Source organism: Ammospiza caudacuta, chromosome 1, assembly GCF_027887145.1.
Source record: "Ammospiza caudacuta isolate bAmmCau1 chromosome 1, bAmmCau1.pri, whole genome shotgun sequence".
NCBI lineage: Eukaryota > Metazoa > Chordata > Aves > Passeriformes > Passerellidae > Ammospiza > Ammospiza caudacuta.
This window is the reverse complement of record NC_080593.1, coordinates 770,613-975,260: the sequence shown is the minus strand read 5'-3', so window position 1 is coordinate 975,260 and position 204,648 is coordinate 770,613. Positions and strand designations below refer to the sequence as shown.

Below are 204,648 nucleotides of genomic sequence, written 5' to 3'. Positions count from 1 at the left end.
TTCTGAGCATCCATCTCTTGGACCCAGTCCAGATGGGGCCACCAAGGTGATCAGAGGGATGGAGCAGCTCTGCTGCAAGGAAAGAGAATTGGGATCGTTCAGCATGGAAAAGAGAAGCTTTGGGGTGATTTCAACGAGGCCTTCCAGTGCCTGAAGGAGCCACAAGAACGATGGGGAGGGACACTGGGCAAGGCCCTGGAGTGACAGGGTAAGGGGGAACGGCCTTCTCTTCTCCAGGCCCGACAGCCCGGCCCTCCACAGGAGAGCTGCTCTCCCCTCATCTCGTCTCCTCCAGCATGTCCCACTGGGGAGCAGCAGGACCTGCTCCTCCCTGGGCCTGGCAGCAGAGCCATCCCTCAGGGTCAGGGCACTGCCAGAGTGATCTGTGGGCAGCAGAGCCATCCCTCATGGCACTCCTGGCACTGTTCCTGGGCAGCAGGGCACCCCTCAGGGCAGAGCCATCCCTCAGGGCACTGCCAGAGTGATCCCTGGGCAGCAGAGCCATCCCTCAGGGCAGGGGCATCCCTCAGGGTCAGGGCATGGCCTGCACTGTCCCGGGCAGTAGAGCTCCCCTCAGAGCAGGGGCATCCCTCAGGGCCGGGGCATCCCTCAGGGTCAGGGCATTGACTGGCACTGTCCCGGGCAGTAGAGCTCCCCTCAGGGCAGGGGCATCCCTCAGGGCCGGGGCATCCCTCAGGGTCAGGGCATTGCCTGGCACTGTCCCGGGCAGCAGGGCTCACCCTCAGGGCAGAGCTCACCCTCAGGGTCAGGGCATTGCCTGGCACTGTCCCAGGCAGCAGGGCTCACCCTCAGGGCAGAGCTCACCCTCAGGGTCAGGGCATTGCCTGGCACTGTCCCGGGCAGCAGGGCTCACCCTCAGGGCAGAGCTGACCCTCAGGGTCAGGGCATTGCCTGGCACTGTCCCGGGCAGTAGAGCTCCCCTCAGGGCACAGCCATCCCTCAGGGTCAGGGCATTGCCTGGCACTGTCCCGGGCAGCAGGGCTCACCCTCAGGGCAGAGCTCACCCTCAGGGTCAGGGCATTGCCTGGCACTGTCCCGGGCAGTAGAGCTCCCCTCAGGGCACAGCCATCCCTCAGGGCGGGGGCATCCCTCAGGTTCAGGGCACGGCCTGCACTGTCCCGGGCAGCAGGGCTCACCCTCAGGGCAGGGCTCACTCTCAGGGCAGAGCTCACCCTCAGGGCCCTGCCTGGCACTGTCCCGGGCAGCAGGGCTCACTCTCAGGGCAGAGCTCACCCTCAGGGCCCTGCCTGGCACTGTCCCGGGCAGCAGGGCTCACCCTCAGGGCAGGGCTCACTCTCAGGGCAGAGCTCACCCTCAGGGCCCTGCCTGGCACTGTCCCGGGCAGCAGGGCTCACCCTCAGGGCAGGGCTCACTCTCAGGGCAGAGCTCACCCTCAGGGCCCTGCCAGGCACTGTCCCGGGCAGCAGAGGAGCTCCCCGTGCCCCGGTACGTGCACACCCCAGCCCCACACTGCAGCTGTGCACAGAGGCCTTTGCATGCCCTGAGGGTGTTTGTTTGTTCCCGTTCCCAGCTGCTCCCAGCTGCCCGGGGCTGCCTGCGGTGCTGCTGGGATGTGGAGCTGCTCCCAGTGCGGATTTTGTCGGGAGCTGTGACCAGGAGCTCTCTGCAGCAGCGGCTTTGGGTGCCAGGGCTGCCTGTGTTCCCCGTGCCCAGCACAGCCCTCACTGTGTCCCAGGGCCTGTTCCCGGGGCGTTTCACCCCAAATTCACCTCAGGCAGGATGGGAGCCACCATTCGTGTCCCCAGCGGGGCTGGGGCCGAGCAGGGCCCGCTCTGAGCTGCGGCAGCCGCTGGGCAGGAGAAGAAGCAAGGAGAGGGATATTCCCTGGAGCAGCAGCAGCTGCTGTCCGGGTGTCCGGGCCCGGGAGCCGTGTCCTGCCCGCAGAGCTGGCAGCGGCCATGGAGCCGTCGGGAGCCGCGGACAAAGGCGCCATTGTTGCTGCCGGGGCTCGGGAGGAGCGAGGCTGCCCCGGGGTCTCTGGGCGCTGCCAGGCAGCAGCTGGAGCCCCTGGAAAACAATTCCCCGACGCCCCTGAGGGCACTGGGAACCGCCTGGAAGCTGGGCACGGAGCAGCGGGCAGGCACCGGGACAGCAGCGCTGCAGCTCCGGGCTGGGCCGGGCACCAGGCGCGGTTTGGCTCGGGGGACTGGAGGGAGCGTCCAGCAGCGCCTCCGGACAGGAGAGCTCCGGGAATGTCCGCCTGGCTTCTGCTGGATGCCGGCAAAGCCCCTGAGATGGGGAGCAGCCACCCTGGGAGCAGCCACATGTCACCGAGGGCTGTCCCCCTGTGCCCGTCCTGTCTGTGCCAGCCGGGCCAGCCCAAAGCATCCCGTGATCCCGGCATCCCGGGTGGGCGCTGCGGGATGCTCAGGGATCCTTTGTGTCACCCCTGCGGCCCTGGGAGGGGCTGAGGGACAGGGTGGGCATTCCCAGCCCCTTTCCCCGCAGAACTGCTCCGGTTCCGGCGGGCTGAGACCGCCTGAAGCTCCGGATCCCTCTGGGTCACAGGCGCCGGTTCCTCCGTGCGGCAGCGGGGCAGCACCGCGGGGTTCAGGTGAGCACGGAGCCGTGTCACCTGTCCTGAGTGTCGCCACCCCTGCACCCTCACACTCACCGCTCCTGCCCCCAGAGCATCTCCCGGCAGCGCTGCCCCCAGCCTGGCTGAGCACAGCAGGGAATTTGCGGCATCCTGGGCATTTCCTACCCATGGAACAGGAGCAGGAGCCGGGCGCTGTCCCAGGGCTGCTCCTCTGCACGGAGCGGGCGGGAAGCGCTGGCTGCTGCCCGCATTCACACCCTGCTGCTGCCACAGGAGAGCCCCAGGAAAACGCGGAGTGTTTTGTTCCCAGCCCTCGGAGCAGCTTCCTCTCCCAGCCCGCTTTTGGCTGGAAGCAAGGAGGAGCTTCCCTGCCTTGCTGAACGCTGATGGCCAAACTGGGGCTCGGATGCTTTATCTTCCTCCTGGAAGTGATGAGGAGCTCCCTGCCAGGCCCTTTCTCCTCCCTCACCACAGGACAGCCAGAAGAGTCTTTTCTTTCTGTGGGACGATGTTGCTATTGACAGAAGCATGTAGCCACCCACCCACTCATAAATAACTCGGTTATTGCCTAACAGAGCTGGCCTTTGCCATGGTCCCCGTGGATCTGTGCTGTGGTGAGCGCTGCTCCTCTCCCCAGCAGAGCAGCCCAGCCAGAGCTGCCTCTGCAGCTGATCCGGGGCAGCCTGGCTCTCCTGGGGCTGCCTTTCAGTGCAAGACATTTTAATCAGCCCAGGAGGAGAAGCTGTTCTAGCAGAAAAGAACAGAACAGTTCAGCACTTCATGGCCTGGCTGCATGTGCAGGGAGTTTCTGTCTGTAACACTTCGAGGAGCCCAGGAGACACGAAGGCTTCCCATCTTCTCCCCCCAGCATAATGAGTGCCCTGAGGCACTTCCATGCTCCATCACACTTCCTGTGAGAAGAAATTCAATATTCAAATAGCAGCAGCCAAGATTTGTGCCAGTGGGATTATTTGAGCGCTGGAACGTGATCCTTTGTGGGGTTTGTATGTCAGCGTGGACAAACTGGGCAGAAGGTGCTTTTTGGCACCCCCTGAGTGTTTTTCCCACGTGTAAATCATGGAATATCCTGAGTTGGAAGGGCCCACAAGGACCATGGAGCCCAGCTCCTGAATGAGGGGTGCTCGAGGTGGGGACAGGAGGCGCAGGGATGGAAGGCCTGGTCTTTTTAGAAGTGTGGAGTTTGGCAACATCCTGAATCCCTTCCCTTCACCCCCAGTGTCCCTCCAGCCCCACAGCTCCCATGGCACACAGCCAGGAGCAGGACCTGCCACAGCCACCCCCAGGTGACAGAGAGCAGCATCACACACTCATTTCCACACCCATGGCAGGAGATGAGTTTGGAGATCCCTTCCAAGCCACACCACTCTGGGATCCCGTGCTTCCATGACTCCCTGAAGAAACAATAGCAGCAATCCTTCCTGCACATGGTTCCAGAGATGTAGATGCCCAAAATGTCTATTTGACGCTGTCTCTTTGTTTGGCAGCTTTAACTGCTGCAGGATTAATGGCCTGGAAAGATTAGAACCAGACAGAGCTGCTGTGGGGCTCAGCTGAAGCTGCTCCCCCCGGGGCTGTGGTGAGGCTCTGCACAATATCACGGTGCCATCTCGGGGCTTGGGTTCCACTTCCTCTGCTGGCCTGGCAGAAAAGGAAATATTTTATTCTAATGAACATCAGTGCTCCAAAATATGCTGATTGTTTTCAGCTTGGTGCATTTCAGTGATAAATGAACAGCAGCAAACAGCCAAGCCCCCCGCCCTTGCCTTTTTTGGGGTTGAGCAGTCGGTTGTGGGTGCTCCAACCCTCCCTAAGAACAGCCTTGCTTTTCCTGAGCTGTTCCTGCAGTTTGGGCCTAGTTTTCTCTCTGAATAGAGCCTGTCTGCTGCCAGCTGCCAGAGGACAGATGATCTCCCCTCTCTCCATGCTGGAGTGTCCTGCCTGGGAAGCCCTGAGGGATTACCAGGGATAATTTGGTAATAAATAGCCATATTTGTAATATTTGGTTACAAATCACATCCTAATGCGCTTTAATAACGGGGCGTGTTTACCATGCAGACAAAAAATGTTCTCTTTCATCACAAACCCTCTAGGATTTCTTCTCTTTTAATGTAATCCTAGAGAAACCTTGCACACAATCCTTACTCCAAAGGTATTTCAGCACCCTGCCCAATTCTGTTGTTGGTTCTGTTCTCCCAGACCAAAGCCCAACTTGGTGGCAGCTCACGGAGAGTTTGGTGCAGGACCTTGTCAGCAGAACCATCAGCAAAGGAAGAAATGGTTTCTTTTTCCTGCAAGGCACCATCCCTGCAGTGAAAGAAGATTGGGAAGATGCAGGGGCTCCTGTGGTCCCAGTTCCTGGGATTTCCCCAGCACCAGCCCTTCCTGTCAGCTCCAGTGCTCCACGGAGGACCTGGGGGTGTTATGCTGGAATTCCAGTGTCTGAACAAGTAAGGAAAGTTTCTTTCAGTGTTTCTTGGTTTTATCAGTCTCCATTTCATGGTGAAGGTTTAAAGCTGGTGAGGAAGAGCAAGGCCTTGCTCCTCTGGCCCAGCCAGAATATTAAAAAGGAGTCACCTCTGCTAAAACACCTGAGTGCATTTGTGGAGGCGGCGAGTCTGGGCTGTAATTAACACAGGGCATAATTACACTCATGGCTTTGTGCAGTGAAGAGGGCAGTCAGGGGCACTGCTGCCCTTCTGCCACCTTTCCCTTGAGCCCATGGCCTTGGTCACATCCCAGAGCTCCTGGAAGCGCCTGCCCAGCAGTTCTGCAGTCAGGCCCCTTTCCCCCTGCCTCTGTTCCTTTTTATTTCCTCTCCTGTCTCTGTGCAGCTCCTGGGGAGGAGTCAGGGCTGGGCTGTGGCTGCTGGAGCAGGGCAGGAGCCCGGGGTCACTGCAGGGATTGGCTGGGGGGACATGGGGACACAGGGACACAGAGAGGGAATGGCCTCAGCTCTGCCCTGGGGACACAGAAGGACACAGAGAGGGAATGGTCACAGCTCTGCCCTGGGGGACACAGAGAGGGACACAGGGAGGGAATGGTCACAGCTCTGCCCTGGGGGACACAGGGAGGGAATGGTCACAGCTCTGCCCTGGGGGACACAGAGGGACACAGAGAGGGAATGGCCACAGCTCTGCCCTGGGGGACACAGAGGGACACAGAGAGGGAATGGCCACAGCTCTGCCCTGGGGGACACAGGGAGCAGCAGGGAGGGGATCCTGGTGCTCCTGGGTGATCCTGAGGGAGGGGATTCTGCCCCTCTGCCCTTCAGGTGAGCTGCCCTTCAGGTGAGACCCCACTGCAGAGCTGCCCCAGCCCTGATCCAACAGCACAGGGAGCTGGAGCTGCTGCAGGGCTGGAGCCAGGCTGGAGAGCTGGGAATGTTCATCTGGAGAGGAGAAGCTCCAGGGAGAGCTCAGAGCCCCTGGCAGGGCCTGAAGGGGCTCCAGGAGAGCTGGAGAGGGACTGGGGACAAGGAATGGAGGGACAGGACACAGGGAATGGCTTTAGCTGAAGGGGGATACATTTAGATTGTTTATTAAGAGGAAATTCCTTGCTGGGAGGGTGGGCAGGCCCTGGCACAGGGTGCCCCTGGATCCCTGGCAGTGCCCAAGGCGAGGCTGGACAGGGCTTGGAGAACCCTGGGATCATAGAAGGTGTCCCTGCCATGGCAGGGGTGGCACTGGGTGATCCTTTAGGTCCCATCCAGCCCAGCCATTGTGGGGAGGGGAGGCTGGGAGCAGCAGTGCTGTGAGGCTGCAGAGCTCAGCTGCTGGAGCCCTGGTGGGACACAGCAAGGCTCATTGCAGCTGCTTTCCCATCCTGCTTTTGCCAGAGCCCCGTCCCCATGTGAGAACCTGAGCAGTTCCCCCATGGAACGAGCTCTGCTGCAAACCTGCACTCATTCATTAATGCTCAGGCTGCTCTCAGTCCATCCCCTCTTTAATGACTCCCTCTCACCAGTGCTTATTTGGGATGACTGTGGGAAGGTTTTGAAACTAGATACAGGCTTGGCAAAACACTCATTATGGCTCTGGCTCATCTTCTCAACCCAGAAATTGCATCTTCCCCCAGTGCCCCAAATCTGCTTCCATTTGCTGAAGCAGCAATTTGACGTTGAAGTCATTGGTTCTTTTCAGTGGTTTCACATTTGACTTCTCAGGTTTCCTGAGGAATTTTTGCAGACTTAATGTTTAATTGTGCTCTGGTAGGGTGACAGCTCAAGTTTAGCAAAAATCCTGCTAATGTTCAGATGTGGAATAATTTAATTCCCAAGCAGATGCTTTCCCAGAGGAATGGATTTATTTAGACACTAATTTTAGGGAAATGCTTGGGCTGGTTACAACCAGCACCACTCTGTCAGCATGTAAAGCTCTGTGCAGCGCGTTCCTGACACTTGTGACAAACTGATTATCCCTAATTCTCCCTTCCAAAGACTCCATGGCCAAGGAGAGGAGACAGCAGCCATGGGAGCCTGTTCTCAGAGGGAGGAGAATTAATTCAGTGCCTTTGAAAACTGCTCTGAGGCCAGCTCTGACAGAAGCCATCCATTAACGAGGAAAGGGAGCGATGTCCACATGGGACACGACTTCAAGCAGATTCCCTTTCCAAAACTGCCTCTGCAGTGAGAGATTAAAAGGCTCTCTGCTCCATGAAACCAAGCCCTGTGAAGGTTTCCAAGTGCTCTCCTAGCAGGATCTGGATGCTGTCCTGACCTCATCTGGGTTCAGATGGGGTTTATGGAAGCCACAAGCACAGCCTGCAGTGTTTTCAGCTGAAACTCTGTTTTCTGCAGGATTTTACTTAAAATCTTTTATCAGTGATTTAGTAGCAGGCCTGGAAAGTACTACACACAGCAAAGGCTGAACTCCAGCAGCTCTTCCATGGACTGTGGGTGCTCCTCTTGGAAGGAATGGCAGCCTGGAGGTCACCCTCAGGGACATGCTGGGACACCTTAAATGCCCTGTCCCATCTGTCTGGGCACTAAATGACCCCACAGCATTCCAAACTCCCTGTTGCCTCTACAGCTTCTCCTGTTAGCTCAGTTCAGGTACAATCCACCCCATGTGGGAATGTTCCCCTGGAGAGGAGAAGCTCCAGGGAGAGCTCAGAGCCCCTCCAGGGCCTGAAGGGGCTCCAGGAGAGCTGGAGAGGGACTGGGGACAAGGATGGAGGGGCAGGACACAGGGAATGGCTTTAAACTGAGGGAGGGTACATTTAGATTGATTATTAAGAGGAAATTCCTGGCTGGGAGGGGGCTGAGGCTCTCCCACGTGCCCTCAGTGAGTCTGTGGCTCACAGACAGGGCAAGCCCAGAGCCTGGGCCAGCTGAGCACCTGAGCATTTGCTCCTGAGCAGAGACTGCACTGGGTGCCTCATTACGATGTGTAATGACCTTTGGGGACTGGCTTTAATTAGGGAAAGGATCCTTGAGTCATTCAGGCTCCCCAGCCACCGTGTCCCCCTTTCCCGTGGCATCCTGATGTCCTGAGGGCTCCTTTGTCTGTCACCTTCATCTCTCCCTGACACGAGTTAATTACCACAGAGCTCTCTGATCTTCACGACTCTCCTGTCATCTTCCCCTTCCTTCTCCAGGAGCCTTTCCCAAGCTTGCTCTGCCTGTACCATGCCCTGTTCAATGCCTGATGCTGGCACTGAACACCTCTATTTATAGATGTCTTCAGCACTTATTTCTTTGTCACCTACTTGGTGTGGCATTTCATGCCCTTCACTTTCCCAGCTGCCACAAACCTTCTTCACATTGGAGAATTTGGGAGTAGCTTGGACAAGGAGGGCTTTGATTCCTTCAGAGTTTGTTTTCTTCCCCTTAAAAGCAGTTTTTAATGCAGACACCACTCCACAGCTGAGTGCTGCTATTAGGGATTCATTCAGTTTACCAAAAACTTGAAAATAGCTGAATTGGGCTGTTTGGTTGCCTGGATCCTTGGCTGGTGGATGCTTCCAATTATAATCAATTCACAGAGGTGGGGGCCTAAATTTTTCTTAATTCCTGCCTGTCTGCTGCCCTGCTGTTTTCTGTGATAAGTCCTCTTGGCTGCAAAAATTAAAATGCCAAGATAATACTTAAGATCAGTTGCCAAGAGCCTCCTTTGCTGGGCCCTCAGACCTGCCTGCTCTCCCCAAAGGCTGTTTTATCTCTCAAAACGCTGGAAAGGGGCTGTCTCTCAGTCTTTTTGCTTCTGCCATTGCTCAGAATTTCTAGTTTTCTGCCTTTTTTGAATTTCATAGCCTGCCAAGATTTTTTTCCCCTTGGATTATCGTTGTTTTCCATGCTTTGTATAACAAGTTGTATTCCTATTCCAAGCAAATGCAGCACATTCACCCCCTCCCCCTTAAAGTCGCTCATTTTTGGGAGATGAATAAGAATTTAAATGGGATTTCTCCCCCACAGTACTGAGAGCTGCTGTCATTTCCCCCAGCTCTCATGTCTTAAAAGCAAGAGCAGAAAGAGATGTAGAGAAATCATGGCAGTTTGTGGCCTTTGAGCACAAGCTTAGGATATTATTGGCCTTTTTTTCCTCCCTGCAATGATGGAATTTCACAATCAGGTCTCCAGGTCTGCTGTGGAGTCTCAAGGGAAGAAATCTCCTTCTAGAGCCTGTGTTTATGTTGTCTCTTCCAGAAAGCTGGGCTTTACCAGCGTGGTGATTAAATTGGATGACAGATTGAGTTTCATCCTTCAGCATTTCCAGGCAACTTTTAATTCCCCCGTCAGCCACCCTCTGGCTCAGCTGTAACTGGAGCAGCTCTGCTGCAGCCTGTGCTGCACTTCCACCGTGCTCCTTGGGACCCTTTCTGCAGTCACACCCTCACCCCAGCTGTCCCTCCCTTGTCCTCACCCCAGCTTTGGACTCCTCAGAGTTCTCCTCTCTGCCCCAGCCTCCGGGCTGAGCTGATTCACTCTGCTCTGCTCTGCTCTGCTCTGGCAGCAGGGGCAGGAAACTTTTCCGAGCCTGGAAAACCTTCCTGGTGAGGGGATTGGTGTGCAGGGTCCACGTTCCAGGGCTGTGGAGCTGTGTGGGATTCCTTACCTGGCACTGGAGCTGCCAGCCCAGCCCAGCACGAGCAGCTGGGCCCGAGGGGCTGCCAGGGACAGGAACCAGCTCTGGCTCCTGCAGGGGTCCAGAGGAGCTGCCCCGAGGGCTGGGCCCCCCTGCCCGTGGCAGGGCTGGACTGGGATCATCCTCAAGGTCCCTTCCCAGCCAAACCAGGAATTCTCCACTCAGGCAGAGCTCTGCCCTCGCTGCTGAGGTGACACTGCCTTTAATCCACACAGGCTTCTAGCCTGAAAAGGTGTTTTTCATGCAATTTCCCTGTGCAGCTCATATTTAAAGCTGCAGCATCTGCATGAAAGCCACACGCCCTTTATTTGCATGCCTGGAGTGCTGGGTGTGCAGGACAGGGCCAGCAGTGGCTGCACAGCTCAGAGGAGCACCACTCGTGTCCTTCCCATCACACACGTCCTTCACAGGCTGCATGCAAATGGCCTGGCTGCCCAAACCGAAAATAAACAACAGAAAATGCCCTGGGAATTCTTCAGGCAGCCCAAGTGCCCCCAGCCATCCCCAAGGCCAGGGGAGCTCCATGGGGGTCAGGTTTCTGAAGGGGCATTTCCAAATTCAGGCCTGGGCACTATTGTACAGGGTGTCCTGACCTCTGCCAGGCTGGAGCAGGAGGAACACGGTGCCAGAGACTGAAGGGAAGGGAGATGAAGGGAGATGGAAATGTTGGAACACAGATGAGTGATCAGGAAATGCATGGAGACAGCCCAGCCTTTCCAAAGGCAATTCCCACAGCACACTGCAGGATTCAGCAGAGCTCACCAAGAGCAGGAGGGACACCTGTGGAACAGAGGAGAGCTTGTGGTGACACACTGAGGGATCAGCCACCTCAGGAGAGGTGAGAAATGATGAGATGGAGCCAGAGCAAGTTCTGAATGGCCAAGGGAGGACGCAGCAGAAAGCCTCCATTGTTTTTTCTCTTGTGACATGGAAACAGAGGAACTAGAAGGTAGGACTCTGTAAGTTATAGCCATGAGGAGGTGCTGTCCTTGGGTTAGGAAGGTTCAGAAAGAAGTGGACTCCCAGCATTGCCCAGAGTCATCCTGAGGAGTGGTGTGAAAAGTCCTGTCCCAGAGCTCCCAGCAGCCCAGGAGGAGACTCAGCATGAGGAGGTCACTCCTGTTTGGCCTGGCCTTGCCTGTGCCTGGCACAGCACCCCTGGCACAGCTGTCCCCACACACAGCCCCACACCAGGTGTGGCCTTTGGTTACCTTTCACAGTTCCCTCTTTTTGTCCCTGCAGTGCCAGCAGGTCTCACAGCAGAGGCCTGGAAATCCCCTGGACACCTCACCTGATGTGAGCACCCTCAGGCCTCTCCTCCCAGCCTGCAGGCGAGTGGTCAGAAGTTTCCCCTCTGCTGCTCTCTGCACCTGATCTTGTACCTGCTCACCCAGGGAAGGAACAGTCAATAAAACCAGCCAGGCCCTGGTCTCTGACACCCTGTCCTTGTCAGTGGAGGGAATGACTTGCACAAAACTCCTTGTAGACCCTCAGGCCTGGTGGAGAGGGCTCTTTGCAGATGGCTTTCCCCCAGAACAGTCGTCTTCTGTCTCATCAGGCAGCTTTTGTCAGTCCTGGTTACATGCTCTGTCTAGTTTGGGCTGGGAGCTCCTCAGGGCCCAAAGACCTCTCACCCTCTCCTTCCCCCAAGTGTCCTGTGCACCAGAAGCAGGACAGAAATAGCAAACCCCCATCCAAGTGATCAGGAGTAATTTGGGAGCTGCATCTTCACACAGCAGGGAAGAAAACATCCATGGCTGCACCAGGGAGAGCTGCACCGAGTGGGGAATGTCACAATCCCCTCTGTCCCCCACTTGGGAGTTTGAGGAGAATAATTTGATTGAAAGGCAAATCCTTTAATCTGCAGATATAAATCAGCAGAGTGGCAGAATTGCTTAGGATGGAACATATCATATAGGGCATGTCCTGTATGTCTTTTCCCTTTAAACAACCACGGGCCCTCCAGCTGTTAACCTATTTATAAAAGGTAACTTAAGGCTACGCGCAAACTCCTGAGGACATTTCATTCTGTCATTACAGCACAGATTTTTCTGCCTCAGAATAACTGGGCTCGGTTTATGAAGGCCCAGGCTAGAGAAGAGATCAGCTCTGGTACTAACAGGCCTCTCCAGAGGAGCAGGATGAAGCCCTGCAGAAGGCCAGGCTGCCCTGTGCTCCCCAGGACTCTGCTTGGAGAAAGAACTTGGAGAAAGACTCTGCTTGGAGAAGCAAATATCAGCTCCTGCATCCTGACAAGCCTCTGCAGGCTCTGCTCTTCCCACATGTGAAATCCCAAGCTCCTGTGCCTGAGCTGTGTGTGGGAAGTGTCCCAGGTCACCCACAGCAGGACCTGTGGTGCAGGACAGCAGCAGGAGCTGTGTTTTCTGGGACCACAGAGCTCTTGGCAGTGGAAGTCTCTGCCCCAGTCTCAGTGCAGCCCCCAGCCACCTTCCTCCTCCTCTTCCTCTTCCTCTGTGGCCCCACACCGGGTTACAGCTGACGGAGAGATCCCAGATCAGGAGATCACGGGGTGTGCCAGCTGCAAGGCAAATCCCATGACCAGTCAGAGAGCCTTGACAGGTCTCTGGGATGGCAGGGATCCCTGGCCAAAATTCCATGCCTTCCATTGAGCTGGAGTCAGCTTTGATGAGCAGAACAGCCCTGTCTGGCTGGCAAATGTCTGCCAGTGACCCACAATGCTTTTGTTGTCTCCAGAGCAGCGTCCTGCCTCATTGAGTCGTTACCTTCTCCTTGCATCCCTGATCCACGATAGGGCAGTGATGAAACATTTGTTTTGTAAGAGTATTCAAATTCTCCAAGCTGCTTACAGACATTCAAAAGTGAATGAGATGAAATTTCCTGAAGAGGAGAGTCTGTGGGTGCTGCTCCAAGTGTGGTGGCAATTCCACTCAAACCCTTTCCAGATCTGATTCATGAGTTTTTCTCCTTGATAGAGTTCAGGTTCATTACTTACTGACTGCACTGCTGGGCACTCCTTTTTGGATGTGACCCCTGCACGGGCTCTGCTGCCTGTCTGGGATGAGTGAGGGATGTGAGGAGTGACAGCTCGGCCCTGGCAGCGCCGCTTCCCCAGAGCACGGATGGACACCAGGGCATGGACAGATCTTAGGACAGAGCCCAGACAGACCCTGGAGCTCAGACAGACCCCAGAGATCAGACAGGGCCCGGAGCTCGGGCAGACCCCAGAGCTGGGACAGACCCCAGAGCCCGGACAGACCCCAGAGCTGGGACAGACCCTGGAGCCCGCAGAGACCCCAGAGCCCGGACAGACCCCAGAGCCCGGACAGACCCCAGAGCCTGGACAGACCCCAGAGCCTGGACAGACCCCAGAGTGTGGACAGACCCCAGAGCTCAGACAGACCCCAGAGCCTGGACAGACCCCAGAGCTGGGACAGACCCCAGAGCTTGGACAGATTCCAGAGCCTGGACAGACCCCAGAGCTGGGACAGACCCCAGAGCCCGGACAGACCCCAGAGTGTGGACAGAGCCCAGAGCTTGGACAGACCCCAGAGCCTGGACAGAGCCCAGAGCTTGGACAGACCCCAGAGCTTGGACAGATTCCAGAGCCTGGACAGACCCCAGAGCCCAGACAGACCCCAGAGCCCAGACAGACCCTGGAGCTGGGACAGACCCCAGAGCCTGGACAGACCCCAGAGCCTGGACAGACCCCAGAGTGTGGACAGATCCCAGAGCCTGGACAGACCCCAGAGCCTGGACAGACCCCAGAGCCTGGACAGACCCTGCAGCGCTGCCCCTGTAGGCACCCACATCCATGCTCTGAGCAGGGAATGATGAACTCTTGCCACACAGGCAGGAAAGCTGCCCTGTTCATTATTGCTTGTCTCCAACACTTGTGCTGCAGTGCCCTGGGATCGCCTGTGTCACCCAGCGTCCTTCATTTGCACCGGCTCCCATCAAAGCAGTGACAAACGAGCATTCCCCAGACTGAGCTTTCCCTTTCCAGCTCTCCCAGTGCCCAAGGGGACTCACCCAGCACGGGCCAGGCCCATGCTGAGAGCAGCCCTGGTGCTGGCTGCCCTACCTGCCCTGCTGGGCTAATGGGGCTGGCCAGGAGTGACTCCTTAGGGAGATGAGCTGGGCCCTTTCCCTTTTCCACAGCCACTTTCCCTGTCTGGCCTGATGAAAGGGCAGAGCCATTGCCTAAACACCTTCTGTCCTGCCACCAACCCCACCAAACCAAATCCCCCCCTCTGCTGGGACAAGGACAGACACACCTGTGGCGTCTCAGATCTTGTCTGCCTTACAAGATCTGTCCTCCTGCTGAGGACATTGGCTCCTGCTGCCCTCCCTTCCAGGCCACATGGAGATGGGGAGGACTCGGAGTCTGGAAAAGCAAGTGGAAAGAAAACAGGTTATTTTCTTCAGAGGGACAAACAAAGATAAAGGAGATGCTTTGAATTTTTGCACAGGTGAAGTATGTGGGGAGGCAACAAACAGAGTGTGGCCTGAGGTTGCTCCCAGGAAGCAGAGAATAGACATCAGATTTTAAACTAAACCAAGGAAGTGTCATATGAAACAGTGCCCAATCCTTCCTTCCTTCCTTCCTTCCTTCCTTCCTTCCTTCCTTCCTTCCTTCCTTCCTTCCTTCCTTCCTTCCTTCCTTCCTTCCTTCCTTCCTTCCTTCCTTCCTTCCTTCCTTCCTTCCTTCCTTCCTTCCTTCCTTCCTTCCTTCCTTCCTTCCTTCCTTCCTTCCTTCCTTCCTTCCTTCCTTCCTTCCTTCCTTCCTTCCTTCCTTCCTTCCTTCCTTCCTTCCTTCCTTCCTTCCTTCCTTCCTTCCTTCCTTCCTTCCTTCCTTCCTTCCTTCCTTCCTTCCTTCCTTCCTTCCTTCCTTCCTTCCTTCCTTCCTTCCTTCCTTCCTTCCTTCCTTCCTTCCTTCCTTCCTTCCTTCCTTCCTTCCTTCCTCCCTCCCTCCCTCCCTCCCTCCCTCCCTCCTTTTCTGTGATTTCCTGGGTTTCCTGGAAGGAAATCCCAAGGACCCAGGTCACACAGCCAGGTTTGGGGAGGTCAGAAGCCCCTGTGCAATTCCATAGGGATGCCTGGATTACAGTGGACAGTTGCCTGCTGCAATCTGTACTTCACAATGGACACACCTGTGGCTTTACAGGGCTCTACCTGCTCTGATTTCAGGTGTGCCTGGCAGGGATTTGGGTGAGGAGTCAGAGCCGTGGTGTGACAGGGAGAAGCCTGGGCACACTGTGTCCTTAATCCACCAAAGGTTTGCTGCTCCTGTGTGATCACTGTGCAGTGAAGGCCTGGCTTTGGGCTCTCAGGTTTTTCTTTTGGGGAATAAATTCCAGGCTCAGAATTTAGAAGGAATGACCCAGAAGCTCTTTTTGAAGCCCAAAGCAGTCAGCCCAGTGGTCGGACACGCACTGATGTAACTCAGTAATTTTTGTTGTATTGCTGTGTTGTAACCCCTGCTTTTTGTTGTGTTACTGAGTCTGTTCCACAGACACAGGGAGCACTGTCCTGCTCTAGGGTGCACTCTGTCTCGGAGGCAGGCAGCAGGAAGGCTCCAGAAGGGAAGGGACATGGATTTCCCAAGGAGAGAGAGAGGGGGATCTTTAAGTGTCTGATGATCACGGTAGGCTGGGACAGCCCTGAAATTCAAACTGCTGCCCGACGCTCCCAAAGAGAGCCATCAGGATGCTATTTTATCTCGGAGCTTAAAAATAGCACATGGTACAAGCAGTTGTTCTGGATCTGCCTTTCATCAGGACACGGGATTTCCCCTTACCGGCTCCGGCCCTGGAAAGGTACCCAGGCTCGGGAGGGTGGGAGAGGGGTGGGCAGAGGCTGCAGCTGAACCCTGCCTGCATGGGGTGTGCCCCCTCCCACACCTCATGCCAAGGGTGTTTCCCCCCTCCAGTGACCAGACATGAGCCACACCTATTTTTGTTTTAATTTAGTCACCGTGCTTTGATTTGCTTATCTGGCAGGCCAGCGTGTCCCATATTTTCATGATTTAGTAGCTCTGCAGCTCCCTCTGGGCAGATGGGTGACACAGAGCCCTCGGGGACAAGCAGGAGCCTGGCTGTCAACAGGCAGGGGACAGTGTCCCTCCCTTCTCCCTGGGTTCACTCCCAAAGCACGCTGTAATGGTTTCTCCCTGAAGAGCGAGGCTGGATGTTCCTCCCACGTTCTTGCTGTCCCTGCACCAACCCAGTGTCACCTCACACTCGTCTCAGGGAGTTACAGCCAAATGGTTCCACTGAGGGCAAACAATGGAGCTGACAGTGGCGGTGGATGAGGGAACAGTGATGGATGAGTTTACTGTGATGGTGGGTGAGGGAACAGTGACCTGTGTCACCCACCTGGACTCGCACAAAGTGTTTGACTCTGTCCCACACCATGTCCTTGTCCCCAAACTGAGGGACAGGGATTGCCTGGATGGAGCACTCGGGGGATGAGGAAGGGGCTGGGTGGTCACACTCAGCTGTGGTCACTGGCTCGGTGTACGAGTGCAGAGCAGTGACAGGAGGGACACTCAGGAGTTGAGAGCTCCAGGGCCTGAAGTGGCTCCAGGAGAGCTGCAGAGGGACTGGGGGCAAGGCATGGAGGGACAGGACACAGGGAGTGCCTTTAAACTGAAGGAGGGTAGATGTGAGGGTGGGCAGGCCCTGGCACAGGTGCCCAGAGCAGCTGTGGCTGCCCCTGCATCCCTGGCAGTGTCCCAGGCCAGGCTGGACAGGGCTTGGAGCAGCCTGGGACAGTGGAAGTGTCCATGCCAGGGGTGGCACTGGATGATCCTTAAGGTCGGTTCCAACCCAAGCCAGTCTGTGATTCTGTGACTCTGCAGCTGTGCCTGCTGTAAAAACACATCCCTTCATCCCTCACTGTCCTGCTATCTACACTTTATCCTGTTTTCCTGCCCTCCTGCATGTGCAGCGGGCTGCCTTTCTGGGCCAGAAGGGCCACGGAGGATTAGGAGCAGCAGCACGAGTGGTCCCTGCTGTTCGGCCACCTGGAGGGGCGGCTGGGCGCTCCATCTGTCCCTGGGCCCGGCTGTGTCAGCAGCCTCTTTCAGCTCCCTCACGGCCACGCGTGCTGTGCCACACGGGCGTGCACACGCTCCCAGGGCTTCCTCTCCCGCTTTAAATATCGCCCTTTCCTGCCCACATCACCCTTCCCAAAGCTGGGATCTCCTTCATGTCCTCAGCCCCGCTCAGCTGTGTCCCCTCAGCCGTGTCCCCTTAGCTGCTGTCTCCCCTCACCCTCACTCAGCCATGCCCCCTCAGCTCCTGTCTCCCCTCAGCCCCATTCCCTCAGCTCCTCCGTCCCCTCAGTTCCTCTCTTCCCTCAGCCCCGTCCCCTCAGCTCCCTTCTCCCCTCAGCTCCTCTGTCCCCGTCCCGTCATCCCCGTCCTCCCGCGCCGCCCTTTGGCCCCACCCTCGCCCCGCCCCCCACCACTGGCCCCGCCCCCATCCCCGCCCCGCGCCGCACCCAACCGCTCTTGCCCGTTCACCGCAACGCCGCCTCCGCCCCGCGCGGCCGCGCGCCGCCCGCGCTGGCGCTGATTGGTCGGCGCCGGGCGCGGCGCGGCGCTGATTGGCCGGGCGGCGCGAGCCCCGCCCCCCCAGCCAGCAGGGTAGTGCGCTCGGCGCGCGGCCAGCGCGGCTCCGCTCCCCGCTCCTCCTCCCGCCGGGCCCGCAGGGGACAGCGACACTCGCCAGGCGCCTCCGTCCCGGCGCTGCCCCGCGCCCCCGCCGCTCGGTAAGGCCGCGGGGAGGGGGCTGCGGCCGGGGACGGGGAGCGGGGACACCACGCTGCGGGCGCGGCGCCCTCCGATGCGGCGGAGGGGCGGCCCGGGCCGAGCGGGGGCTCCGGCCTCGCCGCTGTCCGGGGGGCCGGGGCCGAGCGGGCCGGGCCGGGCCGGGAGGCGGCCGGGGCTGCGGGGCTTGGGAGCCGCGCGGGGAGCGGCCGCAGCATCCCCGAGCATCTCCCGGGGGAGCCGGCGGAGGGAGCGGGCGCTGCCGGGGCGCGGCTTTGTTGCTCGGGGGCAGCGGGGCGCTGGCCGCGGGGGTCGGGGGGGCCCGGGCGTTGCCCGGCCTTGCTCCCGCAGGGTCCCTTCGGGCCCGGCTGCCCCGGGCGCACGGAGCCGCGCGTTTCGCTGAAGGGCGGCGCAGCGGTTCCGCACTTCTCCTCGGGACGGCTGGAAAGTTTCCGTGCCGCCTTCGCGCCCCGTGCCGCCCCGGCGGCCGCCGCGGGTCCCTCGGTGCCGGCTTTATAAGGAGGGCGGCGGGCTCGCAGCGGCCGCGGGCTGGGGACGGTGATGAGCATGGGCAGAGCGCGGCTCGGAGCGCTGGGTGTGGCGGCCGGGATGCGCCAGGCTCCAGCCAGGCCTCTGCTCAGTCATCGCCCCGCAGCCCGGCCGCGGAGCGAGCGGGGCCGCTTTCGGGATGAGCAAACTTCTCCTGCCGGGCTCGGCGAACGGGAATTGAACAAATGCTCGCCGCGGCGCCATGCGGGGCTGCTGTTAATAAGTTTAAGCTCACGGCGGTGAAGTTTTGGGTTCTGCAGATGCTGTTCTGCTGCCAAAAGCTGCTTCTAAGTGGATCCTGGTAGTATGAGTGTTGTAGGCTCTGCCTCTCTTCGAGGGGTGTGTTAAAAGCCTGCTCTGTGAACATACCGAACCTGAATTTAGAGGTTTAGTTCTCTTTTCTTTAGGTGGTTCTTGATCTCTCCGTCTTGGTGGTTTCCTTGCTTATTTCCTTCCCCTGATTCCTGTATGGATTTAGCAGATTAACCCATTAATTTTAGAGCTTTTAAAAAAGTTTTTATTTATTTTTCAAGCTGGAATCATCTGTTGAGTGAAACGTGTTCTTCTCAGTTTATAATTCCAGCTGGAAGGCTTCTTGAATAATACAATAGGCACCCAAGTCCTGCTCAGAGTTTCAGTGTGGAGTAACAAGCCTTGCTGGGGCCTCCTCCTGCTCTGTGTGATGCTGCTGTGGCTTCATTTGTAAACTGCAGGAACAGGACTGCTCTGGAGTTTTACAACTCTGAGGCTTCTTCTTGCCAGGGCCTGATGTCCCATCTGGTGTGTTTTGCTGCTATTGTATCTATAAGGTGCTGTTGCAGCTTGATGAACTCCTGCTTTATTTGAGAAAGAGAGATTGTAACTCAGAATTATTCAGGTTGACAATACAGTTATGACAAAGGTGACATTGGCTGGGCAGACCTGTCTGTCAAATTCACTTTAGGGGCTTTTGTTTGTTTTTCTTTGTGAGAAGCAATGACATTTCTGATTATCCTTCCAGATGCATTTTGCAGGATTCATGGGCTCTTTTGAAGTTTTAAAATTTTTTATTCTTTTGTGCCTTCTTGCATCAGAAGAGATGGGCTTTTTCAGTTTGAAAAAGAGCTTAAGTTACTTGCTGTTGCAACAGCAGCAATATCCTGTGTCTTTTGTTTTGTTTGGTAATAATTACATGTTAGTGACAAATAATAAGCTTGAAGCAGAATAGCTGATCTGTTTGTGACTGTGATTGTTGACTGTGAAGCTGAAGGCCGTGGATATTATTAAATCTGTTTTTATGTGTCTCTGCAGAAATGACATCAGGGAAAGATCAGCTAATACAAAGAAGTGTCAGTGGTTGGAAGATGCCAGCCTGGGGAGTTCAGCTAGAGCCCAGTGTTGCCATGGGTACAGTTTGTGGGTCACCCCGGTTCCCCCAGCTGATATTAGGAGAGGATTATGTAACTCCTGCCCTTAAAGAACAAACGGGGTGAACAATCCCACCAGAGGCTCCCAGCCACTGCTGGAACCAGCCTGTGTGATGTGTTATTCTGGTGAGTGTCACTTAGAGGTGGCAGTACTAATTGTGGACTCTTTGGGTTCAGTGCACTCCTCTGTTCCCTCCCAGGGACACCAGGCAGTTGAAGGCAAGGTTTGAAGCAGCAGAGCATTGCCCAGCCTGCTCTGTGATGGTATCAGACACCCCCACGCCCCCAGCAGCCTGAGCAGCAGTGACAACAGAAGCAAATTGGGTTTTGGAGGGGCAGAAGGTGAGGCTGAGTGGAGGCTGGGGCAGGGCTGGATTTCCAGCCTTAAGCTCGTTATGTGCAGTCTGAGGAGTGCTCACTTGGACCAGATGAATTACGTATTCCTGCTGGTGAAAGGGCTGACACAGCTGTAATTTCAGCCAATGGAGCTGTAATTATATTTGAGGTTCCAACCCTCGTAGTATTTCAGTGGTTGTCTGTTTTCCCTAGAAATAAATGAATCTGAGCCACTCAGCTCTGAGCTGTGGCAGAGTTCAGGTCTGGTTCACACCCATTGCAGGTTCTTGCCCTTGTGTTCCTCAGGCTTAAACTCTCCTGCTGCTTGCTGAGCCAGTGGTGTCTCCATTGCTCAGTTCTTGGGCTGCATTTGTCTTTCTGCACTGTGTCTTGATGTGCAAGCTTCCAAATTCTGACCTACACCAAAGTTATGACTCAGGGAAACCACTGGTCAGACAAGGTTCAGGTCTGTCAGGGTGAATTCAAGCTGCTTGCAATTCAAATGAAAGTGATGGTTACTTGAAAGCAAAATAATGTGTGACTATACCTCGGTTTGGTCCAGAAAAAACCCAAATAATTTATTTTGCTAGGCCAGACATAGATTGGAAGATAAAATTCCAGCCTCCTCCGCTGAGAATGAAGAGTTCAAGGCGTGTTACTCATCGTGTTGTTGCGAGTCAGATTGCAGACAACAAAATTATAATTTGTGTGGGTACCTGTGGAGTTTCAAAGGCAAATTGAAGAAGCTGATAGTGCTCTGAAAGGCAGAGTTATTTCCTGGAACTCTTGAGTTTGTGCTTCCTGTCTCAAATGAAACAGATGAAACTCTTGCTTAGTCAAATGTCTGTGTCCACAGCTTCCTCGTGCTTTAGCAGCAAGTGAACTGATTATTTCTGTGCTTGCTTTCTTTCCTCCTTGAAGGCAAATGGAATTATAGGCAGCTGTAGGTGAGAGCAGCCAGGGGTCTGTGATTACAGCCCGTGGGAGGGGGCAGAGAGCTCCAGCCTTGAGCCGGGGCCACCAGAGCGGCATCATCCCCACAGGGTTCATCTGCAGGAGAAGGGTGCGTGTCCTCTGGAGCAGCTTCCTGGGAGATGCTGGAGAAGCTGGGCTAGCAGAGCAGGTAGGACCCTGCCTCCCGTGGGCATTTGTCCTCCCGCAGCTCAGAGAGCGATTCCATGGCTCAGTGTTGCGCACAGGGGAAGGAATTTCTCGTGGGAAGAAAAGGTCAGTGAAATCAGTTGCTGTAGATGTTATGCAGATTTTAACTTGGTAGTGAGAAGAATGAAATACTTGTGGCTCACGCTGGTGCCCTGTGTTGCTCTGGGTTCTTAATATTACGTTAGAAATTATTAAATACGAAATTTATTTTAAATTATTGGGAAATCTGAGCCTGAAGGATTATGAGCAGACATTGGTGTGATGCTCTAGCACTCTTAAAAGTGACATCGGGATAGTGCTGAGGATTTGCCCCAAACAAGATCAGCCTTGGACTCCTCTGAGTAAATTACTCATTTTTGTGTGTTGCCATAAGAGCCTGTATTTTGGAATGCTGGAGAGTAAAACTTTTTGCAGTTGCTGCTGTAGAAAACCTGTGAGACACCGAGTTAATGGGAAGTGTAGGTTACTCCCAGGATAAAAATGGCTGTGCATGTAAATGATGGTGTATTCCACCTCCAGAATGCACATTGTTCCCTGGAACTGTCTGCTGGGTTATTTATTCTGTGCTCCCCTGGAGACAGGGAGGGAAGGGGCTGATTTCTTCCCTCTCTCTCAGAAAAGGCTGCTCCTTGCTGCCTTGTTTTATTTTACTCCCTGCCTCTTAGAACTTTCCTCGGGTCGAGTGGCAACTGCTGAATGGGTGGTTCCTCCGGGGAGTAGCGAGATAGCAGCGCTGAGATAAAGCTCACAGTGTCCCTGTGATTTGAACAAAACTGGCAGACAAAAACAAGAGTTGTAGTTGCGTTATCGAGGGAGGTTTGTGTAACACAACAGGCCCTGGATTAGCTTTCCTCCGCCAAGGTTGGATTTCCAGCCTGCTGGAGCTGGAGCTGCCCTGGTGAAGGGAGTTTATCACAGACAAGCACCGTGCTGGAGTCTGTCCCCTGCCCAGAAGGAGCACGTTGGCAGGCTGGAATGGTGGCTGTGTGGGTGGGAGGGGAGGGTTCAGCCCCAGGTGTAGCTGAGCAGGTGACAGGTGACGTGCCAGCCCAGGTGTAGCTGTGGATTAAGGTGGGATGAGCAGCCCTGGCTGCGTGCTGGCTATCAGGCCACTCTGAGGAGCTTCTGGGGCAAGTATGCAGTTAATCACATCCATTAGCATGATTGAAATCCTGATTAGCCCGTGTCACTCACTCCCATTTTCCTCCTACATTTTGCCCCTTTTTATCTGGGGTGTTTGCAGCTGTGAGCAGCAGCAGGCTGGGAGATGTGAAAGGATGCCAGGGTTCTGGGCTTGTGTTGGAACAAAGTTCCTCAGGAAGCTGCCCAGCTGCTGGCTGAAGAGAACATGTGAGAAATCAGCTCTTCCCAGCTGGAGGAGCCCCAGCAGGGCTGTGGGGAATGCAGCTGAGCATGGAGTAGGCTCGTTGTGCTCACGTTCCATGTCTGGTGTGTCCTGACACTTGGATTTTGGCATCTCCATCCCTGTGTGCTGAGGAGCTGCTGGTGCTGGCTGGCACCTTGGGGCAGGGCTCCTCTGGAATGGGCTGGAGAGCAAGTCCAGGGATGGGATGATAGGGAAAAACAAGGCTGAAATTGAGGGTAGGGAAACTGCTCATCAGCCGGTTGGATTTTGACTAGAAGTGGAAAAAAAGACAAAAAAATGAGGTAATTGTGTGAATTCCTGTGTGCAAAATCTCTCTTTTTTAAAAACTTCACTGGTTGGGCAGATACTGTACATTCTCAAACTGGACCTTTTTGGAAAAGCCAACGTCTCTGAGCATTAGGTCATACACTTCCACCACATTCCCGCCTGGGAGTGAGTCATTGTCTTTTGTAAAATTGTATTAGAGCTACATCATCCCCAAAAGCTGTTTTTCAGCTGAATTTAGGGTGTTGACACTCGCTCTAAACAAAGTAAAGCTATGGGAGCATTTATCAGAGCAATTTCCAAGTGTGTTTACATCCTCTGGAGTTGTGACTCCCCAAGTGCAGGGCCTCAATTCATCCTTGGGAGTGGAAACCCTCAGCTCTCACTCTGAGGGCTGGGGCAAATATCTCCATGGAGCTTGAATGATGTTTGTGAAGTGCTTAAAATCCTCTGGAGGGGGCAGAGAAACTTCCAGGTGCTTTTGCCTGCTCTTACTTCTCCCTCCTCCCACGAGTTTCTTGCAGGGGCTGTGGTGTGTTGGCTCTTGGCTGGAGACACTGGCAGTTTGTCCTTCCAGGAGCTGATACTGAGGGTTTGTTTCCATATTGTGACTTGGTTTTCTCTAACAGAGCTCGTTTTGAGGTTCCAGCCCTCCTCCACTTCGTGCTTTCTGTCAGGTTGTTGTGGCAGAAGTTCAGGGGAGTGAGAAGTGGGTCGGTGCTCAGGTGGGATTTCTGCAACTCATTTTAGAAGCTGCATCAATTCTGTTCAAGGGGAAGCAGAAACAGCTGCTTGGAGGAGGGGATGCCAAGCACTCAGCACTCTGGCTGTGGTGGGGAGAGGCTGTCAGTGGGATGAGTAAGAGCTCGGGGTGAAGAATCCTTGGCCAGGTTTCATTGGGAAGGCTGAGGCTGGCAGGCACACCTGGATGCCAGGATGGTTGGAGCCAGGGCAGGGTCCCTGGGCTGTGCCCAGGGGGGTTTGGGATGCTCCAGAGAGGAGACTCCAGCCCCCCTGGGCAGCTGTCCCAGGCTCTGCCCCTCCATGGACAGAGGCTGTTCCTGCTGCTGGGGTTTGGTTTGTGCCACTGCTCCTGGTGCTGTCACTGAGCAGGGCCTGGCACCATCCTCATCTCCAGGGAAAGGTGGGTGTCCTTGGTGGGAAAGCTGGGCTGAGCAGGGCAGGCAGGACCCCTGCAGCCCAGGGGGAATTTCTCCTGCAGCCTCTCCTCATCTGGGAAGGGATCCAGACCCCAAATTCAGCGTTGCTGTGTTTGCTGTTAGCTCCATTCCAGCTCATCAGAAAGGGAGCTGAGTGCAGACCTCAGGGAGGCCAGGGCAGGAATGGAGCACTTGGGGCTGCTCTGAGCAGGATGCAAATGCAGCTCTGAAAGTTGTGCTTCACTGACACTTTGTGCAATCCCCTCTGGAAAGCACTGGGTGTTTTTAAGCACCTGGCTCTCGGGAGCCCAGATGTGCCTGGGTTCCAGGCTCGCTCAGAGCAGGAGGAGGGCTGTGGTGACAGGAGCTCCCTGGCTCAGGCTGGGGTCCCTGGGAGGTGCCCCTGGCAGTGCCATCTGCTGATGGAGTGGCATCTGCTCGGCAGCTCACCTGCTCCCTTCCCTGTGGGCAAGCACAGCTTGGTGCACACTTAAAGGGAAAATCAGCAATGATGTGAAGGCAGCAATGATGTTGGTGTGAAATGCTGTTGGAAATACTGAGGAAAACCCAATTGTAAACAGCAGCTTAAAGAAAGTGTTTTTAAATGTCATTGTTGGTGCTGTTTATAGCAGTTCCAAGTGTTTAACTCCTGCCTGTACCCTCACTGCTCTCTGCTCCAGGTTCCCTTTGTGGTGCACTGAAATGCTGTTAACACCAAGCACTGCCCTGAATTTGGAATGTTAATTTTCCCTATTATCCCAGAATGGTGTGGGTTGGAAGATCATGTCATTCTACCCCTGCCATGGGCAGGGCACCTTCACTATCCCAGGCTGCTCCAAGCCCTGTCCATCCTTGCCTTGGACACTTCCAGGGCTGGGGGTTTTGGTGCTGTTGCTGAGGTGTGTTCCTCTTTGTGGGTTTTTTCTGTTTAACCTCTCAGTTTCAGCCATTTCTCTGCTGCAGCTTTATTAAGTGCAGTGCCCTGTTCAAAATGCTCCTTTGCTTATCAGCTCTGGTTTTAAGGACTCTCAGAAGTTTTTCTGCTGCCCATGGATACTTCCACTGCTGGTAATTAGGGGAAACTTCCAAACTGGGAGAGCAAAGACAAAGAAACTCCCCAAGCAGCTCCAGCAGAGGCTCTGAATGAGGCTCTGCAGACAGGGGAGGCAGAGAATGAGACAAAGAACTGAGTCACCCTCTCTTCCTTCCTTTGGACTCTTGTGGTGGGAGGGAATCGTTTCTGTTTTAAGTCATAAATCTGAGCAATTAGCAGCAGGGTTCTGGATGTTAATGGGTGCATCATTCAAACTCCTTACTTAGCAGGAGCTGTGGGTTTAAGTGGGATAAATAAGCAGCAGGAAATGGAATAGAGTGTGTGATGGGCTGGTGCTGGATTCCCACTGGGCTGTTGTGGCTGCAGTGAGGATTTCATACTCTGGGTGCAGCCCCCAGCACAGGCAGGAGCTGAGGAGGAGGCACCAGGGGGACCCCAGGGATGGAGCAGCTCTGCTGGGAGAGCTGGGAATGCTCCCCTGGAGAGGAGAAGCTTTGGGGGGACCTCAGTGTGACCTTCCAGGGCCTGAGGGGCTCCAGGAGAGCTGGGGAGGGACTGGGGACAGGGATGGAGGGACAGGACACAGGGAATGGCTCCCAGTGCCAGAGGGCAGGGATGGGTGGGAGATTGGGAATTGGAAATTCCTGGCTGGGATGGGATTCCCAGAGCAGCTGTGGCTGCCCCGGGATCCCTGGACAGGGCTTGGATCACCCTGGGACAGTGGAGGTGTCCCTGCCATGGCAGGGGTGGCACTGGGTGGGCTCTGAGGTGTCCCTGCCATGGCAGGGGTGGCACTGGGTGGTCTTTGGGGTCCCTTCCAGCCCAGTCCATCCCAGGGCTCTGATTCTGGGAGTGTTTGCTCTGGGTGCTGTGAGTGTCTGCAGGATGTGACCCCAGAGTGGAGGTTGGTTCCAGGATGGTGCAGGATGATGGGCACACCCTCAGGGTGTCCCTGGGGCTGAGTCCTGCATTCAGTCCCTGTGGGATGCCATGCTGTGTGGCTGGCACACAGTGCCCATCCATGTCAGGGGGTCCCTTTGGGATGCCATGCTGTGGGGCTGGCACAGTGTCCATGTCAGGGGGTACCTTTGGGGTGCCATGCTGTGTGGCTGGCACACAGTGCCCATCCATGCCAGGGGGTCCCTTTGGGGTGCCATGCTGTGAGGTTGGCACACAGTGCCCATCCATGTCAGAAGGTCCCTTTGGGATGCCATGCTGTGGGGCTGGCACAGTGTCCATGTCAGGGGGTCCCTTTGGGGTGCCATGCTGTGAGGCTGGCACACAGTGTCCATGTCAGGGGTCCCTTTGGGGTGCCATGCTGTGGGGCTGGCACACAGTGTCCATCAATGTCAGGGGTCCCTTTGGGATGCCATGCTGTGGGGTTGGCACACAGTGTCCATGTCAGAGGGTCCCTGTGGGATGCCATGCTGTGGGGCTGGCACACAGTGTCCATGTCAGGGGCTCCCTGTGGGATGCCATGCTGTGGGGCTGGCACAGTGTCCATGTCAGGGGTCCCTTTGGGGTGCCATGCTGTGGGGCTGGCACACAGTGCCCATCCATGTCAGAGGGTCCCTTTGGGGTGCCATGCTGTGGGGCTGCCACAGTGTCCATGTCAGAGGGTCCCTTTGGGGTGCCATGCTGTGGGGCTGGCACACAGTGCCCATCCATGTCAGGTGCCCCTGTGACACCACCCCAATGGGGACTGCAGGTTGCTCTGTGTGGCTGGAGCTGGATTGGATATCACAAATTTGCATTTATATGTGAAACTACAGTGTCTGTAATCTGCAGGGTTAATTTTTCCAGGATATCTTCATGCTTAAAGCACACATATTAATTTTCCTTGGGCTGTATTTTAACCTATTTAAGCATTTACGACATGAGAATTAAAGGATATTTCCATCTCGTGTTCTGAGGGCTGGATTTTCTTTAACTGAGGTTTTTTTTAGATAAAATGTACTTTTTTTTTTGCATTGGGATTTGGACAGAGCATGTAGGGCAATAGGATCAAGTGTCACATTGGGATTACATATTTGTCCTGGAGTGACCCTCTTAGGAGCTTGCATGGGTGTAATTGGTGAATGACTGGATTTATAGGGATGTATATCTGCATTAGCCCTGGTTTGATGGGACTCGAGCTGATTTGCTTTTGCTCCAAACTATTTTCAGCTTGGGGAATTCACTTTTAAGGAGGGATGCTATAATTTGCCTGTATTTTCCTTTAAAAGCAGTGGTGGTTTTGCCAGGATTTAATAGCTCTAAATATGAGTGTGGAGCAGTGTTGCACAGCATTGTCTTGTGGCTGAAACCTAAATTTATCCCAAAAGCTGCACATTTGAGACCTCTGGGTGTTAATGGTGTGGAAAAACCCTTTATGATTACCAACTTCCCAAGATTTTCATTGCACCAGGCACTGTCTTGCTCTTGCTCCCCAATCTCTCTCTCTTTTCCCTCCCCATCATCTCTCTCTCTTTTCCCTCCCCATCATCTCTCTCTCTTTTTCCCTCCCCATCTCTCTCTCTCTTTTCCCTCCCCATCTCTCTCTCTTTTCCCTCCCCAATCTCTCTTTCTTTCCCTCCCCAGTGTCTCTCTTTTCCCTCCCCAGTGTCTCTCTTTTCCCTCCCCAGTGTCTCTCTTTTCCCTCCCCAGTGTCTCTCTTTTCCCTCCCCAGTGTCTCTCTTTTCCCTCCCCAATCTCTCTCTCTTTTCCCTCCCCAATCTCTCTCTCTTTTCCCTCCCCAATCTCTCTCTCTTTTCCCTCCCCAATCTCTCTTTTTTTTCCTCCCCATCTCTTTTTTCCTCCCCATCTCTCTCTCTTTTCCCTCCTCAATCTCTCTCTTTTCCCTCCTCAATCTCTCTCTTTTCCCTCCTCATCTCTCTTTCTTTTCCTCCCCATCTCTCTTTCTTTTCCCTCCCCAATCTCTCTTTCCCTCCCCATCTCTTTCTCCTTTCTCCCCAGATCCTGTTTTAGGCCATCTGAATGTATTCAGTGTAGGGTTGGTTTCTTTTTTTTTTTTTTTGCTACAAGGACCTTTTAAAAAGAAAAGGTGATTGGAGCACAGAGTTTAGCAAGTGCTCCCAGAGATCCTGACTCTGGCTGGCATCAGCTGATGGTGTCTTGTTTAAACATACCACAGACTCGATGTTTTTTCCCCTTGGGGTTTGACTTCCTGTGATAAAAGGAGATTCCCTTTTAAAGCAGAGCTCTGTGGTTATATAATGAGAGAAGGAAATACTCCAAAAGTGACACTGGGAGAATAGAAAAGTTATTTTGGTGGCTGGCTGTTGGGCAGGGGAGTAGGAAATTCGCTCAGGAGGGCACGGGTAACTCGAGTGCTCTTGGGAAAGTGAGAGGAACACATTTAAGGAATGAAATGAGGGAGTGACCAGGGCACAGCAGTGCAAGGAAGGTTGTGCTGAGGACAGAGCTGCTCAGTGCTCATCTAGGGTTCCTCTTGGAGGGTTTAACCCTTTCCAAACTGCTTTTCCTCTCCTCTGTAAACTGCTGCCAAGCAGAGGTCTCCAAGTGTGACCCTCCAAGAGCTGTGCTGCCTTTGGCTGAAGCCATGAGTAGAAGTTAATTTTGAATTTGTGCATGTGGCTTTGTCTCCAGGGAACTGACTAATTCCTCTGCTTGCCCCTCTGCTTCCCTGCCAGGAGTGCCAAGCCCTGCAGGAACCAGGGTGAAAATTGCCTTTTTCTGCTGTTGCTGGGGTAAAAATGGGAGTTCCAGAGCAGGTTGCTGTTCCTCAGCAGGGTTTTTGGGGTAAATATGGGTGTTCCCAGAGCAGGTTGGGGTCTCTCAGCAGGGTTTTTGGGATGGGGTAAAGATAAGATGGGAATTCCCAGAGCAGTTTGCTGCCCCTCAGCAGGGATTTTGGGATGGGTAAAGATGGCAGTTCCCAGAGCAGTTTGCAGCCTCTCAGCAGGGTTTTTGGGGTAAATATGGGGGTTCTCAGAGCAGTTTGCTATCCTTTAGCAGGGTTTTTGGGATGGGGTAAAGATAAGATGGCAGTTCCCAGAGCAGGTTGCTGTCCCTCAGCAGGGTTTTTGGGGTAAAGATGGGAGCTTTCAGAGCAGTTTGCTGTCCCTCAGCAGGGATTTTGGGATGGGGTAAAAATGGGAGTTTGCTGTTCCTCAGCAGGGTTTTTGGGGTAAAGATGGCAGTTCCCAGAGCAGTTTGGTGTCCCTCAGCAGATTTTTTGGGATAGGGTAAAAGATGGCAGTTCCCAGAGCAGTTTGCTGCCTCTCAGCAGGGTTTTTGGGGTAAAAATGGGAGTTCCAGAGCAGTTTGCTGACTCTCAGCAGGGTTTTTGGGGTAAATATGGGGGTTCTCAGAGCAGTTTGCTACCCTTCAGCAGGGTTTTTGGGATGGGGTAAAGATAAGATGGCAGTTCCCAGAGCAGTCTGCTGTCCCTCAGCAGATTTTTTGGGATAGGGTAAAAGATGGCAGTTCTCAGACCAGGTTGTTGTCCCTCAGCAGGGTTTTTAGGGTAGAAATGGGAGCTCTCAGAGCAGTCTACCATCCCTTAGCAGGGTTTTTGGGGTAAAGATGAGGGTTCCCAGAGCAGGTTGCTGTCCTCTGCAGGGTTTTTGGGATGGGTAAAGATGGCAGTTCCCAGAGCAGTTTACCATCCCTCAGCAGGGTTTTTGGGGTGAAGATGGCAGTTCCCAGAGCAGTTTACCATCCCTCAGCAGGGTTTTTGGGGTAAAGATGGCAGTTCCCAGAGCAGTTCACCATCCCTCAGCAGGGTTTTTGGGATGGGTAAAGATGGCAGTTCCCAGAGCAGTTTACCATCCCTGAGCAGTGTTTTTGGGATAAAGATGGCAGTTCCCAGAGCAGTTTACCATCCCTGAGCAGGGGTTTTAGGAGGCAGGGGTACACCCTGGGGAAGCCAGCTGGGTTGTGGCAGGCGGTCCCTGAGCTCCCTGAGCTTTCCTTGCTCCTGCCCCAGGAGTTCAGACTCCCCCTGCCCACCCTGCTCCTGCAGCTCTGAGCTCCCTGGGCATTTAAAATGGAATATTGGTTTCCCTGGGGTATGCCCATTGCCTGGGCTATGCCCACAGAAACATGGAAAATGCCCACCATTCATCAAAATTAAGCTGGTTTTCTTGCTAGTCTGGGGTATGTTTGTTTTTTTCTAGTATGTAATTTATCTGTAGAATAATTTTTCAGCAGCCAGATATGCTGACTGTGCCTGTTAGGTTTCCCCAGTGAAATTCCCTGGCCAGCTTCACTTCTTCCAGGATCATTTGGAGGTGCTGATGTAATCAAACCCTCGAATTTGACCTCAACAAGAAATTATGTAGTGCAAAGTTTGCTCTTAAAATCCGTGTGGAATTGTTATTTTTGTGTCTTTTTCGTGTAGCTGTTTGTGCTATTTAGTAACTTTGCTTTTGCTCATTTTTTAATTAAGAGATGACAGTTTATGCCTGAGGAGGGGGGAAGCAGGTTACAGATCCTTAACACCTCATCAAAATTTCAGTGGGAGTTATTTTTTCAGCTCTCTTTGAATAATTAAACATTGTGCTGAAGTAATTTTGCAAATGTGTGGGGGGGAGCACAAGGAGTAATGAAAATAGTTAATCTAAATGGAAATGCATCAGAGCATCCTGGTTGTACAAGTGTAACACCCTGCTTTATTCTAAATAGTTGTATGACTTAAAAGGAACTTCCCAACTTGTAAGCTGAGGTGTGCAGCATAAACAGAAGTTGGGAAATGATCCTCTGAAAGGCAGCAGTGAAGCAGGGGGGCTCTGCTGATGGAGATCTTGTTTAACACAGATCACCTTGAGCACTGTAATTTTCCATACTGAATTTTTAACCCTTGCTTCAAAGCAAGGTTTCCAAATTGCCTTGGGAGGACCTGCTTTTTGTCCTTAAATTAGTTTAGTTTTCAAATGATAGATTGCAGAATCTCATTATTTATCAAACAGAGGCTTTGGATTAAGCTCAGATGTTCCTTTATTTGAGAATTGCAGCTACAAAGGGAGGCTGGGTATCCACCAGCTGCACTCTCTGACTGATAACAGGCTTTTCAAAGTAGTTTTCTTTCAGCAATCCTGTTAATGCTTTAAATTCAAGCCTAAACTTTTTTTGTGGGATTAAGGGTAGGAAGAAAAAAAAGCTGGATCAGAGGAATAAATGCAAATAATTCGGCATGAACAGCAGAGCAGGAGAGGAGGTGAGTCAATTACTGTGCTGTGTGTTTGTCAATCAGCAGGACAGCACTGCACTCCCCACTTTATGGCATATCAAATCAGAGTGTAAAAACTGTGACAGCAGATCAGGGAAACGGTTCCTGTGTGTGCAGAGCAGGTTTGGTGTCTGTTTTTCCTTTGTTCATCTCCTTGGCTCTCACTCTGGCTGCTGGGCACCGGGGGCCGTGTCCCCATGGCTTTGCGTGTGCTGCAGCCCCTGAGGGCCCTGGGGGCTCTGTGGGGTTCAGGTCACACAATCCAAACCCTGAGGACCATCCAGGTCTGCCCTGGAGCCCCTCTGAGCTCTGCCTGGAGCTGCTCCTGTCCCGGGCAGCATTCCCAGCTCTCCAGCCTGGCTCCAGCTCCCTGTGCTGGTCGGGGGCAGCTCTGCTCTGGGCTCTCACCTGAGGGGCAGAGGGGCACAGTCCCCATTTCCTGCAGCCCTGGCACAGGGGTCCCTGGCCAGGCAATGCTCAGCTGCTCATCCCTCCCTCAGTCCATCTCTCTGTTCATTCCCAGCCTGGATTTGTGGGTTTGTGCTTGGGGTTGTCCCAGCCCAGGTGCAGGACCGTGGCCTTGGCCTCGCTGAGCCTCCTGAGGTTGGCACAGCCCCACCTGTCCCCTCCCTGCAGCTGGGCCAGCAGCCAGAGCTCGGTGTCACCAGCACAGTGCCCAGGGTGCCCCAGCCCAGGTGTCTGGTTTGGCTTTCTCAGGGTCTCTCCATCTTCTCTGCTGCAGAAAATGCCTTTCCCTCCTCCAAGCCAAGTGCACAGGTTGGCCCTGGTGGTGCCAAGGGAATAACCCAGCTCTAAAGTCTCAATCCTGGCAAATGAAAAATTATCTGTGGCTGCCACTGTCACCTTTGTCCTCTCAGCTCAGGGTTTCGCACCTGCAGCTCGCACTGAGCCCTCCTCTCCCTGCTTAGCTCCTGTGGGAGTTTTCTGGTAATCTCTCAAAGGACAGGAGCTGGGATTTCCAGATGGAATATTGTGCTTTTGTACTTTATATTGTACTTTTCAGAAGCATAATACCAAAAAAGGGGTTGTGTACTGAGAGGAGAATTTTCAGCTGCTAAACAGGGATGTAGGCTGTGTTTTATGGAATTGACTGAAATCACAGGTTTTTAGTGTGGAAGTTGCATGTGGATTGTTCTCTCTCAGCAAGTTGTTGCTGAATTCTGTTATTCTACTGATTTATTTTTAAAAAAAGAAAAATGGAGTGTTTTCAGATGCTCACTGGGCTGACCAGATTCAGGGCAGCCTTTTGCTCTCCCATGTCCTTTGTGTAAATTCTGGGTTAATTAAGTGACTCATTCATTGAGTCTGGCTGAGGCTGCAGCCAGATGGGGTGAAGGAAAAAACAAACCCAGCACAGAGTGAAACTCTGAGGCATCTGAGCTTCCTTCTGGACAGTGAATGGGGAATAGGCAGCCCGTGCCTCAGTGCAGATCTCAGGGCATTTCACAGAACATTATCAGAGGTTCTCTGATTCCTGAACACTGCAGGGCTTCTGGTTTGTGTCCTCCTCATTCCTGGCTGTTCAGAAATGTCCCAGTGCTGTGATTTCAGTTCTGGGCTGATCAATCTGAATTCTGCAGCTGGCACAGGGCAGGGTTAGGTGGGAGATTGGGAATTGGGAATTCCTGGCTGGGATGGAATTCCCAGAGCAGCTGTGGCTGCCCCTGGATCCCTGGCAGTGCCCAAGGCCAGGCTGGAGCACCCTGGGACAATGGGAGATGTCCCTGCCCATGGAATGGGGTGGATTGGGATGATCCCTAAGGTCCCTTCCAACCCAAAACAGTCTGGAATTATTTTTGGTTTATTCCAGAAAGTTTCTTGCATGAAACACAGAAGCAGTTCCTGAAACAGAAGTCAAAACTTGGTATGCCTGGTTAGGAAGGGGGTGGACAGACCTGAAAGTGTTTCTTCCTTCAAACACCAAAGAGAAAAAAACAACCCAAAAAGCTCCTCCAGAACTCATCCCCTCATGATTCTAACAATTTGGCTAAAAAATTGAAAAATGCCTTATAAATATTCTAAATCTAAAGAGGTAGAAGTGTAAGAGAAGGAGAAGGGGGGGAAAGTACTGAACATTTTCTGAATAATAAAGTGGATCTTTCTGTAAAACATCTTTACTAATTAATCCAAAACCCGAGCAAACTGAAGGGCAGCAGCTTGTAACAAAAAGCTTTTTGATGGGGTTTGCTGCTGGGAATGAGCTCATCCCGGTGCCCAGCTGGGCACTGGGCAGGGCTGGGGAAGAAGAGTGAAGAAATGTGGGCCCAATCTTCACAGAGAAACATGAATTAGGTCTTGAGGTGGAGCCAGGCAAGATTGAAATTAAAAATTATCTATCAGTGGCTCTTGGCTTCATAATTTTAAGTGACTCCTTTTGAAACATAGTATGGTGATTCAGTGTGCCTTCCGTGCTTTCTACCTGCTTCTGTTTTTAAAATTACAAAATTGTTGCTTTGAAATGAGCACTTGGTTGTTAAAACTACTTGTAGTAAGGGCAAACTCTGAATATTCAGCTTGTGCAATGCTTGTGGGGGCTGACACCGGGATCCTGCTGAGTGGGAATTGAGTGATGTGCCAGAAACACAGAGTTAGCTTCATTCTAAGTCTGCTTTAAACACAGGAGTTGTATGATCCTTTGTTCTTTCAGTTTCTCACCCTGATAAGCTGCTCGCTGTCCTTGGGGGCGCTGGGAGCCCGGTGCCGGTTCCAGGTTCAATTGCAAATCTGTGTGTGGGGGAGGCCGGACGCTTCGGAGGCTGCTGCAGCTCCAGGACAAATGTTTTACTCCTGCCAACTAAAGAAATGCTGAGAGCAGTGAAAATAAGGGAATTGCATGTGAGACAATGTGCTAGACTTGTCTCCCTTGTCACTGGGATTCCTCTTTGAAGGAACGGGGGATCCCTTGGTGGGGCTGACTCAAATCCCAGCCCCTGCAGGAGCAGGGCTCTGGCACAGCTCTGCTCTGCTCAGCAGCTGCCAGATGTGGTGCACAGCCAGTGTCACTGCATTCCCAGCCCCTGGGTGTGTTCCTGGAGCCTGGCGTGCAGGGAAGGAGCTGTGCTGGATCCTGGGATCCCGGGCTGGTTTGGGCTGGAAGGGAGATTGGGGATCACCCAGTGCCATGGCAGGGACACCCCCACTGTCCCAGGGTGTCCCAATGTCCAGCCTGGCCTTGGGCACTGCCAGGGATCCAGGGGCAGCCACAGCTGCTCTGGGAATCCCATCCCAGCCAGGAATTCCCAATTCCCAATGTCCCATCCATCCCTGCCCTCTGGCACTGGGAGCCATTCCCTGTGTCCTGTCCCTCCATCCCTGTCCCCAGTCCCTCTCCAGCTCTCCTGCAGCCCCTCCAGGCCCTCCCAGGGGCTCTGAGCTCTCCCTGGAGCTTCTCCTCTCCAGGGGAACATTCCCAGCTCTCCAGCCCGGCTCCAGCTCCCTGTGCTGCTGGCTCTGGGGCAGCTCTGCAGTGGGGTCTCACAGCCCTGCACACCCCATTTCCTCAGCACTCCTGTGCCTCTGGGTGAGTGGCCAGCAGCAGGAATGGGTTTGTGTCCCAGCCAGGAACCAGTGAAAGTATGGGTATGTGTGCCTATAAACAGCTGGGTTTTTCTTTTTTTTTTTTTTTTCTTATTTTTTTTTGTGAATGAGTCTGAGCTGAACAGTTTTAAGTCCAGATTAAAAGCTGGATAGTATAATTATTTTTTAATTGGTCTTTGCAGTAAGAACCTGTGCATAAAACCACAGAACTTTCTGAATTCCAGTATTCCAGTTGCTGTGAGTAATAGAAATGAGGTGGATTAAATCTAGTGCTGGAAATTCATTTTACAGGTACCTCTGGAGCATTTTCATTCAGTCAAAATTCAGCATTTATTAATGCAGCTTTTGATTTCTGAAGGGGTTATTTGAGGGTTTGGAGCAGTGAGTGCACTGATTTATTTGGTTGAGTGTGAAGTAACACACTTTGTACTGGTTCCAATCTTGATGAGGAAACTGCTGCTGGTCCTGCTGCATTTTCAGAGCAGGAGTTGCTTTCCTTGATAAGCCCAGAGCAGGGATCAGAGCAAACACTTGCAGCAGCTCCCTGGGCTCAGGCTGGCATTGCTCTGATAGCACAGCCAGGCTGGGAGCTGCTCCTCTGCTCTCCCAGGATAAGAGGGGCTGTGGGGATGGAGCTTTGAGGGTGCAGAATCTCTCCCTTGGTTTTATTTTCCCTGAAGTTCTTCCCCAGCTCGTTGTTTACTGTGACTGAACTTCCAAAAACGCAGCAGAGTGAAAGTGCTCAGCTCTCAGGGGGGAACTTCTCTCTCTGCAGCTGCTCGGGAGGAGTTTGTGGTGAGCAGGGGACAGGAGGAGAGGGAATGGGCTCAGGGTGGGCACAGCAGGAATTTCCCTGTGGAAAGGATGCTCAGGGATTGGGAGGCTGTGGGTGCCCATCCCTGGAGGTGCCCCAGGGATTCCTGGATGTGACACTTGGTACTCTGGGCTGGGGACAGGGTGGGGATTGTCACAGGGCTCACTCAGTGACCTTGGAGCTACTATTCAATCAATTCTGGGTGTTCCTGCCCTCCCCACCTCGGGCTGGCCCTGCTCAGGGTGGGCACAGCAGGAATTTCCCTATGGAAAAGATGCTCAGGGATTGGGAGGTTTGGAGTGCCCATCCCTGGAGGTGCCCCAGGGATTCCTGGATGTGGCACTCAGAGCTCTGGGCTGGGGACAGGGTGGGCATTGGGCACAGGGCTCACTCAGTGACCTTGGAGCTCCTTCCCAGTGGTAATTCTGGGGTGTTCCTGCCCTTTCCACCATGGGCTGGCCCTGCCATCACTGTAACCAGAGGTCATTCACAAACCCATCGTTGGGAGCTGTTGAGCAGCACCCTGCAGGTTCAGGGCAGGCTGCAGGGACAGAGGGTGGCAGTGCCAGCCCTGGAGCCCTCCAGGGAGTGTTTGGGGTCTGGGTGTGCCCAGCGCCCCGTTCCCATTCCCCTGTCTCGGGTCCTGCAGCCATTTGCTCCTGGGATCTGGTTTCCCACAGCTGTCTGCACCTTGTTGGAACCTGTCAGCAGCTGCTGGTGGGTGCTCAGATCCAGCCCAGTTTTTCACGCTGAATTGAACAAATCTGTTTTTTCAGACAGTTGCATAACGGGAAGTGGCTGCTCATCTTCTGTCTTCTGTTCCACTTTTTTTTTTTTTTTTGTTGGCTTTAGAAACTTTTTTCTTTAGAAACCCTAATTACTCTACTACAGTTGTAAATAAACATCTGAAGGATTTATCAGGTAATTTCAGGGCCAGCCACTGTTGCCTTGAATTTACTAAGAGGTGCCACTGCTTAAAAATCCCTAAAATCCATAGCTTTGATGCAGAATAAATGAATGTGTTCCAGCTCAGTCCAAGAATTTATCCACAGGATGGCTTTGAGTCTTATTCTGACTGGTTGCTTTTCCAATGCACCTTTAACAAAGGGAAACTTACCCCTTATAAATGGCCTTTTTTTTTTGCTGGTGGGTTTGTTTTTCAATCTGAGTCTGAAAAGCTTGGGTAAGGTGTCTTTGTGCCTTGGAAATGTGATCTGTGAGGTGAGAGGCAAAGAACTAAACGTTAATGCCCTTAACCCTATCTGGGTGCCCTGCCCTGACCTTTATCTCCCAGCTCCCCTTTCCCCAGGTACAGGTATCACTTTCTGCTTGCACCTCCCAGAACAAATCTGCTCTGATTTTAGCTGGAAATCTGAAATAACAGCAGACTGTTGGTTTTCTCTGGTTCTCCTGCCTGAATTCTTGTTTCTGGGGTGGAGAGACCTTGGTTGTTGTGGGGATCACTCAGGGCTGACCTAACAAAGCTCTGCCTAAGCTGAGGTGCAAGTTCTGTCAGGTGTTGGGCACTGTCCTCACTGATGTTTTGAGGCTTCTCCTGAATTTGCCAGGAGAATTTGGGGTGTTCCATGAGTGCCTTCTGCCCAGCTGGATCCCAGTGGGGTCCTGACAAAGCCACTGTGTAATCAGGAATTCAATATTTTAGTAGCTTTGGTATCTCAGCACACAGATAGTGCTTAATTCTTGCTAATCTGGGCTTTTCCATGGAGAATTTTCAGGTAGCTGCAAACTTCTGGAATCTGGTCATATTGTGAGTGGGTTTGGTTTGAATTGATTCTGACACTTCATGCTGTCTCTGCAAAGATTTTGAGCGTCATTAAGTTCTGTAGCAGAGGATGCCCTCTAGTCTAGAAGCCAAAAAAAAACATGGATAGGGACTTCAGCTGAGATAGGACAAGGGGGAGTGGTTCAAACTGACAGAGAGTAGGTTTAGATGGGATATTGGGGAGAATTCCTGGCTGTGAGGGTGGGCAGGCCCTGGCACAGGTGCCCAGAGCAGCTGTGGCTGCCCCTGCATCCCTGGCAGTGCCCAAGGCCAGGCTGGGCACTGGGGCTGGGAGCACCTGGGACAGGGGGAGGTGTCCCTGGAATTGTGATTCTGTGGCTTACCTTGAATTTGAATCTGTCCCTGCAATTCTGATTCTATGGTTTACCTGGAATCTGAATGTCCCTGCATTTCTGATTCTGTGGTGTACCTGGAATCTGAATGTCCCTGCAATTCTGATCCTGGGGTTTACCTGGAATCTGAATCTGTCCCTGCAATTCTGTGGTTTATGTGGAATCTGAATCTGTCCCTGCAATTCTGATCCTGTGGTTTACCTGGAATCTGAATGTCCCTGCATTTCTGATTCTGTGGTGTACCTGGAATCTGAATGTCCCTGCAATTCTGTGGTTTACCTGGAATCTGAATCTGTCCCTGCAATTCTGATCCTGTGATTTGCCTATGTTGACACTAGACAAAGTGCATCCTCTCTGTGCTGCTGAGCAGCCATACCTCCTGGAAAAGCTTTTTACCTGGAAGGAGAGGAAGGAAAGCCCAACCTGGCAGGACCCTGTGCCAGGGCTGCGTTACAGTGCCCATTCCTTGCCCTGCAGTGCAGCCCAGCTTGTCCCCTGCTGCAGAGGCACAGCAAGGAGCTGTAGCTCTCCAGTGGGCAGCCCAGGCTCTGCAGTAGGCAGCTTTGGGATATTCAGGTGGGTCCCTGGAGCCCTGGGCAGTTTGTCTGTTCTGCCCTGGCCCCAGCACTCGCTGCTCCAGGGGCAGGAGCTCGGGGAGGTGCCTGTGTGTCAGGAAACAAGGGAGATTTGGTGCTTTGCTGTAATCAGAGCTGTGGTCACTGATGTTTCAGATGTGCAAGGAGCAGCTGGTTCAGTAGCAGGAGATGCCAGAAAATAAGCAGGGAACTCAGAGATTTCTAGCCCTGGAGCAGCAGTAGTCCTGTGTCTGCACAGGGTGTAAATGCCTTTTTTACCTTCTCTTTCTGATCCACATTCATGGTTTTCTCTTGAGAATTCACAGAGAAATCAACTGATGATTGAGGCTTTGAACCTGCTCTATTGTGCAGTGTTGGGTTTTTAATGTATTCCTCCAACACTGCTTGTGTTGCTGTCTGGCATCATTTAAAAATGAGAAGTTGGAATCCTTTTGCCTAAAAAGAGTGATGAAGCATCTGCTGTATCATCATTATCTCAAAATTGCTATAATAGCAAAATCCTAGAATTTAGAATGATTTGTGTTGGAAAGGACCTTGTGTCTGATCCCATCCACCCCTGCCATGGCAGGGACACCTCCCAGGCTGCTCCCAGCCCTGCCCAGCCTGGCCTTGGGCACTGCCAGGGATGCAAGGGCATCCACAGCTGCTCTGGGATGTGCCAGGGCCTGCCCACCCTCCCAGGCAGCAATTCCTTCCCAAGATCCCATCCAGTCCTGTTCTCTCAGCTCATAAAAAGCCATCAGCAATCAGAGGAGAGGCTCAGGTTGCTGTGGGGAGGATTCATCTTACAGTGCCCATCACCTTGGGTGGGACTGGTTGTTGGGGACATGAGGAATGCCTGGCTCACTCCCTGTGTGTTCCTGCACATCTGAAATATTCCCCTCAAATACTCAGCTTATTCTTATTAAATCTGTCACATTGATCTGCTTATTAACCTGTCACACTGCTCTGCTGAGATGCTGCTCTTTATTTAGGGCACATCTGGGCATGAGACTTGGATTTATAGGAATGTATATAGATGACCTTCATGGAAATATTTATATATTTATTAACCAAATAATGTGGAGACTTGGGTTTACAGAGATGTATATAGATGACCTTCCTGGAAATATTTATATATTTATTAACCAAATAATGCAGAGACTTGGATTTATAGAAATATATATGATGACCCTCCTGGAAATATTTATATATTTATTAACCAAATAATGTGGAGACTTGGGTTTACAGAGATGTATATAGATGACCTTCATGGAAATGTTTATATACTTATTAACCAAATAACTTGTATTTTCAGAGCTTTTCCCCTAGTGTCCTGGTCATGCTGCCAGCCTGTATTCTGTTAAACTTTGAGTATTTTTCTCTTTTTTTTTTTCCTCTGAAGCATCCATGCAAAAGCTACGGCCGTAATAAGTTTCCAACCTGACAAGTCAGGAGTTGAATAAATCCAAAATCCCTGTTGGACTCTCAGGGCAGGACTGGGGCAGTTGTGAAGCAGCACAGGTCAGTGGTTCCACTGTGCTGGAGTTCCTGTAAAATGCTCCATTCACAAGCACCAAGCAAAGCTCAGCTCCAGGAGCACCCACTGGTCTCTGCATGGATCCTTTCCCATAAAATCCCATAAACCAGGTGGGTTTTGAGGTCTCACCGAGTTGCATCAGCTGAGCTGAGAGCTGCAGCTCCGTGCCACCCACACTCCCCATGGATAATCCCTCACCCCCAGGGCAGGGACATGGAGGAGGCTGTGACCTGCTGGAGGTGAGAGATATTAATGGGCAGCTGGGCACTGCAGTTATGAAACCTGGCAGGCATCAGCCTTGAAAGCATCAGGAGATCTCAGGCTCATGAATTTTCATGCTTTCTTACACTGATAAGTGTCAGGGACAGTTGGGAATTCTCCAGGAGCTGTTTGGCTTTGAAGCTGTGTCTGTGGCAGGGCCCAAGGGGGTGGGAAATCCAACCTTGGCTCCTGTTTGCCCGCAGCAGGGCCTGAGCTGACACTGCAGACAGCATCCCTTCATGTGGTGCAGCTTGGGGAAATCATGGTTGGTGCCTGCAGTTTCCCTCTTGGTTTTCCTTTCCCAAAGCTGAGCAAAGCCAGTGTTTTGTAGTTCCACTGGGATTAGGGGGTTCTCCATTCTGAGGTGCATGGCTTTGATACAGAATCATGGAGTGGTTTGGGTTGGAAAGGAAGGGACCTGAAGGGTCATCCCATCCCATCCCATCCCACCTGTGCCGTGGCAGGGGCACCTCCCACTGTCCCAGGCTGCTCCAAGCCTGGATTTGGGCACTGCCAGGGATCCAGGGGCTGCTCTGGGCACCTGTGCCAGGGCCTGCCCACCCTCCAGCCGGGAATTCCTTCCCAATATCTGTTATCAATCTCCCCTCTCAGTTTAAACCCATCACTCCTTGTTCTGTCACCGTTTTCTCTCTCTGCCTTTTGTCTAAGCCCGTTTAGGGGTGCAGGCAGGACACAGCTGCACGCTCTGTTTTTTGGCTGTCCATAGCACCATTCCACTGGCCCTTGGGTCTGCACAGCAAGGCTTTGTCGTGGGTGAGAGTGGAATAAACCTCAGGGGCTGGTCTGGAATCATCCCCAGCCTTGCCAGGGGGAGCAGCCCTGTCCTGCTGCCTCTGCTCTGGCTGTGGTGTGTACAGTAACAGGGGATCCTTGTGCTGGACCTGCTGAGCTGCCTCTTACACCTTGGCTGAGAGACTTTGTGAGAGACTCTGTAAAAACCAGTGAAAATGTTAATTTTTAAAGAGTCACTGAGAGGGAATCCCTTGTAAATGCCCTGTTTGTTGCAGGTGTGGGCTGGGGAGGCTTTTGTGCTGCTTTGCTCTTGTGTAGTGCCAGGTGAGCTGTGCTGCCGGAGCTCCCAGGAAGCTGGGGAGATGTGAGAATAAAAAAGGCTCAGTGAGAGCTGCTCACAGCCTGGTGTCTCTGGCTACCCTTGTGCTGCTGGGTTATGGGATGTTTGGTGATTTCTGGCAGTGCTGGGGTGTTTTATTTCAATAGATTTGCCCTTGCAGCCTTTGTCCCTGGGCAGAAATCCTGTCCCACACACTGCTGGGTGCTGTTCCAGAGCTGCCATGGACCAGGAGCATTCTCAGATCTGTTTGCATGTAGCAGCCCTGGTGTGGATGGAGAGCGGGATTTGATCTGTGAGGATGTTCCTGGTCACTCCAACTCAGCTGTGGCATTGAGGAGCTCCTTCCCATTCCTTCTGCTGTAGGAAGGCTTAGAGCCTCTCATTAGTGGGCAAATGACATTTGGATAATGGAAGCTGCTTCTTCTCCTTGTTGCCATCAAAGAGCTCATTAATGGTGCCCAACCAGGGCAGGGTGGGCACTGGAGGAGCTCCAGCCTTGAAAGATGATTTCATAGTTCAGGAGTTGACTCTGTTCTTGCTGCTCCTTGTATAATGCATAATGTGTGTGCAGCTGAGTCTTTATGAATCTCAGATCACTAGAAATGCTGTTTCTGGCCTGGAGGATCCCAGAAGATGCAGGTTGGATATTGCTGGCAGAGGGTGGGAGTGGGGATGTGCTTTGACAAATAAAGCAGATGACAGGAGTCACAGTGGATCTGTATTGATCAGACACAACAGTAGGGAGAATTCCTGAATTGTTAAACCCTCTATTTTTGATGTAGTCCGTCTGGGCTGAAGGCTTTCTGTTCCCTGAATTGTTCCAAAAATAAATATTTCAGAAGAGGATTAAACTTGAATGTGAGAGTCAGTGTTTTTTATGCATCGATGTTCATGGAAGGAGCTGGTCAGAAATCACTATTCTCCTTAAATTTGCATGCTCTCAATCCAAATTAAAGCTGCTTTCACCAAAACTACTCATCCACACGGGAGGCTGGAGGTGCTGGTGAGAATGCAACTGTGAGAGCTAATTTTAGCTAATTCAGTCCTGTGAGCAGCAGAGTCCTTCAGCTGTGAAAAGAGACACTTCGCTCTTGCTTAAATAAATCACTTTCTTTTTTTATTGAGCCTCTGCTGAGCACAGACAGGCCTTGCTGATTCTCACAAGGGCAATTTCTGCCTTGGCTTTTGGTGCTGGCTTTCTTTTTGGTGTGAATCTGGATGTTAAGGGGTTTTGTTTTGACACTTCAGAAAGATCTTTGAATCTTTCTGCGCATCGCTTGTGTCAGAGTCCTTCATCTCAGCCGTGTCTGGGTGTTTGCAGCCTCCTGTCACACAGAGTTTATGTGTAACACAGTCTCTCCCACGTTCCTGTCTCAGGCACTCACACACCAGAGGGCTCTGGCTTCTGGAATGTTCTTTCCCAGGTGAGTGCAGCCCTTGGTGCCCTGCCCAGCCCTGCAGAGCCCTTTGGGGAGGTCCTTGGCTGGTCCTTGACACTGGCACTGTGGCAGCCCATGAGTCACTCCTCAGCTTCCCAGAGTCACTGCTCGTTGTTTCTTCTTTCCCAATTGCTCCTGACATCCCCAACTCCGCGGTGCTGTAAAAACAGCCCAGCTTGTGCAGCTGCTTATTTCCTGTCTGACTGCATGAACCTCACTGGGCTCTAACTTTGTCAGCCCCAGTCGCTGCCCCAGACTCTCACTGGAAAGTCTGTCCCCTCTAATAAGGATGAAATGTGGATTTTGCCACAGAGTGTGTGCTTGCTTGGCAGGGGAAGGGTTCCATCCTGCCCTGGTGTACCTGGGACTGGGAGGATCATCCCTTTCTCCAGGCTGCAGGACTTGCGTGACTGCCGCGGAGCTCGGGCTTGCTGCTCATGAATATTTCCCTGGAAAATGCTCCACTCTTCAAGTGCACTGCAAATACATCCTGTGTTCCGAAGACTCTTTAAATTATTAGTCTAACTCGGCTTCTCTTGGGAGGAGCTCCACTCAAAAGCCTGCAGTTAAATGTAAAAGCAATTCTCTTTCAAATCTCTTTCAAATCCCAGAATCATTTGGGTTGGAAAAGATCTCCAAGGCCGTGGAGTCCAGGCTGTGCCCAATGCCCTCCTTGTCCCCAGCCCAGAGCACTGAGTGCCACCTCCAGGGATGGGCACTCCAAACCTCCCTGGGCAGTTTCAGTGCCTGACCCCCTTTCCATGGGGAAATTCCTGCTGTGCCCACCCTGAGCTGCCCTGGCCCAGCCTGGGGCCGTTCCCTCTGCTCCTGTCCCTGTTCCCTGGGATAAGATCCCAAATCCCCCCGGCTGTGCTCTCCTGGCAGGAGCTGTGCAGAGCCACAAGGGCCCCCCTGATCCCCCTTTTCTCCAGGTTGAGCCCCTGCCCGGCTCCCTTATCCATTTCTCCTAGGATTTACTGTCACCTTTATGCAGATGTCTCATGCCATTGTGGGAACAGGAGTTTGATGCTGAACAAAAATTCGTTGAGCATCTGGAAGTGGTGCCCATGAAGGAAAAAAATCCATTGTATATTTGTGGATAAACTCTTGGTTTAGGATCTTGGTGAGTTCAGGAACAGGCAAGGAGACAGCGTAGGGGGTTGTGGCCGTAAAGGCAATTTCCTTCTCAGGGAAGGTGATCTTTAAGGAAGGTAATCTTAAATGAGGTCTTTAGGGTTCCTTCCACCCCAAACCATGCTGTGGTTCTGTGACTCCTTGTCAGGTTGTTGTGGTTATTGCTGGGAAGAGCCAGGGATGGAAATCTGAGCTGCCCAACCTGGATTTCATGGGCAGGGTGTATATATTTAGCTCGGGGCTCAGCAGCCTTTGCCTTTGGAACTGGCACCCGACACCCTGGGACTGCTCTGCATGAGGAATGTTGGAGCTGGGATGGGCAACGCCCCTCTTGGCCCCTCTGTGAGTGATCTCCGTGGGCTGTGTGTGTGTGCTGGAGACAGGAGCTATTTAAAGGGAGCTGTTTATCCAGAGCTTGGGGCAGCAGGCCTGAAGGGTGAGAGAACAGGAAGCTCCAAGGCTGAGGGGCTTTCTCCTGCAAGGCACAGCAACACTCCTGAGTTTGGGCTGGGAAAACACAAAGTGATTTAAGGGAGCTGATAAGGGCTGCTGGGTTGGGGAATGGCACATTCTGTATTTGTTATATCCTCAGTGGCTCTGGAGTGCATTCCACCTGGCTGGGTCAGTGATGATCCAGAGCACTGCCCTGCTCCTGTCTGTGCCATCCTGAGCAGGGACAGGGACAGTCCTGGGCTCTGGAACTGGACCCTGTCCAGTGGTGGTCCTGTTGGGAGCTGCTGCCCCTCATCCTTGTTGGGTGGCTGACCAGGATGGGCTCAGGGCTTTTCCCCAGGAGCAGCCAGAGCTGGGAGTTATCCTGCAAAGGGCTGGTAGACTGCTAGGGATGAGTAGGTGCTACTAAAAGCAGTAAGAACCATCAAAATCACAAAACCCTGAAGGGAATTGTTAATGTTTGCCCAGAAATGTGGATATGATTTTGGAACTCGCTGGAATAAGCAGTGTGTTAGGGATGGGGTGTGCTTGGTGAGCTCCTGGGTGGGAACCTGGGGTGCTCAGTGTGTTAATGGGGTGCAGGGGTGCAGTTTTTCTGGGAGGGGAATCTCTGAAGTTGGAATGCTCTGTACCAACAGGATGGGGAGCAGAGGAGCTGAGGAACAAGAACTACTGGTGCAGGATGTGGAACTGGATCTCGGAGGGAGCAGTCTGCAGGCCAGGCAGTGCCTGTTCCTGATAGCGCAGGCAGGCACTGGGCAGTGCCATTCCTGGGATCCCTGCTCTGCCTTGGGGCTGCTTTTCCATGGCAGCTCTGGGGAAACTGTGCTGGGAGGGAGGAAGGAAGTTGGGAGCTCGGGGTCACAATGCAGGGACAGCTGTCTGCTCCTTAAAACAGTTCTCAGAGGTGTTTCTGCAAACTGGATAGCAGTCCTGGTTAACCATGGCCACAGGAGCTGGGATGTGCTGGATATATGGGTTTTCTCCAAACTGCAGAACAGTCCTGTTAACCATGGCCACAGGAGCTGGGATTTGCTGGATATATGGGTTTTCTCCTGTTCAGCAAGGCTTCTGGAGCAGCCAGAGTCTTCCTCAGTTTATCATGTGAGGGGATGGGGTAGAGTCTCTCAGATTATTTTAAGACCAAAAACATAAGAAATCTTTGCAGCCACACCTTCAATTCCAGCAAATCTGTTGGGTTTTAGATATTTAACACTTCTGCTAGTCAGTGAGAGCACCCCCTAACTTAAAGAGCATCAGTTTTACAATAGGAGCAGTTAAAACCCCCACAGTACAGGAATTCTGCCCTTTAGGGGTTGTTTAGACAGCAGCCAGAGGTGCAGCTTTACCAAAGGAAAGGTTGGTTTGCCCATACTAAGCAGCTGTGGTGGATTTTATCTCACAGGCTGACCCAGCACTGCCCCATCTGAACCAAAAAAAGGAGCTCCTGCTTCTCATTTTCTTCAATTCTGCCTGAAAAGAGAGGTCTCTGGGTTGTTTTTCTTAACAAATAAGGTAAAGTTTTGGTGGTTTCAGTGCAGAGATTGGAATCTCGTGTGTGAGAGTGGAGCTCAGCTGTGGGCTGGAGGCCAGGGGAGCAGCCAGGGGGGCTCTCCAGGGGAAGGAGCTGGACAGAAGGACGTCCTGATGTCCCAGTGTGTCACAGGGTGGCTCACCTGCCAGTGAGGATGTGGAGGAAGGAGTGTGGTGTGGTTTGTGTGTGTGAGCTGAGCACCTGGTGCAGCTCAATCCTGCATTAGGGACTTCTCCTTTCCTTAATTAATGTGGCAACTCCCATTCCCAGCCCTTCTGGAGGGAGCAGGACTCTCTGGAAGGCTTTTCTCACTCCTGAGTGCTTCACTGAAGCTAAAATGACACTTTTCACTGGGCTGTTTCCTCATTTAGCTAAAAGCTCTGGCATTTCACTTCCCTGGAGCACGAAATGCCCATCTGTGGGGAGAGGAACATGGGTTGGTGATTCTGTCTGACTGCTGAAATGATATTTTCCTGGGAGATTGGCTTGATGACTTGCAGTGCTGGAGAACAAGTTGGACATTTATTTCTCCATGGGGATTGAAATGCTTGAACTCTGTGGCTCAGTTGATGTTCTCTTCTGCAAGGGGGCTAGAAGGAGTAATTACTGGGATAGAAAATTTTTTAACAGCTGTGTTTGCTTCACAATTAAGAAACATTATCAACAGAATGTAAAATATTGGGTAGAAAAATTTGGAAGAGGACAGGCAGGTGAGGAGATGGTTGCTGGTAAATCTGGTGGGATTTGCACTGGAATCACAGCAAAGGGAGGAAAGGAGCTGGAGCAGAGCAGGGCGGGCTCGTGGCTGGGCAGGTGTGCCAGGGACTGCCAGGGGCCCTAGGAGCTCTTAAGCCATTCACTGAGCACCTGAAATGCTGCTTAGGGCAGGGATGTCCTGATCAGCCTGCATTAATTCAGCTTTAATGCTGTGTTTGGAGAAACCTATTAAGGTGTGCAACGAGGGAAGAGCGGCTCACAGTTTTCATGGAATATCCTGAGCAGCTGAGCAGGTGTGGATGGGAAATGGCAATCACAGGGTGGTTGGAGTGTGGGGGCACCTCTGGATGTCACCCAGGGCAGGGTCAGGGAATTTGGGATGCTCCAGAGAGGAGCCTCCAGCCCCCCTGGGCAGCTGTCCCAGGCTCTGCCCCTCCATGGACAGAGGCTGTTCCTGCTGCTGGGGTTTGGTTTGTGCCACTGCTCCTGGTGCTGTCACTGAGCAGGGCCTGGCACCTTCTCCTGGCACAGTTTGGGAGATTTGTGTGCATTGATGGGATCCCCTGTGAGCCTGCCCTCATGCAGGCTGAGCAGGCCCAGCTCCTGCAGCCCCTGCTCATCAGAGATGCCCCAGAGCCCTGAACATCCCTGTGGCCCTGCTGGACCCTCTCCTGCAGCTCCTTGGGCTGAGGAGCCCAGAGCTGGACAGGACCCCCCAGCTGTGCCTCACCAGGGCTGAGAGGAGGGGCAGCATCCCCTCCCTCACTCCTGACCAGCAGCAGGAGATCTGACTCCTGCTGAGGAGGGAGCACCAGGAAAAGCTGCTGGATCACTGGAGGGGCTGCAGCAAATCCTCCCAGTTAATTCTGAGGGGCAGCACTCGTGTCCCAGCATCCCTGACTGACTCCTGCCGTGCCAGGGCTCTGTGCTCACACAGCTCCCTCTGCTTTGTCCTGCAGATCAGCAGCTCCTGAGGACTGAAGAACCTGCCCAGGGAACCCCTGCTCTGAGGTAGGAACTGAATTTCTGCTGTCCCAACAGAGATATTTGATTCAGGATCAGGGTTTGGTGCAGCTGTGTGTGCACACAGAGCAGCTGTGCTGGAACTGCAGCCCCAGCCAGAGATGGGAGATGGGGGCTGGTGTGGAGCAGGCATGGCTGGAATGCACTCACCTTCCATTCTGTTCTGATAAACCTTTAATTACTGCTCCTTCTACATCCTGCCAGTTAAAACCCTGCCAGACAGAGTCAGAGAAAGGTTTGGGTTGGGTTAACCCCACTCAGTGCCACCCCTGCCATGGCAGGGACACCTCCCACTGTCCCAGGTGCTCCCAGTCCTGTCCAGCCTGGCCTGGGCACTGCCAGGGACCCAGGGGCAGCCACAGCTGCTCTGGGAATCCCATCCCAGCCAGGAATTTCCAATTCCCAATCTCCCATCCATCCCTGCCCTCTGGCACTGGGAGCCATTCCCTGTGTCCTGTCCCTCCATCCTTGTCCCCAGTCCCTCTCCAGCTCTCCTGGAGCCCCTCCAGGCCCTGCCAGGGGCTCTGAGCTCTCTCTGGAGCTTCTCCTGTCCAGGGGAACATTCCCAGCTCTCCCAGCCTGGCTCCAGCCCTGCAGGTATTTATTGAGGTATCAGACATTGCTGGTTTCTGTTTGGGATAACAGGGCTGCTGTGGAACTCCAGGCTTATCCTTTCTGGCCACTTTCTTTCCTTGCCTTTTGTGCTTCAGAGGGCTCACATCTTGTTTAACTTGGTCATTCAAATCTTCTTTTTATCAGAGTAAGAGGACTACAAAAGATTAAAATGGGTAAACTAGGCTAAGAAAAACAACAAGTCTGATTTGATTTGTTGGGAATTGGGAGCAGCAGATCATGCAGGTTTTTATCCTGGCTGTCCTTTGGGGGAGGCACAGCACAGCTCCAGCTCTGGAATCTGCCTTCAGCTCTGCACTGGGGATGTTTGAGGTGCAGGTGCTCACCTGATGTGCTCTGAGGGAGGAATTACAATTTATTCCTGATTTTTGTGTGGACTGAGACCCAGTTGTCTCCTGTAGAGCAGTTTGGGATTGTTCTCAAATGCTGGTTATGTCTTGAAGTCCTGAGAGGAATATCTGCTGTTTTCTTCCCTGTTTGAGCCATCCATCTGCCTTTTCCTGAGCTGTCAGTGGCACAGCTGGTTCCACCCAGTGACCCTTGGCTCTCAGCAGTGCAGAGGGGTCACACAGACAGAGCTTTAACACCCTGATTTACCATCACCAACTCTATCCACTGCAGGTCACAGGAGCCTCACGAGCCCCCTAAAACTCACTTATGGCATAAAATTATTTCTCAGGTGCCTTTTTTTTTTTTTTTTCTGTGTCCTTAAATGTCAGATGCAGAGATAATGCCATAGGTGCAGAGTTTTTTATTTTCAGTGGGGCTGATGCTCCTGTCCATGGTGTGAAGAGGCTCTTGTGTCCCTGTTCCTGAGGGGGCTGGAGGGTGCTCCCAGTTAGTTCCTGAGGGGATGGAAGGGGCTCCCAGTTCCTGAGGGGGATGTAAGAGGCTCCCAGTTCCTGAGGGGACTGGAGGGTGCTCCCAGTTGGTTCCTGAGGGGCTGGAAGGTGCTCCCACTTAGTTCCTGAGGGGATGGAAGGTTGGAAGGGGCTCCCAGTTAGCTCCTGAGGGGATGGAAGGTTGGAAGGGGCTCCCAGTTAGCTCCTGAGGGGATGGAAGGTTGGAAGGGGCTCCCAGTTAGTTCCTGAGGGGATGGAAGGTTGGAAGGGGCTCCCAGTTAGTTCCTGAGGGGATGGAAGGTTGGAAGGGGCTCCCAGTTAGCTCCTGAGGGGATGGAAGGTTGGAAGGGGCTCCCAGTTAGTTCCTGAGGGGATGGAAGGCTGGAAGGGGCTCCCAGTTAGCTCCTGAGGGGATGGAAGGTTGGAAGGGGCTCCCAGTTAGTTCCTGAGGGGATGGAAGGTTGGAAGGGGCTCCCAGTTAGTTCCTGAGGGGATGGAAGGCTGGAAGGGGCTCCCAGTTAGCTCCTGAGGGGATGGAAGGTTGGAAGGGGCTCCCAGTTAGTTCCTGAGGGCATGGAAGGCTGGAAGGGGCTCCCAGTGCTGCAGGGGCTGTGCCCAGGCTCCCTGGGCATTCCTGCTGTCACTCCCAGGGCTGTGGCCACCAGCCAAAGCATCTTAAGCTGTTGTCTCAAAGCCACTTGAAGGGAAGCCAGGGAAGGTGGCTTATCTGCCCTGGGTGGGCAGGAGGGGGGCCATGCCCACAGCCTGTCCCCACGTGCTTGTCCCCGTGGCCTGGGTGGCCCTGCAGAGGTCACAGGGTGTCACCTGCTCCTCAGGAGGAGCCACACAGGGAAGGTGACAGAGCAATGGCAGAGCTTGGTGTTCTCCTCCTCCCTGCACCTGCCAGTCTTGAATGGGTTTTGTTTTTCCTCTTTTCTGCCTCTCTTGGCCAGGCCCAGTGTGGAGGGAAGGTCTGCCAGGCTGCTGGGATGTCTGGAATGGGTTTGAATTTCATGGAATATCTGCAGTGGGAAGGGACCCTTAGGGATCATCAATTCCAAGTGCCTGAAACAATGAGAGTGCTCTGCAGGCAGCCCTGGAGCTCTGACAGGTCCTGTTGTGCCTCCCAGCTCGTCCAGGAGGTGACTTTGCCATCAGGATCCTCCTCCCTGCATTTCTCCATTTCTGGGGGAGCTGTGGTGCACCCCAGGCATCCCTGGCCCCACTGCCCTTGTTCAGGGGTCCAGGACCTGCAGGTGTTTCCCCAGGCTGCACTGAGCAGCTCAGGGGCTTCCTGCAGTGATTTATGTGGAAATGTTTAACCCAGGCATTGGGTGTGAGGATGAGGAGCAGCAGCTTCCTCCCCCACATCCTGGGGCAGCTGGGGGAGCAGGCACGAGGGAGGAGCTGCCTGGATTGACCTGCCTGAGAATATCTTGGGTTCTTCACAAACCTCTTATCTCAGACTGTCCCTCAGGAGTCCCCAGTTCCTCCTGCTCACTGCACTGGGAGCTCTTCCAGCCAAGCCCAGGGGAATGTTTGGGGATGGTGGTGGCGGCACCAGGATCTTCAGTTGGTTCTTGTGTTGGTTCCACGTGTACATATGGGGAGAAAACACTTCTGAAAACGTTACCTGCTGGATAAATTTGTATTTTGTTGTGTAATGGCTCTAACTGGGAAGAAGCCCCCACAAACCCCCATCCTTAGGGTCAGTGTTATGGGGTGTGAGCCCCTGGCACGGGTGCCCAGAGCAGCTGTGGCTGCCCCTGCATCCCTGACAGTGCCCAGGCCAGGCTGGACAGGGCTGGGAGCACCTGGGACAGTGGGAGGTGTCCCTGCCATGCCAGGGGTGGCACTGGGTGGGCTTTGAGGTCCCTTCCAGCCCAACTCATTCAGGGATTTGAGGATTCTGAGTCACTTTACCACTTAAGGTTTTACTTTCCTAAAGTGATGTGGGAAGCACCCTGAACTAAAATCAAATTTTTTTCAGTTCTACACTGAATAGTTATTTATTTATTCCCCTCTTTTCCCCTTTTGAAGGGAGTTGCTGTGTCCAAGGGCACCTCAGTGTGGCACTGGACACTTCAGCCACACCTGGGATAAGAAAATGAATCATTCTCTAAGGAAACCACCACAGCATGCCTGATAAGCTGCAGGGACACCTGGAATGTCTTTATTGCTCTTTCTTTCATGAAATCTCAGCTTTTGTTTTCTAAGCAAAGCCTTGTATTGCAGGCACCCTTGAATGTGTTTGTTATCGGGAGCACGGAAATGTAAATACAATGGTGCTTGGGCTGCAGCAGCTCCTCCCTTCCTCCCCCTGCCTTCCTGCATGCACTTGGGGAGGGGGGAGCTGTTCTTGTGCATTAATTCATTCAGAAAGGACTGTTCTTGCCCCTGCTGCCACCTCATCAGATTTCAGAGACAGACAATTCTCTCCTTGAGAGCAAGAACTCACACAAGGCCTCGTGCTGTGGCTGCTCTTGGCATTCCCCCAAGCTCCTGCCTACCAGCACATCCCATTTTTAACTAGATAAGCCACACAGGCACTGTTCTGCTTGAACTGAGACTGCATTCTTCTCCTTGCAACATTTGAGCTCATTTCCTAGAAGAAGAACTGAAAAAACTGGGGCCTTCACCAGCCTGAGTCTCAGGGCCTTAAGTTTGCAGCTGCTTTGGAGAGCTTTGCCCAAGTGAGGCTGTGCTGGATGTGCTTGGTCACTGGGAGCTAATGTTGGTTGATCTCTCAGTCAGCAGGAATTTTGTCATTAAAACCAGGCCAGGACAGCAGAAAGGCTCCAATGTAGAATTTGTTCTTTGCCCTCAGCTGGGAGGAATTGGGCTCAGCTGTTGGATGTGAGCAGCACTTGGCCTCACTCTGTGCCTGTCATCTGCTTTTTTTACTGGCTCTGTCATGGACTTTGTGTGGCAGGAACAGCTTTCTGGGCACTCTTTCCCCTCAGTCACCGGGCCTTTCCTGCCCAAGGTGCCACAGTAAATTGTGCTGTGTCTGTGGCACCTGGGCTGGCCCTGCTCCCTGCCCAGGAGCTCAGGGCTGCTCCTCTGGCCCTGGGCCAGCTGTGGGGCTGAAGCAGCTCAAGAAAAATCCCCGGGATCCTCTCTAAGAATAAACATCACATGAGAGCAGGAGTGTCCCCCTGCCTGGGCAGAATTAAGTGTCCTGCTGGGAGGCAATAACAGCAGCAGCTTAAGGGCTGGGCTGGCATCCCCTTGTTATCATCTTATTACAGGGGTTCCATGCTGCTGTCTCCTTATCACAAAGGTTCCATACCTTCTTGGTGTTTCTGGTGGGCAGCTCTCAGAGCACTGACTTCCTTTTTCACAAAGCAGGCAACTGACTCCAGCTCCCTTCTCAAGGCCACCCCACTCCTTTATAGCACTCTTTTTTTTCTTGTTGCTTACAACTGTGGCCTGGTAAAGTCAGGCCTGTTCCTAATCTTTGATAATTGGCCCAGCTGCAGCTCTTTAGGGGTAAGATTACTTTCTACACTATCTTAATTTTCTTATATTCTATCCCCCTGCACCCCCGGGCTGCAGGGATGAGCTGCAGGGCCCCAGGCAGGAGAAGCTGCCCTGCACCTGCAACTCTCCTTGCTTCCAGAGCCTGCTGGGTCCATCAGTCAGCAACCTCTGGGTCCCTTTTGAGGGAGGTGGGGATGCACCTGCTGAGCTGTGGGCTAGCAGAGCTCCCTCTGGATGAAATGCTGCTGGATTTGCCACTGAACACTTCCCTGGAGCTGTGGCTTTGGCCCTGCCCTGGGCAGGAGCTGAAGAGCTGCTGGAGTGTAGGAGCAAAGGGGGATAGGAAAGTGGGGATGGACACAGACGAGAGATCTCTGCAGCCAGGTCTGGGATTTGGGGTTTATTGCACAGGGCCTGGGTGCAGGGCCCTGCTGGGATTTGGGGTTTATTGCAAAGGGCCTGGGTGCAGGGCCCTGCTGGGATTTGGGGTTTATTGCACAGGGCCTGGGTGCAGGGCCCTGCTGGGATTTGGGGTTTATTGCACAGGGCCTGGGTGCAGGGCCCTGCTGGAATTTGGGGTTTATTGCACAGGGCCTGGGTGCAGGGCCCTGCTGGGATTTGGGGTTTATTGCACAGGGCCTGGGTGCAGGGCCCTGCTGGGATTTGGGGTTTATTGCACAGGGCCTGGGTGCAGGGCCCTGCTGGGATTTGGGGTTTATTGCACAGGGCCTGGGTGCAGGGCCCTGCTGGGATTTGGGGTTTATTGCACAGGGCCTGGGTGCAGGGCCCTGCTGGGATTTGGGGTTTATTGCACAGGGCCTGGGTGCAGGGCCCTGCTGGGAGCTGCAGCCACAGCTCAGAGCAGGACTGAGAAGAGAGGGGGAGAGAGGATGAGAGCATAAAAGCGTAAGAGAGCGAGGTTCCCGTTACAATACAATAAATCATCTTCTGTGTTGAATATTCTGATTCTCACTAACCGATCTAGTACAAGATACAAATCCTACAGCATTTCCATACAGCCTATAAGAATCATTACATTACCACACTGTGTTACATTTTAAATCCTAAAAACTCCTCTTTGGGCCCTTCTGCCAAGCTGTAGGGTCTGCTCTGCCCCTTGGGCCTGTCTGCAAGCAGAGGGTGTTGTTCCATCCAAAGGGGATTAAAAACTTGGTATCATCTGGACTGGATTTAGTGCTTAAGGAAACTACCACTAAAATGGTTGAGGAATGTACAGTCTTAAGGTTCTTTATAATCACTTTGTTCAATTAACTTTAGAAATGTACTTTATTTTCATTTTTTTTACCAATACTCATCCTCTGTTCATCTACATAACTAAAATTTGTGGTAAATCTCCTTTGATCACTTTGTACTACGACACTACAGAAAATAGAGTAGATGAAGAAGGAGAAGCACCTCAGGCCACCACTTTGTCCTCCACCTTAACTCCATACTTAAATATACTAAAACACCCTAAAACCTAATTTTCTCACCTCAGTGATACACTACACTAATCTCTATTATCTGTCTTTCACTATTGTAATTTCTAGTTTATCTAGAAATCCTAGAAGCCTTCCCCACAAGTGAGAGTCAAAGGCAGTGTTTTTCTGGGGGTCAGGGTCCCCCAGAGCAATCAGAGGAATGAATATCCCCCTTACCCTAAGTTCCCACAGGCTCCTACCTTAGTTTAAAAGGATTTCAGTGTTTTGCCTTTCTCACCTGTGTGTGGGCACAAACATCCCTACTTAGGAGCAAGTCCTATTAATGTGGAATGTGGTTAATCCCCATTGCATCAGTTGTGGAGCTGCCCAGGATGAACACAATCCATGAATGGAATTGCCAAAGGTGGTGCAAAAAGCCCTTTCTGAGCAGGTTCTAGTGGCACACCAGTGTGTAAAGGCTGGCTGGGATATCCCAAACAGGATACCCTGTACACAGCAGGGTAAGAACAGGGATATCCCAGGGCTGGGCTGAACAGAGTCAGGAACAGGGATATCCCAAAGGTGTCCTTAACAGAGTCAGGAACAGGGATATCCCAGAGCAGGCAGGAACAGGCTCCACAGCTTGGAGCCTTCCAGGTGTATTCTGCTCCCACCCAAAATGTGTTTAGGGATTTTAATTCTCCATGAATTTCTGAGCACCTGAGTGACCTCCACAGAAAAGGAGGGAGTTTGGTTCCTGGCCTGAAAATCCCTATGGATGGAGTGGGGACATGCTTGTGTGTGGAGTGTGGGCACATCCCCATGGAGCAGGAGCAGGTCCCCAGCGTGGTCACAGAGCCAGGCACTAACAGAGCATTTGCTTTGCCTGTCAGAGCCTCCCCACAGCTTTGTTGTGGTTCCCAAAGGGCAGCCCCTGCCCTCTGCAGCAGCCCAGTGTGTCCCTGTCCCGTTCCCAGTGTGTGTCTGTCCCATTTCTAGGTTCTCTTGGGCAAATTTTGTCTGTTTTCTGGGAGTTTGCAAAGCCACACTCCTCAGAGCCCCTGCAGTCCCTCACTTGCTGTAGCCAAAGACTTTCAGAATTTGCAGATAGCTAAAACTTATTCCTTGGTATAGAGATACTTAGGTTTATTCTTCCAAAGCTTTTTAACCTTCCACTAGTGTTTAAAGCTTTAAAATCTTGTTTTCTCCTGAGAAATCCCCTTGAAAAAGCATTGCTGGGTTTGCTGTTCCACTCCTCTGGAACACCGAGCTGGTGCTGAGTTGCCATGAATGAAAATAATTCCACAGTCAACTTTGTCATGTGGAAGCTTCCAGTCCTGTGTCCTGATGGGCAGGTTCTGGTGCTCTGTAATTAAACTGTCAGGAGAAGGGCTTATTTTAATTAAAGTGAAGCAGCTGCTCTGGTACAGTCACTGGCACAACTGGAGCTGTTCTGTGCAGGGAAAGGAGCTGAGCCTGTGAGGAGTGGCTGGAAGCAGAGGTGGTGTCCAGCCTGTGCCTGATCCCCAGAATTAATTCAGGATTTGTCCTCTCTGACCTTGCTTCCCCTCCTACACTCTCAGATGTGTCTATACACATATTTATATATTATTATATATACAGAAGGCAGAACTGGGAGTTGATGAAAGCACTGAGGGCCTGCACAGTGGTACTCAAACTGTAATTAGGTCAGTCTAAACCTCTGAATTTCTTTCTCACAGCGTGACTTGACCTCATTCTCATCTCTGGGTTTGTCCTTCCAGTGTTGGTGCTGTACAGTTTTCATCCCATCTTAGAAATGAACACCCAAATTCTCACATGGGAACAAAATCCATTATTCTGGGAGAAATATATGTAAGACAAACGTGGAATTGGATGAATTCAGAGGGGCTGAGTGAAGTTTTGTGGTGGAACTTGTCCCGTTTGTGGTGCGCAGGCTGTGGCAGTGAGGTGGAGCTGCAGGACGGGGAAGGAGGAGGCGAAGCTGGGAGCTGTGGGTGATGCCCTCTGTGCCAGGCTGGGATCTCTGTGGCACAGCCAGGCTGTCCCGGTGCCGTGGGTTTGCCCTGGGGGCGAGGTGGGATCCAGCTCCTCCGGGCCGGAGCTATTAAAGGAAAGCAGCTGACAGAGCAGCTGCTGGGGCTGGGCCCGGCCCAGCATCCTGCAGAGAAAGTGCTTTGCAAACAGCCCTTTCCTCCCCTGCCCCCACTGCTGCCCCGTGCCAGGAGAGCAGGAGCCTCTTCCCCCATGATTGATGAAACTCTCCTTTTTTGGTGCTGCCTCTCTGGGCAAGCAGCACAAGAAATCCCCTCTGCTGCGAGGCCCTGAGGCCTGCAGGGCTCTGGGGGCTGCATTTTACAGCTCCTCACTTGGCAGCTAAAACTTCCAGGTCTGGGCTGAAGGTGGGCAGACTCTGGTTTTTTTTTCCTTAGATAAATATTTGATTTTTGGAGTCCTTTTTAGGGCTCTTGCTTCAGTGCTGCTAGGCCTGTGCAGAGATCCACGCTCGAAAGTCCCTCACAGTTATTATCTATGAACTCATCTTCCATGTGGCTTTTTTGAAGGCCAGCCAAGAGCATTAAGCCCCACCTTCTAGAGTCCCTAATCCCTGCTGGGGCTTAGGGGAAAGTTATTCTTGTCCTCCCAGTGAAGCTTCTCTGGCAGAGCACCTCTCTCTGTAACTTAAGGCAAGTTTATTAATGTGACTTTTTATCAGCTTGGAAGGGGGACAGCCCAGGATGGAGCAATCCAGCTTGGACACTCTTACCCCATCCTGCTGAGTGCTGGATGGCCCTGACATTGCCCAAAGGGAGGGAATTTCAGGAGGGTGCTGTGCTCTTGTCTCAGCCATAATTACCCATAGGAAAGGGCTCTTTGCAGGCACCAGTGCCACAGTTCTTTTGTGGGAATGGGTGCAGCTGGAGGGGACTCTGGGTGCTGGGGTGGTTCTTTGCAGTTGTATCTCTCTTCTCTGCTCAGCCTGACATTCCTAACGCCTCCCAGCTCTGCTTTTCATCCACTTGTGGCTGTGCTGGCCTCCAGCCCTCTCCTGTGTGAGCCTCCCCCTTCCACCATCCCTCCTTCTCCAGGGCTGCTCCACGAGGGATTCCTTCATGTTCTCCAGCCAGGGATTCAGACAGGAGGGCAGCTGAAGCAGTTTTACTTTCACTGTTGTCAGTGTGGTGGCTTTGGGCAGCCCTGGTGGTCAGTGTGGGGTCACTGGAGGGTTTGGGGGTGGCTCAGGGCCCTGTCTGGGGCTGAGGAGCTGAGCTGCCTCTCTGGTGCTGCCTTCCTTCCACAGGGAAGTTGCAAAACCCCCCTCAGGCTTTTGGGCAAGTGCAGAGCAATTGCAGGAATTGCAATTCCCAGGAATGTGGCAGGGCTGCTCTCCTGGGTGTCTGGAGTTCTCTGTCTGGGTTCTTGGGCAGAGTGTGGCTCCCCAGAGCCTGAGAGCAGCAGGAGTTGCTGTGGAGTGCCCTGATAACACAGCCAATCTCCTCACCTGGGCACAGGGGAGGCTGGAACAGGGCCAGGAGGGAACTGATGGAAATCCTGCAGGTGAGAGCCTGAAATGAGAGTTTGCAGAGCTCTCAGTGCAGCTGAACTGAGATCCAGCAGGGCATCTGTGCCATGGAAATGCTGAGCTCCAGAGGCCTGGATGGGAGGGTGGGCAGGCCCTGGCACAGGTGCCCAGAGCAGCTGTGGTGCCCCTGATCCCTGGCAGTGCCCAAGGCCAGGCTGGACAGGGCTGGGAGCACCTGGGACAGTGGGAGGTGTCCCTGCCATGCCAGGGGTGGCACTGGATGATCTCTAAGATCCCTCCAAGCCAAACCATCCTCTGACAGCATCCCATGACACAGGTACCTGCACACACCTCTGTGTGTGTGTGTGCATTCAGCCATGCTCAAACAGGAATTCTCCCCAGTTCTCTTGCATTTGGATATTCCTTCTGCCTTGATCTTTGGCAGAGATCTGACTCCAGCTAATTACTTCTATTTTGCATAAGTGCAGAATGTGGAGTTTATTTTTGAACTGCTTTTACTGGGTTGAAAATAATGTTAATCAGGGGCATGTAATATTCATGTTGCCCACCACTGGAATTCCTCGAAGTCCTGGTATTTGTTTCTCTGTTCCTTTCCTCTGCTGACACCAGCCCTGGCCACAGTGATCCCTTTGTGTGCAGACTGGAACCTTCCATCACACCTGGCAGTGATGGCATCAGTCCTGTCCAGGCAGCTGTGCTGTGAGAGAGGGAAACTGGTGTAGATGAAACAGAGACAATACCAAGCAGCACACTCCATTTCCACAAGGCTTCAAACCCTTTTTATTATAGCATGCATGCTTTTATACAGTCTTACAAAAATTACAAAAGGGAGTTTACACTTCACTCATTGGTCAGGAGAGACAAAGTGCTCAGTGGAACAGGCAGCTGCAGGTTTCTCTTATTTATCCTTCTTTCCTTTCCTTCTTGGTTTCTATGTCAACCACCTTGGTAGGAAATTCTTTCAGGGGGAAATGTGGATCCTCTCTGGGGTAAACAGGGATCCTCTTTGGGGTAAAAATGGATCCTCCCTGGGGTAAACGTGGATCCTCTCTGGGATAAGCATGGATCCTGTCTGGGGTAAAAAAGGATCCTCTTTAGGTTAAACAAGGATCTTCTCTGGGGTAAACAGTGATCCTCTTTGGGGTAAAAATGGATCCTCCCTGGGGTAAACGTGGATCCTCTCTGGGATAAGCATGGACCCTGTCTGAGGTAAACATGGATCCTGCCTGGGGTAAAAAAGGATCCTCTTTAGGGTAAGCATGGATCCTCTCTGGGATAAACAAGGATCCTCTCTGGCTCACAGCAGTCACTGTAAAACCCCTTCCCCAGGAAATGTTCAGTGCAATGTGATGGGTGTGCAGGGACTCCTCTCTGGAATCCTGGCTCTGTGGGGCTGTGCTGAGCTCTTTGGAGGGAATTCTTTGTGGGATGCACTGGCAGCAGGATGGGAAGGGGCAGAGGCTCTGGCTGCTGGCAGGTTTTGGCTGTGCCAGGATCACCAGTGAGGTGTGGGGTGGAATCACAGCAAGGTCAAGGCTGGAGTGCCCCAGGTGCCTCAAGGAGCTCACTCTGTGAAATGCAGGACTTTGAGGAATTCCAGTAGTTGGTAACATGAATATTACATGTCCCTGATTAACATTATTTCCAAGTCAGTAAAAGCAGTTCTGGCTGGGGCACAGGCTGTGTTTGAGCAGTGCAGGGCCTGGAGCTCCTCTGAAGAGCTCACTGCAGAGCTGAGAGGCTCCTGGAGCATCCATTGGTCCATGGATGAGCCTGGGTTCCTTGGAAGCACCCTCCTGCAGCAGCCCTGTCACCCTGGGCTTGTTCCAGCTCTGAATGTGCATTGTCCTGTGGGGTTTGCTGGTGCCATGGTTCCTGCAGCGCTCTTGCAGCTCCAGTGCAGTTTTTATGGGTGCTGGGAGCTTTTCCTCGCTGCAGTTCTGGAGTGTGTGATGTTCCTGGGATGCTCTCTGCAGTTTCACAGAGTCCTTCACAGTCACAGACTCCCAGCCTTTGACTGACACCCCCATATCCACCAAAGCACAGCTGAACTCAAGGAGCCTTGAGTCATCCACGGTGCCCTTCTGGTCCTGCACTTTCCTTAAAGTCCCTGCACTCTAAAGAAAAAATCTTCCTTTTTTTTTGGTTGGATCAAATAGAGATAATTCCAGTATGAATGAATATCCACATTTAAAAAGAGCAGGTGGGAGCTGCTGTAGTAAATCTGGGAAATGCTGGTCTGGCAGCCTTCGGGCCACCCTCAGCAATGGCTTTGGAGCTGACAGTGAGCAGGAGCTCCACATGTAGAGAGAGGAGCTTGTTTTACAACTTGCCTCTGGCTGGAGTGGGATTTGTGCCTGCTTCTCCTTGGAGACTTCAGCACCCCATGAAATTGAAGCTCTCCAAGCCACGAGTGGCTGCGAGGCAGGGAGAAAATAGAAATTTCCTCAAATCTCCAGAAACTGAGAGAATCTTTTTAACATTGCCAACGAGGCAGGGATGCTGGAGTTGTCTGCTGCCAGGCTCTGCTAATTCATGTGGCATCTGAATAATTGATGGTGGGGAAGGCACAGCTCAGTGGCCTTATCAGTGCTTTCCTCAGGGAAATGGAGCTGATGAGAATGTTTCTGATCACGGAGCAGAAATCATCATTAAGGACTGGGATGCAGCAAATTGAGTTTATTTGCAGCACCAGTAACAGCAAAATCAATGCTTGAAACAGAGAAATGGCTCCAAATCCCTAAGGAATGACACCCTGCAGTTGATGGACACCTTGAGGAGCCTCAGATTTCCCTGTGGTGGGAGGCCCAGGTGGGAGAGGCTGTTCTGACCTGAGAGGTGGAAGGAGGAGATGCCAGACGTGCAGGGGGAAGTGGCTGGAGCAGACAGTGACAGGGGGAAGCAATCAGGGCTGGAGTTCTGCCTCGGCTTTGGGATCCTGCTGGGACTTCATTAAACCCATCTGAAGTGGGAACTGAAAACTTCCTGTTTATTGTCTGCTCTGTGGCCATCGAGGGGCTGTGGAAGTGCCTGAGATCTGTGTGAAGCCTTCAGAGCTGTTTCATGGTCACATCCTGGAGTCCCAGACTGGTTTGGGCTGGAAAGAACCTCAAAGCCCATCCAGTGCCACCCCTGCCATGGCAGGGACGCCTTCCATTGTCCCAGAGTGATCCAAGCCCTGTCCAGCCTGTGTTGTCCTTGTGTTCCCTTGTGGAGGCAATAGCAGGAACTCTTTTCCCTTTACTTATGCATTTCTGGTTTTTCTATAGCAATCTGGAGGCTCTGGGGCTGACTGAATTTATTCTGAGAAATTAAAGTGAGCCAGAAGGCTCAGGGAGTTTGTGCTGAGAAGGGAAACAACCCTACAAGTGCTTTGTCTGTTTAAGGAGTTCAGGCTAAAAATCATCAAATGCCCCAAACCTGCTCCCTTTGTCCCCAAACCTGCTCCCTTTGTCCCCAAATCTGCTCTCTTTGTCCCCAAACCTGTCTCCTCTGCTCCTGCACTGTCTCTTGCCTCTCACACAGGAGGGCAGCAGTCATTTAAGCCTATAAATAATAGCTGGAAAATCCCTTGCTGTATTTCTGGGTTGTCTGAAGGAGGAGGTGGCTCTGTGACTCTCTCTGAAATCCCCATTTGCTGGCAGTCCAAACGTGCACAGAAATCAGGAATATTTGATGTGCTGCCTCCCTGTGTGCCCTCCCAGGAGCTCTGGGGAAGCTGCCAGCTCACTCTGCTCTCAGCAGCACCTCCAAGCTGAAGTTTGGTTTGATTTTGCTGTGCAAATATCTGGAATCTCCTAATTAATCCTGCTTTGATGATGCCATCGGGTGCTTGGGCTGGTCCAGCAGGTCTGGAGATCCCAAAGAACTGGAGACCTTCCCTCTGCCAGGGGTGGTACCTGCACATCCTCTTTGGGGAATCATAATCATGCCTGAATATGGTTCTGGGATCCAGGTCACCCTTTCTGAGCTGGTTTTTCCAGCACTGGAACTGAGTGTGATTTTAAGTGTTGGGAAGATTTCATTAAGGATCTCTCAGCCTCCATCTCTCTGCCTCTAAGAAGCTTCTGGTGATCTGAGGGATTTCCTGTGACTCCAGAAACAGCCACAAAGCAGAGCTCTTGCTGTGTTTCACTTTAAACCAATAAATAAGTGAATCCCATTGGTTTAGGCTGTGCCAAAATATCAGAAATGCCCAGATTGGGTCACAGAATTTTGTGCCCAGCCAGGGAATGTGAGGAACGTCGGCGGCCCAGGCGGTCGCTGTGTCCTCTCCCCTGGGAGATGGATGCAGAAATCTTTCCATGGATTCCGGGGCTCTGAAGGAGGATGACTCTGCAGATCTCTGCTCTCCTGTTTCCTCAGCAGCCACGGCTCAGTGCTCCCAACACTCACAGCTAAGAAAAGCAGCCTGACTTACCCAGGAGAAATGGGAATGATGAGCTGTCCCTGCTCCTCCCAGCCAGGCATCTCATTTGGGATGGAGTTTGGAGCTAATTTTACAGGAGCAAGAGGGTCTGATGGGATAATGGATGTGTGGACATCAGGGTCTCCTTTAAACCAGCAAAAGGGAGGAAGTGTTCCTTCCCTGCTCCTCCTGGATGGGAGCAGGTTTCTCTTCCCTCTCTGGCCAGGGGCTGGGTCCAGCCTGTTTGGAGCAGGATGGAGCCATGGAGGGACCTGGCAGGGCTCTGGGGCTGGAATGCTGTGTCACTGTCACTGCAGGGCTGTCTGTGAGGCCTCAGGTTCAGCTTTTATATTTTCAGATCCTGTGCTGCTTTAGTGTGTGGTCTGAGCTCCACATCAGGGCATGGTGAGCTCTGTGCACAGAGCAGGGAGACAAAACAATTCCTGCTCCAGCTGGGCACCGAGGACAAATGAGCCAAATCTCAGCCCCAGAGCACAAACCCCGTGGGCTGGAGAGAGAAAAACAAGCAGGGTGGGACTGCCTGGGCTAAAGCTGGAATGGGACAATGAACTGCAAGGTGCAAATGGAGCAGAACTGATCCCAGGGAGAGACCCCGGGAGCGCTCGTGCATTTTGGGGCCATTTTGGTTCATCTTGGGTGCAGCCCTGGCTGGGCTCTGGTGCTGCCCAAGGTGGATCCATGGAGGAGATCCTGTTAATAAATCCCTGCTTTATTCTTTAGCTCTGTCCAGCCTCTGCTCTAGGGCAGCCTCACAAGGCATCACCAGGTCCCTGGGTGAGCTCCTGTGGGAAAAGCAACCCCAGCATTGCCTGTGCCAGCAGTGCCAGGAGGGCAGGCAGTGTCCCACACTGAGTGCCATTGTGTTGGGACACTTGACAGGCTGTCAGGTTTGGGTTTTGGGGCAGCATCCCCGTGCCAGCTCTCCTCTTTCTCTGTCTTCAGACAAGAACACAGAATCTGGGTCAGACTGATCATAACTTGAAATTCCAAGCCTGTGCGTGCCTGGAGGCAGGAACACAACAGAGCAGGCAGGGAAGCTGCAAAATGGAGGCACGAAGTTGAGGAAAGGAATTCTGCTCTTCCCTGGATGGGAAGCTCAGGCTGTGGCTCATGCAGGCTTTGGTTTTTTCACCCTTTTCCAGAGGGTGGTGAGTGGGGTGGTGGCCCTGGGAAAGTGTTCCAGGGAGTCACTTGAAGTAGAACCTGGGTGAGGAAGTTGCTGAAGAGAAATTTTCGACAACCTGAGAAGTTGTTGATGCTCCTGATGCCTAAAAGTGTCAAAGGCCAGGCTGGACAGGGCTGGCAACACCCTGGGACAGTGGAAGGTGTCCCTGCCCATGGCAGATGTGGCACTGGATGGACTTTAATGTCCTTCCCAACCCAAACCAGTCTGGGACACTTCCAGGGATGGGGCAGCTGGGACTAAAATCCAGTGAAGGGTTGGAACTCTTTGGAACAAGGATGGAGGGTAAGGGGTTAAAATAACCCTGCTGAATGGTTCAGATCAGCTGAGGAGAGCTGGATTTTATTTACCCCAACAAGCAGGTTACTCACTGAGTAAGTACACAGAGATTCTGAGCTGGAGAAGAGCAGATGGAGCAAACCCTGAGTGTAACAGATCAGCTGTGCCTGGAACAGGAGAGATCTAAACAACCCTCCTGTGTAAAAATAATGTGTGAGCTCAGGGAACAGGGTGGATTTGCTTTGGGGTGCTTTGAAGGTTTCCTGGAATGTGTGGCTGCAGGAAACCCCTTCTCCTTGCCCTGTCACTGTGGCAGGGCTGTTCCTGCTCCTTCCACACCTTTCCCTGGAGCAAACTCCTCCCTTTGCTGTTGTCAGGGAGGGCTGGGCTGTCCTTGGAGGCTGTCGTGGTACAAACCTGCAGTCAGGTTGGTGTCACCCATGCTGATTTAACAGCCACGAGGACCTGGGCAGCTGAACCATGATTCAGAATCCCTGAGGCTGGAAAAGCCCTCCCAGCCCCCTGAGTCCCAGCTGTGCCCCATCCTCACCCTGTCCCCAGCCCAGAGCACTCAGTGCCACCTCCAGGTGTTCCTGGGACCCCTCAGGGATGGATGTCACAGACATCTTTTCATTAAACATATTTTCTTAGGATTTTTCCTCCTGAGAAGCTGTGAGGCCTCAGGAACAAAATGTAAACATTGATTATCTGCTGTGGAATGCAACAGGGGCATCTGGGATTGGCCCATCTTGGATGTTTATAATTAATGGCCAATCACAGCCCAGTTAGCTTGGACTTTTTGTCTGAGACACCAACTTTTATTATTCATTCTATGCTATTCCTAGCTTAGCTAGCCTTCTGAGATGAAACTTTTCTTTCTATTCTTTTCAGTATAGTTTTAATGTAATGTATATCATATAACAATAAATCAAGCCTCCTGAACATAGAGTCAACATTCTTGTCTCTTCCCTCACCTAAAAACCCCTGTGAACACGGTCACAGATGGGCACTCCAAACCTCCCTGGGCAGTTCAGTGCCTGACCCCCTTTCCGTGAGGAAATTCAGTGCATTCTTAAACCTCTGCCTTCAGAAATCTGTGCCACCCCTCAGTTTTTCCCCTTCACCCCCAGGTTAATGCCAGAATTCCCCTTCCCCGTGCTCTGTTAGTGTGTGATTACCAGAGCTGGGGAGGCAGGGGGTGAGATGCAGGATCCTTTTGTGCTCCCCAGGCAGCTCTGATATGGATGGATGTGGGGTGGGAGCATCTGTCTCTCTGAGCTACTCAACACATGGATGTGCTCCAGGATTTGCTCTGTACCCTTCGGCACAATCCCTGCAATATCCTCATTTTCCTCGTGCCTTAGACAGGGAATTGGGAATTTGGCTGTAAGAGCAGAGAGGGAAAAGGAGGAATTCCCAGGGTTGTGGCTGTCCTTGCAGCCCACCTGGGCTGAGGAGGGATCCCTGTAGTCTGTGCCAGTGCTCCTGCCTGTCTGGGACACCAGTGCTGTATTTGAAATGGTTTTTCTTAGGTACACTGGTTTATTTTTATGCATCCTTCCTGCACTCCCTGTTTAGCTAAATATGGCCAAGGAATTGCCCTGCTGATAAGGCTGCATAGCCTCATTATTGTTCTTCCCCAGAAAGTAGATCACTCCGGTGTCCCAGTTCCTGTGCACACCTGAACTAGCAGCACAGTGCCACAAGCCCCACAAATCCCATTTATTTTATGGCAGCTCTTCCATGGAGTGCAGCCACTCCACATCCAGGGAACAGGCACAGGACAGGGGGAAACAGCTTCCAGCTGGGCCAGGGGAGTTCAGGGTGGATATTGGGAAATTCCTTCCCCAGAAAGTCTGTCCAGGCCTGGCCCAGCTGCCCAGGGCAGTGCTGGAGTCCCCATTGCTGCAGGGATTTAAAATCCCTGTGGATGTGGCACCTGGGGACATGGTCAGGGGTGGCCTTGGCAGTGCTGGGGGATGGCTGGGCTGGATGGACTCAGGGGACTTTTCCATCCACTCTGTGCTCATGATGCAGCTTGCTGGGAAACGTAAATATTGTTTTAACTTCTGATGCTAAATGACATTTTCAGAAGATGATGATTAAATGTTCATCACTGCACATCAGGGCTCAGTGACCTAAAGCCATCAGTTCATTTGTGAGTTGAAAACAAAGGAGGATGTGCCTGCAAAATTGTCTCTGTCTGAGCCCCATTTGTTCCTTGAAGGAGACTGCTCAGTGCAGGGATGAAACTTCGGGAAGTGCCTTCCCTGGCCGGTGCTCCCTGCAGGTGATGCAGCCAGTTGTGTGCACATCTGGGTGATGGTTTGTCTTAAAATAGCCAGAAACTCTGAAAGAAACCTTTTTATAAGCCTTTTTCATTTAAATATAATTTTTTTTTTTTTTACTGACCATAATTCATTCAAGTGTGACCCTGCACGGGGGGTGAAGAGCTCCAAACTTTTCACCTCTGGATTTCCAAGCTCTGACTCAGGGCCTTTATCTAAGCCACCAAGAACTGCAGTTGCTCCTGAAGTGTGCCCTGCCTGCAAGCCTGACCTTTCATTGTTCAAAGAATGCAAAAGAAGAGCTTGGACTGAATTATTTTCCGTAATAGACTTGCCTGGAAGGACAGAAACACCACTGTCAGTGGGACCCCATTGTTCCCCAGGAATGTGAGGCTGGAGCCTGTAGGTATGTGCTGGCCCTGCAGTGCTGACACAGAATTTCCTGGAGTTCAAGGAGTAGGAGCCTTTGTGTTTTGGGAACAAGAGGAGCTGTGTTCTGCCACCCCATGGAGGGCAGCAGGCCTGGGCTGCTGCTCAGTGCCCACTGGGGTCACCCTCCTGACCCAGCTCAACAAGTGTCCCTTGTGTCCCTTGTGTCCCTGTGGTTGCAGCTCTGTGGCAGCAGCTCCTGGTGCTCCTAAGGAGAGGCTGGAGCTGGGCTGGGGCAGCTGGGAATGCTCACCTGGACAGGGGAGATCCAGGGGCAGGAATGCTCACCTGGACAGGGGAGATCCAGGGCCAGGAATGCTCACCTGGACAGGGGAAATGCAGGGGCAGGAATGCTCACCTGGACAGGGGAGATCCAGGGGCAGGAATGCTCACCTGGACAGGGGAAATGCAGGGGCAGGAATGCTCACCTGGACAGGGGAAATGCAGGGGCAGGAATGCTCACCTGGACAGGGGAGATCCAGGGGCAGGAATGCTCACCTGGACAGGGGAAATGCAGGGGCAGGAATGCTCACCTGGACAGGGGAGATCCAGGGGCAGGAATGCTCACCTGGACAGGGGAGATCCAGGGGCAGGAATGCTCACCTGGACAAGGGGACGTCCAGGAGCAGCTCAGAGCCCCTCCAGGATCTCCAGGAGAGCTGGAGAGGGACTGGGGACAAAGCCTTTCTGTGCATTGCAGCCTTTCTGTTCCAAGGATGGCCTCAAAAAGCTGCAAAGTGAAAAAGTGAAGAATTGGTGATGGGAGTGTGTTGTGCCAACCTGAAGGCTGCAGATGAGTCAGTTCAGGTGCATTTTTTCAGCTTGGTGCCAGGAATAAATTGAACACAGGGATGCAAATCAGAGAGGGATAACTGGTGATTATTTCCCCTCTGTTTCCAGCTCATAGCTGTGGATATAATGCCTACGTGTGCATTTTGCTGTATTTTTTTCATGTCAACATTATTAAAACGTCACTTTCCCTCCCAAATCCCAGGGCTGGAGGGGGTTTGCTGGGATTAGCAAGGTTTGCTGAGGACAGGGATGTGCTGCAGGACCCTCTGGGAGGGATCAGGAGCAGCACTGAAGTATATACATCAGAGATTATGTAAAATCCTAATCTCCATAGGGGAGCTGGGTGGAGTCAAACCCAGCACTAAATTCCCTTGCGTCATTTGTGCTGCTCAGGGGTGTCATTAACTCCAGATATGGGGTGACATTAACTCCAGAACTGGGGTGACATTAACTCTGGATCTGGGGTGGCATTAACTCCGGATCTGGGGTGACATTAACTCCAGAACTGGGGTGACATTAACTCCAGATATGGGGTGACATTAACTCCGGATCTGGGGTGGCATTAACTCCAGAACTGGGGTGGCATTAGCTCCAGATCTGGGGTGACATTAACTCCAGATATGGGGTGGCATTAGCTCCATATCTGGGGTGGCATTAACTCCAGATCTGGGGCAGGCCAATGTCACACCCTGGCCACCCTGGCCAGGTGCTAGGTGGTGCTTTTTACCTTTTTATTCAAGGTTCTGATAAAAGACCCCATGAAATGTCACATCCATGAGCTAAACCTGCTTTATATGATCCCAGTTTATTTCTGATCCATTGAGGGGGGGGGGTTTAGGAACATCTGGGGGTTACTGAGCACTGCACAAAGGGTTGGTGCACAGGCACAGGGGACATGGGGGGGTTTAGGAACATCTGGGGGTTACTGAGCACTGCACAAAGGTTTGGTCTGAAGGCACAGGGGACATGCAGTGGGCAGGGATGTCTGATGGAGCTCTCTCTGTCTCCCTGGCTGGGTTCCAGGGCAGTGTCACACCATGGCCACCCTGGCCAGGTGCTGGGTGGTATTCTTTACCTTTTTTATTCAAGGTTCTGATAAAACACCCCATAAATGTCACATCCATGAGCTAAACCTGCTTTAGATGATCCCAGTTTATTTCTGATCCTTTGGGGAGGTTTAGATACATCTGGGAGTTCCTGAGCACTGCACAAATGTTTGGTGCACAGGGGACATGGAGGGGTTTAGGAACATCTGGGAATTCCTGAGCACTGCACAAAGGGTTGGTGCACAGGCACAGGGGACATGGGGGGTTTAGGAACATCTGGGGGTTACTGAGCACTGCAGAAACATTTGCTGCACAGGCACAGGGGATATGGGGGGTTTAGGAACATCTGGGGGTTACTGAGCACTGCAGAAACATTTGCTGCACAGGCACAGGGGATATGGGGGGTTTAGGAACATCTGGGGGTTACTGAGCACTGCACAAAGGTTTGGTGCACAGGCACAGGGGACATAGGGGGTTTAGGAACATCTGAGAATTCCTGAGCACTGCACAAAGGGTTGGTGCACAGGCACAGGGGACATGGGGGGTTTAGGAACATCTGGGAGTTTCTGAGCACTGCACAAAGGGTTGGTGCACAGGCACAGGGGGTGTGCAGTGCCCAGACATGTCTGATGGAGCTCTCTCTCTCTCTCCCCCTCTCTCCCTGGCTGTTGCAGTGCTCAGGCATGGCTGACCTGGACCACTCCCTGAGCCTGGCCGACGCTCTGACGGAGCCGCCCCCGGACGTGGAGGAGGAGGTGAAGAGAGATTTCATCGCCACGCTGGAGGCTGAGAAGTTTGATGACGTGGTGGGGGAGACTGTGGACAAGACAGACTACGTGCCCCTGCTGGATGATGAGGAGCAGGCCAGGCCTGGCTCCCAGGAGCCCAAAAGCAAAGGCCACGTGGACGGCATTGCCGTGGAACGTAAGTGCCCCAAGCGTCCCCAAAGCTGCCGCTGCCACAGCTGGGACATCTGTGACACTGCTGGGACAGGAGCTGCCCTGCTGCTGGCCTCAGTCTGACAGGCTTGTGGCAAAAGGCAAGGCTGAGGTCAAGCCCTGTTTGCTGCTTTTTGCCTCTCCCTGCTGGCCACCCATTGAGGGAGAGGCTCTGCTTTACACCCATGTTTGGGGTTGGTGCTTTTGGGGCTCTCAGAGGAAGCACTGACCAAATTCCACAAACAGTGTCCCGAAACAGCAGAGCTGTGCAAGGTGCCCCCACTCCGGGGCATGGCAGAGCCAAGCAGGAAAGGTGGATGATGAACTGGAAGATGGGAATGTTCATCATCTCCCAAATGTTTGCCGGCTAAATCCCATGGTTCTGGCCCAAGGTTTATTTACTTGGATTTCTTTGGCTGTGCTGGTTGTGTGCATGGCACTAAAACATGCTGCTGCCTCTGCTGCTGCTGCTGAGCACTTTCCAGCCCAGCTGGTATTTAGAGTCATGGAATCATTAAGGTTGGAAAAGATCTTGGAGATCATCAAACCCAGCACTGCCAAGGCCACCACTGACCATGTCCCCAAGTGCCACATCCACAGGGATTTTAAATCCCTCCAGCAATGGGGACTCCACCATGCCCTGGGCAGCTGGGCCAGGGCTGGACAGACTATCCAGGAGGAATATTCCCAATATCCACCTGAACCTGCCCTTGAGGCCATTCCCTCTCCTCCTGTCCCTGTTCCCTGGCAGCACAGCCTGACCCTTCCCTGGCTGTGCCCTCCTGGCAGGAGCTGTGCAGAGCCACAAGGGCCCCTGAGCCTCCTTTGCTCCAGGTGAGCCCCTGCCCAGCTCCTCAGGGATTCTGCAGCCCCTTCCAGCTCCTCAGGGATTCTGCAGCCCCTGCCCAGCTCCTCAGGGATTCTGCAGCCCCTGCCCAGCTCCTCAGGGATTCTGCAGCCCCTTCCAGCTCCTCAGGGATTCTGCAGCCCCTGCCCAGCTCCTCAGGGATTCTGCAGCCCCTGCCCAGCTCCGTTCCCTGCCCTGGTCACATTCCAGCCCCTCAGGGTCTGTCCTGGACCTGGGGGCCCCAGAACTACCCCAGGAGTTTGAGGTGGAACATCACCAATTCATTTGTGTTACGAGCTTTATCAAAAACTCCGCAGGAAAAAAAGATTTTTAAACAGATGCTTCCCTGTGTGAAAGGGAAAAGAGTGAGATTTGGGATCATGCAATGGGTTTCTTTCCCAGTGAACAATTTAAATTATTGCTCGTTTGCTTGTGTGCTGTTCCCTCCCTGCCCAAGTGGGAATTGTCACTGACCAGCAGTGCCTTGATGATTTTATTTGTTTTGTGGCCTTGATCTGTGCTCAGGAAGAGGAAAACCTTTGGTAACTTGATGACTTCTTCAGAAGAAGTTTTCTCTTTTTTTGCTTTAATGCTGCTGCTCATCAGTGCTGAGGAAGGTGGGATGTGATTCCTCAGAATGAACAGAACCTCCAGGACCACAGTGTGGGGAGTTCTGCTCTGTTCAAGGCATTTATTTGCTTTGATTAGAAGTGCACTGGGTGCCTTGTAATACAGAAAATGTAACCTTGAATTTTCCATGCTGACACAGTTATTAAATGGCACCAAAGGAGCAGGAGGGATGGGCAAAGTGATTATTATAAAACTTGGAATTTGGGCAGTTCAGATGTGTATTATTTATTTCATTTCTACTTTAGCACTGCAGAAGCAGAGAAACATGAGGACTTGTTAACACCTTGTTTATGATTTGAGGGTATTTTAAAGCAATCCTTTGTTGTAGAAGCTGCAGATCCTGAACCATCTCAGCACAGGATTTCTCAGTGCTGAAATCATGACACAATATTGGTGTAAGATACAAGGCCCTTAAGTGTGTCCTGCCAGCTGTGGATCCCTGGACATTGCTATTGATACCTTGGGGTTTAACTTTCTAGTTTTTAGGGCATCACTGTCCCAACTCATTATTCCACATAACTCCAGGACCTTGGGCTGGGGGTAACGAGGCCTTTTGGCTTTGCTCATTAATTAAAACTCTGTGAGAGCTCAGGCACAAATACTGGGGGCAGAAGCAGAATTTCAGGAGGAATTCCTTCATGGAAAGGGTTATTCAGTACTGGCAGGGGCTGCCCAGGGAGGTTGGCAGTGCCCATCCCTGGAGGTGTCCCAGGAACCCTGGAGGTGGCACTGAGTGCTCAGGGCTGGGACCAGGTGGGCACTGGGCACAGCTGGGACTCAGGGGGCTGGGAGGGCTTTGCCAGCCTCAGTAATTCAGGGATTCTGGGCTCTCCTGGCTTTTCCAGCCCCTCTCTCCCCTCTCTGCAGCCTCCATGGCAAGGGGGGGATGCAGTTTCTTACCCTTGCTTTGGAGATTGGTTTTTCCCTTTTTTGGGAGAGCTGGAGAGCAGTCAGGAGCATGATCTAAACCTTTGGCAAGATGCAGACGAGACCCTGGTGAGGAGATGGAGGAGTTGTTGAGTGGAGCTGTTCAGCTTTCCCAGCCTGGACCAGCACGGGAGGACTGAAGCCTAAAGCAGGGTCAGTAACCACAGGCCAGGCTCAGGATTTGGTCCTGGAATGTCTTCATTTCTCTGATCTGTTTTTCCCTGAAGTGCTGAGGGTACCTGGTGCAGCCCTGGCTGCTGAGAATTTCAGATTTTCTGTGTTGAAAGGCACGGACCCTCAGGAGAAAACTGCATTGACCTGGGGCTGTGGAGAAGCTCCCAGAATGGAATTACAGAACTGGGATTGTGGGTGTGGAGTTTGGATAGAAGTGTGTGATATCCAGGGAAAAACAGATACCTGTTTCTTCCATGAAGTTTATTTAAGATTTGTAACAGTTTAAAAAGGCAGTAAAGCTGAATAAGTTTCATTTACTGAGGCTCCAGAATAAATAAATGAGCTCTGGGTGAGGTTTACAGGGTCCTGAGGGGGTGTTGGTGTCGCAGTTCCGTGTTTGAGTGTGACCCCAAGTTTTTGGGGCATAGCAGAGAGAGTTCCATGTCCCTGGCTCCAGACAGCCTGGCTTTCCTGAGGGAGAGGAGCAGCCTGCAGAGCTCAGGCTCTGCAGCCTCCCCTCGTTCATTTATTTATGTTAAAAGGCACAAATGTGTTCTGACATCGCGGTCTGTGCTCCTCAGATTGTCTTTGCCCAGTCAGAAGAGGTTTAATCCTCCGTCCTGTCAGGCTTTAGCTGCTCCAGCTCTGCTCCAGGGTTTTCTTTCACTTTTTTCCCTAAACCCAGGAGCCAGATTGGGAGAGTTTAATGTTGAGCTGGGCCCCAGCCTGGGCTGGGTGAGTTCAGAGAGGGGAGAAGAGCAGGGACCTGTGATGAGCACTAAAAATCTGTCCTAGAACAAAGCTTTAATAATGTTAACTCCTAAAGTACCAGGGAGAAACGAGTCAGCTCTTCCTCACACCTGGCTGGACGTGGTAATTTGGGATAAAATTCTGGGATAATCCCTTTTGACCTTGTGGGCCTTACATAGCAGCAAGGGCAGTGTGCTGCCTGCTTTCCTTGGCAATTCCAAGGCTCTCAGGGTCCTTTGGAGCTCCCAGGAAATCCTGGAGGCTGCAGCAGCACTTTCATTCGGGTGCTGATGTGGTGGGATGATGGGATTTCAGATGGGAGCACATTCCAAGGAAGGGAAAACACTGGGGAGGGTTTAATGATTTGCAGCAGAGCTCCTGGGCAGTGTTTCAGCTGAGATGAGGAGCAGGATTGTCTGTGCAGTGATGGTTCCTGGTGTGGAATTGTGTTCCTGATGAGGAATTGTGTCCCTGGTCAGGAATTGTGTTCCTGGTCAGGAATTGTGTTCCTGGTGTGGAATTGTGTTCCTGGTCAGGAATTGTGTCCCTGATGAGGAATTGTGTCCCTGGTCAGGAATTGTGTCCCTGATGAGGAATTGTGTTCCTGGTGGGGAATTGTGTTCCTGGTGGGGAATTGTGTTCCTGGTGGGGAATTGTGTCCCTGATGAGGAATTGTGTTCCTGGTGGGGAATTGTGTTCCTGGTGGGGAATTGTGTTCCTGATGAGGAATTGTGTCCCTGGTGAGGAATTGTGTTCCTGGTCAGGAATTGTGTTTCTGGTGAGGAATTGTGTTCCTGGTGTGGAATTGTGTTCCTGGTCAGGAATTGTGTCCCTGATGAGGAATTGTGTCCCTGGTGGGGAACTGTGCCCATACCAAAGGGCAGCTCTGTGCTCTGTGCTGGGACGTGCCCTCCTGCTCAGTCCCTGTGTTCTGCCTCCTTGCACTGCTCACAGACTCCTTGGTGAGCTTTAACCTTGAGTACAGGATTTTTTGGAGGGGATTGTCCTGGTCTGGGCTGGGCTGGGGTTGATTTTCTCCCTGGCTGGGGCAGTGCTGTGTTTGGAGGTGGCTGTGGGAGTGGTGCTGATTCAACCTGGGTGGTTTGGATGTTCCTGAGGAGTTTTTGCTTTGCCAGGCTCAGGCAGGGAGGTGCCAGGAGGGTGGGGGCATGGCCAGGGGAGCTGATCCCACCTGGCCACAGGGATGTCCCACAGCACTGGGATATCACGTCCTGCCCAGTGGGAACTGGGAGAGGTGGCCAGGAGCTGCCAGGCACTGCTGGGACAGGCTGGGCATTGCTCAGGGCTGCTGGCCCAGGGCATTGGGCACCCCTGGTCCCTCTTGGCTTTTATGGACAGAATCAGGAAAAGCCCTCAGAGACCACGGAGTCCAACCATGCCCAGCACTGCCAGGGCCACCCTGACCTGTCCCCAAGTGCCACATCCACTGGGATTTAAATCCCTGCAGGGATGGGGACTCCCCCCTGCCCTGGACAGCTGTGCCACATCTGGGCAGCCCCTTCCAGGAAATAATGGTTCCCAATTTCCACCCTGAGCCTGAGGCCGTTCCCTCTGCTCCTGTCCCTGTTCCCTGGGATAAGATCCCAAACCCCCCTGGCTGTGCCCTCCTGTCAGGAGCTGTGCAGAGCCACAAGGTTTCCCCTGATCCCCCTTTTCTCCAGGCTGAGCAATCCCCCTCTCTCTTTTCACTATTATAACTCTATTATTTTATTCCATGTATTAACCTGTCCTTGAGCCCGGGGTTCATTGCCCTGCACTCCCCTCCCCAGGGGCTGGGGGGGCTCCCTGGGCCCCATTCCCGTGGGATTGAGCCCTGCAGGACCCAAACCCTGCCTGCCAGGAGGGATGGGCTCGGTTTGAGCGCACCAGTCCCAGCGGTGGCTCTGGGACAGCGGTGTCACCACGAGGTGGCTCTGCTGGCCCTGCTGCCCTCTGTCCCGGCTGCAGAGCCCAAACCCGGGCACACCTCGGCTCCTCCGGCTGTTCCCTCCCTTCCCACACCAGGAATGGGTGCTTTCCTTGCAGCAGGATTTGCTGTAGCCAGAGGGGTTCAGGCACTTGGTCAGGTACGAAAGGGGAGATGGAGAGTGTTCCCCACAGCCCAGAGTTCCACAGGGATCAAAGGGAGATCAGCACACGATGATATTTGCATTTTTGGCTCAGATGAGACATTAAACCTTTTCCCTCTCACAGTCTGTCCAGCCCCATTCCTGCCCCACAGTTACATCACAGAATCCCAGTTACATCACAAACCCAGACTGGTTTGGGCTGGAAAGGACCTGAAATCCCACCCAGTGCCACCCCTGCCATGGCAGGGACACCTGCCCCTGTCCCAGGGTGCTCCAGCCCTGTCCAACCTGGCCTTGGGCACTGCCAGGGCTCCAGGGGCAGCCACAGCTGCTCTGCTGTGCTGGGTTTACCTCACAAAAGTGATGCCCACCACATCTGGGCACATCTGTGCCAACCCCTCCCCACCCTCACAGGAGCAATTCCCAATTCCCAATCTCCCATCCATCCCTGCCCTCTGGCACTGGGAGCCATTCCCTGTGTCCTGTCCCTCCATCCTTGTCCCCAGTCCCTCTGCAGTTCTCCTGGAGCCCCTCCAGGCCCTCTGAGCTCTCCCTGGAGCTTCTCCTCTCCAGGGGAACATTCCCAGCTCTCCAGCCTGGCTCCAGCTCCCTGTGCTGCTGGATCAGGGCTGGGGCAGCTCTGCAGGTGATTTTGAGGCAGAACATTTAAAGGAATGGATGGAAGGAGATGACACTCCTTGTTCAGAGTCACCAGCTGGGTCACTCTCTGTCCCTCAGTGTTTCCACTCACATTTTCCTCTCAGTGTCAGCGTTTTACAGCTGTGATAAAACCTGCACAGGCACTCGAGCCCCCCAGAGCCCTCCAGAGCCCCCTGTGCCCTCAGGGGAGCCTGGGGCAGGCTGCAGGTGCTGCAGGGACGTGCTGGCCATGGTGCTGTCCCCTGGGATTAGGGGCTGCTGCTGGCACTGCCCATTTGCTCCAGATTATCTCTTTAGCCAGCGCTGCCTGAAATTTGTTTATATAAAAACAATCCTTTGATCCACGAGCCAGATGCAAATACTATCTTGTGATTCTGATGAGGATTAGGTAGTTACAACATCTTGACATGGTTTTGGGTTTATGCAATTTAGGATATGAGGGGAGGAGCCCTGGCCCTGGGCAGGTTGCTGGGTGCTTTCACACTGGGGCTTCAGCAAACCAAACTCAGATTGATTTCTCCAAAGGCACTGACCTTCAAAGACTGAAAAATAACAGCCACTCCTGCTGGCTGCATTGGTGGGATTTGACCTGGTTTTACTGGAAGCTTGTCTTCCCAAAAGGCTAAAACTGTACAGGGAACCATTTTAGCTGCTCTGTCTCCTTCCCAAGGAGAGCTGTGGCACTTCTGGTCCTTCTGCTCCTCTGGGAACCCACTTTGGAGGGGTTAATGCATTAATAATCGTGGTGGCATCAGAGTCACTGAGTCTGGAAAAGCCTCCCAGCCCATGGAGTGCCAGCTGTGTCCCATGGTCACCTTGTCCCCAGCCCTGGGCACTCAGTGCCACCTCCAGGTGTTCCTGGGACACCCCCAGGGATGGGCACTCAAACCTGAGCACCCTTTCATGGGGAAATTCAATTCCTCCAGACTCTGGAGCATCCCAGCAGCTCAGTTGCCTGTGCAGGGTGCAAGGGGCAGCTCTGAGGAAGGAAAGCAGGATGTGATCATGGAGGGAATTTGGGGCTGGACTGGGATGGTCCCTGGGGGTTCCTTCCCTCTCAGGAGGTTCCATGATTCTGCAGGGCTTATGAAATGCGTGGCTCCTGCAGGAATTCCATGGAATTCCTCAGGGATCCACTGCAGCATCCTCCTGTGCTTTGGGCAGCTGTGACTCTGTGTTTCAACCACACTGACCCTGATTTCAGGGCATCCAGGCACTGCCAGGACCTCCCCAGTTCCTGTTTCAGGCCCAGGGCACAGCAGCCCTTGCTCAGCTGGGCTGTGGAACTGATCAGGAGCAGCTCCAGGGATGGATCCCTGTGCTGTCCCCAGCCCCTCCAGGAGCGTGGAGCTGTGTGGTTTGCTATGAACTGCCAAGGTCAGGGGGATTTTTGCAGAGCACCAGGATGAGCATGGATGGAGCTGGAAATGCTTTTCCTTTGCTTTGCTGAGGGCTGGATTCAGCCCTGCTGTGTCTGAGGGACCCTGGTATAAAACTGGGGCTCAGGAGGGGCCAGCAGCAGCTCCAGGTGACTGAGTGTGTGTCTCTTTATTATTTGTACAATGAGCATTTCCTCACTGTCAGCAGAGCTGAGGGCCCAGGGAGGAGCTGGTGCTGCTTGTTCTGCTTCCCTAAAACTGCTCAGGGTCATAAAGTCACAGAATCCTGACTGGTTTGGGGTGGAGGGACCTTAAACCCACCCAGTGCCACCCTTGCATGGCAGGGACCCCTCCCACTGTCCCAGGGACCCCTCCCACTGTCCCAGGGTCACCTCCCACTGTCCCAGGTGCTCCCAGCCCCATCCAGCCTGGCCTTGGGCACTGCCAGGGATGCAGGGGCAGCCACAGCTGCTCTGGGCACCCTGTGCTAGGGCCTGCCCACCCTCACTGTATAAAACTTCTTCTTTTATATGATCTAAATTCTGTATAATTATTCTTCTATATAATCTAAATCCTGCAGCTTCCAACTGCTCCCCTTGTCCACTGCTGCCAGGTTTCCCAAGTTCAGGCTGTAAATCTTGGTGCTGGTTCAAATTGTGGCCATCAATCAGTGTCAGAACAAGATGGATTCAGTCTCACAGTGATAAGGATTTTCTGTGCTGGGTTTTGGAATTGGTGATCTTCCACCCTCCTCTAAACCTCCCCTGATCCCTGCTTTAGCAGTATTTGGTGTTTCAGCAGGAATTTCCCCATGGAAAGGGGGCTCAGGCCTCCCTCCTTGCCCAGGGAGGTTTGCAGTGCCCATCCCTGGAGGTGCCCCAGGAATTCCTGGGGGTGGCACTCAGATCTGGGGACAGGGAGGGGATCAGGCTGCATTTGGTGATCCCAGAGGGCTTTTCCAGCCTCAGAGATCCTGGGGCTCTGGGGGGTGCTCAGGGCTGGAATTGATAATTTCTTGTGTTGGTTTTTGGGATCCCCACCAGGTGACAAGTGGGGATCCATCAAAGCTTGGGCTCCATCTTGGAGCTCTTTTCCACCCTCAGTGATCCTGCAGTGTCTCAGAGCTGTTGTCAAGGTCTGACTGGGATGAATCCCTGCAGTTTAACCCCTGTGTTGATCCCTTGCAGATTCCTCAGCCTCGGGGCCCACGGTGGTGGAGAACGGCGACCACGGGCTGCAGGACCATCACACAGGTACCAACCCTCTGTCTGCACTCCTCTCTCCTCCCAGGGCTGGCCTTGCCTTCAGAGAGCTGCCAAGGAAGGGGCAGCCAAACAGAGCTTCAGTTTCTTTGGGGTTTAAGGGGTTTCCTGGGTAAAACCTGGATCTGGAGATGTTCTCCGTCCAGGGGCAGTGCTGGGAGGGCAGCTGATAGAAATGGCTTTGGAGAGTCCATAACACCACAGCTGACCTGTCCCCTGTCCTGTGACTTCCCTGTGACCTCTGTGGTGTTTTCCCACATCCCCACCCTTTGGAGCAGTTTTTATTCCCTGCCCTGACCCAGCTGTGTCCTCCCCCCATGGCTGTGTCCCCACACCTGCTCCAGCAGTGGCACAGGTGACACTGAGCCTTTGGGACATCTTGCATGGCATCAGGGCAGTTCTGGCTGCCAGAAGCTTGTGATGCAACTGGATGAGTATTTCAGACTTGTGCAGAACCTGGAAAAGAATTTTTCAAAGCCTTTCCAGTCAGGCTGAGGTGCTGAGCTTGGTCCTGTTTCAGTCCCAGTCAGTTGTGGGCTCTGCTTCCCTTCCCCCTGAGCCTCTGTGCCTGGGAATTGGTGAATTAAAACACCTCTTTGCTATAATTCCCTTTAGGATTTTAGAGTTTGGTTCAGTGTGAGTGAGTTTCATGTCCTTAGTGAGGATGGGAATAAAAAAAATTGATCTTTGTGCTTCATTTGCCATTGGAAATCTGGTCAAAAGGAAGTTGTACATCTTCTGTAATTCAGTATAAACTGAAATTTAGAACACTTCTGAACCTTCCTAAGGATATTTCCTCCCTCTTCATTAATACTTCTAAGTAAAGGAGATAGAAATGCAATCAGATTTATGGTCTGAATAATTAAAGGCATCAGGATTTTTGTATTGAGCTTCTGGCTTGTGTTTAAGAAATCCTTTGTTATTTGCCTCACTCTTGCTTTGTGGAGGTTTAACTCTTCACACTAACTGTTAACAACTTTGATCAAAGATACTTTTATGTGTCTGGAGCTTTTTAATTTATTAATATGTTCCCTCTTTGTGGGGTAGAGTTGATTTTTTTCCTTCTCTTGTTCAAGTGTGTCTAAAAGTGACATCAAAGAGGCAGAGCAGGGTGTCAGGATGGGGAGCTGTGGCCATCAAGTTAATTAGGTTTGCCAGAGGAACAGGAGATGTGCATGACACAATTCCTTCATGGCCTCTTTCCCTGCCCCCTTCCCTGTGGAATGCTTTCCATGTTCTGGTTCTGCATGGGAGAGAAGGGAGAAATGCTGAATTTCCACAGGGTGTGCAGGGTTCAGAGCTGCTGCTCTTGGCATGGCACACTGCAGAGGTGCTGCTGCCCCAGGCTGGATCCCTGGCTCTGAACCACTGGGTTTGTTCTCAGCAGGACCCACTCCCTGTGTCTGAAAGCTGAAATGATTCCTAGGGATGAGAGCAGAGAAATGGAGCAGCCAGGAGGGGACGGAGGCAGGTGATGCTCAGGCAAAGCAGCTGCTGCAAAAACCAGTGCTGAAAGCTGCAGGTTAAAAACCAGTGTTCAAAACTACAGGTTAAAAACCGGGGTTCAAAGCTACAGAGTTAAAAATCAGTGCTCAAAACTGCAGGGTTCAAAACCAGTGTTCAATGCTATAGGTTAAAAAACGGTGTTCAAAACTACAGGGTTAAAAACCAGTGTTCAATGCTACAGGTTAAAAACCAGTGTTCAGTGCTACAGGGTTAAAACCCAGTGTTCAAAACTACAGGTTAAAAACCAGTGTTCAAAGCTACAGGGTTAAAACCCAGTGTTCAAAGCTACAAGGTTCAAAACCAGTGTTCAATGCTACAGGTTAAAAACCAGTGCTCAAAACTACAGGGTTAAAAACCAGTGTTCAGTGCTACAGGTTAAAAACTGGTGTTCAAAGCTACAGAGTTAAAAATCAGTGTTCAAAACTACAGGGTCAAAAAGCTACGGGTTAAAAACCAGTGTTCAAAACTACAGGGTTAAAAAACAGTGTTCAATGCTACAGGTTAAAAACCAGTGCTCAAAACTACAAGGTTAAAAAGCTATGGGTTAAAAACCAGTGCTCAAAGCTACAGGGTTCAAAACCAGTGTTCAATGCTACAGGTTCAAAACCAGTGTTCAATGCTACAGGGTTAAAACCCAGTGTTCAAAACTACAGGTTCAAAACCAGTGCTCAAACTACAGGGTTGAAAACCAGTGCTCAAAACTACAGGTTCAAAACTAGTTTTCAAAACCACAGGTTAAAAACCAGTGTTAAAAGCTGCAGGGTTAAAAACCAGTGCTCACACTACAGGTTCAAAAGCTACAGGTTCCAAACCAGTGTTCAGAGCTCTGTTTTTGGGTTTAAGCTGATGCTGGAACACTCAGAGGAGCAGGGTGGTGCAGCTGTTGGCACATCCCAACGTGGCTCTCTCTGGGCTGCAGCTCAGCAGGCACTGCTGGATGTCCCTTCACTCATCACATCAAACAAGGTGATGACTGACCTCGTGTTATTGCAGCAGCATCCCCTGCAGCCCTTGGGCTGTGTCTGCAGAGCTGGCATCTGCCAGGCTGAGCTGCTGGCACCCCTTGGCACTGCCACACAGCCTCAGTGCAGCCCTGGCAGGGACCCAAACCCTGCAGCTCGGGGCCAGAGCCTCACTGAGGGTTGGATCCTTTTCTCCTGGCAGGGCAGAGCTCAGAGGCTGCTCAGGCTGTGCTTAGGCCAGGCTTTAGGCCAGGCTTTAGGCAGGGAGAGCCTGGCAGCTCTGCCCAGGGCTGGGCAGGGCTGAGCCTGACGTGGCCGTGGCTGCCTGGCCCTGGGGTTTGGGTTTGGGCTCTGCAGAGCTGCACTCTGGGCACATCCCCTGCAGCCCTGCTCTTCCTTAAAAGGAGAAATGGAGAGGCTGCAGCAGCACTGCCAGGGATGCAGGGCTGGGAGCAGGAGCTCAGTGGGGCTCTGGGGTCCTGCTGGGGGAGCAGCTCTCTGCCCACCCACCTCCACAGGACAGGGTCAGGGAGGGCTTAGCCAAACCAACAGCACGTTCAGAACCAAAAATTCAGGGGTAATTTGCAATTTGCAACTCTTGATTGCAGGATATTTGCCTAGAGTTCAAAGGAAAAATGCATTTAAAACTAAAACCCAACCAAATTTCTGGAAATAAATCCATCAGGGATGGTTGATGTGGATGTGCCTGCTGCCCAAGATGCTGTCCATGCCCGTGCTGGCAGCTGAGAGGCTCCCTGGGGAAGTGTCCCTGCTGGATCTGGTGCTTCCCCTGGCTGGGCTGTGCCTCCAGCCAGCCTGATGGCACTTCTGTCCCCAGCAGTGTCACAGAAACACTGTGAGCAGTGCCAGCTGTGCTCCTGGGCTGCTGCTGGCCTGGGCCTGGGTGGTGACAGGGAACAGCCCTGCAGGTGACAGGGACTGCAGGTGACAGGTGACAGGTGACAGGGTGACAGCCCTGCAGGTGACAGGTGACAGGGAACAGCCCTGCAGGTGACAGGGACTGCAGGTGACAGGTGACAGCCCCAGCCCCAGCCCCGTGGCAGAGCTGTGTGTCCCCTGGCAGGTGTCCTGCTGCCCTGTGAGGTGCTGGGTGTGGTGCAGAGCTGCTCCGTGCTGATGTTTACTAATCACTTGCGCTTTCTCGCCCCTTTCCCCATCCCCTTTCCCTCTCCTACTTCTTCTCCTCTCTTCTATTTTCTCCTCCTAGAAGCCTAGACTGTCTCCTAACACTGGGGCTGCCACTGACACGAGGCCAGTGTCCTTTTCTACCTGCCATTACACTCCTAAACTCTGCAGCATTTTACAGAGCTCTTGCTTTACCTCCTTGGACTTGGCTGTAGAAGAAGCAAAGGGTGGCTCCGTCCTGCTCCTCCTCCCTGTGCTCTGCAGTGCTTGTTGAAACCTTCCTCTGTCTGTGTAAGCACAAAGGTGCACCCTGCTTTGGAACTGCGCTGTGCCTCTGGTTTGAAATCACCACCACAGCTCCAGTTTTTGGTTTGATCACCTTTAAATTTAATTTCTCTCTGTTTTCATGGTGCTGGATAAGAGAAGGTTTGAGATTTCCAGTTGTGCTTCCATAGTGGATGGGTCCACCATGACTGCAGCTCCCTTCCCTTGTCCCCACACTCCCCACAGCCTTTTAGAGTACCTGCCTTGCTCCTTCTGCTTTGGAACCCTCTCACACGAGGTTCTGGTCTGTAATAATGTTGTTTTCTTGGGGGCGTTCACATAATTTCAGCGCTTTGTAGAATTGAGAAGCAGATCAGGGAAAACCAGGTGTCCTGAGGTGCAGGTGGATCAGCTCTGGTGTCTGAGGGGTGCATTTTGGGGTCCCAGCCCTTGCCATAGCTGGGAGTATGAAGGAAAGCAGCCAACCCCAAATTCCTGCCTCAGGGAGTGGCTTTGGTGTCACACTCCTTCCCAAAAACCCCAGAAATAAGGAAGGAAATTGCCTTTTTTAACTTCACACCCTTGGCTTGCTGTGGGCAATGAGTCCTTGGATGGAATTTACCTGCCATGAGAAATAATCTGTCCCTGCTAAACTCAGGGAAACAAAAGCACTGAGTTGTGATACTGTGCTGAAATAATCCTGACGATTTCCAGCAGCACCAGCAGGAACAGGCCTGGTTTAACCTAAACCAGAGCTCCAGGAGCCTGTCCAGTGGCATTCCCACTGCCCCACAGAGCTGCAAAGCTTTCCAAAGACAAAGTGCTCATTTTTCCATCAGTAGATGAAACAAAGCATGAAAGGAGGAGACAATTAGAGAGGGAAATCAGAGTTTGACCTGAGGCAGGCCCAGCCTGGCTTTGGGAGGTGAGGGGCTGCTCTGGGTGAGGAGAATCCCGTGCTGTAGCTCAGGGTGCTTGGCCTGCCACACCTGATGGAAGGATTTAGCTGAACCCAACTGCCCAAAGCAAGAGCTGAGAGCTTCACTGGGCTAAAATGGCATTTCCCTGTTGTGAGGGGAGTGCCTGGCACCCCCTGGTACCCCCTGGTACCCCCATCCTGCTGCAGCAGGGTTTGGGTGCAATGGGCAGTGCCAGGGCAGTGCCAGGGCCGTGCCAGGGCCCGCAGAGCAGCTCTGGGCAGCTCCCCCAGGCCAGGCAGCCTTGCTGTGCTGTTTGTCCCCAGTGGGGCTCACATGGCCCGGCTGGGTGGCAGTGCCAGCGCTGAGTCACAGCCTGGCCCTGCTCTGAGGCAGGAGCTGGCATGTGCTGCCCACTCTGGTGCCAGGTCACCCCGTGTGCCCCCCGAGGAGCTGCCAGCCCTGTGGTGCCAGTGACCCCGGGGTTTGTGCTCCTGGTGCTCATTGCTGTTCCTGGGGACACTCCAGGCCCTGGAGCCCCGCTCTGGGCTCTCCCTCCCACCCGTGGATTTCACAGCATTGTTCAGGCTGGGAATGACCTGAGATCAGCTCCAACCTGTGAGTCCCTCCTGGTGTGCTTTCCTTTTTCCTTTGGCTTTTTGGTGTCTGTGGCCATAAAAGGAGATTCTTGCCTTCTTGGCTTTCTTTTCAAAGACATTTTCATAGCTTTTTTTTTTTTTTTTTAATGTGATTTTGAAGCAAGGCAGCATCACTTTAACTTGGCTCCTCAAAATTGTTCTTTCTCACCTTTTGCCTTAAGTGGGCTTAACTCTTGTGCCCTAGAAGTAGACAATAAATAATATAAGACTGGTGTCTGAGGGGTGCATTTTGGGGTCCCAGCCCATGCCATAACTGGGAGTATGAAGGAAAGCAGCCAGCCCCAAATTCCTGCCTTAGGGAGTGGCTTTGGTGTCACACTCCTTCCCAAAAGCTGTAGAAGTAAGGAAGGAAATTTCAGATGGAAATATGAAATATGGAAGGTTTCAGGTACCTGAATATGACACTTTTCCCACTCCCACAGATGTTTTACTTTATTGAAAGGCAACAGTGCTTTAAAGCCTTGGCTGGAGGGACTTGTAGCCAGGGTGAGGTGGGCAGAGGAGTTTGGGAGCAGCTGCCCATCCTGGCACCCCCGTGGGTGGGATGGGGCTGGGCAGGGCAGGGGCAGCTCCTCCAGCCAGGGTTTGGCTGTGCCTGCTGCAAACATGGATCACCCATCCCATGCCACCCCATGTTTGTGCCCTGTTCGTTTGTAGTGCCGTGGGGTCACTGGTGGGCAGGGGGGCTGCACAGGGGGGCTGTGCTGAGGGGCTGGGTGATGTTCCTGCAGCATTACCCCCAATGGGTGTGCTGGGGTGGGATCCCAGGGGATGTAGGGAATGGGGCTCTGTGCAGTTTCTGTCCCTGCTGGAAACACCCCAGTGTCCCAGTGGGGGCAGCCTGGGGGTGTCCTGTGCAGCCCCAGGAGAGTTCTCTGCTCACAGCTGGGGCTGTGCTGTGCCCTAACCCCTGTGCTTGCTCACCCGTGTGTTGTCACTGCTGCTGAGTCGCTCGTTGCAATGCTCTGTATGATGTGAAGCTGTAACTGCTGTGCAATAAATGTCCCTAATAAACATCTCTGACTAACCCCTCCCGAGTGGTTCTGTGCTGGGAGTGTCTGGGGTCCTGCTGCCAGCCCGGGAATGAGTCCTGCAGGGAATGTGCTGGGGCTGTGCTCTGGTGGCACTGCTGCAACGGGACATGGCTGCAGCTGGCAGGGCTTGGGAACCTGTCCCTCAAAGCCAGGCATGTTGTGCAGAGTGTCCCACACCACGTCCTTGTCCCCAGAGTGAGGGACAGGGATTTCCTGGGGGATGAGGAAGGGGCTGGGTGGTCACACTCAGCTGTGGTCACTGGCTCGGTGTCAGTGCAGAGCAGTGACAGGAGGGACACTCAGGGGTGGCACCAGCACTGTCCAACCTCCCTGGCACTGGGGCTGGGGCATCCTGGGCACTCTGCTGGTGACACCAAGCTCGGGGTGCTGGTGACACCGAGCTCTGGGTGCTGGTGACAGCTCTGGGTGCTGGTGACGCCGAGCTCTGGGTTATGGTGACAGCTCTGGGTGCTGGTGACACCAAGCTCTTGATGATGGTGACACTGAGCTCTGGGTGCTGTCCCAGCTGCAGGGAGGGGATGGATGTGGCACCCACAGGGACCTGGCTGATGCCTCAGGAAGCTCCCTGGACAGTGCTCAAGGAATAAAGCAGGGATTGATTAAAAGGCCTTCAAAGGATGCACCTTGGGCAGTACAAGAGCCTGCCTGAGCCTACACCCAAGATGGACTCCGAGTTGTTGTCATATTTTTATAAGTTTTGGTCCATTTACATATTGGGGTTAATTGTCCAATTCCAGCTCCAGGTTATGCAGCCCCATCCTCCCAGTTTGCTCTCCTCAATTCACTGTTGTTTGCACTTTTTGGGCCTGAAGCTGGAATGGTATCCTTGCTTCTGGGGCTGGAAAGGGATTGTTTTGTCCAATTAAACTGTGAGGAGAACTTACTAACACTTTATATGAAGTGCAGAGTATAATAATAATAATAATAATAATAATAATAATAATAATAATAATAATAATAATAATAATAATAATAATAATAATGCATATACTAATATAGACAGATAGACAGAATCTGGAAAATATGGAAACTGGAACTTAAGGCATGAAGAGATGGGGCTGTGCCAACCTCAGGCCAAGGGCAAAGTTCTGCACCTGGGCTGGGACAATCCCAAGCACAAATCCAGCCTGGGAATGAAGGGATGGAGAACACTGAGGACAGAGATTTGTGGGAGAAAAGCATTAAAACCCCCTCCCAGCCCAAACAACCCAACAAAAGCATCCCAAAACCTGTTTATTCTGTGTAGCATTTTGTGAATAGGACAGCTACTGGTGTGTTCTTCTAATCAGAACTGTTCTGCTGGCTTTCCTCCTTTACCTGCCTGTGCATTTCCCTCTTGGTGCAAGTTTTTGCTTACAGAGGCTTTTATCCTTCCTGGCTTCAGGCAGAGCTCTGCAGGCTCCTCACAGGGGGCTGCATCCCCGTGCTCACAGCTGGGGACTTCACCTTTCCCTGGCTGCAGGCTAAAAACAGCAGCCAAGTGAATAATTGAGCAGCTTTGCTGAGTTCCTGTGGCTCAGAGCTCTGTGAGAGCCTCGCTGAGCTTTGGGGGCTTGTTCTGGGGGAAGGGGATGTGGCAGCTGGGGGCACAGAGCCCATCCCAGCCATGTGGAGCCTCCCCAGCTCTTCAGGGGCACTGGGGGATGAGGGTTTTTCCTGCAAGTCCTGCTGCTCTTTCAGATGAGGAATTTGTGGCTTCCTGCGGCTCAGGAGCTGAGCAGCTGCACAATCTCAGCTCCTGAGCTGCTGCTGAGACTTTCAGAGAGCACAAAGACATTTCCCAGGTGCTGGAGTGCTGATAAACACTGGGAGTAACACACAGAGCAGCTGTGGCTGCCCCTGCATGCCTGGCAGTGCCCAAGGCCAGGCTGGACAGGACTTGGATCACCCTGGGACCATGGGGGGGCTCAGGATCCTTTCCAACCCAAACCATCCTGGGATTGTGGCACCTGTGGTGTCAGGATGTGGAGAAGCAGCTCTGGGATGAGGGTGCAGGAGCTGGGGTTTCTCAGGAAGCCAGCACTGCTGTCCCAGTGTCACTGTGTCCCCACAGGGCTGTGAGTGCTGGAGCTGCTGCAGCCTGGAATGCCCTGGGGGCTCCTCTGGGGGCTCCAAGGAAAAGCAGGGACCTTTTCTGCCTACAAAACGCTGATTTCATGCTGGCTCTCTCTCAGATGGTGCTTCCCCACCAATCTGCTGCTTGGATTTTCTTTTTTTTTTGTTTCAGCCTTGGCTTCTGAGGTGGGATGTCCCTGGCTTGGCTCATTGAATGGGAAATTAAAAGGATTATAATGAAGTCATACATATGTCGAGAAGTCTATTAAAAGCTTAACAGGGAGGCTTAGAGAGGTTTAAAAACTGGGAATACAAACCCTTTCTGTTTTGCAGCGTGCTCAGGAGTTGTTCTAGCAAGGATCTGACAGCTGGGTGAATTAATGGGGTCCTCCAAGGCTTGAATTGCCTCAGCAAGTAGCTGGGAGTTAAAATATTCAAGCCATGAACTTTGGAGCTTGTAGCTTGGGTTTAATGTGCTGTTAGTGCACTAAAGCCCCTTGTCTGGGGAGGGGCTGCAGAGCTGGGCAGGCTGGCACCTCCTGGAAAATGTGAACCCTTTTCTCTGCCCAGCCTTTGAGCTCGTCAGCCTTCACTCTAAATTGACCTGTCATTTCTCTGAATGTGTTCCTGTGGAACTGGAATGTTTCTGGGCACATCGTGAGGCCGCTTTTTAAACTCTTGGTGTTTTCAGGAGGGTTTGAGGCAGGTAGGAGAGACAGATACAAGGAGGGCTGGCTGACCCTCACTGCTCCTCTTCCAGAGCCCTGCTCTTACCCTGCACTTACCCAATTTGCCTTTAATTTGTCTCTCTGGACTTCACTGCAGCTTAAAAGATGCTTTTTCCCCCCTCCTTCTTCAGTGCTTAAAACAATATCATGTTTATTCCCTTGCTTATTCCAGTAGCTCGTGAGGAGTCTTTGCATGGATCCTTCAGATTAAATAGGAAATTTCAATGAGGGGCTTGTCAAAGGAAAATAAACAGCAGCACTGTAAAAGGCACAGAAATTAAGCTTAGTCTAAACCCTTTATCATCACCTTTTTGCTAGGTGGGGTTTGTGGTTTGGCTTCACAATGGGAGTTAATCTCTGCCTTTGATCACTTGGGTAAATATTGAAATATTTGTCTTGGAGCTGTCAGGATGAGCCTGGATCAGCTCCTGGGCTGACAGCACAAAGAGCAGGGATGAGCTCTGCAGGGCTTCAGCCATCTCCATCCCATCTGCATCTGCAGGGCTTCAGCCATCTCCATCCCACCTCCATTTGCAGGGCTTCAGCCATTTCCATCCCCATCCCCATCTGCAGGGCTTCACCATCTCCACCTCCATCTGCAGGGCTTCAGCCACCTCCTTCTCCATGGCTTCAGCCATCCCCATCTGCAGGGCTTCAGCCATGTCCACCTGCAGGGCTTGAGCTACCTCCATCTGCATCTGCAGGGCTTCATCCGTCCCCATCCCCATGGCTTCATCCATCTCCATGGCTCCATCCATCCCCATGGCTTCGTCCATCCCCATGGCTTCATCCATCCCTCCCAGCAGGGCTGGAGGGGGTCTGGGAGCTGCTGGCTCCCATTCCCAGCAGGAGCTCCATCAGAAGCTGTGCAGCAGCACCTGCAGCAAGGTGTGGCTGGGCCTGCAGTCTGCTCCCCTCCCTCCCAGCAGGCTCTCCCTTTCCAGCTTCTCTCCCCACCTTTCACTCCTGCTGCAGCGCTGGGGTTCTGCTGGTAAGAAGGGATTTGGTGGGGTTTATCCTGCTTACAAAACCCGGGGAGAGTCGTGTGCTGGGGTGGCTTTGCGAGGTCGTGTGACCCGGGCTAAATCCAACCTGGGATAGGAAACTTCCCTAATCCTGCCTCTGCTCGTGGCTCCCTCGCAGGCCTGAGCTCTTTAATCTTCTTCCACTTCAGTCCCATCACTGCAAATAGGGTAAGGCTGATTATATTGTGCATTTTATCTTTTCTAGCTGCACCCCAGCTGTTGTTATCGAGCGTTCTCGTTTCGGGGTGGGTTGGCACCGGGGTAATCTTGGATTAATGGGGCCTTTTTTTTTTTTGGAAAAAGGAAATTTTATGGTTAAGGAACGTGTTGGTTACTGTGAAGCTACTCAGGAGCTCTTTGGTGGTTGGGCTGAGAGCAGATCTACATCTTGGAGCATATCTACACCTTGGAGCAAGGGCAGCAAAGGGAAGCTCAGCAATGCTGAGCAAGGCTGTGGTGCCTCCTCATTAAACCCCACAGAGCTGCTCTCCCTGGAGAGAGCTTTGGACAACTTCAGCTCTCTCAGTCCTGCATGAGCAAGTCCCTGAAATATAAATTACATGGATCCTCAGCAGCAATCTCCCCTCTCTGCTGCTGTTTTGGTGCAATTTCTGCAGCTGGTTTCCAGCTCTGACCCATGAAATACTGAGCACACCTTGTGTGCACTTGGTGTGTCTGAAACACTCTGGCTTTTGGCAAGTGTGGCATAAAACCTTCCTGAATTCCTGCTGAGTGTCAGAGCAGGAAAGCTTTGCTGCTTTCTGGAGTTACAAAACTGAAATAATGTGTGAGAGATGCTCAGGATCCTCATCCTCTCCCAGCCCAGGGAGCTGTGCCTGCTCCTTTGGAACATTTTCCTCTCCTGTGGGATAAAGCTGCAAGGCAGGCTCAGTGTACCCTTGGGAATGGTGGCAGATGCTGGGTTGGATGCTTTTTCTAAGTGCGTGCTCCTGATTTTCCATTTGGGGGTAAAAGCTGAGCTCAGCAAGGCAGAACTGCTCCCTCCTCACCTGCAGCTGCTGCTGCCCGAGGTGGGGTTGGCATTTCTGTGTGGTGGAGGATGAGGCTGTTCCCATAAAGCTGTCCCTTCCTTTGGCAGCAGGGAGGCAGGAGGAGCCCCTTCCTGGGGGTGCCCAGGCAGGGTCCCTGCTTCCCTTGGCAGTAATCAGTGGCTGCTAAATAGTGCAGGGTTAACAGCTCCCCTGGGAACAGTCCTGCAGCTTCTGGCTGTGGCTGCTTCTGGGGACAATTGATGCTGGAGGCACCTCTGGAATTAGAAGTGACTTGGCAAGGCACAGAAGTGACAGGAGACTGCAGGACACGAGCAAAGCACAGTTCACCACCCCCAAAAAAATATCTGGGAGGGATGTTTGATTCTGTTCTGTCACATAACTTAGGATGCTGTTTAACCTTCTTCTTTGCAGTGAGAGCACACTGCATCTGACTGAATTGTGGAGTTGTTGAGGTTGGAAAAGAGCTCCAAGGTCATGGAGCCCCAGCTGTGCCCAAATTGTCCCCAGCCCAGAGCTCTGAGTGCCATGTACAGGTGGCACCTGCAGGGATGGGCACTCCAAACATCCCTGGGCAGCCCCTGCCAAGGCCTGAGCCCCCTTTCCATGGGGAAATTCCTGCTGTGCCCACCCTGAGCCTGCCCTGAGCCCCCTTTCCATGGGGAAATTCCTGATGTGTCCACCCTGAGCCCCCTTTCCATGGGGAAATTACTGCTGTGTCCACCCTGAGCCCCCTTTCCATGGGGAAATTCCTGCTGTGCCCACCCTGAGCTGCCCTGGCCCAGCCTGGGGCCATTTCCCCTCGTCCTGTCCCTGTCCCCAGCCTGACCCCCCTGGCTGTCCCCTCCTGCACAGGTTTGATCTGTCCCTTCTCAAAGAGAATTTCCTGTGGCTCTCTGACAAACTCAGCCTGTGCAGGGCCAGGATGAGCCTTGTGGGTCCCTTCCAGCTCAGGATATTCTGTAATTCTGTGAAGTTGGGTTTTCCATGCCCCCAGTTTGATCTGGCTTCCTGAAAACCCAGCCTGGCCAAACTCAGTGTCTTCCCCTGTTCTGCCTGAACTCCTGGGGTTCAGCAGTGACTTGGGTTTCAGAGGGTTGGGAGTTCCCTCAGAGATGTCCGAAGGACTGGAAAACAATTCTGCATTTATTGGGGCCCAGCTTTTTGTGCTTCCAAGTGGAATCTGCCAAGAGAAATCATAAAATCAGAATATTCTGGACTGGGAGGGAGAACCAGGGATCATCCAACTGCAGGCAGGTTCTGGTCACTGGGCAGCAGTGTCTGATCTGATCTCCAGCACACACAGGTGACAGCAACTGGGCTGCTCAGCTGAGTCTGAGATGTGCAGGTTGGATATTTTATCTGAGAAAAGATACTTTTATCGTCATTTCATCAGAGGTTTTGGGTTTCTAGGATTAAAAATGAAAACATTAAGCAAGGGTTGTTTTGGATCCTCGATCCTCACACTCTAATAACTGGTTATGTTCCTCCAGGAAGAGAATTCCCCTTTTGACATTGCCTTGCCACTTGTCACTTAGCCAACTCTTTATTTACCTTTGTGTCATTTCCTTGTGTCTCCACTTTCCCTAACATTTCCCCTGGCTACAGATAAAAATACTTTTGCTTTCAGCTTTGTCAAGCCTTCCATGCTCTGCCTGGAAAAGCTGTGATGTTCCATCTCCTACATTAACACTCTCCTGCTTCCCAGTGATGCAAACAGCTCTTTCTAAATGTCACTCATGGGCAGTTTTGCAAGATTTTAGGGGCTCTGTGTCTCAATTTTACAACCAAAATTAATGATTTTGCTTTAAAAAAAAATCTGCAATTTCGTGTGCGTCACTGGAAGTTGCAGGTAGTTTTTGGCAGCTCTGAATTCTACCAAAGACAATCTCAGATTCAGTAGGAATGGGAATCTGATAATCATGGAGAGATCCAAATTAGAGTTGCCCCATTTTGTAGCTGAGAGTTGAGGAAGATGAGATTTACCTGGCTTGACTTTCGGTTAAAAATACATAAATATATGTATAAATGAGCTGATGAGAGGTTTCAGCTGGCAGTTGTATTTCCTCTGGTGATTTTGGAATTGCTGCTCACACAGGTCACATCAGATTTTTACATTCTGAATCTTGTGCTACTTTTCTGTATCAGGGGTGACTGCAGTCCTGCTAAAATCAGGTTTCAGCATTAAACCTCTGTGAATTGGAGACAACCAGAAGTTCAGCAGGGCCTGGAGGGGCTCCAGGAGAGCTGGAAGGGACTGGGGACCAGGGATGGAGGGACAGGAGCCGGGGAATGGCTCCCAGTGCCAGATGGGATATTGGGAAGGAATTCCTGGCTGGGAGGATGGTGAGGGGCTGGGATGGGATTCCCAGAGCAGCTGTGGCTGCCCCTGGATCCCTGAAGTGCCCAAGGCCAGGCTGGACAGGCTTGGGGCACCCTGGGACAGTGGAGGTGTCCCTGCCCAGGTGGCACAGGATGATCCTGAAGGTCCCTCCACACCCAAACCATTCAGGGGTTTGTTCTCATCTGTTTGATGCTGAATTCCAGTCTGAAGCCATACCCCCAGAGGGACCTGGAGGGCAGGAACTGAGGGCTTTGTCCCTTGTTGGTGTCTCTGGAGTCACCCCCAGTTGCCCTGTGCCAGCCCCGTCCTGCAGCCTGTCCCTGTGCCAGCGGTGTCGGTGGCACCGTCTCGTCCCCCCGGGCACGGGGCTAGCTCTGAAGGTGACACTGTGTGTGCTGTGCTGTGCTGTCCCCAAGCCCAGGGGACACGTCTGGGCTGGCTGGGCCCTGCAGGGTGAGCAGGGCTGGGAGCAGCTCCCAGAAGCCTGGAAATGTCCTCCGGTGTCAGCGTCAAACGCGGCGCCGCCCGCGCTGTCAGCTCCATCTGGGTGAGACAGTTCAGGCCCAGAGCACGGATCTGGGCAAGAATTCCCTTTGCTTTTCCTTCCATCCCATGCCCGTGGTGGCCAGGTGGGAGATCCCATGGAACAGCCCTGCTCTGAGGTGAGCTGCTCCCTCACGTGCCAGGTTGAGTCTCTCAGGGCTTGTCCACAGGAATGAAAACATTTTATTTCCTAGGTTTTCAGAGGAAAATCAAATTGACAGGGTTTGTTTGAAAACATCAGAAACTCCTTAGTGAGGAATTAAAGAATTCCTAGAAAACTGGCTGCCTCTCTGCAGGGCTGTAAATTAGAATGATTTCAAAAGAGCACAGACAGCGTGTCATCTTCCTCATTCTCAAGCAGAAGCTGCCTGAATAAACAGTAATAGAATTGTAGATTCTTCTGGTATTATGTAAATGGCTTCATGCTTTGATGTCCCTCGTGTCATTAGTTTGACACTAGCTGGAATTAATGGCCATAAAACTCTATTACAAATGTGGCAGAGAGATTTCTCCTGACTGCCTGTGATTCCTCCTGTGAGCTCGCTGCCTGTGCCACGGGATTGGGGAAGCTGAAAGTAGGTCAGGGTGATGTGTGTGAGCAGGGATGCTGGAATCACAGCCACAAACAAACAGCACTCACTGCTGAAGGGAAATCTGCTATTTTAAGCCCTTATTTCCATTATCACCATCTCATTCTGCACAACAAGCGTGTGGGGGGGTGTTGGGGCCGTGCACCCACAGATGGGATCCAGGAAGGAGGAGAGAAAATACAAATGAGTGTATGGAGATATATGTGTGTGTGTATGTGTGTGTTTCAAGGGTGACAGTAAATACTGTCACTTCTGAATGGCTCCTCTCCATCTCGTGTGAGGCAGAGTGAAAGTGCCAAAATATGTAGGTCAAGAGAAATGAAGTATTTTGCATCCAAGCAGCAATCAAGTGGTGGAATTCCAGGCTGGATACACTGGTACCGTGTGGTGGAACGTGGGACAGGATTATGAGGATGATTTCCAGAGTTCCCACACTCCTGAAATATTTATAATTCATTCCTCATCCTCAGAGGGGCTCCCTCACTGACAGCTCTTGGGGACAAGTGTGGGCTCCCAGCCTGAGCTGAGGAGTTGGGATGTTCTGAGCCTGGAGAAGGGTTAATCATGGGGCTTCCCTTGGGACAGCTGCCTGAGGAAAGCTGGGAAACAAGGAATGTGATAGGATTGGCTGTTTTCAGAACATGAGCAAGAGGGAGAAAAGGACAATAAATTCAAACTCACCCTGGCAGTCAGGGATGGCAGGAGTTAAACCTGTTGGGAAGGTGAAGTGCTAAAAAACTAATGGAGGGAAGTGATTTGTATGGGGAGGAAAGGCACTCACAGACCATCTCCAAGGAGGCTGTGGCAAATGCTTTTAAGAGCCTGGAAAAAAAGGAGGAAATTAATAAAAATGGAAGAGAGGACTTAGAGCTGGGGAGATTTAAGGACTGCCCAGATTGTGGTGCACAGTGATTTACAAGCACTGAAGTGCACGAGTCAAAGGAAGAGGATTTCCAGTTTATTAGAGATAAGAGAAGGGTTGAAGAAAGCTGTTAAATGGAGATGGAGGGGAAAGTGATGCACAGGAGGCTGCAGGGTTCAGCCCTCAGCCTGCTTTAGTTCTGGTTGTTATCATTTGATAAGGATTAGAGCACAGGCTCCATCCAGGCCAGGGAGCAGCACCCAGGGCAGCTCAGGGGTGGGGATGGGTGTTCCAGCTGATGGACAGGGCAGGCACCACCCAGATGTGTGAAGGATTATTAATTGGTAACCTAGTTCATTAACAGATATCAGGACAAGTGCTGACACAGCCAGAAAGGGCCAGCTGGGGGGATGAAAGTGTGAGGGGGCAGCAGATGAGGTGTAGCTACAGCCTGGTGCAGTGAGGATGTTTTCTTCATGTGTTTTATCTACTGTAAGTTTTGAGAAGAGTCAGAGTTTTGTGCCCTCCTCAGCCTGAGGAGCAGCTCCTGCAAAGTGCTGTTAGTGGGTCAAGTGAGTGCTGTGTGGACCTTGTTCTTCCTCGTGGTTTGTAAATATTGACTCTCCAAGGAGCACACTTGGAGCTCGTGATCCCCAGCAGAGTCTGTAAGTGCTGCTTTTTCTGCTTTTTGTTTTCTTCCCTGGCTGCATTTAAAAGAGGAGAATGCAGGTCCTGGCTGGTGCCAGGGGAGGATCTGGGGTTTGCAGCAGCAGCACAGGGAGCAGGGGCCGTGCCCTGCTGGGTGATGGCTGTGGGAGTGGGCACTGCCCCAGCTGCTCCTGCCAGCTGTGCCAGGCAGGGCAATCGCTGTGGGACGTGGGGAACGTGTGCTGCCTGCTGAGCCCTGGGAGGGCAGCTCAGGTACCCAGTTCCACTGGGAGAGCAGGGCTGGGCTGCTCTCAGTGCTGGGGCCCAGCAGCAGGAGAGGTCCTGGCCTGCCTCGGGATCAGGAGTGCTTTGTGCTCAGCTGAAGAGAAACCTGCAGCTCTGCTCTATGGTAAATGTGCTTGGGTCTCACAAGGATAAAGCTTAGGGGAGGTTCAGGTACCAGATCATCATCAGTGGGAAGGAAGGGATATTTTCTTTTTGGAATTTTGCTGGCTATTTATTCCTCAAGTATTTTTTTTTTTAATTTCACTCTGTGGCTCTTGGGTTTCTTGGGAGCAGGAGACACTTTGCAAGTGCCAGTCCTGTGTGCAGACTGGCAGCAGATGGTGGTTTGGCTGCTCTTCTGTGTTTGTGGTGTCCTGAACCCTCTGCAGGTGTTGGCACCGGCCCAGGCTGCAGCTCAGGATTCCCTGAACTGGGTCTGGTCCCAGCCCAAAATCTCAGCTGGGCTGGAGGGTATCCCTGGGCCTCCTGTGAGCAAGAGCAGAGCCAGAGTCATGGGATGGTGTGGGAAGGGACCTCACAGGGTTCCATTCCTGCCATGGCAGGGACACCTCCCACTGTCCCAGGCTGCTCCAAGCCCTTCCAGCCTGGCCTTGGGCACTGCCAGGGCTTGGAATCCACAGCTGCTCTGGGCACCCTGGGCCTGTCCCCTGCTCCTGAGCCCCAGGGAGTCACCACACACCTGGGAGGGACCAGAGCACAGTGTCCAGCTCACAGCTGCTCCTGCTCACCTTCCAAATCCTTGGGTTCCCTGGCTGGGCCTGCTGAGTCTCTGGTGATGTTTGCTCATCCCTCCCCCTTCTCCAGAGCCTCAGAGGAGATCTGTGTCCCTGTCCTAGAGGCTGCTTCAGTTTTCCTGGGGGAAAGGAACTTCAGACCTGCCTGCCTTGAAAGCCCTGCAGGATGACAATCCCTGTGTCCTTGTGTGAAAGGTCTGAGCAATCCCAGCAGTGACCTTTGAGCAGGAGTCCTTGTGCTGCTCCCTCTGTGCTGTGTCCTTGTGCAGGGCTGCTGCTCTCAGTCCTGCCCCTCCTGAGCCTGGCTTAGCCTGGAGCCTGGGCAGGCTCCTCAGGGCTGAGATCTGCCCCACTGAGGAGTGAGGCTGGAACTGGAGCCCAGGGAGCTCCTCAGGGCTGAGATCTGCCCCACTGAGGAGTGAGGCTGGAACTGGAGCCCAGGGAGCTCCTCAGGGCTGAGATCTGCCCCACTGAGGAGTGAGGCTGGAACTGGAGCCCAGGCAGGCTCCTCAGGGCTGAGATCTGCCCCAGCTCTGCCCCACTGAGGTGTGAGGCTGGAACTGGAGCCCAGGGAGCTCCTCAGGGCTGAGATCTGCCCCAGCTCTGCCCCATTGAGGAATGAATCTAGAACTGGAGCCCAGGGAGGCTCCTCAGGGCTGAAATCTGCCCCAGCTCTGCCCCACTGAGGTGTGAGGCTGGAACTGGAGCCCAGGGAGGCTCCTCAGGCTGAGATCTGCTCCAGCTCTGCCCCAGTGACAACTGAGGCTGGAACTGGAGCCCAGGGAGGCTCAGGGAGCTCCTCAGGGCTGAGATCTGCCCCACCAAGGAGTGAATCTGGAACTGGAGCCCAGGGAGGCTCCTCAGGCTGAGATCTGCTCCAGCTGTGCCCCAGTGACAAGTGAGGCTGGAACTGGAGCCCAGGCAGGCTCCTCAGGGCTGAGATCTGCCCCAGCTCTGCCCCACCAAGGAGTGAGGCTGGAACTGGAGCCCAGGGAGGCTCCTCAGGGCTGAGATCTGCCCCAGCTCTGCCCCACTGAGGAGTGAGGCTGGAACTGGAGCCCAGGCAGGCTCAGGGAGGCTCCTCAGGCTGAGATCTGCCCCAGCTCTGCCCCACCAAGGAGTGAGGCTGGAACTGGAGCCCAGGCAGGCTCAGGGAGGCTCCTCAGGGCTGAGATCTGCCCCAGCTCTGCCCCACTGAGGAGTGAATCTAGAACTGGAGCCCAGGCAGGTTCAGGGAGCTCCTCAGGCTGAGATCTGCCCCAGCTCTGCCCCATTGAGGAGTGAGGCTGGAACTGGAGCCCAGGCAGGCTCCTCAGGGCTGAGATCTGCCCCAGCTCTGCCCCACCAAGGAGTGAGGCTGGAACTGGAGCCCAGGCAGGCTCCTCAGGGCTGAGATCTGCTCCAGCCTGTGCCCCATTGAGGAGTGAATCTGGAACTGGAGCCCAGGCAGGCTCCTCAGGGCTGAGATCTGCCCCAGCTCTGCCCCACCAAGGAGTGAATCTGGAACTGGAGCCCAGGCAGGCTCCTCAGGCTGAGATCTGCCCCAGCTCTGCCCCACTGAGGAGTGAATCTAGAACTGGAGCCCAGGCAGGCTCCTCAGGCTGAGATCTGCCCCAGCTCTGCCCCACCAAGGAGCTGAGGCTGGAACTGGAGCCCAGGGAGCTCCTCAGGGCTGAGATCTGCCCCAGCTCTGCCCCACCAAGGAGTGAGGCTGGAACTGGAGCCCAGGCAGGCTCCTCAGGCTGAGATCTGCTCCAGCTCTGCCCCACTGAGGAGTGAATCTGGAACTGGAGCCCAGGGAGGCTCCTCAGGCTGAGATCTGCCCCAGCTCTGCCCCACCAAGGAGTGAGGCTGGAACTGGAGCCCAGGGAGGCTCAGGGAGGCTCCTCAGGCTGAGATCTGCCCCAGCTCTGCCCCACCAAGGAGTGAGGCTGGAACTGGAGCCCAGGGAGCTCCTCAGGGCTGACATCTGCCCCAGCTCTGCCCCACTAAGGAGTGAGGCTGGAACTGGAGCCCAGGCAGGCTCAGGGAGGCTCCTCAGGCTGAGATCTGCCCCAGCTCTGCCCCACCAAGGAGCTGAGGCTGGAACTGGAGCGTTCCCTGAGTCAGGCTGGAGCAGTGTAAATTTGGAAACAGCCCTTTCAGGGGAAATTGCCGTTCCCTGCTCAGAGGGAGGGCTGACAGCACTGCGGGTCACAGCTCTGCAAACTGCACTGTCACTGCTCCATGGTGCCAGCACAGGGACACTGCCCTGCCTGGCTGGCTCCAGGGAGGGGCTGCCGTCCCCCAAACCTCCCTGGGGCTCCTGCCAGGCTGCTCTGGGACCCAGGAGCTGCTGTAGGGCATGGAAGCAGCACAGCTCGGTGGGAGAGCTGATGGAAGCTCAGGTGACCCTTATTTTACACCGAGGTTTTGTCACATCACTCCCAGCCCTGTGTGCTCGTGGCTCTGGGATCTCCTGCTCAGGAGCTGTGGCCAGGCTGGCACAGGGAGGAAGAGGATGCTCCAGCTGGTGCCACAGCTCAGCCTGGAGAAAAGGGGGCTCAGGGGGGACCTTGTGGTCCTCCAGAACTCCCTGACAGGAGGGGACAGATGGGGGGGGTCGGGCTGTGCTCCAGGGCACAGGGACAGGAGGAGAGGGAACGGCCTCAGGCTGGGCCAGGGCAGGCTCGGGGTGGACAGCAGCAGGAATTTCCCCATGGAAAGGGGGCTCAGGGTGGGTACAACAGGAATTTCCCCATGGAAAGGGGGCTCAGGATTTGGCAGGAGCTGCCCAGGGATGTTTGCAGTGCCCATCCATGCAGGTGTCACCTGGATGTGGCACTCAGAGCTCTGGGTGGCAAGGTGGGCATTGGGCACAGAGTGGACTGAATGATCGTGGAGAGCTTTTCCATTCTGGATGATTGCAGGGTTCTGGGATCTCTGGGCCTCTCCCTGTGCCAGCACAGTGGGGTCTGGACAGGCCTCCTGTGCCCACTCCTCACTATGATCCCTTTGCCTCAGAATTGAGTTTATTTCAGCTTCACACGTTTCGGGCAGGGCAGCCTGGGCAGGGTGCCCCAGACCTTCCTCATCAGCTCTGGGGCAGGATGCAAGGCCAGGGAATGGGGCAGGGGCTCAGCTGCCTCTGCCCTGGCACTGCTGCCCTGGCATTGCTGCCCTGGGCTTTCCACAGGAGATGAGATGGTCTCTGCACAATCTGCATCTCGTCCTGGGCCTGCTGAACAGCTCTGGGGGGTTTTGCCTGGCTGTGGATGGAAATATTCCCTGCCTGCAGAAGGCTCCTGGCTTTAGGAAGGAACCCCAAGTGAAACTGAAGTGTCTCAGTTGTGCCACTTGGCTGAGAAAAACCAAACAAAAAGTCCAAGCTGGGGCACTTGCACTGTCCCAGGTGCTCCAAGCCCCAATGTCCAACCTGGCCTGGGACACTTCAGGGACCCAGGGACAGCCACAGCTGCTCTGGGAATTTTGTGCCAGCCAGGAATTCCCAATTCCCAGTCTCCCATCCATCCCTGCCCTCTGGCAGTGGGAGCCATTCCCTGTGTCCTGTCCCTCCATGCCTTGTCCCCAGTCCCTCTCCAGCTCCCAACACCTGGAGTATTTCCAGTGTGGTGTAAATAAGTCTTTAGTGAGCCTTTTGTTTAAAAACAGAGCTTTGGGTGCCTTTGTTGTTACCAGATGAGTCTTTGTTATTAACAGAGGTTATTACCAGATGAATCTGTTATCAACAGTGTTATTACCAGATGAATCTGTTATTAACAGTGTTATTACCAGGTGAGTCTGTGCAGGCTGGCTCCTGGGGAGGTGGGAGCTGGGCTGTCCCATGGTGCAGGGCACTGAGGAGTAAATGTGAGCAGTGCTGAGGATTCCCCACTCCCTGGTGTTCCCAGTGGGGAGCAGGAGCAGCAGGACAATCAGGCAGCAGTTAGAGCAGAGCTGGGAGCTCTCTGCACCTCTCTGCTTCCACCCCCCAGTCCATGACAAAGCAATTGCTGCCAAAATTCCCTCTGGGAAGGAGAAGTAAGGAAGGGAAAAAAGCTGGACAAGAAACTGTAGCAACTGCATTATTTTTCCTTGTAGATTTTTTTTTTTACAAGGCAGAACATGAACCTTGTGTTGAACTTTCAAGTTACTGACTTTGCATCTCTGAAGTTTGGAGATAGTGGTTCTGACAGTTGTAGGCACGGGGCCCTTTTAGCATTCAGGGTTATGTAACCTCGTGGAATTTCAGAGGGAAGGCAGCAAAACCCTTCTGGAACTGTCAGCACCCTCTGAAATGCCCTGCAGTTCCTTGAGGGCCTTGCATAGACTCCTGATCATCTTCTTCCCATCCAGCTCAGTGGTGGAATTTAATTTACTTCTCATTGCAGGGACTTGAGAGTGCCCGGGCAAGGGGGAGTGGGTTCCCAGTGCCAGAGGGCAGGGATGGATGGGATACTGGGGAGGAATTCCTGCCTGAGAGGCTGGCATGGGATTCCAAGAGCAGCTGGGGCTGCCCCTGCATCCCTGGCAGTGTCCCAGGCCAGGCTGGACAGGGCTGGGAGCAGCCTGGGACAGTGGGAATGGAATGAGATGATCTTTAAGTCCCTTCCAGCCCAAACCATTCTGATATTCTATGAAATTAAAGTATTTTGTGTAATCTCAGCCAGCACTAGCTCCTGGGAGTTAAACTTTCCTCTCCTGCAAGGACAGAAATGTGTTTTCCCCAAAAAGCTGGGTGTGAGGAGCCTGTGGGGGCTCAGCAGGCTGGAGGAAGCTCTGCCAAGCCCAGCAGCTTTGCCCAGAGCAGGGAAAGCAGACTGTGCCCTGTGCCCAGCTGGGCTGGAGCTGCCCAGGGCTGGACACTGCACAGCCTCTCTGGCCAACCTGCCCCGTGTCCAGTCCCCTCAGAATTCAGTTTTCAGTGGAATTGCTGCCCTTCACTTTGACAGGAGCAAAGGGAGGCGGTAACCAGCTCTGACAGCTCTGCTCTGGGTGAGCTGTGCTCCATCAGGGCTGCCAGCTCAGTGGTTTAGACATTCATTAAATGCAAAAACTTCTTGGAATCTTGAGGTCTTATTCCCTTGGATAAAAATGCACGGCTCCCTTTGGGTGGCTGGGTGACATCTTTTCCCATGTAGCTCCTGTCTGTGCTTATCCCTTCGATTTGGGATTAGTGAAGCTTGTCTGCAAAACTCACTCACGGGGATTTTCATACCCTTCACTCTGAACTGAGCTAGACAATATTTTATTTTACAAAATGATGAGACTGATCATAAAGCATTGAGGGGGTATTCCTGCAGGATACTCCATGTTAACTCTAAAGCCAGCAGGCACAAAGAGAGCCTGAGCTTCTTGGGGAGGTACCCTGTGACCTTTCAGGGGAAACTTTTGCCTCCTTTACCCTAAATGATGTCTGGAAATAATGTCGTGGGCAAGGGAAGGAGACCCTGGAATGTCTTGGCTGCCTGTTTGGGGTTTTACCTGATGTTCCAGGTGGATCCCATCATGTACAACACCACTGGGCAGCAGATTGAAGGGGTGTGTGCCTGAAAATCAGACAAGACGTGCAGGCAAGGTTCTCATAAATCCCTCAGGTGGGAATCAGAAGCTGCTCCTGGTAATAAATGTCCTGAGCATGGACAGTTCCTGGCACCAAGTGCTCCCAAAACAGCCTAAATCCCGTGTGGAACCCCTACAGCATCCAGTGTGGGGAAGGAAAGGCTCCAGAGACACTTTGGACTCTAAAAGGGCTCCAGGAGAGCTGGAGAGGGACTGGGGACAAGGATGGAGGGACAGGACACAGGGAATGGCTCCCAGTGCCAGAGGGCAGGGATGGATGGGAGACTGGGAATTGGGAATTCCCGGCTGGGATGGAATTCCCAGAGCAGCTGGGGCTGCCCCTGGATCCCTGGCAGTGCCCAGGGCCAGGCTGGACACTGGGGCTGGGCACACACTGGGGCAGTGGGAGGTGTCCCTGCCATGGCAGGGGTGGCACTGGAGGGGCTCTGAGGTCCCTTCCAGCCCAAACCATTCCATGACTGATTCTGGAGCTCCTTTTTGAGGCTGCAGATCCCACACCCTGCAGAGGGGGATGTGAATTGATTTATCAATGTGAATTGATAAAACTGCTGCTCTTTGGGGACTCCAGCAAGGCCAACTGTGCCTCCCCATGCCAGGGTGATCTGGGCAAATTCCCTTTGGGATCCTCTGCAGGAATGGAGCTCCCAGGCCTCCCTCTCCCTGTGTTCCCTGCTGGCTGCTGGCAGGGCCCTCTCCTGGCTGCTCACTCAGTAATTTTGAAGCTCCTTAACCCCGAGCTGGAGGTCTGGCCAGTGACCTGCCAAGATTAGCATCTCCTGCAGGGAAAAGGCTTTAGAGGGTAATCCTGTGCTCAGAGAGCCCTGGCTGGACATTCCCTGGGGTGTCCTGTGTGCCAGCAGCTCCAGGAGCGTGTCCTGCCCCAGCTCCCAGCTCCCAGCCTGGGCACAGGGGTGGGTGGCCACGGGGGCACTTCTGCCTGGATTAGCTGTGAATTGGGTGCTGTGACCGAGCTGACCTGTGCAGAGAGATGATCAAACAAACAATTCCACGCTGTCAGCAGCCCTGCTAAATGTTCCACCCTCATCCTGCCCTGGGAGCAGTGCACAGAAGGTGCTTCTTGCATGGGATCCTTGTTTTTCCTCTCAGAAGCAAGTTTGCTTTGTAAGTATGTTGTTAATGGTCTTTTTTCCTTTAAGCAAGACTTTGTAAGCTCTAATCCTACATTGGTTTATATTATCAGGGCTCGTAACCGGATTTTCAGCTATCAGCCAGCTTTAATACTTGCTAAAATTGCTTTACAGGTCTGTGGGATCTGTCAGATTTGCATTTTGTGTGGAGTGCATTATCTGCTGCCATGCACATCCACGGGCACTGGCAGCACTGGGCCTTGGAGGAGTTTGGCTTCTCCTTTGTGTTGTTTTGTGATGTTTGTTGGTAGGTCAGAGGCAGAAGGTGTGTTTGGGGAGCTTGGGTGTGGAACTGAAAAATCCTCTTTTCCCAGTCCTTGGGAAATCTGAGATCACATTTTGTGTTCCAGGTTTGATAAGGGGAAACTGAATATTGGGATGGGGATGACAGATAAGCTGGAAGCGTCCACCTTAAGGCACATAACTTGGGAAACATTGTGGGAATAGCAGAAGGGGTTTGCTGGTGGTGGCTGTGCTGCAGAAATCTTTGCTGTGCTGGCTCTGGCAGGGGCAGCTGGGTCCTGGCTGGCCCAGGGAAGGGGTGGCTGCTCCAGCCTTGTCCCTGTGGCTGCCCTGCTCTGCTCTCCCTGCTCCAGAGCTGCCTGCATCCCTCCTTGCACCGGCATTCCTGCTGGGAAGCACTGCCTGGTTTGGGTTTTTCATTTGCATCTGTTGTGAAAATATTGTGTGAAGAATATTCCAGTCTTGGGTTTGGATTCGGAAGGATTTGGCAGAGGCAGCTCCCAACTGCTCCTGATGCAGCTTGCAGCCGGCTCTGGGGCTTTGCTGCAGCTCATGGCTTGCAAACACTGACGGAGTTTTCCTCAACTTGGTTCCATCTGATGGCAAATGGAAATATTTCCCATCCCAATTCCTTTTGTCTCCTGCTGCTCCCTCCTTCTCCAGCCCCAGGTGTGGTTCCCCTCTGTATTGAAAGGCATGAGCACAACCTGGCACTAAACCCCCCCAAAGTGGAGGGGTTTATTCACGTTTACCTTTCTGACCCTAATTTTATGTTCTTCCCTGTGAAATCTTGCATCATGGCAATATGCCAATGTATTTTCAGTGCTAACAAATTGATTTGTTGCAAATATTCAGAGTTCAAGCAGTGGATGCTCTCCATCAGCCTCAGTGTGGGTCCAACCCAGCACTCTGTTAATGTCATAATATCATCATATCATCTTTGAGGAAGTTTTGGAATGTTTTAACTGCTCCCAGGCTCTTCCTCACACTGTCAAGGACTTTTAGTGTCTTCTATTTTTTTTTTTTGCTTTAAATAGTTTTATAGACACACAAATGACAGGCTCCTGTCTAGAGGAATTTACAGTGGAATCTAATTAAATCCCTTGCTGCTCTGTACACCACAAATAATGGTAAATAATAATAATGTCTCTTGACACATTGCAGTGGCACTTTGTCTCCAAAGCACTTTGCAAAGCTAAATAAAATAATACCAAAATTACATTATATTATCAAATAAAATATTAATAAAATATTTTTCTCCTGAATAATCAGGCTTTTAGCTGCTGCAGGCTCGGACAGCGTTGCCCAGGCTGGGTTTGGTTTTCCATGGGACACACGGTGGGTTGTTGTCCCCCGTGTCCCTCTGTCCTTTGTCAGCGGAGGCAGAGGTGGTGTCACCCTGCCTGGGAACTGCTGAGGGCCCTGCTGAGGTCAGCCATGGCAAATGGAGCCACTGAGCAGAATGAGAGCTCTGAGCTCTGGCAGCAAAGCAGCGTGCCCGTGCCAGGCCCTGCTGCTGGGGGCTGCACGGGGGGGCAGCAGCTCCAGAGATGCCCAGGGATGGATGGATCAGGGCAGGGCTGCAGGGGATGGATGGGATGGATGAATCAGGGTTCTCCTGGAGACAAGAGGTGGGAGTGTTGTGATCCCTGAAATTCCCCTTTCATTCCCAGTCTGGCTTTCTCAGCGTGTGTAAGTGTAAAAATCCATTTTATTTGTGTTTTCTTGGACCAGCATCTCTCTAGGATCTGTCCTGCCCCTGGCAGCTCCTGCTGGGGACACCCAGGTGGGAATGTTGGGACAGGGGCAGGCAGAGCTCGTGTCCTCCTCCTGCCCAGGGTGGCACTGGGGACACGGTCCCAGCACCTTGGTGCCCTTCCCTCCATGTGACCCTCGGAGGGACCCGAACCCTGGGAAGCTCCTGCCTGGCCCGGGATCGGCTGGGAACGGGGACACACCGGGGATGTCACACACACAGGGAGTGTCACACACAGTGTCACACACACAGTGAGTGTCACATGGCCCTGGCTCACAGGGCCACACCCTGGGGACACGGCAGCACTCAGAGCTCCAGAGCCTGACTGGAAGTAATATTTACATTAATTGTATTAGTCGTTACACATATGCATTTATATTTTTATATATGTATATATGTGTGTGTGTATATAAATAAAATATGTATAGAATAATATACAATACATAATTTACATATATTTATAAAAATAGAAATATTATATAGTATACATTATATAAGATAATGTAATATATAATATAAACCACATGAAAAGATATGAACTATACATTATAAAATATATATTATAATATGTAGAATGATGTGCATGGAAACATATAAAATATATTACGAAGTACCTATAATGTATATATAATATATGATATATAAAATGTATATGCTATATATTTATATATTATATTTATTTATAACATATATAACATAAATTATCTAATAGATTATATTATTATAGAAATGTATTATAATTTTAATGATTGCTTGAATTATTATTAATTTATTATTTAAATAATTATTAACTATATATATTATTAATTTTATTATTAATTAGAAGTAATACTTAATATTTACCTCTAATCAGAGGTTTGGACATGTTTCAAACTCCAAGGAATCTCTTCCTGCTTTTCTAAACCCAGACTGTCTGAGCAAATTATTGAAGCCACCTGATGATTTGTACTGGTGACCTTTCCTTGTTTTGTGATGTAAAACAAACCCCAAGCCCCACAAAAGCCATTTTTCATCTTATTCTCTCTCAATAACATTATTATTATTGCTATCATCATAATAATCATCATCATCATCATCATCGTCATTATTAGAGCTGAGTGTCTGCCCACCTTGCTGTGAGCTCTCAGCCTGCCTGACCCCCTCAGGTTGTTGTTTTATAGACCAGGGTTGTGATTTTTAATGAATTCTTCCCTTCTGGTCCTTCTGTGCCTTAACATTAGGTTGTTTTTAGTAACTACAGTTTTACACTGAATTAAGGGTTATATCTAGGGATGTTTTGTGATGAATTTCATCTCCTGAGCTCCAGGCTTGCAGGTATTGTCAGCCTAAGTGAAGGTAAAAATATTAAAAGCATGAAGAGGTGTATTGGCAGAGAGCAGAGGATGTTGTATGGGGGATGAGAGAAGGAGTCCCTGTAAATATTTCTGTTTCTTTCCAGAAGAAACTGGAACGAGTTAAAAAACTCTAATGTTGTCCTCAGAAGAGTTGACAGATTCAGGCCTCCTTAAAACAGAAATATAGCTAAAACTCATTAGTCTGGGTATTAATTTTGAACCTTTCCACTGAGTTTGTCCTGTTTAAAGCCTCAGGACTTATGGTTTTGTTCTTTTTGTACAACTGGGGGCTTTGGACTAGGACAACACTTCCGTGTGAGTCTGTTCTTGATCTTACATGTGCCTCAGGACACAGAAATGCCCATTATTCTGGGTCTTGTATTTGAAGAGCTGGATCAAACCAGTCAAAAATAAATATTATGGGCTCTGGTGGGCTGCCAGTCCCTGTTACTTGGAGATGTCACACCCAAATGTCACATAGTGCAGTGATCCATTTTAAATATTTCAATGTTTGGCCTTTGACTGGGTCGTTTTCTTCTCCCATGTCAGTATTCCCAGGAGAAATCATGGATGAGAAGATGTCCTACAAAGAGTTCCTGGATCGCAACGACACCTGGTCAGCAGAGGAGAGAGACCTGTGCTTCAAACCCATGGACATGGCTGGTAGGATGGCTCAGGAGCTGGAGCACCCTGATTTCAGCAGCTGGGGGACCTCATGGGCTGCAGGCTCCATCCCTGATGGGCTCCTGCTCCCCTCATGGCATCCCTGAGGGGCTGCTGTTCCCCTCATGGCCTGAGAGGGCTCCTGCTCCCCTCATGGCCTGAGAGGGCTCCTGCTCCCCTCATGGCATCCTTGAGGGGCTCCTGTTCCCCTCATGGGCTGCAGACTCCATCTCTGAGGAGCTCCTGCTCCCCTCATGGCATCCCTGAGGGGCTCCTGCTCCCCTCATGAGCTGAGAGGGCTCCTGCTCCCCTCATGGACTGCAGGCTCCATCCCTGAAGGGGCTCCTGTTCCCTTCATAGCATCCTTGAGGGTACTCCTGCTCCCCACAATCATGGCCTGAAGGCTCCATCTCTGAGGGGCTCCTGCTCCCCTCATGGACTCCTGGCTCCATCCCTGAGGGGCTCCTGCTCCCCCCAGTCATGGCCTGCAAGCTCCATCTCTGAGGGGCCCCTGCTCCCCTCATTGTCTGCAGGCTCCATTCCTGAGAGGCTCCTGCTCCCCTCATGGCATCCCTGAGGGGCTCATGCTCTCCTCATGGACGGCAGGTTCCATCCCTGAGGGCCTCGTGCTCCCCTCATGGGCTCCAGGCTCCATCCCTGAGGGGCTCCTGCTCCCCTCATGGCCTTTGGCAGCCCCTGGACTCCCTGTGAGTTGGTTTTTGGTTTTGGGCCCAGCCCTGCTCAGGGGATCCCTCCTGGGGATGGTGGTGAGGGCGTGGGGTGACCACTTCATGGTCACAACCAGCATGGTGGGTGGATGTGGCTGTGCTGCAGGGCAGGGAGTTTCCAGGGGGATCAGCACAGGCTGGATCTACAGGCCGAGGGCCAGCTCCTGCCCTCAGGGCACCATCACCCCATGGAACGTCCAGGCTGGGCACAGGGGCTGGTGACAACAGCTGGACATGAGCCCAGGGCAGGGATTGTCCCCTGTGCTGGCCCGGCTGAGGGACTCCCCTGGAATCCTGGGGGCAGCTCTGGGCCCCTCCAGCAGGAGAGACCTGGAGGGGCTGGAGAGAGTCCAGGGAATGGAGCTGGGCAGGGGCTGCAGAATCCCTGAGGAGCCGGGCAGGGGCTGCAGAATCCCTGAGGAGCCGGGCAGGGGCTGGAGAATCCCTGAGGGAGCTGGGAAGGGGCTGGAGAATCCCTGAGGAGCTGGGCAGGTGCTGCAGAATCCCTGAGGAGCTGGGCAGGGGCTGCAGAATCCCTGAGGAGCTGGAAGGGGCTGGAGAATCCCTGAGGGAGCCGGGCAGGGGCTGCAGAATCCCTGAGGAGCTGGGCAGGGGCTGCAGAATCCCTGAGGAGCCGGGCAGGGGCTGCAGAATCCCTGAGGGAGCTGGGAAGGGGCTGGAGAATCCCTGAGGGAGCCGGGCAGGGGCTGCAGAATCCCTGAGGAGCTGGAAGGGGCTGCAGAATCCCTGAGGAGCTGGGCAGGTGCTCAGCCTGGAGCAAAGGAGGCTCAGGGGCCCTTGTGGCTCTGCACAGCTCCTGCCAGGAGGGCACAGCCGGGGGGATTTGGGATCTTATCCCAGGGAACAGGGACAGGAGCAGAGGGAACGGCCCCAGGCTGGGCCAGGGCAGCTCAGGGTGGATATTGGGGAAATTCCTGCACTAAAGAGAGGTTCAGTGTTGGCAGGGGCTGCCCAGGGCAGTGCTGAGTCCCCATCCCTGGCAGTGTTCAAAGCCAAGCAGACACAGCATTTTGTGATGTATTTTGTGGGTATTTGGTCAAAAGTTGGAGTTGATTCTCTTGGAACTCTTTTCCAACCCTAATAATTCTGGGGTCCTATGCCCAGAGCAGGTTTTGGGGGACTCCCACAGCTGAGCTGCTGTGAGCACTGTGGGTTTCAGTGCAGATGTGTCCCTCTGAGCTGCAGTGTCCCCAGGCAGTGCCTGTCCCTGTGTCACACCCTGCCCTGCAGCTGTCCCACACCTCTGCAGCTGCTGACACTGCTGAACATGAGCTGCACCTAGCCCTGCACACTGATACACTTTCACCCAACAGCTCCCCCTCAGTATTCTCCTTTTTCCCCTCATTTTTTGAAATGAAATTGCTTGCTGGCTCCAGGAGCACATGAGAAGTGTGGGTCCTGCCCAGATTATCCCAGGCAATCAACCTGGGAAGATACAGGATGGACCTTCTTATTTTTAATATATTTTTGAGTACTGTAGGCCTGCTTAGGGCATGATTTTCTTACTGACTGTGAAGAACTGATGTATTTTTACAAGGATAAGAAATGATTAATGGAAGAACTGGAAGAGTCATAGGTTTCTTGGGTTTTCCCTCCTGTTCCTGTGTGGGTGCAGGAATGGGACATTGGTGTTGTTCTGCTGAAGAGTCAAATGTTACATTTGTTAATTAGGAACAATTTACATACCTGGCCTATCACCCAGTGTTCTTTTGGCCTGAATAATAGGAATATTTTCGTTTATTTGTTGCATGAAACCACATTTCTTAAGGTTTTATGTCCTTGGAGTGTCTTGCACACCTCTGCAGGGATCACATAAAGTTCAATATCAAAGTGTCCCCTGTGTTGCTCTTCCAATTGGATATAAATGAGATTCTGCTTAGAGCTCCCATAATGGAGCAGAGATCAGACTCAGAGAAATAATTTGATTTATTCAATATTGGTGTGCCCACTCTTTGGAAAATGGGAGGACAATTTCCCTCCCAAGGAGAGGATTCTCTGGCTGGTGGTGTAAAGGATCCCCTGACCGGGATCCCTGTAATTCCTTGTTCCTTGGGAAGAAAGAGGGGAAATTTCAGCTCTCCCACTCCTCCCCTTTTCCCTCTGGAGCAAAGGTGGGTTGGCCCACAGATCTGAGCTGCCCATTTCTTCCACATCATTCAACTGCTGGGCAAAGAGGGAACATCAGCAGAATCTCCTTTAGTTTTAAATCGATTTCAGTCATGCTCTTTTTTTCCCCTTGTTTTTTGGGGTTGGTTCTTTAAGTGGAAAGAAAGCTGTTGTTCAGACCTGGCAGTATTGTTGTAAACAGCTCAAAATTAAAATATTCTGCACGTTGCTCCGAGGCAAGATGTTGTCTTGACATCTCAAATAATCTGACAGGTTTATAAAGGAATTCACTCAGCTCACCTGATCTTGACATGCCAGCCCACTGTGAGCATGGGAACAGCTCAGGCTGGGCTCTCAGCCCTGCAGGGAGCACTTCTGGCATGAGAATGAGCCACAGCCCTGAACCAAATCCCCCTGAGCTGGCTTTAACTGGAGGAAATCCGAGTGTCTGGAAATAGGGTGCTCACCTGGGGAGGAGAAGCTCCAGGGAGAGCTCAGAGTCCCTGGCAGGGCCTGGAGGGGCTCCAGGAGAGCTGGAGAGGGACTGGGGACAGGGATGGAGGGACAGGACACAGGGAATGGCTCCCACTGCCAGAGGGCAGGGTGACAGGGACCTTAAGGATCATCCAGTGCCACCCCTGCCATGGCAGGGACACCTCCCACTGTCCCAGGCTGCTCCAAGCCCTGTCCAGCCTGGCCTGGGACACTGCCAGGGGTGGGACAGTCTGCCTGGGACACTGGAGGATGTTTCAGTTTCCCAGTAATTTGGGTGTCCCTGTCATCCTGAGTGGTGTCCCTGTCACTCCTGAGTGGTGTCCCTGTCACCCTGAGGGTGTCCCTGTCCCCTGAGTGGTGTCCCTGTCACCCTGAGTGGTGTCCCTGTCACCCCTGAGTGGTGTCCCTGTCACCCTGAGGGTGTCCCTGTCATCCTGAGTGGTGTCCCTGTCACCCCTGAGTGGTGTCCCTGTCCCCTGAGGGTGTCCCTGTCACCCTGAAGGTGTCCTTGTCCCCTGAGGGTGTCCCTGTCCCCTGAGGGTGTCCCTGTCACCCTGAGTGGTGTCCCTGTCCCCTGAGGGTGTCCCTGTCACCCTGAGTGGTGTCCCTGTCACCTGAGTGGTGTCCCTGTCCCTGAGTGGTGTCCCTGTCACCCTGAGTGGTGTCCCTGTCCCCTGAGGGTGTCCCTGTCCCCTGAGGGTGTCCCTGTCACCCTGAGTGTGTCCCTGTCACCCTGAGTGGTGTCCCTGTCCCCTGAGGATGTCCCTGTCACCCCTGAGTGGTGTCCCTGTCACCCTGAGGGTGTCCCTGTCACCCTGAAGGTGTCCTTGTCCCCTGAGTGGTGTCCCTGTCACCCTGAGGGTGTCCCTGTCCCCTGAGGGTGTCCCTGTCACCCTGAAGGTGTCCTTGTCTCCTGAGGGTGTCCCTGTCCCCTGAGGGTGTCCCTGTCACCCTGAGTGGTGTCCCTGTCCCCTGAGGGTGTCCCTGTCACCCTGAGTGGTGTCCCTGTCACCCCTGAGTGGTGTCCCTGTCCCTGAGTGGTGTCCCTGTCACCCTGAGTGGTGTCCCTGTCCCCTGAGGGTGTCCCTGTCCCTGAGTGGTGTCCCTGTCACCCTGAAGGTGTCCTTGTCCCCTGAGTGGTGTCCCTGTCACCCTGAGGGTGTCCCTGTCCCCTGAGTGGTGTCCCTGTCACCTGAGTGGTGTCCCTGTCACCCTGAAGGTGTCCCTGTCCCCTGAGTGGTGTCCCTGTCACCCTGAGGGTGTCCCTGTCACCCTGAGTGGTGACCCTGCCTGTTGTGTCTCTGCCAGACCCCTTCAGCATGCACAGAGGGGAGAACCTGCCCGAGCTGTCCTTCCCCACGGACATGAAGAGCGCGCCGCTGTTCCCGGGCCACGCCGACGCTGCCAGGGACATCCTCGGTGAGCTCCCCTGCACAGCCCTCCCCAGCTGCCAGCTGGGCACTTGGCTCTCCTGTCTTTCTTGTGCTGGAAATTCAGGTTGATGTTGGAACTCCACGGTGTTGGTTGAAGGTTCAACCTGAATTTTCACGTACTGAAAATTCAGGTTGATGTTGGAGCCCAGGGGTGTTGGTTGAAGGCTCATTTTCATGTACTGAAACTTCAGGTTGATGTTGGAACCCGTTTCTACCTTTCTTAGTAGGAAGGTAGAACTAAAATACATTCTAAGAGTTAATTGGGCAAACTAGTTTTAAAAGGCCTTGAACCTGTGTGTTGTGTGACTTTTGGTGCCTTCTCTTTGTGCACTAAGTCTGAGATGTAGGCAGCATGCAGAGCTTTGGATAAGACAAAAATAAACAACAACCTGAAGACCAAAAATACCAAAATCCCACCCATCTCTCAATCCTGGCCCAGAACTTTTTATGGTTCTCCCCATCAGGGAATCCACGAGGGAGGTTTCCACAGCTGTAAATTCACAAGCCTTTTTTTTCCCCTGCTCTTGTTTTAATGGCTAAAACCCAGATACTCAGGAGCTGTTGCTGCAAAATGCTCTTCAGGATTTCAGCTCTTGGATTATTATATCAATATTGGATTATTAAGGGATTACCAGCTGGAATTCATGGGAGCAGTAGCAGAAAGCCAAAGGAAATAATTTGCCTGTGTTTACTCTCTTAAACCTTGTCAGAAGGTTCTGTTAAATACAGAATTTATGGTTTGTGATGCAGAACTAACATTTGATGCAGATTGATCTGAACTGCTGCTGAGCAGAACAGTCCAAGTGGTAGGACTTGAAATTTAGGAGAGGTGCCATTAAGGCTGGTGATTACAAAAGTTTTGTTATTTTCTTAGCTCCACATGGATCCATGATGGGACCTGAACAGCCTTTCCTGGGGTCCCTGTATTCCCCTGCAGAGGCTCTGGACCCGTCAGCCTTCATGGGCCTCGAGTCAGGCACAGAATTCCTGCCAGGAAAAGCAGGTGAGAAGCAAATGTTTCCTCTGACTGGCTGGGTTTGGAGGGGTTGCAGCTGGGAAATCCCACTTTACGAGTCCTGGAGAATCTTGGTGGGGGTTGACGCATAAAATGAGTCAAGATTGGAAAGTTTCCTCTTGGCATGGACAGCTGTTGGTTCAGGGGAGTGTTCTGGTGTGAGGCCCTGGCACAGCCAGAGCAGCTGTGGCTGCCCCTGGATCCCTGGCAGTGCCCAGGGCCAGGTTGGAGGAGGCTTGGAGCACCCTGGGATAGTGGAAGGTGTCCCTGCCCGTGAAATGAGTTTAAGGTCCCTTCCAGCCCAAACCATGCTGGGATTCTACGTTAGGAGGTCACAGGATGGATGAGCTTGGAGCTTTTCCAAGCCCCCTGCTTAGGCAGGGCTACCCAGAGCCACTTGCCCAGGAGAACTGAGGAAAGAAACTCCTCTTCTGACTCCTGGGGTCAGTGCTGGGTGTCACTCTGTCTGATGGGAGCTCTCACTCCCAGTAATCCTGGGAGAACAGAGGTTCTGCTGCTCCTTATAGAGGGAATTGAAATTCCCTGGGGATGAGCCCCAAAGCCAGCAGAGTCAAACCTTCCCCTGGGAAATCAAAGTCCTGTGGGGTCAGGGCAGGACTCAGTGTGTTTGTTTCCCACAGCCCCTGAAGAATACTGGATGGGAGCTCAGCAGGACATGAAGGGACCAGATACCTCTTACTTTGTTGAGCCACCAGGTAAAAACCAGTTGTGAGCTGATCTGCAGGAGGTGTTGGCAGAGAGCTCCTGAGCAGCAGAACCAGCTCCCCTCCTTGTCTGCCTCCTCAAGGGACACCAGGCTGGGACAGAGCCACGTGGGGGCTGGCCAAGGACAGCACTGCTTCTGCTGCTCACATCAGTTTAGAATGGAAATGAGTCTTTGGGGAGTGGGAATGGCTTTAAACTGAAAGGGAGTGGGGTTAGATGGGATATTGGGAAGGAATTGTTCCTGTGAGGGTGGGCAGGCCCTGGCACAGGGTGCCCAGAGCAGCTGTGGCTGCCCCTGCATCCCTGGCAGTGCCCAGGCCAGGCTGGACAGGGCTGGGAGCAGCCTGGGACAGTGGGAGGTGTCCCTGGGACAATGGGAGGTGTCCCTGCCATGGCAGGGGTGGTGTTGGGTGATCTTTAAGGTCCCTTCCCACCCAAACCTTCCTGTGATTTTACAATTACCTTTAAATTCTGGTCACAGTTAAATCTTTGAAGCTCCACTGGAGCATTATCCCACTGGGATTTGTGTGCATTACAAAACTTGACCCATAACAGGATCTTTATTTCTGTGAAGAAGCTGAGAACAGTTTCTCCCTGGTGATGGGTAGGAAGTGTTTCTGGAGCTGGGGGTGGCACTGGGAGGGTTTGTAGCACAAGCCTCCCCAACTTTGCCACTTGTCCTGGGATTCAAGAGTTTTCCTGGGTGCTGCACCAATTACTTTCCTGAGGGTGGGCAATCAGAGCAGATTCTCTCTGAGCTGAGGGGGATTCCCTCCCCCTCAGGGGTGGCTGAGGCAGCACCTGGGGGTGCTCCCCATGCCAGCACTCCGTGATCCAAGGCCTCTCCAGGAGCTGATCCCAGCTCTTGTGTTGGCAGTGCCCCCTGCAGCCGCAGAAGCCATAAGGACGAGCCTGCCCGAGAGCCCCACGGCAGCAGCAGCCCCGGGGAGCCTCCCTGCTGCAGCCCCAGCCCTGCCAGCAGAGGCTGCAGCCCCCGAGGGAGCCAAGGCTGCAGCTCCAGGTGAGCCCTGCACCCTGGAGGGGGCAGAACATGGGATTGCCTCTCCTGGGGGAAACGCAGCGAGGTGGGAACGGATCTGTGTGCCTGCGGCTGAGGGAGGAGCAGCAAACCTGCTGCTCGTGTCCCAGTCCTGGAGCTGATTCCATGGCTCCTTGCTGTCCCCGCATTTGAGCTCCAGGAAAATCCTGAGGCTGTGGTTACAGCACAGAGGGAGGGAATGGTTCAGCAGGAAAAGCCCCTGAGGTCACTGGGTCCAACCCTTCTCCAGCACTGACCCACGGCCCCAACTGCCACGTCTATCCACAAGGACCTTGAACCTGTCCTTTTAAAAGATTCTCTTTAAAAAATAAACATTTTTAATGTATTTATACACAGACTCACAGTGCCAGTTGTTGTCCAGCTTCCTAATACTTCATCCCACTAATTTCCCTAATTCTCCAGAATCATCCATACTGCTTTTAATATCTATCTATTTACAGTCTTATTCACATGTTAAATCACAACCTTTATGTTTTCTTTGGAGAAGATCATGATATCACTTAAAAAACCCACAACAAAGTCAGACCCCAGTGAGGGCTGGTGCATGATGGATCCTCTTGTTTTGGTTCACTAAAATACTTGTTTTATCTAAATGGATCCTTTAGTACCATTTTACAAGGGGCTTTTTTGATTTTTCTATTTCTTTCTGACTTCAGTTTAAGTATCTAAATTAGATTTCATGCATTTTCCACTGGTTGGGGGGGATATTTTTAGATGTGACTCAAAAAATCAGTAGAAATGTTGTTTTTTGGTCGTCAGCAATAGATGGGGGATGTTCAGGGCACTGAGCTGCAGGACACAGAGGGTGGGCAGAGCTTGGGGCTGTCGAGATGAGGAGCTGCAGCACAGAGATCCACTGCTTCTGCCTCTGATCATTTGGAAAAGCTTGCCTCTGGAGAGCTGAAACATTAAACAAAAACTGACTGAAAAACCTCCTTCAGGGGGACTTTAGGCAAATAGGAGATGCAGAGCTTTGATTGTGCTGTGAAGTGACAAATGTTGGTTTGGAGCTACCAGCTCAGTGTTAGGAGATACTGTGTGAAAAATGAACGAGGCCAATTTGAGGGAATAGAGGGAATTTGGGATTCGTGGGAGGATTTTGTGTCAGGAGTGCCAGAGCTCCTGCTGGAGCACCAGCCCGACCCCACCAGCAGCACAAACCATGTTTACGATGAAGTGTGTGGCTTTGGAGGGTGACAGGACTTTTCCTGCTTTTGGAAAACCTGCCGGGCTCACACAGGTGATCCCACATTTTCTGTGTCCTGCAGCAGAGGGAAAACCAGCTTTCCTGGGGAAGCTGTGGCTGCTGGAAGTGTCCCAGGCCAGGATGGAGCAACCTGGCATGGTGGGAGGTGTCCCTGCCAGGAGAAGGGAGCGGGACTGGAGCTGGCACATCTCGAAGGTGCCTTGCAGCTCCAGCCATGCTGGGCTCTGCTGGAATGTGCTCCTGGCAGAGCATCCAGCAGCCTTGGCCCCCTGCCAGCTCTTTGGCATCAGGCAGCTTTGGCAGAGGAGCAGTCCCTGCTGCTGGAGCAGATGGGAGCCCCTCTGCAGCCAGGGGTGCACACAGGGCACGGGGGCTGCGGCAGGGGGTAAGGATGGAGCACCTGGGTGAGCTGCTGGTGGTGCTGAAAGGCAGGAGGGGACACAGGGAGGGAGCCCTGGCTGTTCCCCAGGCACAAAGCAGCAGCTCAGGAGTTTCCATGGGTTCTCCCTGACCTGTGGTTCCTGTGTCCCTGCCAGGTGCAGCCTCTGTTCCCACCACCGACGCCGTGTCCCATCCTGCAGAGAAAGCTGGGGCTGGCCCTGCTGGAGACGCCAAACCTCCCCAGAGTCCTGCAGCAGCAGCAGGCAGCCCTCTCCAGGCCACAGATGGGGGCTTTGCTCCTGCACCTGAAGCCAGCCCTGCCAGAGGTGTCAATGACGTGTCCACCCCGGGGACAGAGCTCGGCTTCGCCCCGGCAGCTGGATCCCACCATGGGGTGGATTTGGGGTTTGCCCCAGCAGCAGGTGTGGAGTCCCACCAAGCCATGGATTTGGGATTTGCCCCAGCAGCAGGTATGGAGTCCCACCAGGCCATGGATTTTGGATTTGCCCCAGCAGCAGATGTGGAGTCCCATCAGAACATGGATTTGGGGTTTGCTCCAGCAGCAGGTGTGGAATCTCACCAGAACATGGATTTGGGATTTGCTCCAGCAGCAGGTGTGGAATCTCACCAGAACATGGAATTGGGATTTTCCCCAGAAGCAGGTGTGGAATCTCACCAGAAAATGGATTTGGGATTTGCTCCAGCAGCAGATGTGGAGTCCCACCAGACCATGGATTTGGGGTTTGCCCCGTCAGCAGACACAGAACCTCACCATACCTTGGATTTGGGATTTGCTGCAGCAGCAGATAACAAAGCTCAGCACGTTGTGGTCTCTGAGTTTGCCCCAGCAGCAGAAGTCAACCATCACCATGGCCTGGATTCTGGGTTTGCTCCTGCATCTCCAGCCAAGTTTGTCCCTGCTGTGGATGGTGGGAATGTGGCAGCTCAGCCCAGCATTGCTGTGTCTGGGGAGCTGCTGACATCTGAGGCTGCCCTTCAGCAGGACAAGGCTCCTGCAGGTGAGTGTGCCCAAACCCCAGAGTCACAGTCACAGACAGTTCAGGCTGGAAAACACCTGAGGGCAGGGAGCCCAGCCTTGGTTGGCTTTGGGTGAAGCACCTTGAGGAGAGCTCAGCTCTGCTCTCAGCAGACACAGAAAATGCATCACAGTGATTCTTCACTTATGAAACATGAAACCAGAGGTTTTTAGTGATTTTTAAATTGTCATTGAGTTCTTAGCAGTGCTGAGTGGTCTGAGGACAGCCATGGAGAGGTGCTGGCTCATCCCTGCTGGTGCTTGCTGTGTGTCACCACTGCCCTCAGCTCTCCCTGGAATCTCCCAGGTCCTGTAGGACACAGAGCTGACAAACAGAGGTTCTTGAAAACAATTTCTGAAGAGCCTAAAAGGCTTTGTTGATAATTCTGGGACCTTTCCTTGGGATGACTGTAGGTGTTGAATGCTGGGAAGGGTGTGTTTGGTTCTCCATGTGCAGGTTTGCTGTGCTGTGTGGGTTTCTCCAGGGACACCATCCCTCTGGAGAGAAAACTGCTCTCCAAAATTGTACTTATTGAATATTTATATTACTAAAATGCAGCAAATAGTCCTGGGCAGAGGCAGCATATGTGGATTGGTTGTGGATGGAGTTGGAGTGAGATATTTTTTCTTACCTTCTAATACTCCTTAGTTTAATGATGAAGATAAATTTCAAGAGAGAAGTTTTAACAAAAACATCCACTGGGATGTAGAGACTGAGAGGCCCAGGTGGGTGAATGAAAGAGGAAATGCAAGACAATGCAGGAAGGTAGAAAGATCCTAAAAACCAGGTTTTGAAAGTGAGGAAACCCTTCAGTTCCTTACAGAGGATAAAAAATGAGGCAAGGGAGTGAATTTTATCTAATTTAATCTGATCTATATTTAAACCCAGGAATTTTTACTCTTCACATTCGATTTACAGAAGCAGCAGCAAAGGTGGAGGCGGAATGCAAAACCCCAGAAGTTTGTGTGGATCACTCAGAGGAGGTGAAGGACAGGAAACCTCCCCCGAGCCCCGGGGAGGAGGAGATTCCCGGCAAAAGCAAGCAGCCCCCGGAGGCAGCAGGTGGGAAATGCAGCAGCAGGGCACAGCTCCAGGGTGCAGCCCCAGCAGGTTTCAGTGCCTGCTGACACAGGGCTCAGTCACAGCACTTGTCCTTTCCTTCCCCTGCACGGCTCTTGTACCAGTGCCTGTCATCGTTTCCCTTTCTGTGCAAAATTTAAATAAAATTAATTACAGGGAGAACTGCTCTCCCTTGTAATTATGCCTTACAAATGAAAACTGGCTGTAATTATGCAGAGTGAGGAATGTTGTGGTGGCTGTGTGGATGTATTGGAAGGTATAGATGAATACAAGATGATCAGCATTAGCCAGGGACTCCAGGCTGATAATGGAGTTCATTCTGGATTTGAATTCCCAGTGGGGAGCTGTGATAGTCTGAATGGGCTGATTGCAAAGAGGAAAAAACCCAAACAAACCCTCACCCTGTGCTTAAAGCCCTGAAACAGCCCCTGCTTCTGTTCTACCCCCACCTTGGCATATGCCAAATATAAAAGTGCTGCTGAAATGGGATTGTGAGGGGATGAACCAGCCATGTTTCATAAACCTCATTCCTGTTAAACACAAAATTAACCCCTTTGCAAGGGCTGGGGTGTAGCTGCAGGCTGCCTGTACTCCTGAGACCTGAAGCTTTCTGTTCCTGTCTTTGATGTTCCAGCTGAAGCAAAAGGAGCACTAGACAATAAAGACCTTCCAGAAAAATCTGCTCCTGCTGAGAATGGTGAGACACAGAAGGAGGAGGCTGAGCACAACCACGTCCAACACGCAGAACCTCAGGAAGGGAAAGCCCTGCAGGAGCCCACAGGTAGGACAGAAATGATAACATAGGAAATAATTCCATTTCCTCGTGGAAACCTCCTCTGGGAACTCTTCACTTCTGCTCCTGGCTGTGGGGCCACCTGGGCCAGCAGGAATGTCTTTGTGTGGCTCTCAGGGCTCCTGGTGCTGGGCTCACCCTTCCCCTCGGATCCCTGCCCTCTCCAAGGCTCTTTCCCTCCCACTCAGACTAAAAGCCCAAATCCCTGTGCTCTGAGTGCTTTATCACTGGGACTGGCTCACAGCTGTGCTGGGGCAGGGCAGAGCTCCCATCTCTGCCATCAGCACTGGCTTTTGTTTTGCTGTTGAAAAGGACTGGTAATTGTCATGAGGATATTCCAGGGAGGATCTCCTTCCCAAGTGAGCTGTGCAATTGCCAAAGGAAGATGTGATTTTCTCCTGCTCCACTGACCCAGCCTGCAGAGGGGCTGGTGCTGCTCACACCTTGTGTGGAGGAGGATTTGTGGGCCAGGGCTGAGTGACAAACAGCTGCTGCTCTCCTCACCCTGAGGGATCCCCAGGGACACAGAGGTGACCCTGGCACAGAGGCTCTGCCTCCCCCTGCTTCCTCCCTGGCTGCTGGGGAAACTTGGCTCTCTTGCCCCCATCTTCTCTTCCCATCTTCCCACTAAACTTCTGTTTTCCCACTCTGGAAAGATGCCAGCTAGAGATATAAAAAGGCTCTCTCTGATCTTGTCTTGCTGAGACAAAATGGATCCTTAATGCATTTTTAAAAAGCAATGGCATGTCCTTGCAAGAACTGGTGCTTTTTGGTGGGGTAAGAGCCTGTGTCAGACTTGTGTTTAAATAGCACTGGTGGATGGATTTGGGGTAGATCACACAGGTGTTGGGGTAAATACCTACCCCAGCCCTCCTGAGGTGGCTCTGGTGTGGTTCCAGTGGGAAATCCTGCCTGTAGGGCCTGTCTGAGAGGGCTGCAGCCACACAGAGAATATATTTATTATTTCTTTTATCAAGCAAATAGTGGCCTTGATGTTTGAGCAGGCTTCCTGTATTCCAGGTCTTCCCACTGCACAAGTCAGGCAAGCTCCCAAATCCAGGGACCGTGGGTTTGGCAGAGCAAAACCTGCCCCAGTGCCTCTCACAGATGTGCCAGAGGAGCATCCTGTAGGTGTCCCACAGCAGAAGAGTCCTGAGCCCAGAGCAGACCCCTGTTCCACAGTGGAGCTTGGCTGTGGTGCTGGAGCATCCCCTCACTCTAGGGCTCCTCACAAAAAGGCCACCAGTGTCCCCACGGAGCCTGTGGAGACCTGCAGAGATCCCCCCCAGGAAAACTGGGATTTGGAAGGTGCCATGGTGAAGAAAAAGAAAAAGAAACCAAAACAAAGGAGGAACCAGCTGCCAAGAGGGATGGAGTTCTGGGAAGAGAATGGAACCTGCAGAGGTGCCAGGAGTGCTCCCTGTGGGATGGAGTGGCAGAACCCAGCCGTGTGTCCTGGAACAGCCCCTGGAGGCAGAGCTCTGGATGTGCCGCAGGATGCTAAAACAACACCTGGGAGTCCTATCCTGGAGGAGAAACACAGCTCCCCTGTGCCAGCCCCAGGACAGCAGGGCCCCAAAGCCAGCGAGCTGGCCGGCAGCCCCAGGGAGGAGATGGAGCCACAGGGAGGCAGAGCTGCCAGCTGGGGGCTGGGATCCCAGGGACAGAGCACAGGGATGGGTCACACTGAGCTGCAGGAATCTGCTGCAGCCAAGGGACCCAGCAAGGCCACAGAGAGAGACCTCCCCAGGAAAAATGAGAGGAGAGAGGACAAGGAGCCAAAAGGTGCCGAGCTGAAGGTCAATCTGAGCACAGCAGGGGCTCCCTTACTGACTGAACCTTTGGAACTGTCCCATAAAAACAAGGAGCCCAAATCCCCATCTCCAGGGCAGGAAGCACCCAGTGACTCTGTCCAGCCTTCCCTGGAAACAGCAGCCAAGAAAAAGTGGGAAAAAAGCAAAGGGCTTGAAAGGGATCCCCTCCAACAGCCTCACCTGGAGGCTGCAGCCCTGGACAAGCTCCCTGCGGAGCCCAAGGCAGCTGCAGAAAAGGGAAGAGGGTCAGAGGGAGCACTGAGGAGCCCCACAGACGCTCCTGGAGCTCCTGTTCCTGTTCCACCAGAACCTGGGGAAGTTCCAGCTGGGCAGGGCAGGGCCCAGGGTGTCCCCAAACCTCCCAGCCCTGGCGAGGCAGGGGGCAGGGGGGTGGCAGCAGATCCAAAGCAGGGCAAAGGGGTCCCTGGTTGTGAGCAGCAGGCTGGGACAGAGCCCAGCCTGGCACACAGCACAGACAGGCCAAAGAAAAAGCGCAGTGAGGGGAGAGGCAGAAGGATGAAAAGCTGCTCAGAGCAGGTGATGCTCTCAGAGGAAGGAGGCAAATCCACCGATGGAGCGAGGACAGATGAGGCTGGCAAGGAAACAGTTTATCCTGAGAATGGCCAGGCTGTTCCTGCCAGAGGACACCCCTCAGGCAGCGCTGCACAGGCCTGCCCTGCAGACAAGCCCAAAAAAAGAGGCAGCGACGGAAGGAGCAAAAAGGGGGAAAGGAGCTTTTCCCAGCGGCCTTTCCTTGAGAATAAGATGGACTCAGGGGGTTTTTCTGAGGGAGCTGATAAGGTGAAGGAGGGCAGTGATAAGGGCAGAGAGCAGGGCTGTGTCCCTGCTGGGGGCTTGCAGGAAAATGCTGCAGCTAAAATGCAAAGGCCGATTGAGCTGGGACTGGAGAAACCGAAAGAAAATGTTGGGCAAGGTGAAACAGCTGATTTGGGAGCTTTAGACCAAGCTTTGCTGCTGGAGAAGAGCAGAGAGGGAGCCAAAAACCCTGCTCTGGCTGCCACCAGCAGCCCCACAGAGCAGGTGGGCTGGGCTGGGAAAGGCAGAGAGGCCGGAGCTGCCGGGCTCAGCTCGGATGTGCCAGTGCTGGCAGAGAAAGCCAGGAAGAGGAGCAGTGATGGGAGAAGGAAACAGGCTGAGAAAAGCCCCTCGGGGCAGGCAGCTGCCCTGGGGGCTGGGGGGGAAGGCAGGCAGGAGCAGGTGGCTGCAGGCAGGAAGGAAATGAGCCTGGCTGAGGAGAAGGGGGCTGGTCTGCACAGAGAGAGGCTGGAGGAGGAGCTGGGGAAGCCCAGAATGCAGGGTGGCACTGGGAGCTTCTGTGAGCAGCCAAATCTTGCAAGCCATAAAACAGAGACTTCAGAGCCAGAAATAGGGAAAGGAAACTTGGAAACTAAGGGAACTTGGCCTGTGAATAAAGGGAAGGAAGCAGATAAATCCCCAGGGCACAAGGCAGGGATGCACAGTCCCACCAGGGAACTGGGCATGGACGAGCCCAAGGGTAAAAGCAGAGATGGGAAAGGCAAAAAGGCTGAGCACAGTCCTGAGCTGCAGCCAGGTGTCTTCCCTGCAGTGGGACATGTTCAACAAACTCAGTTTGAGGAGGCCAAAGAGAATTCCAGGAGTCCAGAGGTGCTGCTGGGTCACCTGCCTGACCGTGCCAAGGCACAAGCCCCTGCTTTGCCCCTGGAGCCAGGGAAGTCACACACAGGTGGGGAGGAGAAGCACAGAAAGGGGGAGCCTGACCCACAGCAGCCCCTTCTGCTGGAGCATAAAGCAGGAGCAGGGATGTTCCCTCCTGCTGGCCTGGAGATCAGGGACAAACCTGAGGCAGGAGGTGCCAGTCCTCGCAGCAGGAATAAAAATCCTATTCCAGAGCATCCAGCAGTGTCAGATCCCAGCCTGGCCCCAGTTGCTGAGAGATCTAAAAAGAGGGGCTATGATGGAAGCAGTAAAAAGGCTAAAAATGCCTCCAGGCAGCCTGTTCTTCTGGAGGCAGAACCAGACAGGAGTGAGGCACAGCCTGCAGTGGGAGCTGGGCTGGAGTGTGGGGTGGGGGAGACAGATCTTGTAGATGAAAACAGAAACATTAAAAACTTTCCCACTGGGCCTCAAAGAGTTGGGAATAATAAAGGAAGGGACTTCAAATCCGTGTCTCAGAGCCCAGCACGTGGCCCTGGGGATGGGGGCGATGCTCCCTGTGCCCTCCCAAAGCAGGGAGAGGGGGCTGCAGGGACTGGGGGCCTTCCTCCTCCTCCTCCTCCTCCTCTGGAAGCAGAGAAAAGCAGCAAAGAGCCTGGAGCTGGTGCTAAGAAGGAGATGCAGAGCCAGAGATCTCATGAGCAGCCCAAAGAACCTGGAAAAGAGATATCCCAGAAAGGCGGGAAGAGCAGAGAGGCTGGGTCCCAGGGTGGCCAGCCCGAGGGCAAAAGTCACCTTTGTCCCTTGGCAAAGGTGGGTGACAAAGAAATAAAACCCACTGATACAAAGGTGGGTGATAAAGGAATAAAACCCACTGATAAAAAGGTGGGTGATAAAGAAATAAAACCCACTGACACAAAGGTGGGTGATAAAGAAATAAAACCCACTGATACCAAGGTGGGTGATAAAGAAATAAAACCCACTGACACAAAGGTGGGTGACAAAGAAGTAAACCCCACTGACACAAAGCACAGCACTGCCAAGGCTCCCTCAGAGCTTCCTCATGGGGCAGCAGATCCAAAACACAGAGCAGCCTCTGGAGCTGCTGAGGGGACAGGAGGACCAGAGGCCGCCCTGTCCTGTGCAGAGAAGGGAGCAGGGATGTCCCCAGCCCCTGCAGGGACACCTGTGGGTGTGCCAGGAGCTGGCAAGGACAGGAAGGCCGGAGGGGCTGAGCAGGGCAGGGACAGGAGGAATGAGCACAGCTCACCCCAGCACCAGGGCACTGAGCCTGAGGCTGCTGGGCCAGCTGCCCAAACCACCCAAAACCAGCCCAAAGAGAACAAAAAAGGTCCCTGTCAGCCTGCAGAGGAGGGCCCTGCTCTCCTGAAGGATGCTCCTCATGCTGGGGAGGTTCTCCTGAAGGACGCTCCAGTGTCAAAGTCTGAGGGGGATAAACCTCAAGAGAAAACCCAGGAAAAGGATTCTCCAGCCAAAACCAAAGAAAAGGAGTCTCAGGACACAAATAAAGAAAGAGAAACTCAAGATACAACTAAGGAAAAGAAATCTCAGGACACAGCTAAACAAAAGGAATCTCAGGACAGAACTAAAGAAAAGGAATCTCAGGACACAACTGAAGTAAAAGAATCTCAAGAAGTAACTAAAGAGAAGGAATCTCAGGACACAACTAAAGAAAAGGAATCTCAAGAAGTAACTAAAGAAAAAGAAACTCAAGACGCAGCCAAAGAAAAAGAATCTCAGGACACAACCCAAGAGAAGGAATCTCAAGAAGTAACTAAAGAGAAGGAATCTGGAGCCCCAGCTAAAGAGCCAGAAGAAGGAGGGCAGAAAGTGGTGAAAGAGGCAAAGAAGGCGAGAGTGAAGGCAGCAGAGCAGCTCAAGGGCTACATGAGACCCACGAAGGCGCGGGGGGTGCCAGCCCTGGTGCCAGCCCTGGCGGGCAGAGCCGTGCCCCGGCGCATGGACAGAGGTGTGTGTGTGCCCAGGGCTGCCTGCCTGCCCTGGCACGAGCCCCAGCGGGCATCCAGCGTGGCATGAGGGGTGCTGGCTGCTCTCAGGGTGCTGGGGCTGCTTGCCTGGCTCACAGTGCTCATGCCCACGGGCACAGCTGGCACACGCTGTGGGTGCCAGGCTCTGCCTTGGGGCAGCCGTGGGGCTGAGTTACAGCTGGTGTGTGTGCAGGGTTTGGTGTGACAGTGTCCCTGACCTGCTCAGGGATGGAGGATGCCAGGGCAGGGAATGTTCTGGGTCCCTGCTGTTGGCAGGGTCTGGCTCTATCCCACCTCACACCAACTGCATCCCCTTCTCCTCCTGCAGTTGGTTTGGCTTGAGCCTCCTTGAGCCTCCTCATCCACAAAATGTGTTTCCTTCTAAGCCAAAACCTTTTCCAAAGCAGCTCTAACAAAACAATGGTGGGACTGATGTAAATTTTGGGACTTTTTCCCTCTTAGGAGACTTTGGATGGGCTGGTCAGCATCCAGGGCTGGGCACCCTGGCTGTTCTCCAGGGAACAAGCTCCCTGTGCTCATAGGAAATGAGCTGGAATTGATCCCACAGAACTGAACCCAGTTCTTAGAAATTTTGAAATACGGCTAGAGATGAGATTACCAATATTCTTGTACTTGTGCTCATTCTGAAGCTTCCTCAGAAGGAGTTGGCATCTCTGTGAACCCCACTCTGCTGATTCAGGCCAGGGAGTTTATCCCTGCCCTCAGGTGCTCTCCATTTGTGCCTTGTCATCAGGCATGGAAGTTTGCTGCTGTTCTGCAGAGTTCCTTGCTGCCAGTTTGCATGATGCAGCCACTAACTCACCAGACCCCGAGCTCCAGAGTGCCTTAACATGCTGCTCAGGTTTTTGAGAGGTTTTGTAATTTTAATGAGTGTTGCATAACCTGAAGTAGTTCTATTTTAGTGGAAGTGGTGTTCTCTGCATGAACTTGTGCCTGCAGAAGTGAGTGATGCTCTTTGGTGCATGATGCAACAAAACAAAGAGAAAGCTGAAGGCAGCACCTTTTACAAAACCAACATTTCTTCCAAGCCTTTCCATTGTCTGCCAGGAGTTTCTGAAGGAAAAGCTCCTCCTGAGTATCTTGCACAGGTAACAGTGGAGGAGTCCTGGCTCAGAGTAGCACTGCAGCCTGTGAGTAAGTTGGCACAAAGTTTGCACCTGGAATTTGTCCTGATGTCAGTTTACTCAGGGCTTTGATAACCTTGCATTGCTTTCCTCCTTTCAGCACTTTGTAGAGTCAGCACTTGGTTTGTTGGGGTTTTAGGAGGAGCTCAGAGTGCCCAGCACTGAATTCCCTCAGCCTCCCCAGGGCATGGGCACATTCCCAACCATGCCAGAGCTCCAGGAGTGTTTGTCCAGCACCCTCAGGGATGCTCAGGGTGGGATTTTGGGGTGTCTGTGCAGAGCAGGAGTTGGATCAGTGATCCCTGTGGGTCCCTCCCAGCTCAGGAGCTTCCATGGTTCCAGGCTGAGCTTGTTTGGGCGCTCCTGAGCTGTGTTCCCGCAGCAGCTGAGGGTGCTTTGCCATCCCAGAGCCCCAGGATCATTGAGGTTGGAGTGCTGTGCCCAATGGCAGCCCTGTCCCCAGCCCAGACCACCGAGTGCCACCTCCAGGAGTTCAGAGATGGGCACTCCTGCCCGCAGATCGGATCCATGGCCGAGGCTTTTGTCTCCATTTCCATCCGTGCTGGCCCCCCCTGGAGCAGCTGTTCAGAGCTGCAAACACCCCAGGGCCTGGCTGGGTCCCTCAGCTGGCACGAGGGGTGTGGGGGTGCCTGCAGAGGGGATTCACACCCCAGTGGCACCGAGCTGAGCCCAGCACTCGGCGAGGGGAGGGCATCCCTGGCCAGTGCCTGTGCTTGTTCATGGCTCAGATCAGGGAATTGTTCAGGCTGGGGAAGCTCAGCCTTTAACCCCGGCGCTGCCAGGGCACCACTGACCCACATTCCCCTGTGCCACATCCACACCTTTGTAACCATTCCAGGGCTGCTGGTGGCAGCATCCCCTGGCAGGGCTGCAGGGACCCGGGAGAGCTCTGTGGCAGTCCAGGTGTCACAGGGGTTGTGTCCCCTCCATGGGCCTGTTTGTGCTCCTGTTCTGTAACAGTGGCATGCTCAGGGGGTTTGTGCCTTTAGCTGTGGCCACCATGGCCAGCTCCTCACCTGGGACTGCCAGGCAGGCCTGGGAGGCTCCTGCTGCACACCTGAGATCCCCACAGGATCCTGGAATGCTCTGGGTTGGGAGGGACCTTAAAGCTTTAGTGCCAGCCCTGCCATGGCAGGGACACCTCCCACTGTCCCAGGGTGTCCCAATGTCCAGCCTGGCCTTGGGCACTGCCAGGGATCCAGGGGCAGCCACAGCTGCTCTGGGAATTCCATCCCAGCCAGGAATTCCCAATCTCCCATCCATCCCTGCCCTCTGGCACTGGGAGCCATTCCCTGTGTCCTGTCCCTCCATCCTTGTCCCCAGTCCCTCTCCATCTTTCTTGTTTCTTTCCCCTGGTGGGCAGGCAGTGATTTGCTCCCATTTTAAGGCATTTTGGAGGACCCCCTGCTGAAGTTCAGTGATGAAATCTCTTTAGCCAGGCTCCCATGTCCTACACTGTGTGTTCCAGGATAACAGGATGCTTCCCTGAAAACATCAGCTCCTGTCTGTGCTGCTAAAATCAGTGCCAGGGCTGTGGTGCAGCTCCCTCGGGAGTCATGGCAACTGTGATGCTGCAGATCCCTCTCTCTGATGGTAGTCGGATCCATCTCCTGTAAATTAGGCCTTGCACACTTGTGTAATTTTATTTTTTTTCTATTTTTGACTGTGCAGCTTAAGGAACATTGGCTATAAGGCTGATTGTGCAATTCTTAAATTTAATCCCTTATCCCTCTTTTGGGTTTATTTCAGCTTCTCATTGTTATTGTTGCCATTGGAAAAACTACCCCAGAGCCTCATGGAAAATTATTTTATATCAGGAGGCAGCTGATAACAGAAACACCACAGGCATTATCAGCCTTTACAATGTGACTGAACCTTTGTGGTGCCTCTTGTGTGAATTAAAACTCAAATTGAGAATTAGAGGTGACAGTCAGGATCCTAAATTCTATATTTCCAAGGAGGTGCTGGGAAATGGTTAAGGGGGAATGATGGAAAGTTTTCACTGGGCCAGGGTTGGGCTGCTGGATTCTGATTCTGATTCTGATCTGCTGCTCACATCCCCCTTCCCTCTGCTCCTCAAGCTCTGTGTCAAAGGGAGAATTGCAGAAGATTTTTTTTTTCAATCTGTCCTTGAAGAATAGTCGATTTTAGAAAAAGAAATTAATTTGTTTCAGCGTTTGGGGGCTGTATCCTCTTATGGATTTTGATTTGCATAAGCTGTTCAGCCCAGGGCCAGCTCTGCAGCCGAGTGCTCGTTGCACAACCACCCTGTGGTGCTGACAGTCTGCTCCTGCATTCCTGCCCCAGTGGGGGCTGCTGGAGTGCTCATCTCATGCCTGGCTCCCTCTTTCCCCCATCCATCCCCATCCCTGGGGCTGCCTCCTGTCCCCAGCCCGTGCCAGGCTGTCGTGTGCCCATTGCCACAGTCACCCTGTGGCATGCAGGGCACATTTCTCAACAGCTTGTGTGCAAATCAAATCCATTTAAAAGCAAGAAATGCCCATCCCTGTCTAATGACAGGATTTGCTTTGCTTTTGCAGCCACAGTGAAGCTCTTGCTGGAAGTATTTTCTTTCCCTGCCTGGTTTCCATTATTTTAAGTGGGCCTAGCGTTTGCACAGTAACCTTTCAGTAATGCCATGTTTGGAGTTCTCCTGTGGGACCCCAAAGTGTAATTGGGTTTGTCTGACAGGAATTCATCAGCTGATTAACACTGAGTTAATCAGGGCAGGGGCTGAGGATGTGCAAGTGCAGCCAGGCATCCTGAGATCATCAGCAGTTGTGTGCAGGTAATAACAGAGGTGCTCTGATAATGCTTTGGAAGTGCTCACAGTCACCATATTGCAGGCTGTGCATTAATTAAAGGCCAGTTAATTATCCCAGGGGGTGTGGGAGGGAGCTGAGCCCCACACGGTGTCACCAGGCAGGTCTGGCAGTGTCACAGAGCTTTGGGAGGGGACCTTGGCCCTGGGCTGCTCTCCTGCCCTGGCCCTGCTGGGAGTTTGCTTCAGCTTGAACAGAAGGCTTTGGGGAGGTGTTGCTTCTGTCCCTGGCTAAAAACTGAGCTGAGCTGAGCTGAGCTGAGCTGAGCTGAGCTGAGCTTACAGGATGCTTTTCCAGAGGTGCAGCTCTGCAGTGCTGGGTGCTCAGGGGCCTCTGATCCCACAGGATCACAGAATCCCTGAATGGTTGGGTTGGAAGGAACCTCCGACCTCACCCAGTGCCACCCCTGCCATGGCAGGGACGTGTCCCATTGTCCCAGGCTGCTCCAAGCTCCAATGTCCAGCCTGGCCTGGGCACTGCCAGGGATGCAGGGCAGCCCCAGCTGCTCTGGGCACCCTCCCCACCTCCCAGGCAGGAATTCCTTCCCAGTATCCCACCTAAATCCCCCTCCCTGTGCTGCCCCAGCCCTCAGCTCTGTGTTCTGTCGAGGTTGCCCAGAGCAGCTGACCCCAGTGCAGATGCCCCTGGTTTTCCCCAGCTGCTTTCCCCCCTGCTGCCCCAGTTCTGGTTCCTCTCCAGCTGATGCAGCCGTGCCCAGCTCTGCCCTGGAGCTGGTCCTGGGCCAGCCTTCCTGAGGTTGATCTCCTTCCTTTATTTTATGTTCCTGCTCATCCTTGACACTTGGATTTCCAAGAAAAGCTGGGAGTGAAACAAATCCACTTCTGGCTGCAGAGTCTGCCAGGCTGAGGCTGCTGACCACATTTCCTTATGGTGCTGTGTAACTTTCTGGGAAATCTGAATTCCAAACCTCTTTCCCTGGCTGATGTTGCCAGTCTGTGGCTTGTGCATCGTTTGGTGAACTTTGTGTTGCCTCTGCTCTATGAAATATCCCCACAATAAGCAAATATTGAGTTGGAAACACTCTGAGTGTGTTTGATTGCTGGTTTTGGCTGATGTCTGGTTTTTGATGTAAATTCTAAAGCAGGATTTGATCTGTAAATGACCCATCCTATAAAACATGAGGCTGTGTTTAAGGTTTGTACAACTCCACACCTTTGCAATGTTAACCTTATAGTACAAGGTTCTGGTGGTCAGAATCCTAAATATTCCAGTTTTATCCTTCAGCGTGCTTCCTTGCAGCCTGTGGGAAGAAGTGAAGCATGAGTTGGGCAGGGCTGGTTCCACAGCCCGTGTGTGTGTCAGCACAGGGGGCAGGGTGTGTAAATCCCATGTTCCTGGGCACACAGAGCGTGTCCTCGTGGCTCTGCCTGCTCTGATTGCTGTTCTTGCTAATAACTCTTAATTAGAGACCACACCAACCGTGCTGGCACCGAGGAGCTCATCATCCTGGAAAGTGACGTTGCCTTAGAAACCAGCGCAAGAGGCTGCACAGAAACGATTGTGTTAGATTAAAGCAAAAAAAAAAAACCCCAGAGCATTAGCAGGGATAAGTAATAGCTTCGGGAGTGAAGCAAAAATAGAAGCACTAGGCTGATTCATCTGCTGAGGCTGGGAGGCTGCAGATTGGGTACCAGGGCTGACGTGGGATGTAGTGATCTCCGCCTGCTCCGGGGACTGGCACAGCCCAGCTCCACCTGGAGCAGCCCAGCGAGGGCTCAGCATCCCTTGGGATGGCTGCCCTTGGCAAGGGATCACTGGAAGCATCCCAGGAGGTCTGAGTGCCTGCAGGGGTGGTTGGGGCTGGGGCTGGGACTGGGCTGGGCGTGCTCAGCATCCCGGGCTGATCCTGTCAGCTCTAGCAAGCAGGGACAGGGTTTAATGGGGCTAAAAGGATGTGAACTGGCAAAACAGAACCTTCCTCCTTGTGAACAGGCAAACCAGACCCTTCCTCCTTGTGAGCAGGCAAAACAGAGCCTTCCTCCTTGTGAGCAGGCAAACCAGACCCTTCCTCCTTGTGAACTGGCAAACCAGAGCCTTCCTCCTTGTGAGCAGGCAAACCAGAGCCTTCCTCCTTGTGAGCAGGCAAACCAGCGCCTTCCTCCTTGTGAACAGGCAAAATAGAGCCTTCCTCCTTGTGAACAGGCAAACCAGAGCCTTTCTCCTTGTGAGCAGGCAAAACAGAGCCTTCCTCCTTGTGAACAGGCAAACCAGAGCCTTCCTCCTTGTGAGCAGGCAAACCAGAGCCTTCATCCTTGTGAGCAGGCAAACCAGAGCCTTCCTCCTTGTGAACAGGCAAACCAGAGCCTTCCTCCTTGTGAGCAGGCAAACCAGAGCCTTCCTCCTTGTGAACAGGCAAACCAGAGCCTTCATCCTTGTGAGCAGGCAAACCAGAGCCTTCCTCCTTGTGAGCAGGCAAACCAGAGCCTTCCTCCTTGTGAACAGGCAAACCAGAGCCTTCCTCCTCAAGAGCAGGCAAACCAGAGCCTTCATCCTTGTGAGCAGGCAAACCAGAGCCTTCCTCCTCAAGAGCAGGCTCTCTCCCCTCTGGGAGGGACTGGGACCCTCAGGCAGTGGGGAAGCTCCACGTGCAGAGCTGGACCAAGGCCTGATTTGCAGGATCCTGTAATGGTGTCACTCCTCCTGCCTGGCATGAAGGGTGCTGGAGAGCCCAGAGGAGAGGGAAACCCCAGATTTGGTACTTGAAGAGCAGGAAATGTTCCTCCATGTTGAGCTGAGGGTAAAAGCAGTGGTGGAGCTCCTTTGACGGTGTCTGATTCTCCCTTCCATCCCAGCTCTGCTCCAGTGAGACCCTCCCTTACGTCAGTCTTCTCTCTAAATCTGCCCAACATCCTTCCACCCTTTCTGGCTCATCTTCACTGACCACTTTGCCTTTTAATTCTTCAGAGAATTTAAGGTTTCTGGGAATCTAAAGGAACAAGAGGGAGCAAAGCTCTGCTGGGAGAGCTGCTGGACACAGCCAGTGGCCATTCCTGGCCTTGCACAACCATCATGGCACAGCTTCAGAGGCAGAATATTCATAAATAGAAATTAAAAGAAAGGGACTGGGTAGAAGATAAAGGCCACTGGAGCTGGGCAGGGCTCTGGGAGCAGCATGCCCTGGGCAGGAGGAGGCTGTTGGGAAGCTCTCAGTGTATGAACTCTGCATTACCTCCATTAATGTCCTGAGAGATTAAATACTGGCTGACTTTGGAGATTTTTCATAGCTAAGCATTCTCCTGCTTCTGAGCATCCCAGGTATTGACTGTGGTTCATTTCCTGCGTTAGAAAATATTATTTAATAAGGCAGCAGCAGTGGAGGCTGTTAGTGGCTGTGCACTGACGTGGAGTCAGGCTTTTCTTCCCTGTGATGCAAATCCCTCCCATGATCCCAGGTTCTGAAGTACCAGCCCCAAAATCAAAGGGGGTTTTCTCCTCTGTTAGAAAGGGTAGATATTTGCTTTAAAAAAAAATCAAATAAAAAGCTCCTAGGTGGTTTCAGAGAGCTTTACAGGGCTGCCCTCACTCCTAGGGAAGTGCTTTAAGGGATATCTGGTGGATTGAAATTTCCTGTAAAAAAAATATCTTGGTTTGGATTGAGTGAGCAATGAAGAAATAACAGTAATTACACGGGATTAGAGGAACTCAGGGCCTGCCAGATTGGGGAGCACAGTCAGTACTTTCAGAGTGAGCAAGTGCTTGCAAACATTAGTCCTACATCAGGGAGGAGGGAGAGCACGAGCCGTGAGCTGAGAGCCCGTTTCCCACAGCAAGACACCTCAGAATATTTTAAAGCAGAGAAAAATTGTTGAGGCTCTTTGAGAAGTGAAGGTTGTGGGTGGAACTATTCTGGTTAATTAGAGGCTGTCAGGAAAGATTCGTATAACTTACAGTTCCTTAGTCATTGTTTTTAAATATAGCAGTGCCTTAAATCCCAGGCTTAAATACAAGCAGATAAATGTGTGGATTGTAGCATTTCTCACAGCAGGTTCAATTCAGGGGGCGTAGTGGAACTTGCAGGCTCTGGGTATAAAAATACATTTCTTTCAGTTCAATTCGAGCAGGGGAGGCCTTTTCCATGAGCTCTGAGGACATTTTCTCCAGAGTGGAGTGCGGTGACATCTGGGATGGTTCATGTGCTGTGACCCTGGCTCAGAGAGCAAAATCTGCCTCAGTCAAGGATTAAGCTGCACCAGACACTTAAGAATAAAAGCTGAATCTGCAGTTTGGTGCTAATGCAGCCTCTGCAGCCTGGTTTAACCAGGGCAGTGGTGTCCAAATCATGACTCCCAGCTGAAGGAGCCCTATGGGGGTGCTGGAACAGGGGTGCCTGAGGAGGGCACATCAGAGGTGTTGGGACTGGACTGGGATGGACCAACACAAAGTGTGCAGTGCTGGTGTGGGTGAAGGGTGACAGAAAAAATCCACCTGCAGCCAGGACAGCAAGCAATGAAGTTTGTATTTTTGTCCCCTGGGGCACATGTCTGGCTTGTCTGGCAAATTCTGTGCACCCAGAGAGGCTGTTTCAAAACAGATATGTGGAATCTTTACGTCAGCTAAAAATATTGTAAGATATGTTCGTGTTCATAAAAATATGATGAAAATTAATCTTGCTGTATTTGAGACTCCAGGACCTTTCCAAACACATCCCATCACATCCTTTTCAGCTTTGTCCTCTTGCTTACGGAAGCGATCCGGTTTGTGAATTGTGAAATGCTCATTACAGCAGGACTTGTGATCACTGTTGACTCCAGAAGAATATATTAAAATTCACAGAAAACAAAGCCCTTGTGCTGAAAGGGCTCATTCTGCGCTGTGCTGCTGGGGCTGGGCTGGGGGGGCCGTGCCTTGGTTTGGTTTGGGGGGAATTGCTGACCTCGGGTCCTGCGTGTTCTTGGAATGGCTCATCAGCAGGAACTGATACCGATCAAAGCATCGATCGCAGCACAGCTTGGCAGAGCAAAGGGAGAGGCTGAAATCCCCCCAAACGTGTCGGGACCCCCCAAAGGCTGCTGACAGCAGAACCCTTCCCCTGAGCCGATAAAGCCCCGGCAGCCTCAGCCCGGGGCCGGGCGCTCGCCTTCCCCAAGTGAATTCCGGAGGATTCTGCACAAAAGGATGCAACCTGCCGGTTTCTTTTGAACTAGTGGCTGCCTGCAGTAAGTGAAGGCGACGGCGCAGGGGGTGGGGAGGACGGGGTTTGTCACGAATACCGGGGGCACGCCGTGTCGTCACGGCAGCGAGCCCGGCGCGCCGAGCGCTGCAGCGGAGCCGCGGAGCCGCCGCGATGTCCCTCTCCAACCAGCAGCCCGAGTACAGCCCGCTGGGCAAGGGCAAGAGCCCCGAGAGCTTCCCGGCCGCCTTCCACCGCATGGAGTCCCCGAAAGACTTCGGCAAAACCGAATTCGAGTGGCAGAGGACGGAGGGGAAGCTTAACGAGATTGGCTTGAACGTGAACTCGGGGGGACCGATTAAGGATGGGCTCGTTAAGAACGCCGGTTTCACGGATGAGGACAAGCTCTGCTTCTTCGAGGGAAAGCTAGACAAAGAGCTAAAAATAGCTCAGAAAGACAAAAGAGAATTTGAGGTGCCCGGCAAGAAATACCAGGCGGCTGCAGGTCACCTTGAGAGCTGGTCCCTGATTTCGGAAACCTTTCCTTCTGCTGAAGGCAACTTCGGGAACCCTAAAGCCACCGATTTCCGCGTGGGACAGGCGGCAGCCGAAAAAGCCGCTCACGGGCTGGGTAAAAATGAAGCCATCACCGACCAGGAGAAAGCCGTGGGTAAGGCTGGGATGGAGACCAAGTGCCAGCCGGAGCCGAAGCTGCCCCATCTCTCCGTGCCGGAGAGCGATGCCGGCAAATACATGAAGGAGCAGGAAATCAGCGTCTGGAACCCCAATTTCCAGCCCATCCTGCCGAACGACTCGGGCTCTAAAGAAGCGGCCGCGAAAAAAGATGGAGCCCCCGGCTATTGTGTCCTGGGGGTGCTTAACGAGAGCTCCGGGCAGAGCGGGCTCCGTTCCCCCGCTCCCGCGGCCAAAGCCGCCCCTCCGACCACCACCGTGGAGCTGGCCCAGGACGAGTCCAAAAGCAGCGACCTGAGCGAGAGCCCCGAGCTGGAGGAGGAGATGGAGGAGCAGCTGGGCTCTGAGGGCAGTTTGCTGGCCAGGGCTGCCCACCAGAGGAAGGCGATGAGGCGTGCGATGTCAGAGTGCTCTCACTTGTCGGTGCCCCTAACCCTTAACCTGGCCGATAAATACCCTGAGCCGGTGCTTAGAGAAGACGTCGCCACTGGGCTGCTCTCTCCTAACAGCAGCCTGACCCAGAGCCGCAGCCCCACGGCCGCCAAGCCGAGCTCCCCGATGAAGCGCTCGCTGACGGTGGCGGAGGAGCAGGCGGCGCTGGGCGGCCCCGCGGCCCCGCCGAGCCCCGGCCCCGGCGCGCAGCCCCCGGCCCCGGCGCGGGAGGAGCCGGCCGCCAAGAAGCGAGAGGAGTGGAACGGCAGCAACTCGCTCAAGAAAGAGCTGGGCAGCCCGAGCGCCTTCCACAGCAAGCTGGAGCAGATCCCCGAGCTCGGCGGCCAGGACAAAGAGCGGCAGGAGGCGGCGGCCAAGAGGGACGAGAGGGACGGCGGCGATGGAGCGCCGGGGCTCGATGCTCCCAAAGGCAAAGGCGCCGAGCCGGAGCCCGGCAAAGCGGCTCCTCTGGAGAGGAAAGAAATCGAGGTCAGCAATGTGCAGAGCTCTCCTTCTCCCAAGCAAGGAGATCTACCACGTGATGGTATGTCAGTAATTTTTACCTCTCCGGGCAGGGAGCGGACAGGAGCTGGGAGTGCTCAGTGACTTCAGAGCGCACCTGGGAGCCCGGCACCGCCGCGCTCGGCAGGCAGAACAAAGGATGGCTCTGTACGGATAGAAACGGAGGGGAAAAGGGGAAAATTAATTGCCTGGCTGGCTGCTCAGCGTCTGGTGCAGCAGCAGCTGTTAATGGGTTGTCAGGATCCTAAATTTGAGCGATGGATTTTCAGATCCGTGGCATCCACAGGGGTCCCCGCCAGTGTCCCCCGGGTCCCCTCCTGCCACACCTCCCCCGAGCAGAGGTACCCCAGATCACGAGCTGCATTGTGAGAGCAGGGTGATAGCAAAGTTAAACCCTTTCAGCCCCTGCCAAAAAAATCTGCGGGTTGTGCTTTTCCCGTAAGCTTCTGGCACTCAGTTTGAGGGGAGCACAAGAGCGATGGGTGCGATGATTTATGGAGTTAAGCTCTTCCCGGTGCTGAAATTCAAAGTGGAATTTCCCTGTCACTTTCTGGAAGCTCTTTCCCAAACCCCCCGTTTGAATGGAGCCGTTCCCATTCCAAGGGTCAATAGCAGCTTGTTGTGTTCTATGGGGTTTGTTGTTTCAATGGTGCTGTGGTGTATGAGGTCACTCTTCCCGGATTTTAAATGTGTGAGAAGAGTAGTTAATCTTTGTTCTCCCGCCTGGAACAACATCTCTGTGTCCCCCCTGGCAGCCCCAGCCAGCAATAAACCTGCTTTTTTCCCAGATTTTGGATGCGACCGCGGTGTTTGTGCTTTGTCTGCCGCCCGCATTAACGAGAGGAGAGAAAATGTGTCAGGGGATAACGACAAAAGATTTGCAAGAGAATTTTTGCATCCTCTTGTAGCCAGCTGGGAGGGCTGATGTGAAATGGAAAGTGTCGCGTTGTCGAGGGAGGGGAGGGTACAGCTCAGGTGTGCAGGGAGTGAGCTCCTCAGGTGGAGCCCCAAAACTCTTGGGGTGAGGGAGGGGAGGGCACAGCTCAGGTGTGCAGGGAGTGAGCTCCTCAGGTGGAGCCCCAAAACTCTTGGGGTGAGCTGAGCTCTCTGCGCGGGGCAGGGCAGCCCCGAGGGGCTGTGCTCTCACAGCCCTGGGTTTGTGGTGTGTGAGTGACACCCCATGGTCGCTCTGGCTGCTCTCACTGCTGGGCTCTGGCCGTGGCCCCCCAGCCATTGGTCACTCAGACCTGCTGGGCCTAATGGGAGTTCTGCTTTCTCCACTTATCTCCCTAGATGCTTCAGTTCCCAACCTCATGTTTGGGGAGCATTTGGGCAGTACAAACTCCCCTCTGTGATCTTCCAGCATGTCTCACCTTTTCACTGAACCACAGGATCCCAGGATGGGCTGGGGCTGGGCTGGAGGGACCTCAGAGCCCATCCATGCCACTCCTGCCATGGACAGGGACACCTTCCCCTATCCCAGGCTGCTCCAAGCCCTGTCCAGCCTGGCCTGGGACACTGCCAGGGATGGGGTGTTGAGGATGGGGAGATCCTTCCCTTTCCATCCTCTCAGTGTTCCCTGGTTCTTCACAGTTGGCTCCAGGGACAGATTTTAATGAGCTCGGGTGGCCCTGGCTCCTCGGAACCTGAGCAGAGCTGTCAGCTCCTGGCAGGCAGGTGGGAGCCCCTGGCTGCCCTGTGGTGATCCTGGCTTGAGCCAGGGTTGGACAGGACACCTGGGGAGGTTCCCTTGGACTCAGGTCAGACCCTCGTGTTCCGTGGTCACCTGGGCTTGATTTTGTACCCAAACATGAGAGGGCCATCAGTTGTCTTGGGAACTGAAACATGGCAGGAGTAAAGTGGTGTTGACAGCAAATGTGGAGCAGAAAAAAACCCAAAAATGGTTAATTTGTGCACACCTTTCATGTCAGAGTTCTCGGGGTGAAGGAGCTTGCCATCACCTTTCATGTCACAGATCTTTGGGAGTTTGCTGGTATCTTTCACATCCCAGGTTTTTTGAGGTTTGATGACAACATTCATGTCACAGTTTTAGGGGTTTGCTGACACTTTCCATGTCACAGTTTTTGGGGGTGATGGTGTTTGCTGACGCTTTCCATGTCCCACTTTTTTGGGGGTAATGGGATTTGCCAACACCTGCCCTGACACCAAGGTTTAGTTTACAAGACAAATCAGCAAGAAGGTTCATGTTTTGGGCAACTTGGACCCCCAGTTTGGTTTGGCTGGTGAATTCTGTCCAGCTCAAGGGACAGCTGTTTGAAAGCACAGCTCTGTGGGATTTTTAAATCAGACAAAACATTTAAAACCTCATCTGAAGTGGATTGACATGTTTTCCCCAGAGGGGCTGAGCATCAGTGATGGAAAGGTCACTGAGATGGGAGTGCTCCCAGTGTTCTGGCTGGGTTGTGCTTTGCAGATGGTTTATTCAGATTGCCAAGGGTTTTTTAGCATTTGGTTTAAAATTTTGCTCTTGCAATCTTTATTATGAAAGCTTGTTTGTTGTCCTCACAATCACAGGTCTGGGTGAGCTGATACAGAGATAACTGAGCTGGCAGAGCTCTCACGGGCATCAGTATCGTAGAATTTGAAAAGTTATTTTCTGCTCTTTGTAGTTTTTACTCTTTTAATCTCTGGGTTTTTCCTCTCCTGGGAGTAAACAAAGCAGTAAATGCAATGAAATGTTTTCTATATGTGCAGTTTAGAGGATTTTCAGAACCAGACAGAAGTTCCTCAGATGTTCCTGAAAAGCTTTCCAGCTTTCTGTGCTGAGGATTTTTCCCTCTCCCCTGTTAATCAGCAGAGAGGTGGTTATAGTAAAAATAACTCCCCCAGCAGGCAGTGCAGGCTGAAGGTGGAGCTGGTGCTAAATCCCTCCTGTGCCTTTCATTCAGGCTCAGGCTCAGTTCCTGTCCTGAGATCCTCATCAGCCTCATCCCAGCACTCCCCTTGCAGCTCTCGTCCACTCACCAGGCACAGTGCTCAGAGCCTCCATTTGATCTGACACAAAGGCTTTCTCCTGCTTTTTGTTAACCCCTCTCTTTGTCTGCCTGCTCTGTCTGTTCACCCTGACCTCAGTGCTCACACCTGGGGTAACAAATTCTGTCACTTGCACCTTTTGTCAGCCTAAAAATACCTTAAGAATTGTGCAGCCTGATCCCAATCATTTGTATGGCATTTCCACTTACAGCAGACTTCCTTGGTTCTGCCCCTCCAGGGTTGTGGGACTTTTTGCTAAATATCTGCTCCTCTTGTGTTCTTTTAATAGAAAGAATTGGTAGAATTGTAATAAAACTTACTTTTCTTCCTTGCAGACAGGTGGGTGTTGGTGTGATCACAGAATCCCAGGATAGTTTGATTGGAAGGGACCTTAAAGCCCCTCTGGTGATGGCACATGTAGTTTAATTTTATTTTAATTTCATTTTAAAAGCTGCCCCAAAGATGCTCCCAGTCCAAGCCCTGGCGTGCCCAGGATGGGTATTTATTTTCAGCCAGGAGATCCTGGCTGCAGATTAGTCCTGCTCAGAGCTGAGCCCCAGCACCTGCCCAGCTCCCTCAGGAATCAAATCTCCCTGGCCAGGTTGTTCCCAGCCCTGGGGACAGGTGTGACACCTGAGTGTTGTGTGATTTATTGGCATTTATCTGTACCCTGTGTCACCTCCAGCAGGGATGTCCTTCAGCACTGCCCTCACTTCTGCCTTCTCTCACTGCCTTGGCCTCTCCCTGAAATGTTTCCTGCTCTGGAACACCAGGAATTGCAGGTTGGGTCTGTCCCACCCAACACCAGCTCATTTTGCATCAGGAAACCATCCTGGGTTCCAGCTCAGGCTTTTTATACTCTATGAAGTCCAGCCTAACTCCCAGTCTCCTGAAGGATGTTTTTTCAGCAGAACACTGAGTTTTAGAGGAGTACAGAATCCAGGAGTCCCAGCATGAGGGTGTGAGAGCCCTGGCCTCAGGTTTGCACCGATTGAAGTGAGTGCTGGGATTGGGAATGTAAAAAAAACCTGTAAAAAGCCAACACTGCATTGGTGGTGTGGGGGCACAGGAAATGTGTTTGTCATAGGAGAAAAAAGACATGAGTGACTGCAGCTGCTCTGGGCCTGGGTGGGACTGGGGGATACTGGGGAGCCTCCCTGGAATTCATTGCATCATTAGTGACACCTTTGTGCTTGGCTGTTCCAAGGCAGGATTGTCTTTATTTCACATTTTGAACAGTGTGGGACAGTTTTATGCCTTCAGACACTGAAATGCTGAAGAGGGGCTTTGAGCAAAGGCCTGGAGGGACAGGACACAAGGAATGGCTCCCAGTGCCAGAGGGCAGGGATGGATGGGAGATTGGGAATTGGGAATTCCTGGCTGGGATGGGATTCCCAGAGCAGCTGTGGCTGCCCCTGGATCCCTGGCAGTGCCCAAGGCCAGGTTGGACATTGGGGCTTGGAGCAGCCTGGGACAGTGGGAGGTGTCCCTGCCATGGCAGGGGTGGCACTGAAGCTTTAAGGTCCCTCCCAACCCAGACCAGTCTGGGAATCTCTGAATTCCCTGTAAATCCCCTGTAAATCCCCTTGTGCCCTGGCCCAAGCACTGCCCCAGCTCAGGTGGCACCTGGAGGTTCTCTGGGGTTTCACCAGCATTCAGAGCAGCTTTAGGGCCAGCCTGAAATGGAATTTGGGCTCTGTCTCGTGCCTGCTCCTCCCTGGGTGTCCTGCCCAAGGCAGCTGCAGGTCAGGGGGGTTTGCTGTCACTGTGGTGGGAGCTGTTACTCAGAGCAGCCTCACCATTCCAGTCATGCCCTGTTGGATAAAAGAGGGAGGCACTTCAGGTTGTTCTGATTTAGGATTTCTCTTGCTGGGGTACAAATAGAGTCTTAACAATCCTTAGGTTTACAAACGCAGGAAAAGAGGACATCTGATTTATTCTCAGTTCCTGATAACCAGGGAAAATGTACACATTGACTGAGTTGCATTTGTTGCCAAATGAAATGCTGAGCCCTCTGCATTTGGGTCAAGCAGGAGATGTTGATTCTGCCTTTTCTGGGGAGGAGGAAGCAGCTCAGGGTTGTATTTCTGTTCAAACCAAGATCTGTTGTACTTGTAGATACTTTTCTGTAAGAGCCTTAGACAAAAAAGCTTTATTTGAGGGTGGGTTTTGGGATGCAGCTGCTCCTTTGGGGTGCTGAGGGATGAGGAGGGAACTGAGGGATGAGGAAGGAACTGAGGGATGAGGAAGGAGCTGAGGGATGAGGAAGGAGATGAGGGATGAGGAAGGAGATGAGGGATGAGGAAGGAGCTGAGGGGTGAGGAAGGAGCTGAGGGGTGAGGAAGGAGCTGAGGATGAGGAAGGAGATGAGGAAGGAACTGAGGGATGAGGAAGGAGCTGAGGATGAGGAAGGAGCTGGCCCCTCTCTGTGGTTCCCCATGAGCAGGTTTTGTTCAGGGCTTGTTTACGTTCAAGAGGGAGAGTAAAGACAAGGATGGTCATTGCCTTATTGCTTAATCTATTTCTCTTAATGGATTTTCAGCTGATGACTGTAATCCCGATGAGAATTATGGAGCTGTTTCATTGAATGATGTTTTAGTTGAGCTTAGCCTGCTAAATATCCCTGGCTGGGGATCTGGGGATGATGCCTGGCCTGGTTCACGTTGGGCTGTAGCTGCAGGCAGGGCAGGTGACACAGGGACTGCCACACAGAGCCACAGGGACAGCTGGGAGGGACAGCATCTGGGGATGCAGCCTCAAACACCCATGGAAATCTCCTTTATTGGAGGAAGGAATCATAGAGAAATGGGGAGTGTCCTGAGGCAGGAGGGACCCACAGGCATCATTGATCCAACACCTGGCCCTGCCCAGACACCCCAAAATCCCACCCTGGGCATCCCTGGGAGTGCTGCCCAAACTCTCCTGGGGCTCTGGCAGGGCTGGGAATGCTCCCATGCCCTGGGGAGCCTGGGCAGGGCCAGCAGCCTCTGGATGGGACACGAGCAGCAGCAAAGCCCAAAAAGCAGGATGGGGTTCCACATCCAGCCTTTGCCAGGAACACCTCTGGCCTGGTGAGAGGAGCCCAAGACAGCTCCTACCAGGGCCTGCCTTTTGGCATGAGGATGGATTTTTGGGAGTTCTCGCTCTTTCCTAAACTGCTGGTTGGTGTTGAGCTGCCCACAGGCGTTGCTCCTGAGCTCTGTGATTTATAAATCAGTGCAGTAACACAGTTTAACTTCAAAAAGATCCTCCTGGGTGCATTTCTGTAAGTGCTGTTGCCTCATTTTACTTCTTCAGGAAATACAAACAGCAGAGCTTTTCAGGCTTTGTGCCTGTTTGGGTTTTTCACACGGAGTTGCAGCTTTTGTGAGAGCTGTTACGCCAAGCTGAAGGTTTGTGTTTGCTCCCTCCTGGCTCAGCTCAGCATCACCTCACACCAGCTGGGACTCCACACTGGATTTGTAGGATGGAGGTGCCATAAGGATAATTCTGCGTGGCTTTCCTCCAGCACAGGGACTTGGAGGAATCCAGAAAGAGAAAACAAAAGAAAAAAACTCTGTTAATTCATAAATCCTAGTGTTTGAAAGAGGGAAAGGTCAGGCGAAGATAAATGGAAAAAAATCCTGGTTGTGAGGGTGGAGAGGTGCCCAGAGCAGCTGTGGCTGCCCCTGGATCCCTGGCAGTGCCCCAGACCAGGCTGGAGCTTGGAGCAGCCTGGGACAGTGGGAGGTGTCCCTGCCATGGCAGGGGGTTGATGATCTTTAGGGTCTCTCCATCCCAAACCATCCTGGGATTCCATAATTCCATGTGCTTGCCTTTGAGTCCAACGTCTCAGTGCACACCTGGTCCTCCAGGGGCTCTCTGGAATGAGAGCTGTGATAAATAAATAAACAAATAAATAAACAAATAAATAAATAATCCTGGGGGAGCTGGCCCAGGCAGTGGCCAAATGAGACTCCTGAGCCTGGAACAGGGAATGTGGGGAGGCAGGGAGGAGGTTGTGGTTGTGTCTGCAAAGTCATCAGTGGCAGGGGAGTTGTGAACAAGAGGAGACAGTTCTGCTTTTCCAGGATAGGAATGTGGGTCAGCAAACGAAAATAACAGCAGCAGCTGAAAGCAAACCGTGCTGGGTGACTGCTGAGAGATTTCAGCAAAGCTGTAAAACAGCTCCTGCCAGCAATTTGGGAACTGTGAGATTTTAGCTTTCTATTTTTTTTACCAGGAGGGTGATCAGACAGAGGAGCAGCAGCTCCCAGCTGTGGAATCTCCATTGCTGGAGATGCTCAGAGGAAGATTGAACACCCTGAGCATCAGGAGGAGCTGGGCTGGGGGATTGGGGTAAAGGACCTTAAAGCTCATCCAGTGCCACCCCTGCCATGTCAGGGACACCTCCCCCTGTCCCAGGCTGCTCCAAGCTCCAGCCTGGCCCTGGCACTGCCAGGGATCCAGGGGCAGCCACAGCTGCTCTGGGCACCCTGTGCAAGAGCTTCGTCATGATAGGAATGATTTATTGATAGGAATCGTGATAAGAGAAATGATAGGAATCATTTATTGATAGGAATCGTGATACGGGAAATGATAGGAATCATTTATTGATAGGAATCATGATAGGAGAAATGATAGGAATAATTTATTGATAGGAATCGTGATAGGAAAAATGATAGGAATGATTTATTGATAGAAATCATGATATGCAAATGATAGGAATGATTTATTGATAGGAATCATGACAGGAAAAATGCTAGGAATAATTTATTGATAGGAATCGTAATAGGAAAAATGCTAGGAATGGTTTATTGATAGGAATAATGATAGGAGAAATGATAGGAATAATTTCTTGATAGGAATCGTGATAGGAGAAATGATAGGAATCATTTCTTGATAGGAATAATGACAGGAATGATTTATTAATAGGAATCATGACAGGAAAAATGCTAGGAGTAATTTATTGTTAGGAATCATGATAGGAAAAGTGATAGGAATCATTTATTGCAGTGTTGCTCTAGGAACCTGTTGGGACATGCCAAGAATTGTGATTTTCCCCATCAGGAGCAGCAGTGGTGAGGACAGGGCCGGGGATGGAGGCGCTGGCAGCACAGTGCCAGCAGTGTGGGGAGGAGCTGCTGCTGTCTGTGCCTGGAGGGATCCATGGGGTGGCAGATGGGAATGTCCTTCCCTGGCTCCTTGGAGCCCCTGGCCCTGCGAGCGCTGCCCTGGTGCTGCTGACTCAGCTCAGGGCACGGCAGCTCCAACCAAATGCCTTTCAAACACCTTCCAGGCCTTCTCCTCTGCCTGGGGAGCGGGCAAACTGAAAAGTCTCCGAAATCATTCTTGCAGCCTAATGAACAAATTTGATTAAGGTTTGGCAGCTTTGCCTAATATTCCATGTAGGAACTAGGAAATGGTGCCAGTTCTCTGCTCTGAGAACAGCCTCATAATTAAACCATGAATGAGAGAAATGTCCTGATGAGCACAGGACAAATGAATATTAAACCCCAAAGCTCTCCTTCTGTAATCCCTGGGGGATGGGGCAGGGTTATGTGTCCTGGGATGTCAGAGTCTCAGAGAGATGGAGCCTGAGTTGTGGCCCCTCAAGTAGAGAAGGTCTCTACCCAATTCCCCTGAATAATAATAATAATAATGATAATAATGATAATGATGATGATGATGATGATGATGATGATGATGATGATGAATGGTTTAGGTTGGAGGGACCTCAAAGCCCACCCAGTGCCACCCCTGCCGTGGCAGGGACACCTCCCACTGTCCCAGGCTGCTCCAGCCTGGCCTTGGACACTTCAGGGATGCAGGGGCAGCCACAGCTGCTCTGGGAATTCTATGCTAGGGCCTGCCCACCCTCCCAGGGAGCAATTCCTTCCCAATATCCCATTTGACCTTATCCTGTGGCAGTGGGAAGCCATTCCCTGTGTCCTGTCCTGGTTTTTATTCACCTTCTATTAAGCAACATGAAATAACATGAAATTCATGCTGTCACTGGTTCAGAAATGTGGGAGCTGCTGGAGTTCAGATCCTGACCCTCTGGGTGTTGCAGGATTTGAGGAGCACTCCCTGATGCTGGGAATTCTTGTCATGGGTGCTGCAACCCCTCATCAGGCAGAGGTTTAGTGTTGGTGCTGAATTAGCTGAAATAATTAATGACAGCAGCTTTTACCACTGGAAGTCACCTTGATGTGGGGGATATTTGAGACTGGTAGGACTCCAAACGAAGCAGTTCTGGGAGCAGAGAGAAGGGAATGGGCAGGAGTTGTGTTTCAGGAGAGGGAACTGCTGACAACTGCTGCTGCTGGCATTGCTGTGCATGGACCTGACAGGTGAAACCAGGAGAGAAAGGATTATTGAAATGCAGGGGAGGAATCAGAGAGCAGCCAATACAGATCAGCTGCAATAAAAACAGGTTTTCCAGGTGAACAGACATAATTCCCAAGGATTTTGCATTAAAGCAGGTGTTCAGCCTCTACATTTTGCTGATTTTCCTTCACAACCCTCTTATGTGCCCAGGATGCTCAGCCCAGTGCTGCAAAACTGGAAGGCCAGATGGGCAGGAAGGGGTTAAACCAATTCAGGGGGAAAAAAGGCTTATCCTGAGCTTACCCTGAAATCAGAACACAAAAACAGCAACCCATACTCTGGTGGGAGGGAGGCACGGGGTGATTTTATTTTCCTGCCTTGTACCAGGACTGAGGCATCCTCTGAGATGCTCCTGTCAAGTCTGACAGGCAGGAGAGCAGGGAACAGAAACTGCAATTTCCAAAAGATGTGGAGAACAGGCTGTTTACTGCTGGAATCCTTAGCCTGGCCTTGTCACAATCTGTTCAGGGTTATAAAAAGCAGCGTCCAACACGGATAAGGCTGGATTTGAATCCCCAGATGACAGGGGAGATGCTGCAGGAATTCATGCTGGGCTCCTGGCACAGGATCCTGGCAGGATCCAGCCCAGGGCAGGGTGCTTGTGCAGCTGCGCCCTGGGGAAGGAGGGCTTGGAAGGGATTTGTAGGGAAGCTGCTGCTTGCTGCTGTGGGATTTCAGGGATTTGGGGAGAAAACGTGGGGAAACTGCTCCTCAATGAAGGATTTGTTGGGTTGGAGGGCAGTGCTGGGGCTGGTTTGGGTTCTGGCTTTGTAGAGGACACAAGGAGGGGGTGCTGCTCTCCTGCCCCTCAGGGAACAGCCTGGTGTGTTCCCTGTCCCCAGGCAGTGTGACAATGGCCAAAAGGAACAATGACAGGGAAACTGGTACTTCTTGGAATTGGCTGTGAGCTCTGTGCTGTAACACAGCTCCAGTGAGGGGTCAGTGTCTGCCAGAATGGGATCTCCATGGTCCTGCTCTTGTGGGAATCCTGGAGTGGTTTGGATGGAAAGAGGCATTGAGGACCATCCCATCCCATCCCATCCCATCCCATCCCATCCCATCCCATCCCATCCCATCCCATCCCATCCCATCCCATCCCATCCCACCCCTGCCATGGCAGGGACACTCCCACTGTCTCAGGCTGCTCCCAGCCCTGTCCAGCCTGGCCTTGGGCACTGCCAGGGATCCAGGGGCACCCACAGCTGCTCTGGGCACGTCACAGGGAAGAATTTCCTCTTAATAAACAATCTAAATGTACCTTCCTTCAGCTAAAGCCATTCCCTGTGTCCTGTCCCTCCATGCCTTGTCCCCAGTCCCTCTCCAGCTCTCCTGGAGCCCCTCCAGGCCCTGCCAGGGGCTCTGAGCTCTCCCTGGAGCTTCTCCTCTCCAGATGAACATTCCCAGCTCTCCCAGCCTGGCTCCAGCCCTGCAGCAGCTCCGGGGCCTCTCTGGATCTGTCCAGCAGCTCCAGCTCCTTGTGCTGTTGGGTCTGGGGCTGGCACCTGTGATCTGTGTGACCTTTCCTGGTGCTCCCTTTGGCTGCTCCCTGAGGGCTCCAGGTGTGAATGTAGGCAGAGGAAAGGTGGAGCAGGAACAGCTGTAACAATGGGGATAGCTGGGAACAGAGCCCCACTCCAGGATAAGTGTAAAATCTGGACTTTACCATGTTCCAACAATTTCTTGTAACAACTTAAAGATGAGAAGATTTGCTATTTAAAGTAAACCACAGGTTTCCTTCATCTGCTGGCTGGCTTTTCCCACTGGGATCATGTGAGAAATTGGAATCTAACAGCACCTGGATGAACCTGTCCTTTTACAGGGAAAATCTTTCTTCCTGCAGGTATTCTGGGGTTCAGGAAATTTTCCACTAACACCAACCTGTGCTGTGTCAGTTCTGTCTCCTGCTGCTGCTGTGTTGAATAACAGCAAACTAAAAAACATATCTTAAAAAAAAAAAAAAACGCTTAAACTCACAGATGTGCCTTCCTTCCCCCAGGCAAGGCAGAGGAGCCCCAAGCAGCCGAGGCCGTGAGTGGGAACGACATCTCAGCTCCTCCCAACAAGGAGCTGCCCCCCAGCCCCGAGAAGAAGACCAAGGTAGGAGCTGTTCCCTGTTCCCATCTCTGCTCCCAGGGCTTTCATTTCCCAGCTTTTCTGCTTCCTCAGCTGTGCCAGCCACACTTCTGTTTTCTGAGCTGCCCCTGCAGCAAACCCGTCCAGTTCGGAGCTGCCCGTGGCAAACTCTGATCAGAGTGTGCAAACTCCATTTCAGTGAATTCCTGCCTGCTGCAGTGACTGTAGCAGTAGTAAACACGGAGTAAACGTGTAGTAACCCCTGTGCTCAGCCATACTCTGTCAGTTGTTCCCAGCCCATTTCAGAGCCCTGCTCAGCCCCTCTGGCTTTGGAGCTGTGCTCAGGAGCTCCCACACACAGCAAGGTCCCCCCAGTGTCCCCAGCAGGGCTGGGGGGCAGGGGCTCTCTCCCCTGGAGGCCCTGCCCGTGTGACCACGGCAGCTGATCCCAGGGGATTTGGAGCTGCAGTCCCTGCGTGCCCATAATTGGAAAGCCAGAGCCTGTGGATTGCACGTAGCCCTGGATGCCAGGAGCACCCAATTACTAATCCAGCTTTACCAGCCATTCCTTCTGTTGCTTTCCATGCTGCTGAAATAAATCTGTTGGTTTGGAATTGAATGGCAGAACGCCTCCAGCTCCAGAGGCTGCTGCATTTTGGTCTTTGTTGCACTCAGAAAACAGATTATTATTATTATTATTATTATTATTATTATTATTATTATTATTATTATTATTTTCCTTTAAAATATCACTTTTCTGTTGTTGCAGCTCAGTGTTTTGGTTTACAATGCGCTATTTTTTGTTGTATTTCTTTGGTTTTATCCTGGATTTTGCTTTTTGGCCCAACCCTAAAGCCTGCTGCATCCTCCTCCTCTGCCAAGGCGGCGGCAGCCAAGGCCAAGCCCCCGGGCAGCACCAGCCCCAAGCGGCCCAGCTCGGCCACCCCGGGCACAAACAAAAAGCCCACGAGCCCGAGTGCAGCTCCTGCTCCAGGCAGCACCTCCAAACGCCCCGGCACCAGCAGCACCCGTCCCTCCACCCTCACTCCAAAAGAGACTAAACCAAAGGTAAGAACTGCCTGCCTCTGGGAGCACCAGGGCTCGCTGCAGGGCAGCCTGCCAGCCCTCAGCCACGGGGCAGGGCAGAATTGCTGGGCTAGGTGACATCAGGAGGGGCACTCAGTGTCCCTGGCATTGAACTGTGTCACCACAGAGGAGAATTAAACCTGAGTGTAGTGCTGAGATTGTCCTGATGAGCTGCCATGAGTCAGGGATCCCAGGCTGGGTTGGGTTGGGAGGGACCTTAAAGCCCATCCTATCCCATCCCATCCCATCCCATCCCATCCCATCCCATCCCATCCCATCCCATCCCATCCCATCCCATCCCATCCCCATTCCCATCCCATCTCATCCCATCCCATCCCATCCCATCCCATCCCATCCCATCCCATCCCATCCCATCCCATCCCATCCCATCCCATTCCCATTCCATCTCATCCCGTCCACGGACCCATCCACAGACCCATCCCACCCAATCCCATCCCATCCCTGCCATGGCAGGGACACCTCCCACTGTCCCAGAGTGACCCAAGCCCTGTCCAACCTGGCCTTGGACATTCCAGGGATCCAGGGAACACCCACAGCTGCTCTGGGAATTCCATCCCAGTTCCTCCCCACCCTCCCAGCCAGGAATTCCTTCTGTGTACAACTCCTAAATCCAGACAAGAACATGGGAAGCCTGACTAGGGACATATGATATGAATATTGAAGAAAAACAAAGCCATGTGAATACTCCTTATTTCCCACCAGTGGTCATGTTATGATGTGTGGTCACTGCAGAACTGCACAGAGAGGATTGATAACACTTAGAAAACTCTGGAGATCTGTAAATCCCCAAAAGAGAGGATTCATGGACAATGTTGCATCTTCCAGATAAGCAGGGAATCCCTGTGTGTCAGAAGTGGGAGGTGTCCCTTGAATGATCCCTATGTTAACTTGTGATCTGAGAGAGTAGGGGAACTCAGGTTTAAAAGGGAACATCAAATCCATTTCAGAAGCTTTCATTGATGGCTGAACACCACCACACACTGCATTTGAGTGTTTTTTAGAACTAAGTAAAAATAACAGAAGGCAAATGAAAGCCCAGGTGTAAAACTGTACTTTTCTCTGAGCTGGTGACTTTGGTTTGGTTCAAGTTTTTGTATCTTTTTGATAAAATAATAATAATTTAGTATTTTCATACCTCAGAGATCAGGCAGTTGACAAACAAGTGCCTGACCAGGGACAGCAGGAAAGAGTTTTCCCAGTGAGGGATGAGCTGTGGACGCCTGATTCTCATGTCCCCACTGTTAAAACAAATTCCAGCTTAGGGGCATTGGTGCTCCTGGCGGATGGGAATCTCTCCCAGGAGCATTGCTGGTGTTCTGCTGGTTCCATTTGATCCAGAAATCAGAACCTGCTCCCCAGCAGGAGAGGCCCCCACACACCAGAGCTGACCAGCCCTGGGTGGGAGCTGCTCCTCCGCAGCGTCCGTGCTCCGTGTCCTGCCCTCCACACCACCGCTCGCTTCTGCACGTCTCAATTAAAATATTTTAATTGCATTATAACCTTTCAGCAGTGCCAGGCTTCATTAAGTGCTGGGGCATTTCAGGGATTCCTGTTCCTTCCAGCCCTCCTGGCTCGGGCTCCGCTCTGACGCCGCTCGCTCCCTTGCAGGTCGCGGATGCGAAGCCCGCGGAGAAGAAAACCTCCCTCTCCAAGCCTCCCTCCTCCACCACCCCCAAAACTCCTTCCAGGAGCTCCTCTGCTGCTCCCCGGACCACGGCGCCGTCCCCGGTGACGGCAGCGGCCGCTGCCAAAACCACGGCGCCCACTCCTCCCAAGAGGCCGACGTGTGAGTGCTGCCCCTTCCCTGGGGATACCCATCCTGCAGCACCTGCAGCCTCCTGCCTGGGCACACCAGGGGCTCTGCACAGCTCCTGGCACAGGGCACAGCTGGGGGACAGGGACAGGAGCAGAGGGAACAGCCTCAGGCTGGGCAGGGCAGGCCCAGGTGGATACCGGGAGTGTTCCTCCTGGAAAAGGCTCTGCAGCCCTGGCACAGCTGGTGGAGGCTCAGGTGGATACTGGGAATGTTCCTCCTAGAAAAGGCTCTGCAGCCCTGGCACAGCTGGTGGAGGCTCAGGTGGATACCGGGAGTGTTCCTCCTGGAAAAGGCTCTGCAGCCCTGGCACAGCTGGTGGAGGCTCAGGTGGATACTGGGAATGTTCCTCCTGGAAAAGGCTCTGCAGCCCTGGCACAGCTGGTGGAGGCTCAGGTGGATACTGGGAATGTTCCTCCTGGAAAAGGCTCTGCAGCCCTGGCACAGCTGTGGAGGCTCAGGTGGATACTGGGAGTGTTCCTCCTGGAAAAGGCTCTGCAGCCCTGGCACAGCTGTGGAGTCCCCATCTCTGGAAGTGTTCAGAAGCCACTCCATCATTGCCTGGATTCTGACAGTGGCTCAAGTGTTCTTCTCTCCAGGGCTTCCTCTTCCAAATTGCCTTCAGGGCCAGCCTCCATCAGCTGTGTTTAATCCAGGGTTAATGCAATTACTGGACACACTTGATTTAAGAGTGGGCATTCCATTCCTTCTATATTTTGCCATAGGAACAGAATAAACACTAAATAAAAGTTCAAAAAAGCAAATCTTCAGAAGAGGACTTGAAACACCTGAACTGGTGTGGGAAATCCAAAAGGGTTGAGCAGAAGTGGAAGATTTTTAGTAGAGCAGGAGGAATTTGGAGCTGAAATCACATCAGCTTCATCCAAAAACTGTGTCCCACTCGTGCTGCTGCTAAAGAGGGAACTTTGCATGAGTTCCACAGGAAACCTGAGCAGTGTTTTAGCTAAGCTAACACTGTTCTCACTCCTCTTAATGGAACTTGAGAGATTTAACATTAGATAAGATTATAGTCCAAGTCTTCTCAAGTCTTTTCAAATGACTGGCCTCAGTGGCAAAATTTGCCAATAAAAGTGTAAAATGACACAGTTTGGTTTGAATCCCAAAGCATGGGTTCCTATCCCAGCTTTCCCAAAAAAATTGACATGTTTTAGCTGTGCTGGGATGGATTTGGCCTGATGGACATCCCAGACTTATGTTCTGGGGGAAAATCTAATTAATCAAGTGTAGAGAAGGTGTTGCACGTTCCAAGAGCCACATATCCTGTCTGATAAACTCATTTTGTGAGTAAAACTCATTTTGTGTGGTCTTGGAGGCAAATGGGAGCCTGGGAATGCAGGATCTGTTCTAATGAGTTGGGCTCATTCCTGCTGCCCCACAAACAAAGCAGTGTTTGCTGCTGAAAGGAGATGGAGGCAGTGATGCAGAGCTGCAGGGAGCTGTTCCAAGAGGCAGGAGGTGCAGGGCAAGGGGCTGTGGCACCAGGAACGTGGTGGGACCCTGCCAGGCCACAGGCAGGGCCCTGGGGTGAGGGAGGCTGAGGTCAGCTGGAGGGACTCCATGGGGAGGCTGAGAAATCTGGATCTGGAAATGCACAGGGACGGCAGGAATGGGAAAAGCAGGGGTCCTGTGCTGGGTGAGGTGGAAGCAGGGGTGGGGCAGAGGGTGGAAGGTGACCTAGACCCTCAAGGCAACCACGAGCCCAATGCTGAGAGTTGAGTTTGGTTTGGTGTAGTTCGGTTGGGTTTGGTTTGGTGTAGTTGGGTTGGGTTGAGTTGGGTTTGGTTGGGTTGGGTTGATTTGGTTGAGTTTGGTTTAATTGGGTTTGGTTCAGTTGGATTTGGTTTCATTGGGTTTGGTTTAGTTTGGTTTTATTTGATTGGTTGTTGGTTGGTTGGTTGGTTGGTTGGTTGGGTTGGGTTTTGGTTGCTTGGGTTGGGTTTGGTGTGGTTTGGTTGGGTTGGGTTTGGTTTGATTTGAGTGAGATGTGGGTGGGAACACCTGGAGCTCTTGGGCTCACAGCTCTGGGGTCACAGCTGCCATCAATTTCAGTCATTGTCTCACAAAATCTGTGTGTAAAGGCCAGGTTTGGCATTACATAGTTCCACTTTTTCAGGTATTTTCAGGTCAGTCATTTTCTCTGCTAAAGGAGAGCCAAGGGTTATGTGGGGCTTGATGTTTTGATTTTTAATTTTATTTCTTCATTAGTTTTTGCCCCCTCCCTGTGGAAATGACTTTAATGTTTGTACAAGACCACGCTCAGCCCTTCAGATCAGGCACAGATCAAAGTCTGTCACACAGACCCTTGTCCCAGGGGCTCTCTCTGGGTTTTCAGCACCTCGTGTTCACACAGATAGAAGTGTTCAGCATTGGCTCCCCACCGACACCAGCAGACAGAACATCTCTGTATATTAATGTAACATAATATTCCTCTGCCTTTTACACAAACCTAAGGCTGTTCTGTCTGTGCAGTTTCCCCAATTAAAGTTGTGGTCTCAAGGAATGAAATTAGGTTGGTTTGCCAGCCCCTTGTTTGAAGTGTTTGCTATTAATTATGTATCCATCCTTTAGGCCTTATTAAATTATCCAAATTATCACCTCATTAGCTGGAATCTTATCTGGGGTGTTTAATTGAATGCTTTTAGCAAAGTCAGGGTGGAATGATCCAGACTAACTTGGCCTGTAGTTATCTGCCTCTTCCCCTTGGTCTTTTTGGTATTGATATTCCATAAAGGACCCTGACAGCTGCTGGAGTGTATCTAAAAAATCTGAGACTTAATGGAAATTAGATATTAAAAAATGAGGGTTTTCCTAATTTCTAACTTGGGTCTTTTCCATTTATTATTTCTTTTCAATGTTGCCTTCCTTTGGCTGTTTAAATGAAGCAGAATTTACCCAAACATGCTCATCACTGATAGTAAAACCCCTCCAATTTCATTATCAAAGACTTCCTTAAAATAAAGTCCCATTTCTGTTGTTCAGTCCATAGTTTTTGCCTTGATCAATTTGGTGTTTGGCTTTCTCCTGCTTGGGGAAGTGTGGCTGCATCCCTGGTTTAGAGTGTCCTCTGTGCAGTGTAATCAGGTCATGATCGTTGGGCTTTGCCCAAAGGCAGCTCAGTTTGGGGATTGATTTTTGGGTTTATACAATTAAAATAGCAGCCAAAATATGTGCAATAACTCCTGTGCAAGAAAATTGGCACGGGGTAGGACTGGTCTGACAATGAGAGCAAGGTTGGGCAAGGACAAATGTGGGGCTGCTTTTGTTCCTTTTTAAAGAAAGGAAATGTTTTGGGGTAGGGTTTTTTGCTTGGTTGGTTTTTTGTTTAAGAAATGAAGATGGGGCAGGATTAAAATGCTCCCAGTGAGTGCTGTCAGATTCAGGAAGGTAATGTGAGGAGAAAGAAAATGCAGCCCATCCCCAGGTGTGTGGTGTGACCAAGTGAGGATCCTTTGACAAGGATTGGTGCTCTGGCTGCCAAACACGAGGGTTTCTGGTGGCAGCAGGAGCTGCCCAGGCTGCAGGTGCTCTCATCCACAGAACAGTGAATCCTGGGCTGGTTCCAGGCTGGAATGTGCTGGGGTCTCCCCTGACTGCTATGTTTGTGTTGGCAGCCATCAAGACGGACGCGAAGCCGGCAGATGCCAAGAAACCTCCTGCCAAGTCTCCCTCAGGTAACCTCACCTCCCTCCTCACCTGGGCTCTGGGAAATGCAGCTGGGAAAACTCTGCAAGGCCATGGAGCCCCTCTCCCCAGCACTGACCATGTCCCCAGTGCCACATCCACGTGGGTGCCACATCCCTCCAGCGATGGGGAACCACTGGTGCCCTGGGCAGCTGTGCCAGGGCTGAAGAGCCCTTTCCAGGAAGGAATATTCCCAATATCCACCTGAACCTCCCCTGGCACAGCCTGAGGCTGTTTCCTCAGTCTGAATCTAATCCCCTTTGTCTGGGGCTGGGGTCATTATGGGGTCCCTGTACATCTCTGGGAATGGGGGTGTCCCAGACTGGGCTGGATGGGACATGGAGCACCTGGGACAGTGAAGGTGTCCCTGCCACGGCAGGGCTGGGGTGACCTGATCTTTGGGTCCCAGCCCATACTGGGCTATGTGACTGAGGCCGTTCTGTGTGACTGAGGCAGTTCTGACTGAGGCAGTTCTGTGTGTCTCAGGCCGTTCTGTGTGACTGAGGCAGTTCTGACTGAGGCAGTTCTGTGTGACTGAGGCAGTTCTGACTGAGGCAGTTCTGTGTGTCTCAGGCCGTTCTGTGTGACTGAGGCAGTTCTGACTGAGGCAGTTCTGTGTGACTGAGGCAGTTCTGACTGAGGCAGTTCTGACTGAGACAGTTCTGTGTGACTGAGGCAGTTCTGTGTGACTGAGGCAGTTCTGTGTGACTGAGGCAGTTCTGTGTGTCTCAGGCAGTTCTGTGTGACTGAGGCAGTTCTGACTGAGGCAGTTCTGTGTGACTGAGGCAGTTCTGACTGAGGCAGTTCTGTGTGACTGAGGCAGTTCTGACTGAGGCAGTTCTGACTGAGGCAGTTCTGTGTGTCTCAAGCAGTTCTGACTGAGGCAGTTCTGTGTGTCTCAGGCAGTTCTGTGTGACTGAGGCAGTTCTGACTGAGGCAGTTCTGTGTGTCTCAGGCAGTTCTGTGTGTCCAATGCAGTTCTGTACCTGACCCTGCTCTCCCCTTCCCTCCCCGCGATCCCACAGGCGATTCCAGCCGCCCCAAGAGTGCCCCGGGCAGCACCACCAAGAGCAGCGCCACCACTCCTTCCACCGCGGCCTCCAGCGTGGCCGGCACGGCCCCCAGCCGGCCCAAGCCCAAAGCCGCCGCCCCCAAAGCCGCCACGGCCTCCACGGTGTCCGCGGACGCCAAGAGAGCCGCGGGCAAGGCCGCAGCGGGCAGCAAAGGCAGCGCCGGGCCCGCGGCCCGAGCCCCGCGCCCCGCCAGCGCCGCCGGGCCCGACCTGCGCCACGTCCGCTCCAAGGTGGGCTCCACCGACAACATCAAACACCAGCCCGGCGGGGGAAAGGTGAGCCCTGCCCTCCCTGCCCGCCCTGCCTGCTCCGGGCTCTGTGCCGGCTCTGCGGGATGGTGGCTGTGTCCTCACTGCTCTCTCGGCTCCTCGCTGGGTCCTGCTTGGGCAGAGCGCGGGAGCCACCCCAGAGCCAGCCCTGCTCCACAGCAGAACCCAGAGCTCCACTGCTGCTGCTCTCCTGCCCCGAGCCTGGCACAGAAACACCCTCAGTCCTGTCCATAGTCCTGCCCTTTGCCCTTTGGTGGAGGAACTGCCTGCTGAATGGTACGGAAGGTGGAGTAGTGCACTAGGATGAGGGAAACCTGGATTGCACAGCACCTTTCCCATGCCCAGCTCCTCAGGCCCAAAGCTGACATGGAATGAGTCTTTTGGGACCCCCCCCATGGTGGGCATGAGGAGAGGGCAGTGCTGGAAAACCATGACCAGAGAAAAAACTTGGGGCTCTCACTGCCTCCTAAAGCCCTTAGGGGGCACTTCCACTATCAGCATGTCCCATGGAAAGGACAAAGGTGGGATCCACCTGCTGAACAAATGGCCATGCAGAACCACAAAGCCCTGCTTAGCTGTTGTGTAAGGCCAGCCTTGGCCTGGCCACGTGTGTCAGCAGCAGCCAGAGGGCTCTGCCTCCCCCCCAGTGGGACACAGATCTTTCCATTCTCTTTGCTGCAGCTCTGTGGTGCTGAATAACCCGGCCCAGAACTTTAATCTGCTGCCAAGGGAGCACGTTCCATGCTGGGAGAGCTTTAATCTGCTCTCAGGCACATTAAAGTCAAGGGCACTCCTGGCTGGGTGCTGTGTGTCCCAGACAGCATCAATGCAGCATGGATTTATCCTCAGAGGCAGCAGCTCCTGGCTGGGCAGTAGCACAGCACAGCCCTCGTTCTGTCAGCTCAGGGGACTTGCATTTGCATTTAATTGCACTGCCCTTCATTTTCTAAATATTTTCATAGAGTTATTAAATCCTAACAATTGCCTTGTTAAGCAAATTGTCCTTTTTGTAGTCCTGTCCACACTGAGCTGTTTTTAAGAATTATTGTAGTGTTGGGGTTTTTTTGTTCACTGGTCTGTAGGTTAGTGAAATACAAGATTTATGCTGAGCATCCCCCAAAAAATGCAGGTCCTGCTGCACTTCCCTGCATCTAAACTAGCAAAAACAATAGATATCCTCAGGTAGATGCTGAGTTTTTATGAAACCTGTAAATTTTCCTTTGATTTTCTGCTCAGCTGGACTCTCAGGCAGGGTGCACCTGCCTTTTGGTAGATAAAAACTAAAGGAGCTGCTGAGCTCCAAGGCTGAGTGCAGTGAGGCTGGGTGGGAATCTGAGCTGGGAGCTCAGGGTGTGTGTCCAGCAGAGCCCCAGACCAGCCCTGGGTGTCCTCACCTCCAGACCTGCACCACGTCCTCCACAAGAAGGAGCTGCTCCTGCTCTGCTCTGGGGCTCCCCAGGGATTTGGTTGGATTTTTTTGGCAGGATCATTGTCCTGGGGTTGCCTGGATCCTGAGGAAGGGCACCAGGAGCTTTTTGAGAAGGGAATCCTTGCTCTGTGCCCTGGGCTGGGCACTGCTGTGCCCTTGGGATGATCCTTGGCCTGGCAGTCAGAGCAGGCAGGGAGTGCTCCTGGGTCTCTGTGCAGCAGGTCTCTCGTGTTCCCGTGCTCCTGCCCGAGTTGTGCCTTTGCTGGTGAAATCATCCCTTTGTCTCCATCCAGGGGAAGGTAGAGAAAAGGCCAGAGTCAGCCGGCGCCGCGCCCAGCTCTGAGCCCAGCGCGGGCTCTAAGGTGGCTCCTAAAGTGGCAGCAAAAGAGGGGGTCCCCAAACAGCCCAATGGGAAAGTGAGTTGCTTTCACACTTTTCTCTGGGGGAGATGAAGGAAAACGTTTCCATTTTGAGTCACTGTCCCTCCTCTCCAGCTGTCCTGCTCTCTCCTGTCAGTGGCACTGTCCTTGCACAGACACCTCCCCTTCTCTCCCCTGCACCCTGAGATGTTCCCAGGGAAGCTCCCCCAGGAAGGGACCCTCTACACTGCTGCTGGAGAGGTTTGCAGAGCAGAGTTTCACCTCCTGTTTCACTGCCAGGTTAATACAGGCTTAACTTGGAGTCAGAGGGCTTCCCTTAAACCAGTTCTCCACACACAGAACCAATTTGTAACGAGGCAGAGGGGTTGAGTTCACAGCTGCTCCTTTTAGGAGTGCACAATATGTAGGAATTCACGTCTTCCCTGCAATATTCCTAGCCCAGTTGTACCAAAACTCTGTAACTCCAAGCCTTAGCCATCACCACTGGATGGGTTACTCCAAAGTCCAGGTGGATGGCATGAGGTGGGAGTGCCACAGATTAATTCCAGTATTACCAGGCAGGAATGGTCAGGAATGAGCAGGGTTTGTACCTGTAGGGAGTCAGTGAAGCAGCCCACACTCCATGGCACAGGTATGTTCCCAGAGCTGCTGTTCCTGTTCCCAGCCTTTGAGGCCTGGCTGAGGAGCTCTGGGAGCCTGCCCAGCTGAGAGTGTTGGGTGATCCCTGCTGTGCTCCAAGCTTGTCACCTTGTGGGAGCCAGGATCCAGCTGGGCCTGCTTGTGCTGTGGTGAATAACTCAGCTCCAGACTAAACCTGTGTTGTAACTAACCTCTGTAAACACTGGTGTCTAACCCAGCTACTGCTGTGAGCAGAGCTCACCCAAACCTCTCCTCTTGCCTTAAAAATCACACACTCGCTGAGGCTGGAGAAGCCCTGTGAGATCATGGAGTCCAGCCATCCCCAGCACTGCCAAACCACCTCCAACCACGTTCTCACACCCTTCATCTGAGTCACTGTGAAGGAGAAGCAATTTCATTAACCTGAGACTCATCTGAGGCCATTCAGCTGAAGGTGTGACCACCTTCAGTAGCAGAATGCTCCTCAGAGCCAGCTGTACTGCCCAGGGCTGTGGAGGGACATTGTCCAGGGCTGGAGTCAGCCCAGCTGTGGGCATGGAGCAGCTCACAGCGTGCTGGGAGTGCTGGCTCCCAGGGCTGCCTCTCCCTGCTCTGGCCAGATGTCCCTGGAAACCTCCCAGGAGCCTCCTGGGCCATGGACAGTCCCATCCCACCCCTCTGGGCTGGCTCTCCCTGCCCCAGGGGGGTTTCCATGTCCTGGGCAGTCCCATCCCACCCCTCTGGGCTGTCTCCCTGCTCCAGGGGGTTTCCAGGCCCTGGGGAGCCCCAGCCCACCCCACCCCAGGGCTCTGCAGGGTCCCTGGGCACTCCCAGCCTGGCACTAACACTGTCTGTGCAGCCTCCTGTCCTTCACTGTCTCTCACTCTCTCCTTGGTGCCTTCCCCAGCTCTGGGCCCAGCTCCTCAGGGTCCCTGGTGCCCAGGAGCCCGGGTGCCCTGCAGAGTGCCATCTCTAACCAGTCCTCTTCCCTTGTGTTGTCTCCGTTCTGTGACGTTCCAGGTCCAGATAGTCTCCAAAAAAGCGAACTACAGCCATGTTCAGTCCAAGTGTGGTTCCAAGGACAATATTAAGCATGTCCCTGGAGGTGGGAATGTAAGTATGGGTCTGGGCAAGCTGTGTGTCTGCTAACTGCTTCTCTGTGCTGTGCTGGGGGTGCCAGCCCCAGGAGTGCTGTGCTGCAGGCAGGAGCCGTGGCAGAGCTCCTGGGCACAGCCTGGAGGATTCCTGCCCTGCTCTGGGGCTGCCAGGGTGAGCTGTGGGGTTTGTTCCAGTGTTCAGCTGCACCTGGGCTAGTCCTGCTCTGTGGAATGGTCCTGCTCCCTGGGCTGGTCCTGCTCTGTGGAATGGTCCTGCTCCCTGGGCTGGTCCTGCTCTGTGGAATGGTCCTGTACCCTGGGCTGGTCCTGTACCCTGGGCTGGTCCTGCTCTGTGGAATGGTCTTGTACCCTGGGCTGGTCCTGCTCCCTGGGCTGGTCCTGCTCTGTGGAATGGTCCTGTTCCCTGGGCTGGTCCTGCTCTGTGGAATGGTCCTGTTCCCTGGGCTGGTCCTGTTCCCTGGGCTGGTCCTGCTCCCTGGGCTGGTCCTGCTCCCTGGGCTGGTCCTGCTCTGTGGAATGGTCCTGTTCCCTGGGCTGGTCCTGCTCCCTGGGCTGGTCCTGCTCCCTGGGCTGGTCCTGCTCCCTGGGCTGGTCCTGCTCTGTGGAATGGTCCTGTACCCTGGGCTGGTCCTGCTCCCGGGGCTGGCTGTGACCCACACAGGGGTGGGGATGTGCCTGAGCCTGGGTCTGAGCTCACCCCTGACCTGCCTGGAGCCTCCATCCCCAGAGCAGATCCATCATGGCCTGGCAGTGCCTGTAACTCTCCCCTGGCTCCCAGGGCCAGCTGGAGCCACACTCATTCACTCCTTGTTTCATAAAAGGTTCTTTGGAGCAGGCAAAGACTCTGGGACTTAACCTTTGAGCTGAGATTAATTTCTAAATTTAAAGGCTGCCGGTATCTCTGGCAGCAGGGCTGAGCTTATTAAAATAGAAAGTTAATCTGGTGGTGTCTGCAGCTTGGTTTGGGGTGTGGGGTGCTCCAGGTGTCTGCCAGGTAAGCCAGGTTCTCTGTCCAGCCCCTGGCAGGCTGGGCGAGCACGAGCAGGGGGCTCAGTCCCTGGGGTGGATCTGTGCTGCTCTGACAAACCTGGGCTGCTTTGGCACAGGGCTGGTTCAGCAATGCAAACTTTGGATGGTTTCAAAGGCACTGAAGGACCTGAGCCTAACAAAGTTTGTTCTGAGATGTTTAAATATCCTGGGTTCCCAAGCAGGGATGTCCATCTACCACATCTGCTGACGTGCCCAGTGACACAAACCCTGCTCAGGACCTGCCTGTGGAGCCAGCTGGGGCCACTCCTCCTGGGAAATCCATGTCCAGCTGCCTGAACCTCTCCATGACTGATTTTTCCACAGATCTTTGCAAGTGGCAGCCAAATGTGGGTTCCTGACACCTGCTTCCCTCCAGGCTGGCTGCCAGGGTGGCCAGAGATGCTGAAGTCACACCTGTGCCACTGAACCCAGGCTGCCTTCCCACATCCCTGCTCTGGGGATTTGGGATTTGTGGCTCTCTGCTGTTTCCATGATTTACACTGTGTTTCTGGGAGTGTTTCCCATGGAAATGGTCCCACAGGATGCCTGGGAATGCTGGCCTGGAGCCCTGGTGTCCATGGGGAGCCCTCAGGGCTTTGGGGCCCTGATTCTGTTCCTGCTGCCTGTTCCCCTGGTGCTGTCCCCAGCCTGTCCCAGAAGGGCCTTTGGCCCCCCTGTGCCAGCTCTGGAGCAGCTGCTGGCATTTCCCTGGCCGTGCTCTCCAAGGAGCTGTATTTCTTAAACCACCTCAGTGCTGCTACTTCACCTTTTGCTGAGCCTTTCAGGAGCCTCACAGGTGCCTTCCCTGCTCTTCCAGGCTGCAGAAATGGGGCTGGCATGTGGGGATCCTGCCTTGCCTGATGAACTGTGTCACTGAAGTGTCCTTCTGCTCATGAGTCACCATCCTGTCCTTCCCTCTGCACTGCCAGCCATCCCCAGCCCTGGGCACAGCTCTGTCCCTGCTTTCCTCTCCTCTCCTCCTCTCCCACACCCTCCTTTCACCACTGCACTTTTGCTCCTTGCTCAGCTCCCCAAGCAGCTCTTTATTCTGCATTTTCTGAACCAAAAGCTCATTCCCAGGCTCCAAATGCTCCCAGAGCAGCTCCAGGAGAGCATTCCCAGCCCTCCAGCACAGGTGGTGTGGATGTTTTTATTTTTATTTATTCATTTTTGTATCTTCCCCCTCCCTTTGGAGCACTGTGATGTTAGTGACCTCTTCCAAGATGCTTCCTTGCTCAGGTAGTTGTGGTGATCACTTGTGATAGAATTCCCAGTGTTGGATTCCCAGCTGGGTCTGTCTGGAAGGTCTGTTCTGGTCTGGGCCTTCAGTCAGAGCTTTCAGGATCCTGTGGACAAGTGCTGTGGTTTAGAAACAATTCCTGGTGGAGCTTTAGGAGGTGATGGCCAGGGCTGGTTTGTGTTGGGAAGGACTCAGAGATGATTGAGTGCCACCCCTGCCATGGCAGGGGCACCTTCCCTGTGCCAGGGTGCTGCCAGCCCTGTCCAGCCTGGCAGGGACACTCCAGGGGTGGACACTGCTGTCCCACCCCACCCCAGTGGCCCCAGGCTGCCCACCCTGCCCTCTGCCCATGGAGATCATTCCTGTCCATGCCCACATTCCCCAGGAGCTGTGCACAAGAGCAGCAGCTGCAGTTGCTGCTCACCAGAAACACAAACACAGTTCAGTTCCTGGGGAAAACATTGGATTTTTTTTTTTAGTATTTCCCTCTCTCAGAACCACTGAGGTTGGAAAAGATCCCCAAGACCATGGAGTCCAACCTCTGAGCAAGTTTTCTGTTCCAAGACAGCAGAACAGAGTAGATTTCACAAAGTGCAGGCAGTGTCTGTGGGTGAAGGAGGTTTGGGAAGGGAGTTTGGAGTGTCCCTGTGCTCCCCTGGCCTTTGGCTTGTCCTGCTTGGCTGCTCTGGGATGTGGTCAGGGACACAAAATCAGACAAGAGCTGGGGCTCACTCCCCACCTGAGCCAAACCCCCAAAGTTTATTTCTGGCACCAGAGTCTGTGCTTGGCTCTCTGAGTGCAATCCCAAGGTGCAAACCCAGCTCCTGCTGAAGTGCTACCAACAGACCCTTCCCTGAGGGTGGGACAGTTTGTGTTTCAGGTCAGGAACACAGCTGGTAACAAACAGCAGATTTCCAGGGGCATTCTGTGAAATAAATTTCAGCTCAGCTCAGTTCTGAGCAAGCAAGGACTGATGATTAAAGCTGTAGTAGCTTTACTCCTGAGAAAAGCAAATCAGGGTGTGTGAGTGACCTTTGGAGGGTGTCCCTGAGCTGGGGATGTGGGACCTGGCAGGAGCTGGGCTGGGCTGTCCTGCTCCCCCTGCAGCATCCTGGGGCTCCTCCCTGGGCACAGAGCAGCAGGATCCCTGATTCCCTTGGAGGAGTTCTGGCAGATCCTCCTGAGAGCTCCAGTAAACTCCCAGAGCAGCTGGTGGTCAGGGAATTCTGCTCATATTGGAAAGGAAATCCTTGGCTTTGCTCTGTGACCTGACCTGGAGCAGGAGTTCTGAGCCTGCAGCTCCCAGCTGGTGGCTGCTCTCAGCCCTGGCCTTGTCCTGGAGAGGGGTGGATTGCTGGAGCAGGGCATTCCAGCAGGGCACCAGATCCCTCTGAGAATCCCAGGCTGCTTGGAGTGGAGGGACCTTAAATCCCACCCAGTGCCACCCCTGCCATGGCAGGGACACCTCCCACTGTCCCAGGCTGCTCCAAGCCCTGTCCAGCCTGGCCTGGGGCACTGCCAGAGCACAGCTGCTCTGGGAATTCCATCCCAGCCAGGAATTCCCAATTCCCAATCTCCCATCCATCCCTGCCCTCTGGCACTGGGAGCCATTCCCTGTGTCCTGTCCCTCCATCCTTGTCCCCAGTCCCTCTCCAGCTCTCCTGGAGCCCTCCAGGCCCTGCCAGGGGCTCTGAGCCCTCCCTGCAGCTTCTCCCCAGGCTGTGTGTGGTGGTGCAGAACAGAGCAGAGCTGGTGGCACAGCCCTGGCCTGCAGCAGGGCTCCCTGAGGTGGCCCCAGGCCATGGCTGTGTCCCAGGCTGGGCAGGAGCCCTGTGGGGACCCTGGCAGCAGATTTAGCTTTTATTGTCCTGTCCCAGGGCTGCTGTGTCCCATGGCCGTGCTCGAGCCCAGCCCTGGGATGGTTCTGTCCCTCTGTCCTGCTGTCTGTCCCAGCTCTGTCTCACTTTGGCTCTGGGTGACCCCAGGGCTGCAGTGGCACAGGAATTGCAGGCAGGATTCTGGCAATCTGCAGGAGGAGGGGTGAGAGCAGGGACACAGGCTCACAGAGCACAGCCTCTGGCCTGCAGGGCTTTCTCTGTGCTCAGCTGCTGCTTTTTGTCTCCCCAGGTGCAGATCCAGAACAAGAAAGTCGACCTCTCCAAAGTGTCCTCCAAGTGTGGATCTAAAGCAAATATCAAGCATAAGCCAGGTAGGAATTTTGCCATTTCCTCATTTGCCTGTAAGTTTTGTCCCTTAAACACAGCCCTGGATTGGGACTGCAATAGTTTTAGGGGCTTGTTGCTTTCAGGGCGTGTCCCCAGTGCTTGTGGAAATTTCTAGAAATGCTTCTTCCACAGTTCCTGGTGGTTTGATGAGCAGAGAGGGGGATTAGGAGATGTGGGATGTCCTCTTGCCTGTGAAGATAATGTACAGCTTTGGCTCATTTCTGCCTTTCCTGCTCATTTGAGAAGGAACACAGGGATGCTTCCACAGCCATTCCAGGAAGCTCCATCCATGCTCACAGAGGCTTTGGGGCACTCAGAACATCCCAGGATGGTCATGGGACATGGCAGGATAAAGGAAATTCCCTGCAGTCCTTCAGAGCACATAGCAGGCTCCTTTTAGCCTTGAGCCCACAGCAGCTCCTGCCTCACATGGAACCCTTCTGGGCCCTGGGTGGATTTTCTAGGATGGGTGTGGGAATTACCTGCTCCCTGCTGAGAACACAGCCTGAATTCCTGGGAGTCTCAATTGTGTCCCCAGGCTGGGCACAGCCCAAGGTGCTGGGGCTGGAGGCCCCTGGCTTGGCCTGAGGGATGGTCAGCTCAGTGTCCAAGCTGATGGTCAGCTCAGTGTCCTTGGGCTGATGGTCAGCTCAGTGTCCTTGGGCTGATGGTCAGCTCAGTGTCCTTGGGCTGATGGTCAGTTCAGTGCCCTTGGGCTGATGGTCAGTTCAGTGTCCTGGAGCTGATGGTCAGTTCAGTGTCCTGGAGCTGATGGTCAGTTGTGTCTTTGGGCTGATGGTCAGTTCAGTGTCCTGGAGCTGATGGTCAGTTGTGTCTTTGGGCTGATGGTCAGTTCAGTGTCCTGGAGCTGATGGTCAGTTGTGTCCTTGAGCTGATGGTCAGTTCAGTGTCCTGGAGCTGATGGTCAGTTCAGTGCCCTTGGGCTGATGGTCAGTTGTGTCCTTGGGCTGATGGTCAGTTCAGTGTCCTGGAGCTGATGGTCAGTTCAGTGTCCTGGAGCTGATGGTCAGTTGTGTCCTTGGGCTGATGGTCAGTTGTGTCCTTGGGCTGATGGTCAGTTCAGTGTCCTGGAGCTGATGGTCAGTTCAGTGTCCTGGAGCTGATGGTCAGTTGTGTCCTTGGGCTGATGGTCAGTTCAGTGTCCTGGAGCTGATGGTCAGTTGTGTCCTTGGGCTGATGGTCAGTTCAGTGTCCTGGAGCTGATGGTCAGTTGCATCCTGGAGCTGATGGTCAGCTCAGTGCCCTTGGTTGCCCCTGGTTCCTGGGCACATTCTCCAGCCGGGAGCGCTGCTGCTGGCACGAGGGCCAGGGTTCAGTGCCCAGGCAGGGAAGGAGCCCCTCAGGCTGGGAAGGAGCCCCTCAGGCTGGGAAGGAGCCCCTCAGGAGGGAAGGAGACCCTCAGGCTGGGAAGGAGACCCTCAGGATGGGAAGGAGCCCCTCAGGCTGGGTGGGGGCCCCTCAGGATGGGAAGGAGCCCCTCAGGCTGGGTGGGGGCCCCTCAGGAGGGAAGGAGCCCCTCAGGCTGGGAAGGAGACCCTCAGGATGGGAAGGAGCCCCTCAGGCTGGGAAGGAGACCCTCAAGATGGGAAGGAGCCCCTCAGGCTGGGAAGGAGACCCTCAGGCTGCTCTTTGTCCCCCTGGGAGTGCCCTGCAGGCTGCCCAGGCTGCCAGGTCAGAGCAGGGTACTCCCTGGCAGGAGCCCTGGCTCCAGGGGCTCCCGGCCCTGGGAACGTGGTGCCACGGGCACGACCTCTGCCAGCTCAGTGCTGGGCAGTGACAATCCAGTAACGAGCTGAGGGTGACAATCAGTGCCTTGTCCAGGCCTGATGGGAGCACTGCCACCCTGCCAGGGCTTCAGCTGTGGCACCAAAGCCCTTGCTTTGCACCATGGTTGGCCGTGCCAGGCTTCCAGGGCAGAGCTGAGGCTTTAATGATGTCGCTGGGAGGCAGAGCTGTGCTCAGCAAGACTTGAGCTGGGCTTTGGAGAAGCTGCTGGATGGGCACTGCAGCCAGGGAAAGGTGGCCCTGTCCTTGCAGGAGGGGTGGAATCATCCTCAGGATCCAGGATTCCAATCTGTGGGATTGTGCACTGATTTGTCAGTAAAGGAGGCAGCACTGTGGTCAGAGGGATGGAGCATTCCCCTGGGAGGAAAGGCTGAGAGAGCTGGGAGTGCTCAGCCTGAGAAGGGAAGGTTTTGGGGTGACCTCACCGTGGCCTTCCAGGACCTGAAGGGAGCCAAGAAAGATGGGGAGAGATGACTTCCAAAGGCCTGGAGTGCCAGGACAAGGGGAATGGCTCCCACTGCCAGAGGGCAGGGCTGGATGGGATACTGGGAATTAGGAATTGTTCCCTGGCAGGGTGGGCAGGCCCTGGCACAGGTGCCCAGAGCAGCTGGGGCTGCCCCTGGATCCCTGGCAGTGCCCAGGGCCAGGCTGGACACTGGGGCTGGGAGCAGCCTGGGACAGTGGGAGGTGTCCCTGCCATGGCAGGGGTGGCACTGGAGGATCCTTAAGGTCCCTTCCAACCCAGCCCATTCTGGATTCTGTGGTTAATGGGAATCTATCTAATTTATCTATTCTATCTTAATCTGTCTGTATCTATATCTATATCTATATATATCTATCTATAGGAGTCTATCTATATCTAATTCTGCAATCTATTCCATTCTGGAAAAACCTTGCTAAATTCTCAGCTCTGTTTGTGACCTCCACATTCCCTGCAGTGTTCCTGCAGATGGGGTGTGCCAGGGGAGCTGCCCAGGCAGGCAGGGCTGCCCAGGGATGCCAGGGCTGGAGCAGCAGGGGAGGAGGGCAGGGACACAGAGGAGCAGGAGGTGCCCTGGCACTGCTGAGAGCAGGAGGTGCCCTGGCACTGCTGAGAGCACAGGTGGCTGAGCTGGAGGGGCCTGGGCAGGGACAGGGATGGGACACAGCCTTGGAATGGCAGCAGTGAGGGACGGTGGGGGTGACATTTCACACCTCTGCTGGAGGAGGCAGCCTCAGGAGCAGATCAGAGAGTTCTCTCTATCCTGTCTGTCTGGATGTGCAGCATTCCCCAGGGCCCTGTTTGCTGGCACGGCTGGAAATCACCAGCTTTGGTCTTGCAGAAGTTTTCCTGAGGCAGGGACTGTGGAACTTGTCCTGTCCCTCCTCCGAGGGGTCCCCAGGGGCTCCTGGGTGGGACTGGGTGGGACCTTCCCCAAACTCAGCCCTGCTCCCTGTCCCTGCAGGCGGAGGAGACGTCAAAATCGAGAACCAGAAGCTGAACTTCAAGGAGAAGGCCCAGGCCAAGGTGGGATCTCTGGACAACGTGGGACACTCACCGGCCGGAGGGGCCGTCAAGGTGAGGGCAGGGACCTGGCACAGCCAGGGAATGGCTCTGAGCCAGTTCTTGTCCTTCTGCTGCTGCTGTGCAGCTCCTCCTCCACAGCCTGGTACAGCCTCCTCGCTCCTGGGGCCTGTGCTGTGCACCCCTGGGTGAGGATGGAGCCCAGGACAAGGATGGCTGGAAAGGAGAGAGCTGGACCCAGCTCGGGGTGCCTGACCCTGCTGGGCATTCCCAAGGGCTGGCACTGCCCATCTCCATCCTTCTTCTTGGAACCTGAGAGCAGGGATCTCTGCTGGCTGGGGGCCCAGCAGAGGGGCTGGCAGGGCCATGCCCAGCAGAGGGGCAGCCAGGGGCTGTGCCCAGCAGAGGGGCTGGCAGGGCCATGCCCAGCAGAGGGGCTGGCAGTTTCACCCCCAGTGAAAGCACCTGAGATCCACATGCTCTGTGCTGGAGAGAGCACCTGGCAGTCTTAGGAGCATTTACAGAGCCATGGAATGCCCTGAGCTGGAAGGGATCTGTCCAGCCCATCCTTCAGCCCTGTTTTGTTTGTGTGGGGATGAGAACAGAGCACAGCTCTTGGGCTGATTCATCCCTTCTCCCACAGGAGCACAAACTGTCCCCAGCCTCGGCTCTGCATGTTCCAGGTCTGGCTGCAGCAATGGGACATCTGTGCCCAGGGAGGGGACATTCCCTCCCCGAGGGATGTGTGGGCCTGGCACAACCCCAGGGAGCAGGAATTGTGCTCAGGGAGTCACTGGAAGGGACTTGTGACACTCCTGCCATGGGAGGGTCACCTCCCACTGCCCCAGGCTGCTGCAAACCCCAGTGTCAGCCTGGCCTTGGGCACTGCCAGGGATCCAGCTGGACCTGGGCACCTGTGCCAGGGCCTGCCCACCCTGCCAGGGAACAATTCCTGCCCAATACCCCATCCATCCCTGCTGTCCTTCAGCCTAAGGCCATCCCCCGTGTCCTGTCACCCCAGGCCCTCGGGAAAAGTCCCTCTCCAAACAGGTCTGAGAGGATGCCGTTTTGCTGTTTCTAAATAAGTTCTGGAAGCAGAGAAAACCCCTCGGGGGCAGCCTCAGAGTGCCAGCAGGGCAGGCAGACCCAGGACAAACCCCTCCAGGCACTGGCATCCCCTGGGTGCCCCAGCCCTGGCTTGTGTGAGGCTCTGTGTGTGCAGGAAGGGCTCAGAGCTGGGCTGAGCTGCTCTGTTGAATTCTGGGGGCACTGAAAGCAGCAGTGCCAGTGCTGGGGCAGCAGGATTCCCCGGGGGATGGAGCTCAGGCATTCCTGGCAAAGCAAGGGCAGAGGGCATGGCCACTGCTCAGGTTCTCCCGGCTCCAGCCCTGTCTGGAAACTCCATCCTGGCAAATCGTGGCTCAGGGAAGGCTGGAAGGAGCTGGAGAAGCCTTGGCAGGGATCTGGAACTTTCTGTAACAGAATTCCAGTGAATTGGAGTTCCTGGTGTGTGCACCGGTGTGTGCTGGGGAGTTGAGTGGTGCTTCCACCCAAGTTCCAGATTCTCACCTGCTCAGATTCAGTCTGACTGTGACTGTGGGCTGTTTCCCCTCCCTGGGTGTCGGTGCTGGCAGTGCTGCTGCTGTCCCAAGGCCTTGCCAAGGGTTTCTGTCACCCCTGGGATGCCCAGGGCAGCAGAGTCCCCTCCAAGGGCAGGAGGGCTCAGCTCTGCTCCAGGCCCAGGGACAGCTGCTGAGCCCAGTGGGATGAGCAGCTCTGCTGTGGGACCAGAGCAGGAGGGGATTCTGGATTCTCCCTGAGCTCTCAGTCCTGGCCCATGGCTCAGCATGGAGGGGAAAGGGGCTCCTTGTGTGAGCCTGGCCCTGCTGGTTTGGGACCCACCAGGAGCTGGGAACACAGAATGCTGGAGTGGTTTGGGCTGGAAGGGACCCTGAGGATCATCCAGGGACACCTGCCACTGTCCCAGGGTGCCCCAAGCCCTGTCCAGCCTGGCCTGGGCACTGCCAGGGATCCAGGGGCAGCCACAGCTGCTGTGGGTGTCCCCAGGTCATGATCCAGTGTCACAGCAGTGGCCCCACAGCCAGCCCTCGGCCCCAGAACACGGGGGTTTGTCCCTGGCATTCCCTGTGCCAGCTGTGAGTGTGGCAGCTCAGCTCCGTGACCCGAGGAGCTCCAGGGCCCGGGGTCCGTCAGACCCCGCAGGGCCGGGCAGGATTTGCTTTCCCAGGAGCCGAGATTGCCGCTGCCATCCCCTCCCGTCCCCGCACCCTTCCCTCGCCGTGGTGCTGACCCGTGGCCGCGCTGTCATTGCAGGAGGGCGGCGCGGAGCCGGCGCAGCTCCCGGCGACCAACGGAACGGGGCCGGAGCCGGGCGCGCTGCCCGCGGCCCCCGCGCTGCGGGAGAACGGCGTGGGGCCGGCCCTGGCCGCCCTCGGCACCGCCGAACAAAGGGAAATGCAGAGCCTCGACACTCACATCCAAGAAACAAGTAAGTGCCGGGGCCCCGCCCGGGGCCGGGGGAGGGAGCCCGGCAGCCCCGGGCGCGGCGGCGTCGCTGCCACCGCAGCCCCCGACCGCTGCCAGCGACGTCTGCGGGGTTGTCGTGCCTTGCTTTTAATTCAGAAAATTGCCTTTTATCTTCCAGGCATCTAATGATGACATTATGGTATCGTCTTCCATTCCCCTCCTGTCCCTTGTCTCCTCCTCTCCCCGTGTCCCCTTGTCCCCTGCCCTTGTGTCGCTGCAGATTGAGTCTCACAAGCTGACGTTCCGTGCGAAGGCCAAGGCTCGAACAGACCACGGAGCGGAAATCGTCGTCTCCAAACCCCCCACCCTTTCCAGCAGCACCTGCCCCCGGCGTAGCACCTCCGCCAGCGACAGCCTGGGCTCCGTCGCCTCCCGTCACCGCCGCCGGCCGCGCCCTCCCAGCAAGGCTTGTGACCCCCGGCCCCGCTCCGCGCCCCGGGGACCCCAGCTTGGCCCTCTTAACCCGGCTCTGCCTTTGGGTGGGAAGGGGCCGATGCTCCTCGGGCCCGCCCGGGCTGGGGTCCCTCGGCGGCCGGGCAGGGCTCCCCTCCCTCCTTCTCTCCCTGTCCTGCCCTCCCGCTGGCCCGGGACTCCCGGGGGTTGCTGCGCCTCGGGGCGGCCCGAGCTACTCCGGCCCGTGCCAGGGCAGGGCAGAGCCGAGCCCTGGCTTCGGGGCCAGGCCGAGTTAACAGGGATAAGCTGTGATCTTTCTTTCTGTCTCTTTTTTTAACCCCTTCCCTCCTCGCCGCTTCAGTTTCTGCCGCCTGTGGGATGCTGATAAATCCCCTCCACACTCGTTAGGCTGTTTTAACTGTTGACTTGAACCTTTTATTCTTTGTGACGAAGTGTTGATGATTTATCGTGTTCGAACCCGTGCTAAGTTTCCTTTTCTCTTTCCTTCTTTTCCGACCCGTAGGAGAGTAGGGACATTTAACCGCTGCTGCCGTGCTGGCTTCTTACTGACATATCCAGCCGTTGTAACTTCTTTGTTGTTGTTTGGGGTTTTTTCTTTTTAATATTTTAAAACGATGGAGCGAGTTCATGGGATTAAGCCATGTCCGGAAAGAAAGGCACAGGAATGTGTAAAGGGCGAACTTGCTGTGAGAGCTCAGGTGGAGCCTGTGTTGACCTCGAGATGTGTAATTGATGCTCGAGATGTGTTAATTGAGGCTCGCGAGCCCTCCGCGGGTGCCTTCTGCCGAGGTGGTTTATGGTTTATTTATTAGCGGCACGGCCGAGCCCTGGGATGGGTCCCGTTGTCCCGGGCCGAGGCCGGAGGGAGCAGGAGGCGGCCGTGGCGGGGCGGGAGGGCGCGGGCCGGGGGTTGCGAGGCTGCAGCAGGTCAGGTCCGTGGGGGTGTGGGCAGCGCGGGGTGTGCGGTTTTGGGGTGGTGGAGGGGGACCCGAGCGAGCCGGGATGAGCAGGGAGCTCATCCCGGGGGCAGCAGGGCAGGGTCGGTGCCAGGCAGGTGCAGCTCTGACTAGGAAGGAGATCTAACCACTCTTGGAGCTCCTCGTTTCAAATGACACTAAAGAAACGAAATGTAAATAAATTAAAACAAAAGAAAAGTGTTCTTGGGTGGTCGAACTAATTTAAAGAAACGAAAAAAAAAAAGGCAAGCAGAATAACAAAACACTGGGATCAAAGAGAACTGAACCAGGTGTGTGCTAAGGGGGGCTGCTCCAGGAGGGGACAGAGGGAAGCCTGCAGCTTCTCGTGCTTGTGGGAGTATTTCTTTGGGAAGCCAACAACGACACGATAACCCGGAATCTGTATTTACACACAAAGATTCTTATTGCACTTGTATTTTTTATATTAAAGTTTGCATGGTTTCTAATAAAATGGCATTAAAATGTACTAGTTTGCATCAAAGTCGTCTGGTAGTTTCATAAGTGCTTTTTCATCTGATAACAAATTTAAACGATGCAGATTTGCACCTGAAAGGGGCGGTTATATATACCCAGAGACCTCCCAGTGCTTCCCTTCGTCTTCCTCCTCCTTCTCCTCCTCCTTTTCCTCCTCCTCCTCCTCCCCACCTCCCCACTCCCCTCCGCATCCCTGTGACCCCAGCGGGGCAGGCGGCCGCGCCGTCGCTCCGTGCCCTCCCTGTGTGTCCCTGTGTCCCCGGCGTTCCCGGAGGAGGAGCTGGAGCCGGCCCCGCTCCCCGGAGCCCTGCTCGATCCCCGTGTGCCGGTATATATCACTGCCCTCCCGTGACGCTTCCTTCTTTCTTTACTGCTAAATTCTACACACCAGCTTCAGCTTGGCAGCCTTGCCTTTGCTTTGGTCGATTTTTTTTTTCCAACACTTGAATTGAGGGAGAATTAGGAGAGGAGAGGAGCAGGGTGAGCCCCTCGGCAGGACGGTGAGCCTGGAGCCTCTGTTCCCAGCCTGTGACCAGCCGGGGTGGCCTCGGCAGGGCTGGAGCCGAGCTCCAGGCTCACCGGCCGGGAGGGGCGCTGGGAGCAGCGTTTGTGAGCTGGCGGCAGCCGGAGATGTGCGGGGCAACCAAAGAGGAGGTGCAGGCTGAGATGTCTTGTTCCTCTTGCTGCTCTTCCTGGGGCACCCCAGGGATGGTGGCCTGGGATGCCCCGGGATGAGATTCCCTGGGATGCCCCAGGATGACATTCCCGGGGTCCCTCAGGATGGTATTCCCAGGGTGCCCAGGTGAGGCCCCGGGCAAAGGGAAGCAGCCGGTCCCGGTTCGGGGACTGCAGGAGGAAAGCAAGTGGCAACATTGCACTTTATCTTCTGAGATTGCAAAAAGCAAACAGCCCTGCCCCGCTGCAAAGGGACAGTGAGTCACCTCCCTGCACTGCTTTTCTCCGATTCCCGATGATTCCCCGAGCGCCGGGCGGCCCTGGCCGGGCGCGGTGGCTGCGTGCGGTGCCCAGGCTGTCCCTGCCCAAACCCCGGCCCAGCTCACCCCCGGCCCGTGCTTCTGTGCCACTTCTCTAACACTTGTTGTGCCTGTGTTTAGCTGATGAACTAAATCCAGATACACTAGTTTGCCGTGGTGTTTCTAGGACAGCTTCAGTTTTAATACGGATTTCTTTTTTAACTTTGAGGAAGCGGCTGTACATATTGCTAGGCTGGGAAGGAGCCGTGTGTGGTGGGAATGACTTTAGTTTCCTGTCTGGAGAGGTGGGATGAGCTGGGTAGTGCTGAGACCTTAACGCTGCTGGGGAAGGGGCTGCGGGCGCCGGTGGCTCCATCGAGGGCTGGAGGCAGCGAATCCGGGGGGAAACAGGAGCTGAGCTCTGAATGAGATGCAAGTTGAATGTACACGTTCCTGTCCCGAGCTGGCGCCGGGGGTCCTGCCTTTGGCCGCACTGGGGGCACTGTGGGCTGGGCAGGGGCTGAGCGGGGCCAGGCTGGTGGCTGGCTCCGGGCAGGATGCTCGGCAAAGGCCTTTGCAGAGCTCAGGGCGAGGAGCGGCGCTCTGGAGGGGCTGAGCTGCCGCAGGGCTGGGGGAAGCGGCGGGGCCGGGTGCGAGCTCCACCCCGGCGGGGCCGCGCTTCCTCCGGGCGGCCGGAGCCTTCCCCGGCCGGCAGCAGCCGGAGCCCGACGCCTCTCGGCATATCAGTGGCATCCACAGTTCTTTGGGCTTTTTGTACTGTTAAACAGCAACATTCGAGTAACCGAGTTGGTGGGCTCGAGGCCGCGGCCGCCCCAGCGTGGCTCCCGCTCGGCTCCCGGCCGCAAACTGAATGTAGTTTTCTACGCTGCCCCTCGCGCTGTCCCCGCGTAGTGTGGTGTGTGAGAGGGGCCCCGGGCCTCACGTGTTCGTGTCTAGGCAGAATTCCTACTTTTCTTGGAGCTTGGTGTCGGTGGCGTCCTTGGGGTGACGGGGCCTCCCCTGAGGGCAGGGCCGAGTCCCCGCGGAGCCGAGGCCTCGCTGAGGCCGAGCGGCCGCGCTGGGGCTCAGCAGCCTCGAGGCTTGGAGAAATGTCCCCGAGGCCGAGCGGCCTCCAGGCCGAGGGGAAATGTCCCTCAAGGCTGAGTCGCCTCCAGGCTGAGGGGAAATATCCCCCAAGGCCGAGTGACCTCCAGGCTGAGGGGAAATATCCCCCAAGGGGCTGAGCGGCCTCCAGGCTGAGGGGTAATGTCCCCAAGGCCTCGTGGCCCGCGGAGCCGGCGGGTGGGGCAGAGGAGGCTCCGGGCGGCAGCAGCAGCAGCAGCAGCATGGAAAGGGCTCTGAGGGGCTCCGGCTCTCCCTCCTCCCTCCCCGCCTGAGCCCCAGCCTGGCAGCGCTCACCTTCCGCCCTCCTCGCACGGGTCCCGCCGGCCGAGATCACACACGAGGCCGCAGCGCCCCTCGCCGTCCCCGCCCGGCCGCCCGCAGCCCCCGCTCTCCCTCACGCAGAGCACCAAGGAGCGAGCGCAGTGACCGCGGGCTGGGGCGTGCGGCCGGGCACGAGGGCTCGGGGCAGCGCCCCGGAGGGCGATCCCGGCCCTCGGCTCCCTCGGGAAGCCACTCAACCTCTCTGCCTCAGTTTCCCCATCTGCAAAGGTGGGGGGGATTCAATTTTACCTCACCGGGCTGTTGTGAGGCGCGAGCAGCGCGTGACGTGTTCTCTAAATGTGACGTGTTATTATTATTTTGTGTCATAGGATTATTGGATTATTCTGCAGGGCGTGCCCGAGGAGGGGGGACTCCGCGGTCCCTGCACCGTGGTGGGGAGGCGGGGGCTGTGAGGGGAGATCAGTGCTCGGTGTGAGGCAGCAGCTCAGGGGGGAGCCCAGCGGTTGCTTCTGCCTTTGTGTCTCCCCACCCCGGGGGCTGTACGAGCGTCGTCTCCTTAGCAACATTTCCTGACTTGATGTTGTGATTCTTACTATTGTAAAGGGTTGAAATAAAGCTTCTAGATGTTCCTCCTCAGGCTGCTGTGGATCTGTGGGGCGGGAGGGCTGGGCGGGGGGCACCGGCACAGCCTGGGGCTCCTGATGTGGGGATGTCAAAGGAAGGGGCTGAAGGAACTTGGGTGTTTGATTTCAGCCACAGGAGAACTCCCATCCCTGGCTTTGCTCCGCAAGCCTGGGCTCAGAGGGGACAGGGCTTTGGGCGACATGGGCCCTGTGGGAGCCTCAGTGCCCATGGCACAGCTGGCACAGCCAGAGGTACCAGGAGGTGCCCCCGGCCACTCACACAGATAAAGGTTTCCCATCCTGGCTTGGACGTGACCTGAGACCCTAAACAGGATTGTGACCCAAATTGCAGGTCCCCGTGCCTGGAGCAGCTGCTCCTGTGCCCTCTTTGAGCACTGCTGTGGAAACAGCCTCAGCCCCATTGACCCTCAGCTGCCCCAGCCACGGGAGCACTGGGACAGCCTGGGCTGGCCTCCTCACACTCGAGAGCACTGGGACAGCCTGGCTTGGCCTCCTCACGCGTGGACAGCTCTAGGACAGCCTGGGTTGGCCTCCTCACGCGTGGGCACCTCTGGCACACGCTGGGCTGGTTTCTCCAGGCACCAGCAGCACCAGGATGTGTCCCCCCAGCCGCCCTCCCTCAGTGCCAGCCCCCTATCCCCTCAGTGTGGCTGGGGTTGGCATGGGGGCACAGCATGGCCCTGCAGCCCCTCACTGCCCCAGGGCAGCTCTGCACCTCTCCCAGCAGAGAGGCAGCTGTTGCTGCTCTTCCCTACCCAGGGAAAAGCACAAAATTCCAACCTTTGCAGGGGAAAAAAAAAGGAAAAAAAGGAAAAAAAGAATGAAGAGGACAGAGGCAGTTCCTACTCTATCCCTTTTTATTGTCTTTATCTATGTTGTAAAAAGATCCAGTATCACATAACAGCCACGGAAGTATCCCAATATCACACTAGTTCGGAACCATTTAGACAATAGCTTAGTCTTTTTTTTTTTTTGTATTTTTTTTCTTTTTTTTTTAAACCTGCTGGAAGGGAAAACCATACTGCCCATTATACAGGCCAAAAGAAACAAACACTGGTCAAATAATAGTGACAACCTCAAGCAAGTGAAATGAAGATGAGCAGTTTGGAGTGACCCCAGGCTGCAGGACTCCAAGGGCCCCCCTCGGCCGGGGGCAGCGGGGCCTGGGAAGGGCCCCCCGGGCCTTGTGCTGGCACAGCCACGGTGCCCTAAAGCCCATGAGCAGGAACGTAAATGGTAGAACTGGGAGAACCAAAGGGTGGCCCCGGGGCAGGAGCCCCTGTGCCATGGAAACGGCCTCGCTCCCATTCCCGGCTGCAGGTACAAAGAGCGTAAGAAATGGGAATAAAAAGAAAGGAGCCCGGGCCCGGGGGCACAGCCCTGGGCCCGAGGGCTCCCATTACAAACCCCGACCCTCACAACAGCCCTGTGAGGTAGGTCACTGTCTTCTTCGGACAGAGAATCCAAGGCAAAGCTGGGATTAAACTCCAGATTCCTCAGTGAGTGCTGTGCCTGTCGCAATCCTCCTTCCACAGAAATATGGTCCCTGTTCATAGAAAACAAATGGTTTTGTGCCTCTGCTCCTGGCTTCCCGCAGGAGCGGCGCTCACAGGCAGCCTGGCAGCTACAATCACGTCCTGTGTTGCACAAGGGACAGGGATCCGGCCTCCTCCACGTGGGGAGAACAGGAATTTAAAAAAAAATCATAGGAACAACGCAAGAGGACGAGAAGTACAGGCAGGTTGGGAAGGACGAGTCACATCTCACACTCAGACGCCACGACTGTGCCGGGGCTGGCAGGGCCCCTCGGATCCCGCGTGGAATTCCTCTCCATCCGGCGCTTTCGGGGCTTCCTCCATGCGGAGAGCGGAGAGACAACAACGAGCGATCCCCTCCCTGCCGGAGCTGCTGCATCCACCATCCTGGCACAGCCGGGACATCCGTGCTCCTCTTGGGCCCGGAGCAGCTCTGGCCCCGTGGGGAGGGGGCAGAGGAGGGCCCGCAGCAGCCGTGGCCTTGCTCCCGGTCAGGGACGGGCGGAGGAGGCGGGTGGGCGTCCACGAGCCGGGGTCCGTCGGCACTCCCAGTCCATTCCCGGCGGGACTGCGCTGCTCTTCCCACACGGTGACCATGCACGGAGCCGACAGCAGGAGATTCAGACAACATTAATCTTCTAGGATGGAGAGAGATGACTTCACAAGGGATAAATAGAACTTTATTTAAATAAACATTTGTGAACATCTTTATACAAATTACAAGTCCCCACACGAGGCTGCAGCTCTGCCTACGAGCCGAAGCTGCCGGGAGGGCCCTTGAGCAGATCCACCAGGATGTCGAGCAGTTGGCTGTGCTGGTGGTGCAGGTCCCCGGGGATCGCGGCCATCTCGTAGCACAGGCACGTCTCCACCATCTTGGAGAGGGACACGCGGAAGTCGCGCAGCAGGCGGATGGTGTAGGAGTCCCCCTCCAGCACCAGCAGGTCGCTGTCCGTCAGGGACACCGTCGCTCGCCAGCCGTCATCTTGGGGGGAGGAGAGCGTGTGAGGGGAAAACGGGGCTGCTGGGGCTCCTCTGCTGCCCCCGAGGCAGCTCCTCCCCACACTCCTTTGAGCCGGTCTGGGCTGACAGCTCCACAAAAGCCAGGCAGCTCTGAGCACACACTGGGATCCTCCTGCTTTCCCACAGGAGGTGACTGATGGCATAGCCCTACTGTGCTCGTGGGCTAGAGACCGACTACAGCACTGCCAAAACCCCACAGGCTGAACAGACACATCCCCAGGGACAAGTGGGATCCTGCCAGCTCAGCTCCTTCCCCCAGGATGATCAGGCACAGCCCTAAGGCTCAGCCTGCCAAGGCTGGCTTTGTCTCCCTGCAGAGCAGCAGCTGGGAACAGCTCATAAACCATCGCCTCTATGGCCCTGCCACCAATGCATGACCAGCCCGAGAGTCTTGGGAAGCAGGAACTGGGCCCAGGGAGCAGCTGGAGCAGGCTGGGCACCCGAGCACTCACCTCGCACGTGGATGTCAGTGTCAGTCATGAGCAGCACGGCCAGCGGGTGCACCTGCGACGAGTCGCGCACGAAGACGCCGCCGTTGGACTTGACGGCCATGAAGTAGGTGAGCCAGCGGCTGTAGAGCTTGGACGCCTCCCTGCAGGAGCAGCTCTGTCAGCCTGGCCAGGCCCTGGCACAGCCGCTGCCCCGCGGGACCCCTCCCCATCACCCACCTGTTGATGGTGGACTTGTGCAGCAGCACGGTGCCGGCCTTGGTCCGGTACGCGTAACTGTTGGGCTTGAACTTCCCCTGGCGTGTCACCTTGCCTTGTCTCACCTGCCACGGGAGGGGACTGTCACACACCTGCGCCAGCCCTGAGAGCCACAGCCCCCCTCTGACAGGGGGAGGGGGATGATGTCCCTGCACTCCCAGGATCTCCAGGGGTTAGTGGAATGTTCTTGGGGTGACCACACCTGGCAGTCACCCAGTGCCACCACAGACAACACAAGGAGGAAGATGCCACCTCAGGCAGCAAACAGGAGAAAAATGCCACTTCAATGGCTCCCAAACCCAGTGATGAGAACCTAAGCATGGACCTAACGCAAGCTGGGGCGGCCACTCCTTGTGAATGGGGATCAGGGACAGCACTGGAGCACAGGCCGGAGCCCAGAGCAGGATGCCTGGCTTGGACACTCACTCCCAAGAGAGCAGAAGCTTCTCTGGCACCTCAGCACTTCAGTGCCACCTGCTGTGACAGCCATCCCCAGAGAGCAATGGCAGTGCAGTACCTGGATGAGGTTGGGGTAGAGCCCAGCCATGAGGACACCCTTGACCAGTTCCTCCTCCTCACTGTACTGGTTACACACGGACGAGGGCATGGTACAGTCAGACGGGGATGACACCAGGAAGGCTTCATAGAGGTTCTCAGAGAACTGCTTGACAAGGCCTGGAGGGAGGAGACAGCCCCAGCGATGAGATTCACCCTCTCCTTTCCCCCACGGAATGAGTCACCCGAGCAGGGCAGCACCAGCCCGGGCTGGGACAGGAGCCCTGTCCTGGGCCAAAGCCAGCCCCCGCCTGGTCCCACAGTCACCAGCCCAGAACAGCCCATTTGTGCCCCGTGTCCCTCCCTGCACAGCACCCGCCCGGGCCAGGGAGGGGCAGGGTGGCTCAGAACTCACCGTTGATGAAGCGCAGGCTGGGCCCGTACAGGTAGTAGTCCTGCAGGTAGTTGTCCCTGGCGCGGCTGTCCCTGCGCCGCAGCACCTCCTCCCAGCCCGCCACCGCCCGCACGAAGGCCAGGTGGTCGCTGCCGCTCTCCCGGCTCAGCACGGCCTTGGCCTGGGACAGGGACACGGCTGAGCCACGGGCAGCCCCCGCGCCAGCCGCGCCCCCGTGCCGGGGGGCCGCTCCTCACCTTGTCCACCTCGGCGCGGTTCTGCAGGCTGCTGCTGAAGGGGTCCCGCGTCAGGCACGACACGATGACCAGCAGCGGGTGCAGGCAGCGGTAGATGGAGGCCAGCACGATGGCCTTGGCCAGCCGAGGGTCCGTGGAGATCTGCGCCAGGCGCTTGCCCAGGGTGGTCAGCGCTTCCCGCTGGTCCAGCACTCCTGCCAGAGAGACACCCACGTGGCACATCCATCAGCTCAGCCAAAACTGGGGATGGGGAACTGCCAGGGCTGGGAAGACTTGGGGTGACCTCCAGAAGAGGCACAGGGGCCTGCAGTAAGCACCCAGAACCTCCGAGGTCTCACTGAGCTCAGGACATAGAAACAGCCACAGGACAATCCACGAGGCCCAGCTCTGAACTCCAGATCACCACTTCCCTTCCTTCTCTCCCCCAGCCCTGAACTCGAGATCACCACTTCCTTTCCTTCTGTCACCCACCTCTGAACTCCACATCACCACTTCCTTCTGTAGCCTCCGCTTTATTTTTTAAACCTTGGAAAGTTATCCCCAATTTCTAAGCAAAGTAGTGTGGGAAATAAAACAGCACAGGGTATGTGGTTTGGGAAAGTCACTGTCAACTGCTATCCCCATCCAGGACAATCCTGCCCAGTCTGCCCCACAGCAGCCAAGTCCTATTCCCATGCCGAGACAGCAAACATTTTTCCAGGACACAGAATTAACTCACCAATCTCCTGCAGCAAGATCACAGCTTCATCCACAGCTTTGATGTCAGGGCTGTCCAGAGCCTTGGAGAGAAATTCAACTGCCTGCAACATAGCAGGGGAAGGGAAGAGGGAAAAAGTGAACCAGTTTCCCATACAGCTGTGAGAGCCCTCAGGAACCCAGACTGCAGCACAATTCCCTCTTTGTCTGCCTCCAGGGATATGAGTCAGCCCTCTCCATTCCTTCAAGCTTCCAGACACATTCTGTGATCTCAGGGAGATTTCCTGCTCTGAACTTCCCTGGACAGCACCATGTTGAGCAAAGCACAAACTCAAGCCATCAGCACTCTGGGTTCTGCCCACTCCTGCCCCTGGGGCTCCACAAACCCTCTCAGTGCCCGCAGCCAGGGCCTGCTCACCGTTTTCTCTGGCATGTGGATCTTGGCCTGCACCACCAGGTTCTCCAGGGGCGTGCGCAGGATCTCGGGCACCTGGTACGTGGGCATCTTGTCCAGGCGGCTGCGCGGGAACAGGTGGTAGGCAAAGCCCGACTGGCAGCGCCCGGCGCGCCCGCGCCGCTGCACCACGTTGGACTTGGACACCCACACGGTCTCCAGGCAGGACACCTGTGGGGACAGCAGAGGGTGAGCCCTCCCACAGCTCACCTGCTCACAGCACAGAACCCCAGCCTGCTCTGGGCTGGAAGGGACCTTAAAGCCCATCCTGTTGTGCCCTGCCATGGCAGGGACACCTCCCACTGTCCCGGGCTGCTCCAAGCCCTGTCCAGCCTGGCCTTGGGCACTGCCAGGGATCCAGGGGCAGCCACAGCTGCTCTGGAAAATCCATCCCAGCCCCTCCCCACCCTCACAGCCAAGGATTCCTTCCCAGTATCCCATCTAACCCTGCCCTCTGGCAGTGGAAGCCATTCCCTCTTGTCCTGTCACTCCAGGCCCATACCCAAAGTCCCTCCCTTTTCCATCTTTCCACCCAGCCAAGAGAACTCAGACTCTCACAACTGATGAATGGTCCCAAAGGGCCAGGGAAGCCTTTCCCACTCTCCTGCCTCATGCAGTGCTGATCTCTGTCCAGCAGCAGCTTGGCTGCATGGATGGGACTCAGATGCCACCTGCTGGACACTTGTCCCTGTCCCATCCCGGGGCTCCCCATCCCATCCCAGCCCTGCCTCGGGGTCTGCATTCTGAACTGGGATAAAACTGGGCAAACACCAAAGGGCTGGGTTTAAACCAGAACTGCTCCAAGGTGTGAACAGCCCTGGGAGATGATGTTCTACAACAGGGGCAGAGGGATGGTGCCACAATTCCTTTTCCCAACAGCAACAGCAGCACAGTTGCCTTCACTTTGTTGCTAAGGTGTACAAACAAGAGCCTTTCCCAGGCTCAGGGCCCAGCACTGCCAGGAACAGGCCAGGGGGCAGCAGATCCCCCTCAGAAAGGTGAGGAACAGGGACTGGGCCAGGAGAACTGCAAACAAGAGCAGGGTCTAACAGGTCAGGGCTGCCCTGAGAGGGCCAGCAAGAGGTTTTTGATGAAATCATAGAAAAAAGTTGAAAGCAAAACAGAGAACCTACGGTGCTCTATAGTAAAAGAGTTGAGAAGGAGGTAGGATTTGCCTTAAATTTGTTGGAAAAAAACTCAGAATTTGATGGGGAGCCTGGCCCAGAGCTTGAACACAGCAAATGCTGACAAGGAGTCATTCTCCATAAACAACACAACGCCTGTGCCCCAGGGGCCGAATGGGAAGCAGCTCCATCATGCCATTACTGGCACTCAGATCCTGCTCTGAGCACAGCCCTGTGCTGCAGAGTGTGTGTCCCAGGGGGGCAGGGGCAGCACGGCAGCAGTACCTTGGTCTTGAGGTCGTAGCGCTCCTCCTTGTGCGTGCCGCTGTCCACCACGTGCACGATGTCGTTGATGGTGATGGAGGTCTCCGCGATGTTGGTGGCCAGGACGATCTTCCTGACACCTGGTGGAGGCCTCTGGAAGATGTTCTGCTGATCCATCATGGGGATGTTGGAGTGCACTGGGAAACCAAACCACAGTCACACCCGCCCAGCTGAGCCTCTCCTTGTACTGTCACCTCTCTCAGAAATGGGGACACCAGCTGCCAGCGGGCACAGCCAGCAGCTTCCTGCCAGCCAGACCCCAGGAAAAACTTCCCACAAGTCATTTGGGAAGGCCTCACTTCCGTAGCTTCAACCTGTGCTCAGCAGCAGCAGGAGCTCTGCTCACCTCCTGTCCCAGAGCCTGGTGGCACCCCAGGAATATCCCTGGCAGAAATCCCACTCCCTCCCACAGTCCAGTTCTGCAGCTGCCCCTCCTCAAAGTCCCTTGGGGCAGGGATTCTCACTGCCCATGGGCCCACTCTGTCAGAAGGGGTTCTCATGGAGGGCCCATGGCTGTCCTGTATCCTTGCCACAGCTCAGCACCACACAGGAATTCCTGGCAGAGCACAGCAGGGCAGAGGACAGCAGGCACCTTCCACCAAACTACACCTGCACTCATTAACAGCCCAGCTGCTCCAAGCTCTGCTCCTGCCGGGCCTGGTTTGACACTGAATAGGCAGAGCTGCCCAAAAAAACCCAAAAAAATACCAAAACCCTTAAGAGCTTTGCGGAGCAAAGCTAGCTTTTGTTGTAAATTTCCTCCTGGGGCAAGGAATGTTAAATTCACTGATCAAAGCTCAGCTCCAGAGTCCACCTGCATCCCACAGAACAGGTCCTGAGATCTTTCCTGGGCAGGCTCAGCAGGCAGCTACAGCAGTGCAGAACTGAGCTGCTTTCCCCTTGCCTAATTCCAAATTGCTGGAGGCAAATGGGAAGCCACTCTCTTTGATCATACGCAGGAGTTACTCAGCCTCTGCTAGGAGGAGTTACTCACACTTACCACACACCATCACACAGCTGGGACATCAAAGCTCACTGGCTCTGCAGCAGAGCAAAACTGCAGGGGCACATGAAGCCAAGTGGCCCAGACTGTCCCAAACCCTGGGAAGAAGGGGCTGGCCCTGCCCTCTCACCTGGCAAGACGAGGTAGCGGCTGTTCTGCGAGCCCAGCATCTCCAGCAGCCGCTGCTGCACCCCTTTGATCTCCTGCCAGCCAGGGAGGAAGCACAGGATCCCACCTGCAACACACAGCAGCTAAGAACTCACAGCCTCTAAATCCAAGTGCTCTTCCCCAGCTGGAGACACACATTCCTGGGGCAGAAAGCTACCAGGCTACCTCGAGTCTGACAGTGAATACCCACGAGCTTTGAAACACTTAAATCTCTTCAAGTCACCTGAGAGTCCTGCCTTGTTCCCAAACACATCATGTCCAGGCAAGGGTATTTGACAGGGATGGGGCTCCAACAGAAAAGGTAATTATGCAGCACAAGGTTCCCAGTGCTAGAGCACAGCTTGGAACAGCTGCCCAGGACACTGAGGAGTCCAACCCTGTGCAGCTACATTTCTCTTTACAGAGAAAAGCAAAGCACAACTTCTTAAGGACATTTTCTAGGAAGCACAGCGAGGAACTTCAGAGAAAGAGAGAAAACAATTCTCATCTCATTTACTGCACCTGTGTTGTGCCAAAGTAGAATGCAATATAGAGATTGTTTACCCAAAGTGATAGTGTTTTGTTTCCTTGGCCTATCAGGGCCAAGTGCGTATCCAGACTGTTGGTCAAGAGACAGTCACAAAATTCTAGCCAGTAGAGTTAAACACTTACACAGATTCACTGTAATATAGTATAAAATAATATAATATAATAAAGTAATTAATTAATATAACAGAGTAATTAATTAACCTTCTGATATCAATAAAGTCCTCCTCGTCATTACTCCATTTGTCGGGGTTGCCCTGATTTCCTATAATCCTGTCTTAGCTAAAGGCTCACATTGTGGTGGCTCTGCAAAGGCTCTGGAGGGGCTCCCTTTCCTTCCCCCCAGCAGAGGAAGAGCTCAGGGCGAGGCAGGACCCACCTGGCTCTCCGTGGGCATCGATCTGCAGCACGAGGTCGGTGATCAGGTCAAGGTCCAGGACACACTCATCATCAGATTGCTGGGAAGGACAGGACAGGGGCTCAGGGGGCGTCAGCACAGCACAGGGGCACTCACAGCACCCTCTGCAGGCAGCAAGGCCTCGTTTGGACAGCCTGCCCAGGACCTGGAGCCAGGAGCCTGCTCTGGGCTCCATCTGCAGCCTGCTCTGGTCACAAGGGTTGCCAGTGTCCCGGCTGTGCAGAGAGAATGCACAGTCCCTTCCCAATGTCCAGATCTGTGCACCTCTGCTGAACAGCACTCACAAGCAACAGAACTGCCACGAGACTTTTGTGGACAAAACTGCCACATGCACCTGGGAGTTCAAATGCATCAGGCTCTGAGCAGGAGCTTCTGTAGCTCTCAGGAATTTGGAACAGACTATTAAAGCTCAGATAAAATCCCTGCCACAACAGAAACAGGAAGAATGCCCTGGGGGCAATGGGATACCCCAAGCAAGTTTGCTGATGATCCAGGACTGGGAGAGGTGGCTGATACTCCAGACACTTGCTCAGCCACAGGGAGGGATCTCTCCAGGCTGGAAAAATGAGCTGACAAACTCCAGACCAGCTGGTTGGACCAGAAAACGTCTGGAGACCCAGACGCTGGCCAACCTCTGACTGTGTGACGCCATGACCCATCACTGGTGTAGGATTACCCAGAGCACTGCACACGTCTGGAGGGCATTTTCCAGAGGGCCAGAGCAGCTGCAAAAAGCAGCAGTCAGGGATTCAGTCATGCAGGACGGTGAGCACTGAGGTAACAGTGCTGGAAGCCACAACCATCCCAGTCCTGGGCCAGGCTTGCCTAGGGTGTGCAAACATTCAACTCTGTGGCTATGTACACACAGCAAGGAGCTCTCAGCCTACTCAAACATCAAACTTCCCATTAAAGGGAGACAAAAGCAACTTGACCCCAATGCAAAGTCATCTTTATGCATAATTTAATCAAAATACTCTGGGGTTCTACTAAGCTGATTTCACCTCAGGAGGACTGGCATGGAGTTAAATAAAGCTGAGCAAATGTCCAACAGCCACAGGGAAGCAGGAGCAGTCCCAGGCCCAGACTGTCCCCCCGCTGACAGGCCAGAAGCCGGTGTCCCATCCACAGGGACAGCCCCCCCTCGCTGCACACCCACCTTGATCTCATAGTGCCGGTGCCGGTGCCGGCCCAGCTTGGCCAGGATCTCCTCCAGGTAGTATTCCTTCACCGGGTACATGAAGCCCGGCACCTTGACCACGGGGCAGTCCCCAAAGTAGTGCGAGAAGCGCTGGTTGTCGCCCGTGGCGCTCATGAGCACCAGGCGCAGGTCGGGGTTCAGCTTCTGGATGCCTTTGAGCAGGATGAGCAGGAAATCCGTGTTCACGTCCCGCTCGTGCACCTCGTCCACCACCACGTGGCTGACGCCCTCCAGGCTGGGGTTGCCCTGCAGCTTCCTGAGCAGGATGCCCACGGTGCAGAAGAGCAGGGCCCCTCCCCGGGCAGGGGGCTTGCTCTCCAGCCGCACCTGGTAGCCCACGTTCTTCCTCATGTTGGGCCCCAGCTCCTGCGCCACGCGCTGCGCCACCGAGATGGCGCTGATGCGGCGCGGCTGCGTGATGACCACGTTGCAGCGCGCGCCGCGGCCCTCCAGGATGTAGTGCTCCAGCAGCAGCTGCGGGATCCGCGTGGTCTTCCCGCAGCCCGTGTCCCCCGCGATCACCACCACGGGGTTCTGCTCGATGGCTGACAGGATGGTGTCCTTGTGGGGGTCTACCGGCAGCGGGTGGCTCTCCTGCCAGGAGGCTCCTCTCCTTTTCCAGAGGGCCAGCAGGTTCTGGCTAAGGCGCACTTCCTCTGCTTCCAGCATGGGGATGTAGGTCTTCCCCGTGATGGCGTCGCTGATGGCACCGGACTCCTTGGTCAGGTTCATCATGTCGTCGGCAATGCGGGGCCTGGACTCCCTGATGTCCACGGGGTACTGGGGGAGGAAGCAGGCAAGGACAGCAAGGTTAGTGCAGGTCCTCGGAAGGACAGAAAGGAACAAATGCCTGGAACAGACTCAGCCAGTCTGGCTAGGCCAAGGCTCTGCCAAGGTCTCCCCAGATCTTAGGTAACTCAGTGTTGTTCTGAACTGAGGTTATTTAAAGTGAGAACTAATTTGGGCTGCTCCTTGCTGCATTCCCTATTTTAGGAGGGGTATTAGTGCTGCTGCCTGAACTGACAGGCACAGACCAGTAACTTCAGCAATGCAATGCAACAGCCCTTCAAAGACAACTTTTGGAAACTATCAAGTTACACCACCACCCAGACACATAACTTAAGCAAAACACAAGCTTTTGGCTAAGCCAGAAATATTCTGTCTTGGCAAAAGAAAAAGCTGAAGTCCACGTCCCACAGGAAGAACTACAAGGAGCAAGAGGTCAGGAATTGCCTAGAACACAAATCAAAGCATTGGCCCAGATGTTCATGGGATGAAAGTTGCTGAACTTTTAATCAATCACATCTTTTGGATTCAACCTTAAGAATCCTGGTCTTCCAAAAGGGAAGGTCCCTGCTCAGGAAGAGTTCCTTCCCCAAAGGGCAGCAGAGAGTGATCAGGTTTTGTGGCAACAGTCAAACCATGAATTCCAACATTCTGACAGGAAGCTGTCAGACACATCCAATTCCCGAAGTGAGAAGGGATCAGGCCCAGGGGATCCTCAGGGGCTGAGCCTTACGTGGTTCAGGTAGTTCTCGATCTTGCGCAGGGTGGCCTCAGGGACTTTGATGTGGCAGGGCTTCCTCTGGTTCTCCCCCAGCTCCCTCAGGGAAGTCATGTTGTACATGGCATGGCTCAGGGGGTTGTTGTTCTTGTCCACCAGGCCAAGGCTCTGCAGAGAACAGGCAAACAACACCATCAGGTCTAAGGCTGCTCACACCACGGGCTGGGATACAGAGCACTTGGATCTCATGTTTGGACAGGACAACTCCCTACCATCCCAAACCCACCAATTCCTGCTTTTCTTGCCACAGCAAGAAACCAGACATGACCCCAGCTCTAGAGGACCAGACACACCAGAACCAACCACCTGTCCTGATACTACACCTGCAAGGTCTCAAACAGACCCATCAGAGGAACAGCAGCCATGACTGCCAAACCCTCCTGTTGAGTCCCTTGCTGTGATTCTGGCATGCTGTGAATCCCAAGGTTTGGAAAGAGACGTTTATTAAGCATTAGCCCCTTACACAAGCCAAAGCTCAGGACATTTCCAGCATCCCCTGGCAGGCTCAAAGCCAGTGAGTGAGGCAGAAGGAGCCCGTGTCCAGAGGCACATCCCAGGGGATCAGCAGCCAGGGGCACTCACCTTCAGCTTCTGGCAGGCCAGAGCTGCTGCCTTGTTCTCAGCCTCCACCTTGCGCCGGCCCTTGGCAGCGAAGGTCATGGGGCAGGGCCAGCGCAGCGTCAGCTTGCAGATCTTGGTCTTGGTGCCCACCGTGCGGAACTGCATGTACTCCTGCAGAACAGCAGGGGCTCTGTGGGGCAGCAGGGACCAGCCAGCCCTGCCCAGGCCCTGCCCAGACACCCCAACAACCCCCCCTGTGCCTGGGAGCAGTGTCCAAACGCTCCTGGAGCTCTGGCAGCCTTGGGGCTGTGCCCGTTCCCTGGGGAGCCTGGGCAGTGCCCAGTGCCCTCTGGGGAAGACCCTTCCCTGATCTGCAACCTAAACCTGCCCTGGCCCAGCTCCAGCTGTTCCCTGGATCCTGTCCCTGTCAGAGGGAGCAGAGACTGGAGCTGTCCTTCACAAGGAGCTGCAGCCTCTGCTGAGCTCTGCCCTCAGTCTGCTCTGCTCCAGCTGGACCAACAAAGTGACCTCAGCCATCCTTATGTGGCCCCTCTGACCTTTCACCATGGGTTTTTTTTCTGGACTTGTTGGATTTTTCTTTTAATGGAGCACTGAACTCCACCTCCCAGCTCACAAGGCACTGTCTAAGCCAAAGTGAGAGCAGACAACTGTGGGAAACATCCTGAGAGCCTCAGGGTGGAGCTCAGCTCCTTTCTGCTGAGCACACGAGCTCTGGGAGGTGGGTGACACATCCTGGGAAGGAGGATCACCGGATACAGGTAAGAATGGAGCTGTGGAAAGATTCTATCAGCACAGAAGTTACACATCGCTCCCGGCAACACAAACTTGTGCTTGTTGCAGGTGTATGGGGAAGGGAAACCTTAGAAAGCAGCTCCTCCACTGCCCTGGCCTCAGGAGCAACATTCCTCATGGTTCTGTTAAGACATTCCCTCAGCTCTCATCACAAAGTCTTTCCTTTGCTGTTCACACTGATTTCTCTAGGCCTAGTTTTATCTTTCTCCTCTCCCCAGCTCTGTTGCCCAAAGAAAGCACCCAAAGTGATTCCAGTTGGAGCCCCTGAGCTTCCTCCCTGGCAGGGGTCAGACAGCACCTTACCTTGACTGTGGAGGAAGAGGTTGCAATCTGAATCACTTGGGCCAGGAGGTTTTTGGGAAGTGGGAACTGCGTCAGGGCACGGATGGCAGTGTTGTCGTCTGTCATTTCAATGGAACCCCCTCCTCGGCTGCATGGGACAAGAGCAGAGCTGGATGTGCAAATGCCCACTTGTGCTCAGACCTGGCTCACTCCATGAGTGCTACTGAGCTCTGAAACTATTCTGTTAAAGCCCAGGTAATTCTGGTCATGGGCAGAGTCCTGTTGTCCCTTGGTACTAAAATCTGTCAGTCACAACCAACCAGACCAGCAAAGCCAACTACTACAGAGGGATCAAACCTTTACACCAAGGCTACAAACCAGATGGAATCAACAGATTGAAACAGATTTAATTAATAAATAATTCTGAATTTAAAATCACATCACAGAAATAACCATCATCACCCATATCTCTTACAGATCTTGCTGCTGCTGCCTATTAAAAATCCAAGATCTGTGCTCATAAAGTCAAGCAGGCAGCTATGGGGATGGAAGGGAGCAGATTTAACACCGCCCTCAAAACCAAGGTGGTCAAAACCTGGTGTAAGTGCACATGCACCACTTCTGGGGATGGAAATGTCTTGAGGCACAGAAGAATGAGGCAGGTAACAAGACTGGCAGCAGTGTCTCCAGAGGGCAGAGCTGCAGGGAACAAGTCTGTGCATTCCCTGGATGGCAGCCAGCTACCAGACCAGGCTGCCCCGCTATTCCTTTGGCCCATCTCCAGCCCTGCCCAGCCACAGGATAACCCTCCCTTCCCCTGCCCTGGCTCAGCACTCCCAGGCAGACCCACCTGGCGTCCCTGCCGGGGGTGCGGGCATCCTGGTGCGCCATGGGCAGGTAGTCCGAGACATCGATGGCCTCCTCCTCCAGCTCCCCCTCCTCCAGCTCCCCCTCCTCCAGCTCCCCTTCCTCCAGCTCCTCCCTCCTCATGGCTTTGGGCATCCTGCCCTGCTCCATGGGCTGGATGGCGTCGTCGGGCTCCATGCGGCGCCAGCAGGTGGACAGGTCGGCGAGGGAGGGCCCGGACTTGGAGCGCCACTTGCCCTCGGAGCACCAGCGCTCGTCGGGACAGCCCAGCTGCTCGGCCAGCAGCCGGTACTTGGCGGCGTCAAAGAGCTCGTTCCGAGGGCCCAGCAAGCCCCAGCCCTGCAGGGAGACAGGGCAGCTCTGGGAACCCACCCAAGCCTGCTGGGGATGGGGCAGGAGCGGCCCCATCCTTCCCCCAGCAAAGACAGAGCGAGGAAAGGCACCTGTGGGAGATCTGAACTTCCCCCACCACTGCTCTGTCCCAAGGGGAATCTGCTCCCTGCCCTCCCTCCCTCCCTTCCCAGGGTACGGCTCTCTGCCCCACACAGCTCCTTAGAATGTAAAACCCCAGAAAACCCTGGCCCACCAAACTCTTGGCTGTATTTAGCACTCAAGTTTTGAAAGCACCCTGGGAGCAGGAAATGCATCTTTCTGGGAAGGCTAGTCTGAACTGGCATAATCTGGGATAATACAGGCTGAGAATTCAGGGAATGGTTCATCTCCTTCCATTTCCCAGAAACAGTTCTTTGTGCAAGCAGCAGGAAAATGTCCCTAACCTGTCAGGTTCTGGAGCAAACCTGCAGTAACGAAAAGCTTTCCTACCATCACCATTCAGGACTGAACCTTGCAGGAAGCTCCAGACATATCCAGAGTGCAGCACACACCATTTCAAAATTACCAGACTGCTGCAATAAGTTCTAGCTTTAATTTTAATAATTAAAAGTTACAGTTTTAGGCCATTTAATGGCCCCGTATTAGAAAAAGCTGCATTATTTTGTGCTGTGGGAGTGCCTAAGACATCAAATTTCACCTGGCTTGCTGTTCTAGTCAAAGCCTCTCTATTCACTCTCTGCACTAATTAGACACTATTAATTTTCTTGAACTGATGACTTTTTAAGGCAGCATTTGTAGCTCTTTCTATAGCTGTGATCACACAAGGCCTCTCATCACAAGGGTCTTCAGCCAGGCTCCAGTTTAGCTGGCAAAGAAAGCTTTGCATATTCAATCTGTGGTTTTAGGTGGTTGGGTTTTGGTTTAAGTTTTAAAATGCACTTCAGCCATTTCCAAAATCCAGGGAAAATGTATCAGTAGGGTATCTTCCTTCCTTTGAAAACTTCCAGGGTCTGAAAGAAAGCAGGGAACTGGACTACAGAGGATAAAACCAGGATATATTCCCAGTGAATGCTGACTGAGTGAGGTGAAATGAAGTCAGTGAGTGAGACAAGTTTTGCTGATCACAGAATTAGAGGATCAGCTTAAGCAGCTGAAGAAGCTGAGTTTTCACACTGTCCTCCTGAATTTCTGAAGGCTGGCTATTTCCTTAAAGAGCATTGTGATCTACAAGCAAATCAAAAGCTGTCTCACTGCCAGAGCATCCACAGCATCCTCTCCTGAGCACAGAGATATCCCTGTTCCCACTGAATAGATTAACAGGAAACTCCAAAATCAGTCTGACTCGCTCAAGGTAACACAGAACCACCAGGGGCAGAGCTGGAGATAAAACTGCATCTTTTCTCAGCTATAAAACACCTTCAAGAGTGACCTTTATAGTTTTACTATGTCTGTTTGATACTGGCTGCACACACCCATTTCCAGCCATAAATAAGTGCCAAACAAAGCATAACTGTAGAGTAATAGTAAATTACTACATGTAATTGCCCCACTGGCTTTGATGAAGAGGAAACGGGAGGTTCTGAAGGTTCTACAACTGCAAACACACCCAGCTGTGCTGGCAGAAGTGGGAGTTAGTGACCACCTGAGGGAAACTGCTCGCTGTAGATGTTAAGGAGCTGATTAAGGTCCAGGACAAAAGGAACAAGGACCAGGACTACCTGCAGCAAGTGGGATTTTAAGCTCAATGGATTCAGACCCAGGTGTTTACCCTCTACCCCTGACTACCAGAGGGGCCCACTAAGGGAGTGCCCAGGCAAGGAGAAAGCTCCCAAGAGCAGGCCAGGCTGGCTGCACAGGGCAGGGTGAGCCTGGCCAGCAGGGCAGCAGCAGCAGGGCTCACCTTGAAGAGCTGGCACGCCGCAGCCGCCGCCTGCCGCTCCGCGTCGATCTTCTTGGTCCCATAGCCCTCCACTTCCACATTCTTGGGCCACTTTATATGGAGAGTGACTTTCTGAAAGGCAAGGAGAGCCACAGGGTGAGCTGGGCAAGCTCTCCCCTCCAGCAGAGCACACCCACTCCACCCATCTCTGCACTCCAGGCAAAAAGAAGAACACTGAACAAAGCACTGCCTTGGTCCCTCCAGGGGAACCAACTGCACCTCAGGCAAAGAGAAATACAGAAGAACACTGAACAAAGCACTGCCTTGGTCACTTCAGGGGAAGCTCCACTGCAGGAGCTCTGCAGGAAAAGGCTGAACAGGGCACAGGGGTGCCACAGCCCCACAGGAGCTGCAGGGCTGAGGTCCAGCACGAGGCCAGGAGCACATTACAGAACAATTCCATCCCAGGGCTGTCCCTCTGCTCACTGCAGCAGCCAGAGCATGCCCTGGAGCAGATCCCCTCTCCACCCCCTTCCCAGCTGCTTCCTCCCTGCGATGGAAGCAGCACAGGAGTGCCTCAGCCCCCAGGCACCCCAGCACTCACAGGAGCACCCAGCTCCAGCCCAACCCTGGCAGAACCACAGCTCCTGCAAGGGAGCACAGAAAACCTGCAGAGGCAGAGAATGCTGAGAGCTGAACTTTGCCCTCCTCAAAGCACTGCTCCAAATCAAGAGCTCGCTCAGCTCCCAGCCCTGCAGATGCCACGAGGCTCCAAGAGGGAAATGCCCAGGGGATTCTCTCCTGCTTGTGCAGCACAGATGAAAGGCAGCAGTGGATCCCCCAAGGCTGGAGCACAGGCTCCTCACTCCCCAGCACCTGGCTGGCTGCCCTCCTGCCCCTGAACCTGGCTCACAGAGGGTTTTGCCTCGGGCTCAGCCTGGAAAGCACAGACCTGCTGGGAAAAAAGGTGTCTCAGGAAGGCCAAGTGCTCACAAACCCCTGTTCACATCCAACAAGAACTCTCCAGGCTCTCACCTGTCCTCTGTCTACATTTGCTGGGTTGCTTTTTCTTGTGAGCCAACCTCCATTTTTTCCCAGGGCTCCTTTATCTCCTTTATCATTTTCCTGGTTTAGTTTTTTGTTTTAATCTGAAGTTACTCTCCACATTAATTTATTTAAGTGCTGGCAAGAGTGGGAACCAATTACACAAACTAAAGTGATGAGGCACTGCCTGGGGTACTCCAAATTTTAGGGAGGAGGCACTGGCTATGGTATTCCAAAATTTAGGTTGGGAAACTGCACTACTGCTTGAGAAAGAGCAAGAAAAACAAATACAAATAATGAAGAACTCTGAAGTAACATTACTAATGTATCCCCTAAAATCCAGGGATGCTTAGAAAGGATGTGGCAATAAAAACTGTCTGGGAAATTTTAAGACAGAATGTTATTGGAAAATGTTAAGCCATCAGAAGTGAGTCTTTTCCTGGAATGTAGTTTACAGCTAAACTTCAGCTGGAAAGGGCTTTCAGCTCTGGAATGAGCTGCTGTGACAGGAGGAGGCACAGCCTTGACCATGGAGCACCATTAGGTAAGAATTCCTGCTCAGTTCATAGCCCAGACCCAGATTTGAGCCTCAGGAACTCCACTGACAGTGACAGCTGAAACTACCTGGAAAACCTGGAATTTGCTTGGAACACCTCTGCTTCATTTACCAAACAAACAAAGAGGCTGCATTTCATTCTGCTCTTAAATACTATTAGAAGCCTCCCTCCATTGCAAAGAAACTCCTCTGCTCACAAATGGACTTGAGGCTTTGGAATTTACAATCAAATCTAGGGGTCCTAAGGGCTAAAATACAGCTTTAAAATCTTAATTTTCTAAGGTAGTAGGACACCTTTAAGAACAGACTGTGTGTCCTTCTGCTGAGAAAGGCCAGATACAGCAAGTCACTTAAAATAAAAATATCCACATAAAAAGAGGAACAGCACCTGCACTTATACACCTTTAAAGCACATGAAGATCAGGAAAAATAGGAAGAATTGAGAATATTTCTTGTTTGAAAGATTATCACTCAACTTTTAAGTGGAATTAAAACTCTGCTATGATTTTCTCTGGGAAGTTACTTCCAGGATTAGCAGTTCTGTGGCTCCCTTCCCACCCTCCCAGCAGCAAGGATTACCTTTTTCCTTGGCCCGTTAGTGTGGATGTACACCAGCTTGTCCCTGGCATGGGAAATGCCCAGGGCTCGGCCAATCACGCTGTTGAGCAAGTTTTTAGGCTGTGGAAATTCCTTTAGCAAATCTCTGGAATCTAGAACAAAAAAAGAAGAGGAATTAAATGTCTCCCAATTGCTGTGCAGTCCCATCCAGAGGTGAGTTCCAGCACTGGCTCAGAGGGGAGGATGGGGGGCAGGCAGAGGGCCCAGGGTTCACCTGCAGCATCTCCAGGCACCACTGAGCTCCCAAATCCCTGAGGTTGGGAGAGACCTGCAGGATCATCAAACCCACCCTGTGCCCAATGCCCTCCTTGTTCCAGCCCAGAGCTCTGAGTGCCACCTCCAGGTGTTCCTGGGACACCTCCAGGGATGGGCACTCAAACCTCCCCGGGCAGTCTCTCCCAATCCCTGACCCCCTTTCCATGGGGAAATTCCTGCTGTGCCCACCCTGAGCTGCCCTGGCCCAGCCTGGGGCCGTTCCCTCTGCTCCTGTCCCTGTTCCCTGGGATAAGATCCCAAATCCCCCCGGCTGTGCCCTCCTGGCAGGAGCTGTGCAGAGCCACAAGGGCCCCTGAGCCTCCTTTGCTCCAGGCTGAGCCCCTGCCCAGCTCCTCAGGGATTCTGCAGCCCCTGCCCGGCTCCTCAGGGATTCTGCAGCCCCTGCCCAGCTCCTCAGGGATTCTGCAGCCCCTTCCAGCTCCTCAGGGATTCTGCAGCCCCTGCCCAGCTCCTCAGGGATTCTGCAGCCCCTGCCCAGCTCCCTCAGGGATTCTGCAGCCCCTGCCCAGCTCCATTCCCTGGACTCTCTCCAGCCCCTTCAGGGCTCTCCTGCTGGAGGGGCCCAGAGCTGCCCCCAGGACTCCCTGGGGTCCCTCAGCAGGGCCAGCACAGGGGACAATCCCTGCCCTTGTGTCCAGCCACTGGCACCAGCATGGAGCAGGTTCTGTTTCCCCACCAGCTCTGTTTGTCACTCCTCAATATCCAAACCCAACTGAGCAGTAATGACTTTGCACAATTTGGGTGTTTGCAACGCCCCCCCAGCCATGGGTTAAATCCAGGGTCTCACAAGGTACACATCAGATCCAACCAGCAGAGGAACATGCAAAAATGCCTGAGGACTTCTTCTGAAATGACTGAGACTGGATTAGAGCCTGGGAATGAGGTTCAGTACTGAATTGCCCAGAGAACCTCCTGGAAAGAAGTTTGCCAATGGTGCTGGGAGACACAGCAGCCCCAGGAGCAGCAGGACAGAGGGCAGGAGGGACTGGCCCTGCCCCCACAGGGAAATGCTGCTCAGGGTACAGCAGGGAGGGGTGTTCATGGTCAGAGCAAATCACTCATTAAAAAAAAATACAGAAATATATAATAATAATCCCACTGGCCCAGACAGAGCCATAGCACACCCACCTCCTGTCCCAGCCTCCCCCCTGACCAATCCAGCAGCTTTGGCAGTGAGGGAGCTGCTCCAGCTGCTCTCACCTGCACCATTGCCATGGCCAGCACTGGGTCCAGCGAGATCAGCCCAATGTGATAACAATTCCAGATGTTCCTACAGCTCACAAGCAGGGAGGTCTCACAGCTCCAGCCAGATGTGCAGGGAGCCAATCTGCAGCCCTAATCCCACAGAAGGCCAAGGCAGGGAAAGGAAACCCACACGTTTGTGCTGGGCTCACAGTGAATCAGCCAGCACAGTCCTGCAGGTACAAAGGCAGCACAAGGGAACACAGGGATGGGATCTCCTCTCTGCAGGAGCAAGCACAGCTCATCCCACAGCCAGCCTCATCCCACACACCCTCCCTGGGCAGCCAGGGCTTGGGTAACCTCCCTGCACAGGGCCCTGGGGTGAGCATTCCCTTCCAGAGAGCTTCTAAATCCCCTGCAGGGATCCAGGGCAAGTTTCAGCAATGAATCAGAAGCCAGCTCAGAGATCACTGGTACCATCAGAAACCAGAATTTCCAACTGAGCCACCAAGTGCAAGGAGAAACGAGGAGCCAAGAGTCACTCACTTGAGCAGCACCAAGATGTGCCACCATGGCCTGCTGGGAACTGATTCTGGAGTTACTGCCATGAACAAACACAGAACTGCAGATAATCCCACAACGGTGCTGGAAAGACCCTTGAAGATCTTTCATTCATTTCTTGAACAGCTGGACAGGGGCACCTTCCACTGTCCCAGGCTGCTCCAAGCCCATCCAGCCTGGCCTGGGACACTTCCTGAGATGTTCAAGGCAAGGAGAGCTCAGAGAGGCTCTGTCCTACAGGCAGGGCAGGAGATGCTCTCTGGGGAGCTGCTCACTGTGGTGCTGTCCCAGGAGAGCCCAGCTGGCAGGAAAGAACTGGGAAAGGCTCTGTCCCACGGGCAGGGCAGGAGACGCTCTCTGGGGAGCTGCTCACCATGATGCTGTCCCAGGAGGGCCCAGCTGGCAGGGAACAACTGGGAAACCACAGGAGCTTCAGAGAGAGCAGAGCTCTGCTGTGCTACTGCAGGCCTGACACTGCCTTGGACACTGGCTAAGGAGAACAAAAAGCCATTGCTGATGCCATCACCCTCTCCAGCAACACCCAGCAGCCTGGCCCACAGCTCAGCACACACTGGTGACACACAGCGTGCACTGGTGACACTCAGTTTTGAAACTGCTTCTTGGAAACCACAGAAGAACCACCTGGATCTTGAGAAATGCTTGCAGTAGCCTTGGATAACTCCAGGGGAAATGCAGGAATTACTCTGATTTATGAACACGATTTGTCCATGAATTACCTTCTATATATTGGCCAAGGGAGAAGGAAATTGGTCTCAGCCTTACGAAAAGCTATGAGCCAATTTTCTGTAATTATACAGCAAATGTGCTACTTCTATCTACTGAAGCAAGTTCCTCTACGTTCAGACTTTGGCCTGCTCAGGAAAACTGGAAAAGTGTCCAAGATTTTGGCACTCTGCAGTTCTATTCCATTCCACGTTGGTGGGACTAACAGAGGGAGGAGCAGTAACACAACTCCCAAATGCACCATTCAATTCACTAATTAAAAATAAAAGCAAAAAGCAGATCTCCAGCACAAGCCTGGTGATTTGGCTTCCAGTTGTTTCCCCTTTCACAACAATAACCTGGGAAATTCTGTGATAAGAGGTGCAAGAAGCACATTTTATAATGCCCCCCAAGTGCAATTACCTCTGACAGAGGCAGTTTCTCACACTCTGAGGTGACTCCTCGGTGAAGATTAAATATTGAATCTGCTCTAGAGGGGGAAATGGGATCTCTGACTAACAAAGCCCAGTTGTGGTGACAGCTCAGGCCTGGAACTCCCAGCAAGGTGCAGTTCTCTCCCCAGCTGACAATGCCACATCCAGCAGCACATCCTGACTGCGCCAAGGCTGCTGGATCACCTTCAGCCCGTTCCTGCCCCAGTTCCAGAGCTCTCACCCTGCAGGAAGCCATCCTTCCTTCCCTTGGAGCTTTGAAACAGCCCCAGCTGCAGAGCTGGGTCTGCACAATGTTCCCTTCCCTGCCAAAAGGGATTTGCAGCAAGGAGAGTCTCGGGTCTGCCACAGCTGAGGGTGGGTGTCTGGCTGGGAACTGTGTCAGGGGGAGCACCAGGAGCACAACCCAGTACTCCCCAAACAGCCACACACGACACCCAAACCACAGCCCTGACAGCAGGAAGGAATATTAAAAGCCTGTCTTGGAGAGCAGACAAGTCAGGGTGGGGCTATCAAAGAAGCCAATTAACTAATTAAAGTTCCTCAAAGCCAGTGAGTGCTTTAGCTTAATTTGATTGTGAAAGTCCAGGATAATTCCAAGCTAGACTGAAAGCCACAAAGAGCAGACCCCAAAACCAACAAACCACCCAGCTGGAGTGGCCCAGCCTCCTCCAAACCCCAGAAATCTGAGGAGTGGAAACAACACTCAGGTACCAGAGCACAAACCAAACAGCCCAAAGTCCTCTTCAAGGAGGACACAGGAGACCCACCAGTTTCTCTCTTCCCTCCAATTCTACTCCCTGGAAAAGCAACAAATGAGCACCAAGGACAAACTGTCAAAGACAAGAATCCTCAAGATAGGATAAATTCAAGTAATAAATCCAAACGTGTTTCCAAGACATCAAAAATCCCCCAGGAAGAAAAAAAGCCCTGTGGCTCCACAATATCCATTTCACAAGGAATTAGCCCAGACATGTCCCACTGCAGAGATGGAGGGAGAGCAGAAAGTTCCACCTGGCAGCTCAGCTTGGAGTACACCAAAGCTTTTGGGGAATTTGGGGGGTTTTACACCATCCCCAGCCATCCTGACCAGGGCCCCTTTCAACACACACAGAATAAACCCCACAGGCAGCTCCTGGCTGGAGGAGAGCTCAGGAACGCTGAGCAGGCTCCTCCAAAAGCAAGGAGGAGGAGGAGCAGGGGCCAAGCTCCCCCTTGGAGCCACGGGGGCTGCTCAGGACCCTGCTCCAGGAAGGGATCCATCCAGAGCTCCAGCCCAAATTCTGCCGAGTTCTACAGGCCAAATTTAATCAGTGACACGGGAGGGCTCCTGGAGCAAAGCCAAGGGCAGGGGCAGCCTGCCTCGTCAGCCTCAGAACGAGGGGGAAGTGATGAGCTCCCCAAACCCAATGTGTGAGCCAAAAACCTGAAGCCTCAGATAACAACATGGATCTAACAGCGACTTTCTGAAGCTGGCCTGGGTCTGAGTGGATTTCCATATTTGCATCCAAGGCCAATAACAAAGCGGCCAAATGATGACAGCTAATGAGACATCAGGCCACAAGCTGAGGGCTCAGAACCCACCTCAGAAAGAGGTTTTTCAAATGACATTTATGATCTCCCCGTGTTCAAGGAGCAGCCGGACAGGTAGGGCAGGTTCACAAAGCCCTGAGGGCTTTTATTTGTTCATCCAAAACAAATCTATTATTGGAAACGATTCCAGCATCACCACGCTCCCATCTCAAGATCAAGAGCCTTCCATGGTCAATCCTCCCTAAAAACTGGGAGGATGAGTGAACTGAAGACCAAAAATAAAAGTACTCAGGGACTGCCTGAAAACACATTAGGAAAAAAGTGATGAGAGATGAAGTACAAAACAGGAAAGAAAAAAAATCCTGGTTTATTCCTTTTCTCAGGCAACACCTGAAGCAGCTCATTAAACAAAAATTTGAGGTGGTTCAGCACTTGCTTTAGCAGGGAGTTAATTTGCTCTGTTGAACAGCTTGAATATAACAACTGAACGACTATCCCACTCTGAACTCCAAGATAAAACTCAGCAGCTTCTGAAAGACAAATGGAACCAAGGCCCAAAGAATCCAGAAATTACTGAGAAAATAATAACTTTAATAATGGTGGAGCATGGGGGAAAAAACACCCAACACAGAAGCATGAGGGCCGAGAAAAGAAAACTAAAATATTCAAATATAGTAACACTCCAAATTTCCAAAATGCAGCCCTCGAAAGAAAACTGAAACCAAACCAGCGGTTTTTGTAAGGAAAAATGGTTCAAGTCACAACCTCTGGCACAAAACCCCTCGCATCCCTCCAAGCTCCGAGTGTTCTCCACGCTCCATAACCCAACAAAAAGCGATTCAAAACACGGCACCGAACGCGAGTTTTGAACATTCTTCTACAGCAGCGACAGCTCCGAGGGCATTCACCCTTCCTTCCTTCCTTCCCACCGGGGCCGCTCAGCCCTGACACTCAACCGGGACCATCCTCCAGGCTGCGGCCAGAGCCGTGAGTCCCGGCGGGCTCCGGGGCCGCTGCAGGGCCGGGACCGGGCCCGGTGCTGCTGCCCGAGGTTCCCGCTCGGAGCTCCCGTCCGGAGCCGCTGCCCGGGTGGATCCGCGGAATCCCGCTGCCCGTGGCTCCCGCTGCCCGTGGCTCCCGCTGCCCGTAGCTCCCGCTGCCCGTGGCTCCCGCTGCCCGGGGCTCCCGCTGCCCGTGGCTCCCGCTGCCCGGGGCTCCCGCTGCCCGGCGCTCCCGCTGCCCGGGGCTCCCGCTGCCCGTGGCTCCCGCTGCCCGGCGCTCCCGCTGCCCGGCGCTCCCGCTGCCCGTGGCTCCCGCTGCCCGGGGCTCCCGCTGCCCGGGAGGACCCGCGGGATGCCGCGCACGGAGAGCGGGGAACGGCCCTAACGGCCCGCCCGGCCGGGCCGCTCTGCTGCCGCAGCTCCACGGGGATTTTCCTCTCGCGTCAGCCACCGGAGGCGGCCGGAGTCTGGCCCAGGCCCGGCTCGGCGACCTTGAGGGGAATCGCCGGGGAAACCCAAACGCGGCCAACAAAGGCCGGCGGGGGCGGCCCCGCAGCGGCTCCGCGGTGCCCCCGGCGCCCCCCGGTACCTGCGCAGCTCGGCGGCTCCTCTCCGTGGCCGCGCATCCCGCTCCCGGCGGAGCCGCGGGAAGAAGGGAGGGAAGGAGGGAGGGAGGGATGGAGGGAGGGAGGGATGTGGCGGCTCCCCCGCCCCGCCGCGGGCCCGGGCTCGCCCCTCCCTTCCGCTGCGCGAGCGCCGCGCGGGGCCCCGAGCTCGGCCGGGCCCGCCGCTCACCCTGCGCCGCCTCGGGCTCCTCCTCGTCCTCCTCGTCCCGGCGGGGCTCGGCGGGCCCGCGGGGCACCGAGCAGAGCCCGCGGGGAGCCGCGCAGGGGCCGCGGGGGCCGCGGCACAGGCGCAGCGGCCCCGCCGCCTGCAGCAGCAGCCCCAGCGCCGCCATATTGGGCCGCCCCTTGCCCGCGGGCAGCGCAGGGGCCGCGGCGGCAGCGCCCCCTGGCGGGCGGGAGGGCCGGGAGAGCCCGGCCCGGCGGGAACGGAGCGGGGAGAGGCACCGGAGAGGGGGAGAAGGACGGGGGAAAGCACAGGGAGCTGCTGTCCATCCGGGAAAGGACCGGGAGCTGCTGTGCTGGATGGACGGGGCAAAGGACAAGGAGCTGCTGTCCTGGATGGACGAGCGAAAGGACAGGGAGCTGCTGTCCTGGATGGACGGGGGAAAGGACAGGGAGCTGCTGTCCTGGATGGACAAGCGAAAGGACAGGGAGCTGCTGTCCTGGATGGACGGGGGAAAGCACAGGGAGCTGCTGTCCATCCGGGAAAGGACAGGGAGCTGCTGTCCTGGATGGACAAGCGAAAGGACAGGGAGCTGCTGTCCATCCGGGAAAGGACAGGGAGCTGCTGTCCTGGATGGACAAGCGAAAGGACAGGGAGCTGCTGTCCTGGCCGTGGCCGGAGCCCGCGGCATTCCCAGGGCTCCAGAGCCGTGTGGCACCGTGAATTCTGGCCGTGAGCACCGGGAATTGCGGCCGGGAGCACCGGGAATTGCGGCCGGCAGACACTGGGAATTGCGGCCAGGAGCACCGGGAATTCTGGCCAGGGGCACCGGGAATTGCGGCCGTGGGAGTGATGCCTTGGGAAGGCTGACTTAGAACAGAGGCTAGACGGTGATTATTATAAAGAATAAAGTAGGTAATCCCGGTAGAATCTATAAAAGCACCGGGAATTGCGGCCATGGGAACATCAGGAATTGCGGCCTGGAACACCAGAGCACACAGAGCCATGTCCCACCCTCACGGTCAAGCGCGAGTCCCTGAAATGCAGCTGCTCCTGCATTTGCTAATTTTGGAAATAAACACTGAAAAAAATTGAAATCTTTATAAGCTTTAAGTCTTTTAAAGAACTTAAAATGTCAAATCTATATAAAATCTTAAATCTACATAATCCAAAATGAAAATCTTTGACAAAGATCTTAGAATCTTCATGAAATAAGTCACCGCTTCCCCACTTCTCCAACTCCTCCTTTACTCAGTTCTACATTAATTATTTCATATAATAATTCAGGTATAAAATTCTTAAGGCTGCGGAGCTGGTTGAAATTCCCACCCTACAGGATGATTTATTTAAATCTGATTTTTCTTTTTTTTTCCTAAGCAATTAATCTGTATCAGCCCTGGCTGTACTGGGATTACCATTAAATTTTGCATTTCTTTAAACCAGGTCTCATTTTTATGTCAAAGACTTTATTTCTGAGTATTTTGTGTGTAAAGTGAAAATTACCATGAATGGCTGGTTAAGCATCATGATGCAAAAGGTGTTTATGTTTTGGTTTGGTTTTGTTCTTTTCTGATTTTTAAAAAAATCTTCAATAAGGCAAAAGATACTGACTAATACAATGGCACAGTTCAGTTTTACAAAGCCTGGGCTCCATGAGAAGAGGTTCAAGACAAATAAAGTTATCAAATAAAACCCTTTAGGAAAAAGGGAAAAAGAAAAAACAAAACAAACTAAGAAAAAGAAAAAAGAAAACCAATGTTAGGAAGAGTTGAACACTCAAAAAAAGTCTTATTATACCAAGTTTGCCTTCTCCTGTATTCACTTTTTAAAACCTCTAAAATTAGCTGCTGATTTGTCTTTGTAGGTTCTTTTACTTAAAACAACAACAACAACAAAAAACTCACTAAACAAACAAACAAAAAAATCCCAAATGTAAACACAAACCCAGATCTTGAATCAGCACCAGATGACAAAAAAAAAAACAGGTTTTTTTGAAAGGCATGAAGTTATTCTGGCACTTGGATTACAAATTTTAAGGGATTGGTCCACTAAAATGGGAAAAATAATTCAAAACTGATTGTCAAAAATCATCCAAAAATAACCCAGACCACTAAAAAGCAAAACAACTCATTCAATTTAAGGGGAATTAATCCTGGGTTAATCTTGTGACAGCACATTGCACAAACTATAATTTTTACTGTTTTACTGTGATTTTTACTATTTGTTCAGGAATAAACTGAGCTGGTTTGGAAATCAAATCTTCAAGGAGGACGGGAAGGAAAGGGAGGCTGGAAAACCTTGGGAACACACAGACAGGGGGCTGGAAAAGCTGGGAAATCTTGGGAAAACATGGGCAGGGGGCTGGAAAAGCTGGAGAAACCTCAGAAACACAGAAAGGGGCTGGAAAAGCTGGGAAAACCTCAGAAACACACAGGCAGGGGGCTGGAAAAGCTGGGGGAAGAGTCTGACAGGCAGTCGCAGTGTGCAGGGACAGTCAGGGCTGGGGAGGGCTGGTGGTTTGTCACCAAAAATGATATCAAAAATTATCTTGGGGGCACAGAAGCGGCAGTGCAGAGTCAATTCATTACAGAACTGCAGAAGCCACGGATCCCAGGTATGTTTGTTTTGCAGAGGGCAGGTGAGCCAGCACAGGCAGCACCTCCAGAGGGGCTGGGCTGGACCTGCCCTCCAGCCATGGCTTAAGGAGCCAAGTTTCATTGAGGAATTCATTTATCCCCGGGGCTGGAGCATCCCAGAGTCCCACAGGCAGCCTGGCCATGGCAAACCACCAGCCCCGAGCAGGGCAGCTCCATCTCTCCACCCTCACTGGCAGGATTTGGGGGAGCAGAAGGCAAACCACCAGCCCTGAGCAGGGCAGCTCCATCTCTCCACCCTCAATGGCAGGATTTGGGGGAGCAGAAGGCAAACCACCAGCCCCGAGCAGGGCAGCTCCATCTCTCCACCCTCAATGGCAGGATCTGGGGGAGCAGAAGGCAAACCACCAGCCCTGAGCAGGGCAGCTCCATCTCTCCACCCTCAGTGGCAGGATTTGGGGGAGCAGAAGGCAAACCACCAGCACTGAGCAGGGCAGTTCCATCTCTCCACCCTCAATGGCAGGATTTGGGGGAGCAGAAGGCAAACCACCAGCCCTGAGCAGGGCAGCTCCATCTCTCCACCCTCAATGGCAGGATCTGGGGGAGCAGAGGGGCTTTGCTCCCAGCTGAGGTGACTTTGTACACAATTCCTGCCCCACACTGGGAAGAATTCTGGGATTTTTAGTTTAAATTCAGCTAAATCCCAGTGCTGGTGGCTGAGAGCAGGGCAGTGACAGGAGTGGTGGGGTCACTGCTGGGTTCCCTGAGTGCCAGGATGAATTCCCTGGGATGGAGGGTGGGTCCCTCTGCCTCAACCAGAGCTGGAATATTTTAGTCCATTCTATCCACTAAGAACAAGAGCTCTGGAAAGATCCACAAGCTAAAACAGGAAACAGTGACTGGAGGGATTTCTGAGGACAAAATATGATAGAAAGCAAGGCTGGCAAAGCAATGGCAGGGAAAAGAGCCATGGTGACAGTGACAGGATCACAGGATCAAATCCCAAGGACAAAGAGCCCATGGAGCTGGTGCTGAGGGATACAGGAATATTTAGGAGGACAAAATTAAAAGGCAAAGAAACTGTACTTGAAGCTAAACAGCTTCAAGTGTCTCTGGGTGACACTGCAGGGCTCCTCCCTGCCCAGTCCCAGTCCTTCCCTGAAATCCTGTCCTGTCCCAGCTTCCTGCCCTGTGCCCTCCATGCTGCAGGGACCAGGACACAGCTGAGCTCCCCCTCACGCCAAGAACTCCTCCTGCTCTGAAATCCTGCCCTGTCCCAGCCTCCTGTCACATCCCCTCGGTGCTGCAGGGACCAGGACACAGCTGAGCTCCTTCCTCACACCAAGAACTCCTCCTGCTCTGAAATCCTCTCCTGTCCCAGCCTCCTGCCCTGTCCCAGCTTCCTGTCACATTCCCTCTGTGCTGCACCACCAGGACACAGCTGAGCTCCCTCCTCACACCAACAACTCCTGTTCCTCTGAAATCCTGTCCTGTCCCACCTTGCTGCCCTGTCCACTCTGTGCTGACCCCCCAGGACACAGCTGAGCTCCCCCTCACACCAAGAACTCCTGCTCTGAAATCCTGTCACATCCCCTCGGTGCTGCAGGGACCAGGACACAGCTGAGCTCCTCCTCACACCAAGAACTCCTCCTGCTCTGAAATCCTGCCCTGTCCCAGCCTCCTGTCACATCCCCTCGGCGCTGCAGGGACCAGGACACAGCTGAGCTCCTCCTCACACCAAGAACTCCTCCTGCTCCATCTCCCCCGGAGCACAGGAATCCCCGGGCCGTGGCAGCTCCTACCTTTGAGGGAATTCAGCGAGAACATCTCCATCCCGGCGGGAAGGGAGGGCGCTCCTGGGACAGCAGCGGGGAGACAAAGAAACTCGGGTTAGAATGGCTGTTTCCTTTCAAATGCTTCTGCTTTGGTCTGGGGTGAAAATGAGGGGGTTTAAAAGCCTTTTAGGCCAGGATGAAGTAGATTATGGCCATTATTCTCTTTAAAGGGGAAAAAAAAACAGGAGAAGAAAGAGAACTGTACTTCTGATAATGTTCTTTACTAAACCTGTGTTAAATTTCCTATTTATAACTTTCATTCAAATAAGAAAACCAACTTTGTTTTGGGGTGTTTTATCTGTCATGCCAAGCATTAAATACACCGTAGGGATTCTTGGAAACAGTAACAAGGATTTTCTATAAATTCAGATCAGATGGGTGAGGACTGAAGGTCAGAATTTACACACAAGGTTGGTTTGGAGCTGCACTTCCATGATCCTGGTGGATCCCTCCCAAGCCAGGATATTCTGGGATCCTGTGGGCATGAACTGTCCCCATCAATGACTTCCTGGGCATGCAATTAATAGCCTGCAATTATCATTCCAATTATTCACTTTTGCTTTCAATAAGACAAAATTACTTCAATAGCAAAAAAAAAAAAAAAAGGCTTCAAATAAAATAAACCCACCCCATTTTCTGGCCACATCTCTGGATGTGACACCTTGTCCGTGGTTCCTTCCCCATAGACACACGGACACCAACCTGCCCTGGCTGCCAGGCCCACACCTGGACTTTTCCAAGGATGAAATCAATAAGAACAGAGCAAACTGACTTGGCAAAATTGAAACCCCGCGTGTGCTGTGGTGAATCCTGGAGGGCAATGTCCCTGGTGTGATAAAGCACTGCAGGGAACAAAGTCAGGGAGCTCTCCTGTGGTCCTGGGGGGCAGATGCCCAAGGCTGGAGCTTGGCACAGGGCAGCCCGTGCCCCCTTCCATGGGCACCATCCCAGCCTGGCTCAAACGGCCCCAAGCCAAGGGGATTTGGGATGAGTTGGTGAGCCCAGCACTGCTCCAAGAAGAAAGAGCCAATGCCTGAACACTCCTGAGGCGCTGCAAAGCCTGGATCCTGCAATGCCCCAGGCCAGGCGGGACACTGGGACAGTGGGAGGTGTCCCTGCCATGGCAGGGGTGGCACTGGATGGTCCTTACACTCCCTTCCAACCCAAATGGGTAAACACAATATAAAGTTGATGGAAACGGTCTTTTCTGCTCAAGAACAAAGAAATAAAAAATTAGAACCCTCTGGGGATGAGGTTCCAAGATGAACACTGAGATCCCCTTGGATAAGCGGGATTCCAGCCCGGCTGTTGGTGTGATCCTGTCTGCAGAGCCCAGCTGGGCTGGGAACCTCACTGGGACCAGTCAGAGCCAGACTGGGGCACAGGGCATGGCAGGGAGAAGAATAAAGGGTCTGCTGAACCTGGCACCAGGATCCCAACCTGGGAATCACTTTTAGCACATCCAGCAGCCTGGGGGACATGCCAGGGTTTGCTCCTGCACATCCTGGTCCCAAATAAGAAGAAGTGTCCAGCTGTGTCAGCTGCTGCAGCCCCCAGGGAAGCACAGGGATGCAGGACCACCATGGACAGGGGCACTGGAACATTCCAAATGTGTTTTGTCTGATGACAGGAGAGATGTGGGAGCTGTGAGGACACTGGATTTGGGATGAAATGGCCCAGGATGACACAGGACAGGCAGCGGCACAGCTGGGATGAGCATCCACGGTCGCCTGGAGCCTCACACCCGGCAAACTCCAGAGACCCGGGTGGCACAAGAAGCACTAAAAGTTTGTTAGGAACAGACTCAGGCAAAGAGTGGAACCAGGCACTGGCAGCACAGAAACTGTCAGATCAAATCCCCAAGGATGGGAAGGAACCGGGCCTTTGTGGGGGCTCCTCCATCCACTGGAAAACACCAGGGAAAACCCCATTCCCGGGAGAGACACGGGGAAATCCCAGCAGCTGTGATCACTGGCTGCCGGGGTGCTCCAGCGGTGTGGGAAGGGGCAGAGCCCCGGCTGCTTTGTGAGGAGAACAAAGGACAGAGAGAGAAATCCTGCTGCTGCACGGCCCAGGATCCCTGCCCGGCTCGGGCACAGCCAGCACGCCCCTGCAGCACAGATTTGGTTTTATTTTGGATATTTGTGCTAAGGGCAGCGGATGGGGGCAGGAACCCCCGGCCGGGGCAGCCCCGCGGGCTCTCAGCGGCGCAGAGGGCAGGGAGGGGAGGGCTGCAGGTGGCACCGGGCTCCGGGCAGCCCCGGGCCACACGGGCACCGGCAGCCACAGTTCCCGCGGCCGCGGGGCACAACGGGCCCGGCGGCGGCGGCGGGGCGAGCCACGGGCGGGCACGGAGGGGCAGAGGCGGCGGGAGAGCGGCTCGGTGCGGGCGGAGCGGAGCCTGCCCGGACAGCGATGGAGCTCCGGGGCTGCCGCGCTCCCGGGGCCGCTTCCCGGGCTCTCCCCGCCGCCCGCTCGGCCGGGGCCCGCGGGGAGCGGTGCCCCGAGCCCCCCCGAGCACCCCGAGGCCTCCCGAGCATCCCCGGCCCCGGCGGTGCCGGCGAGCATCCCCGGTGCCGCCGAGCATCCCCGCCCGCGCCGCCCCGCCCGCACAGGCCGCGGCCCCGCACGGCCCTCCCCGCCTCGCCCCGCGCTGCTCGCCGCCATCCCCCGCTCCCGCCCCTCCTCCCGCCGCCGTCCCGCCTCCGCGGCCCCCCCGGTTCGCCCCAGGGGTCGCGGTCCGACCCCCGCCCGCCCGGCACCGACCTCCGCACCGCGACTGCCGCCGCCGGGCCGCCCCTCGGGACTACAGCTCCCGGCAGCCCCCGCGCGCGCTTCCGGCGCGGCGCGCGCTTCACTTCCGGCCCTTCCCCGGAAGTGAGGCTGCCCCCGCGTTCCCTCCGGCCGGCGGCGCCACAGAGCGAAGCCTGGCGTGGGCGCTGGGCGGGGCCTGTCCCCATGGCAACGGCAGAGCCAAAGCGGGGCGCGGCCTGTGGGGGCGCTGTAGCCTCGGCCCGCCCTGGGACCGTTCGGCTTCAGGC

At 53.7% G+C, this 204,648-nt stretch overlaps 2 protein-coding genes across 8 annotated transcripts; one reads left to right on the top strand and one right to left on the bottom strand.

Moving 5' to 3' along the window:
• The first annotated feature begins 17,312 nt into the window (after positions 1-17,312).
• On the top strand, positions 17,313-168,281 carry MAP4 (microtubule associated protein 4). Of its 5 annotated transcripts, none has more exons than XM_058809657.1 (23): positions 17,313-17,439; positions 47,161-47,212; positions 68,268-68,517; positions 77,176-77,241; positions 105,197-105,310; positions 109,969-110,079; positions 110,968-111,096; positions 111,750-111,824; positions 112,712-112,855; positions 114,638-115,501; positions 116,438-116,581; positions 117,234-117,380; positions 144,997-145,097; positions 145,929-146,141; positions 147,789-147,966; positions 151,626-151,685; positions 152,721-153,043; positions 154,760-154,882; positions 156,485-156,577; positions 160,979-161,060; positions 164,328-164,440; positions 166,721-166,895; positions 167,052-168,280. In XM_058809657.1, the coding sequence occupies exons 3-23, from the start codon at positions 68,277-68,279 to the stop codon at positions 167,057-167,059; spliced, it is 3,504 nt and encodes a 1,167-aa protein (XP_058665640.1). In that variant the 5' UTR covers positions 17,313-17,439; positions 47,161-47,212; positions 68,268-68,276; the 3' UTR covers positions 167,060-168,280. The 5 variants fall into 5 exon arrangements, with proteins under 5 accessions (XP_058665640.1, XP_058665649.1, XP_058665665.1 ...); XM_058809666.1 differs by having other exon boundaries at positions 167,154-168,278; XM_058809682.1 differs by lacking the exon at positions 145,929-146,141 and having other exon boundaries at positions 167,052-168,281.
• A 4,411-nt stretch (positions 168,282-172,692) lies between these two features.
• On the bottom strand, positions 172,693-204,396 carry DHX30 (DExH-box helicase 30). 3 transcript variants are annotated; one of them, XM_058809644.1, is made up of 20 exons: positions 204,374-204,396; positions 201,575-201,628; positions 190,623-190,753; positions 188,465-188,575; positions 186,215-186,570; positions 185,386-185,512; positions 184,291-184,440; positions 183,664-183,816; positions 182,103-182,924; positions 180,908-180,986; positions 179,966-180,070; positions 178,794-178,969; positions 177,349-177,555; positions 176,953-177,034; positions 176,235-176,428; positions 175,999-176,158; positions 175,606-175,763; positions 175,050-175,153; positions 174,834-174,973; positions 172,693-174,343 (listed from the first exon to the last, which is right to left on the bottom strand). In XM_058809644.1, exons 2-20 carry the CDS (start codon positions 201,603-201,605, stop codon positions 174,108-174,110), a joined length of 3,522 nt encoding a protein of 1,173 aa, XP_058665627.1. In that variant the 5' UTR covers positions 201,606-201,628; positions 204,374-204,396; the 3' UTR covers positions 172,693-174,107. The 3 variants fall into 3 exon arrangements, with proteins under 3 accessions (XP_058665627.1, XP_058665610.1, XP_058665618.1); XM_058809627.1 differs by lacking the exons at positions 201,575-201,628; positions 204,374-204,396 and adding an exon at positions 197,185-197,348; XM_058809635.1 differs by lacking the exons at positions 201,575-201,628; positions 204,374-204,396 and adding an exon at positions 196,979-197,122.
• Between the last annotated feature and the right edge of the window lie 252 nt (positions 204,397-204,648).

Coding starts and splice junctions, on each gene's coding strand:
- MAP4 (XM_058809691.1), top strand. CDS start 68,277: ATGGCTGACCTGGACCACTCCCTGAGCCTGGCCGACGCTCTGACGGAG. Junction 111,825..112,711: donor TTACTTTGTTGAGCCACCAG/GTAAAAACCAGT, acceptor TTGTGTTGGCAG/TGCCCCCTGCAGCCGCAGAA. Junction 145,098..145,928: donor GCCCCGAGAAGAAGACCAAG/GTAGGAGCTGTT, acceptor CCAACCCTAAAG/CCTGCTGCATCCTCCTCCTC.
- DHX30 (XM_058809627.1), bottom strand. CDS start 197,347: ATGGCGGCGCTGGGGCTGCTGCTGCAGGCGGCGGGGCCGCTGCGCCTG. Junction 190,754..197,184: donor GGAGCCCGAGGCGGCGCAGG/GTGAGCGGCGGG, acceptor TTTTTGTTCTAG/ATTCCAGAGATTTGCTAAAG. Junction 184,441..185,385: donor CCTCTTCCTCCACAGTCAAG/GTAAGGTGCTGT, acceptor GCTGTTCTGCAG/GAGTACATGCAGTTCCGCAC.